At 39.9% G+C, this 242,419-nt stretch overlaps 1 protein-coding gene, 1 long non-coding RNA gene, 1 other non-coding gene and 1 pseudogene across 11 annotated transcripts; 2 read left to right on the top strand and 2 right to left on the bottom strand.

Moving 5' to 3' along the window:
* Positions 1–3,303: 3,303 nt before the first annotated feature.
* LOC139005915 (uncharacterized) lies at positions 3,304–3,863 on the bottom strand. The gene is made up of 2 exons (XR_011470720.1): positions 3,759–3,863; positions 3,304–3,727 (listed from the first exon to the last, which is right to left on the bottom strand). It is a non-coding gene; the product is annotated as an uncharacterized lncRNA (long non-coding RNA).
* An 11,019-nt stretch (positions 3,864–14,882) lies between these two features.
* Positions 14,883–237,582, bottom strand: MLLT10 (MLLT10 histone lysine methyltransferase DOT1L cofactor). Of its 9 annotated transcripts, none has more exons than XM_070432664.1 (23): positions 237,533–237,582; positions 237,195–237,354; positions 234,550–234,629; positions 177,003–177,057; positions 167,127–167,236; positions 146,052–146,155; positions 143,592–143,685; positions 141,489–141,584; positions 121,901–121,996; positions 101,456–101,708; positions 97,693–98,262; positions 89,425–89,469; positions 88,591–88,623; positions 56,464–56,642; positions 42,832–42,949; positions 41,406–41,478; positions 31,852–32,006; positions 27,528–27,716; positions 27,024–27,112; positions 26,526–26,887; positions 25,353–25,449; positions 19,066–19,275; positions 14,883–16,639 (listed from the first exon to the last, which is right to left on the bottom strand). In XM_070432664.1, exons 2-23 carry the CDS (start codon positions 237,352–237,354, stop codon positions 16,595–16,597), a joined length of 3,213 nt encoding a protein of 1,070 aa, XP_070288765.1. In that variant the 5' UTR covers positions 237,533–237,582; the 3' UTR covers positions 14,883–16,594. The 9 variants fall into 9 exon arrangements, with proteins under 9 accessions (XP_070288765.1, XP_070288756.1, XP_070288773.1 ...); XM_070432655.1 differs by having other exon boundaries at positions 237,507–237,577; XM_070432672.1 differs by lacking the exon at positions 88,591–88,623 and having other exon boundaries at positions 237,507–237,577.
* Positions 179,766–180,537, top strand: LOC138998890 (large ribosomal subunit protein eL8 pseudogene; annotated as a pseudogene).
* Positions 202,533–202,598, top strand: LOC139000705 (small nucleolar RNA SNORD42). Its single transcript, XR_011469688.1, has one exon. It is a non-coding gene; the product is annotated as a small nucleolar RNA SNORD42 (small nucleolar RNA).
* Positions 237,583–242,419: the final 4,837 nt, after the last annotated feature.

Genomic DNA, 242,419 nt, shown 5'->3' with positions numbered 1-242,419 from the left:
CCAGATATACAAGAAACCCACCTCAGAACAAAAGACTCATACAGGATAAAAGTGAAGGGATGGAAAAAATTTCCATGCAAATGGAAACAGAAAAAAGTTGGTGTGGCAATGCTCGTATCTGACAAAATAGACTTCAAAATGAAGGCCATCACAAGAGACCAGAAAGGTCACTATATAATACTAAAGGGATTGATCCAAGAAGAGGATATAACCCTGGGAAACATATATGCACCCAATATAGGAGCACCTAACTATAATAAAAAAAACTTCTAGAGGACTTTAAGGGAGAGATTGACAGCAATATAGTCATAATCAGGGTTTTTTTTTAAATTAAATCTTTATTGTTCAGATTATTACATTTGTTCCTCTTTTTTCCCCCCATAACTCCCCTCCTTCCAGCTCCCACCCCACCCTTCGCCCTCACTCCCCACCCACTGTGTTCATCCATAGGTGCACGATTTTTGTCCAGTCTCTTCCCTTTTCCCCCCAAGAATAGTCAGTCCATTCCCTTTCTATGTCCCTGATTCTATTATAACCACCAGTTCATTCTGTACATCAGGTTATTTATTCACTTGATTCTTAGATTCATTTGTTGATAGATGCATATTTGTTGTTCATAATTTGTATCTTTACCTTTTTCTTCTTCTTCCTCTTCTTAAAGGATACCTTTCAGCATTTCATATAATACTGGTTTGGTGGTGATGAACTCCTTTAGCTTTTCCTTATCTGTGAAGCTCTTTATCTGACCTTCACTTCTGAATGATAGCTTTGCTGGATAAAGTAATCTTGGTTGTAGGTTCTTGGTATTCATCACTTTGAATATTTCTTGCCACTCCCTTCTGGCCTGCAAAGTTTCTGTTGAGAAATCAGCTGACAGTCGTATGGGTATTCCCTTGTAGGTAACTGAGTTTCTTCCTCTTGCTGCTTTTAAGATTCTCTCTTTGTCTTTTGCTCTTGGCATTTTAATTATGATGTGGCTTGGTGTGGTCCTCTTTGGATTCCTTTTGTTTGGGGTTCTCTGCGCTTCCTGGACCTGTAAGTCTATTTCTTTCACCAGGTGGGGGAAGTTTTCTGTCATTATTTCTTCAAATAGGTTTTCAATATCTTGCTCTCTCTCATCTTCTGGTACCCCTATAATTCTGATGTTGGTACGTTTGAAGCTGTCCCAGAGGCTCCTCACACTATCTTCGTATTTTTGGGTTCTTTTTTCATTTTGCTTTTCCGGTTGGGTGTTTCTCGCTTCTTCGTATTTCAAATCTTTGACTTGATTCTTGCGCTCCTCTGGTCTGCTGTTGGGAGTCTGTATAATATTCTTTATTTCAGTCAGTGTATGCTTACTTTCTAGATGGTCCTTTATCACACCATTGAGGGTCTCATTAGATTTCCTGTACATCTCATCAAGTTTATCGACAGACTCTAGAAGCCTCTTGAGAGACCTCTAAAGTGTGGTTCTGAACTCAATATCCTCCCTTGATAGTTTTGTCCTGTTTGTCTCTGCATTTTTTACGCTTTCTTGGTACACCCCCTAGTGGTCTTTGTGCGCAGTCTTGTTGTAGGTAAGCCTTGATTGTTATAGTTAATACTAGAGGGATTTGACGTCCAGGCCGACTGGCTGTGATAATCAGCTGTGTCTGCAGTGGAAGAACTTGTGTCCTCTAGGGAGGTGCTAATCTAGCCTTTGCCTGAGGCTATCCGGCAAATGTCTCTGTGCAGGGCTGGGGCGGGTCCCACGGGATCAACAGGGGGGAGGAGGGAACAGTTATGGCTGCTCTCAGTCCGTCCCCAGGGGCCCTGCCTCTCTGTCCCAGCAACAGCTGCAAACCTCGGAGGGACCGTAGCCAGACAGTCCTGCTTCTCCCGTTTGAGTCTGGGTCCCTAGAGACGCCCAGATCTGGAGCTCTGAGTCTGAGGCTCCCTCCGGATTGAAACAGACAACCGCGCCCTCAGCCACCAGCCCGCGCTGCAGCACTCCACACCTTAGTATTTTACTTCAGCACTGCGCCTCCTCTGATTCTCAGTTCCTCCTAGTTGTAGAACTTCCATTCAGCCAGCCTTCCTGTGGTTCTGGATGATGTCCGTTCCGTCTTTTAGTTGTATTTTTGAAGTGCCATAATCAGGGGTTTTAACACCCTGTTGACTTCACTGGATACATCTTCCAGACAAAAAAATTAACAAGGGGAGAAGCAAGATGGCGGCGATATAGGCAGACGCGTCCCAGGTCTTGTCCCGGAGCAAACAGAGTAAGCAGCTGAAACTAATAACACCCACCCCGAATTGGCAAATTTACTCAGCTGGTGAGACGGTTTACAGCCGGGAAGGGCAGACCTCCCCTGGAAAGGTTAAAAACCAGGGATCTGGGCAGGAAAGTTTGCCAGACCTGAGCCCAGAGGGTCGGAGGGAGACCGCATGGCAGACAGCCGCGTCTCTTGGGACAGACATAGACCCTGACCAGGGTAAGGAGTTCCGCGGGTTTGCTGGCGCCAGGAGATTTGAGATTTGGATTTTGTGATTGCGGAGAACTGAGACTAAAGGGGGCATCCTGAGGAACTGATCAGACCATGCAGTGCCCATAAGAGAGGAGCGTTTCCCAGACCATGCAGTGCTGGTAAGAGAGGAGTGTTTCCCAGACCGGTAAGAGAGGAGCGTTTCCGCGGCCGGCCGGCGTTTGTCTGTTTCTTTGTTTTCACTGAACCCTGCTCATAGGACAGTTCGGATACAGACACTCACCTGTGCTGAAGAGAGGGTGAAGGTGCAGACGAGGGGAATCTGGGGAGAGGCTGAGGAAAGAGGGGGAGCCGGAGGAGGTGGCAGCGAATTGAGTGCTGAGACCCCCCTGGGCCCAGGACTGGGGCAGCCATTCCTCCAGAGGGTGGAATTCCTCCCCCCAGCCCCCCAGGCAAGGAGCACAGCCACACCCAGATTCCACCCTGTATGAGATAAAGGATTAAAACAAGCTGATTAGTCCCTGGGAGTTACCAGGGTCTGGCCTATAGAGGGATTTTCAGTCCCACCAACAACACAGAGCAGGGTAAGGATTAAAAAAGGATAGAGAAGCTGTATAGCCTCAGAGGCCAACCCAAAAACACTGCCACCCAGAGGCTGAGCCACAAACTGACTCTTAGGGGAATACAAATTAAGGCAGACTGGATCACAAATACGGCCTGCTTTAAAATCAGGACTGTGATTTACAACACGGAGGAACAGTGTAATGCAGGCAAATTCAACACTCTCCTAAGTACCTGGCATGACTAAGGCGAACCAGGCTGAAGAGCAGCTGAACCAAAAGACCATCACTACTGCAAATTTTTTCTTTTTCTTTTTCTTTTTAATTTTTTCACCTTTTTACTAAGAAACCAATTTTTTTTCTCTTTTTCTTCTTTTTCCATCACCTGATTTTACCCTTTCAATTACCACATTTTTATTTTTAACCAGTATTATTACTGCTACCATTTTACCATTTTTTAAAGTGCCATTTTATTTTCTCTTTATTTTCTTTTGGGATTAGTGTTCTCCATTCTATTTTCATCGTTCCTTTAGCATTAATTTTCCCTATCTCAATTTCACCTCTTTGCTAAAACCCTCTTCCTTACTTTTCCCCTTTTGGTGTCCTGTTTCTCTTACCCTATTCCTGCTCCAGACTTTCCCAATTCCCTCTTTTTACCCCCTGTCTAATTCCACCCTACTTATATATCCTATTTCCAATCTACTGCTCTAAATCCTTATACACCTATTCTTTTTTTTTTTTTTTTTTTATACACCTATTCTTTATCCTTCTTCACTTTCCAAACATTTTTTTCTCTCTTATCTTTCTATTGTTTTCTTGATTGTTGAATATATTGGGCTTTTTTTTTTTTTTTTTTTTTTTTTTTTTTTTTTTTTTTATATACACCTATTCTTTATCCTTCTTCACTTTCCAAACATTTTTTTCTCTCTTATCTTTCTATTGTTTTCTTGATTGTTGAATATATTGGGCTTTTTTTTTTTTATTTGTTTGTTTTGTTTTGTGTTTTTTCTTCTTTTTTAGGACTGGTTGTGAGGTTGTTTTTCTTTCTTTTTTTCTTTTTTTTTTTTTTTCTTTTTTCTGCTGGTTTTTCCCTTCCTTCCCCCACCCCACCCCGGTTATTTTTGTGCTTCTGTTTTCCCTTACCCCTCTGGATATTATTGGTGGTTTGTAGTTTGCATTCATCTCCAGGGATCTGTTGCTGGAATTTGTTGAGATTAGTGGCAGTTCTATTGGAGTTTGCTCCTCATACCAATAGTCTCTTCCCCGCTTCTACTTCATTCTCTTTTTTCGCTCTCTTTTTTTCCCCCCTCTTTTTTCCCAATTCTATTTTTGCACTCCTTTTTTGTTTGTTTCTTTCTTATTTTTCTTTTCTGTTCTCTCTTTTATCTTCTTCTCTTCTTTCTCCCCTATCCCCTAATTCTCTTAATTCGGGTGGTCACCTTTATTTGGGGTTATTAATATTGTGAATATACTTGTGTTCAGTGCCTGGTACGTTGTGCCTTGCTCTGTTGTATTTTGTGCCTTTAAATCAACGCAGCAGATCCAAGCAACAGCAGCCCCCTGATCACCACAGCCTCCTGATCACCACAGCCTCCTGATCACCACACCCTCTGTCTGTGGAACAGCAGCTGTACGTGAAGCCTCCCCCCACCAGCCAGAAGAGCCAACACAGCTGTGAACAACACCCACCAGAGGAGCTGCTGCCAACTGGAAAGCAGCTGCTACCGCAACCGTCTGAGCAGCAACCACAACCCAAGGAGCCCCTGCCACCCAGGGAGCAGCCACTGAACATCTCAACATCTACATATGTCAGCGAGATCAAACATGGGTAGGCAAAGAAACCCCCAAAGGAAAGAAAAGGAGGACTCGCCAGAAAAGCAGCTAAGTGAGACAGAGATATGCAACATGACAGAAAAAGAATTCAGAATAAGGTTCCTAGAGTACATGCACCAGATGTTCAAGAAGCAAGAAGAAACAGATGAAAAACTCAACTACTTATGCAAGAAGCTAGAAGAAACAGATGAAAAAATCAACAACTTAAGTAAGTCCCAAGAAGAAATGAAGAGTGACATAGCTTCAATAGAAAACTCCATTGAAAGTATCAACAGTAGACTGGGAGAAGCGGAGGACCGAATTAGTGAATTAGAAGACAAGGAAGCAAAACACACTCAAACTGTACGGCAAATGGAGAAAAAAATTAAAAGACAGGAGGAGAGCCTAAGGGAGCTTTCGGACAACATGAAACGAAACAACATACGAATAATAGGGGTGCCAGAACAACAGAAAAATGAACATGGATTAGAAAACCTATTCGAAGAAATAATATCAGAAAACTTCCCTGAGGTGGGGAAGAAAAAAGTCACACAAGCCCAGAGAGTCCCAAACAAGGTGAACCCGAAAAGACCCACACCAAGACACATCATAATTACCATGGCAAATGTTCAGGATAAAGAGAGAATCTTACAGGCTGCAAGAGAGAGACGGAAAGTAACATACAAGGGATCTCCCATTAGATTATCAAATGATTTCTCAACAGAAACACATCAGGCCAGAAAAGAATGGACGGAAATCTACAAAGTGATGCAAAGCAAAGGACTGAATCCAAGAATACTCTATCCAGCAAGGCTATCATTCAAAATTGAAGGGGAAATAAGAAGCTTCACAGACAAAAAAGGGCTAAGGGAGTTTATCACCACCAAGCCAGCCATGCAAGAAATGCTAAAGGGACTGGTGTAAAAAGAAGAAATATCAAGCTCAGAAAGAAAACAGCCACACACACACACAAAAAAAGAAATGGCTACAAACAAGTACCTTTCAATAATAACTTTAAATGTAAATGGACTAAATGCTCCAACCAAAAGACATCGAGTGGCTGAATGGATAAAAAAACATGACCCATACATCTGCTGTCTACAAGAGACCCACCTCATTAGAAGGGACTCACACAGACTGAAAGTGAAGGGATGGAAAAATATCTTTCACGCAAATGGAAAGGAAAAGAAAGCTGGGGTAGCAATACTTATATCTGACAAAATACATCTCAAAGTGAAGGCCATAACCAGAGATAAGGAAGGCCACTTCATAATACTAAAGGGATCAATACAACAAGAAGATATAACCCTGGTAAACATATATGCACCCAATGCAGGAGCACCCACATACATAAGAAAACTTCTGGAAGATATCAGGGGAGAGATCGACAACAATACAATCATAGTAGGGGACTTTAATACACCACTGACATCACTGGATAAATCCGCTAGACAAAAACTCAGCAAAGAAACAGCAATCCTAAATGACTCACTAGATCAGATGGACTTAATTGACATCTTCAGAACACTTCACCCCACAGCTGCGGAATATACATTCCTCTCAGGTGCTCATGGGACATATTCAAAGATAGACCACATATTGGGTCACAAGCAAAGTCTCCACAAATTCAAGAAGATTGAAATCATAAAAAGCTTCTTCGCAGACCACGATGGCATAATGTTAGAAATAAACTACAATAAAAACAACCCAAAATACTCAAACACTTGGAAGCTGAATAGCATGTTATTAAATATTGATTGGGTTACCGATGACATCAAAGAAGAAATTAAAAACATCCTGGACACTAATGACAATGAAAACACAACAATCCAAAACCTCTGGGACACAATGAAAGCAGTCCTGAGAGGAAAGTTTATAGCTCTACAGGCCTATCTCAAAAAACAAGAAAAAATGGTAGTCAATCATCTAACTCTACAACTCAAAGAATTAGAAAGAGAGCAACAAGAAAACCCCAGAGTGAGCAGAAGGAAGGAGATAATAAAGATTAGAGCAGAAATCAATGAAATAGAGACCAAAAAAACAATACAGAAAATCAATGAAACCAAGAGCTGGTTTTTTGAAAGGATAAACAAGATTGACAAACCCCTAGCCAGGCTCACCAAGAAGCAAAGAGAGAGGTCCCAAATAAACCAAATCAGAAATGATAGAGGCGAAATAACAACAGACCCCACAGAAATACAAATGATTGTTAAACAATACTACGGGCAACTCTACTCCAACAAACTAGACAACCTGGAGGAAATGGACAAATTCCTAGAAAAATACAACATTCCAAAACTCAATCAGGAAGAATCTAAAAACCTCAATAGGCCAATAACTATGGAAGAAATTGAAGCAGTCATCAGAAAGCTTCCAGCAAACAAAAGCCCAGGGCCAGACGGCTTCACAGGGGAGTTCTACCAAACATTCAAGGAAGAACTAAAACCTACCCTCCTCAGACTACTACAAAAAATTCAAGAGGAAGGAACGCTTCCAAGCTCATTCTATGAAGCCAGCATCACCCTAATACCAAAACCAGGTAAAGACATCACAATGAAAGAGAATTACAGGCCAATATCCCTCATGAACATAGATGCCAAAATCCTCAACAAAATCTTAGCAAATCGGATCCAGCAGTACATCAGAAGGATCATACACCATGACCAAGTAGGATTTATCCCAGAGATGCAAGGATGGTACAACATCCGTAAATCAATAAATGTGATACTTCACATAAACAAATTGAAAGAAAAAAACCACATGGTCATATCAATTGATGCAGAAAAAGCATTCGACAAAATCCAACACCCATTTTTGATAAAAACTCTCAGAAAGGTGGGAATAGAAGGATCATACCTCAACATAATAAAAGCCATATATGACAGGCCCACAGCCAACATCATACTCAATGGACAAAAACTAACACCATTTCCCCTAAGAACAGGAACAAGACAGGGATGCCCACTCTCACCACTCCTGTTCAACAAAGTACTGGAAGTATTAGCCATTGCAATTAGGCAAGAAGAAGAAATAAAAGGCATCCAAATTGGAAAAGAGGAAGTAAAACTGTCCTTATTTGCAGACGACATGATATTATACATACAAAACCCTAGAGACTCCATCAAAAAACTATTAGACTTAATACATGAATTTGGCAATGTAGCAGGATACAAAATTAACCCCAAGAAATCCGAGGCATTTCTATACACCAATAGTGAACTTTCAGAAAGGGAGATCAGAAAAACAATCCCATTTACCATCGCACCAAAAAAATTAAGATACCTAGGAATAAACTTAACTAAAGAGGTTAAAGACCTCTACTCAGAAAACTACAGGACGTTGAAAAAAGAGATAGAGGAAGACATAAACAGATGGAAGAACATACCATGTTCTTGGATTGGTAGAATCAACATCATTAAAATGTCCATACTACCCAAAGCAATCTATACATTCAACGCACTTCCCATTAAAATACCAATGGCCTTCTTCAAAGATCTAGAACGAACTCTCCAAAAATTCATCTGGAATAAAAAAAGACCCCGAATAGCTGCAACGATCCTGAGAAAGAACAAAGTAGGTGGGATCTCAATGCCAGATATCAAGCTGTATTACAAAGCCACTGTTCTCAAAACTGCCTGGTACTGGCACAAGAACAGACATATAGATCAGTGGAATAGAATAGAGAGTCCCGAAATTAGCCCGAACCAATATGCTCAATTAATTTTTGACAAAGGAGGCATGAACATACAATGGAGCCAAGATAGTCTCTTCAATAAATGGTGTTGGGAAAATTGGACAGACATATGCAAGAAAATGAAACTAGACCACCAACTTACACCATACACAAGAATAAACTCAAAATGGATAAAGGACTTAAATGTACGACAGGAAACCATAAAAATTCTAGAAGAATACAAAGGCAACAAAATCTCAGACATATGCCAAAACAATTTCTTCACTGATAGAGCTCCTAGGGCAGTTGAAACTAAAGAGAAAATGAACAAATGGGACTACATCAAAATAAAAAGCTTCTGCACAGCAAAAGAAACCATCAACAAAACAACAAGAAAACCCACCTCGTGGGAAAACATATTTGCCAACGTATATCTGATAAGGGCTTAATCTCCAAAATTTATAGGGAACTCATACAACTTAACAAAAAGAAGATAAACAATCCAATCAAAAAATGGGCAAAGGATCTAAATAGACACCTTTCAAAAGAGGACATTCAGAAAGCCAAGAGACATATGAAAACATGCTCAAAGTCACTAATCATCCGAGAGATGCAAATCAAAACAACAATGAGGTACCATCTCACACCTATCAGAATGGCCATCATCAACAAATCAACAAACGACAAGTGCTGGAGAGGATGTGGAGAAAAAGGAACACTTGTGCACTGCTGGTGGGAATGCAGACTGGTGCAGCCACTATGGAAGGCAGTATGGAGGTTCCTCAAAAAATTGGAAATGGAACTCCCATTTGACCCTGTGATCCCACTTCTAGGAATATATCCCAAGAAACCAGAAACACCAATCAGAAAGGATATATGCACCCAGATGTTCATAGCAGCACAATTCACCATAGCTAAGATCTGGAAACAGCCTAAGTGCCCATCAGTAGATGAATGGATTAGAAAACTGTGGTACATCTACACGATGGAATACTATGCTGCTGTTAAAAAGAAGGAACTCCTACCATTTGCAACATCATGGATGGAACTGGAGAGCATTATGCTAAGTGAAACAAGCCAGTCAATGAAGGAAAAATACCACATGATCTCACTCATTCATGGATAATAAAGACCATTACAAACTTTTGAACAATAATAGATACAGAGGCAGAGCTGCCTCAAACTGATTGTCAAACTGCAGTGGGAAGGCCAGAGAGAGTTGGGGGGCAGGAGGGAGGGGAGTAAGAGATCAACCGAAGGACTTGTATGCATGCATATAAGCATAACTAATGGACATAAGACACTGGGGGGTAAGGGAGGGTAGGGGTTTGTCAAGGGTGGGGGGGAAAAAAGGACACTTATGTAATACCCTTTGTAATACTTAAAGCGAAAAAAAAAAAAAATAAAAAAAAAAAAACTAACAAGGAAACAGTGAGTCTAAATGACACACGGGATCAGATGGATTTGACATTTATTGACATTAATTGAACCCAAAGCTATAAAATATACATTCTTCTCAAGTGCACATGGATCATTCTTAAAGATAGACCATGTTAGGACACAAAACAAGTCTCTACAAGTTCAAGAAGATTGAAATCATGTCAAGCATCTTCTCAGATCATAATGGAATGAAGTTAGGAATCAACTACAGTAAAAACTCAGAAACATTCAAACTCATGGAGGCTAAATAGCATGTTATTAAACAATTACTGGATTACCAATGAGATCAAGAAAAAAGTAAAAAACATCCTGGAAACAAATGACTATGAAAACACAACAATCCAAAATCTCTGGGACACAGCAAAAGCAGTCTTGAGAGGGAAGTTCATAGCACTACAGGCCTACCTCAAAATACAAGAAAAATTAATAATATACTATTTAACCCTACAAGTTAAAGAATTAGAAAAAGAACAAGAAGAAAAGCCTAGAGTAAGTAGAAGAAAGGAAATAATAAAGATCAGAGTGAAAATAAATGACACAGAGACTGAAAAAAATAGAAAAGATCAATGAAACCAAGAGCTGGTTCTTTGAAAAGATAAACGAGATAACCTTTAGCCAGACTCATCAAGAAACAAAGATAGAGGACCCAAATAATTAAAATTAGAAACAAAAGCGGTGAAGTAACCATTGACATCACAGAAATACAAAGAATTCTAAGAAAATATTATGAGCAACTATAGGCCAACAAGCTGGACAATGTGGATGAAATGGACAAATTCCTAGAATAATACAATCTCCAAAAACTGAATCAGGAAGAATCAGAAAACCTGAATAGGCCAATAACAACTGATGATATTGAAGTAGTAATAAAAAAAACTCCCAACAAACAAAAGCCTTGATCCGATGGCTAAACAGGGAAGTTTTAACAAACACTCAAAGAAGAACTAATACCTATCCTCCTCAAACTATTTCAGAAAATCCAAGAGGAAGAAACACTTCCAAATTCTTTTCCTGAGGCCAGCATTATTCTAATTACAAAACCAGATAAAGGCACTACAAAGAAAGAGAATTACAAGCCAATACCTTATATTGAAGATGGCAAAGGCAAAATAAAATTGCCTAACAAAGGAAAGGTACAAAAGCCTTTCAAATTAAACTTAAATATAATAAAATAATTTAAAACTAAAACAAATAGAAAAGAACAAAATGTGTAAACAGTAAATGAAATATTTTCTTTAGTGCAGCTTCCAAATTATGCCCGGGACGTAGATGTAGGTGGCAATGTAGAATGGGTTGAAAGGTTTTTGGTCTTTAAAACATCAACTTCAGTGGGAACAGTGTTGTTGGTCTCCTTTTTTAGCTAATGCATCAAAGTCTGGAGTTAGTTTTGTTGTGGCTATTCTCAGGATAGATCTGAAGTGTTCGTCAGTTAAGCTGGATCTGTGAGGGGCTTTGTTGATCATGACACTAAATGTCTGCTCACAAACATAGGTTGACCCAAACAGCACCAGTATCTTCTGTGCCATCCTCCGGATGTTTGTAAAAGTAGCTTCATTAAGTGAAGCATAAAAGTCTCTTAGTTCAAGAGAGCTGAATTTCTCCTTTAGGACAAAGTCAGACTGAAGATCGATGAGTTCCAGTTGCACCTCTTCTGGTGCTGTTTCAGGGTTTTGTGACAAAGGACAGGCCACCAGTTGAAGTGACTGGTCAATTTTTTCAACATCAGAAAACCGACGACAGAATTCTGCATGCAGGTCATCCAGTGATTTGCTGTATTTCTTCACGTTTTGGATGGTCTCCTTCTGTGTGGCTAGTGTGGCAAAATGAGTGAAGACTTTGTCTGAAATATGTCTGGAAAAGAAAATCAGCTTCGATTTAAAGGCTTTCACATTAGTGTACATGTCATGTACATACTGATCTTTTCCCTGTAGCTTCACATTTAGCTCATTCAAATGTGAAAATATATCTACAGCAAATGCAAAGTCACACAGCCAATTCTTGTCACTCAGCTCAGTAAATTCGTCAGACTTCCCCTTTAATTTCAAAAATGCACCAATCTCTTGAGCTCCCACACTCGTTGGAAAACTTTGCCCAAACTCAACCAGCGGACACAAGAGTGGTAAAGTAAGTCGTGGTGATCCGCATCAGATTCCTCCAGAAACTTAATAAACTGACGGTGCTGAAGTCCCTTTGCTCGAATGAAATTAACAAGCTTTACGACTGGATTAACAACATGATTAAGTTGTAACATAGACTTGCACAATGATTCCTGGTGAATAATACAGTGAAGAAAAATAACATCTTGGTTAGGGTTCTCCTCTTTCACTTTATCCTGAATTCTTTTTAGCAGTCCAACATTTCTTCCAGTTAAATTTGGAGATCCATCTGTCGTGACATTAGCAAGTTTACTCCATGGTAGCTTCATTTTCTCGATGACAGTAGACACCCGGTCATACAAGTCCTCTCCCCGTGTTTTTCCTTTCAGTGGCTCCATGGCTAAAAACTCCTCCGTAATTTCAAAATTGTCACTAATCCCTCGGATAAAAATTAAGAGCTGAGCAGTGTCCTTGACGTCATTTCTTTCATCCAATGCTAGTGAATAAAACTTAAAGAACTCTGCCTTACTATTTAACTTGCTGGCCAAGTCTTCATCAATCAGTTCCACTCGACGAGTCACTGTCCTGTGCGATAAGCTGAGGTTTTCAAACTTGCCTTTGCTCTCTGGACACAAGAGACCTGCTGTCTCTATCATACATTCTTTCAAAAACTCGCCTTCAGAGAGAGGTTTGCTAGCTTTTGCTAATTTGAATGATAGCATAAAACTTGCTTTGGTAGTTGTCTCTTGAATTGCAGTTTGTCTGTGAAAGACATTTTGCTGAGCCTGTAATTTAGCCATCAACCTCTGTGCAGTAGCCTCCCATTCTTGAGGTGACTGCTTGCTAGCATAGTTGCCATGCTTTGTGGCAAAGTGATGGCTGAGATTGTACTCTTTGAAGACTGCAAGTGTTTTCTGGCATATCAGACATACCGGCATTGATCGGACTTCGGTGAAAAATATTTTGTTGTCCACTCTCTCTTAAACACTCGGCATTTACTGTCCACTTTCCTTTTCTTTGGTCCACTCATGTTTAATATTGGGCTAAAACCAACCGTACCGTTCTCTTATTAAATTCTTTACTAAAATAAGACAGTAAAGTATAAAAACAAGTGATTAAATTTGCTCTACTATAACATTTTTGGTCTTCTAAAAAATATATATATAACAAAATCATCTGAAAAAGTTCAGACATGGGACAGAGGCACACCCTGACCATAGAGAACAACCCCTTTCCTCCATAGGAAACCTGTGTATCTTTCACACAGGCCCTTTGTTTATGGTAACACACATAGCTGCACATTGCTGTGTCTTCCAGACACACTTGTATGGGAGGTGCTAGGGCAGTGCAAAACATGGGTAACCAGTAGTTACCACTAGCACTTCCGTTACTGGCAAAAAACAGCCGCAGTGCACATAGTGTGAAAGAGCCTATTATCAATGTCAGATTGCATCCACTGGACTCTATAAAAACAACCAAGTGCCACTTTTAAATGCCCATTGCAACAGTTTTTCTTATTAAAAGCTGGAAATGGCAGGATATTTATATATATACCCCTACTGTGACAGCCTGGCAGAGCATTACAAAGGAGAAAACCCAGCATCTGGTGATGTCCGTAAGTACAAGACTTCAGGCTGTTATTACCAGGAAAGGGTTTCATCCAAGTATTAGATATGAACATTTGATTTTCAGTTTTTCATTTGTCCAATTACTTCTGAAACCCTGAAATTAAGCGATTTTGTAATAAAATCTTTAGTTCATCACATTTCTATACAATCTTTTTGTTCAACTCAATGAATTAGGGTTCGTTCACATTAGCTGTGCTGCTGTTGCAGTGTGGTGCAGTACTGCAATGCAGCGCAGCTAGGGTTAATGCAGGGTACACAGGTTTCCATCATGTTTGCGTTGATGCTAATGTGCAGTGGTGCATGTTAACACAAATGCCCTGTAGCACGCATTTTCACAGGCGCAAGGGGGAGAAGCAAACGCAGCGCAAAATGCATTTGTTTTGCCGCTAACACATGCGGTTAGTGGCCACAGTAGCGTTACTGATACCGTATCCGTATCAGCAAAAAAATGCAGCCGCAGCATGGCTAGTGTGACATGTCCTCTGTATGTCTTTTTTCTTGCTGCGCGCATCCGCAGTGGGGAAAAAAAACTGCAGTGGATACAAGCCCTAAAAGCTGAGTCTTTGTTGTTTTATTAATAAGTCATTGTGATGTACAGAATGTGGGAACAGGAAAAAATTGTGTTTGAGTAGAGCTCTTAATCTTACCTCAGAAAGGCTCTGATATTGTGCTCTCCAGGGGCGTGTCTCCCTACATCACCACGATAACGTGTCTACGCATTCCCAGGGTGATGCGGGCATTACAAGGAGCCTCTGGAAGATTGAGAGGTTGTTCCTTCTACTGAATGGGCGGATTTATATCAGAAGAAGGAGCTGCGGCTGTGTTTCCCAACTTTGCCATGTTAACACTGCCGCTAGGGGAGAGCAAGAGGACCCTCTGCTCTTTCGGCTCCGCGGGCCGGACAGAACAGCCGAACGGGCCGTAGTTTGCCCACAGCTGTGCTAAGGGATAAAATGTACATGATGACTATAGTTAACACTGCTTTATGGTATATTTAAAAGTTATTAAGAGAGTAAATCCTAGGAGTTCCCATCACAGAAAAAAAAATTTTGTGTGTATCTTTATGAGATAATGATAACTAAACTTATTGTGGTAATCACCTCAATATATGTAAGTCAAATTATTATGCTGTACACCTTAAACTTACACGGTGCCATATGTCAATTATAGCTCAATAAAACTAGAAAAATGGCAGAGTTATAAACATTATTAAATTTTATTAACAAAAACTTTGTACATTTTCTTTAATACATGTGGAATTTTACATCTAGGTAAAATAACAACACATTCAAAATTTGCCATTTATACAAATTGTTACAGAATAACAATCAGTGGGTTAAATAAGTAAAATAAACCACACCGATTTTTTTAAATTATCTACAAAAGATTTGACTTTCTTTAAAATTCCCCTGAACATATAAAAATAAATTAATTTTACTTTTCAATTAAATCTACTAATTAGAAATATTACAAATCAAAATATCAATGTTATCTTATGAATTTTTCACAATACAAAACAGATTCACAAAACCTTATTTACAGAAATGAGGTAAGAACTGTGCAATGTTTAACCAAGAGACATATTGCAGAATTAACATGTTCTTCCAGCTAAGTACACAGTGGAGGTCTAATTACAGCTGGGTCTTTTCCACTAATAACTCACACATTTAAGAACAGTTCAATGATTGCGTTCCCAATTGTTTAATTTATACACAGCCATCCTGTCACACCAGGAGTGTGGCTACCCAAAGTAGAAGGTCTGTCATACAGATTTCACCTATTTCAGGAACTGTCGTGGTCGGTTGCTTGTCTTATTTTGTTTGTTTGAAATCAATTATCAGAAATGGGAAGTTTTTAAATTAAAAAAAACAAAAATTCTTACCAAATCCACTCATTTCCTTGTGACTCATTAGTGGATAAATACCCAGGTAATAGTTTTGCCTGAGCTATCTACGGTGGCATAGAAAGTTTTTAATAAAGGCAGAACCATGGGGAAGGCTGCTGGTGCAACACTGACTATCCCTGCTACTCACAAGGACTGAGTAAGTATAGTATAGTGCAAGCTCAGCTGGTTAGAGCCATTTCAACACCATGGAGATACTAACAGGCACTTGATTCAGGCCAAACCCTACCATCAGTTTCCAGAGTGGCCCCTCTTTCTGAAAGAAATCTTTCACTTTGAATTGATCTGGTTCCCCCAGCAGCCTTAGAACTCACTTAACTCAAAGCTTTGTTGAAATATGAGTTGGTCTTAACACTAAAGAAAAAGCATTTAGCAAAAGAAAATTACCTTTAGCAGAAGCAGACATTATCCTCCTAACTTGATTACCAAAATTGGCCAAATCCCATTAGAAAGAAAATTTTTATAACAAAGACTGCCAAGTCCCTGTTGGTGACCTATTTATTTGCAATAACCAATAAAACTCCAGAAGAAATTGGACAGTTCCTTGAAATTTGTTTTAAGTTTTGACTTAAAGAGCAAGCACACTGTAATCCAAACAAAATATACTTGTTACCCAGACAAGCTTCATTCCAACTCATACGAGATAAAAGTTTATAAATGAAGCAAGTCTTTAGTTTTGCTGTTCATCTCTCCAATTTGTAACAAAATTAGTTGTGTACCAACTATATTAAATTTCTCTTAGGTTGATAAACGCATTGCATGTAAATTATTTCACTGACAAAAGTTAGTTACTAAATTTTCTTTCAAAGTTCAAAAAATCTGAGTGAGGGGTGGGGGGCATGGGAATTCCATTTCAGTGCAACAAAGCAACAAGAAAATTAATCAAAGCCTTAAAAGAATGTCCTTGTGGCAATTAGTCCTTTGTTGTGCGGTTAGTTTCTTGTTGCGTTTCTTCATAGGTGTAGGAAGAGGACTGCAACAGCAGCCAGTGAAGTGCTCGGACAGCAGGACAGGCAATTTTTAGCCATTTCTCAACTGTCAACTTTTCTCTTGAGCAACAGGCCCGGTTTTATCACTAAGTCTCTGCAGTTAAAACAAACAAAATCAGATGCATTAGCTAAATCAATTTTTGGCCCACATTTGAGGTAATACCCTCTAAAGTAAACTTATAAGTGAGGTAAAATGTGGTATATACAGTTATTCTTTTTTTTTTCTATAAGTCAACATGGTTATTTTTTAGCATAATATAAAGACATACATTTACTAGTAAACATTATCAGTTGTTTTATAAACATGAAATTCAGCAGTAAACAAAGACAGAAATGCCCATCTCAGGAACAGACTCACAAGGAATGAATGTAGAAAGCATCTCCTGAAATTGACTTTTCCACAGTAGTAGTAACATGGTATTATGGAAAATGAAATTTTTATGGACTAACAGTCATGGGTTCTGATGTGAAATGTGCCTTTTATCTTTTGATCTTTAACTTCTTTGAGTATACTCTTATTAAATTAATAAAAATGGGATTACAGTTCATTATTATTTTAAAGACTGAAATCCTGCATACTACTGTATTTGGCCTGGTCGGTGTGACTCAGTATTTAGAGTGTCGGCCAGCGCACTGAAGTGTTATGGGTTCAATTCCCAGTCAAGGGCATGTACCTGGGTTGCATGTTCACTCTCAGAACCCTAGAGGGGCGCATGTGGGAGGCAACCAGTCAATGTGTCTCTCTCACATCAATATTTCTCTCTCTCTCCTCCTCTCTTCCCTATCCCTCTCTCCCTTCTACTCACTCTAAAAAGCAATGGAAAAAATATCCTCAGGTGACAATTAACAACAAAAAAAAGATGTCTAGCCCTAGCCAGTTTGGCTCAGTGGATAAAGTGTCGGCCTGTAGACTGAAGGGTCCCAGGTTTGATTCCAGTCAAGGGCGCATGCCGGAGTTGCGGGCTCAATCTTCAGTTAGGGGGTGTGCAGGAGACAGCCAATCAATGATTCTCTCTCATCATTGATGTTTCTATCTCTCCTTCTCCCTTCCTCACTGAAATCAATAAAATAAAATAAAAAGGATGTCTAACATATAGCAGGAACTTATAAATATTATTTTCCAGCCTTGCTTTTCTTCATTAGGTAATTAATATTGTTTATTTTATATTATTTACTACTGTGATTTTCCATTAAAAAATACATGCATGCCTGGCCAGTATGGCCAGTGGTTAAGCATCGACCTATGAACCAAGAGGTCACGGTTGGATTCTCCGTCAGGGCTTGATCCCTAGTGTGGGACGTGCAGGAGGCAGCTGATCGATGATTTTCTCTCATTATTGATGTTTCTATCTCTCTTTTCCTCTCCCTCTCTGAAATCTATTAAAAATAATATAAAAAATACATTCATACTGTAGGAAAAGTTAGCTTGTAATTCACTTTTTAAACACAAGAGGAAAAAACAATACAAAAAATTACTAAATTAATATAGAAACATTTAAATTTCCCATGTTGGCAAAACACGGGAGAAGTAACTAAGTTTGTGGTAAGGACTGTATGTATTCACAATCCAGAAACAATGGGGCAAACAAAAAGCACTAGAGAGTTGAGTTAATGAAAACCAATAATCTACATTTTAAACCAATTCTTGTTACTAAAAGCACAGTAAACAGCAAGCTTTCCAAGTTATGGGAAATAGCCAACATTGTGACTTTTAACACTTTTATTTGCCAAGTCTCACATCTCATTCTTTCCCTTTTTTCTTTTCCTAATATCCAGTCTCCACTCTCTTTCCCAATATCCTTCCTCTACCAGGTTCTGCCCTGAGCTGGAATTTAGGGAAAACAGTCACACTCCAATAGAGTAAACCTATGCAAAGGGGAGCACTGATAGAAAGAACCAGCCATAAAATGTATGCTACTATATGTATAGTATACTGTTCCTCCATCCATTTTCAATTTATGTTAACTTGTACACTGACAGGGTAAATTGCTATTACTTACATAAAATAAAAATTTAAATTCATAATAAATGTGATAATTTACTTTCTTTTTGGTAGAATAGTTGGATTATCCTAAAATTTATATATTAATTTTACTATAAGTCAGTTTTAGGAAGCACTTCAGAACAAAGTAATAAAAATATTCCTAAAATATATAGATTAGTTCTACAATTAAACAAATTATAGATACTCACAAAGCACCAAGTATTGTCATTTGAGTGGACTGTCCCCATAAGTAAAATGTATTTTCATTTTGAAAACTGCTGAATTGTAAGATAGCCTTCAAACCTTATGTGCATATTCAAACTGATATACTTAGGGGATATATAATTGGCTTAAGTCCTTTGTATTTAAAATGCAAAGCTGCTAAAACAACTAAATTTAAGAAGTAATTACCAGGGGAATAATGTATTTTTTTAAAATGGGAGAGATTGGAGATAATAATCTCTAATCAATAAAATTCTTCTGATTAATCAACAAATTTTTTATTTCACTAGATATAATAATACAAAGATACTTACTGTTCCTTTCTGACTTGCATTATCGCCATGGATCGTGAGAAATGGGTTGGTGGTAGCTGGGTGAAGTGGTGGTGCCTGAGTACCTGCAAGTAGGTTGTTTATTGGTATTTGTGTTGGTCCAGAGATCTGTAGCTGCTGTAGTTCAGGTTGGTGGTGTTGCTGGTGGTGATGCTGTTGCATTAACTGATACAGAAGGGCTTGATGTTGCTCCTTAGGTAAAAACATGTGAGAGAAGATGAGTTCCCTGTCACAGAATTCAGCAGTCAGTAAAGTCTGCCTTTTCTATTTTCTTCTTTATTTTTATTTATTTTTTGTTGTTAATCCTCACCCGAGGATATTTTTCCATTGATTTTTAGAGAGAGTGAAAGACAGTGGGAGAGACAGAAATATGAACGTGAGACATATCGACTGGTTGCCTCCACACGTGCTCAACCGGGACTGGGGTTCAAGCCTGCAACCAAGGTGCATGCCCTTGACTGGAATTGAACTTGTGACTCTTCAGTCCATGGGCCAATGCTCTATCCACTGAACCAAACCAGCCAGGGTTATTTTCTTCTTTAATATTTAAATATAAGTTACATTCATAATACCAAGAAAGAAAACTAGTATCTCATCTGGAAAAATATACTGCACTAGAAAATAACTGTCTAATATAAAATGTCAATAACATCAGTGAATGGCTTCTTTTCAATAAGGGCAAACAAATACAGGAGACCACTATTCTAAAATTAGGTTCTCCTGCCGAAACCGGTTTGGCTCGGTGGATAGAGCGTCAGCCTGCGGACTGAAGGGTCCCAGGTTCGATTCCGGTCAAGGGCATGTGCCTGGGTTGCGGGCACATCCCCAGTGGGAGATGTGCAGGAGGCAGCTGATCGATGTGTCTCTCTCATCGATGTTTCTAACTCTCTATCTCTCTCCCTTCCTCTCTGTAAAAAATCAATAAAATATATTAAAAAAAAAAATTAGGTTCTCCATGAAAATCAAGAACAGCAACTTACAGAACTCACAAGTTATCTGTATTTGAGTTTAGAATGCACTATGTGGGTCAAATCCTTCCTCTAATTCTGGAAACTTAAAATAAATTTAGAGTTCTCATTCATGCCAACAGAAAGGGTGCTTTTTTGATGTAAACGAGACCATTCTTCATAGCAAGCATATATTTCATTTCTTGAGTGATTACTATGTGCCAGGCAATGTTTTGAGACATGTATTTTGTGCTGGAGACATATGGGGGAGGGGGGGAACACCCCTGTCCTTATGTAGTCCACTCTGGGGGGAAGAGGGAGAGACCAACAAAAATGTTAGAATATGATTATTGCTAAAGGTCAGGGGAACCCTGGTTGGTGTTGCTCAGTGATTAGAGCATCAGCCTACAGAAACTTGCCTTTAAAGGTCTCAGGTTCTAGTCCCAGTCAAGGGCACAGAGCTGGGTTGCAGGTTCTGGTCTGAGGCAACCACTTGATTTCTTTCTTTCTCTCTCTCTCTCTCTCTCTCTCTCTCTCTCTCTCTCTCTCTCTCTTTCTCTCTCTCCCTCCCTAAGGGTCAATCAATAAAAAAAAAAATTAGCCTAGTCAATTTGGCTCAGTGGCTAGAGCATCGGCCCACAGACTGAAGGGTCACGGGTTTGATTCCAGGCAAGGGTATGTACCTCAGTTGCAGACTCAACCCCCAGCCCTGTTCGAAGCAAATGCAGGACGTAACCAATCAATGTATCGCTCTCACCTCAATGTTTCTCTCTCTCTGTCTCTCCCCTCTCTAAAAATCAACGGAAAAAATATCTTCAGGTGAGGATTAACAAAACAAAACAAAAGATAAAAATAAAGGTCAGGAGAAAGAGAAGTGTGTGAGAGAGAATATGGCAGGGGTGGGGGTCATGTGAAATGGATTCATCAGGGAATTCTCTGAGTGGATCTGGGGAGGGGGTGCCTAGACAGATGGAACAGCCAGTGCTCAGAGAACATCCTGTATGATCAAAGAAGATAGCAAGACCAGGGGTGCTGGAGTGGAGGGAGCAAGGAGGAAAGAGAATACAGCAGTAAGGCTTTTACTCAGTGAAATGGGGAGCCAGTGGAAGGTTTTGAGCAGAGGAGTGATACAACCTGATTTAGGATTTCTTGATGGAATCAATGTGAAACAGGAGAGGAAGAGGAGTGAAGGGTGACTGTAAGGTTTTTAGCTCAAGCACCTGGAAGAATGGACTTGCCATCAGCTGAGGAAGGAAAACTATGTGGAGCAGGTGTGTGGTGGAAGATTATCATTTCAGTTTTGGACATTTTGTGCTTGAAATGTCTAGCAAGATAGCCAAGTGGATATCAAGTAAGCAGCTGGGTAAAGAAGTTTGAAATTCCAGAGAGAGACCAGGGCTGGAGAAGCAAGTACCTACATACGAAAGGTATTTAAAGCTACGTGACTGGAGATCATTGAATTCTGAAACACAATAAGGGGCTGAGGAGGAGAGAAGGACCTAGGAAAGGAGGCCCAGTTAGGTAGGAAAACAAGATAATGGTGGTGCCCTGGAAAGTAAGGTCAGAAAGAGTTTCAAGGAGGGAGGAGTGATCAATTCTGTCAAATGCTGTCGCCAGTCAGGTCAGGTGAGATGAAGAACTAGAACTGACCACGGGACTCAGCAATATGAAGGTCATCAGGAGGGGACAGCAAGCAGAGAAATAGGGTAGCAGCTGGTGGGGGCCGTAGGGTCAAGCAGTGTGCCTTATAATAAAATTCTTGCTTACATAAATGAGCAAACTTTACCGGTTTCTGAGCAACAATTTGTGCTAAAAATTCCTTAACCATGTTCTGGAAATATGACATCAATATGTGCTATTATTAGAGTAAAAATCTTGATTAATAGGAAGAACTCCAAATAAACTAAATTTTAGTACTTCATATTAAGATGAGGCATGAGATAATAAAACAAGATCACATTTTAGTGTAAGCATTTAAGAATTTATATACAGCCCTGGCTGGTATTGCTTAGTAGAGTGTTGGCCCGCACACCAAAGGGTCTCCGGTTCAATTCCTGGTCAAGGGCACGTACCTTGGGTTATAGGTTCAATCCCTGGTCCTGTTCGGCGGGGATTGTATTGGAGGCAACCAATCGATGTGTCTCCCTCACATCAATGTTTCTTTCTCTCTCCCCACCTCCTCCCTTCCATTCTATCTAAAAGCAATGGAAAAGTATCCTCAGGTGAGGATTAACAAAAATAAAAAATAAATAAACTATGTACAATCTATCTTTGTATCACTATAAATACAGTGAGAGTGAAAATGCCTTAGAATTAAAACAAATATTTTCAGTATATTTTTGACTAAATCAAAGTAGTAGGTAGATACATTTTAGAAAGAAATGATAAAGGCTGAAATTCTGAGTTAACTGAATAGTACCTTCTCCAGGTAGTCTAACTTAATGAAGTGTGCTAAGGAAATGAAGCTGGAGAAAAGTCACACAACCATATCAACTTGGTCTCACTTTAAATTTATGACTACAAAGGGTCAGTCAGTGCTGCCCTTAATGTGAGCCACACACTTCCTTCCACATGTGTCTGGGTTAATTCTTTCTCCCTCTTCACCAAGGTATCTATTCACATCATCTTTGTTTTTTAATATAATATATTTTTATTTATTTCAGAGAGGAAGGGAGAGGGAGAGAAAAAGTGATGAGAGAGAATCATTGATTGGCTGCCTCCTGAACAACCCCCCTGGGGATCGAGCTCACAGCAAGGTATGTATCCTGACTGGGAATTGAACCGTGACCTCCTGGTTCATACATCGACATCCAACCATTGAGCAACACAAGCCAGGCTGTTCCATATTCTTAAACACCAATACTCCATTCTCCCTCAACTGATAACTTTACTTATAATTAATTTACTTTAATTAAAAATGTAAAACAATAAAAGTGGATTTCCTCAATCTCCTATCAAAAAATCCACTGACAACTGCTCTCCCTGCCCTCTTCTTAGAGTACAATGCTACCCTCAGCTTCTCTCCTTTCTTAGGAACTCTGCTGCTCTGGCCCTATTCTTCCTCTCCTGCACCAGAAATTAACCCATTGATATACATATATGCTCTGATATTCAAAAAGAATAGAAACTACCTCTGTAGACCATGTCTTTCTTCTGTTAGGTGCCTATTTCCCTGCTTTTTACACTAAAACATCTTTAGTTGTCTCTATGCTACCTTCACTTCCTCTCCTCCCATTTTCTTTTGAACCACTCAGTGAGGTTTTTACTTCTCACCAAAACCGCATTTGTGAAAAACTTCTAGACAGTCAAATCCAACGGTCAATTTTTGCTTGTCCTTCCAGAGGCATTTTACACAGCAGAGTCCTCTCTCTTGACACATTTCTCGGCGGAAGCTTTCTCAGTTCCCTCCTAACTCAATGGCCACTTTCTTCCTAGCTCCTTTACTAGGTTATTATCCTTGTCCAGGATGTCCAGGACTCAGTCTTCAGGTCTTATCAAATCTTGTGAATCTAAACATCACATATGCAACAATGACCCCAAATTTATATATTCAACTGCATTCTTTCCTTGGACTACAGACTCATACAACTGCCTAGTGCACAGCTCATCTAAACAGACATCTTAAACTCAGTATGTTCACATCAGACTCCTGTTTTCTCACCAAAACCTGTTCCTTCTGGTTATCCAAATCTCAGTAAAAGTCAACATCCAACTGTTTAGGATTCTTCTTTTTCTTGAATGTCCAACAAACAAGTCTTGTTGGTTCTAACTTCAAAATATACAATTCCAGCCCTGGCTGTTTCTCAATGGTTAGAGCATTGGCCTGCACACCACAGGGTCATGGGTTTGATTTCTGGTCAAGGGCATGTATCTGGGTTGCAGGTTTGATCCTGCCCCATTTTGGAAACATGAGGCAGCCAATCAATGTGTCTCTCTCACATCAATGCCCCTGCCCACCCTCCTTCCCATTCTCTCTAAAAAGGAATGGAGAAAATATTCTTGGGTGAGGATTAACAACAACAAAATTTCAGACAGTTTTCTGCCATATTTATCGTGCTATTTTAAGAAGCCAACATCTACCTAGACTGCTCCTGTTTCATTGTTGCCACCATCTCCCCTCCTAATACACACAGACTATTTTCCATAATGCAGCAGCTAAACTCATCTCATCTTTTAAAAATGTAATTATCATGTCACTATTCTGTTCAAAGCCCTCTAATTAATTATTTTAAATAATCCTGAAAGAAAAAGTGAGAATATATAAAACAAAACTCCTAAAAAAACTTTTTAAAAATTTGGATAATTATTAAAGCTAGGTGATTAGTATATTATACTCTCTATTGGTACATTTTAAATTTTCCATAAAGAAATTTAAAAAAAAAATCACCAATGGTTTTCCATCGCACTTAAGATAAATCTAAATTTCTTGCCACAAACAGCCAAACAAGACAGTCTTATCTCTGGACCAAAACCACCTATCTGACCTTCTTTCCTCTGCATGAGCCTCTCTCATCCTATAGCAGTGATGGCGAACCTATGACACGTGTGTCAGAGGTGACATGCGAACTCATTTTTTTGGTTGATTTTTGTCAAATGGCATTTAAATATATAAAATAAATATCAAAAATATACATCTTTGTTTTACTATGGTTGCAAATATCAAAAAATTTCTATATGTGACACGGCACCAGAGTTAAGTTAGGGTTTTTCAAAATGCTGACACGCCAAGCTCAAAAGGTTCGCCATCACTGTCCTATAGTCATGCCAGCCTGTTTTCTAGTCTCGAAAACATAAACACTTTTACAACTGCTACTCCCTCTACCTGGAGCGTGCTTTCTCGTCTATTCCCATGTCAGAAAGTCATGCTTCTTTCAACTTCAACTTGTATTCAGATCTGTGCTCAAAAGTCACTTACACAAAAAAGCTGGACCATCCTATAAAAATGGCCCTCATGCCACTGTTCTCTATCCCTATCCTGCTTTATTTTTCTTCTCAATATTTATCACTACCAAAAAGTATATATTTATTGTCCATCTCCCCTATCAGAACGAAGCTCCATGAAAATACAAAATCTTGCTCACCACTCTATCCCAGAATCTACCACAGTACCATAGCACATGTTCTAATATTTGTAAGTGAATTAATATAATGTCACTACAGGTACTGCAGATAATACCAAATGACAAAGACAAACTATTTTTATATTATGCATCCCATGTTATTTCACAAAATGTATCATCAATAAGGCACACTGAATATATACTACAACTTAGATCACTTTCTCCCAATAAAAATAAAATATTATCAAAAGGAAGCACTTACTGGCGTGAGCTGTTGAGAATTTAACAACTGCTGAAATTGCTGTTGATGAAGAAATATTTGTCTTTGCTGGTCAGAAAGTAATCCTAGTCCTGAGGCACTGAAAAAAGATTAAAATTCTTACTTTCTACTATATACCTTTAATGTTTTTTTAAATGTAAAATGAAAGACCACTCTTTGATTTGATGTTTAATAAGTTAAGTCAAGTTTTTAATTATAACATTCTTGGAAACAATGATGTACAAATTTATTTCTGTGTGCATATGTGTGTGCACACACGTGTGAGCACGAATACAGATAAATAAGAATTCACATTGTCGAGAAATGTTTTGTTTTCCTTTTTTATTGTAAACCAAGCAGGCACTAAGTTATTTTATGGAATAGAAATTTACATGTGTTTATAACATGCACATGTAATAATTTATTCTTAATTATTCAAGAATCATTTAACCCCCACTAAGTAACACATATTTAAAACAAGAAATAATCCAAACATACTACTGAGTGATTTGACCTAACCCTTTTAAATGGTCCCAATGATCAGTGAAATTAAGCACCAATGAAGAGAGAGCCATAAAAAAGTTTACTAGTACCCACTGAAAATCCATTTAAAGTGATTTATTCCTCAAAAGTATGTTCAATAACATGATCTTAGTCTCCTTATGCTGAACAAACATTCAAATAAAATTCTAGTACAATGAAACAGAGAATCTCACTCCCTAGATATTCAATATAAATATTTAAACCTTCATCCTATATCAAAGATTTTTTATTATAAAACTAAGGAAATTACATAGCTCAATTTTAAGAAACCAATATTCATATGTGATCTTCAATTACAATATTTCTTTTCTTCAGAATTTATGATACATGAAGGCAACATACACAGGGATAAAAATTAGTATTTAAAATATACATCACAGATCAAGACTAAAATTTTCAGCACAGAATATAATGTTTTGTTACTAAAGTGGTTTAATTTTGCTTTATTCATAGTTAGTTAAGTTTCAAAAATAAATGGCTCTCAATGTAATATACTTAGTTTAAAAGTTTGGTGGGCTTTAATTTCTTAGAGTACATCTACAAGGAGCACATAAAAATCCCAATCTAAAACATGGACAACATGGTATTAGGTTGCACTGAAAAACCTAAAATATATTTAAGTAAGTTTCTCACCTGTTAGTCAGTGTAGCTGGCATTGGATGAGTTGCATTAGGTGGTACAGTTGTATGGGTGAGGGGGGTAGGGTTCTGGGATATTGTGACAGGAGTCTGAATAACCCCATTTAAAGCTCCTACAATGCCATTAATTGCCAGTTGGTTACCTGGCAAAGCTCCAATTATCCCACCCACTCCAGGCACTGCAGGAATGGTGGATGTTACAGTCTGCATTCCACTAGCCAGCGCCCCCACCGTCACACCATTGACCTGCTGAACTCCACTAACGCTTGAGCCCTGCTGAGCGGGACTCTGCCCAGCAGGAGGTGGAGTAGAAAGAGCTGATGAGCTGCTGGTGCTTTGTCCACTGGAGGTTAAGTCCTAATGGAAGAAAAAACAGAAATTTAAATTGTAAGGAACACAGAAAAACTGTTTAAGATCATTTAAAACCATTTAATGTGACATACTATTGTTTGTAAGTAAAATAAACAAATTAAACTAACCACACCAGAATTACCTGATTTAGTACAGGAAGAGAATTCTCAGGTAAAAAACTGTTTCCTAGGTGAGGGCTCTTACTGCTGTTCAAGGAATCAGTAGTAGGAGCTAGAAAAATAAAAGAAAAAAATAAACCTATTTACCCTGTTAAATTACATCAGGTATAAGATTAAAGGTTTATCTAAAAGCTTATCCTGTGGCTCACATTAAAAACACTTAAAAAAATTAAGTCTTGCTCTTCCTAAGACTAGTTTAAATAATAATAATAAAAATATTTATCTCTATTGAATATCATGGCTTTCAATCAATAAAAAAATCATCACACATTTAAATAAAATTTATCATTAAATTATGTGATAAAGTTGGAACAAATTCAAGTTCATCACTTAACAGGATTCCTTATGCTCTTTGAAATAACCTATCATTCCTTTTCTATATCTTCATGTAAGTTATTATTCACTTATTTAAAAGGTATTGAAAGTCTAGCCTACTTTTCATAGATACATGATAAATATTTTCATACCATTCTGTGCTGAAAATGCATGAATTTGATGAGATGGACTAGGATTTGTTGTTATTGCTGGAAAAGGCACTGAGAGCTGTGCATTCAATAACTGAAGGCGTTCCTTTTTGGCAGTTAAGTTTTTAATTTGTTCCTCTAATCTTCGATTTTCAACTTGAAGTTGGTGTAATGATTTCAGCATTCCTAAAACTAGCAAACATTTGGATAGCTTTTAACAAAGACAAGTGCACACATAAGGCTAAGTACATAAGTGTCGATAACTTTAGAAATAAGTTGAAATAGAAAAATAGAAATTCTGTAAAGCATTTCTAAATGATTGTTTCATTCCTAAATTTATATGTAGATATAAATATACCATAATGTATTTGTACATATATAAGCATAACCAAAAAAGCACCCACCTGGTGCAGGTAATTTCCATTCTCAAAAAAAAGACAAAAACATTTTATTTTCATCAAAATAAAAACCTAAAAGTCAAAGTGCCATTTTAGGCTATTTTACATTAATAGTATAAAGTGAGAGAATAATCATAACAATATCCTTCAACACAATAACCACCACATGCTTTTGTTTGCTACCAGACAGGTGAGGAACCCCCAAGCCCAGCTGCTCAGAATGCTAATGCATACATCTCCCAACAGGGGGCAGTGTGTGCGCACCACAACCCCCACTCCCAGAGAAGGCTCATCATCTGTAAACAGGCTCAGTTTCTGTCCTTCCTCATCACCTCAAAAAAAACTGACCTCTAGACTAACAACACAGAGTGCTACTGTTTTTTTAATGTCTTTATTAAGTTATTACATATGTGTCCTTATCCCCACATTACCTCCCATCCCCCCCCACTCATCCCTCACCCCGCTGTTGTCTGTGTCCATTGGTTAGGCCTATATGCCTGCATATAAGTCCTCAGAGTGCTATTGTTATGCCACAGTGACAGACACTTTAAAAGTTCTATGTCTTAAAAAGTTGTATTTGCTTAACATGCTGCCAGGGCCTTAAAAAGATATAATTCTACTGTTATAAACAAATATGGTCATTTCCCAAGGATTTAACTTTTAGTCCTCCCCTTCAAGATCCCTCAAAGAAACTCTTAGTGCACCCAAATGAGATGCAATAAGACTAAGCAAAACCTGTTCTCCAGCTATCATTTAAAGGATTATGTCAGCATGAATTTTCTTAAAATAAGCATTTTTTTTCCTGTCAGGGCACCATTCATAAAAATACAATTTATGGCACTTGTCTACAAACAATAAGGAAAATAAGTATATATATATATATATATATATATATATATATATATATATACACTAATAAAAGAGAAACATGGTAATTAGTGTACGACCGCTACCCTTCCCATTGGCTAATCAGCATATCCTTATGCAAATTAACTGTCAGCCAAGATGGCGGCCGGCAGCCATGCACTGAAGCGAGCAGGGAGGCTTGCTTGCTTCAGTGACTGCGGACTCCAACGTTCCCCGCCTAACTTGCCGGCCTCTCAGCTGCAACTCTAAGCAACTATGTACTATGTTGCAAATAAGAAGCTAAACAAAACCCGAGAAACCAGCCGGACTGAAAGCCAGCCGGACGGCAACATTGTATCAATGTTTTCAGCAGCGAGGCCTCAGAGCTAAAGCTGGCCCAGAATAAAAAATAAAAAAAAAGAAACAAGGAGCAGTTGGGAGCTTCAGTCACTCGCCACCCGGAAAACAGCCCTCAGCCCCTCACCCAGACTGGCCAGGCACCCCAGTGGGGACCCCTACCCTGATCCAGGACACCCTTCAGGGCAAACCAGCCAGCCCCTACCCATGCACCAGGCCTCTATCCTATATAGTAAAAGGGTAATATGCCTCCCGGCACCGGGATCAGCGTGACAGGGGGCAGCGCCCAAACCCCCTGTTCGCCCTGCGGCTCTGTGTGTGACAGGGGGCGGGGCCACAACCTCCCTATCTGCCCTGCTCTGATTGTGACAGGGGAAGGCGCCCCAACCCCCTGATCAGCCCTGCTCTGTGCCTGATAGGGGGGAGCTCCCCAATTCCCTGATTGCCCTGCGGCTCTGTTTGACAGGGTGCAGCGCACCAAGCCCCTGATCGGCCCTGCTCTGTGTGTGACAGGGTGCGGCGCCCCAACCCCCGCCCCCCCACGGGCCCTGCTCTGTGTGTGACAGGGTAGAGCCATAACCTCTCCATCGGCCCTGCCCCGAGTGTGACAGTGGTGGCGCCCCAACCCCATGATCGGCCCTGCTCTGTGGGTGATAGAGGGTGGTGCCCCAACCCCCCTCCACGGGCCTTGCTGTGTGTGTGACAGGGTAGAGCCATAACCTCCCCATTGGCCCTGCCCGGAGTGTGACAGGGTGCAGCGCCCCAACCCCCTGATCTGCCCTGCTCTGTGTGTGACAGGGGGCCCCAACTCCCCTATCGGCCCTACTCTGTGAGTGACAGGGGGGAGCTCCTCAACCCCCTGATCGGCCCTGCTGTGTGTGTGACAGGGTACGGAGCCCCAACCCCCCTGATGGGCCCTGCTCTGTGAGTGACAGGGGGCAGCGCCCCAAGCCCCTGATCGGCCCTGCTCTGTGAGTGACAGGGGGTGGCGCCGCAACCTCCCCATCGACCCTGCCTTGAGTGTGACAGGGGGCGGTGCCCCAACCCCCCAATCGGCCCTACCCTGAGCATGACTGAGGGTGGCATCGCAACCTCCCGATCCACCCTGCTCTGTGCATGACAGGGGGCAGCGCCCCAACTCCCCAATCGGCCTTGCTCTGAGCCCGACCAGGGGCTGCACTTAGGGATTGGGCCTGCCCTCTGCCACCCGGGAGCAGGCCTAAGCCAGCAGGTCGTTATCTCCCGAGGGGTCCCAGACTGCAAGAGGGCACAGGCCGGGCTGGGGGACCCCCCCCCCCCGCCACCTACCCAAGTGCACAAATTTTTGTGCACCGGGCCTCTAGTATATATATAAAAGCCTAAGCAACCATTACAATGGAATGACTGGAATGACTGGTCGTTATGACGCACACTGACCACCAGGGGGCAGACGCTCAATGCAGGAGCTGTGCCTAGCCTGCAGACCCCAATCGCCCATGGGGCCTGCCAGCCAACCTCCTGGTTCTTCCCTCCAGCCGGCAGGCCCTTGGGCTGGGATGGGGAACCGGGGGTGGGTGGCGGCGGATGCAGCCCCTTTCCCAGGGGGGGCCAAGGGCCTGCTCCCTCCTCGGGGCCTGCGGCCAACCTCCTGGGTCCCTCCCCCCAGCTGGCAGGTCTCGATCACCTGATCGGGGTCAGGCCCCAGGATGGGCTGAGAACTGGGGGTGGGTAGTGGTGGATGCGGGCAGCAAGGGAAGGAGGAGGCAGGGAGGCGGGGAACCTGATCGGCCCTGATTGCCGGCCAGGGCTAGGGACCCCACCCACGCACAAATTTCATGCATTTGGGCCTCTAGTGTTTTAATAAAATAAAGCAGCAAAAGTTTATATCCCAAAATATAAAAACCACCTATTCCTCATCCTGCCCCCAACTATATCCTTAACACTAGGCCACTTTTCTAGCTAACCACCACCTTTACTGTAACTTTGCTGTTTGGCATTTTTTACCTATGGTCTCCCTGCCAATACTCAAAATTGTAAAGATACTAAATATGTATATATAACATATATTATATAATTTAAAGAAGTAAATAATATGTTTTATTTAAAAATTATATATATTATTTACATATATAATTTAGTAATTATTCTTTCCCATACAAATTATAAAATCAAGATAGTTGGCATACTTGACTATATGCACTGTTTACAATAAATTCTCCCAAGATGAGCAACTTTCATTCAAAATTAAGCTAAGAGAAAAAATATAACTCATGTATTTTAGTAAAAGTTAAAAATTTATCAGAACAAAATACAATGAGAAACAATGTATCCATATTATAATAATTATAAACAGTAACAATAACCAGTGAATAGATTAGAGTTTTCTATGAGTCAGGCAATGTTCTTTACATTTTTTTATGTCATTTAACCCTCAAAACTATGATATAGGTACATTATTACTCCCATTCTACAAATGGGAGACTAAAGCACACTGACATTTAAGAAAGTTACCCATGATCATACTGCTAAAGTATGTAAAGACAGGATATAAGATCATGCAGTAAAACTAGAATTTGTTCCACTAAGCCACTATATTACATTTTTCTTACCTTTTAATATAAGACATATATCATCATTTCATTGCTATTCTTGATGAAGTGTGACTTCTGCACCTATCCACCTCTCTGTTGTTTCATCCACCCATCCATCTATTCATCTTTCTTTAAAGACAAGAAAAGAATACTTACTGTCACTAGGAGTGCCCTGTTCTAATAAAAATTGCTGTCCTTCACTCCACTGCCTCTCCAAAAGCTGTTCTATGCTGGCTGCTACTGGAGGCAGATTTTCCAAACTGCTGTTGCCTGGTGGGTCATAGCGAATCTGTAAGCTGCTTACAGGGGATCTGTTGAAAACATTAATTCTCAGGTTAAACAGAACCCTTCAAAGGAGAGCATTCACATTTCTCAACTTACGCTGACCTTTTTCCTGTACAAGTTTTCTAACACCAAGCAGCCTATGCTAGAACAATCAAACCATAATCTACCCTAAGATTTAGTAATTATCATTCTTCCTCCTCAAATGCAAAACCAAAGGACTAGCTGGCCATACTTGAAAATTAAAAACCACTAGAAAATATAAATACACTGACAATAATATCTGAAACAGACTATACAAGAACTTATAGGTTTATAAGATAAAAGGGAAAAAGAGGATTAGAAAGATTTTAACCTAACTAGCCAGAAGAGAAAAGAGTTCCACCATTCTGCTTTAATATGCAAAATATCAGAATTATAATAATGTAGTATGTATTTTAATTTACAACCAAAAAAACCTCAATCAAGTATTAGTAAACAGATATTTTTAATAATTTTGAAGGAGCCTTTTGTTCTAAATCTAAAATACTTATTTGTAAGTATTTTCAGTATTAAGGAACATTATCAAGACCAAAGTAATTTTTATTTTACAAATTTTTCTAAAATGTCTTATCTGCACTTCAGATGACTTAATTAACACTTCCAAAACAAGTATCTCTATATAAAAAATGCTAATATGCAAGTGTTCCCTTGGGAGTTCGACCAGGAGTTCAATCGTTCGCTATGATGTGCAATGACCACCAGGGGGCGGCGCAGAAAAAGGAAGGCCCTGGCAGGCAGCTGGAAGGCCCCAATCACTGGCCAGGCCTAGGGACCCTACCCGTGCACGAATTTTGTGCACCGGGCCTCTAGTTACTTATATTGAGATGACTATGCAATGTACCCAATCACCTGCTTTTTTTGTTTTAAATTAGTAAATGTGGCTATTTCTAGTTCCCAGCTCCCATATTAATGTAACACATTAATAAAGGGTTTTAGAGTGTCCAAAGTGTTTCCACATAATCATCTCATATGATTTTCTCAACAACCTAGTAAGAAGTCAAAGCCTGACTCTATTTCTATCTGAGGAAACAAATGGCGCTTGAGTGTCCTATCCAAAGACACAAAGCTGATAAATGACAGAGTTTGGGCTACAAGGCAAGTCTTCTAACAACAAACAGTTGTTTTGCCACTGCCTTAAAATGTTTCTCTAGAAAAATATCTTTAAATAAGAAGTTAAACAAATGAGGCTTTTTATTCCATATGAAAACACCATGTGCTACATATACATACATTTGGCTATCACACTCCAAATAGATCATTATTCCAGGAAAATTTATGCTATTACATTTCAGGCTGATCTTTAAGTTATAATATAAAGTTGAAGATATATGATAAAAATAATTTTGTACCATTTATTGTGTTAAATCCCATTTAGCTAATGAAAAATAATGACACGAAACAAAATAGCACTGAAGGATCTTAAATAATTTCTGGGTAGCTTGTACGGGATTTTAAGTTTTAAGAGGAGAACACAGAAATGCTTCCTCTACTACACATAAGAGCAAAAGCCATTAGCTTTTGTCTTTGAAAGGAAGAATAAAACAATATAGAAGTAAACACAGTATAAAATTAGAGATTAGTCAGATGTTGTTACCACTGTGTACTTCATATATACCTAGTTTTGAAAGAGAGAATAGTTAATTTTCTGCAGTTAGGAAAAACAATACTACTTTTAGTTCACTCCAGAATTATATAGGATTACGGGAGCTTTGGGACACCATGAAATGTGACAACATCTGTATCACAGGAGTGCCAGAAGAAGAAAAATCTGAGCAAGGAATAGAGAAACTGTTTGAACAAATAATGACATAAAACTTCCCTAATCTGGTTAAGGAAAAAGTCACACAATTTCAAGTAACACAGACAGCCCCAATAAAAACAAACACAAAAAGACCCACACCAAGACTTATCATAATTATGTCCTGGCCAGTCTTGCTCAGTGGATAGAGCGTCGATCTGTGGACTACAGGGTCCCAGATTCGATTCCGGTCAAGGGTGCATGCCCAGGTTGTGGGCTTGATCCCCAATGGGGGTTGTGCAGGAGGCAGACAGTCACCGATTCTCTCTCATCATTGATGTTTCTATCTCTCTCTCTCCTTCTCCCTTCCTCTCTGATATCAATAAAAATATGTTAAAAAAAAGACATATCATAATTAAAATGGAAAATGTTAAAGACATAGAAAGAATCTTCTTTTTATAATTATTATTTTTTAAAATATATTTTATTGATTTTTTGCAGAGAGGGAGAGGGATAGAGAGTCAGAAACATCGATCACCTGCCTCCTGCACACCTCCTACTGGGGATGTGCCTGCAACCCAGGTACATGCCCTTGACTGGAATCGAACCTGGGACCTTTCAGTCCGCAGGCCGACGCTCTATCCACTGAGCCAAACCAGTTAGGGCTAGAAAGAATCTTAAAAGGCTGCAAGAGAAAGAAAGTGACTTACAAGGGAACTCCCATTAGAATGTCAGCAGATTTCTCAACAGAAACACATCAGGCCAGAAGGTTGTGGCATGAAGTATACAAAGTAATGAAGAACAAGGAACTAAATCCAAGACTACTATATTGAGCAAGGCTATCATTCAAAATTGAAGGTGAATAAAGAGCTTCGCAGACAAAAAAAAGGCTAAAGGAGTTTATTACCACCAAACTAGTACTGCAAGAAATGCTAAAGGCGCTGTTGTAAAAAAAATAGGGAAAGAGAGAGGAACACAGACATAAAGAATAAGAATGGCAACAAACAAGTACCTATCAATAATAACCTTAAATGTAAATGGCTTAAATGTTCCAAACAAAAGACATAGGGTAGCTGTATGGATATGAAAACATGACCCAAATATATGCTGTCTACAAGAGACTCGCTTAGGATGAAAGTGAAGAAATGGGAAAAAATTTTCCATACAAATAGAAAAGAAAAAAAAGTTGGTGAATCAATACTCATATCTGATAAAACAGACTTCAAAATGAAGGCCATAACAAGAGATAATGAAGGCCACTACATAATACAAAAGGGGTTGAATCAACAAGAGTATATAGCCCTGGTTAACATATATGCATCCAATATAGAAACACCCAAATATATAAAACTAGAGGCCTGGTGTACAAAATTCGTGCATGGGTAGGGTCTCCAGGCCTGACCAGCGATCAGGGCTGATCTGTGGGGCAACCAGCGGGTTGATCAGGGTCCCCACTGGCACCTACCTTGGCTCGCCGACCCCCCCCCCCCCCCCCACTGCTGCCACCAGTCGCCTCCCTCTGCGGGGCAACCAGTGGAGTGATCGGGGGTGGGGGTGGGGGGCCCCTGCTGGCACCCGCCTTGGCTGGTGGCCTAGCGCCGCCTGCTTGCCGGCCCCGCCCACTGCTGCCACCGCCAGTTGGGGGCTGGGGGCAGCTCCTGTGTTGAGCATCTGCACCCTGGTGGTCAGTGGGCGTCATAGCGACCGGTTGTTCTGCTGGTTGTTCCGCCATTCGGTCAATTTGCATATCAGAGTTTTATTATATAGGATACTTCTGGAAGACCGTAAGGGAGAGATTTACAACAATACTATCATAGTAGGGGATTTTAAAAAAACATATATTTTTATTGGTTTCAGAGAGGAAGGGAGAGGGGGAGAGAGAGAGAGAGATAGAAACATCAATGGTGAGAGAGAATCATTGACTGGCTACTTCCTGCATGCTCCCCATTGGGGATTGAGCCCGCAGCCTGGCATGTGCCCTTGACCAGAATTGAACCCGGAACCCTTCAGTCTGCAGGCTGACGCTCTATCCACCAAGCCAAACCAGCCAGGGCCATAGTAGGGGATTTTAACACCCCACTGACATCACTGGATAGATCTTCCAGACAAAAAATTAACAAGGAAACAGTGACTCTAAATGACACACTAGGTCACATGGACTTAATCGACATTTATAGAACATTTCATCCCTAAACTGCAGAATATACATTCTTTTTAAGTGCGTATGGAAAATTCTCAAAAATTGACATGTTAGGACACAAAACAAGTCTCCACAAGTTCAAGAAGACTGAAATCATATCAAGCATCTTCTTGTTTCACAATGGCATGAAATTAGAAATCAACTACAGTAAAAACTCAAAAACATTCAAACACATAGAGGCTAAATAGCATGTTATTAAATGAATGGGTTACCAATGAGATCAAGAAAAAAATAAAACACTTCCTGGAAACAAATGAAAATGAAGACACAACAACCCCAAATCTCTGGGACATAGCAAAAGCAGTCCTGAGAGGGAAGTTAATAAGCCTACCACAAAAAAACAATAAAAATTAATAATATACTATTTAACCCTACAACTTGAAGAATTAGAAAGAGAAGAATAAAAGCCCAGGGTAAGTGGAAGAAAGAAAATAATAAAGATCAGAGTGGAAATAAATGACACAGAGACTAAAAATAATACAAAAGATCAATGAAACCAAGAGCTGGTTCTTTGAAAAGATAAACCAGATTAATGAACCTTTAGCCAAACTCATCAAGAAACAAAGAGAGAAGACCAACTAATTAGAAATAAAAGCGGTGAAGTAACAACTGACATCACAGAAATAGAAAGGATTGTAAGAAAATATTATGAGCAACTATATGCCAACAAGCTGGACAATGTGGATGAAATGGAAAAATTCCTAGAATAATACAATCTTCCAAAACTAAATCAGGAAGAATCATAAAACGTGAATAGGCCAATTACAACTGATAAAATAGAAGCAGTAGTAAAAAAACCTGGCCAGGACAGCTTCATAGGGAAGTTTTACCAAACCTTCAAAGAATAACTAACACGTATCCTCCCCAAACTATTCCAAAAAATCCAAGAGGAAGGAACATGTCCAAGCTCTTTTTATGAGGCCAGCATTATCCTAATTCTAAAACCAGATAAAGACACTACAAAGAAAGAGAATTACAGTAACATCCCTGACGAACTTAGATGCTAAAATCCTCAACAAAATATTAGCAAATCAGATCCAGCAATATATTGAAAAGATCATACATCATGACCAGTGGGATTTATTCCAGGGATGCAAAGCTGGTACAATATTAACAAATCACTAAATGTGATACATCACATAACAAATTGAAAGACAAAAATCACACGATCATATCAATAGATGCAGAAAAAGCATTCAACAAAATCCAACACCCATTTTTAAAAATATATTTTTTTTATTGACTTCAGAGAGAAAGGGAAAGGGAGAGACAGATAGAAAAATCAATGATGAAAGAGAATCATTGATCGGATGCTTTCTACATGCCCCCCACTGAGGATCGAGCCTGCAACCCAGGCATGTGCCCCTGACCGGAATTGAACCTGGAACCCTTTAGTCTGCAGTCCACTGAGCCAAACCAGCTAGGGCCCAGCACCCATTTTTGATAAAAACTCTCAGCAAAGTGGGAACAGAGGGATCGTACCTCAACATAATAAAGGCCGTATATGAAAAACCTACAGGAGGATGTAAAATTGTCATTATCCACAGAGGACATGATATTGTATACAGAAAACCCTAAAGACTCCACCAAGAAAGTACGAGATTTAATAAATGAATTCAGCAATGTAGCATGATAGAAAAATAACACACCGAAATCTATGGCATTTAAAAAAAATCCTCACCTGAGGATACTTTCCCATTGATTTTTAGAGAGATTGAAAGGAAGGGGAAGAGATAACGAGAGAAAAACATAGATCTGAGAGAGTCACATGCACCCTGACTAGGGCCGGGGATCAAACCGGGACCCTTCATTTTGCGGGCTGATCCTCTATCCATTGAATCAAACTGGCTAGGACTCAATGGCATTTTTATTATTTTTTTACAGAGAGGAAGGGAGAGGGATAGAAATGAGAGAGAAACATCGATCAGCTGCCTCCTGCACACTCCCCACTGGGGATGCGCCCGCAACCAAGGTACATGCTCTTGATTGGAATCGAACCTGGGCCCCTTCAGAGCCAAACCGGTTAGGGCCAATGGCATTTTTATACACCAATAATGAACTCTCAGAAAGAGAAACTAAACAAACAATCCCTTTACCATTGTAACAAAGAAATTAAGATACTTAAACTTAACCAAGGAGGTAAAATACCTATATTTAGAAAACTACAGAATGTTGAAAAAAAGAGACAGAAGAGATAAGCAAGTGGAAGAATAAACCATGCTCATGGATTGGTAGAATTAGCATCATTAAAATGTCCATACTACCCAAAGCAATACATAGATTCATTTCAATCCCTATTAAAACACCAATGATATAGCCCAGCTGGCATGGCCCAGTGGTTGAGCGTCGACCTATGAACCACGAGGTCACGGTTCAATTCCTGATCGGGCAAATGCCTAGGTTGTAGGCTCGATCCCTAGTGTGGGGCATGCAGAGGCAGCTGATCAATGATTCTCTCTCATCACTGATCTCTCTCTCTCCCTTCCTCTCTGAAATCAATAAAAAAAATATATATATATTTTAAAATGTCATATTTCACAGATCTAGGACAAATACTCCAAAAATTTATATGGAACCAAAAAAGACACCAAATGGCTGCAACAATTTTGAGAAAGAAGAACAAGGTTGGAGAGATCATAATACCGGATATCAAGCTATACTGTAAAGCTACTGTAATCAAAACAGCCTGGTACTGGCACAAGAACAGGAATATAGATCATTGGAACAGAACAGAGAACCCAAAAATCAACACAAGCCATTATATTCAGTTAATATTTGATAAAGGAGGCAAGAGGGTACAATGAAGTAAAGATAGTCTCTTCAATAAATGGTGTTAGGATAATTGGACAGGTATATGCAAAAACATGAAACTAGACCACCAACTTACACCATACACAAAAATAAACTAAAAATGGATAAAAGATTTAAATGTAAGTCGTGAAACTATAAAAATCCTAGAAGAAAACATAGGCAGCAAAATATCAAACATCCCTTGTAGCAGAATTTTCCCTGATAAAATGTCTATAGCAAGAGAAAGAAAGGGGAAATAAACAAATAGGACTACAGCAAAATAAAAAGTTTGGCAGGGCAAAAGTAAGCATCATCAAAATGAAAAGGGAATCCTCTGTATAGGGGAACATATGTGCCAATGATACATCTGATAAGGTGTTAATTTCCAAACATACAAAGTACTCATACAAATCAACAAAAGGAAGACAAATAATACAATTTAAAAATGGGCAGAGAACCTAAATAGACACTTCTCAAAAGAGGACATACAAATAAATGCCCAAGAGACATATGATAAAAAGTTCAACATCACTAATCATCAGAAAAATGCAAATTAAGATGATGACAATGAGGTACCACTTCACACCTGCCAGCAAAAAGGCTTCCATCAATAAATCAACAAACAACAAGTGCTGATGAGGATGTGGAAAAAAAGGAAACCTAGTACACTGCTGGTGGGAATGCAAACTGGTACAAACACTTTCCTCAAATGTGGACTTTTCTCAAAAAATTAAAAATGGGATTGCCATTTGACCCAGTAATCCCACTGCTAGGAATATAGCCTAAGAAGCCTGAAACACCAATCAGAAAGAATATATGCACCCTTATGTTCATAACAGCATTATTTATAATAGCTAAGACCTGGAAACAGCCCAGGTACCCATTTGTAGATGAGTGGATAAAAAAGCTGTGGTACATTTATACAATGGAATACTATGCAGCTATAAAAAAGAAGGATCTCTTACCCTGTGAGACAGCATGGAAGAAACTGGAAAGTATTATGCTAACCAAAATAAGCAATGTAGAGAAAGACAAATATCACATGATCTCACTTATACGTGGACTCTACTGAATAGAATAAACTGGCAAACAAAATAAATCCAGAGACATGAAAGCATGCAACAGATTGGTGATTCTCAGAGGGAAGAGGGGAAGGGATTAACCAAAGAACTTATACGCATATATGCAAAATCCATGGACACAGTCAATAGTGTGGTGAAGGCCTGAGAAGGGAAGGAAGTGAGAAGAAAGGGGACAATGGAGTGGAAAAAGGGGACATCTATAACACTTTCAACAATAAAGATAAATTAAAAAAAAAAAAGGAATTATGTAGAATAAAAGGCACTGCTAGGATATACTACCACCTAAAAAATAGCAAAATTAGAGGTTACTGTACTAATCTCTTTAATGACAAATATGTTTCTTAACAGAACTGCCTTGGTGATATCAGCAATACAGTAACAATGATACTCATGGCAGCTATCACATAGAAATTTTAATTTTTTTTTTTTTAAATCCTCAACTGAGGATATCTTTCCATTGATTTTCAGAGAGAATAGAAGGGAGAGAGGAAAGGAGAGACAGAGAGAAACATCAACATGAGAGAGACACATTGGTTGGTTGGTTGCCTCCCCAACTGGGGCAGGGCATTGATCCTGCAACTGAGGTTCATGCCTTTGACCAGAAATCGAACCTGAGACCCTTCGGTCCATGGACTGGCACTCTAACCACTGAGCCAACCCAACCAGGGCTAATAATTTTAATTTTTAACAGAATTTTTAAAAATTCCCATAGTTGAACATTTTTAGTTTGCCATGGTTGAAAAAAGCTTCTAGAATGGGCTTTTTTCTCCTTCTGCTCTCCATTCTCACCCAGTCTAATTCCATACTTGAGGCAGAACTTACAAAATTAGAGAACAGAGAGAAAACAACCCAGGAGAAGGTGTAGAAGGTGAATGTGGAATAAAATTAGTAAAACACAGACACAACATCTCCTACTACTATTCTCCCCATTGAGAGAGAAGATTTGGGGCACTTAGAAGATTCAGTGCTAAGAGAAATTCAATCCTTCAGTACAACTCTGGTTAAGAGTGTCCTAATAAATGGTCCCTGAATTCTTCCATATAATATCTAAAACAATTTCAAAAAATAATGTAACACACTTGCTATACTTTGATTCAAACAATTCTAAGAACTAGAGGGATTTCAGAGATGAACAAGAACTTCATTTACTAAATTAGGAACTAAAGACTAAAGGTTTAAGCAAATTGCCCACAACAGAACTAAAACTGGAAGCCAAAGTTGAAAGCCTTGACTCTGTAGCTATAAGAGATTTGAAGACTATTTTATGAGCAAAAAGAATTACCCAAATTAATATGTTAATAGTATCAGCAGCTAAATATATAAATAATAAAAACAAGAGATTTCAAATTGATTGGAAATTTAAAAGAATTATAGCTTTAAAAAAGCTTAGAAAACTGTGTTTAAATTAATATTCAAATTAATTCAGAATCATTTTTCTTGACTGTCCAGACATGCTTTTTATCTTCAGAGTGCTTTTATAGCCTCACAAATGTACACTCTGCTGATATGAGATAAAGAAGTTTCCAATCTCAAAATGTTTCTTTTGCCTCTACTTTGCAGTGTAAATAATGCTTACCTTGGTGAGAGACTTCCTCGGGGTGAGCTTCCTCTGCCAACAAGGCTGCGGCTATTGTCTCCAAGATCCTGATCTGCAGTGTAAATATTTCATAGCTGATAAAGTGACTCTCTAGATAAGAGGTTTTAATCTCTTGCCCTGATTTTTCCCTAAAACATACATAAAACCTTTACCACTATCTTTGTAGTTACTATGAAAATAAAAGATTTAGTATGTTGCTAGTTTAGAATTGCTGAACTGTGGCATGTAAGGCGTTGTCTGTACACGTTTCTGTGGGTGTAGAAGGCCATGGATTATGTTCTGTTCTTTCATTCCTTTCAATTTTACAGCACAGAAGTGTGGTTTGCATTTGCAGTACTCTCCCCTCAGCCACTTTTAATTTCTACGGTTAAAGTAATGAATCACAGCGGTGGACAGGTAATCTGCATGCTTATCACAGCAAATCCTTACACTTTTTTAACACTTTGCAACCCAAGAGAAGTAATAAAATACATAATGTATTACAAAGAGCCACACACCAAGATTAAAATTATATATATATATGTATTAATTACATGGAACCTCACACCAAGAATAAAGTTAAATATAACGTTAAATATCCAAATTGACAAAAATAAGTAGGAACACAGAATTCTGTATTTAAAAGGAAAAATTTAATTTCTTCAAAATATTCCTGAGGTAACAGAATATCTCTGCTTGAAAAGTAACTTGTATTTCCTAGTTAGTTGCTTAAAAAATCACCCTATCTGGCCTCTTTCAAGGTTGTCCTCCCCTTATTCTGAGTCAGGTAACCTTTGACCCTTAAAGGGTAAAGACATGACTGATCCATTCTTGGTGAACTGCTAAACCCATTCCCTTCCCCCAAACAGGCATGACTGCTTGGACATGTCAACAAATCCTTAAGGATGGAATGAAACAAAGCAAATCCAGAACTCATTAAAATAGTACAAGAGGCAAATGCTAAAAAATGTCAACTGGTAAAAATTCACAGGATTACTAAACACTGTAGAAATTCTCTAACAGGATTTTTTTTAAACCAAGTTTGTGTAATGCAATTTCATGAATTATGCAAATAAAGGTTTAGGCTATTCACCGAAAAGCCCAGTGTTATGTTACTTTCATTGAATAGAACTGAGAACTGAACACATCAATCACAGAAGTCACATGAGACATTGTTGCATTCCTGCCTGCTGATGCCTCTGCTTAAACATTTACATTTCAGAGAGTGAAAAAGGCACATAACTATTTTGCAGCACAGCATACTATTTACTTCCAACTGTGATTCTTCTGGTAAAGGGAAAAAAAAAGGCATAATTCTATATTAAGTATACCTTTAGACTTTTCAAATAAAATAAGCCATTGAAGGGAAAATTTCATTGGGTAAAAGGGATAGAATTTTAGAGTTTAAAAATTCTTGAAAACTTACCTGTTTGAGTGTTTTCAGACTGAGCTATAAGAGCTGCCATTGAAGAATTTGGATTTAATCTATTGCCATACATATGAGATGGTGCCTGACTAAGAGAAGATCCAGATAGGGCATTTGCCTAAATAAAAAGAATTACAAAGATAAGTGAATTATATTTGAAAATATCTTAATACTTTTCCTCCTGATAGACCCAATAACTATTTTCTCCAACCTACGAATATAAGCAAAAATTCATAACTATCTGAAAAGCAAATTTCATTCTCACTTGTTTTACCATTACATTTCAGTTTTTGAAGTTACATAACTCCATTTTTTTTAAAAAAAAAAAAAAAGGACCAGAACATTCAAAGTTAACTATTCCTGCTTTAATTTCCAAGTATGTAGTCAGTATCAAAACCCAGTGGGGCATGGTAACCACGTGAACATATGACTATTTAATCTTACTAAACCACTGTAAAATAAGGGCAGGTAGACAACAGATGTCTAACATGCTTTTTAGTCTTTTACATCATAGGATGCTAAGCAGGTCAAAACGTCCAACATCTATTTTTAGCATTTTAACTCCACAGAGCCTTATTTCCATTTACTGTCATTAGTAAAACTTGCACACTATTTTGTTACTTTCTATATTGATAGACTTGGAAGCCTGCTGCTTTTTCTGTTTTGTTTTTATTTTAAAAGGAAGCAAATGGGCATTACAAGTATGTTTTCTATACAATGCAAGGCCCAACGAATCACAGCTTTGCTCTGACCCCATATAAGGCACTGTCTTTTTGGCAGGAAGCCAGCTCTACTAAGTGAAGAGCTGGTCCAAAGTTTGTGATTCATTCATGTTGCTAACCACAATTCTGAAGGCCTCTACTGGGACTTGTGCCAAACAAGCAAAAATGAACCCTTAAACAGATGAAGCTAAGGAGGCTGGCCAAAGTCTTACGTAATCCATTGTAATAAAAATGCCTTCTTTGATGTGAACAGTTTCTCCCACTTTCCAAGAATATTATAACCTTAAAATGCCGCATTTTGGAAGCAAATCTCTTGTACACAAAATACTGTTATATTCACAGAAGGCTATTACTAGCCTGAAATACTCTTCAGATTTAACAGAACCACAAAATTTAAAGTACACTTCATATTCTTTTTCATGAATGAAATCAAACTTAAGTTTTTATAAAATGAAATCACTGTATAGTTATTTCAGAACAAAATTCTGAAAAATAATTTCAAAGAATTGAAGCACATCTAATATAAAGTAGTTGAGTAACAGCAGAACAAAAGATGTGGGACATTTTGACATGTATAACTAACTACACACAAGAGACCAAGACGACATAGTAGTTATAAAAAGCAAAATCTTACAGAGAATAAACAATGTTTCTGGAAAGACTCAGACTCTGACATTATATCTGGCCTCTAGACAACTAATTAATCAAGAAAATTTGACTTTAAATTCATAGTCTTCTTGATGCAGAATCATGCCTGTCCTTGCTTTCCATTGTTTCAAAGGGTATATTTCACAGTTCATACTTTAATGTCTAAGATCAATTGGTCAATTTCTGAGTTTCTTTTTTCCTCTTATTAAAGATATGTATACAAAGCAAGTTTGTACTGTAAAGTCCTATTTAACCATCAATTAGCTTTAGTAAAAGGTAAGTCATAATTTTAACCTGATGATCATACTAGATACTTGTCATGTATTTAGTGTTATATACATAAAATATACAATTCATAAATAAAAATATAGTGAGTTTTTTTTTCTTGCCTCCCCAGAAGTCAAATACTTGGGAATCTTGGCTACTTATCAAATAACTTAGAAAAATAAAAATCCAAACAAACAGAAAGACCAGATGTTACCAGCGACATGTGTTAAAATCTCAGGTACCTTATACTTAAAAATGCCTTTCACTGAGTCAATTTATTCTTACTCTAGACATAATTCCAAAAAGATCAACTAAGCATAAAAAAGATTAGAAGTGGAAAATTAATTAGACAGAGGAAGAAAAAGTAATATCTTGAGACAGTTTGTTGGCAGCAAGAAGTAACAGCTGACAGCAAAAGAGGAGAGAGAAAAATATGAGCAAGAATAAACATTTTAGAGTTCTAGTGGGGTGGTGCTCAAAGAACATGGATATCTAGATGCCTTAGTACTGCATCTTAGCTTTAAAAAAAAACACGTTTCTATTGATGAGAGAGAGGAAGGAAGGACAGAGAGGTATAAACATCAATGAGACAGAAATATTGACTGGGTGCCTCCTGTACATCCCCTATTGGGTATCGAGCACGTAACCCAGGCATATGCTCTGACAGGAATTGAACCAGTGACTTCTTAGTTCATGGATCAATGCTCAACCACTGAGCCACACTGGCCAGGCTACACCCTAGCGTTTTGATTCTCCTTTCTCATGCAGTCATCTTTTGACTGAATCAGAACTAATATGATACCAGTTGGATTGCTTTTTTTAGTTACAATTATCAGTTTTATGAGCTGCCTTAGTCTCCTGGTAAGAACCAAAAGATCCTGCCTGGCTGGTGTGGCTCAGTGGTTGAGCTTTGACCTAAGCACCAGAAAGTCGCTGGGCTGATATCCGGTCGGGACACTTGCCAGGTTGTGGGCTCGATCCTCAACAGGGGGTGTGCAGGAGGCAGCCGATTGATGTTGATCTTTCTCTCTCATCGATGTTTCTATCTCTCTTCCTCTCCTTCCCTCTATTTCTAAAAAAAAAAAATCAATAAAAATATATTTAAAAAAAAAAAAGAATCAAAAGATCCTACTCTAATCAGAAATACATCCTTTTTTCAGGAAGGGTTCCTTCTATCAAGGGCTTTATATTTACATTAGCTTCAAATTTCTTGATGTAGTCTCCAAATTATCTTAGTTTGCATATCATACACTAGATTCACTATACTAAAAATTCAAAATGCAAAGTAGTACAACAGCATAATTAACTGTTCTGCATAATGACTATTATCAGGAAAAGGGTAAGTCATCTTTAACATAATTCCAAAGCAGAAAAGTATATATTTAATAAAGATGGCAGGCGAAAGTAAATTAATACTAATAATAAACTAAAATGGGCCCTGACTGGTTTGGCTCAGTGGATAGAGCGTCGGCCTGTGGACTGAAGGGTCCTGGGTTTAATTCCGGTCAAGGGCATGTACCTTGGTTTCGGGCACATCCCCAGGAGGGGGTGTGCAGGAGGCAGCTGATTGATGTTTCTCTCTCATCGATGTTTCTAACTCTTTATCCCTCTCCCTTCCTCTCTGTAAAAAAATCAATAAAATATATATATATATATATATATATATATATATATATATATATATATAAAAAAACTAAAATGAGAATGCATTCTTTATTATCCTAAATGACCAATTGCCCAAATTTTCTGAATGGGCAAAAATTATCTGGTAGTAGTTGTTTTTAAATTATTGCATTTATCTAAATGAGAAACTTTCAAAAGAGATAAAAAATAAGTTATTAATTTTACCAGGTAGAGTTTTGTGGTGTATTCAAACATCTAAATCACTCTACATTAAAACTCAATTCATTAACATAATATCATGTTAAGCAGATAACATGAGTCACCAAAGACTCCACAAATGTCTGACACTGTTTAGTCACTACTTCTGAAATGATGTTTATTTAGAACTAGAGGCATGTAATTGTTTCATTACATGCATAATGCCTGGCAATGTATAGACTCAAAAATCTTTGTTATCATTAATAAGTGAAATCACTAACACTTGGAGTGCGGGAAACGAGTTAAGTCGGCTCGCGTGAATTGCGCGTACTCCGCGGGAGCCGTCTTTAACTCGGTTCATATAGATTTGCGGTGGAGTGCGGGAAACGTGTAAACTCGGGCCGATTGTAACTGCGTATTACCAAATATTTGTTTGTAATCCACCCTGTCATGAATATAATAAATGTTTTCCTCTTTAACTATACTATGAGAACAAAATGTAAGTACCAGGTCAAGCAACTGAGGACTGAGGCCAATTTTAGGGTACACAAGAGAGGACTATACTAAACAGGAGAGTGTGAGTCCCACCAAAGAGGGTTGACCATTACTCAGGTACAGCCCATGGTTGACATGTAGAAATGATGGTTCATAGTTACCAACTTTTCTAATTTTTAATTTTAAATACTGACAGGAAATTTAAATTTAAAAAATACACATATGAAAACATATGTTACCACAAGAATTCATACATGAATGTTCACAGAGGCATTATTCCTAATAGCTAAAAAATGGAAATAAATCAAATGTCTATTAATTCATAAATGGATTAACAAAATGTGTGGTTTTTTTTTTTTAAAAAAAGACTGGCAATTCTTTATAAAGGGAAGTACCTACCTTATGACATGTCAATTTTATCTTGCCCAAGTAAGGAAAATGGCTATGTGGACAGATATCCTCCTTGGATCTACTGGCACTATAAGAATATGAGTTGTTAACATTGAGTGAAGGGTATCCATGATATATGTGAAATCTACACTGTACTGTTTTTGCAACTTTTCCATACATCTAAAATTTTTTCAAAATAAGAAGTTAAAACAAAAAGATATTGACTAAAAGCAAACTAGGTACTTGACTTTACAGAGTGTCCCACTGAAATCAAGTCATCTCAAAATGTGAAAGTAGGTGTTAAATTAGTTCAAAGATAAAAATATTTTACAGAATTATAAATTCATATTGCCATAATAAACTTTTGCTTTAACTTCTAATATATGTTATCTTAGAGAAGTTTTTTTGTTCTCTCCCCAAGATTAATAGTTGAAAGGAACCAGGAACCACTTCCATTCAAGATGTTATATTACTCTTACTCTAACAACACTTTTGTAAAAGCATAATTATTTTACAAGATAGAGCCAAGGACAAGCAGAGTAAGAATAAGCTGAACAATTACTGAGGTAAGGCTAAGTTATTTTGAAACAAAATATGTTTAGGTGCCCGAATCAAAGAATAGCCTTAGCAAAGTTCTAACTTACTATGTTAAACATCTAAAAGATACGTGAGTCTACCAAGGCAGTGTTCAAACTCAAAGTAAATCAAAGAAATTTACTGTTTTCTAAGTAGACTTCACATACTAAAATATTAATAGGATGAAAATTACATTTCAGCTTGAAATGTCCCTGTTAATAGTTTACCTCTTATATGAAACTAGAGGACTGGTGCATGAAATTCGTGCACGGGTAGGGTCCCTAGGCCTAGCCGGCGATCAGGGCCGATCTGAGGGGCGACCAGTGGGGAGATCGGGACCCCCACTTGCCCCTTCCTTGGCCTGGCGCTGGCTGCTCACCAGCCCCGCACCCTGCTGCCATCGTGATTCGCTGGGGCAACTAGAGGGGTGATCGGGGCTGGCAGTGCCTCCACTACTGCCTGCTGCCAGTGCTGCGTTGCCGACACCCGCCATGTTCCGTGCCGCCCCCTGGTAGTCAGCACACATCTAACTCCCAGTCGCTTGAACTCCTGCTCTGGGGGCAATTTGCATATTAGCATTTTATTATATAGGACTAGAGGCCCGGTGCACAAAAATTTGTGCACTGGCTGGGGGGGTGGGGGGTCCCTCAGCCCCACTTGTGCCCTCTCACAGACTGGGACCCCTCAGGAGATAACGACCTGCTGGCTTAGGCCCGCTCCCGGGTAGCAGAGGGCAGGCCCAATCCCTAGGTGCAGCCCCTGGTCGGGCTCAGAGCAGGGCCGATAGGGGAGTTGGGGCACCACCCCCTGTCACACACAGAGCAGGGCCGATCAGGGGGTTGGGGCACCGCCCCCTGTCACACTCAGGGCAGGGCTGATGGGGAGGTTGCGGCTCCACCCCGTCACACACATAGCGGGGCCCATGGGGAGATTGGGGCGCCGCACCCTATCACACACAGAGCAGGGCCGATCAGGCGGTTGGGGAGCTCCCCCCTATCAGGCACAGAACAGGCCGATCAGGGGGTTGGGGCACCTTCCCCTGTCACACACAGAGCCACAGGGCGATCGGGGGTTTGGGCGCTGCCCCGTCACACTGCTCCAGGGGCCAGGAGGCCTTGAGGCTCCGCTGATCCCAGTGCTGGGAGGCCTCGCGGCTCCGCTGATCCCAGTGCTGGGAGGCATATTACCCTTTTACTATATAGGATACAGGCCTGATGCATGGGTGGGGGCCGGCTGATTTGCCCTGAAGGGTGTCCTGGATCGGGGTGGGGGTCCCGCTTGGGTGCCTGGCCAGCCTGGGTGAAGGGCTGAGGGCCGTTTTCAGGCTGGCAGGTGACTGAAGCTCCCAACCTCTCCTTTTTTTCTTTTTTTTATATTCTGGGATTTATTTACCTTCTATGGCTGTCACTGGAACTGAGAGCCGGCTTTAGCTCTGAGGCTCAGCTCCAGCTCTGAGACCTCGGCTGCTGAAAACAGGTATCTGGTTTGTTTGGCTTCTATAATTGAAACTCTGTTCCAACTCCAGTTCAGCCAGCTGGCTGGAAGCATGGGGATTGTTTTGCTTCTATATTTGCAATACTGTTTCTTATACTGCAAGCTCAGAGACCAGAAGCGGCAGGCGGGGAACCTTGGCTTCCTCCTTCACTGGAGCAAGCAAGCCTGTTTGCTTCAGCTGCCTGGCTGCCGGCCGCCATCTTGGTTGGCAATTAATTTGCATATCGCCCTGATTAGCTAATGGGAAGCGTGTCAGAGGTACGGTTAATTACCATGTTTGTCTATTATTAGATAGGATGTCTACTTGTGACTACAGAGAAATTTTAAAAGAGCTCTCATAGAGTAAAGTAACTACCAAATTCCTAGGAACTCGGCTCATTCTAAAGGAGTTAGTTGTGGAGGGAGAAAGTCAGGCTAAGTCTACTCAATTATGTGAATATCAGACTTAAAAGTGGGTACTGTTTTGGTAATTTATTTTCCCCTCTAATGTTGGTAACAACAGAAAAATAGGAAATGAAGAAAATTTAGGTTGGAAACAATAGTACCTATAGCAAAAATTTCACATTTAGAAAGTATCATGGCAATACATCATCTAGAGGTGGATATGAAACTTCAAACTTCAAAAGGTTATAGCAAGCATTTTTTAAATGCGTAACTAACTTGTCAATACATGTTAAAATCAAACAATTCAAACAAGTAGCTTTTCCTTCAAGCTCTCCAACCCTGACACATGATTTAAAAATACATTCTTCCAAAATTCTTCAAACTCACTAAACTTTTAAAAAAAATTGAATACTTCTTTAAAAATTCCTATTTTACATATACTATTAGAAGGAAAACCTATTTATTATCACTGTATCTGCCATAAACTAGGCCGTCTCACTTGGGGCAAGGTACTTAACCTCTCTATCATCAATCTATAAAAATGGAGATAACAGTACCTATGCTCATAAAAATATTGTGAGAATTAGCTGAGTGGATATATGTAAAAGGCTTAACAGAATGCTTAGCACATGCTATACAAATTTTAGCTTGTATTTAAAATATTGTTTTCATAAATTATTATGCTTCCATCTTTGCCATTAACTTTGTTAGAGAATATAACCTAGCAATTATATTCTGATTAACATGGCTATACTTCCAAGACTGAAACGTATCTGCCTAAGAAAAATCAGCAGGTATGTCTCATTATGCAATGATATCTTAAATTATATACAGGGGTGGGCAAAAGTAGGTTTACAGTTGTGAGTATGTGAAAGTTTATTCTTATAATTATTTATTTATTATTGTATTATTTATTATTATTATCCTACTTTTGCCCACCCCTGTATAACAGCATAGCAATATTACAAATACAATGTAAGAACACAAATATTTTAATGATAATTTATATATTTTTTCAATTTGTAAACACATTTTGACAAGAAAAGCTTCCAGGAAAAATTGGGGAACACTGGAAAGCTTCATATATTCAATTCAAACTGCACTATGAAACGTATTCTGGTAACAGCCCCCATTTCTATGTCAGCTCTACCACTAAGGCTTTAATACTGAGCGTGTGATGAGAGATGAAACCAAGTGTGAACAACTTTCAGGTCCAATGAGTAGGCTGACTGTTAAAGCTGTCAGGTTCAATTGCATCATTCCACGTTATTCAATGCCCCAAACTGCTCCCTAATTGTTAGGAGCTTAACGTATTCAAAACCATTGTTTAGGCTAATGCTGAAATGCCCTACAATTGAGTTTCTAATAAAGTAGTGGGAGGGATCAAACTATAGTTAAATCACCACTGAACTCATGACTGGACAACAGGACTATATAGACTAGCCAACCAATTCTAAGGTGTTTCCTAATTGGTTAATATCTAATTAATATATCACCTATCTTCTGGGGGAAAATTAAGTCCCTAGTACTACAGTGGTTACTGAAATAACCTAAGAACTGGGAAAGACCTTATTAACAGCTGAACCTAAAATGGGTAAAATTGCCCGGCCAGAGCTGCTCAGTGGTAGAGCATCGACCCATGAATGAATCAGGAGATCACCGGTTGATTCCTGGTCAGTTCATATCCCCGGGTTGTGGGCTCAATCCCCAGTACAAGACGTGCAGGAGGCAGCCAATGATTTTTTTTTCTCAGCATTGATGTCTCTACCTCTCCCTTCCTTTCTCTGAAATCAATAAAAACACATTTTTAAAAAATAAAATGGGCAAAATTCATGTATCTGTGTTAACATGGAATGAAGAGTTTTAAAGAAAAATGTAATACTATTTTTAGCAAAGGAGGTGCTTCTGTAACAGTTGAAATTAATTATGTCCTATAATATCAATGTAATAACCATTAATTCCAAAGTACATTACAGTCTGCAAAGTACTTATTTTCATTTGAACTTCCTAACATACATGTATGGCAGGTAGAACAGGTATTTAAAGTTTTTATTTTATGTATGAAAAAAAATGATGCCCACAAATTTATAAGACCTGTCCACAGTTACACTAGTGAGTGGCAAAGCTCTTGGAACCCAAGCTTTCTGACTCAAATTTCTGCTAGTTTTCACTGTATGACACAAATGGAAACAGTAAAATTCCTAACAATGCTTTTCAAAAAGATACCTCTTTCTAGTAACATAGAGACCCATGATTGGAAAATTCATTTTTATGTTACAAATTGGTAAACCAGAGAGCAGGCTCAGTAGTCAGATTGCCTTGCTTCCAAACTTAAGTTTCACCACAAACTGGACATGTGACCTTGTGCAGTTACTTTGACCTTTCCATCATCCAAGCGATGTTACAGAGCACTGATAAAAACTTATTTTGCTCAAAATGTTAACTTCCTTAAAATTATAATCACTATAAATATACTAGAGGCCCGGCACATGGATTTGTGCACTGGTGGGGTCCCTCGGCTTGGCCTGTGGGGATCGGGCCAAAACCAGCTCTCCGACATCCCCCCAAGAGGTCCTGGATTGCGAGAGGGCGGTTCTCGGGTGACGCATCCTGGAACTGGGTTCACTCCTCTCTGGTTCCGGGTGTGTCACCTGAGAACCGCAGCTGCCAAGTCATCGCAGCTCAATAGCTCCTGCGTTGAGCATCTGCCCCCTGGTGGTCATTGCGCGTCATAGCTACCGGTGGGACGGGTGAATGGTCAGATGGTCGCTTAGGCTTTTATACATATACTAGAGGCCTGTTGCACGAAAAGATTCGTGCAATAGGCCTGTGTCCCGGGTGCTGGAGGAAAACCAGTGCCGCTCCGGCCGGAGCCGCCTTCAAAGCCCTCACAGCTCCAGCCGGAACTGCCTTCAAAGCCCTCGCTGCTCCAGCCAGAGCCACCTTCAAAGCCCTCGTGGGAGGGCCGGATGGAGGCCGGGCAAATGGCGGATCACCACGGTCCCACCCGCCAGCCCTGGGTACCCCACGGGAGGGCCGGATAGAGGCCGGCGCGTGGCGGATCGCCACTGCACCACCCAGCCGCCCGCCACCCCGGGTCACAGATAGCAGGCTCAGATGGCGGCAGGGCAGGCGGGATGGCGCTGTCCCGCCCTGCCTGCAGTATGCAAATTAGTCGCCATCTTTGTTGGCAGCTAATTTGCATATCACGCTGATTAGCCAATGAGAGGCATAGCGAAGGTACGGTCAATTACCATGTTTGTCTATTATTAGATAGGATAGATTTATTGAAACTTTCATTCTGACCAATCAAGCCAGGTGAATTGGTGGGAAAGTGAACCATTTTCTCAAACAGAATAAAAGTGTCATAATATTAGACACTCATTTGAAAGGAAATTAAGGACTACATCTAAGACAACTCCCCAAAACACACACACACACACACACACACACACACACACACACACGCCAAAGTTATGCTACTAGAAAACAAAATATTCATAATTGAAGTAAGTCACACAGAAATTTATAAAACATTAGCCACTATATTGTACCTTCAAAATACTTAAATATCTTAATTTACTAAATATCACATAAACCTAGGAAGTTCTTTTATTTAAATTATTTTTAAGTCTATATCCTTTTTATAACAGCAACACAGAGTAAACAATGAACCAGGATTATCTACATGAAGACTGTATCCAAAAGCAAAACCTAGAATGCAGAATATATTAGAATACAAATTCTTTTCAACATATTCAGCCTTAAATTCTTCTATTAAAGAAATCATCCTTCAAACAAAAGCACTTGAATTCTCCCAAAGACAGAACAGAATGAATGTAGAACTAGGAAACAGGAATGTGAAAGGCAAGATGGAAAATTAATGGCAGTCCTACAGAAACCAATTTATACCTATACTCATGATACAACAAGAGCATAGCACATCATTAAGAAAATCACATGGACAGTAGTTCTATCTTCCAATAATGTAAAAAGAACTATAATTTAACTATATTGCTGATATGTGAAAGAATAATTATTCTAAAAACAAGTATACTGAATAAAACAATGATTTAACACTGAAGAAAACAAAGCTGAATTATCCAACATATTAACCAGTGAACTGCCACGCATCCAAAACGGAAACCATCCCCACATCTTGTTTTTATTCTATAGACACTTATGGGGTACAAAGGGCTATAAGAGGTTTTTTCAAATCAGGGTTCTGAGCATCAGACACGCTTTCTCCCCCGCACCCCCCCCCCCCCCCCAACACACAAAAACATCTCATTTCGTTCCCATTAAAGGCACAAATCTATTCCCAGTTTTAATTTCTGTTAGCTTCCTGATCTTACCTCCCTGACCACTTTGCAGGGAACAATTCTTAAAATAGCAATTAATCTAAACAAGAGGCCTATCTAAAAGCAAGGCCAGAAAGATCAAAAATCACCTTCTTCCTGCCGACACCAACCCAGTCACTAAAAATTACAACTTTCATTAAGTTTTTTTGGGGAAAGGAGAGAGGCAAAACATTATTTAAATTTAACATTTCTATTCGCTGATTTACATGTCATGGTTTTCTTAGTAACTGTAACAAGACTTCTATAATTACACTTTAAATATTGATCATTTTAATATATCTTATAGCACTGCTCTCTTAACTTTAAATCAACTACCTATAAAAAAAAAACCTATATAAAAGGCTAGGATCTGATTATCTAAACACAATGACTTGCGTGAACTGAAAACAAAGAGGGCCTATATGAAAGTAAACCAGAAATAAACTTTTGTCATTTTGAAAAGATTCAATTACCAACTACATCACAATTTTTAACAGTCCTATCTAAACATTCTACTTATTCTAAACATTTTTGTATCCTTTCCCTTGCACACCGCCTAGAAAATTCACATTTTGCACATTCAATACCAATACTATTGTCTCAGGCGGCTAAATTGAAGTAGTTCCGCTCTCAGTTCAACTGAGAGGTCAACCTGCCTCAGTTGCCTGGAGACTGATGGTTGCTACAGCAGCACCAGATAAGCCAGGCTAAATAAGCTGCAGCTTAAAGGCAGAAAGCCTTTACTGCTGGACTGAAACATAGATACAGTTGTCTCATCATGTAGCTAGCATTTGAGTCTAACTGGCTGATCACATTTATGAGAGACCCATCTTATTGAAACATGGAAAGAGGATAAACACTAAAGATTTTAATTGGACTGAATCCTGGATTACTTGCAACTGTGATTTCTTTGTTCTTTAGTTGTGTCATATGTTAAGTGGAATTTTCCCTCAAGCTATAAATTTCTCTTTACCACCACTTCCCCCATCAACCTCCCTAATGCCAACCCCTAAAACCACAAACATAATGAATAAGAAGAAATGAGATTTTTGCTTAAATCAACCTGGAATTAACCAGAGAGTAATTAAAACAGACTTTATAAAGAAAGAAAAATGCAGTGAAAATGTTCCTGTGAGACTTTATCCAAGAATATAAAGCTATCAACAGCATATGGCTACACTCAATTAAAATTAAAAGAGATAAAATAAAAACATAAAGCTATTCATCTTTTCACCCTGTCTATCTCCAAGTCCCTATTATTATGGCTACTTCACTAAGGCTAGTGAAATACCCTAAAGAAGAACTCTCCTAAACCAGTCAAACTCCACTTATTCAAGTTAAGAGGCTCACCAAATAGTTAACTTTCATTTTCAAAGATAATACTACTAATTATGCCATTGATTTTCTGTGACTGTCTGTTGTTTATTCTAATATGTAACCTAATTATAATGGTGATTGTTTATACTGCACCATTACATACTTTAAAAATAACAATGCTGTGCTTTGATGTACAGCCTACAGAAAATACTAGAAAAGTATATACATTCTAAAGGCCCATACAATGGAAATTATGCAGACATACATAAAGCATAAGTTTATAGCAAGTTACAAACAACTATTTAGTTATTTCCAATTAGACATTTATCACTGTTTTCTCAAAATGTTAACACACTTACTTCTACAGCTTTGTATAAAATAAAAGTAAAATAATAAAGAATTTCAAATAAATAAATATTTTATATATTTTAGGAATTTTAATATATTACCTTTAGGGAAATGTGGGGGTAAGAGTGGGCTGGAGAAGGGGTGTGTGTGTATGTGTGTGTGTACATAGCTTTGCGCATTTGTTGTCCTTTTTAAGTAATTCAAGATCATGATTTTTCTGATTTGACTCTTGCTTTTAAAGCATTCCTGTAGACTAGATCACCTATCAAATTACAGATCAAAAGTGGAGGAAAAGCATAAATAAATAAAAAACCAACAGCATAGTCACCATTATTTATAATATTTATGAACATTCCTTCTCTGCCACTAGGAGGAAAGTCATATTGTACTTAAAGGGATCATTCACTCTTTATTCTATATTCACTTTTTATTCTATATTCTCCTACACTGGTTTTTAAAAACTTAGAAGATATTCATACATTATTTGTGTGGGTTTTAAAATTATAAATTTAATTCCACAAGTCCAAAATTGGTTCATAGTTCTTTTAAAAAGTCCAACTTTCTAAAAGAAATAATAAAAGCACCCCCCAAATTACTATTTTACATCATTAGAAAAAATTTAGAAACTCAGAAAATAATCAGTTGGTGCCAACATTTGTCTTCTTTCATGATTATCATGTAAAAATGTCTATGATTTCCACTAACATGTCAATACAAATTGAGAAGATACTCTATAAATTCCTATAGGAAGCCCTATCTTATTTCTCTCTCCTCTAATAAAACTCACTTTCAAAACTGATAAACCAACTTCATGTTATTTTATAATGTACCTGAGTTGTAGCAACAGTAGGGGTTGCAGATGATGCCACTGATGGAGACAGAGCTCCCACTTGTTGCAAATGCCCAGAAGACTGCTGAGGTAAATGAGAACTGGAGACAGGAGTACTAGATCCTGAGCCAGATACTAGATTTGGAAATGATACTGCTACATCATTGCTGTTATAAATACCTGAAAGAAAAGAAATATTTTACAACTTAGTGGTGAAATTTGTCACTGACACACATTAATCAATAAGTTAGAATACCCACATTTCCTTCTGATCCCTCCTCCAATGACAAATTTTATTGGTGATGGCGGTAAAAAAAAAAAAAAAAAAAAAAAAAAAAAAAAAAAAAAGTACCAGTAACTAAATACATACTGATTTTTCATAAAACATTTTTAAAAGAGCCTAAGTCTATATATATGTGTATATATATATATGTGTATATATGTATATATATATATATGTGTGTGTGTATATATATATATACATATATATATACACATATACATAATGGCTTTGGCAATAGGGATCACATCAGGAATTGCTTTGTAAAAGAGCAATGAAATGTTTCTTAAGTAGAAGAACAAAGCTATTAGAGTTGCATAAAAAGTACTTGGTCAGCCTTTCAAAATGCAGATACTAAGGCCCCAGAACTCATGATTGAGAGGAGGTGAAATGGGAAAAGACTTTGTTTTAAAAAGGTCACCCATGCTAAAATGTAGAAAATAAAATGGAGCAGGACTAGACTTGAGATTCAAAGGCCAAATAAGAGCTGATGACATTGTGGGGCACAGCTGTGAGGATAAAGAACAGGTGGATTCTAGGAATATTCAGGAGGTAGAATAGATAGGGTTTGGACTGACTAAATGGGGTGCAAAGGTGGGAGTAGGGGTGGAGGGGGGACAGAGGATTAGGGGATAATCATGACAGTGGACTACTGGGTGGTGGTAACAGTCTCTTCAAGGAACAAAGAACACAGTGGTATCATGGTAAAAGCTAGAAAGGAAGGGGAAATGAGACTGGAAGCAAGTTATTCTCAAAAAGTGGATGGGAAGAGGAGGAAAAATGAAAAAAAAATATTAAAGAGAAAACACGGAGTTATTGGGGGAAAAAGTGGTTTGTTTTCTAGTGTGTGTGTGTGTGTGTGTGTGTGTGTTTTAAGATGGGAGATCATGGCTCTGGCTGGGTAGTTCAGTTGGTTAGAGCATTGTCCCGAAAGGTCCAGGTTGTGGATTCAATCCCGACCAAGGCATATACAAAGAATCAACCAATGAATGCATAAATAAGTGGAACAACAAATTGATGTTTCTCTCTCACTTTAAAAATCAATTTTAAAAAAAAAGATGGGAGATCATGGTCATATGCTGAAATAGAGGATTTTTGCAGATAAAAGTAAGAGATGGGATAATCTATAAATCAGTAGGGTTCTCAATGAGGGGTGATTTTGCTCCAAGGAAGACAACTGACAATGCTTGGAGACATTTTTGGCTGTCAAAGCCAGGGAGTGCTACCGGTATCTAGTATGTAGAGGCAATGGATGCTGCTAAACCTCTTAGAATGCCTAGGACAACTTTTCCCAACTAAGAATTATCTGGTCCATAGTGTCAATAGTGCGGAAATTGAGAAATCCTGTTATAAATTCTTGGGAGTGTGGGAAGAAATAAGATCCTAAGAACTTGACACTGTAACAAGAAGAAAGCAGGAAAAAAATGAACATTAAGTGAACTACAGTAAAAAAAAAAATCTTTTTGAGAAACTATAGCCCTTGAAGGCAACAACAGTTATTATATCAATAGTACAATTTACTTTGTTCTAAACATAAATATTATTGATTCATAATTTTAAAAAAAAAGCACCTACAGTCTTTAAACAAGGGGAATAAAAGAATTGGGACATTATAAAGTCTTTACAACTATAATTGAGGTTCCTAAGATATCTACAATTTCTCCAGAAAAAAAAAAAAAGAACACCCATAATTTATTCATTCAACAAATGCATCTATTACGCAAACACCTGAGAGTCCGCTGTTTGCCAGACATTATTCTAAGCCCTGGAGATACAAAGCCATTCAAGATATGTGGTCTTTTCCTTCAAGAAGCTTAATGAAGGGAGGGAGGGGTTAAAGGGGTAGAAGGAGAGATAATTTCATAAGACTGTGAAGAGTGATAGGAACATCCTCAGGGGACTATGAGTGCATATAAAGGGGAATCTAACCCAGACTTAGGGCAGAGAGGGTGGGGTGGAGGTGGGAGGTCAAAAAAACTCACTGGTAAAAGCTAATTTCCAAAGGAGCTATATATAGAACAGAGGCAGAGGGTGGTGTGAGGAAGAAACACATATCAGAGAGCAGGGTAAATTCTAACAACTTATAAGGACCATCTGTATAGGCAAAGCAAGAAATGAGAAAAAAGAAGCAGGAAATAGATTAAGAACATTACAAGTTAAAATGTAAAAAGTTAAACATTTTAGAGACAATAGGAAACTACTGAAGATTGTAAACAGAAGCTTGATGTGATCAGATTGGTGTATAAGGAAAACATCAATCACTGGCACACACAAAGAATAGATTGGGAATGATATTTAAATAAACACTAAGAAAGCATTAAGGATCGCTACAATAATATTGCTGAGCAAAAAATAGGAACTAAGGTAACAGCAGTAACGAGCTATTACAAACTCAAAGTTCAGAGAACTGGTAACTAATTAGACCTGAAGAAGAAAAAAAGGGAAGACTCAGGAATGACTCTGAAGCACCAGTAAAGTAGACATGAGGGTGGTGATACCAGTCACTGAAGTAGGAGTAACAATGGAGAATATCCTGCATTTGATTACTATATGTAGGTAGGTCACTAACATAATACCCCAATGAGGTAAATATCACTTCCATTTTACATATGAGCAAACATTAAAGAAATAACTTGTGCTGTTTGAGCTCCAGCTGAAGGAGAAGATTTCTATACCATGGTTCATACAAAGCAAATTGTCTGCAAATCAACCAGTGGTAAAGCACAAGGAAGCAACTGACTACAAAAGCTGCTCCCAAAGTGTGCCCTCTACTGGAGGGGTGAAGAAACCTCATGTTATAGGCCTGGTACAGTAGCACTCTGAAATTAAATGTTATCAGAAGTCCATTGAATTTCTGATTTGCAAACTTCCCTTCCCGCATCTGGTGCAAGAAATTGCACAAGATTTCAAAAACAGATCTGCGCTTTTAGGGTGCAGCTATTGGTGCTTTGCAGGAAGTAAATAAAGCCTGTCTGCTTGGCCTTTTTGAATACATCAACAATTATGCCAACAAAAGACATCCAACTGGTATGCCACATATGTAGGGAATGGGCTTAAGAATCCACTATGGACTCTCATAGCCAGTTAGCCTGGAGGTCAATTCACCCCTAGTATTGACGACAACAATTAAGGCTTAACTACAACAAGACTGCGCACAAAGACCACAAGGGGGTGTACCAAGAAAGCATAAAAAATGCGGAGACAAAAAAACATGAAAGAAATGGAGGATATAGAGCTAAAAAACGCAATTTTGAGGGCTTTCAATAATTTGCTAGAAACTGCCAATAAACTTGATGAGAGCCTCAAGAAATCTAATGAGACCCTCGATGTTGTGATAAAGAACCAACTAGAAATTAAGCATTCACTGGCTGAAATAAAGAATATTATACAGACACCCAACAGCAGACCAGAGGAGCGCAAGAATCAAGTCAAGGTTTGAAATGCAAAGAAGCAAAAAACACCCAACCGGAAAGGCAAAATGAAAAAAGAATCCGAAAATACAAAGACAGTGTAAGGGGCCTCTGGGACAGTTTCAAACGCACCAACATCAGAATTATAGGGGTACCAGAAGATGAGAGACAGCAAGATATTGAAAACCTATTTCAAGAAATAAAGACAGAAAACTTCCCCCACCTGGTGAAAGAAATGGACATACAGGTCCAAGAAGTGCAGAGAACCCCAAACAAAAGGAATCCAAAGAGGACCACACCAAGACACATCATAATTAAAATGCCAAGAGCAAAAGACAAAGAGAGAATCTTAAAAGCAGCAAGAGAAAGAAACTCAGTTACCTACAAGGGAATAACCATACGACTGTCAGCTGATTTCTCAACAGAATCTTTGCAGGCCAGCAGGGAGTGGCAAGAAATATTCAAAGTGATGAATACCAAGAACCTACAACCAAGATTACTTTACCCAGCCAAGCTATCATTCAGAATTGAAGGTCAGATAAAGAGCTTCACAGATAAGGAAAAGCTAAAGGAGTTCATCACCACCAAACCAGTATTATATGAAATGCTGAAAGGTATCCTTTAAGAGGAGGAAGAAGAAAAAGGTAAAGATACAAATTATGAACAACAAATATGCATCTATCAACAAATGAATCTAAGAATCAAGTGAATAAATAACCTGATGTACAGAATGAACTGGTGGTTATAATAGAATCAGGGACAAAGAAAGGGAATGGACTGACTATTCTTGGGGGGGAAAGGGGAGTGGGAGGTGTGGGAAGAGACTGGACAAAAATCGTGCACCTATGGAAGAGGACAGTGGTTGGGGAGTGAGGGCGGAGGGTGGGGCGGGAACTGGGAGGAGGGGAGTTATGGGGGGAAATAAAAGAGGAACAAATGTAATCTGAACAATAAAGATTTAATTAAAGACCTAGATTAAAAAAAAAAAAGATATGTACAAAGATGTTTGCAGGAATACTATTCTTATGGCCAAAATCGGGAAGCAAACCAAATGTCCATCAAAAGTAGAAGGGATAAATCACTTTATATTCATATAGTAATAGAATGAAAAGCTATACATAATACAAATAAATTTCATGAACTATGTTGAAAGAAACCAGATACAAAAAAATGTGTGGTTCCATTTTTATCAAGTTCAAAACAATCTAGACTAGTAATTTGAGGTCAGGGTGGTGGTCCACCTGGAAGGAGGGGTGGGGTGGAGCAGAGGAAAAAAAAAAAAAAGAAAAAAGAAAAAAAAAAGAATCCACTATGGCCCTGGCAGGTTTGGCTCAGTGGATAGAGCCTCGGCCTGCGGACTGAAAGGTACCGGGTTCAATTCCAGCCAAGGGCACATGCCCAGGTTGCAGGCTTGATCCCCAGTAGGGAGCATGTGGAAAGCAGCCAATCAATGATTCTCTCTTATCATTGATGTTTCTATCTCTTCCTCCTTCTCTCTTAAATCAATAAAAAAATATATTAAAAAAAAAAAAAAAAAAGAATCCACTATGATGGGAAGCATTTCATTCTTTAAAAAAAAAAAAAACCATCCTAACTGGTTTGGCTCAGTGGATAGAGAGAGCATCGGCCTACAGACGGAAGGGTCCCGGATTCAATTTGGGTCAAGGGCAGATACTTTGTACCTTGGTGCAGGCTCCTGGCCATGGTCAGGGCACATGTGGGAGGCAGCCAATCAATGTGTCTCTCCTACATCAGTGTTGCTCTCTCTTTCTCTCCCTCCCTCCCTCCCTCCCTCTCCCTCTCCCTCTCCCTCTCCCTCTCCCTTTCACTCTCTCTAAAAATCAATGGCAAAATATCTTTGGGTGAGGATTAAAGAAATAATAATTTAAAAAATTGGAAACCAAGATGGTGGCATAGGTAAACACCGGAGATTGCTGCCTCGCACAACCACTTCAAGAATACAACTAAAAGACAGAACAGGCATCATCCAGAACCACAGGAAGGCTGGCAGAGTGGAAATTCTACAACTAGAAGGAAAGAGAAAAGCATACCAGGACTCAGAGGAGCTGCGGTGCGGAAGTTAAGTGCACAGGTACGGAGGTGGACGCGGAAAGGCCTGGCGGCTGAGGACACGGTTGGTTTTTTCAATCGGGAGGGAGTCTCAAACTCCCGACTGCTCTGAACTCCAGTTCTGGGCGAGTCTCTGGGGACCCTTACTGATACAGGGAGAGGCTAGACTGTCTGGCATCGTTCGCATCTCGAGGGCGGCTTTCTCTCAGAGGTGCTTGCAGCGATTACCCGGACACTGAGACTCGGGGCCTCTTAGGGCTGGACTGACGATGAGCCATAGCTGTATGCTTCACCCTATTGACCCCCTGGGACCCCGCCCCACCCAAGCTGAGCACAGAGGCTTTTGCAATCTGAAAATTACCTAACAAACCTGCAGCTGACCCAAGGCCCCAGGGCAATTTGCATTCCTTCACAGCTGAGCTCCTGCTGGATAGCCTCAGGCAGAGGCTAGATTAGCACCTCCTGAAAGATCCAGGAGCCAGTATACCTGGTGGTCAGAGTGGGACCATCCAGATTGCAACCCCTTGGACCCATAAGGGGCATACTCAGGGGGCAGACTCAGTGAGCACCAAAGCCCCACTGAAGCAAGTCTTGCCCCGGAGGGGTGTCTCCAGCACAGAAGTTCTCCCACTGCAGACACAGCTGATTCTCACAGCCAATTGGCCTGGAGGTCAATTCCTCCAGGTGATACCTACAACAATCAAGGATTAACTACAACAAGACTGTGCACACAGCCCACAAGGGGGTGCACCAAGAGTGTCCACCTCAGGTAATTGGGGAGGCTGAGCCACTGGGCCCTATAAGACACCTAGCACAGAAAGCCACTCCATCAACACAGGGAAGCACAAAAAATGCAGAGACAAAGAAATAGGACACAAATGACAGAAATGGAGGAAAGCAAACGACTGGATATAGAGTTCAAAAACACACTTTTAAGGTTTTTCAAGAACTTTCTAGAAGCCACCAATAAATTTAGTAAGACCCTCGAAAAGACTGGTGAGACCACCGATAAATGTAGTGAGATCCTCAAGAAATCTACTCAGACCCTCGATGTTATGATAAAGGACCAACGGGAAATTAAGCATACACTGACTGAAATGGAGGACATTATACAGACTCCCAACAGCTGACTAGAGGATCGCAAGAATCAAGTCAAAGATTTGAAATACGAAGAAGCGAAAAACACCCAACCGGAAAAGCAAAATGAAAAAAGAATCCAAAAATACAAAGATAGTGTAAGGAGCCTCTGGGACAGCTTCAAGTGTACCAACATCCAAATTATAGGGGTACCAGAAGATGAGAGACAGCAAGATATTGAAAACCTATTTCAAGAAATAATGACAGAAAACTTCCCCTACCTGGTGAAAGAAATAGGCTTACAAGTCCAGGAAGCGCAGAGAACCCCAAACAAAAGGAATCCAAAGAGGACCACACCAAGACACATCATAATTAAAATGCCAAGAGCAAAAGACAAAGAGAGAATCTTAAAAGCAGCAAGAGAAAGAAACTCAGTTACCTACAAGGGAATAACCATACGACTGTCAGCTGATTTCTCAACAGAATCTTTGCAGGCCAGAAGGGAGCGGCAAGAAATATTCAAAGTGATGAATGCCAAGAACCTACAACCAAGATTACTTTATCCAGCCAAGCTATCATTCAGAAGTGAAGGTCAGATAAACAGCTTCACAGATAAGGAAAAGCTAAAGGAGTTCATCACCACCAAACCAGTATTATATGAAATGCTGAAAGGTATCCTTTAAGAAGAGGAAGAAGAAGAAAAAGGTAAAGATACAAATTATGAACAACAAATACACATATCAACAAGTGAATCTAAAAATCAAGTGTATAATCTGATGAAGAGAATGAACTGGTGATTATAATAGAATAAGGGGCATAGAAAGGGAGTGGACTGACTATTCCTGGGGGGGAAAGGGGTGAGGGGGATTGGGGAAGAGACTGGACAAAAATCGTGCACCTATGGATGAGGACGGTTGGTGGGGAGTGAGGGCAGAGGGTGGGGTGGGAACTGGGTGGAGGGGAGTTATGGGGGGAAAAAAGAGGAACATATGTAATAATCTGAACAATAAAGATTTAATTAAAAAAAAAATAAAGTCACTAGAGAATGATGACTCAAGAAAAAATAAATTGTTTTCTTCTTCCTATTATTGGTAGTTATAAAAGTGAGGTATTTTTTCCCAATAGGGTGAAAAGGTACCTAAGTATATGATTGCAAGTGGAAAATGGAGGGCAGAAACCAGGTACTGGCAGTTTTTCCGTTTTCATTTGTGTGTGAATTTTTAAAACATAAATGTGGGCACTTATAAAGCATTAATGCAATTGAAAATGTTTCAGTGAACAAATTCCAGCAGTTCAACTTTAGAATAATCTTATATAATAAAGAGCTAATATGCAATGGTTGTCACTCCCTCACGCCATAACAGCTCAGACACCCAACACTGGGGAGAGAGAAATGGGGACCAGCCAGGCACAAATGAGCTCACAAGAGAGGAATAGGGACCAGCCAGGCTGGGGCCTGGGAGAGGGACAAGTCGCCCGCCCTGCGGTCCCCGGCGCCAGCGGCTGTGCCTGCACCTGCAGGCCAAAAGAGGGACAAGCTGCACGCTCCGCGGTCCCAGGCACCAGCAGCTGTGCCTTCGGCCTGGGAGATGGACAAGCCGCCCACCCCGCAGTCCCGGGCACCTGCGGCTGCAGCCTGGGTGAAACCACCCGCCCACAGTCTCCTGCGGCTGCAGCCGGTCCGGGCGAAGCCAACCCGGGTCCTGGGTGCCTGCGTCCGGCCAGAGGAGGAAATCCTGGGTTCCGGGTGTAGGTTGAGGCAGAGGCAGTTAGGAGCAATCAGGCCAGCAGGGGAGCAGTTAGGGGCTATCAGGCAGGCAGGCAGGCAGGCAAGCAGTTAGAAGACAGCGGTCCCGGACTGTGAGAGGCAGTCGGACATCCCCTGAGGGGTCCCGGATTGGAGAAGGTGCAGGCCGGGCTAAGGGACCCCCCCTCTCATGCACAAATTTCATGCACTGGGCCTCTGGTCTATATATATAAAAGGCTAACATGCTAAGCATCCGACTGGTTGCTGTGACACATACTGACCACCAGGGGGCAGACGCTCAATGCAAGAGCTGCTGTGACGCACAAAGAGAAACAGCACCATGGACCTGGCGCCCACAAAGCAACACTTGGCTTCCCCCAAGTGGGACTCAGGCCCCGCCACCACACCAGAGCGACAGCCCACCAAAACACAGCTGACTCTGCCAAGACCCCATGGCCCAAACTGTGGCCCACAGCCCAGCCCAGAAACAGTCGCTGTGGGTGCCAGGTAAGGACATCATATAGCAACGCCTGGTTTCCTCTCCCTAGCGACCACTAGCCTCTGTGCAGTTTTTTCAGCCCAGGAACACAGGTGGAAACATTTTACACTTTAACCAAATTTAGGAAGCTTAGAAACTTGACCCGACTGAAAAGTAAGAAATGGTGGACCTTGAAAATGACTTTAATGTATTTAATATTAAATTTACAGAATTTAATATTCTCACTGCACAGAATATAGTCAAACACTGCTGCAGTTAAATATCTTACCCGTTGTTCTCCCTGTGTGATCTACAATAATAATCTGCTTTGTGTTGATATTTACTGCTGTGTTGCTAACAATTACCTGAAATAGAAGCTGCGGTGCTTCACTGGGTTGGAAAAAGTTTAGCTAAATCCGAAAGTAGGTCTAATTAAGCAAGTTTATTCTATATCTATAAAGGCTGTTGACTTGCACATGTGCGATACATATAAAGCTCTCGCTGGCACCAACTGTACACGTGTGTTTCGATCTGTCACTGTCAATCATGGATTTGGTTGACACTTCTATTGTAGAGAAAGGGCGAATAACAATATGAAAATATTTCTTCTAATTAATTTCCTTTCAATGTGCACGAATTCGTGCACCAGGCCACTAGTTATAAATAAATCTGTTAAAATTTCCTGGACAATGACAGCATTTAAATTAAAAAACAAACAACAACAACAACAAAACAAGTACATTTCTTATTGATGGCAACTAAATGGTATTTGTAGCATTAAAAAAAAAATCCTCACCCAAGGATATGTTTTTGTTGATGTTTAGAGAGAGGAATGGAGAAACATTGGTGTGAGAGAGAAAGATAGATAGGTTGCCTCCCTTTTGTGCCCCGACCGGGGATCAAACCCGCAACCTAGGTATGTGCCCTGATGGGGAATCAAACCCACAACCTTTTAGTATATGAACAATGCTCCAATCTAAGCCACCTGGCCAAGGCTGATGTTTGCAATATTTTTATCATCCAGTAAATGCCATCCACTCACTATACTTTCTGAGTTGTCCTAAATACAAGTACATGTTTTTAATGTTGCCTGTCTTCTGTGCTGTTCCTATAAATTTAATATTAAATACATTAAACTATTAAAAAAAGAAATAAAGTAACTTGTTTAATGACCTAGTAGGTGGTGGAATCAGTATTCAAACTCACAGCTGTCTAATTCTATTAACTGAAACCAGTTCCTAGTACAAGTTTAAGGTTCAGGTTGATCATCGTGGTCTTTGAGGTCTCTGTGAATACAGAACTCTTAGATAATCTAGAACAGGATAAGATGAGCCTAAAACTTGGCAGAAAAATCAGGTCTGGAGATACAAATCTAAGAATTAGAAGCATAGTAAAGTTGCAATAAGTAAACATGAAAACTCAATAAAGTTTTCTACTGCTGTGCACAGTGTTGACAATTTTAACTAGTTCTTATTTGGAAACGTATAAATTTCACATTAAGAACTATAGATTTCCAATTCCTCCTGAAAAACTGAAGCTCTATCAACACTGAATACTATATTTTGAAATCGTAACAATCTGCCGAAACTTTGGATAGACATAGATTCTCTAATCCACCCAAGTCCCGTCATTCCTTAATCTACACCTCTTCTTTATTCATTACAGATTCTTTTTTTTCCTTTTATCCTCACCCGAGGATATTTTTTCCATTGATTTTCAGATAGAGTGGAAGGGAGGGAGAAAGGTAGAGAGGGAGAGGGATAGAGAGAAACATCGATATGAGAGAAACACTTGCATTAGTGACCTCTGGCACGAGCCCCGACCCATGACCAGTGCCAGGGATCACACCTGCAACCCAGGGACACACCCCTGACAAGGAATCGAACCCATGACCATTCAGTAGCTGGACTGATGCTCTAACCACTGAAAACACTGACCAGGGCCATTATAGATTCTTTAATCCACCAGCGTCCCATCATTCCTTATTCTTCACCTCTTCTTCATTCATTTATGTTACTTACCTATCTGGACCCAATAAGTATTTGATTTACAACTCTTTTTTTTTTTTTTTAAATATATTTTATTGATTTTTTACAGAGAGGAAGAGAGAGAGATAGAGCTAGAAACATCGATGAGAGAGAAACATCGATCAGCTGCCTCCTGCACACCTCCCACCGGGGATGTGCCCGCAACCCACGTACATGCCCTTGACCGGAATCGAACCCGGGACCCTTCAGTCCGCAGGCCGACGCTCTATCCACTGAGGCAAACCGGTTTCGGCTGATTTACAACTCCTGATATGAAAGTAGGTCAAAGCCAAGGAATAGAAAAATGAGATCACCCAGGGAAAGTTCTCAGCATGATCAAGAGAAAAGGACTAAAGACAGAAACTTAGGGAATATTACCATTTAAAGGGTTGACATAAATCAATACATACATATATACATACATACAAAAAAAGGCAGACCACACAGAACAAAATTAAAATATGAAGAGAGAATCTTAGGAACCACTTGTAGAATTTCAAATGAAAGATCAAATGATCCTATTGATCATTTAAGGGAAGGCCAGAAAAAGGAGTCATTAAATGTGATAATATATCTTGGCAAGATAACTCTTATAGGTTTGACTGTGAAGAACAAAAAAGCGCCCTGCTGGCGAGGCTCAGTGGTTGAGCGTTGACCTATGAACCAGGAGGTCACGGTTCGATTCCTAGTCAGGGCACATGCCCGCGTTGCGAGCTTAATCCCCAGTGTGGGGCATACAGGAGGCAGTTGATCAATGATTCTCTCTCATCATTGATGTTTCTATCTCTCTCTCCTTCTCCTTTCTTCTCTGAAATCAATAAAAATATATTCAAAAAAACAAACAGAGAAGAGATAGCATGTAAATGAAGCAAATATCTATAAACCTTATATTCCAAAGGACAGGCACACAACTGAGGGTAAAAAAATGATTTAGTTTTTTACCCCATAGTTCATTTACCAAATATTTATTGAAGTTCTTATTAAAAAGACACTGAAGATTGCAAAGAACAGAATGAAATCCTACCTTTAAATAACTTACAATCTCATAACAGAGCTAATAAGTACTGATATGGGAGAGAAATGCTAGGTACAATGAGAAGGACATATGCCATGAAGGATGATTTAAGTTCAGAGGAAGAGACTGAGGTGGAAAAGTTCCAGGGAGAAATACTTATTGAACTCTGCTTTTTAAAAGTACCTTGAAAGGTAGAATCTATGTGTGTTTTTTTAATGATGAAAATCATACTATACTATACATTGAATCTACAACTTCTATAACTAAAAGACAAACAAACAGCTGGAGGCAGCACCATTGAAATTGTTCTTTTCTATAAAACCAAGATAATAACTACCGTAAAGGCTTTTACTTGAGAATATCCTTGTAATGGTTGCAGCAATTCCTAATACACAGTAAGTTTCCATAAATGGCAGCAATAGCTATTTTAGAGTTAATGCTCTAATTAAAAATTTATCTCGCCCTAACCGGCTTGACTCAGTGGATAGAGCGTCGGCCTGCGGACTGAAGAGTCCCAGGTTCGGTTCCGGTCAAGGGCATGTACTTTGGTTGCAAGCACATCCCCAGTAGGGGGTGTACAGGAGGCAACTGATCGATGTTTCTCTCTCATTGATGTTTCTAACTCTCTATCCCTCTCCCTTCCTCTCTGTAAAAAATTAATAAAATATATTTTTTAAAAAATTTATCTTTAAGTCAGGAAAGTACAGTATTACAATGGTCAGATCCTCTTATGTCCCTACTACACTTTGGAAAACGGCAAATACCATTACCACATGCAATAATATATTGTAAAAGTATAATGCTGAGAAGCAAAACTGTGGTGATTGAGGACCTTTGATCTCTAAACTTAATTTGTTTTTAACATGACTTAAATGGGAAAGTGCACAGCTAAATGCATAATGAAGTGATTATACTTTGAAACTGTGTCTGGTACCCAGGTTACTGCTATAAAATAGAATAAATCAAATTTTCCTTTCCTATCAAGGCAGGAAAGCATAAAATTCTAAATCTTTTTAAAAAAATGAGAATCACTGAAACTTCAACTCCTTTATACTTCAGCTAAAACTGGTACAGCATGAGCAGTTTACTAAGATCTCTAGATCTTTTTTCACAAGGCAAAGAATCCACTTAGACTTTTCTATACCTGCTTTCTATTTAACTTCACTCTATTTCCATCTTTTTAGAAGTCATTTGCTATTTCAATCCAAATAAAGGTGACATTCATCAAATTAAACAGAACTGAGTCCTGCAATGCACAGCTCTAGGAAACCCTGAAATTCATCTATTCAGGATAGAGAGTAGGCACTAAGATGCAGAATGATACAGAGGGTGGCAGTGACATACTGATTCATTCAGTCATTAATCCATCCAGCCATCAAACAAATATTTATTGCTTCTCTATTAGGAGACAGGCACTGTGCTAGGGGCAGGGAATAAAGTAGGTAACAAGACAAACAAGATCTCTGGTCTGTAGGGATTTACCACTTATCAAGGAGGCAAATGTTAAAACAAACGTGACTCTAAATTGTGACAAGTCCTATGATGGAAGAGAAAAGAGAACAGTAAGAATGAAAAATTAGAAAGCAGAAAAGACCTGTCTAAAGAAATGACAATAAAGCAATGACCTAAAAGTTAGGTTGGTAGATGTTGACTGCACAAAAAGTTAAGTAGAAAAGCTTGTTTAAAGGATAAGGAAAAAGGTAAAAAAGGTAATGTGGCTAATGCACAATTGAAAGAGTGATAGAAGACAATGGAGAGAGGGAAGGAGCAGATCTCACAGGACCTTGTAAGCCATGTAAAGGTGTTTACAATTTATGTTGAGATTAATAGGAAGATACAAACAGCAAAGAATATGACAGTTTTTAAATGATCATCCCTCTAACTGCTATGTAGCAAATGAACTGAAAGAGGGAAGAGTGGAAACAGAAAGATCATTTAGGACAGCGGTTCTCAACCTGTGGGTTTCGACCCCTTTGGCAGTCGAACGACCCTTTCACAGGGGTCGCCTAAGACTATCCTGCATATCAGATATTTACATTACGATTCGTAACAGTAGCAACATTACAGTTATGAAGTAGCAACAAAAATAATCTTATGGTTGGGTCACAACATAAGGAACTGTATTTAAAGGGCCGGAAGGTTGAGAACCACTGCTCTATATAAAAAAGAAAGTAAGATACTGGTATGGTAGGCAGATTCTAAGGCTGTCCTCCCAAGTTACCCATCCACTGGTTATTCAAACACTAATCTAGGTACACTAGTGAGGACTTGGCAGCTTGAATTAAAGTGCTGATTAGCTGATCGCCTTAAAATGGATGGATTATTCTGGATTATGAGGGTGGGCCCAGTGTAATCACAGGAGCCATTAAAAACAGAAGGGCAAAAGAGTCAGTAGGAGATGTAGCAGAAGGGGGATGTTAAAGAGATTCTAAGTGCAAAAAGAATTCAACTCACCTTTGCTGGTTCTAAAATGTATGGACACATGTGCAAATACAGAAGAGAAGCCTCTAAGCCAGTGGTTCTCAACCTTGGCTGCACATTACAATCACCTGGGAATCTTTTTAAAATCCTGATTTCTGGGCCTCATCCTCCGGAAATTCTATTTCTTTGTTATGGGGTGAGGCCGCAACATTACTAACAAAGAAACAGAATTTCCGGAGGATGAGGCCCAGAAATCAGGATTTTAAAAAGATTCCCAGGTGATTCTAATGTGTAGCTAAGGTTGAGAACCACTGATCTAAGCTAAGGAAGGCCCTTAGCTGGCAGCCAGAAAGGAAATGATAACCTACCTGTCTTATAACTGCAACAAATATACTGCATTCTGACAAAAACCTGAATGAGCTTGAAAGTGACTCTTCCTAGTCCCCACATAATCAGAGCCCAGCTGGCCACCTTGATTTCAGCCTTGTGAGACTCTACCAGCGGTTCTCAACATGTGGGTCGCGACCCCTGAAAATACATCCTGCATATCAGATATTTACATTACGATTCCTAACAGTAGCAAAATTACAGTTATGAAGTAGCAACGAAAATAATTTTATGGTTGGGGGTCACCACAACATGAGGAACTGTATTAAAGGGTCACGGCATTAGGAAGGTTGAGAACCACTGCGAGAAACCAGCTAACCCAACCTGGAATTCCGGTGTGCTAATAAAGTTGTATGGTTTTAAAATGCTAATTTTGTGATAATTTGTTATGGCAGCAATAGAAAACTAATATACTTGTAATGCCAGAAAGTAAGATCGCGTTCAAAGAATAATGAGGGCATATCAAAAGGACATAAAGCCAACTTAAGGGGCTCCCACTGGCTAATCTGTAAACCATTTGAGCATCACAATAGATGGATTATAACCCATACTTCCATAAATCCATACTGATAGAAAATGAAAGTTTGATTAAGAATGGGTTTTTATGTGGTCTCACAGTTTATTCCACAAAATACTAATTTATTAAATAGGAAAAGAAAACCTTTTCATTGGAAAAGTCTGATTATGTGCCCTCTGAAAAGATTCAGTGACAGATCACTTCTATGATATGTCTCAAAAAACCTGAATCTAACAATAAAAAATAAACAAAATCCAAAATAACTAGCCTATAATCTTCAAAAATGTTGATATGACTGGTAAAACGTAAATGGCATCTGAAGACTAGATGGTAGTAATATGGCAATGCTAATTTCCTGTTCTTGACAGTTGTACAGTGACTTTGTAGGAGAATATCCTTGTTTGTAAGAAATATTTAAGTGTTCAGGGCTAGATGGGGTACTACATCTGCAACTTACTCTCAAATTGTTTAGGAAAATAAAGTTCTCTATACTATACTTGCAAGTTTTTTGTAAGTTTGATATAATTTCAAAATAAAAAAAAATTTAGATGTAAGAAAAGAGCTACACATTCTTAAAAACAAGAAAGAAAAAGAAAAACAAAACTAGACCAGGTCAATTTTAAAAAGGTTCACAAAGAACTCCTAAAATTGGAAAACATGTTCAATAAAATTATTTACTGAATAATCAGGTAAAACAAATTAATAGAGCTAAAAAATGACACGTAAACAAAAAAGATAAAAAGAAATTACCCAGAAATAGCACAGAAAGATTAAGAAATGAAAATGATAAAAGAGTGATTAGGGAACACGAAGGACAGAATGCAAGTTCAAATATGTCTACCAAAAATTCCTAAAGAATAGAAAGAAGCACATTTTAAAGCATAATGGCTACAACTGTGTCCAGAATTGATTAAAACACAAATTCTCTCAAGAGGAAGCACAAGAAGTTCCAAAAATCAAGTTAAATGGAGATATACTGTCCTAAACAGAGAGAGGATCTTGAGTGGGTGGGCTAGAACAGTTTGAGGGGTAGGCAAACAATTAGGAATGTGGAATTTTAAAAGTTTGGGTTTTTTGGTTTGGGGTTTTTTCAAGAGGAGAGACAGACAGTAGAGGATGTTTACATAAAGATAAATGATTGTGAAAAAGCGAATGAGGAAACTACAATGACAAGGTCTCTGGGGCGGGCAGAACAGGATGAGATCCAGAGCAAAAGGACTAGTCTTTGCAAGCAGAACTGGAGAGAAGGAAAAGAGAATGGATACAAATTAAGTTGGGCTGCAAAACTGGGAAATAAAAAGATGAAGTTTTTTCTGGGAATAAGAGACAAAGACATCTAATATACTGCAGATGGGGAAGAGGAAGGAAGTTAAAAACAAACAAACAAACAAACAAACAAACAATCATGGCAAAAAAAATAAAGAGGATTTCCTAGAGATGTGTATTAACATTGTCAAGCAATTTAAATGTCAGTCAAGGCTAGTATCATGAATCAATTATATGAATTGGTACACAGTGTTAATTTTTTTTTAAAAATATATTTTATTGATTTTTTACAGAGAGGAAGGGAGAGAGATAGAGAGTTAGAAACATCGATGAGAGAGAGAGACATCGATCAGCTGCCTCCTGCACATCTCCTACTGGGGATGTGCCCGCAACCCAGGTACATGCCCTTGACCGGAATCGAACCTGGGACCCTTCAGTCCACAGGCCGACGCTCCATCCACTGAGCCAAACCGGTTTCGGCCACAGTGTTAATTTTTTAAATCTAGAAACACTTAGCTCACATGAAATGTAAGTGGACAGAGTAATGAGGGAGAGTACTTCAACTAGGAAGAGATGAGATACACCTAAATTAATACCAATCATAAACCTAGATGAGAAACATCATGCAATGCATCACATGTTGATTTTTTGTTTCTTTAGTTTAAGGAAATGAAAAGGAAGGTTTAGTAGGGGGAAAAAAAGCCAATTAAAATGAAGAACATAATCTTATTGGATGTGGCAGCTACTAAAACAATTTACCATTCTTCATTAAAGGTTTTCTATAATTTAATAAAAACAAAAGTAATGACATTAAATTTTAGAAAATGAAGGCGAGAAAAAAACTACTCTGAAACCCATAATTTTAACACAACCACTATGATAATTTTACTTAACGTTTTATTCTGCAATTATTCATTTATATTTCTGACTCTTCCAACAATAATCTGAACCCTATGAAAACAAGAATCATATAGTAAGAAACTGACAGTCCTTTGTCAAGTATTTATTACTTTATACATAATACATATCCAATTTGTTGTTCTGGGTTTGGTGTATGAGTTCCTCAGTAAGCATCCTAAATATCACTTGATAATCAAGTCCAGGTGTTTACAAGAAAGATATGAATGTAATTTTTACATCTCCAGTATTTCTAATTTTTTGCTATGATAAATACCCCTACAAGTCTAGCCTTTTCATATGCTCCTTAGGACAAAAGTCACTTCTATTTAGTCCTTTCAGATCTCTTCCCAAGAAGCACTTCATTTTTTTAAAAAAATATATTTTATTGATTTTTTACAGAGAGGAAGGGAGAGAGATAGAGAGTTAGAAACATCGATGAGAGAGACACATCGATCAGCTGCCTCCTGCACATCTCCTACTGGGGATGTGCCCGAAACCCAGGTACATGCCCTTGACCGGAATCGAACCTGGGACCTTTCAGTCCACAGGCCGACGCTCTATCCACTGAGCCAAACCGGTTTCGGCAGAAGCACTTTATTTTAATAGTACATGCTTTAGAATTCTTTCCTTCTTTTTTGGTAATTTTAAAATATATATTTTTATTTATTTCAGAAAGAAAGGGAGAGAGAGAGAAACATCAATGATGAGAGAGAATCACTGATTGGCTGCCTCCTGCATCGCCCCCCGCCGCCCCACTGGGGATGAGCTCACAACCCGGGCCCTTGACTGGAATCAAACCCGGTAGTCCGCAGGCTGAGGCTCTATCCACTGAGCCAAACCAGATAGTGCTGTTTTGGGTATTTTAAAATTTTCCTATAACATGTTCAGAAAAGAACTTTTTCTCCCCCCTTTTTTCTTTGGCACTCTATGAGCCATTTCAATCTAAGATCTCTCATCTTTGTAAAAGTAGTTTACCTCCATTATTTCTTCAAATTATTTCCCCCGTCCATTTCCCTCTCTCTCTTCCTTTCTGGGGCTCCTGTTTCCTGGGTTATACTACTGTCCTCCATATAATATAGCTTTTATTTTGTATATGTGTGTGTGTCCTCTCCTCCTTCCTAGGGATTTCCTTAATCTGACCTACCCATTATACTATTTTGATCCTTGGCTATATCTGTTGTGTTATTTATCCCATGTGCTGTATTCTTTACTATGACTATTATAGTTTTCCATACCCAAAGTTTCTAGTTGTTTCTTTTTAATATTTTCTGTTTCAAATTATTATCTTCTCTCATGTCTTTTATATGTTTATCACGCTAATGTGTTCTCTCTCTATAGGTCCATAAGGACTGATCTGGGTAGAAAATTAGATTTCCTATTATTGCCAACATGGTCTCCTAAATCTTGACATACCCAGAAACAATTTTCAGTAAAAGCTTCCTAATACACCTTCTGAATGAAAACATTACTTGCTCCTAATATTGTTAATATAATGGAGAAAAGTCTAAGAAGCATAATTTCAAATACATGGCTGTTATATAAATACTAGAGGCCCAGTAAATGAAATTCGTGCACTCGGGGGAGGGGTCCCCTCAGCCTGGCCTGTGCTCTCTTGCAGTCCGGGAGCCCTCGGGGGATGTCTGACTGATGGCTTAGGCCTGCGGGGAGGGGGCCTAAGCTGTCAGTTGGTCATCCTTAGCACTGCTGTGGAGGCAGGAGAGGCTCCCGCCACTGCTGCTGCACTCGCCAGCTGTGAGCCTGGCTTCTGGCTAAGTGGCGCTTCCCCTGTGGGAGTGCACTGACCACCAGGAGAAGCTCCTGTGTTGAGCATCTGCCCCCTGGTGGTCAGTGCACATCATAGTGACCAGTCATTCCACCATCAGGCCAAAACCAGTTCTCTGACATCCCCCGAGGGATTTTGGATTGCAAGAGGGCGCAGACCAGGCCGAGGGACCCCACTGATGCATAATCAGGGCCAGGGAGGGGCCATGGGAGGTTGGCCAGCTAGGGAGGGGCTGTGGGAGGGTTCTAGGGTGTGTCCGGCCCCTCTCAATCAGTCCCGATCAGCCTGACCCCAGCAGCACGCTAACCTACCGGTCAGAGCGTCTGCCCCCTGGTTGTCAGTGTATGTCACAGCTACTGGTTGACCGGTCGACTGCCTGTCCTGTTGGTCAGTGCAAGTCATAGCAACTGGTCGACTGGTTGTCTGCCCCCTGGTAGTCAGTGCACGTCATAGTGAGTGGTTGAGCGGCCTTAGCATATCATTAGCATATTAAGCTTTGGTTGGTTGAAAGGCCGACTGGCCAACCAGATACTTAGCATAATAGGTTTTTATTATATAGGACTAGAGCAGCGGTTCTCAACCTGTGGGTCGCGATCCCTTTGGGGGGGGTCAAATGACCCTTTCACAGGGGTTGCCTAAGACCACTGGAAAACGCATATATAATTACAAATTGGTTTTGTGATTAATCACTATTTTTTAATTATGTTCAATTTGTAACAATGAAATTGGGGGTCACCATAATATGAGGAACTGTATTAAAGGGTCGCAACATTAGGAAGGTTGAGAACCACTGGACTAGAGGCTCAATGCACAAAATTCATGCAAGGGGCTCAGCCCTCACAGCCATGGCGGGTGCCTAGGCCCTCGCAGTCCTAGCTTCATCCAGAAGGTCGTCCGGAATGTCGCCTGGCTGTCCAGTTTAATTAGCATATTATGTTTTATAATTATAGATATGATTCCATCCAGAAATCTTGAAATAAAATGACCCTGAGTATGAAACTAGTATTAACCATCTAGAGAAACAGTTCACCATAATACATGGTCTATAACTTCATAATCAAGGTGATTGGGACATAATTTCTATGAATACATGACTAGAAATTAATGTGAAAGGAAGCTGAAAAACAACTGTATTGTAAAGAAGGAAAAAAATCTTATCAAGAAGGTGATAATCTTTAAACATGACTTAATTAACTGTCCTTACTCTGGTGTCAGATTCACTAAGCAAGCAACTTCCCAATTATAATTCGTTTTCCCAAGATTACTTAAGAATAAGGCAAGCAACATTTGTCATTATAGACAGTTATATTTTTAGCATAAATAGCTAAATGACATACTTCCCTATCATTATTTCTGAGATACTGGCTTGAGTAAGCCCACTTGCCAACTCTAGGTATATTGGACAAAACCAAAAGAAGCTAATCTATATATATGTATATATATATAAACCCTAATTAATATGCAAATAGACCGAATGGCAGAACAACCAAACAACCTGTTGTTATGACGTGTGCTGACCACCAGGGGGGCGCGCGTGTGGGCATAGGCAGCATGCAGCAGAGCGCGAAACATGGAGGGCATCAGTCACAGTGAGAGGTTGGAGCAGGTGAGCGGGGGGTGCCAGACCAAGGTGGTGTGCCGGTCGCTGTCATTGGGGGGCAAGCCTCTGGTGGTTACTGAAAATTCTTTGCTCCCACATGCCACGGTCCCAACAGGCACTTGCACCTGCTGCCGGCGCTGGCCCTGCTCGCACCCCCTGCTGGTGCTTGGTGTCTGCTCCTGAGGGACGATTGGGGCCAGCAGCCACCTCTTGCACCCACTGCCAGCGCCAGCCCCACTCGCGCCCACAGCTACCACTGGAGCCGCTGCTCGCACCCATTGCCGGCACCTGGTACCGGTCCTGATCGCTCAGCGCCATCAGCAGGTGCAAGTGGCAGCTGCCAAGCCCAATCGCCCCTGAGGGCTTCTCCACCTCCTCCTGCTCCTGAGGGGTGATCGGGGCAGCGAACAGACAGAGGATAGGGGCGGGGGGGGGGGGGGGGGGAGACCATGCTGGGAGGGGCCTGGCAGGGGCGAGGAGGATGGGCCGAGACCTGCTCCTGTGCCCACCACAGCCTCGTGTCCCACAGTTTCCTTCAAGGTGCACGAATTCATGCACTGGTCCCCTAGTATTGTATAATGACCCGTGAAAGAAATAAGGATCTGAACCAACCCATAGCCATGAGAAAGATGGATTTAAAAATAATAAAGAAATTAGATATAAAAGTCATGTTAGGAAGCTTCCAATTAATTAGAGAAAAAGACTTAGAAAGTACCACCTTGTTGAAACATTCAATTAGGAGTAAGCAGAGAATAGGATGAGACAGACACATATACTCTTACCAAAGAATGTAAAAGGAGAGGCAATAACATTTTAAGAGACTGTGAGGTTACAAAAGAAAATAATTGTAGCTCAGAAGCACAATCTTTACATATATTAGCATAGGTGCTATTCTATGTAATGATTAACTCTTTGCGGTCCAATGTTATTTTTGGAATTCAAACAGTCTGGTCCAAATTAATTGACGGGATTGAATGTTGAACTTTTTAATGTTCTTATTGCTTGATGTTGGACCTGCTCCTAGCGCCTGGTCTGTTGAGTCAGCCTCAAGGTTGGACCGAAAAGGGTTAAAAGATTAGTCTGAAGTATACTAAAAGAAAAACACTTTTATAAATACATTTGTTACTATATTAAAAGCAATAATCATCTCTTTTGTGGGGAAACACGTTTTAAATTCCTACTAATATAAACATTAATCCATAATTATCAAGATTTAAAAAATATTTTTTAATTGCCCTGACTGGTATGGTTCAGTGTGTAGAGCATCAGCCTGTGCACCAGAGGGTTGTGAGCTTGATTCCCTGGTCAAGGGCATGTACCTGGGTTGCAGGTTCGATCTCTGAACCAGGTCAGATCAAGTACGGGAGGCAACTGATTGATGTGTCTCTCTCACATCCATGTTTCTCACTCTCTCCTCCTCCTCCTCCTCCTCCTCCTCCTCCTCCTCCTCCTCCCTTCCATTCTCTCTAGAAATCAATGGAAAAAAATATCCTCAACTCCTTTTTAGAGAGAGACGAATAAAGAGGAAAATATCAATGTGAGAGCAAAACATTGATTGGCTGCCTCCTGCATACCTGCCCCATCAGGAATTGAGCACACAATCCAGGCATGTGCCCTGACTGGTAATCAAAGGGATGACGCCCAACCAACTGAGCCACACTGGCCAGGCAGAATTTTTTTCACACTGAATGTTTTCACAGCTATCCCATCTTCCTTTACATTGACTTTTTCTATTTGTTCACTTGATTGCTTCCCATCTGTCCAGATTATTGGTCCATCAAATATTACTCTCTTGCATCTTAATCCATTATCCTTCCTTTCCACCTGTTAAGACTTTTCTATCTGAAAATAAAATAAACCTGAGCCAACCTCTTTTTCTCTATCAACATTTCTAAGCCATGACCAATCTCAGACCTTCAGTTATTTACCCCTATATAGGGACTACTTTCAATTTTACTTCTTGTCCAAACTCTAATCTCATCTATTCATTTACATGCTAAATATCCCTACTTAAATATCTTGCTAGTAAGTGGATACCCATCCTCTCTCAGCCACTGCCATTCAATTCATTAACAATTACTACCAATTCTTGGGTAATATACACACCATCAGTCTGACTTCCAGTATCCTTACTTGGGCCCTTTATATTTGACTAGATCAGTGATTTTCAACCACTGTGCCATAAGAACTTTTAAACAGGCAATACCTGAGTATTTAGTCAGGGGTACTGACCTCTTTTCTCTTAGATTATCAAAGGAAAAAAATGACAATAGCCAACACAACAATAGCTGTCCAGTGTGAATGAATCAAAAGTGTAACTATATTTTTGTCAGATCGCCAAAAAATATATTTTTGGTGTGCCACAGAATTTTAGTAATTAGTTTATGTGTGCCGTGATGTGAAAAAGATTGAAAATTGTTGGGCTAGATTGTACAAAAATCAAACTGGTTCCTCTGCTCAAACATTAGCTCCTTTCAATCTCATATGCTCTACAACCAGATAAACCTGGGTTTTATCTTTTATCTCAGCTTGAACACTAACAACTTTCAACTCCTTGGCCAATTATCTAGGCTGTTATTTCTCATATATTTCATATAAAATATCAATGTCACCATCACTTCACACAGTCTGTGCCACTGCTGGTGCTATCTGTATTCCTGGGATTGGGCATCTAGCCTTGATCCCTATCTCCAACTAGCTAAATTTTTCACATTCTTTAAGCATCAGGTAAAATATGACATTTTCTGGACATCTTGTTGCCTCAGTTGAAAGTAATTTTCCCTAACTTTAAACTCTTATTGTACTGCAGATCATCAGAGAAGTTCTAACTATGTACATTGAAATTTTTATTTATATACACATTGCTCTTCCTTTTAGCTTTTATGTCTCCTAAAGGTAGGATCCATGTGCAATATAGTATACTTATTTCCCCCAAGCAACTAACCAGGATCTCAGATACCGAAAGAACTTAATATATACTTGTCAAATAAAAAACAGCTAAGACACTCTTGAGAAGTTCCATATTGCAGATACTCATATCATGCAAGATGAGTCTTATTAATATGTGATACTGGGGTTTTTAGAGGAAAGAAAGGGGTGGAGTAGATGCACACATTAATTGGTTAAGATTAGTGGATTCAGAATACTTAATGTGGATTTTTTCAATAGATGGAATTACACATATGTTGATATATATATGCGATTTGATATGTATGCTATTTTGTTGTATTGACAGCAAGTTTCAAAACATCATATGTCAAATTTGCTGGAGGTGTTACATCATAGATAATTTTACGCTTAAAAATGTCGAATTTCGTGTCAAAAAAAAGCATTTGCGGGAAGTTTTAATTCATTACTTTATTTTGAAGAAAAGTGCTGCTGAAAGTTATCCTATACTTCAGAAAGCTTATGGTGAACATGCTCCATCTCAAGATACTTGTGATGATTTCGATGTGCAAGACAAAGAATGTCCAGGTCAATCGAAAAAGTTTGAAGACCATTACAAGCATTATTGGATAAAGATGTGTGTCAAACTCAGAAACAACTTGCAGAAAGATTAAACGTTGCTCAGCAAACAATTTCCGATCATTTACAAGCAATGGGAAAGATTTTAAAGGAAGGAAAATAGGTGCCACATCAACTGAACGAAAGACAAATGGAAAACCAAAAAGTCATCAGTAAAATGTTGCTTCAACGGCACGAAAGAAAGTCTTTTTTGCATCGAATTGTGACTGGGATTGAAAAGTGGATTTATTTTGAGAATCCAAATGCACAAAATCATGGGTTGATCCAGGTCAACCATCAACATCGACTGCAAGGCCAAATTGCTTCGGAAAGAAGACAATGCTCTGCGTTTGGTGGGATCAGGAAGGTGTGGTGTATTATGAGCTTCTAAAACCAGGTGAAACTGTTAATACTGACCACTACTGACAACAAATAATCAATTTGAACCAAGCTTTGATCATGAAACAATCAGAATGGGCCAGAAGACACAGCAAAGTAATATTGCTTCATGATGACGCACCATCACACACTTCAAAACCAGTTAAAGACACGTTAAGAGATCTTGCCTGGGAAGTATTAACCCACCCGCTGTATTCATCAGACCTTGCTCCTTCAGATTACCACTTTTTCTGATCGATGGCACACGCACTTTCTGAGCAGCACTTCAAAACGTACGAAGAAGTAGAAAATTGGGTCTCTGAATGGTTTGCCTCAAAATAAGAAAAGTCCTATTGGGATGGTATCCACAAATTACCTGAAAGATGGGGAAAATGTGTAGCTAGCGATGGACATTACTTTGAATAAAGCACTTCTGAAATTATTGGGTTTTCTTTGATTACAAAATCTGCCATTATTAACCAGTACATCTAGTACACATGCTCACTCTCAACTGATCTGGAAGTACTTGAGAGATACATTACATAATTAAAGAATTATTATAAATCATAGGATGTGGTCTCAGCTTCTTTCCCTCAGTAAGAAAGAAGAGTCACAGATTTAGAAAATGTCTTGAAAATCAAAACCTAGGTATCTAGACCCTTACGGGTTAAGTAGTTTTAGGAATCCTAAAATCCATTCCACCACATCTTAAGCAATATGACAAATCCAATCAAGTACAACAGGTAAGAACATGATACCATAGTTCATCCCACCAACCATTCAAGATTATGGAGAGTTCCTTTCAGTTATCATTTTTGTGACTACAGACCTAATAGTGCTTTATACAGAAAAGTTTCCAAACTACCTTAGGATTAACTTAACCCTATTACTTTTAGAATCAGGTCTGAGTTAGGTACATACCTATGAATTTAAGTTCCTGCTTTGGTAGTATAAAATTGGCATCTCTCTGTCTGAAGAAAAGACTTATTTGAATTCTGTGTTTTTAATAACCAGTCCCTAAAAACACCCATTATAGACAAGTTGAGGAATTTAAGTCATATAGGAGGGAAAAAATCAGTAGGGTTACATTAAAAAAAAAATAAGCTACGGAAATTTTAAGTAATTATAAATTTATATGTTTTTACTAACATAAAAAGGCAGCACTCTAAACAAATTATTAATGGCATTACTAATTCCTTCACTCAAAAGGAACTTTTCAGGTTCTGTCTCTCTTGCAGTTTCAATGAGAAGCTTATAAATTCATTTTACTTTGTAGTGGTTAACATGCATAATGAAAATAACTTTTTCTCCCAGTGGCTGACTCACCACCCAAATGTTAATATCCTTCTGTGTTTATCACTTAAGAGTCTTTGAAGCCTATCTTCTAGAAACATACTGATTTAAGAGACAAAGTAGCCTGGATGCTTTGAAATGTAAAAGGTCTTACTGTCTTAACTATAGTACATATATGCTAAGGCTGTATAGTATTAGTCCTTCTTACATAGGAACAAACAGTGGAACCAACAGTAGCATCTGTTGTATCCTGGGATGTAACAGTTTATTGTATAGAAGTAAAGAACACACCAACTAATCAGGTAAGAAGAATAAAAAAAGACTACTGTGATTAATATCTATGAGTAATTTATTGGCATTACTTTACCTCTTCCATCCAATGATATCTACTTATATAAAAACCCTGGGTGGTGTAACATCATGACTGGTCTGGCGACCAAGCAGAAGGGAGTCAGTCCTGCAGGGGTTGTCTTGGAAACAGCTGCACCCTCCCCCAAGCTGTTTCCTGGAGCTGTTTCCAGTGTGGGCGGGGTTTGAGGCAGGAACCCGCCCTTGGAGCGTGGAGGCATATCTTTATAAAGTGTGCCACGCCAGCACGGCCAAGGGTGAACCTGAGTGGGGGCGGCTGAAAGGCTTAGAAAAGACAGACAAGAGAATAAAAGCCAGGTCTTGGTGGGATGCTGCTTCTCTGAGAGACAGCGACCACGCCCACAGCCAAGTCTTTATTTTATAGCAGATGCCACCAGGCCAAGTAAGGGCGTGAGCAAGATGTTTACAACATTCTCCTGGGTTTCAATCCTACTCAACTACATGCACCTGAACTCTATCAAGCCTACATCACTCAGGCACGTGGGGCCACGTGTTTGGACCATAGGTTCAAGCTTACAACTATAGCTGTTGGCTATAATTGTGCTGGGAGGGCCCTGCCCTCCAAGCTGGGACTTGCACGTGGCAATGAGAGGACTGTGCCCTCTCACCAGTCCAAGGCTTGAACCTGTCCAAAACACTGTAGCGGCTCTCCACAATAAAGTTTTAATCTACTTATATAAAAGCCCTGGGTGTAACATCACGGCCAGAAGCGCATCCAACCGGAAGGAAGTCAGTCCTGCAGCGGTCGTCTTGGAAATGGCTGCGCCCTCCCCCAGCTGTTTCCTGGAGGGTGAGGTTTCAGGCAGGAACCCGCCCTCGGAGCGGAGCATGGAAGTGAAATGATTTGTAATGGATCTATTATTGAAGCTAACTTTGGAAATACTGTACCTATAGATCAGTGGTTCTCAACCTTGGCTGCACATTAGAATCACCTGGGAATCTTTTTAAAATCCTGATTCCTGGGCCTCATCCTCCGGAAATTCTGTTTCTTGGTTACGAATGTTGTGGCCCCACCCCATAACAAAGAAACAATTTCCAGAGGATGAGGCCCAGGAATCAGGATTTTTAAAAGATTCCCAGGTGATTCTAATGTGCAGCCAAGGTTGAGAACCACTGTTATAGATAATATTAAAAATATATCTAAACGTGCAATTCTTTGTCCAAAAAATGAGCATGTTCAAAAATTAAATGAAGAAAATTTGGATATACTCGATGGAGATTTTCACACATATTTGAGTGATGATTCCATTGATTCCACAGATGATGATGAAAAGGAAAATTTTCCCATCGAATTGCTTAACAGTATTACTTCTTCGGGAATGCTGTGTCATAAATTAAAATTGAAAGTGGGTGCAATCATCATGTTATTGAGAAATCTCAATAGTAAATGGGGTCTTTGTAATGGTACCAGATTTATTATCAAAGATTACGACCTAACATTATCAAAGCTGAAGTATTAACAGGATCTGTAGAGAGAGAGGTTGTTCTGATTCCAAGAATTAATTTGTCCCACCAATGGATATGGACAACAGGGGGATGGGAGCATGAGTGTGCGGGGGGTTTGGGGGGGGTTGGGGGTTAATGGGGGGTATGAGGACACATTTGTAATACCTTAACTAATAAAAAAATAAAAAATACATTACAAAAAAAGAATTAATTAGTCCCCATCTGACACTGGCCTCCCATTTAAATTGATTCGATAACGGTTTCCCGCAATGCCAGCACTTGTGATGACTATTGATAAATCACAAGGACAAACTCTAGACAAAGTAAGCATATTCCTACCTGAACCCGTTTTTGCACATGGTCAGTTATATGTTGCTTTCTTTCGAGTTTGAAGAACATGTGATGTTACAGTTAAAGTTCTAAGTACTTCATCACAAGGGAAATTAGTCAAGCACTCTGAAAGTATTTTCACTCTTAATGTGGTGTACAGGGAGATATTAGAATAAGTTTAATCACTTTATCAGTCATTGTTTGCATCACTGTTGTTTTTATATCATGTTTTTGTTGTTTCCATATCATATTTTTGTCGTTTTTATATCATGCCTCTGTTGTTGTTATATCCTTTTGTTACTATTTATTTATTAATAAATTTATATATTATTTTCAAATACATTTTACTAATTTCCTTTCATCTCTCACACTTCTATTATAGAGAAAGGGCAAACAGCAATATTAAAGTATCTCCGCTAATAATTCCCTTTTTTAAAAAAAAATGTATTTCATTGATTTTTTACAGAGGAAGGGAGAGGGATAGTTAGAAACATCGATGAGCCCCTGACTGGTTTGGCTCAGTGGATAGAGCATCGGCATGCAGACTCAAGGGTCCCGGGTTCAATTCCGGTCAAGGGCATGTACCTTGGTTGTGGGAACATCCCCAGTGGGGAGTGTGCAGGAGGCGGCTGATCGATGTTTCTCTCTCATCGATGTTTCTGACTTTCTATCCCTCTCCCTTCCTCTCTGTAAAAAATCAATAAAATATATTTATAAAAAAAAAAGAAAAGAAACATCGACGAGAGAGAAACATCCATCAGCTGCCTCCTGCACACTCCCCACTGGGGATGTGCCCGCAACCAAGGTACATGCCCTTGACCGGAATTGAACCCGGGACCCTTGAGTCCACATGCCGATGCTCTATCCACTGAGCCAAACCGGTTAGGGCAATTAATTCCCTTTTAATATGCACGAATTTCATGCACCGGGCTACTAGTAATAAATAAAAAGAAATGAGAGGAGATGAACAAACATTTTCCAAAGATGACATTCAGATGGCCAAGAAGTAAATGAAAAGATGCTCAACATCACTAGTTATCAGGGAAATAAATGCTATCAACATCACAATGAGATAATCATCCCAAATCTGTTAGGATGACTATTAAGAAAAAGAGAGGGGCCTGGCCGTTGTGGCTCAGAGGTTGAGTGTTGATTCATGAACCAGAACTATTCTGGTTCAGGGCACATGCCCGGGTTGCAGGTTCGATCGCCAGTAGGGGACATGCAGGAGGCAGCCAACTGATGCTTCTCTCTCACTGTTGATGTTTCTATTTCTCTCTCTCTCCTTTCCTCTCTTCGAAACCAATTTTTAATAAGAAAGAAAAAGGGAAGGAATAATGTGTTGGTGAGAAATATTGTGAGATGGTTCATTATAGTGTACCTGGAGAAAGGGAACACTTGCGTACTGTTGGTGGAAATATAAATTGGTGCAATCATTATGAAAACCAGAGTAATCCAGAAGATTGTTTATCTGTATATATAAAAGCCTAAGCAATCGAATGACCCAACAACCGGTCGCTATGATGCGCACTGACCACCAGGGGGCAGATACTTAATGCAGGAGCAGCCCCCTGCTGGGCAGTGTGCTCCCATAGCCAGCCTCCTGCAGCCGGCCAACCTCCTGTGGCCTCTCCCCACAGCCGGCCCTGATTGGGACTGGGAGAGACGGCCCCTATCAGCGCTGATCACTGGCCTGGCTAAGGGACCCCACCCGTGCACTAATTCCTGCATCGGGCCTCTAGTTTAATGTATATGAGAGGATTTCTGTAGGTCACACACAAATACTATGCCATTTTATATAAGGGACTTGAACATCCACAGATTGTGGTATCCTAGGAGGTGTCCTGGAACCAATCCCCTGTGTATATGAAGGGATGATTGTATATCCACCCCATATTCACTGCTGCATTACTTACAACAGCCAAGACATGGGAACAACCTAAATGTCCACTCATGGTTAAATGGATAAAGAAAATATACACAAGTGTGCACACAAACACTAAAATATTACTCAGCCATAAAAAAGAACTAAATCTTCCCATTGTGATAACATGCATGAACTTTGAGGGCTAAATGCTAAGTAAGATAAGTCAGAAAGAAAAAAATAAATGTTATATGCTCTCACTTATATGTTGAATCTTTAAAAAAAAAAAAAGAACTCATAGATATAGAGAACAGATGTGGTTGAATTGGGGAGAGAGCTGGGGGGACGGCGAAATGGATAAAGGAGGTCAAAAGGTACAAACTTCTAGTTATAAAAAATGTAAGAAAAATAATAAGTCCATTACTTATTTTGTTTCTCTATATGATGTGATTAATACTACACAAGTATCTAACTACACTATTAGAAAGTTCTCTCAAACATAATCTTGTAAAACCGAAAAAAATTTTTAAGACCTGTGTTCATTATATTAACCCCATGACATTAATTTCATTTACCAAAAAAGAGAAGCATGACAAATGTCCCATTAAATTAATACACCCCAATACTTAGTTAATAAAGGCAAAAGATTTATGTGGTAGTTCATTCACAACAGCTCCCTATATCTACTTTCTTTTTACCCCAAGTATACTCTTTTCAAACTTTCAGCATGCCTCCAAATTCTAATATTCCAAAATTAAAGACCAAGTGTAAATTTACCTATGCAAATCGAAAAAAAAATGTTAAATCTCTTCCTTTTTTATACTTCCCTATCAAAGAATGGGTAATATGTTTAGTTTATTCTCAAGAATGCTTCCATCCCTTTTCTGCTAAATACCTAATGTTCAAGAGTTCCTTTTTATCCGGAATATTCATTATCTAAGACTCTTCAGTTCAAGGTTACATAGGAAAGCAAGAGCTATAAATAAATGTAGGCATTAATAAAATATCACTTATAAAACCATGTTCCAACCACCCCCACCTTCAAATCAACGTGAGTATTTATGCCTGTTCATCATGCCATTATTGTCTTACTGGCCATAGATTTGTAAACACCTGACATATAATGCAAATTGACTGTAAATTAAACTACATTAGAAAAATGTGCAAGATTTCATTAAGTTAATGAAAACATATTGGAAAAATGCTTAGAATCATATAAACAGTTTTGAACAAATGAGTTGTGTCAGTTGAAAACTGAAAAAGAAAATCAATAAAGATGACACTAGATTAACGAAAAGTTTTTTTGAACATAAAAGAATTACAGAAGGTTACTGAAAACTAAACTCAAATATTTTTGCAAAAATGACTTTCATTATAATTACAATGCAAAAGTGAACACTGATAGCAGCATTTGCCTTATGTCCTGATTTCAGAACCCAAACCTACAGAAGATGCAATTCCCTTTAGAAAACCTGGTTCCAAACTAGACATAATTTAAAAAGCTATCTTCCTTCATTCATTATATGGAATATAGGGTTAAATTATTAAAAATATTCCTTACATTAACTTAAAATCCTAAAAATAAATTTTTCTTTTCAAGATGTGAAAGAAGCAGTAAATTCCTTATGCAGGTACTGATTACTAACTGTGCTGGCAAGAGAACTCAAAAGAACTACAAAACCTGTTTGTAAAAATAGAAAAGACCAGACTTTCATAAAGTTAGAACAACACTATTACATTCTGCCTCACAAAGAGACAATAAAAGCCAAACTGATGAACTACATTGACCTATTATCCTACTATAGGCAGTCTACAAAAAGTTTTCACTAAGGTGCTGAACAATTGACTCACTGCAGAGCCAGATTTCATCTCATCAATAGAACATGCAAGCTTTCAATCGAAATTCTCTGTAAAAGGCAACCTTAGTGATAAATGAACCACCAGAGAAGATTCTAATACAACTTACCATTGTGTATTGCATTCAGCAACTCTGAGAAAGCTTTTAAGTAAGGAAAAAAGGACTTCAGGTTAAGATCATTCTCAAACACACAAAAGAAATACATAGGCATAGACTGAATTGGTGTAATAAAATCTAGGTAAGTCTATCATGTATCGTTTGAATCATTAAAGCTCATTTTTTACATGGCATAAAGTTCTAAATATTAGATTTGTCAATATATTACCTACTAAATTTAAATGTTAGATATATTATCACATTTCCTTAGTAAAAAAATACATATGCAAAATTACTTTTATTTTATTTTGTTTTGCAAAATCACTTCTAAAAAGATACTTAGTAGTATGTAATGTTTTTCTTGTAAAAAGTGAGTACCTAGATGCAATTCTATATAGGTAAATCCACCTTTGGTCACACTTAACAATATTTATTATTTAAAAAAACTCATTTTATCATCTAACCTGATCAAACATGCTCATATCTTGGAATTCAGTGTAATAGTCTCAACAAATATAGCAGTCTAAGCAAGAAAGCTAACAATTGCCAATATACAAATATTGAAAAATATATTAACATCAAGATTGGTGACAGAAGTCACAATTCTGCAATGGAAACACCATATTGAAGGGCCAAACAGTAATTAAAATTTGTTCACAATTTGACTGTAATATGGATACTGAACAATGGACAAAGCAGCAATTAAGATCTCTGTATGAGAAAGAAATCTATTCAATTAAGAACAAATTGCATTTTGAAAATTAAAATTTAGAGGTTAATACACTAGAAAAAGCACTAGAGTAGGAGTCAAAAAGCCTGGGCTACCAACCCAGTTCGACAACTTACTAGTTGTTGGACAAGCTCCATCATGCCGATACTGCATGGAAATTTCTGTTGGGAGGGAGGGAGAAAGGAAATCAGCAAAGAAGTTGCCAGTGATTCAAGAGTAGAAAAAGAAACAGGCCAGAAAAAAAGGAAAACATTCACCTAAAAGTCTAGCTGAGAAAGGCAAACAGAACTATGGGAACAGAAATTATAAGCTAGTAATTGGGACATGAGGGAATATGTGTGTGCGTGGGTGGGCAAAGAATGAGGAAAAGACATAAAGGCTTACAAATGAATCTGCATAACAACTGTCTAAGTATAAATGGATTCACTACTAAAAGAAAGTGTAGTTATGCAATGTAATAAACTAATGTGTTTTATATAATTCACTAGATGTGAAGTTTATCGAAAACATTTAAATGCTGTGGTCAATTAGAAATTACAATTTAAGTATGAAAATTATTTAGTTTATATACGATCAGAAACCCATTATGATTTATAGAACAGTATAAAAATCATTAAACTACACTTCTTGTAACCTTTCATTTTTTGATGACGCTAATGAATGAGTAAGCCATTACTCTTATTCCTTTACTCCACCCAAATGAGAAGCAGACGTTGACATGAGGCAATAAAACACTGTTAAAACCAAAGCTGCTGAGAAAACGGGAAGTAATTTCTACATGACATTGGAAAGGCAAAAACAGTTGATAAAACCAGGACTAAGGTTGTGACTCACAAACCCTGCTAATCCTGGAAACAGCTGGTATTCCACTGTGGCTAACACTGTCGGCCAAATTCTTTTAAAGGAGGGATATCTAGAAATTCTCTGGATATTACAAAACCAAAAACATGACCTCTAGAAACCATGTGTACAACAGAACCTTTCAGGCAACCATCACTCACATGTCTACCCACATATATAACTCAGAGGTCGAGCCTAATCTTGGCCACACTCTGAATAACTTGAAATAAGACAAAGCAAGATAGAGCAAGCCAGCACTCACTTTCAATGACTGTAATATTAAAAGAACTTTATATTCGATGCTATTTTTTTTTAAATCAAACATTTAGCCCAGTTTAGTGTAAGTCCTATCCAGGGAACACTCAAAAATGAGACCTAGCAAGAGAATTTGACACTTCAATGCTTCATTAACAAATCCAATACAAGTGAGATTTAAAAGGGGAGTGAAGGCTACAGAAGAGACTGACATGGTACATTACAGAGAAATAGTAACTGGAATGGTACTGGAAAATAATCAAAGGACACTCAGAATAGCCAAAGAACTTTCTCAATTGGGCGGGGGGGGGGGGGGGGGGGGGGGGGGGGGGGGGGGGAGAGATGAAATATGGCTATTCTGGCCTTAGATCTAGTACTTTTGTAGAAAGGCAGGTTATAGGCCCAAATTTTCAACTCACCGAAGACCAAAACAAAATCAGGGAATTTTCCAAGAAAGCAAAGGCCAAGGTATATCCTGGTTTTAGTAGCATCCAATTTCCTATATGGTTTTCATTTATGACCCAATATAATCAAAGTATATGAAATCATGAACCTGAGTCATTAAGATAGGTTTGAATTATTCTCAATCATTAATCCACTTCTTGGTCTACTATACTGTATTAGTAACTCTACTCCTGTGAGTTTACTGAACTAATTTTGTATTTTTGTTTGTTTACAGAATCAGCCTATTCCTAATTAAAATATTTTACCAGGGAACGACTTCTCAGTTTCATTTTATAACCTAGGTAGATATGACATAAATAGGGACATATTTAACAAGAACCCTTTCATAGTTATATGGGCTCAAGTTAAACTTTCTTAACCTTCATACTTCAGTGTAAGTCAGAACAAACTTCTCTAGAAGTGATGTTTGCATTAATAACTTATCTCTGTGAAATCTTTAAGATTTTAACACAACCAAGAGTGCCTTTCCAGAATCTTTTTTTTGTAGCATTTATCACCACTAGAGAATTCCATCACTGAAATAGATTTCAAGTATCTTAACTTAGAAAGGTATGACATTATATTAAAGAACTAGAGACAACTTAAGATTTTTTAAAAACAGGAAACCGTATACGTTTAAAGACAGTAGCCAAAAGAAAAAACTTTCATGTTAAACCATCAACTCCTTATCATTTAATGAATACCAGATTTTCCTCAGAGAAAATAACAAGATGTTGCTTTTTGTGAAGAAAAATTGTTAACTTTCTTTGAGGGTGAGTACACAATGGAGTATATAGATATTGTATAATAAAACTGTACACCTAAAATTTATATAATGTTACTAACCGATGTTACCTCAATAAACGTTAGCTTTCACATTAGAAAATCATAAACTCTCATAATGTTGTTGAGATAAATAAGAAAAAGGAAAAAGACAAACACAACATGTCAACTCTTTCAAATGCTGTAGTAATTTTATTATTTTACTATTTTATTTTTTCAAATGCTGTAGTAATTTTCAATGTCTCAAAAGATTTAGTGCCTATTTGCTAGGATCTCAAAAGAATATTTGTAGGAAAGAAATCAAGCAAAAGCTTAAGATAGTTTATAAACCAAAACTTACAACCTTTAGTTATCTCTTAAACCACCACACTAATTTTCCATTTTGTGTAAGTCACTGTAAAATGGTAGTCATTTACCAGGATGTGCTTTAATTTATTATAACACAAATCTTACAGTTCAAAACCCCTGATCAGATAAGGAATTTACAGATGTTGTCTGGGTTTCTATTCTGATTGGATCTGGGGTTCCTAGAATAAACATCTTGCTGTGTACATTCTATTCTAATTTGAACATGTCTTAAGAGAATCACATTATAAGGATCTAATTTCTACTTCTGCTTTATATTCCAGTTGTGGTAAAACAGGAGAAATAACGACAACAGCAGCAGTAGTAACTGTTCTGCCTATTTACAAGGCAGTTCCAAGTATCAAATGAGGTAGTAAAGAGTTCTTTAGAGACTGCTGGGTGCTCTAAAATATAAGATACCAGTGGTGTCCCTCCGCCTGGCCTGCGGGGATCGGGGGGAAACCAGCTCTCTGATATCCCCCAAGGGGTCCTGGATTGCGAGAGGGCGCAGGCCAGGCTGAGGGACCCCACGGGTGCACAATCGGGGCCGGAGAGGGACCGCAGGAGGGTTCCAGGGCATGCTCGGCCTGTCTCGTCCAGTCCCGATCGGACAGACTCCATCTGCAAGCTAAACTACCAGTCGGAGCGTCTGCCCCCTGGTGGTCAGTGCACGTCATAACGACCAGTCGAACAGTTGGACACTTAGCATATTAGGCTTTTATTATATAGGACTAAAGGCCCAGTGCACAAAATTTGTGCACTCGGCCGGGGGGGGGGGGCAGGGGGGGAGTGTCTCAGCTCAGCCTGTGCCCTCTTACAGTCTGGGAGACCCACGATCAATCGCCTCAAAGAGGTAGGCCCCGCCCACCCGCTGCAGCACCACCACAGGATAGCCTGGGCCTCCCTATTTGGGGCAATCGATCGCACCACGCAGAGGGAGGCCCTGCCCACCCACCACAGCCTGCCAGTTGACAGCTTGGCCTCCCTCTTTGGGGCAATAGTGGAGCCCCCCAATTGATCGCCCCACCGGCCGATGGCCTGGGCCTCCCTCTGCAGGACGATCATGGGTGATGGCCGGGACCCCGACCAATCGCATCGTACCCGCCCTGGCCAGCCTGGCACCGCCCACTTGCCGCCCCCCCCCCCCCCCCCCAGCTGCCGCTGGTTGCCTCCCTCTACGGGGCAACTGGCAAGGCAATCAGGGGGCTCCCGCTGGCACCCGCCTTGGTTGGCCTGGGGCCTGCGAGCAGCTCCTGCGTTGAGCGTCTGCCCCCTGGTGGTCAGTGCGCTTTATAGCGACTGATTGTTCCACAGGTCATTCTGCCGTTCAGTCAATTTGCATATTAGGCTTTTATTATATAGGATTGCTATTATTATAAGCTGACAGAAGCAGTATCTTTTTTTCCCATTAACGAAATTCTTTTAATAGTAAGTTGCCAAAATTAAGTTCAGGATGTATATTCTGGAAAAAGACTACTAGCCTATTAAGTCTGATTTCTTCAGCCTGGCATTCAACTCTCCATAAACCCATTCTTTTTTTTCTTTTCTTTTGTTTTTTAGTTAAGTTCTTACTGATTTTAGAAAGAGAGGAAGGGAGAGGGATAGAGAGATAAAAATATCGATCGGCTATCTCCTGCGCATCCCCTACTGTGGATCGAGCCCACAACCTGAGAATCAACCAGTGACCTCTTGGTTCATGGGTTTATGCTCAGCCATTGAGCCACACTGGCCGGGCTAACCCCATTCATTCTAACCTACTGAATTATTACCTCCATCCCACAAACACACACATCTCATTTCTATTGGGTTTATCTTTCAAATATACCTACACTTTCTTTTTTGATAATATTGCTGGCCTTCTTTTTCTACCTACTCTGAAGTACAATCCAAATTGCATCTTCTCCACCCTAATTACATATCCTAAACTGGCCTGTAGTACTACATGAAAAGCTTTACAAATAATTAATTTCACTTGCAACCTAGTTATAAACACTTGGAAGGCAGTTACAAAATAACAGAATACTACTAACCACATGATATATTCTCAGCAATTACAGTAGCATTCTTTTTTTTTAAAAGATGCTTAACATTTATTAAACTCAAAGTACTGTGCTAGCAGTGAGCAGACAGTGGCAAACACAACAAACACAGCCCCTAGCCTCATGGAGCTAGGATTATAATGCATATGATAGTCTAACATCATAGCCAACAGCTACTTACAAAGGTCATTTTCATCATTACTAAATTATAAACCTGTCATTACAGAAAATAAATCTTTTTTTAAAGGAGACCATGAAAAACAATTCTTGATAACAAAGTAGTACACAGTATACACTTTCTCCTTCCTACTTATTTATATAGGGAGAAACTTTCCTACTTTTACAATTACTAAATGATTTCTGAATCTAAAATTAGTCCAAAGAAATTAATATTTTCATGCTTGCAACTACCGTTGTCAAAATTAATGGCTCAAATTCTCTCATTGATCCTGTTCCTTAAAGTATGATTGTCATGTATACTAGTGTGGTTTTAGACTCTCATCGGAAAACATCCCTTGAGCCCTGACCGGTTTGGCTCAGTGAATAGATAGAGCATTGGCCTGAGGACTGAAGGGTCCCAAGTTTGATTCCGGTCAAGGGCATGTACCTTGGTTGCGGGCACATCCCCAGTAGGGGGTGTGCAGGAAGCAGCTGATCAATGTTTCTCTCTCACTGATGTTTCTAACCCTATCCCTCTTCCTTCCTCTCTGTAAAAAATCAATAAAATATATTTTAAAAAAAGAAAACATCCATTGAATTTTATAACTGTCTGAAATCAAGGAAAATGCATAGCTCTATGACTTAGAGCTGTGAGAATTCTGTCTCAGTTTCTTCTTCCATATGATTAATAATACTTGATGCTTGTCAAGTGCTTAAGACAGTGTATAACATATATTAAAGTGTCAACAGCAGTTAGGAATTCTTAATTTATACCAAGAAAGCATAATTTCTAAATATTCATGGCATTTAACCAGCTTCTTCTAGGTAAGAACACACTTTTTAGTACTGAGTTTATCAATAAGAGAGTGCTCTGATCTAATCCTAAAACTTCATTAAAATGTATAAAATTAAAGAATATATTATCTTAAATAGCTTTAATGAATCTTATATTATAGCCTTAACTTTAACAAAACATACAAGTTTAAGAAACAACTTAGACACAAGTTTTAAGTTTTTTAAGCACAACTTTTAAGAAAAAAATCCTGGGAAATCTAAATTTGTCAGGAAATAATATTTATGGGAATTTCCATCCTAAATTTCTGTTTACCTAATGGTGAGGTAAAAGGAATACAAATTCATATTTTTCTCTCACAGATGTACCATAAAATTGCCCTCTGAAAGTAATCATTGTGTAAAGAATGCTATTTCCCATGCCTAAAACCTCCCTAAATATGTAACAGGTAGGAAAATACTTTTAGGCGTGTAAATCAATTATTTTAATTCCATTAAAGATATGTATTTCAAATGGCATCTAAATGCAATTTCTGAATTTCACTAGTTATCAGACTTGACTTCTATGTATAGGAAATCAGTGAGGTTCTCTTTTTCACAAAAGCAAACTTAGGCTTCATTTTCTTAGTTAAGTTATTCATCTGATTACTGTGCCTCTAGCTAAAAATAAATATATGAACTCAATTTTTTTTCTGAGTAAATTTATCTAAATTTACTTTTTGTGACAAAAGGCTAAAGCTAATTGCTAAGAAATCCTGATTTCAAATGTCAAATATGTCTCATGTTACATAAATAAAATATATATTCCAAGTGTACAATATCTTTAAATATTTTCATGAACTTATTTCTCAATGCAATTTATATATTTTTTCTGCCTTTGAAATAGTGATTCTCAGCCAAGGGAGATTTTTGTTCTCTACCCCGGGGGCGTGGGGGGAGGGAGAGAGACAGTTTTTGATTGGGGTTGGGGTTCTTGGGTGCTATAGGTATCTAGAGGGTAAGGCCTAGGGATCCTGATAAATATCCTACAATGCACAGGACAACATTGCACAACAAAAATCATCCTGATCAAAATGGCAATAGTGCCAACATGGAGAAACCCTGCTCTAGAACTACCCCTAATGCTACTAATGAAACAATCCTTCCATACTTTACACTCATTTCTAAAAAACAAAACAAAAACCACTTGTCAAACAAGTCTACCACAGGCACTGAAGCTAGCTAGCTATGAGAAACAGTTAGCCTGGTGTGTGACCTTAGGCAACTTATTTTACCTGTCTAACCCTTGGTTTTATCAGCTGTAAAACAGAGGCATTAATAGTTTTTACTTCATAAAACTATTGCGAAGATTATACAATAATTATAATGTACTGAACAGACCCTGGCATAAAACAAATGGTAGTTATAATTACTGTTTTTCACATTAAACCTTTAAACGTGCTCTTTTCTTCCTTAGAATATTTCGTAAGCTTGCTTACTGAAATTATCTGCACAGCTATAAAATTCCAATATTCTGTGTTTATAAAATATGCATGAACATTCATTAAATTATGTTTTTTCCCATACCATTTCCTACCATCCTCTCCATCAACTAATAGAACTGATAAAATCCATAATAGTTTATTTTAGCCAAAATCTCCTCATTTCTACAATCAGACATCTAAAACCAAAAGAAGGATGAGCTTTACAAGCAACCATTTAAAATCATTTACCTGAAATTCAAGATACAATTTAAAATATAAATGTGGACATTTAACGAATATCTAAAGTATAAAGTTTGTGTAAAAACATGAATCTTAAAAAAATTTTTAATTGAAAATAATAGTCATTTATTTCTCCCTAAATATGTAACAGGTAGAAAAACTGTTAAAGAAGCATCCCAATGGTGTGAATAACAACATACATAAATGCATTCATACTTTAGTAAAGATAATGGTAAAAAATGTTAAAAATACTGGAAAACAAAAAGAATATAAATCATTTCATATATTTCCTGAAAAGAAAGAGAATATAAATCATTTCATATATTTCCTGCTAAAATCCATAAATTAAAATCATTTATCCCTGATTGAAAAATATTCCAGATGGAGCAATTCAAGTAGAATTTGTGTGAGGAATTGTTGAGAAATGAAGGCTAAAATTTAGAGAAAGAAAGCTCAAAAGCAAATACCAATCAAAAATAGAGTGCAAAAACTGTCACACTGCAAATGTAAATTCTGAGTTGGCTTTTTAAAAAAAATGTTTTCACTGATTTGAGAAGGGGGAGACCATGGATGTCAGAGAGAAGCATCGATCTGCAGCCTTCTGCACCACCACCCCTCCCACCAAGGATTGAGCCACAGGTGCCTTGACCAGGAATTTAACCACCACCTTTGGATGCATGGGACAATGTTCAACCAACTGAGCTTCACCGGCTGAGTTGGTTTTAAAAACTCTGTGCAAGTGAAGCAAAAACAAAAATGGGAATTAATCCTAGGTGTTTCATAAAAAATAACCAATAAACTATTTAGCCTATACTTAATTAAGTAATGTCAGATTAGTGCCAAATGTCTTTTCCAAACACCAAATTGTCTAAGATCATAACACATTTTTTCATGAAGATAATCAAATGTCACTTAGCAACTCAAGTATTATCATAACAATAGTTTAAAATGAATTTACTTTTTGGGGTAATGAAAGAGTGATGGTGGTGGAAGTAAGGGAGAAAAACAATGGGCAAATCCCTACCTGAACCAACTGGAGATGAGCCAACACTAAGACTTTGTAAACTTCCATTCCTGAGCAATGTAGGAGATTTCTGAAGACTAGAGCTTGTTATACTTCCTGCAGCTGATGCTACAGATGATGTTGGTGAAGCAGAAGAAACTGAGAGATGAGAAACATTCTCTTGATTTTTGTTTCCTTTGGGTCTACCAGGTCCATGCTTACTTTGTTTATTTCCTTTTCTTTTCTTTTCCTTTACAGTTTCTTCTTCTATGCCAGAAGTTTGAGCCCGCTTATATCCTGCTGTAGGAAGGCTGGAATTACCCAAATCTCCAGGTGAATTTTCAAAGTTTTTAGGCTGTGAAATAACAGCCGAGGTCGAAGGGAGACCAATTATGGAACTAAAACTATTTACCCCCCCTTCCTGGCTTCCAGACTCTCCTTTATGTACATCTTTGGTTGATGATGACTGTTGGGAGTGAGTATAACTGTCATTACGTAGATCTGAGTCTGTAAAGCTCAAGAAATCCTGGGGAGACTGTACTGAACTTCCCGAAGATGATTTTACACTGCCTGGAGTTCCTGAAAAACTACCTGTAGTTAAAAAAAAAAAAAGGGGGGGGGGGGGGATAGGAAAAGAAAAAATTGGATGCAAAAGTTCCCATGAGCAATAGAAATGAAACAATCATCAAAAAGAGAGGGTAAAAAAAACCACTATAAAACTTAGGAGGACATCACTTATGTAACAAAGGTCGATTTTTAAAAGGGTTATTACTGAAAACAAGATTATCTATAAAATTATCTTTAAAAATACTTGTCATTTTATAGTCATTAAATTGAATTTTAAGCTATTACTTATACAACTACCAAGATATAAGTTGTGCTTTATTTAACCTACCTTTTACCATGGCAGCAATCCTCAATTCTTCCCCAACTATGTGTATACTTGAGGAAGAACTGATGAATAGCAAAGTCTCAAGGAGACTTTGATAAGACTATAAATGGACTCTGAATAGCTAAAGGAACTTCCTCTTTTTTAATTAGTAAAGATATGATTATAAATGTTTCCAACATACAAGAACCAAAAAACGTTTGTTAGGTTATAAGTTCTGAGTTTTAACTTCTAGATAATGTTGGTGAATGTTGTCATTTAGTTAAAGCTATCCCACCAAAACTCAGATTTAATCAAATAATAATAATCACATAGAACCTAATCTATATACCTTACATTCTCCCAGTCTACTTCCCATGGAGCTGCATAAAAAAAAGAAACCAGCCACTGACAATCTGCTATTGTTTTTCTGAAAGTAGTCATTGGAAAGGCTCCTCTCATGAATCTCTTTCACAACTGCTTATTCTTCCCATACTCTTTCAGCGGTTCTCAACCTGTGGGTTGTGACCCCTGAAAATACATCCTGCATATCAGATATTTACATTATGATTCTTAACAGTAGCAAAATTACAGTTATGAAGTAGCAACGAAAATAATTTTATGGTTGGGGGTCACAACAACATGAGGAACTGTATTAAAGGGTCACGGCATTAGGAAGGTTGAGAACCACTGCTTTAGATAAAGAACATTCGTAGTCCCACACCCCATTACAAGCTATAAGAGCCTCGGGTTCTTATTAACCTGACAGAAAAATAATATTGTTGAGATGAAACAACAGTTTGGTTCATCATCCCATGTCACCAAACACACTTGCCAAATAAAATACCCAGACTTAGTTGTGATCACATGTTTCATAAAACTAAACTCTGTCATATTTTATCTAATGGATTTAGAAACAAAAGCTCAAAATAAAGTGTTTATTAGAGTAGGAAGGAAATTCCAAGCTAAGTGTTAAATTTTATTGCAGAGCACATTCATAAGTAATCACACATAAATCCACCTAAATATTTACAGATATATTTTTTCTCGCGCACAAACATTTATTTTTAAAGTATCAAGGTTTTGATTTTTAAATTTTAGCTCTTCTGAAATGGCTTATTTTAAAAGAACATTAATAGTTTAAAATTTAACTCTTTCAAGACAGTATCTGTTTTATGCATTTATAAAAGTATTTGTTCCTATGTTAAGCATTTTCCTATGTTAAGCATGTCCATATAGAAAAGCATACATATTAAGAAGCTATCTACAGTTCATCAATGATTTGCTACTTAATTAGAAACTATAAAGAAGTTCTTCATTATCCATTCTGATCTGTCTTCATCTATCTTTTTTCTACACATTTTTGTTTTTACAGCTGGTGTTAAAAGCTTACTACACTATAGCAAATACTTTAAAATATTTAGTATACCCAATACTTTAAATGCATGTTTTCTAATATTCACATACTAACTGCAATGAAAAAAAATAAAACCAATTATTCTAAATATCCTATCTTTATATTTCAACTCTTAAAACTCTTACAGCCTATTACCTCAGATATAAAAACATAACATATTCGCTACCATATCTTAACAGAGGCGGGAAAAGACTCAATGTTATGAAACTTAAGAAAATGAGAGATTTCTTTTCTAAATGGATTGTACCTCAAAGACATTAAAAACTCAACAATACAATTTTAACAGTAGAAAATAAGGTCTTAATTGTACAGAACAGGTGACTGACTTCTGCTAATATCACATTTAAAATGTGAATGAAGTTACAGTAAAATTAGATTATTTTCCATAGTGGCATAAAAATAAAAAATATATAAACTTATTAAAATAAAACAGCAAATTTGGCATTTTATTTCTTTTCTATTTGTCTATTTTTTTTTTTGTATTGTAAGGCAAACAAAATATATATGGGACTTGAAGATCTTGAAGCCCAAAATAACTATTAGTTTAAAATATATATAGTTTTTAACAAGGTCTGCCGACTAAGCAATCTCTCTACATATATAAATTATATTTTGGTACATTTTAGATACAATTTTTATTATTATCAAAACCTTGAATGGAGTAAAGAAAAGGGCTATTTCCTCCTCCTCCCCTCACTTACTCCTAGGGAACAACGGGGAGCATTTACTATATACTTTACTAATATATTTATCTCACGCAGTTTTAACATTTCTCAAAAAAGTTATGTTCATGCTAAAAATTATACAAAGTTAACACTTAGAACACACGGCTAATGTAGTTTAAAGTTTAGATGCATTACTCTGTTCTCCATAAGAGGGTTGCCATGTAAAACTCAACATGCCCAGTTAATTTTAAATTTCAGTTAAACAACAAATTATTTTTCAACTGGGCATGCTGTAAATGTAGCAGCCTTGCCAAAAGATATGTAGGCTTAGCAAAATTCTACGTTAAACATCAAGCTTTAAAATAAATGCCTTCATAATCAACAACTACTATTTACCAAGAACTATTTAGATCCCTTAAAAAATTACCCAGCATTTGTTTACTTACTAAAAATATATCTTAACTATTTTAGTATATAATTAGGAAAGGTAAATAAAAACAATTTATAAAAAATAACTGGTCTATAGAGCAGAAAGGAAAACTCAAGCTTTTGTTTTTTCCTCCCCAGACTTAAAAACTTTACTTCATATCTATTTAAACATTAAAATTACAGTTCAACTTTGGAAGGACATGTCACAACATAAAAAGAAAGCAAAAATCCCAAAAACATTTAAACAAGGAACACTAGTTTGGGAAGTAATCTTACTACAGCAACTAATTATAAAATAATCTCCAATGACCCATTAGTTATAAATAAAAAATAAATTATTTTATAAAACTTAACTACTATTGATCATAAGAACAAATATTTTAACTAAAACATCATAATTTATACCTTGCTGGAAAGGACTAGCAGCTGACACAGCCGTTCCTGGATTTCTTCCACCAGGCTTTCTTCCCCTTTGACCTGAGCTGTGAGTTGAAGATTTCTTCCCTTTGCCCTCCGACCCTCTAGCCTCTGAAACATCTTTTCCACTAGTTGTATGTGCAGAAACCTCCTGGAAATTTGCATTTGTAAATCGTGCTGCAGTATCTTCCAAGCGCTTCAATGATCCAGATATAGAGTTGCTGCTAGTGCTCGTATAAGTCTAACATTTTCATTGGGAAAGGAAGTAAAAGGAAAAAAAATTATTATAATTTCACTATAGATAAAAAAAGATGGGACATTAACAATAACAAATAATTATTGGACTGGTAAGATAAACATTGGCAAGTTTCTGTTATAAAAATAAGTCAGTCCACCTAAGCCAATTATGTAAAAACAGCTATTTTAGAGTCTTTTATAAATATTATTTTTAAAAATGTAAATGACTTATATTATGGCTGTTTGAGCATCAAATTGCAGCAATCAGTAAAAGTACATATTAGACATTTTTATTCAGTTACACATAGTAAATAATATTGATGGTATTTGTTTCTCAAGCTACAGCATTCTCAACAAGAACATACTACTTCTTACACATGAAATTAAAATCAGCTTTATTGTTCAGCACAGGAAGGCAACAATTAGAAATGAGGTGCTACAAAGTGATTAGAGGAATATATCCATGAGATTATAAGGCTAAAGCTAGCACAGGCTAGACCAAGAATTTTAAAATTCAGGGGAAGGCTACTTTTCAAAAAGAAAGATTAAAGCCTTTGAAACAGAAATTATTTATTCCAAGTACTAAGGTGAGAAAACAGTTATATTTTGCAGTTAAGATTTTTAAAGCTTAAAAGTATTATTATACCCTAAAATTTATTCCCAATCATCCCGTTGATCTAGATATGTTAGGGAAAAGAGTAAAATAAAGATTTGCTTAAACAATTAGTTTCCACTTTTTTTTTTTTAATATATTTTATTGATTTTTCACAGAGAAGAAGGGAGAGAGATAGAGAGTTAGAAACATCGATGAGAGAGAAACATCGATCAGCTGCCTTCCGCACATCCCCCACTGGAGAGTGCCCGAAACCCAGGTACGTGCCCCTGACCGGAATCGAACCTGGGACCCCTCAATCCGCAGGCCGACGCTCTATCCACTGAGCCAAACCGGTTTCGGCATAGTTTCCACTTTTTAATAATCATTTTAATACAAGGCGTGTGGAAATAATAGCAAACTGAATGACTATGAAAATGGGAAAATGTATTATACCTGATGTACATTTTGGGAAATAATGGGAAAATCTATTACACCAAATGTTACATGTTTCAAAATGAAAGATGTGTAAGGTCCATAGGGTCAGGGATTTTTGCTGCTGTTAAATTCACTAAGTTCCTAGAATATAACCAGTCCTAAATTTCTGTTGAATAAATAAATTATTAAATATTTTTCTAATACATGTATCTGAAATCTCTGATGCAATACAAATGAAAAATCTAAAAACACACAAAACTGAAATTTCCCACATATAACCACCACTCAATACAAATGTCACATAAATCTGAAAAATGAGAAAGTGACAATAAAATCGAATTTCAAAATAGTTGGTATTTTTAGTAAAATCAATGTTCAGAAAAAAAATAAGAGAATACTTCAAATGTTTGAAAAACGAAATATTCCCCATTACTACTTTTCTGCTATCACTTCCTGGTGCTTCCCCACCCCACATCATTTCACTGCTGTAACAAATTTTCATCATCAAATACGAGACATTACCTCATAAAAATAAACTATAATCAGTATTTTAGCAAACTATAATCCATAAGTAAGAACAAAGAGTTCAATGTAAATTTCAGAAGAAAACACTCTCATTTAACAATGGTTAAACTTCACAGATTATTTCAGAAATATGAATGCATGCTGGGCAGATCACTTAGGAAACCATCCACTTCACTTCTTAAATAATTTTGCCAAGTAACGAAAGTTATTCCTGAGGTTCTCCATGCTACTCATATCTGACCCTAGTAAAGTTCAAAGTCATCTAAACAAAACAGTATTTCTTTATTCTTGTTTGTTACTTTCTCCATGCATAAAATAAGGAAAGGAGAGAAAACTGGGTGGAATAGCAAAATCAATATATTATATGCTTCCATCTAGCAATCTAAATTAGGATTGGTAAACTTTCCCATTCATTTTCCAGAATATCCTTGTTTACCCCTGGAGTAAATATTTATGCCCATAAATCTAATGAAAACATGACTTTTAGAAGAAATGGTATTACAAAGAAAGCAATGAATAAAAAGCAAATTTTAGTGACAAAAGTCCTATTAAATAAAACTTAACATTTTTAAAATTTATTTTTCAATTACAGTTGATATACAATATTATATTAGTTTCATGCATGCAACGTAGTGATTAGATAGTACTTATTATATACCTTATGACACAACATTTTATTTAAAAAAACTTTTAGCCTGACCAGTGTGGCTCTGTGGTTGAGCGTCAATCTATGAACCAGGGACATGCCAGGGGGTTGTGGACTCAATCCCCAGTGGGGGGGCATGCAGAAGGCACCGATCAATGATTCTCTTTCATCATTTAAGTTTCTATCTCTCTCTCCCTCTCTGAAATCAATAAAAATATTTTTAAATAAAAAATTTTAAAAATTTTAAATTTCAAATGATATCACAAATTTCTTTTTAATCCTTACCGAAGGATGTTTTTTAATGCCTTTTTAGAGAGAGAGAAAGGGAGAGAGAGAAGGAGAGACAGACAGACAGACAAAGAAAGAAACACTGATGGGTTGCCTCCCGTACTTGCCCAACCAGGGATGGAACATGCAACTTGCGTATGTGCCCTGACCAAGAATGGAACCCACAACCTTTTGGTGAATGGGGCGATGCTCCAAACAACTGACCCATCCTGCAAGAACTATCAAAGATTTCTTAAGCAAAACCAAAACAAAACAAAAAACCTTTAACATGGGAAAAATCTTAAATGATTTCTACTAAGTGAAAGAAACAAATCTGAAAGGGCTACATACAGTATAATTCCAATTATGTGATATTCTAGAAAAGGCAAAACTAGGGAGACAGTAAAAAGATCAGTGGTTCTCTTTTGTCTTGGTGGCAGAAGCAAGATGACGAAGGGGACAGCATTACTGGGCAAGCACCGCAACAAGAGGCACGCGTTGTGCTGCAGCGTCTGCTGTGGCTTAAAGGCCTACCACCTTCAGAAGTCCACCTGGAGCAAGTGCGGCTACCCGCCAAGCGCAAGAGGAAGTATAACTGGCCCAGCCAGTGTGGCTCAGTGGTAAAGCGTTGATCTATGAACCTGGAGGTCACGATTTGATTCCCGGTCAGGGCACATGCCCGGGTTTCAGGCTTAATCCCCAGTAGGGGCCGTGCAGGAGGCAGCTGATCAATGATTCTCTCTCATCATTGATGTTTCTATCTCTACCTCTCCCTTCTCTCTGAAATCAATAAAAACTTATTAAAAAAACAACAACCACCTTTGGCTGAGGAGTCTAACAGTTAAAAAAGCAAACTTAATTAAAAGAAAAAAAAAGGCTATATAAGTTTTACTCAAAGAAAGACCTCTACCTTAACTCCATGTTTGTAGGTTAACTTCGTATCTATACTAATAAAAGCCTATGTGGTTGTCATGCCCTCACGCTGTGATGCCCTGACGCTGTAACAATCCATCACCAGGAAGCTGCATGCGCAGCAGGGCATATACAGGTGGGCGGGGACTTGACACTGCATGTGCAGCGTGGAGGCGGGTCACGCAGCTCTGCACAGTGACGCCGGAAGTCCCACGGCTCCATGCAGTGCGGAGGCGGGTCCCGGTGGCTCCACACGGTGATGCCGGGGGTCCTGGTGGCTCTGCGCAGAGCCGCAGAGGCAGGACCCCCGGCTCTGGCCTACCTCTTTGGGGCAATCCATAGAGGAGCCCCAGATGCATGGGCAGGGCCTACCTCTTTGGGGAGATCGGTAGCAGGGCTCCTGCACTGTGAGAGGGCACAGGCCAGGCTGGGGAACCCCCCCCCCACCCCCGAGTGCACAAATTTTGTGCACTGGGCCTCTACTTTATTCCATAATATGCTTTTTTTTTTTAATATTTTAATAATTTTTATTTCTTAAAGTATTACAAAGAGTATTACATATGACTCCTTTTTTCCCTCCCTTGACATTCCCCCAGCCCCTACCCCCCGCCCCTCCCGCTCCGTGTCTTGTGTCCATTGGTTAATCTTATATGCATGCATATAAGTCCTTCAGTTGGTCTCTTAATCCCCCCCCCCCCAACCCTCCCCAGGCTTCCCACTGTAGTTTAACATTCTGTTCAATGTTGCTCTGCTTCTGTATCTACCCCTGTTCATCAGTCCATACTGGTCCCCTTTATTTGTCCCAACCTCACTGGAGTAATCTCAACCTCACCAGGGCCGTCTGAGCCTCACCAGTGCCGTTTCAACCTCACCGGGGCCGTCCCTACCTCACAGGGGCCATTTCAACCTCACCGGGGTCGTCCCTACCTCACGGGGGCCGTTTCAACCTCACCGGGGTCGTCCCTACCTCACGAGGGGCCGTTTCAACCTCACCGGGGTCGTCCCTACCACACCGGGGCCGTTTCAACCTGACCGGGGTTGTCCCTACCACACCGGGGCCGTTTCGACCTGACCGGGGCCGTCCCTACCTCACGGGGGCGGTTTCAACCTCACCGGGGTTGTCCCTACCACACCGGGGCCGTTTCGACCTGACCGGGGCCGTCCCTACCTCACGGGGGCCGTTTCAACCTCACCGGGGTCGTCCCTACCACACCGGGGCCGTTTCAACCTGACCGGGGTTGTCCCTACCACACCGGGGCCGTTTCGACCTGACCAGGGTCGTCCCTACCTCACGGGGGCCGTTTCAACCTCACCGGGGTCGTCCCTACCTCACGGGGGCCGTTTCAACCTCACCGGGGTCGTCCCTACCTCACGAGGGGCCGTTTCAACCTCACCGGGGTCGTCCCTACCACACCGGGGCCGTTTCAACCTGACCGGGGTTGTCCCTACCACACTGGGGCCGTTTCGACCTGACCAGGGTCGTCCCTACCTCACGGGGGCCGTTTCAACCTGACCGGGGTTGTCCCTACCACACCGGGGCCGTTTCGACCTGACCGGGGCCGTCCCTACCTCACGGGGGCCGTTTCAACCTCACCGGGGTCGTCCCTACCACACCGGGGCCGTTTCAACCTGACCGGGGTTGTCCCTACCACACCAGGGCCGTTTCGACCTGACCAGGGTCGTCCCTACCTCACGGGGGCCGTTTCAACCTCACCGGGGTCGTCCCTACCTCACGGGGGCCGTTTCAACCTCACCGGGGTCGTCCCCTACCTCACGAGGGGCCGTTTCAACCTCACCGGGGTCGTCCCTACCACACCGGGGCCGTTTCAACCTGACCGGGGTTGTCCCTACCACACTGGGGCCGTTTCGACCTGACCAGGGTCGTCCCTACCTCACGGGGGCCGTTTCAACCTCACCGGGGTCGTCCCTACCTCACGGGGACCCTTTCAACCTCACCGGGGTTGTCCCTACCACACCGGGGCTGTTTCAACCTGACCGGGGTCGTCCCTACCACACCGGGGCCGTTTCGACCTGACCAGGGTCGTCCCTACCTCACGGGGGCCGTTTCAACCTCACCGGGGTCGTCCCTACCTCACGGGGGCCCTTTCAACCTCACCGGGGTTGTCCCTACCACACCGGGGCTGTTTCAACCTGACCGGGGTTGTCCCTACCACACCAGGGCCGTTTCGATCTGACCAGGGTCGTCCCTACCACACCGGGGCCGTTTCGACCTGACCAGGGTCGTCCCTACCACACAGGGGCCGTTTCAACCTCACCGGGGTCGTCCCTACCTCACGGGGGCCGTTTGAACCTCACCGGGGTCGTCCCTACCACACCGGGGCTGTTTCAACCTGACTGGGGTTGTCCCTACCACACCGGGGCCGTTTCAACCTGACCGGGGTTGTCCCTACCACACCGGGGCCGTTTCGACCTGACCAGGGTCGTCCCTACCTCACGGGGGCCGTTTCAACCTCACCGGGGTCGTCCCTACCTCACGGGGGCCGTTTCAACCTCACCGGGGTTGTCCCTACCACACCGGGCTGTTTCAACCTGACTGGGGTCGTCCCTACCTCACGGGGGCCGTTTCAACCTCACCGGGGTCGTCCCTACCTCACGGGGGCCGTTTCAACCTCACCGGGGTTGTCCCTACCACACCGGGGCCGTTTCAACCTCACCGGGGCCATCCCGACCTCACCGGGGCCATCCCAGCCTTACCGGGGAAACAGGAAGTTTGGCCCTCTGTCCCCTGCCGGCGGCTCCCCACCAGACAAAATCTCCAGGCGTTCCTGGTGGTTGAACATCCAGCACTCCTGCCCTCCACCAAGTGCACAGACTGCCTGTCTGCTGTCCCCCAGCGCCCCACAAGAGACTGGGACCAGTGGGCATGTTTGTGCGCTTGCTGGTACAGCAGTTCCACAGTGCCGGCCGAGTCAGGCCCAGCCCTGGCCGGCCCCGGACCCGACTCTGCCCCCGGACTGCGTCCCTCCCAGATGCAAGGAGCTGAAATCTGCGGCCTGCTGGGATGGGCTCTGTACTTGGTGCCTCTGCACATCCTACTCAGTCTCAATGCGCTTCTTTCTATGCGAGGAGTTGAAATCTGCAGTTTGTTGGGTTGGGCTCTGTACTTGGTGTCACATCCTACTCAGTCTCAATGTTCTTTCTCTCCTTCCAATTGTAGAGCTTGCACTGGGCCAACTTTCCCATGGTTCTGTATGGTAGGTGTTTGTCTGATATTTGGTAGTTTCGATGTTGTTGTGTGAGGTAGCACGCACAGGTCTCTTCCTTATGCCGCCATCCTGGTTCTCCTGGGTCTGCTTCTTGAGTGTGTCTCCCATGGCTGCGAGCAGTTGAAGTCTGCAATTTGTTGGGATAGGCTGCAAAAGCGCAGGTGGGTCTTTTTTGTGCACCTGGCACAGCTCTGGTTTTGGTGCCTCCGTAGCTCCCACTCAGTCTCACTGCGCTTCTTTCTTTTCTTCCAGTTGTAGATCTCCCACTGGGCCAACTTCCCCATGGTTCTGAGTGGCGGTTGTTTACTTCATAGTTGATAGTTTCAATGATGCTGTGAGAGAGCAGCACACACAGGTCCGCTCCCTATGCCGCCATCTTGGTTCTTCCATAATATGCTTTTAATAATATGACACTGTGTAATGCCATTATAAACACACTAGAGGCCCGATGCACAAAATTCATGCAAGGGCCTTGGCCCTCGAAGCCCTGGCTTCATCTGTAAGGTCTTCGAGTCTAATTAGCTTATTACGCTTTTATTATTATAGATAACCAACTCAAAATCAAGAAGGTGTAGAAAGAAATAAAAGGAGATGGTAGTGGGGTAAGTCTAAAAGAGACACAATGAGCAAGCCTAACATCACCAATCTGTTGTTTCCTCAGTTTTACAACCTAAATATTCATAATATGGGCATCTCACTGCTCTGAAAGCAACTGTAGTGCTTAAAAACACACATTTTTTCATGTAAATTGGCCCATAAAATGCAAACTAACTATTTCAGCTGTTATTGAACTAAATAAAATATGGCTTTTTCTTTTTCTTTTCCACTGGAAATAAAACTGGATATCTGGTCATATTCATTCTCCAAAGAAGTGCATAAAGCCCTGGTCGATGTGCTCAGTGGTTAGTGTGTTAGCCAGAGCATGGAAGGGTTTCAGGTTCAATTCCTGGCCCTCCATGCAGGAGAAGGCCAATCCATGTGTCTCTTTCACATTGATGTTTTGTATTTCTTTCTTTTTCTCCCTCTCCCTCTCGACCTCACTTCCTTCCACTTTCTAAAAGGATCAATGGAAGAAATGTCCTCAGGTGAGGATTAATACACACAAAAAAGAAGTGCATAAATACTTTGGTCTACATTGAAATTTACAAGCAACTTAATGAATTCTTTAAAATAGACATTTAGAATATGAATCGTTTTTGTTTTATGGCTAACTACAATTATTAGTCCTCAAGATAAGATTCAATGCCGATATACTATTAATTAGAAACAAAAAAATGTTTCCTACCTCAAACAAAAATTTTAAATTACACTCAAAATTCAACAGCGATTCTGTAATAGGTAACCAAAGAAATAGCAGTTTGTTTACTATGCCCTTACAGTACTCTACAAGACTCTGTAATCATATTTGGGAGAAGAAAACAGAGGGAAGAGCAACAACCATGATGAAACATAATGCTGATTTTATAAAATGATGTCTATTCAAGTGTCTCATAAAGGCCACAAATTTTTCACTAATCCAACTATAAGAACAGAGCACATAAACTATCACACATGAAGTCTGCTGAAAAAGAAAACTTTAAGAAGGTGGGAGGGGGTAGAGAGAGATGGGAGGGCCCCATAAGCTGTTGAACAGCCTACTTCACATGCTATTGGAATACAAAAAGAAGAGTGGGATTTTGAGGGGGGGGGGGATAGCAGGAAATTTCCAAAATTTGGTGAAAACTATAAACCTACAGATCAACTAACCTCAAGCACAAGAAACATGAAGAAAACTCCATGAATGTACATCATAATCAAACTACTTATCACTATAAACCAATAATAAAGAAAAAATAATAAACACAGTCAGGGGGTTAAAGTTTTTAAAAAGATGCCTTATATGCTAAGAAAGAGAGATAAGGATGAAAACAAATTTCTCATAAAAACAATGTATGCTACAAAACAGAAGAGAAAATCTTTAAAGTACTAAAAAACAAATAAACAAAAACCAAATTATTAACCTAGAATTCTATAGTGAATAATGTAACTTTTTAAAAATATATTTTTATTGATTTCAGAGAGGAAGGCAGAGGGGGAGAGAGAGAGAAACATCAATGATGAGAGAGAATCATTGATCGGTTGCCTCCAGCACTCCCCATATTGGGGATTGAGCCTGCAACCCGGGCAATGTGCCCTGACCAGGGATCGAACCATGACCTCCTGGTTCATAGGTTGATGCTCAACCACTAAGCCACGCTGGCCAGGCTTTCAAAAAACAAAAGCAAAATAATTGTTTCTCAGATTAAAAAAAAAAAAAAAAAAAAATGCCAAAAGAACTAATCACCAACAGATCAACACTAGAATAAATGCTAAAGATTGTCTTTTAGAACAATCAACAAAGGAAATGTGGATCTATTACAAAGTAATTAAAGCACTAGAAACAATAATTACAAGAGTAAATATAAAGACTTTTAAATTAAATATCTTTATAAGTTAACTGATAACTAGATGAAAAAATACTAATTTTGATGTTTATAAAATAGGCAAAATTTTTAAATGACAAAAATAGCACAAAAGCCAAAAGGGTAGGCATAGAAGTATATAGCTACAAGCTTCTTACACAATACCTGAAAATGGTATAATATCACTTGAAGGCACACTGGAATATTAAAGATATATACCATAAACCCTAAAGCAACCAATAAAATAACATAACAAAAAATTATTACTAATCAGCCAAAATAAAATCATAAAAAATATTCACTAAATAAAAGAGTAGATGAGAAATGGGCAAATAAATAAAAAATAAAGATATAACTTTGGGTGGTGAACACACAATACATTATACAGGTGATACATTATAGAACTGTACATCTTAAACCTATATAATTTTATTAACCAATGTAACCCCAATAAATTCAATTAAATTTTTTAAAAAGAATTAGAAAATGATAAATTCAAATACAATTATATCAGTAATCACATTATGTGTAAATTACCTAATCCCCTCCCCCCCATTGTACAGCAGAGATTTTTAACATTAAAAAAAGAAAACAGCCGAAACCGGTTTGGCTCAGTGGATAGAGCGTCGGCCTGTGGACTGAAGGGTCCCGGGTTCGATTCCGATCAAGGGCATGTACCTTGGTTGCGGGCACATCCCCAGTGGGAGATGTGCAGGAGGCAGCTGATCGATGTTTCTCTCTCATCGATGTTTCTAACTCTCTCTCTCCCTTCCTCTCTGTAAAAAATCAATAAAATATATTAAAAAAAAAAAAAAAAAAAGAAAACAGAAAATGGGGAAATAGCAAAATCCATTATTACATAACCTCTTCTCAGTTAACTGACTCAACAAGTACACACAACAAAATCATTGAGGATATAAAGAACTTAAAAAATAGCAATCAACTTGACCAAAATGGAATTCATAAAAAAACTATACAACAAGAGCAAAATAAATACACATTCTTTTGAAAAGCGCACAGGATACTAAACAAGATAATCAATTTGTATCGTTTTTTATTTAATCTCAAGAAATGTAAAAGGAATTATATAATAAAAAATATTAAATTAGAAACTACAAGAAAATATGTGACAAATCACCAAATGTTTGAAAAGTAAATAACACATTTCTAAGTAAACTATGGATCAAAGAAGAAATCAAAAGGAAAGCATGGGTATTGTTCAGTGAAATACAAATACACCATATCAAAATTCCTAAGTGGTGCTTGGAACAAAATGTATAGCACTTAATGCCTATATTAGCACTTCTGGATTCTGATTCAGCACATAAGGAACTTAGAATTCTTCATTCAATCTTAACAAGTAAAAGGTTGAACACTCAAATCAACAGCTCTTAGATCTATGGAAGCTGTGAGATCAGAGAGCAAACCACTGCCCAAAGATTGGAGAGAAAGGCAGATAGACACAGAGAACCCCAATATACCTCTGGAGAAATCTCCATAGAAACCAGTATCAGAATAGGAAAATCTCAAGTGTAATCAACAAATTGCTGAATGTTCAGTGTGGATAAGTCTGAGAGATAAAAACTCCAAGAGGACTGAGTCATAGGGGAGTCCTCAAACTTTTTTGAATTTTAGCTCCAGGAGCTCTACCAAGTCTTCACAGTAAATATCAGAGCATAACCTGTTGAGGTTATATCAGAGCCAAAGGCCCTAGGTAAGGGATATACCCAACTCCCTACTCCCACCCCACCCCTACCCCCGCAACAGCAGCATCCTGTCAGACCTAAGTGGGGGATGTGAGAATCACTTGTGAAGTTCCTAATCCGAGAGCACAGGCTAATCAAAAGACTACAGAATGCTCCCCCAACCCCCAATGCCTTACCACCACATTACTAAAGGCCTACTAACCATAGTTCCTTTTATGCAGGAAATCTTATCATCCTTTCTACAAAAACTTATAAGGCATACTAAAAGCATCAGAACCAGAGGCAGGTTCTCTGGCAGGATTGTTGGTGTTATCAGAACAGGAACTTTTAAAACTATGATTAACAGGCTAAGGATTTTAATGTAAAAAACAGATGGCATGCAAGAACAGATGGGTAAGCCCTATCTGGTTTGGCTCAATGGATACAGTGTTGACCTGCGGACTGAAGGGTCCCAGGTTCGATTCTGGTTGTGGGCTCCATCCCCAGTTGGGGGCATGAAGGAGGCAGCCAATCAATGATTCTCATCACTGATGTTTCAATCTCTCTCTCCCTCTCCCTTCCTCTCTCTGAAATCAATTCTATACAATAAAAGCCTAATATGCTAAGTGTCTGACCATTTGTTCGACCAGTCACTATGACGCACACTGACCACCAGGAGGGAGATGCTCCAACTGGTAGGTTAGTTTGCTGCTGGGGTCCGACCGATCAGGACTGGGAGAGACGGGCCGGACACGCCCTAGAGCCCTCAAACTGTTCCTCCCTGGCCCTGATCATGCAAAAGTGGGGTCCCACGGCCTAGCCTGTGCCCTCTCGCAACCCGGGAACCCTTGGGGAATGTTGGAGAGCCAGTTTTGGCCCAATCCCCACAGGCCAAGCCAAGAGACCCCACCGGTGCATGAATCCGAGCATCAGGCCTCTAGTAAAAATATATTTGAGAAAAAAAAGAACAGATGGGTAATGTAAGCAGAGAGAAGGAAATTATAAAAAAGAATAAAAAAGGAATGCTTGAGATTAAAAAACAACACTGTAGCCCTGTCCAGTTGCTCAGTGGTTAGAACATCAGCCAGCAGACCCAAGGGTTTGATTCCCAGTAAAAGGGACGAACCTCGGTTGCAGGTTCCCCAGTTCTGGTGGGGGTGCATGTGGGAGGCAACCAATCGCTGTGTCTCTCTTGTGTCAATGTTGCTCTCTCTCCCTTCCTTCTCCTTCCCTTTCACTCTCTCTAAAAATTAATGGGGAAAAATATCCTCGGGTGAGGATTAAAAACAACACAAAATAAAAAACAACACTGTAACAAAAATAAAGAATTCCTTTGATGTGCTCATTAGTAGACTGGGCATGGCTGCTGGAGTTACCAGAGCATAAACCTTTTTTATTTTTTTAATTTCTTGATGGTCCTAGCTGGTTTGGCTCAGTGGATAAAGCGTCAGCCTGCAGACTGAAAGGTCCCAGGTTTGATTCTGGTCAAGGGCATATCCTGGTTTCGGGCTTGATCCCCAGTAGGGGGCGTGTAGGAGGCAGCCAATCAATGATTCTCTCTCATCACTGATGTTTCTCTCTCTCTCTCCCCCTCTCCCTTCCTCTTTGAACCAATAAAAATATACTTAAATATATATATATCCTATATAATAGAGATAATATGCAAATTAACTCTTACGCCCTCAGAGGACAACCAAGATGGCGGCATAGGTAAACACCTGAACTTGCTGCTGTGCACAGCCACATCAAAACTACAACTAAAGGACAAAACGAATATCATCCAGAACCATGGGAGGCTGGCTGAGTGGAAATTCTACAACTAGAAGGAGAGAGAAAAGCGCATTGAGTCCGGTAGGAGGTGCAGAGGTGTGGAAGTGTGGAGGTACGGAGGCACACGCAAAAGGGGCTGGCAGCTGGGTACACTGTTGTCTTTTTCAATCGGGAGGGAGATACAAGCTCCTGATTGACCTGAACTCCAGTTCCGGGCGAGAATCTGAGGACCAAGACTTATACGGAGAGAAACTGGACTGTCTGGCATCAGGCTGGAACGCGAGGGCGGCTTTCTCACAGAGGTGCTTGCAGTGGTTATTGTTCCTGCACGGGGCCGCAGGACACAGAGACCCAGGAACCTATCCCGGGAAGGCCCTACAGGCAACCATTGCTGTTTGCTCCACCCTGGTGATTCCCTGAGACCCCGCCCCACCTAATTTACAACCCCACCCAAGCTGTTGGCAGAGGCTTTTACATACGAATGGCCTGGCCTTTCTCCACCTAAAAACCTGTCAAACAGGAGCTGGGTCAGAAAACCCCAGAGCTTCCAAAAGAAGGCCTAAGGTTCATCAGCAGCCTGTATTGCTTCACAGCTGGGCCTCATCTGGGCACCTCCAAACCTCAAAGAGGATCTCTCTGTAGCTCCTGCTGGGTGGCCTCAGGAAGAGGCTAAATTAGCACCTCCTTGGAGATCCAAGAGCCAGCGTACCCAGTGGTCAGAGTGAGACCATCCAGATTACAACTCCTCAGATCCATAAAAGACGCACTCAGGGGGCAGATTCAGTGAACACCAAAGCCCCACTGAAGCAAGTCCTGCCCCATAAGGGTGTCTCCAGGACAGTTCTCCCATTGTAGACACAACTGGTCCTCACAGCCAATTGGCCTGGAGGTCAATTCCTCCCAGTGATACCAACTACAATCAAGGCTTAACTACAACAAAACTGTGCACACAGCCCACAAAGGGGTGCACCAAGAGTGTCCACCTCAGGTAATTAGGGAGGCTGAGCCACTGGGCCCTATAGGACTCCTAGCACACAAAGCCACTCTATCAACACAGGGAAGCAGCCAAAATGCAGAGACAAAGAAATAGGTCACAAATGAAAGAAATGGAGGGAAGCAAACTACTGAATACAGAGTTCAAAACCACGGTTATAAGGTTACTCAAGAATCTTCTAGAAACCTCTGAGAAATTGAGTGAGACCCTCAAGGATATGAAAAAGGACCAATCAAAAATTAAGCATACACTGAAATAAAGAATAATATATAGAGATCCAACAGCAGAATAAAGGATCCCAAGAATTAAGTCAAAGAATTGAAATACGAAGAAGCAAAACACACAACCGGAAAAGCAAAATGAAAAAAGAATCCAAAAATATGAAGATAGTGCAAGGAGCCTCTGAAACAACTTCAAGCGTACCAACATCCGAATTATGGGGGTGCCAGAAGAAGAGAGAGAGCAAGATATTGAAAACCTATTTGAAGAAATAATGACAGAAAACTTCCCCTACCTGGTGAAAGAAATGGACTTACAAGTCCAGGAAGTGCAGAGAACCCCAAACAAAAGGAATCCAAAGAGGACCACACCATGACACATCATCATTAAAATGCCAAGAGCAAAAGACAAAGAGAGTATCCTAAAAGCAGCAAGAGAAAGAAAGTCAGTTACCTACAAGGGAGTACCCATACGAATGTCAGCTGATTTCTCAACAGAAACTTTGCAGGCCAGAAGGGAGTGGCAAGAAATATTCAAAGTGATGAATGCCAAGAACCTACAACCAAGATTACTTAACCCAGCAAAGCTATGATTTAGAATTGAAGGTCAGATAAACAGCTTCACAGACAAGAAAAAGCTAACGGAGTTCATCACTGCCAAACCACTATTATATGAAATGCTGAAGGTTATTCTTTAAGAAGAGTAAGAAGAAGAAAAAGGTAAAGATAAAAATTATGAACAACAAAGTGACAATAAATACACATCTATCAACAAGTGAATCTAAAAATCAAGTGATTAAAAAATCTGACCAACAGAATAAACTTGTTAATAGAATAGAATTAGGGGCATAGAAAGGGAATGGACTGACAATTCTCAGGGGGAAGGGGGTGTGGGGGGTGCAGGAAGAGATTGGACAAAAATCGTACACCTATGGACGAGGACAGTGGGGGGGGGGGGGGGACCGGGTGGAGGGGAGCTATGGGGGGAAAAAGAGGAACAACTGTAATAATCTGAACAATAAAGATTTATTTAAAAATAAACTGAATTTAATCAATTTTTTTAAAAAAAGAAAGAAAAACCCTTACGCCCTCACAAGATGGCTCCCTACGTACAGGCCGGCAGGGGGGTTAATGAGGGACAACCAAACCACTGAACAGCAGGCTGCTTGGGGCGACCAGGCCGATGGGGATGGGGGGCCGTAAGAGGCGACCAGGCCGTCAGAAGGGGCAGTTAGGGGCAACCAGGCCAGCGGGGGTGGGGGTATAGTTGGGGGCGACCAGGCTGGCAGGGGGGGGGCAGTTGGGGGCGATTAGGCTGGCAGGGGGTGCAATGAGGGGCAACTAGGCCAGCCGTGGGGGGCAGTTGGGGGTGACCAGGCTGGTGGAGGAGACAATTATGGGCGACCAGCCTGGCAGAGGGGGGCAGTTGGGGGCAATCAGGCCGGCAGAGGGGGCAGTAACGGGTGAACAGGTCGGCGGGGGTGGGGGGGGTCAGTTAGAAGCAACCAGTTCGGCAGGAAGGGGGCAGTTGGGGGCGACCAGGCCGGCAGCTGGGGGCAGTTAGGGGTGACCAGGCCAGCAGGTTGGGCAGTTAGGGGTGATCAAGCCGGCACACAGAGGCAGTGAGGGTCAATCAGGCCGGGAGGGAGGGGGCAGTTAGGGGTGACCATGCAGGCAGGAAGGTGAGCAATTAGGAGCCAGTGGTCAAGGATTGTGAGAGGGATGTCTGACTTCCGGTTTAGACCTGATCCCCGGGATTGGAGAGGGTGCAGGCTGGGCTGAGGGACACCCCACCCTCACCCCCATGCACGAATTTCGTGCACCGGGCCTCTAGTTATAACATATAAAAAAAAATTATTGATGGATTTTAAAGAGAGAGGAACAAAAGGAGGAGAGGATAAACACTGATGTGAGAAAGACACTTCCACTAGTTGCAGCTACGTGCAAAAAAATGAAACTAGACCATCACAAGAATAAACTTAAAATGGATAAGAGACTTAAATGTGAATTGTGCAACCATCAAAATCCTAGAAGAAACCATAAGCAGCAAAATCTCAGATATCTCTTATAGCAATATGTTTACAGATACATCTCCTAGGGCAAAGGAAACTAAGGAAAAAATAAACAAATGGTACTACATCAAAATAAAAACCTACACCACAAAATGAAAAGGAAGCCCACTGTATGGGAGAACATATTTGGCAATGATACGTCTGCTAGAGGGTTAATAGCCAAAATATATAAGGAACTCATACAACTTAACATAAGAAAGACAAACAAGCCAAAACCGGTTTGGCTCAGTGGATACAGCGTCGGCCTGCGGACTGAAAGGTCCCAGGTTCGATTCCGGTCAAGGGCATGTACCTGGGTTGCGGGCACATCCCCAGTAGGAGATGTGCATGAGGCGGCTGATCGATGTTTCTCTCTCATCGATGTTTCTAACTCTCTATCTCTCTCCCTTCCTCTCTGTAAAAAATCAATAAAATATTTAAAAAAAAAAAAAAAAAGACAAACAATGCAATTAAAAAATGAGCAAAGAACGTAAATAGATACTTCTTGAAAACAGACATACAAACAGACATACAGATGGCCAAGAGACATATGAAAATATGCTCAAAGTCAATGATCATCACATGGAAATTAAAACAACGAGGTATCACCTCACACCAGTCAAAATGGCTACCATCAACAAATCAACAAATGACAATGCTGGTGAAGATTTTAAAAAAAAAGAGAACCCTAGTACACTGCTGGTGGGAATGCAGACTGGTGCAGCCATTATAGAAAACAGTATGAAGTTTCCTCAAATATGGAACTGCCACTTGACCCAGTGATCCCGATTCTAGGAATATATCCTAAGAAACCTGAAACACTCATCAGAAAGAATGTTTGCACCCCTATGCTCATAGCAGCACACTTTACAATAGCTAAGATCTGGAAACAGCCGAAGTGCCCATCAGTAGACGAGTGGATAAAAATGCTGTGGTACATTTACACTGGGGAATACTCTGCAGCAGTAAAAACAGAAAGATCTCTTACCCTTTGAGACACCATGGAGGGACCTGGAGAGTATTATGCTAAGTGAAACAAGCCAGTCAGAGAAAGATAAGTATCACATGATCTCACTTATATGTGGAAGCTAATGAACAAAATAAACTGATGAACAAAATAGATCCATAGACACAGAAGCATAGAACAGACTGTGAAATCTCAGAGAAAGGCGGAGGTTGGTGGGCAGGTGGGAAGAGATCAACCAAAAAACTTGTATGATTATAAGCATAACCCATGCACACAGACAATAGGGTGGTGGGGCCTGTGCGGAGGTGGGTGCAGGCTATAACAGGTGAATGGGAGAATAAAGGGGATATATGCAATATTTTCAATAATAAAGATTTTAAAAATTATGTTTAGAGTCATAAAGGGTTATAATATTTTAAAAATCCTCAGTAAGGCTATGTTCATTAATTTTAGAGAGATGAAGGGAGCGAGAAGGGAGGGGGGACATTGATGTGAGAGAGAAACATCAATATGAGAGTGAAATATCAATTTGTTGCCTCCAGTATGCTCCCTGCCCAGTGCTTGAACCCATAACCTAGGTATGTGCCCTAATAGGGAACTGAACCCTCAACCTTTTGGTGTATGGGACGACTTTCCACCCAACCCAGCCACGTGGTCAGGGCAAATTTTGCGTTAAGGTATAAGAAATGGCAAAAGCAAGGATTTGAAAACGTGCAATCAAAACTGGCTATGTGGCCCAGCCGGCATGGCTCAGTGGTTCAGTGCCAATCTATGAACCAGGAGGTCAAGGTCTGATTCCCAGTCAGGGCACATGTTGGGGTTGCGGCCCCATCCCCAGGGTGGGGCGTGCAAGAGGCAGCCAATCAATAATTCTCTCTCATCACTGATGTTTTTATCTTTCTCTCCCTCTCCCTCCCTCTCTCAAATCAATAAAAATGTTTTTTAAAGACTAAAAAAACCCCAACAACTGGCTATGTAGTACAGGTATTTAAAGTTAGTTAAAGTTACACTTGATTTGCAATTTAAATGTGCTCTACTAATATGAACCATGGTGTTTAAAAGAGCCCTACAGCTCAGAGTAACACTCAGCCTTACATTCCCTGATCTATCCATTTCCACAGCAACAGGTGAGAGAGTGTGGTGAACGAAGAAAATGACACTGTTCTCCTAAAAGAAATTTATGACTCAAGTGTTCTACAATCCAAATCACTCAAGACCTCACCAGATTATTTATCTTAATCTACCAGGACTGATCTGATTATGACATTAGCCCTTTTTAAATCAGTTAATGAGAGCTGATCAGATTCTGAAGCCTAGGAAACACATGAGAATGAAAGGCAAAATATGTACATATACATGTGTGAGAATATAAGTATATGTAAGTCATCATGGAATAACTACAGAACTCCAGTCCTGTGTGATATATCAAGAAATGTGTCCTGAGATGAAGATTGCAATGTTCAACAGAATAGACTATGAATATATTACATTCGTATTAGCCTGTAAAATATTAATCAAAGCAGTCTAATGACATTCATTAAAGACAGGCTGACTTTAATATATCAATAGAACAAAAGGAAATTTCAGGAAAAGATTCAATTATATATAAATATTTAGTATATGATAAGGAAGGATTCCAAACCAGTAGCAAAAGACTGAGACTATTTAATAATGGTACTAGAAAAACTGGTTAGTAATTTGGAAAAAAGTATCTTATACAAAATAAAACAAAATCTAGATGGATTATTTTAAAGAAGTACTTAAAAATTAAAATAATCTGCCCTAGCCAGTTTGGCTCAGTCCACAGAGCGCTGGCCTGTGGACCAAAGGGTCCGGGGTTGGATTCTGGTCAAGGGCATATACCTTGGTTTCAGACTCCTCCCTGGCCCAGGCCCTTTTCGGGGCGCATGCAGGAAGCAACCAATTGATGTGCTTCTCTCACATCGGTGTTTCTCTTTGTCTTTCCCTTTCTCTTCCACTCTCCCTAAAAATCAGTGGGAAAATATCCTCAAGTGAGGATTAACCATAAAAAAATAAATAAATAATCTAAAAAGCTGGAAGAAAATATCTTAAAAATATTTATATAAGTTTAACCGTTTGAGTCCCAAGCACGCGATCGCGCTGCTTGGTATTTCTCGACATAAAATAAAACAAGCGCTATCACACTGTTTGGGTCTTTTCGTACTCATTTAGAGAAAGCGCGGTTGTGCTGTTTGGGATTCTTCGACAGTGTTTTTTCAATACCCCCTGGGACTCAAACAAATCGTATGTTTTCTCGACATAAAATCGCGCTGCTTGGGACTCAAACAGTTAAGGAAGGAAAGACTTTGCTAAGCATCAAAAAGTAAAAAAAAAAATCAGAGAAGGCAAAAGGCAGATTTAGCTTTTCAAATTTATACTTCTACGTCAATTTGAAGCCATTAAAATGTATTCAATCAAAGTCTAGTCACCTCAACTATTTCTCCATATTACCCCCATCTCTCTCTGGACTGTTTTAATTACCTTCTAATGGTCTCCCTGCTGTCATACTTGACTCTCTACAGTCTATCTACAATAAAGCAGCCAGACAATGTTACATCTAAGTTCAGAACCTCAATGGCTCACTTTTCACTCAACCTAAATAACAAAGTCCTTCCACTGGCTTACCTAACCCTATTGGCTCCTCACATGGCCTCATCACCTACTACACCAGGGGTGGGCAAACTTTTTGACTCGAGGGCCACAATGGGTTCTAAAACTGGACCGGAGGGCCGGAACAAAAGCATGGATGGAGTGTTTGTGTGAACTAATATAAATTCAAAGTAAACATCATCACATAAAAGGGTACGGTCTTTTTTTTTTTTTTTTTTTTAGTTTTATTCATTTCAAACGGGCCGGATCCGGCCCGCGGGCCGTAGTTTGCCCACGGCTGTACTACACTCTACCCCCCCCACCCCCACCCAACCCTTGTTTACTCTGTCCCAGCCACCTGTCCCTGTATCTATTCGTTTTCATATTAACCATGTGAAAATAATCTTGATAATATTTAACATTCACAAAGTAATACTTACTATGAGCCAGACACTGTTCTAATTGCTTTACATAGATTTTCTCATTCAATTCCAATAGCTACTTCCTTCACTTTACAGATGATGAAATTGAGGTTAATTAATCTGTCCTTAGAGCTGTCAGTTAAGTGGTGAAGCCAGAATTCAAAATCACAGGTGAACAAAGCCTACTCCACAGCCCAAATTCTAACCTCAGTGATATTTTCCCACTGCTTATCTTTATTTAACATTCTTCAGAAACAAGTATAATATAAATAGAAGGTAGGTTAAGGACTAAGATATGGAAATACCCAGTGCTTGATATAGAGTTAGAGAGGTTGGGAACCAGGACGCTGGGAATGAAAATACTTCTTAAAGGTAAAAGTCAGCACATAATTTGTTATTATATAAAACAAAATATGACATTTAAAACTTACTTTTTCTGTAGTAACAGTCAAAGAAGGAACCAATGCAGGTGATGGTTCTGGTTGCTTCTTATGTTTTTGTTTGTGTTTATCCTTTTCCTTATATTTCTAAAAATGAATAGAAGTAAAATCCAATTTAAATAACATGCACAAGATGAGATTTTTAAAAATAATTGTTTAGTATTTGAAATGTTAACAAATACTTGTCAAAAACTATAAAATCACTTCTAATGACAATTCATACATAAACAAGATCAGTAGTATATTTACATAACAGCATTACTATATATTGAAATCCAATATAATAAAAGGCTAATATGCAAATCGACCAAACGGCGGAACGACTGGTCACTATGATGTGCATTGACTACCAGGAAGCAGACGCTCAATGCAGAAGCTGCCCCCTGGTGGTCAGTGCGCCAGAAGCCAGGCTCACTGCTGGTGAGCACAGCGGCAGGAGCCTCTCCCACCTCCATGGCAGCACTAAGAATGTCCGACTGCCGGCTTAGGCCCACAACCCACGGGGAACGGGCCTAAGCCAGCAGTTGGACATCCCCCGAGGTCTCCCGGACTGCAAGAGGGTGCAGTCTGGGCTGAGGGGGAGGACCGCCCCCCCCCCCCCGTGCACGAATTTCATGCACAGAGTCTCTAGTATAATAATACTAGTATAAGTTATTTAAAGTGACTTCAGCTTCCTTCTCCTTGAACAAGATAAAATATAAGTAACTGAAGTCTACAATTATTTGCTACATTTATATCTGGCAAACTATTTCATATTTTTCCTCATTAAAAACTAAATACTTTTGTGTATCTTTTACAAATAAAACTTTAAAATTTACATAGCACATCGACATGCATTTTCGCATTAGAATAGTGTCAGATTCTCCATCAACATGCATTAAATTCTACAGCCCACAAACTAGAAACCAGAACAAGAAATCTTCCTAGGCTTATTCAGAAAATGGATGATTTAGTTATCACTAACAAAAATAATTTAAAGTTATGGTTTGCTGCTTTACTTTGAAGTCCTAACATACTCTCCTGATAGACCAAGTAGAGAATGAGGCCCTACATTCAGAGGTACCCCAGCCTACAGCCAGTACCAACTAGGCCCAGACATGTGTATAAGATGATCTTGAACCATGTAACCAGCTGAATGTAGTTCCATGAATATATCTAGCTGTTACCACGTGGGGAAAACATTAATGTTCCTGCTAAGCCACTAAAAATTGTGAGGTAGTTTATCAAGCGACAGTATATAAGCAAAACAAGACTAGAATTCACAAATGGGTCATGGGAGTTAAAGAAAGTACAAATTAGAAGTAACACACATTAGGTTTTGTTGGGCTATCTTTATACTCACCAAATAACAAATATAATTATACAATATAATTTTAAATATGAGGTAAAAATGATCCTGGTCTATTTATTTCTATATCAATATTTTTCTCCCATAAAGATAATAAAGGAACCTTTTCTACCTTCATTCATGTTCTACTTCCCATACTGGTTTTATTCTGAAAGGATACAAGAGCTGGGATAATTGAATAATGAATGACCCTGAATAACAAGGTAAATAAACTCTAAAGAACTTGAAAAGCACATGAGAATAAAAGGCAAATAAAGCACACACATATACATGTGTGAGAATGTAATTACATGTAAGTCCTCATGGAATATTACAAAACTCTGGTCGGTATGATACATCAAGAAATGTATTCTGAGCCCAGCCAGTGTGGCTCAATAGTTGAACCAGGAGGTTCATGGTTCAATTCCTACTCAGGGCATATGCCCGTGTTGAGGGCTTGATTCCCAGTGTGGGGCATGCAGGAGGCAGCCAGTCAATGATTCTCTCTCATCATTGATGTTTCTATCTCTCTCTCCCTCTCTGAAATCAATAAAAATATTATTTTTTAAAATGTATCCTGAGATGAGGATTGCAAATGTTCATGGAACAGACTGAGAATAAATTATATTCATCTTATTAGCCTGTAAAATATGAATCGAAACAGTCTAATGACATTCACTAAAGACATAGAACAAAAGGAAATTCCAGCCCTCGCCGGTTTGGCTCAGTGGATAGAGCTTTGGGCTGCAGACCAAAGGGTCCCAGGTTCAATTCCAGCCAAGGGCACATACCTGGGTTGCAGGCTCAATCTCCAGTGTGGGGGGTGCAGGAGGCAGCCGATCAATGATTCTCTCTCATCATTGATGTTTCTATCTCTCTCTCCCTCTCCCTTACTGTCTGAAATCAATAAAAATATATTTTTTAAAAAAACAAAAGAAAATTCCAGGAAAAGACTCAATTAAATATCAATATATATTAAGCAAATGATATGAAAGGATTCCAGGGAAAGACTGAAATTATTTAATAATAGTACTAGAAAAACTCGTAATTTGGGGAAAATTACCTTATACAAAATAAAATCCAGGATTATTTTAAAGAGTCAAGTAGAAATTAAAATAATCTAAGAGGTTAGGAGAAAATATCTTAATAGTCTAACTAACTTTTTAAAAAGGAGTAAAAAATCAGAAAGGGAAAAGGCAGGTGTGGGGATTCAGAATAAGTCACCCCAAGATGTGCCTCTGGTATGTGACTGTTTTGAGCTAAAGGCAACTTTAGCCTCTGGCTCCAGAGAAACTTCTGCCCCTCCCTTAACTACCTAGAAGAACTTGAATTAAAAGCCTTGTCCCTAACAGAAGATTATTAGAGATAAACTCTTTTGACCTAGCTAAAGGGCAAGGTAAACTTCTATTTATTAACATCTGTTCTTCTTATCATCCTGCAATGACCCTTTGAAGACCCCAAGGCACCTTACCTATCCCTGGCTCAAAATGTCTTTATACTCATTTTCCCTTTCTATTCATGTGGGACCTATACTCTCACATGTATAAGTGATTCCCATATATACATATGTATTAAACTTGGTTATTTTCTCTTGCTAATGTCTCATACCTATTTAATTCAAGCCTGAAACCCGGTTATGTGCCTTGATCAGGAATTGAACTGTAAACTCCTGAGTCATGGGCTAATGCTCAACCACTGAGCAACACCGGCTGGGCCCATTTCTTTTTCTTACTCAAAATATAACTAGATATTTCCCAGTTTCGCAGTTAGATGTGGCCATTTAATTGAATTCTGGCCAAAAGCAATCTGAAAGAAAAATAACCTGTGTCACCTCTAGGCCTGGTTCTTAATAGCCTCAACTATTTAGTGTCCAAGCTCCTTCCTTTTTCCAGAGATTAATACAAATAAGCATGGCAACCATAGAAGCAACACTGAAAAGAAGGCTGAGCCACAAGATGAAAGGAACCTAGTTCCTGATTCATGGCTTGGAAATAAGCTGTCTGCCAATTGAGCACACCTGTTCTGCAAAGGCTATAATGAGACAAAGAAGGACCTAGCAATTCTACTTCTACGAATTTATCCCAATAAACCCAAAACAATAATTTGAAAATACATACACATGCATATGTACACTGCAGCCAAGATATAGAAGCAACCTAAGTGTCCACCAATAGATGAATAAATAAATAAGTGGTGCATATACACACTGGAATATGACTCAGCCATAAAAAAAGAATTAAATCTTGACATCTGCAACAACCTGGATTGGACCGAGAGGGAATTGTGTTGAATCAAATAAGTCAAAGACAAAGACAAATGACGTATGAATTCACTTATACGTGGAATCTAAAAAAATAAATGAACAAGCAGAACAGAAACAGGCTCATAGATACAAAGAACATTTTGACCGTTGCCAGGTGGGAGGAGGGGATGGGGAGATGGAAAAGGTGAAGGGATTAAGAAGAACAGATTGAAACTAACAAAATAGAAACAGACTCATAGATACAGAGGGGTGAGGAGTACAAATTGGTAGTTACAGAACAGTCATGGAGATGTAAAGTACAGCATAGGGAATATAGTCAACAACACTGTAATAACTACGTATTGTGTCAGATTGGTACTAGATTTACTGGGGTGATCACTTCATAAGTTATATAAATGTCTCATCACTGGGTTGTATACCTGAAACTAATATTGTATGTCAACTGTATTTGAAAGAAAAATGTTTTTTAAAGAAAAGATATCCTATGTTGTTTCTTGCCCTATGGCAGGCAAGTGATTTAGCAGGGCAAAGCAAAACAATAAAATGACAATTATGGCCGAAACCGGTTTGGCTCAGTGGATAGAGCGTCGGCCTGCGGACTGAAGGGTCCCAGGTTCGATTCCGGTCAAGGGCGTGTACCTGGGTTGCGAGCGCATCCCCAGTGGGGGATGTGCAGGAGGCAGCTGATCGATGTTTCTCTCTCATCGATGTTTCTGGCTCTCTCTCTCCTTTCCTCTCTGTAGAAAATCAATAAAAATATATTTAAAAAAAAAAAAATGCCCTAACCGGTTTGGCTCAGTGGATAGAGCGTCAGCCTGTGGACTCAAGGGTCCCAGGTTCGATTCCGGTCAAGGGCATGTACCTTGGTTGCGGGCACATATCCCGTAGGGAGTGTGCCGGAGGCAGCTGATCGATGTTTCTCTCTCATCGATGTTTCTAACTCTCTATCCCTCTCCCTTCCTCTCTGTAAAAAATCAATAAAATATAAAAAAAAAAAAAATGACAATTATGAGTAAACTGCAGAAATTGGGGGGAAAAAAACTTTTTTTTTCTGATAACATGGAAATGATCAAAATCAGTACCCAAAACAATCACCAAAAAAAGACCTAATTGTGAATAAAAAAATAAACATTGTATCAAACCAAACATAATTTGAGAACTGTTATGTATTAGGAGACAATTCTGTATGTCTCTACTATTTCTGCATGTCTTTTGAGTGAGTGAGGCAATGACTTAGTTGTTTTTCTGGACTATCAGAGCATCTGTGTTGAGCAGTAAGTAGCCACACTTACTGCCCATTAAAAAAAGTTCAAATGCATTAAGCTCAGGGTTCCTCTACTGCAATACAACAGACTCTATGAGCAGATATCATCTGGTCCTCTCTGCATTACCCTATGGAAACTGGGTCTCAGGGGAACACAGAATTTTCCTGTCTGCTAACTACCCATATACCTATGGTAAAATCAAAGACCTCTTTCATAGTTCTTAACAACTCGGTAATGAGAATGTGATGCTGCTTTAGTCCTATTAGGGAGATTTCCCAAAGATAGATCCTCTCTCATGGGAAATTATAGTTGAGACCTTGGCTGGGATTTAGGCTCCTAGTGCCCAGACTGGGTTTACAACATTAACAGAGCATTTACAGTGTGATAAAGGTGACCCACTGCCAAATGAAAAATCTAGGTTAATTCTTATAATTGGCACTGCCACCCTGAAAAATTCTCCCAGCCCTTACAGAACTAGGCACTTTACAAAACTAGGTGAAAACTTGAGAAATTATATTAGTAACAGGAGTAGCAGATGCCACAGATTAAGGAGAGCTATCTAAAACAGGTCCCTGCTATGTGAGCCAAGATTGAGTCAACCAGAGTGTACAAACTGGTTGATGAGTCAAGAGATTCCCAGGGCTGAAATAATTGGTTTCACCCTTGAGTATTGTGAGTGCTAAAAACAAGGAAAATGTATTTAGTTGACCCACAGCAGCCATCATACCCTTCCAAATTCAAAGTAAATACAAGGCATATTTAATGGCGTGGAGCCACTCTGTACCCCCAAAATCTCTCACTCTTTATCAACCTCCTCACTCTTTAAGGCAACCTCAGTTGCTTTAAGAAGAAAAGTGAATTGAGATGGGGACGAGGTTTCCCTGTCCCCAGGGAGGAATCAATCAATTGCACCCACCCAAGTATGCTGGGGAATTTGGAAAGAGGAGACACACAAATTTTTAAAGTTCTGTCACACAAAGATACCTAGATCATTATGCTACTTGGACCCATGGAAGAAAAAGGCATCAGGATGTAGAGCAGAGATTAAAAGTGTGGGTAAGGAAGCTAACATGACTTTGTAGGCTGGGCCTTTCAGCAGCTAGCTGTACTTTTGTTACTTTTTATACATATCAAGGTAGAGCAGGAATTCATTTATCAGGAGTCACCAAACTATAGCACCCAAGCTAGCAATGATTTTTGCATCTTTTAAAGAGTTGTTTTAAAAAACGGAAGAATACGTGACAGAGATTGTATTATATCTATAAAGACTGAAATAATTGTCTGATTCTTTACAGATAATTAGGGTTGCAAACCCTTATGTTGTATACTTATCATTACCCATCTTATAAGTGCCAAAGGGTATTCTCCCAATCAGAAGATGCTAATCAAACAGAGAAATTGCTCCCCAAATCACTTTGCTTTCCTTGGAGGTCCAACAGAAACAGAACAGAATTACAAGAGGACAAAGGGAAACCACAACCTTAATTAAGAACTTAAAGTATGTAATATCTCAACACAAAAGCCCTGCTAGGCCAGTGGCAAAAGGTTAACAGAAGTTGGAGGCATATAATTAATTATTATTAACTGAGTTTAGTCATTGCTGTTATAGCCACTGCTATTACAGACTAAATCCATTACATAAAGCGATGGTACTTAGTTGATTGTCTTGGACACTGCTAATACTTCTTTGCCATTCCTCGCATACTCGGGGTTCAAGATCAGTTCATATACATGTTTCAAGGCCACCATTAGAAGTTTGTAGTACCTCCCCAGGAAAACCTAAATTTCCCTGCCATTTGTCACCAACAGGCATATCAAGATTTAGTGCAAGTGTCTCCATCTGATTTCCAAAGCTTTCACTATTGGTTGTAAATTAGCAGCATGAGTCTCAACAGTTCTTACACTGATGGTATCACACCTCTCCCAGCAGGGCTGCTGAAAAATTCCAATAAAATTCAGAGGCCTGCTCAGCAAGCAAAGTTTCTCTGAGAACTATGTGAGTAGATTTACAATGTCCAATCCCTCTTTTCAGACCCCCAACATAAAAAAAATAAAAAAGCTGAGCATCTTGTTGAACCTTTTAGACAATTAGAGGCTGTATGTGATTCACTTTGACATTTTACTTGGACTTTTTATCAGCTAATTAATAATAACTGATTATTAATGTTCATTGTAACTTCTCTCTGCCTGACTGATAAGTATATCCATTTTCAATATTTAATACTAAAGCTTTTTCTTCCTTCAGGGATAAAAGTCCATCAGAAATTGTCCCTTTTCATGACTGCAGCAAAGTCCTTTTACTTCCATTAACATCTCATGCTCCAGTTTCATATTCCACCTATACGTGTATGTAACTACTAGATTGTGTTCAATGCAACTAAAATAAAATTTTCTCAAAGGAACACTTGTGCATTGCTGGTGGGAATGCAGACTGGTGCAGCCACTATGGAAGACAGTATGGAGTTTCCTCAAAAAGCTGGAAATGGAACTCCCATTTGACCCCGTGATCCCACTTCTAGGAATATATCCCAAGAAACCAGAAACACCAATCAGAAAGGATATGTGCACCCATATGTTCATAGCAGCACAATTCACCATAGCTAAGATCTGGAAACAGCCTAAGTGCCCATCAGTAGATGAATGGATTAGAAAACTGTGGTACATCTACACAATGGAATACTATGCTGCTGTAAAAAAGAAGGAACTCTTACCATTTGCAACAGCATGGATGGAACTGGAGAGCATTATGCTAAGTAAAATAAGCCAGTCAATGAAGGAAAAATACCACATGATCTCACTCATTCATGGATAATAAAGACCATTACAAACTTTTGAACAATAATAGATACAGAGGCAGAGCTGCCTCAAACTGATTGTCAAACTGCAGTGGGAAGGCCAGAGAGGGTTGGGGGGCAGAAGGGAGGGGAGTAAGAGATCAACCGAAGGACTTGTATGCATGCATATAAGCATAACTAATGGACATAAGACACTGGGGGGTAAGGGAGGGCAGGGGATTGTCAAGGGCGGGGGGTGGGGGAAGGACACATATGTAATACCCTTTGTAATACTTATTATAATATTTTTTTTAAAGAATAAAAAAAAATTTTTAAAAATAAATAAATAAAATAAAATAAAATAAAATTTTCTCCTTAGTTTCCTTTGCCCTAGGAGATGTATCCGTAAACATAATGCTACAAGAGATGTCTGAGATTTTGCTGCCTATGGTTTCTTCTAGGATTTTTATGGTTTCCTGACTTAGATTTAGGTCTTTTATCCATTTTGAATTTATTCTGTATATGGGTAAGTTGGTGGTCTAGTTTCATATTTTCGCATGTAGCTGTCCAATTTTCCCAATACCATTTATTGGAGACTGTCTTGACTGTATGCTCTTGCCTCCTTTGTCAAATAATAATAGACCGTAATGGCTTGGGTCGATTTGTGGGGTCTCTGTTCTGTTTGTCCACCATACCTTAAATTTTAATGTGATAAAATCAAACTCATCATTCCTCCTTTTTATAATACTCACTAACAAGCTTTTCCTAAAGTCCTTACTTGTACTTATGGTACCACATCCCCAGTTAAGACAGCCTATAACCATCCATCACCTACAATACACCTTTTCCCTTGTCCGACCACTCCCAATCAGATCCCAGGCCGTATAGATTTTATTCTTTTAGCTTCTTGAATATTATTCCCCCGTATCTGTCCATTCCTATAGCCATTAAGCCCTGTTTAGTCTTCATTACTTTTACTCTGATTCAGGCTAACATACTTAAGGAGCATAGTATAGGGTCAAGAGCATAGACTTGGGAGCCAGACTACAGGGGTTCCCATTCAGCTCTATTTTAATAACTATACTAGTTGTTCAAGCTGCTCAACCGCTCGCCATGATGTGAGCTGACCACCAGGGGGCGGCACAGAACAAAGGAAGGCCCCGGCTGGCAGCTGGGGGAAGGAAGGCCGGCCAGCAGCTGAAAGGCCCCCCCGATCGCCAGCCAGACCTAGGGACCCTATCCATGTATGAATTTCATGCACTGGGCCTCTAGTTACATTTAAAGTACTTGGCACTGTGTCTAACATGTAGTAAATACTACACACATTAGTTATTGTTGCTTTGTTATCATTGTAGTCATCATTATTCTACAAACTGTCTCCTAATTTCAATCACTCATTAAGTAAAAATATTATTTATTGGGCACATAAGCACAAAGGTAAATAAAACTTATAAAGGCAAGTAAGACTTATGAAGAAATTCCATTGTTTTAATGAGGAAAATATATAAAATTTAGATAAATGCTAAAAATAAAGATATCAGTCATCACAGTGGTTCCCAAATTCTGTCACCTCATACAACACTGGTGAATAGTCTTCCTCATGCCATTACTAAATACAAACTCCCCTTATTGGGGTTCCATAAATGGCCCCAACCTGTGTTCACCCTTATCATTCCTACCCCATTACCCCATATCCTTTCAAGAAACTGAACCTTCTCTATGTTTAAATGCTGAACTTTCTAATTTTTTTTACTTGTCATTGCGAACACTGTACCTGCATAACTCCTTAAAACCACTAACATTTAAGACTTTTCTTAAATGCCACTTCTTCCATTTAGCATTTCCTACCGTCTCACAGGAAGCTTCTGCTAAATTTCCACAAGCACTGTATTTTCCTCTGACTGTCCCTAACTCACTCTGGATTACCTGTATATTTATTTTACCTGTATATTTTATTCAGAAACCACTACAACTGTACACTTTTTAAAAACTCAACTGTGGTTACATGTGACAACTAAGGCTAAAAAGAAAGTAAGCCTACACAAGAATTTAGTAAAAACATCAATTGAGTAACTGATTTTACTACACAAAATCATTGGGTAACTATCCTCTTTCTAAGTAGATTGTGCTAATAATTCATCAATTAAGATTAAACTATTAATACATCCATAATTATTTATCATAAATATTTTATCAAGTCTACCTGCTTCCTGAATGACTTAATATAAATTCTTTTTTTAATATATTTTTATTGATTTCAGAGAGGAAGTGAGAGAGATAGAAACATCAATGATGAGAGAGAATCATTGACTGGCTGCCTCCTGCATTCCCCCTACTGGGGATCAAGATCGCAACCCAGGCATGTGCCCTTGACTAGAATTGAACCCGGGACCCTTCACTCCTCAGGCTAATGCTCTATCCACTTAGCCAAACCATCCAAGGCTTAGTATAAATTCTTTCTGTATTATTTATTATTGACCGACTTAAAACTTTGTAGTGCCGCCGAAGCTGGTGTGGCTCAGTGGATAGAGCGTCGGCCTGCAGACTGAAGGGTCCCAGGTTCGATTCCGATCAAGGGCATGTACCTGGGTTGCGGGCACATCCCCAGTGGGAGATGTGCAGGAGGCAGCTGATCGATGTTTCTCTCTCATCGATGTTTCTCTCTCATCGATGTTTCTAGCTCTCTATCTCTCTCCCTTCCTCTCTGTAAAAAATCAATAAAATATATTTAAAAAAAAACAAAACAAAAACTTTTTAGTGCCCATATTTGAGAGTAATGCACTTCATGACAAAATAAATAAACAAAATACAAAATTAAATAAAAATCCTGGTAACTCAAAAACAAGTAACCTAATGTTTATCCAGAAAACCTTAAATATGAACAAACAGGCTATAGCCATGCTGTCCAATATAACATATTTGCCAATGTTATCACTGATAAGGGCTTAATCTCCAACATTTATAGGGAACTCATACAACTTAACAAAACGAAGATAAACAATCCAATCAAAAAATGGGCAAAGTACCTAAATAGACACCTTTCAAAAGAGGACATTCAGAAAGCCAAGAGACATATGAAAAAATGCTCAAAGTCACTAATCATCTGAGAAATGAAAATCAAAACAACAATGAGGTACCATCTCACACCTGTCAGAATGGCTATCATCAACAAATCAACAAACGACAAGTACTGAAGGGGATGTGGAGAAAAAGGAACACTTGTGCACTGCTGGTGGGAATGCAGACTGGTGCAGCCACTGTGGAAGACAGTGTTTCCTCAAAAAACTAAAAATGGAACTCCCATTTGACCCCGAGATCCCACTTCTAGGAATATATCCCAAGAAACCAGAAACACCAATCAGAAAGGATATGTGCACCCATATGTTCATAGCAGCGCAATTCACCATAGCTAAGATCTGGAAACAGCCTAAGTGCCCATCAGTAGATGAATGGATTAGAAAATGGTGGTACATTTACACAATGGAATACTATGCTGCTGTAAAAAAGAAGGAATTCTTACCATTTGCAACAGCATGGATGGAACTGAAGAGCATTATGCTAAGTGAAATAAGCCAGTCAATGAAGGAAAAATACCACGTGATCTCACTCATTCATGGATAATAAAGACCATTATAAACTTATGAACAAAAATAGATACAGAGGCAGAGCAGCCTCGAACAGACTGTCAAACTACAGCGGCAAGGCCGGGGAGGGTTGGGGGGGGGTTGGGGGGGGGGGGGGAGAGACCAACCAAAGGACTTGTATGCATGCATATAAGCATAACCAATGGACATAGACACTGGGGGGTAGGGGAGGCCAGGGGATTGTCAAGGGCGGGGGGGAAAAAGGAGACATATGTAATACTCTTTGTAATACTTTAAGCAATAAAACAATTTAAAAAATAAATTAATTAATTAAAAAATAATAAATTAAATTAAAATAAAAAATAAAAAGATAGAGCAGTAATGACAACTCTGAGAGTTTTCTGAGGGCCACAGCAGTAGTCCAGTTCTCTTCCAAGAGATAAGTAGTCCTAAACAAAAGGGAAGTCCAGTCCGTTTTTGAATTCACAAAACACTAACCAAAAAACCTATTTCCCACAATGCCCAACCACACCTTAACAGTGTTTATATTAGCAATAGCTCCTTTATTTGTTGCCAACTATCTATGATAATAAAAGTGTAATATGCTAATTCAGGGGTCCTCAAACTACAGCCCACAGGCCACATGCAAATACAAATATTGTATTTGTTCCCGTTTTGTTTTTTTACTTCAAAATAAAATATGTGCAGTGTGCATAGGAATTTGTTCATAGTTTTTTTTTAACTATAGTCTGGCCCTCCAACGGTCTGAGGGACAGTGAACTGGCCCCCTGTTTAAAAAGTTTGAGGACCCCTGTGCTAATTAGACCGGATGTCCTTCTGGATGACCTTCTAGACAACGTTCTGAACGAAGCCAGGGCTGCGAAGGAAGCCCGGGTCCCAGTGCCAGAGGGAAGCCAGTGCCAGCAGCTGGGGGAAGGAAGGCCTACTCTTACATGAATGTTGGGTGAGGAGCCGATATAGGGTTAAGCCTCGGACTGACCTGTTGGCAAAGTCACAAACAAGTCTTCTTCTGAGTCTTAAACAACCCAATCTGAGAGGTGGCTGCTGATTTACACGCGCTGTCATTTAAAAAATAAAAATGGGGGAATTTGCCAGAAGCCGGTCCACCCTTCCTGCTTGACACAGTTGCTGCAGGGAAGAAACATCTGCACAGGTTATGTTTCAAGGGACCTGGCGTATATGGCATATGTTTGCTCCCCCTCTTAGAGCTACGTGTTTTAAACAGGACCACCTCCTCGAGAACAAGATTAAAATTAACAGAACTAGATAGAGACAGGATTTTTGGCAAAGGTCAGATAAGAAACAAGGAACTGTAGAACGTTACCCAAAACATACCATGATGTGATTATAGAGGCATGCTTATAGGATCAAATGGTATAAATACAGAACAATAAAGAGAGAACCTAGCTATGATGATCAACTGCACGCAGTCTCCGTGTCCTTCATTCTTCGCCCACTCTGTCCACACCTTTGGGAACCCCTGGACCTGCTGGGGCTGGACCCCAACGGGGGGGGGGGGGGGGCCTGTGAAAGGTGACCAGGCCGACAGGGGAGGCAGTTGGGGGCGACCAGGCCGGCAGGGAGGGCAGTAAGAGGCGACCAGGCTGGTCGGGGGGGAAGTTAGGGGCAACTAGGCTGGCGGGGGGGAGGGGGGGTGTGTGTGCAGTTGGGGGTGACCACGCTGGCAGAGGGGGCAATTAGGCTGGCAGGCGGGGCAGTGAGGGGCAACTAGGCCGGCGGGGGGGGGGGGGGGGGGGGCAGTTAGGGGCGATCAGGCCAGCACGCAGAGTCAGTGAGGGGTGATCAGGCCAGCGGGGGCAGTTAGGGGCGACCAGGCAGGCAGGCAAGAGATTAGGAGCCAGCAGTCCAGGATTGTGAGAGGGATGTTCGACTGCCGGTTTAGGTCCAATCCCAGGGATCGGTCCTAAACCGGCAATTGGACATCCCCCAAGGGGTCCCAGATTGGAGGGTGCAGGCTGGGCTGAGGGGACACCCCCCCCTCGTACACAAATTTCATGCACTGGGCCTCTAGTGCGTGTGTGTGTGTGTGTGTGTGTGTGTGTGTGTGTGTATGGCTAAGTGACCATCCGACTGTCTGGTAGGTATGACGCGCACTGATCACCAGGCGACAGATGCTCAACATAGGAGCTGCCAAGCTGCAGTGACTTGGCAGCGTTGGTTCTCAGGTGACTCACCCCGGAACCAGAGAGGAGGGAGCCCAATTCCTCACAGGGTCTTACAATTGGGTTATGTTCTTGCTGGGGCACAATCGGCCCTGAATCTGGTTTACTGCACACTTGCATTTGTGTCCCACACCCTGTACGACAGCAACTTTGCAGAATGCCCTCTTGTACTCCGGGACTCCTTGGGGGATGTCAGAGAGCCCGTTTCTGCCTAATCCCCGCAGGCCAGGGCGAGGGACCCCACTCACTCTGTAGACGCCCTTCGAGCCAAGCCGCCCCAGGTGTGGCCAGGGAGGGTCCGCAGGAGGTTGGCTCCAGGGTGTGTCTGACACCATCTTGCCCAGTCCCAGCCCACTGGCCACCTTCTAATAAATTTTCTTTCAGTGTGCACAAATCCGTGCACTGGGCCACTAGTCCTATATAATAAAACCCTAATATGCAAATCAACCAAACGGCGGAACAACTGGAGAAACAACCAGTCACTATGATGCACACTGACCACTGGGGGGCAGACGCTCGATGCAGGAGCTGCCCCTGATTGGGGGCAGCTTGGCAGCTCCTGCATTGAGCGTCTACCCCCCAAGAGGGAGGCGACCAGTGGTGGTGATCAGGAGGCAGGGCCAGCCAGCAGGGGCCCCCCAATCGCCCCACCCGCCAGTTGCCTCACAGATGGCCCTGATCGCCAGCCAGGCCTAGGGACCCTACCCTATATATTGGGAACAGTCTCTAAGATTTAAAAATTAAAACCTGGTAAGGTTACTCTAACACTGAAAAAAACAGGATGATGCAGCGATGATATGCATGGACTCTGGCTTGCACATTTTGTGGTCAGCCCTGATCCTGACACTTACAACTGTGTGACAAAGCCAATTACTTAACTTCTCTTTGCTTCAGTTTTTCCACCCATAAGATGGGGAAAATGGTACTACTGCCTCAATAGGATTATGTTATGTACTACTTTTTATAATCAGGGCAAAGAAATGTAGCTGCCCATACAACAGCAAGATGCCTTTCACCTGTATAAAAGTATGATCACTGGTACATGCAGCATCCTGGATTGCGAGAGGGATGTCCAACTGCCAGTTTAGGCCCGACATCCCCCGAGGGGTCCCAGATTGCGAGAGGGCACAGGCTGGGCTGAGGGAACCTCCCCACTCCTCCCGTGCACGAATTTTGTGCAGCGGGCCTCTAGTTAACAATAATATGGAAGTAAGGGCAAGTAAAGGGGGTGGGATTGAGGATGGGTGTAAATAAATTCCTCTAGCTATAGTAACACCCCCCCGCCCCAGCTCTTGTCAATCTCATAAGAAATATTTGAAGCAAAGCAAGTGTATTTATTAAGAATACACTTGGCAGATAGCACAAGTGGACAACGCAGCTAGTCTAAGTGCCCTCACCTGGTGGAGGTTTAGGGGGTTCTACACTTTTCTGTCTACAGGTTTCAAGGTTCCTCTGCCAGATAAATTGGTTGAACAGACTAAATTTCAAGGTCCCTTTTTTACTTTGTTGTGGCTTTTCCCAGAGTTTATAAGAACATCTGGCAATTTTATCTTCACAAGTCCCAAGACTGCTGACTTCTCTGTTTAGTGGATGAGATAAAACTCTCCCTTCTTTTCCCCTTCTCCTCCTCCTGCCTTAGTGGTTATCTTTTCTGTCTAACATCCCCCAAGTGATATTTGTCTTTGGGTTTAGCTGGCACAAATGGCATTAATTGGGTCTTTGTTCTATTTTCTCAGGCCAGGGTTAGGGAAGAGAGGTATTAACCATTTGCTCTCAAGTGTCCTTGTTTGGGGAAGATAAGTTCTTAACTTATCACTGCAAGCTGCCCAAACTATTTGGCCTCATTTAATTTTGTCTCAGTTCCCCCACTTCACTTGCTCAGAAATCTTCCTAGCTTCTTACTATCCTGCAGGAGACAGATGGATTTCTAGCATATCTAATTGGAACTGAGTGCATTTCCATACACTACATAGTCATTAATGGTGAGTTGGCTGTAAGATATAAGAATAGTATTACATTTTTTATACATTATGGATTAGTTAGCATTGATGAGTGGGAAAAGGGTGACTCTAAGGATCAAATGAATTGGTGCAAGATTAACTCTATGTAATAAATAACCACTGATTTCTAAATAATGACCTACAACTTAGCCTTTAGAAAAAAATTATTTCTGAAGCTGGAAGCCTCCCAATAAAACCACATATATATGATGTGCCTCTCCAATTCCTAACCCTTGCCCACATTTCATTCTATGGCAGTACTATGTAAACATAAGGCTGAAAAGAAAATTCTATTTTACAATAAACATTAACTCTTGAATTACACTCTTCCTGTAACTTTAATTCATTTCAAAAATGTACTTTGGTTCCTTTAAAAATATGTCAATTTCTCAATTTTTACAGAAACTGTCCCTTATTCAAAGTCATATGTCACTATTAACTTTTCTTATGTCCTTGCTGACATTTCAGTTAATATCTATCCAATATTAATATACCCTGGGTCACACAAAAATTCTCTAAAAAGCAAAGGTTACATATTTTATTATTTCATTATAATTATATAAAAGGTTAACTTATAAATTATTTCACTTTTAAATAAGTGATTTGGATAGCACAATATTTAGTATTAAATATTTCTTATTGCTTACTTAAAATTTAATATATTTTAAAATATGTGCCAGGCCCGGCCAGGTGGCTCATTGGTTGGAGCATCGTCTTATACACCAAAAAGGTTGCGGGTTCGATCCCCAGTGAGGGAGCTAACATCAAATGGTCTCTAACATCAAATTTTTTCAGCTATATAATCACGTAACATCATAACATAATAAAAAGTTCCTTCCCAAATATTACCAAGGCAAGCAAACAAGTCTAACATTAACTTTATAGTATATTTACCACAAATTAGATAAGAAAATCTTAGTTATTACAAAATAAAATGCACAAATGAATTTTAAGTTTGATTAACAAAACCAAGTTGTAGTAAATTTATATATGCTAAAAGTACAATTCAAATATCATTTGCATACTAATGAATGCCAATTGCTAAAATTTAAAGCTAAATAAGTCTCACTAAATACAATGTTTTTCACGTTAGTATTCAACAACTGCAAAAATTTCCATAAAATAAAAAATCTAATTCATTCCTAGAGCAAAAAAAAAAAAAAAAAATGATTACTAAATAAAGTCATCAACCCTGGGATTTATTAAACACTGTACCACATTTAATAATTGTCCATTAAGAATACCAAGCAGCGCTCGCCGAATCCCGGGGCCGAGGGAGCCAGACCCGTCGTGAAACCGTTAAGAATACCATGACAGCGTATATATTAAGATAAATATAATCATTTATTTTCTTCACAATTTATAATGAGCCCTACCTAAGAAGCCCATGTTCGTGGATTTAAAAGCTTAAATAAAATCTGAGAGTGCTTCTTACTAAAACTGCTAATTAAATCAAGTCTGCCATTCTTCCATCAGTAATCCAAACAACAGACAGCAAGACAAAGCCCTACTATTGTCACTATCACAAAACCATCTCACTAAAGAAGTAAAAATCAATATGTATACTTACTGTCTAAGACCTATAAAAATTTTTATAAACCTAACCAGTTCTCTAAAGGTGAATATAAAGTTATAATTATTATTTAACTCATAATTGCAATATTAATATAAAAACTTTAAACTTGAGCTTTTAAAATATTTACCTTAAAAAAACCACTAACATAAATTCAAACCAAATTTGTTTTAAAATAGCATTAGCTTTTTAATCACCTTCCTGATCTCAAGTATTTACAAACATGAAAATGTTACCTGACTTAGCTTTTAACACAATCTGCAGAAATATGTTCCAAACTGGTTGTATAAACTGCTTAAAAGTTTTCCTGTGATGGCAATATGTCCAATGAATGATTCTACAGTCCTTACTAGTTTACTCATAGCCTTTAAAATAAGTGAAAATGTAAGCAGAAAATAGGTAAGTAAGAAGAAGACAGACTGATACTAGGCAAACTTTTGATTAAAAGACAAAATAGTCTCAAACAAATGGTTTGGCATTTGGCCATTTAAAAAATAATAAACAATTAATACCAGTGGGAGAAAAAAAAGTCAAGAATATAGTACAGAACTTCCTCCCTAGCAGGTTTGGCTCAGTGGATAGAGTGTCAACCTGTGGAATGAAGGTTCCCTGGTTCAATTCCAGAATAGGGCACATGCCCAGGTTACAGGTTCAATCCCCAGTAGGGGACGTGTAGGAAGCAGCTGATCAATGATTCTCATCGTTGATCTCTCCCCCCATCTCCCTTCTGCTCTGTAATTTAAAAAAAAAAAAAAAAAAAAGAGTATATAGAACTTCCAAATTGTTCTATTATGAAGAAAAAAGCTGATTAGATTTTTACTTAAATCTATCCTATATAATAAAAGCCTAATATGCTAAGTGTCCAGTTGGCCGGTCAGCCGTTCAACCAATCAAAGCGTAATATGCTGATATTCTAAGGCCGCTCAACCTCTCACTGTGACATGCACTGACCACCAGGGAACAGACGCTCCGACCAGCAGGTTAGCTTACTGCTAGGGTCTGGCAAATAGGGACTGAGGGAGCCGGGCCAGACACGCCCTGAAACCCTCCCGCAGCCCCTCCCTGGCTGGCCAACTTCCTGTGTCCCTCCCCAGCCCCAATTGAGCACCAGTGGGGTCCCTCGGCCTGGCCTGCGCCTCCTCGCAACCTGGGACCCCTCAGGGGATGTCGGAGAGCCAGTTTCAGCCTGATGGCAAAACGACCAGTCGCTATGACGCGCACTGGCCGCCAGGGTCAGACGCTCCACACAGGAGCTGCTTCCTGGTGGTCAGTGTGCTCCCATAGGGGGAGTGCCGCTCAGCCAGAAGCCGGGCTCACAGCTGGCAAGCGCAGCAGTGGTGGCAGGAGCCTCTCCTGCCTCCTCAGTAGTGCTAAGGATGTCCGACTATCAGTCAGACACCCCCAAGAGCTCCCAAACTGTGAGAATGCGCAGGCCGGGCTGAGGGACCACCCCCCTCCCGCCCGCCCGCCGAGTGCACGATTTCGTGCACCAGGCCTCCAGTGTATAATAATAAAAGCATAATATGCAAATCGACCAAAAAACCAAACAGCTGAACAACCGTCCGGACAACCTTCCGGACGACCATGCTATGACACACGCTGGCACCAGGCCAGCAAGACGATTGATTGGTTGGGGGGCCCTGCCATCACCTCATGATCGCCCCGCAGAGGGCGGCCCAGGCCACCCTCTGCAGGGCGACTGATCTCGGAGCCCCGGCCAGATGGGTGGGGCCTCCCTCTGCTGGGTGATTGATCACGGGGGATCATCCCAAAGAGGGAGGCCCAGGCTACCTGGACGGCGGCCACAGAGAGTGGCCCAGGCCACCCGGCTGGCGGTGCTGTGGCGGGTGGGCAGGGCCTCCCTCTACAGGGAAATTGATCTAGGGGCCCTGCAATCAATCGCCCCACAGAGGGAGGCCCAGGCCACCAGCCAGCACACTGTGGCAGGTGTGCAGGGCCAGCCAGCAATCGCCCCACAGAAGGAGGCCCAGGCTAGCCAAGTGATCACATCTGACGGCTGTTGCCTGCGGTTGAGGGTGGGGAGCAGCGCTGCACAGATGGCAAGCAGTGGCAGAGGCGGGGGCGGGGGCCAGCTGCCGGCGACCAGGGGAAAGAAAGCCCCAATAGGCCATGATCGTCGGCCAGGCCTAGGGACCCTACCCCCGGGGTCCTGGATTGTAAGAGGGCGCAGGCCAGGCTGAGGGACACTCTCCCTCACCACCCACTGTGCACGAATTTTGTGCACTGGGCCTCTAGTGTGAAATAATCAGTTAATAATATGTAGCAATAAACTATTATTGCTTAAGTCACGTAAAGATTTCACAATATGATCACAGTAAGACATTCAAGAAATCCCTCTCATGTTTTCAATCAAGTTGTATTTCAAATTTTCAGCTAAATGGGTACAACTATATTCACAAATATGGCATTATTTTAGACCTAACTCTTTGACTTAAAATTCTATATTAATAAAAAATTTCAGTATTTCATTGTCTACATTCAGCTAATGAGAACTTAATTTTATCTAAAAAAGGAAAAAAATCTATTAAGTCGATGTGCTACATATTTAGCAACAACAAATCCACTTACTTTTTTCTCTTTCTCATGATGTTTATCCTGAGAGTGAGAGGAAGAATCACTTAAACTTTGATCATATGACCTATTAGATCCCCGTTTGCTCTTTTTCTAAAAAAGAAAATATATATACATATATGTATATGTATATAAAATTTTTTAAATAATCTTTTTGTTAGGGTTAAACCAATTCAAGTGTGAAATATTTCAAAATATCTACTGAAGATAAAATGTCTCACTATTTTAAATCACATAATCCGTTTACACACCCTCCATTATATTACCTATTAAATTATAAAGAAAAATCTAAACTTAAATTTAACATTAATGCCATATTTTTGTACATTTATTAAAATGTGTGAAGACTATTTTCAAACAAGCAGTAGCTTATTTGTCACTTTATCACAAAACCACTCATTAAAGAAATCAAGTATAATTTTCAATTTCTGCTTTAAAAAAGTTTCAACCAAAATAGAAAATGCCATATTTAAGAACGATGGCAAGACTAGAAGAAAAGAAAATATTTGAAGAGTTACTTTATGCCTCTAGGAAAAGCAAAAAGCCTTTTGATCTCAAAAGTATTAAGGCATTACAGCTTTCTAAAAAACTTGTTTCTGCAGTTAAGAAAAAAAAAATTAAAGAAAATGTCAGTAACAGACCCACGCATTTTTCAAAGCATTACTAAAAGTATTACACGTTTCTGTTTAAAGTATTTACACAACTTCATAATAAAGTATGGTGAGGGTTATTTGAGGTATTTAAAACTTGGTGGTACCATAATTATTTACACTGTATAAAAATGACTATAAAAGGTGCTCAAATTCTATATAAATATAGACCTTATACAATCTTAAATTACTAAAAAACTTTTTATTCCTCTACTAGCAAATGGAAGAACAGCATGTCAATAACTAGCATTTATATAAACTTCTATTTATATAAACTTCAAAATCCATTTTTATTATTTCTGTATTTTATCTATTTTCATCTCTCATTTAGAAAATGAAAATCCAATGCTTTTAACATTCAAGAAGCAAAATTTTCAATTTTACTATCTCAAAATTTCTCTTACACACTTCAGTATTCTGTCAGTCACTAAAATACAGCAGTCTTCAACATCCAAAGAATATATATACATATATATATATATATATATATATATATATACACTTTTAAGTATTTCATATGCATGAATCAGAATATTGAAGTTATGAGCTGTTCATTTCAAGAGAAAGGGGTCCATAATAATATTATTTAGAAGGAAGGAAGGAAGGAAGGAAGGAAGGCAGGCAGGCAGGCAGGCAGAGAGGGAGGGAGGGAGGGAGTCCCATCCATAAGGGAAAGGTAATAATAGAATTTTTTTTTAATTTTTAAAAAGACACTAAAGAAAAACAAAGAAGCCTTAAACTTCAGTGTATATATATATATATATATATATATATATATATATATATATCTGATTGTTATCAATGACAACTGAGAAATAGACACTTGAGACATTAAAGAAATTCTATCCTTCAAAGGACATGAACACAAAAGAGTTAACAGGTAATCAAATATTACTTAGTCACCCATGCTATTATGTAACAAAAAAGACTGACCAAATCTAAAATATTCCCCAAAGTTGTATTTAAATATAGTTAATTAAGATCTTTAACTAAGAAGTCACAAAGCAGCCTTACTTCAGTTTTACTATCTCCTAGTAAGTAAATGTATATATAAAAATAAATAGTAATATAGCAAAAAAAAATGAGAAGTGACAGAGAATCACAAAATGTATATAAATAAGTGTTAAAATCAAATTAAATGAAAATAGTATTGAGTTATAGTGTTCTTTAAACATGTGCTTTTTCTACTAAATGTATACCAACATTTACTATTAACTATCAATATATGTTTTAAATGAGAATTTTAGAATAGTCACCTTTATAAATGAACTGAAACAAAGCAAAATCTTTTAAAATGAATAGATCTTTTCATCCCCAGTGAAGAGCATGCTAAGCAAACCTAATCTCAAGCAAAAATCAAAGGAAAAAGAATAGCTATTATGCCCTTTTAAAAAGAGTCAACTCTACTGTCAAAACTAATCACTTTAGCATTTTAATATTAAATTCTTACCAGCTTACTAAAATGGTATTTACAGTAGCCACAGTATTGGACGTTATCTGCACCATTCCCTTCTTCTTCACAAAGTAGTCCAGCAAACTGAGCACTGAAAACAAAAGCCAACTATATCAATAACATCTCAAACCACAATATATACACAAATTGAAATTCACTTCAAAGAACGTAAGACTTGTAAGACCTTAATTCTCTTAAGAGAAAAAGGGAAGATAAAAGTACACTTACCCCAACATGTAGTTGATTTTAAGTTGTATTTATGGTTTAATATAACCTTTTCACCCATCTCTAACAAAGATGAAGAGTTATACATGTTTTACATCACAAAACAGACAATGAATTCTTTAAGAACCACTCCGAGGTCCCAGTAATTAACTTGATTTTACTTTTTCAATCTGTACCAGAGGTACAAATGGAAAAAAAGCAAGGCCTCTAAGGGGCTGAAATGACATGTGATGGTATTTCCCCATGGATAAAGATTACATACTGTTAGAAGGAAAATGCTTCAAGTCATAGCACAGTACAGTAGTAGGCAAGAAAAACATAAGCTGTGTTCTTCAATCAAAAACAATTGAAGAAAAGGAATTGAAACCTAAAGTTATGATATTTATATACTTTTAAAATACAAAGTGCGCCCAACCGGTTTGGCTCAGTGGATAGAGCGTCGGCCTGCGGACTCAAGGGTCCCAGGTTCGATTTCGGTCAAGGGCATGTACCTTGGTTGCGGGCACGTCCCCACTGGGACGTGCAAGAGGCAGCTGGTCAATCTCTCTCATCGATGTTTCTAACTCTCTGTCCCTCTCCCTTCTTCTCTGTAAAAAATCAATAAAATATTTTTAAAAAATAAAAAATAAATAAAATAAAATAAAATACAAAGTGCTAAAGTTTATAATCATCATCTTCTCAATTTAATCTCCCACTTTTAGCATTCCAAAATTACAATATTAGTATATATCTCATTCCCAAAAAGTCAACTTTCATCATTGGAAAATTAAGTACAGTATTAAGAGAATTTATAAAGACCAAAAATGTTTTCCATTCCCCAAAATAATCTAAAATAGATTTCATAAATCCACACAGTAAGAGTTTAGGAAATAAGGTATACACCTATATTGACTATTAAATATAGACTGATTCTTAAAATTAGTAGGTAAATGAATTCTTTGCAGACTTTTATTTTTAACTGGTTTATTATATTGAATATTTTAGGATAATTTCTGCTCTTGAAATTTTATGCTGAAAAACCATCTACACTAATAAAAGGGTAATATGCTAATTAGACCAGACATCCTTCCAGAAAAAGCCACGGTGGAAGGGGCCGAGACAGAGGTGGTTAGGCATGATAAGGCCGACAGGAGAGAGCAGTTAGGGGGATCAGGACGGCAGGGGAGAGCAGTTAGGAGGATCAGGCCAGCAGGCAGAGGCGGTTAGGGGCAATCAGGCAGGCAGGGGTCCTGGATAGGAAAGTGTGCAGGCCAGGCTGAGGGACACCCCCCCCACACCCACCATGCACGAATTTCATGCACTGGGCCTCTAGTCCTATATAATAAAAGCCTAATAGGCTAAGTGTCCAGTAACCTGTTCAACCAATCAAAGCATAATATGCTAATGATATGCTAAGGCCACTCAACTGGTTGCCATGACATGCACTGACCACAAGGGGGCAGACACTCTGACTGGTAGGTTAGCTTGCTGCTGGGATCTGGCAGATCAGGACTGAGCGAGATGGACCGGATACGCCCTGGAACCCTCCCATGGTCCCTCCCCAGCTGGCCAACTCCCTGTTTCCCTCCCTGGCCCCGATCGTGCACCAGTGGGGTCCCTTGGCCTGGCCTACGCCCTCTTGCAATCCAGGACCCCTCAGGGATGTCAGAGAGCCGGTTCTGACCCAATCCCACAGGCCAGGCTAAGGGACCCCACTGGTGCACGAATCCATGTACCGGGCCTCTGGACCTTCTGGAATGACCTTCCGGAACGACCAGTGGGCCGGGGGTGGGGCCGAGGCAGCAGCCAGGGCTGCGGCAAGGGCCAAGCCCCTTGCACGAATTTCATGTATTGGGCCTCTAGTAATAATAATAATGATGATGGCAACTGCTTTTTTCCCGCCTTAAAGCAAAGACAGCAAAGAAATGCTACTATCATTCATTAAATCCTTTCTGGCACTGCACTAAGAGTACCTACATCAGTTCTTTTAATCATAATAACAAATCAAAGGGTAGGTAACTAAAACTAATATTTTAAACAAAATGAAACTGAATAAAGTACATTAGAACCAGCATCCACCTACTGAAAATTCACTCTAGTAAGTTCAATTATTAGAATTATCTTTATTACAAGTAAATATAAACATAAAAACCATCCCAATAAAATTTACTGTAAATAATATTTGGGCACATAACTAAATCTTTCATTTACAAGGTATTCCTCATTTCTGTACAATGATGAAAACATACTTACCATGTCACATGGAAAGCCTGTCTACATCCATGTTTATTACATGTCATACAAGCACCAGTGGCTGCTTTGCTTTCTCTTCCTTGTTCATCACAAATGTAGCAAGTCTTAGGATACAGAAACAAAAACAAAAATAAAACAAAACCTTACAAGAGCTTGAAGGAACTGAAAATATTCAGAAGTCAAGACCATGGTTTACTATCTAATCTACTTTACTTCTAACATGAATTCATTTTTTCTGACAGTAACCTAATTTTTACAAACAGTACAAATATGAAAACATAAACAAGGACATATAAGTAGACCTAGGATTTCAGAAAGGGTTTTTGTCTCCGACTCAAAAACCCTGCAAGATAATAATCTTCACAGGCACTGAGACCAAAGACCAAAACACAGCCTAACCACACCTTGTTCTTAAAACCTCCTCAAAATATTCACTGATTCCTGTTAAAAAGCTGTAAAAAAAGGTTTTGCCCTTCCTTTCTTCTGGAAGTAAGCACATCTAAAGGAGTTTGACAGAGGTAGTTGGGAGCTAAGAGATGAAAGACAGTCCTATGTGAGTGAGCAAGGTTTAGGCCATTCCAACTGTCGACAAGAATCTTTAGCTATGAAGGTCAGAGATGCCCCCAAGAGATATCAGCCAACCAACACTCCCAGCAACTCTGGCATCAACCTGTTTCCTTTTCACAAATGAAAATAGTTGATAGATGGTACCACTTTTCATGAAAGACTGAATTATATAAATGGAAAAGACTGAATTATATAAATGGCAATCTACATGCATCTGTACAATGAATAAAATTATCAGCTAAGTAGAAGTTGTATATAAAAAAATGTTTACATATACACAGGTGATAAACTTCTCAAATGAGACCAATTTCTGAACAATAATAAGGTATAACATAGCCAGCTTCAATAGGATCACATGAATTTTTAGAGGTAGAGAGATTTCCCCACTATGTACTGTGGTACCAAGTAACAACATTCAACAATATTTACCAAAATAGCCTAGTACCTGGTCATGTAAATGAATATCAAATCCTGTTGAAAAATATGGATTCATACTAAACTGAATTATAAAAATTATTTTATACCTATAAAAAGTCCCGAGTTACAATAGAAGAATTAAACATACATTCTTAGTCTAAAAATGATCAAGAAGATTAAAAAAGGAAAGGACAGAGCTGACTAAAATAGTAACATTTTAGAGAGTGAAATTCTGAGAAAATATACAAATAGACCTCAAAAAAAAATACCTTGGTAACTTCCAAAGAGCTGACAGTGAGAAGATACCATCATTTGACCATTCTAAAATTACAATGGGTCTTTATTTATTTTTTTTTTTTTAAAAGAGGAAATAGAATGTCCAGGCTACTGGAATGGCAGAGTGAAGAGCTCCATGGATCTTTTCCCTACTGAATTAACTATTTCACAGGTGAAAAACAGCTCTCTGAAGTCTCTAAAAACTGCCCTAAAGACATACAACCAATTGAGAAAATTTTATCCAAGAAAATCTACTAAATTTCAGTAAGAACAGTTTTTGTGACATTTGAGCCATGATCTGCTCCCATCACCTCCACACACAGAGCTAGATTCCTGTGATATAAGGTCCCTTCTGTTGAGTGTGATTAAGAAGATGAGGGCTTCCTTTCATCCCAGCTCCTAGTCTAAGGCTACCAGTATAAATTTACTGGAGGAAGGCCAGGTCTCCAGTGACTCTCATCCTACACATTCCTGGTAGCTCCCACTCATAAACTCCCACCTATAAGAGGCCAAGAATCCTGAGGTCCTATCATCCCTTCCCCAGCTTGCTAATAGAATGGACAGGCTAGGAGGGATAAGCAGCCAGCGGTTATTATCCCCTTTCCTCCTAGCACCCTGTCAAACTACAAGTGACTCTTGTGGAGAAGCAGGGTGCTGCCCTATCCCCAGTTCCAGCTCCAGAGCAGTAGTGCAGAGGTTCTGCCCCGTGCATCTTAAGAACAAATAACTCAGCAGCTCTGCCTGAGAGGACTGACATTTGGGACAGACCTTGGCGAAGTTCATGCCTAAGAGCTCAGTCAAAAACACTTAGGTAGTGAGCAATTAAGATAGAACTACCAGCTCCAGCCAGAAGGTTAGCAAATAAGGGCCCTCCTAGATCACACTCCTATCTGGGGGTCCAAAAGGCTATGTATATGAACTAGGTTGCACCCAATCAGGAGAAATTGAAGTGGGATTTGGGGGAAATTTAAAAGCATTTCATAAAGTCACAAAATTATACAAAAGGGCTCAAGGGGCTTTTGTACAACCTATCATCAAAAACTGGCTGAACAGTAAGTTACTCTAAGGGTAACTCCTAAGAATTCAGACTGGAAAATAAAATCACACTCACACCTGACGGTCTAAAGACTGTGCATGCTCAAGACTGCATGCTCTCAGAAAGGACTGAAGAGAGAACCTTGGGGATGATCTCCTTGGAAAATAAATCTAAGTCACACACACACACATGAAATGACCAAAGGACTAAAATCTAACCAGCTAAGGGTGTTCAAGCACAATCTTTTGACTAATAAGTGGTTTATGTTGACCCAAAGGCAACGTAAGAAGACAGGTTTGAAAAAAACAAAAAACACTTGCAAAGTGGCTAAGTTGCTTGGAGTGTCCTCCCGTACACCAAAGCGTGGAGGGTTCAATTCCTGGTCAGGAAACATACCTAAGTTATGGGTTCAATCCCCAATAGGGGTATATATGGGAGGCAACCGATCAATGTGCAGATGGTGAGCTACTATGGGTTGGACTGTGTCTCCTTCAAAAAGTTATGTGAAGTCCTAATAAACCTCCAGTACCGTAGGTGTAATCTTATTTGGAAATCGGGTAATTGCAGGGATAACTGGTTAACATTCGGTCATTGTGGGGTACGGTGGGCCCTTAATCCAATACAACTAGTGTCCTTATAAGAAGATGGCCATAAAACACAGAGACAAAGGAAGAACACCGTGACGATGAAGGCGGAGATTGAGGTGATACATCTACAAGCCAAGAAATGACCAGGATTCTCAGCCATCACCAGAAGCTAGAAGAGGGGCATGAAACAAATTCTCCTTCAGAGTTTTCAGAAGAAACCAACACTGTCAATAACTGCATTTGAGAATTCTAGCATCCATAACTTTGAAAGAATAAATTTCTGTTGTTTTAAACCACCCAGTTTGTGGTACTTTTCTTACAGCAGCTCTAGAAAACTAATACAGAAGCTGTATAAAAAATTGGCTATGATTTGGTAATGTTTTGGAGTTGGGTGATTAATGTGTGTGTGAGGGGACAGGGTGGTTTCATTATATTATTTTAAACATGACAATTTATAAAAGAGTTAAAAATAAACAAAAGAAACAATGTTATAGTAATAAAAATTAAAACTTTACAAAAGCAGAAGTGAGCAAATTAGAAAACATTTGAACAATAAAATTAGAAATAAACTCACAAAATGTTTAAAGGTAAAAAAATCCCAATCAAATTTTTATTTTTTTAAATTTTTTTAATATACTTTATTGATTTTTTACAGAGAAGAAGGGAGAGGGATAGAGAGTTAGAAACATCGATGCGAGAGAAACATCACTCATCTGCCTCCTGCACACCTCCTACTGGGGATGTGCCCACAACCAAGGTACATGCCCTTGACTAGAATCGAACCGGGGACCCTTTTGTGCAGGTTAACATGCATTTCTTTATATTCTCATCATTATAAGAAGAGGTGGTAGATACAAAAGGCACTGGACTTATCCCCTAAAAAAAGGGTCACATGGTGTCATTTGGGAAGTCACAGTTTCAGAGGAAGTCAACGCTTTGAACATTCAAAGGAAAACAAAAACAAACAAAAAAAACTAGACCTATAATGGGGATGGGGGGAAATGGCAAGCTGTGTATTCTACAATTTGAGAAAAATCCTTACCAGCAGTAGTAAACCTGATCGATATTACAACTTCTTACTAGGTGTTCTGCTTCCATTTGACACTATTTCATGGTTTTCTGCTACCTAAGTATTGCTAAACATTACTGTCGGGGGATAAAACTTCATTATTCCAATTTCAAATCCAAGCTGTATCCTTATTTTCTTATTAAGTATCTTTTTTTCCTTCTATCTGAAACCTCTGATTATCCTATACTCTTTTCAGGTTTAATACCTGGTTGGGGCATGTATGGGTGGCAACTTATCGATGTTTTTCTTTCTCTCTCTCTCTCTCTATCTCTCTAAACATATTTTTGGGTGAAGATTTAAAAAAAAAAAAAAGTTGTGGTACATTTACACAATGCAGTAGTGCTCAGCTGTAGAAAAAAAAAAAAAGGAAGGAAATCTTCCCCTTTGCCACAGCATTGATGAAGAAAATTATACTAAGTGAAATAAACCAATCAGAGAAAGATTTCACTCATGTGGAATCTAATAAACAAAATAAACTAACGAACAAAATAAAAATAGACTCAAAGATAGAAAAACAGACTGATTGCTGTCACAGTAGAGGGCTTGGGGGCCTGGGCTAAAAAGGTGAAGAAACTAAGAAGAAAACAACTTGCCTGGCTGGTGTAGTTCAGTGGTTGAGTGTCTACCATGAACCAGGAGATCATGGTTGGATTCAGGTCAGGGCAAAATCTGGGGATGCAGGCTCAATCCCCAGTAGGGGGCTTGTAGGAGGCAGCCAACCAATGTATCTCTCTCATTATTGATGTTTCTCTCTCTCTCTCCCTCTCCTTTTCTCTCTGAAATCAATAAAAACGTATATATACTTTTTTAAAATGAATCTTTATTGTTCAGATTACAGTTGTTCCTCTTTTTTCGCCTCATAGCTCCCCTCCAACCGGTTCCCACCCCACCCTTTGCCCTTACCCCTCCCACTATCCTCATCCATAGGTGTACGATTTTTGTCCAGTCTCTTCCGGCACTCCCCACACCCTTCCAGTCTCTTCCCGCACTCCCCACACCCTTCCCCCAAGAATTGTCAGTCCACTCCCTTTCTATGCCCCTGATTCTATTCTATTCACCAGTTTATTCTGTTCATCAGATTTTTTTAACCGTTTGAGTCCCAAGCAGCGCAATCGCGCTGCTGAGATTTTATGTCAAGAAAACATACGATTTGTTTGAGTCCCAGGGGGTATTGAAAAAACACTGTCTAAGAATCCCAAACAGCGCAATCGCGCTTTCTCTAAATGAGTACGAAAAGACCCAAACAGCGTGATAGCGCTTGTTTTATTTTATGTCGAGAAATACCAAGCAGCGCGATCGCGCTGCTCGGGACTCAAACGGTTAATCACTTATTTTTAGATTCACTTGTTGATAGATATGTATTTGTTGTTTATAATTTTTATCTTTACCTTTTTCATCTTCTTTCTCTTCTTAAAGCATACCTTTCAGCATTTCATATAATATTGGTTTGGTGGTGATGAACTGCTTTAGCTTTTTATCTGTGAAGCTCTTTATCTGACCTTCAATTCTGAATGATAGCTTTACTGGGTAGAGTAATCTTGGTTGTAGATTCTTGCTATTCATCACTTTGAGTATTTCTTGCCATACCCTTCTGGCCTGCATAGTTTATATTGAGAAATCAGCTGACAATCGTATAGGTACTCCCTTGTAGGTAACTGATTTTCTTTTGCTGCTTTTAAGATTCTCTCTTTGTCTTTTGCTCTTGGCATTTTACTTGTGATGTGTCTTGGTGTGGTCCTCTTTGGATTCCTTTTGTTTGGGGTTTCTCTGCGCTTCCTGGCCTTGTAAGTCTATTTCTTTCACCAGGTAGGGGAAGTTTTCTGTCATTATTTCTTCAAATAGGCTTTCAATATCTTGCTCTCTCTCTCTTCTTCTGGCACCCCCATAATTCAGATGTTGGTACACTTGAAGTTATCCCAGAGGCTCCGAACACTATCTTCATATTTTTGGATTCTTCTTTCTTTTTGTTTTTCCAGTTGGGTGTTATTTGCTTCTTCGTATTTCAAATCTTTGACTTGATTCTTGCGATCCTCTGGTCTGCTGTTGGAACTCTGTATAATATTCTTTATTTCAGTCAGTGTATGCTTAATTTCTAATTGGTCCTTTTTCATATCCTCGAGGGTCTCATTAGATTTATGGAGGGTCTCACTAAATTTATTGGCGGTTTCTAGAAAATTCTTGAAAAACCTTATAACCGTGGTTTTCAACTCTATATCCAGTAGTTTGCTTTCCTCCATTTCTGTCATTTGTGTCCTATTTCTTTGTCTCTGCATTTTTTGTGCTTCCCTGTGTTGATGGAGTGGCTTTCTGTGCTAGGTGTCTTATAGGGCCCAGTGGCTCAGCCTCCCCAATTACCTGAGGTGGACACTCTTGGTGCACCCCCTTGTGGGCTGTGTGCACAGTCTTGTTGTAGTTAAGCCTTGATTGTAGTTGGTATCATTGGGAGGAATTGACCTCCAGGCCAATTGGCTGTGAGAATCAGCTGTGCCTACGGTGGGAGAACTTCTGTGCTGGAGACACCCTTCTGGGGCAAGACTTGCTTCAGTGGGGCTTTGGTGCTCACTGAGTCTGCCCCCTGAGTGTGTCCCTTATGGATCTAAGGAGTTGTAATCTGGATGGTCCCACTCTGACCACTGGGTACACTGGCTCTTGGATCTCTAAGGAGGTGCTAATTTAGCCTCTGCCTGAAGCTACCCAGCAGGAGGTATGGAGAGATCTGCAGATTCCTCTTCTTTGTTTGGGGTTTGGAGGTACCCAGATGAGGCCAAGCTGTGAAGCAATGCAAGCTGCTGTGGGGCCTTGGGCCTTCTTTGGGATGTTCTGGGTCTCTCTGACCCAGCTGCAGTCTGTTAGGTAATTTTAGATTGCAAAGGGCCAGGTCATTCATATGCAAAAGCCTCTGTGCACAGCTTGGGAGGGGCTGGGTCTCAGGGAATCAATAGGGCGGAGCAAACATCTATAGCTGATCCTCAGCCCTGCCCTGAGAGGTCCCGGGTCTCAGTGTCCCACGGTAATCGCTGCAAGCACCTCTGAGAGAAAGCCGCCCTCGAGTTCCGACCGATGCCAGATAGTCCAGTTTCTCCCCGTATGTGTCTGGGTCCCCAGCAACTCACCCAGAACTACAGTTCAGAGCAGTCAGGAGCTTGTGTCTCCCTCCTCATTGAAAAAGACAACCGCATCCCCAGTTGCCAGCCCTTTCCATGTGCGCCTCCGTACCTCTGCACTTTACTTCCGCACGTCCTCTGAGTCTCAGTGTGCTTTTCTCTTTCTTTCTAGTTGTAGAATTTCCATTCAGGCAGCCTTCCTCTGGTTCTGGGTGATGTCTGTTTTACCTTTTAGTTGTATTTTTAAAGTGGTTGTGTGAGGCAGCAATTTCAGGTGTTTACCTATGCAGTCATCTTGGTTTCCCCCCAAAAAATATATTTTTTAAAAATTATTAAAAGACTAGATGCCCTGACCGGTTTGGCTCAGTGGATAGAGCATCGGCCTGCGGACTCAAGGGTCCCAGGTTCGATTCCGGTCAAGGGCATGTACCTTGGTTGCGGGCACATACCCAGTAGGGAGTGTGCAGGAGGCAGCTGATCGATGTTTCTCTCTCATCGATGTTTCTAACTCTCTATCCCTCTCTCTACCTCTCTGTAAAAAATCAATAAAATATATATTAAAAAAAAAAAAAAAGACTAGAGACCTGGTGCACAAAAATTTGTGCACTCGGGGGGGTCCCTCAGCCCAGCCTGTACCCTCTCCCAGTCTGAGACCCCTCGAGAATATCCACCTGCCGGTTAAGGCCCGCTTCCCGGGGAAGTGGGCCTAAGCTGGCAGTCATACATCCCTCTGGCAGCCCGGGAGCCCTCGGGGGATGTCCACTTGCCAGTGGGGAGCAGACCTAAGCAACAGTCAGACATCCTTAGCGCTGCTGAGGAGGCGGGAGAGGCACCCGCCACCACCGCTGTATTGGCAGCCGTCAGCCTGGCTTGTGGCTGAGCAGAGTTCCTCCTGTGGGAGCGCACTGACCAACAGGGGATAGCTCCTGCATTGAGTGCCTGCCCCCTGGTGGTCAGTGTGTGTCATAGTGACCAGTCATTGCCAGTTGTTCTGCTGTTAGGGTCAATTTGCATATTACCCTTTTATTATATAGGATAGAAGCGTGGTGCATGGATGGGGGCCGGCTGGTTTGTCCTGAAGGGTGTCCCAGATCAGGGTGGGGGTCCCGTTGGGGTGCCTGGCCAGCCTGGGTGAGGGGATGAGGGCCGTTTTCAGGCTGGCCATGGCCCCCACTCCCACCCCCAGCAACCCAAGCTCCCATCCTCTCCTTTTTTTCTCCCCCCCCCACCCCGGGCTTTATTTATCTTCTATAATTGATACTTTGTAGCCTTGAGCCTAGCCCAGGGCCGGCCAGGGCAGGCGGGAAGCTTGGCTTACTCCATCACCAGGGGCAACCCAAGCCTCCTGCTCGCTCCAGCTCTGTGGCCGCCGCCATCTTAGTTGGGTAATTTGCATACTCACTCCTGATTGGCTGGTGGGCATGGCTTGTGCGTAGCGGAGGGACAGTTAATTTGCATGTTTCTCTTTTATTATATAGGATAACATGCACATTATGGTTACTAACAGAATGTATATGTCAATAAAATGAGAAATTCACATAAGAAAACATGAGGTGAAAAAATAAAAGCATGTATCTAAAGACAAATGGTACAAAAACTGGCCATTATATATTTAATGGCATGTAGAAAATTGAACAAGACACGTCAATACAGTGAATTCTCTGCAATTTCGATATGTCTTACATAATATTCTAGAAAATTTCCTTTCCTATCATTCACAAAATTTTATTTTCCTAAATCCCACAATTTTTCAGCAATACAAAATTATTTATTATTCTCTGGACTGCCTAATACAGGGATGGGCAAACTTTTTGACTTGAGGGCCACAATGGTTTCTTAAACTGGACCGGAGGGCCGGAACAAAAACATGGATGGAGTGTTTGTGTGAACTAATATAAATTCAAAGTAAACATCATTACATAAAAGGGTACGGTCTTTTTTTTTTTTAGTTTTATTCATTTCAAACGGGCAGGATCCGGCCCGCGGGCCGTAGTTTGCCCACGGCTGGCCTAACACCTGCCCTATTACCCTATTTTATTTTACTTTCTCTGTCTGGAATTATTACTTGATCCTTTTTTCCACAGGTCAAATTCCTAGTTATTCTTTTATAGCCTCTTGATATGGCTTATTTAATTCCTTAGGCAAAAATAATCCCTACTTTTATGTTCCATAACACTTCACTCAGATCTATTATTTATAATATATATTATTATTTCTTTTCATACATTGTAATTACATATTTATCTGACTGCTAACTGGCTATCACATTGAGAAAAACCCTGTATTTTATTCATTGTTGAATTCCTAGTGTCTAGCACAATGCTTGATACAAAGTAAGTCCTCAGTACGTGCCCACTACCTTAACAAATGCTCTACAAATTATTCTTTACTACCATCCATTAAGGATTGTTGTCTCCCAAAATTCAATCCATTTCCCAATTGTCCCTATCATTTCAGAATTTACATGCCCCCATTAATCTAAATATTCATGAACCAAATATTAAAATATTAAGGTTAACTATATTAAACAAATCGACAAACATAATCTATCCTATGTAATAAAATCCCAGAGACCATAACGGGAGAACAACCAAAACAACCGCTCGACCAGTCACTATGAGGTGCACTGACAACCTCTTGGTTCCTTTCCCCAGCCGGCAGGCTCCGATCACCAATGGTGAACTGGGAACCGGGGCGGGTGGCGGCGGGGGCCAGGACTGGTGAGCGGGCGGAACAGCCGACCTCTTGGTCCCTCCCCCCAGCCCACAGGCTCTGATCGCCAATGGCGAATGGGGAACAGGGGTGGGTGGCAGGGGATGCAGGTGGCGCCAGGCCAAGGCCCCCACCCTGCCAGTCACCCCATACACAGAGGGCGACCTGCGGCGGGGGTGGGGCCGGCGAGCAGGTAGGAACAGCCGACCTCTCAGTCCCTCCCCCAGCCGTCAGGCTCCCATTACTGGATGGCAAACGGGGAACCGGGGTGGGTGGCAGTGGGGAGGAGGGCCAGCTGCTGGCAGCCGGGAAAGATGGCCCTGATCACAGGCTAGGCCTAGGGACCATACCCGCGCACGATTTTGGGCTCTGGGCCTCTAGTATATATAAAAGCCTAAGCGACCAAACGACCGGTCTCTATAACATGCACTGACCACCAGAGGACAGATGCTCAAAGCACAGGATCGGGCTCCCTCCTGTCTGGATCAGGCCTGCGGGGATCAGGCCTGCGAGGATTGGGGTCGCTCCCTGTCTGGATCGGGCCTGCGGGGATCAGGCTCCCTCCTGTCTGGACTGGGCTGTGGGGATTGGGCCAAAACCAGCAGTCAACATCCCCCGAGGGGTCCTGGATTGGGAGAGGGTGCAGGCCAGGCTGAGGGACCCTCACTGGTGCACGAATCCATGCACCGGGCCTTTAGTAAAATATAAGAAACATATATAGGAAACACATACAAGGAACACTACAAAAAGGAAAGAAAAAACACACTTGGTAGCCCTAGCTGGTTTGGCTCAGTGGGTAGAGCGTTGGCCTGCGGACTCAAGGGACCCGGGTTCGATTCCAGTCAAGGGCACATGCCTGGGTTGCGGGCTGGATCCCCAGCAGGGGGCATGCAGGAGGCAGCCAGTCAATGATTCTCTCTCAGCATTGATGTTTCTATCTCTCTCTCCCTCTTCCTTCTTCTATGAAATCAATAAAAAAATATATTTAAAAAAAAAAAAAAAAAAAACACACTTGGTAAATGGATACACCATGTTTCTGAAACAAAAGATTCAATATTGTAAAAAGATAAATTCTTCCCCAAAGTATTTTGTTGTAATGCCTGTATAATAAAAATTGTATTTTGTTAGTCGTAGTGCTCATCTGGAGAAATACGTGACGATGTCTGTTCTACCATGTACTAAGATGTATATAAAGCCATAATAATTTTTAAAATAGCCCTAACCGGTTTGGCTCAGTGGATAGAGCGTCAGCCTGCGGAATCAAGGGTCCCAGGTTCGATTCCGGCCAAGGGCATATATACCTTGGTTGCGGGCACATCCCCAGTAGGGAGTGTGCAGGAGGCAGCTGATCGATGTTTCTCTCTCATTGATGTTTCTAACTCTCTATCCCTCTCCCTTCATCTCTGTAAATATATCAATAAAATATTTTTTTTAAATAGTGAGCTATTTTAAACAGATACATCAATGGAATAGGAAAAATGTCAAGAATACCCAATAATTCAATAATTATCCAAACAGTATTTCAAAACCTGTAAAAAACATAGATTATTCAATAACGTTTAAGAAACTGTCTGACCATGTGGGAAGGAAAAGGTTCAATACTCACCATATTCTAACTATATTCTAAAATTAACTCTAAATGGATAAAAGATTTAAGTCAAAATAATTCATTCTTCCCTCTACCCTCCCTCCCTACTCTTTGTTTTAAACTTTAGACTTAAATCATGAGATGGGGCCAAACATGGCAGCATCCATGCTGGTAAGGAGGGGCAACCCCACACAACTGTCAGAGCCCCAGTAGGGTTGACTTCCATGAGAGGACTGAGGACAGGGGTGGAATCAGTGTCACAACCTGAACAAGGTGAAGAGACCAACCATGGAGAGGAGTGGGAAGGAATGGTGGTGAAAGAGGCAGCTATGCAGGGAAGCAGCTACCAACCCAGGGTGAGGTGCAGAGCCTGAATAAGGTTAGAATGGGCCTTGCATTAAGGGATGGCAGCAATAAAAGACTTCATAATACACACATACACACAAATTGATCAAATAAGTAAATATATTGAGGATAATGGAAGTCAAGTTTCTCATTATCTGGCATGAAAGTCTTAAATAAGAAAAGAAAAAAATTAGAATAAATCTAGTATAGGTAGATTTGGAGAAGTTACTAAAATCTGTGGTTCTCTATATAGAGGTCAATAGATACAAAAATAGGTATGTGTGCATATATATAACTCCATTTATTGAATCAGAAGAATCACTGTGACCTCACAGTCTTCAATATATACATAAGTACAGTAAAAATGCAGATGTAAATGTGTGTATATCTACGTATCTAGATACATACATTTATTTCCTAGCTATCCTCATTTAGAGGGTTTGGGAGTAGCAATATCCTAATAACAATAAGCACACTTGGTGCCCATGTTAGTTTCTAAATTGATTCTCACCTAAAAGGAGAAATGGTGATTCCAGGGCTAGGGCAGGAATGATACAATAGAAATCTGAAATATACTCTTGTGTCAGAAGTAAAGAACTGCTCACAGAATGGTAGAAACATGTCAAAAACAAAGAAAACAGCTAAAACTGAGATAATAGGAGCATCAAAATAAACGTGAGTAATGAAAAATGACCCATTAGCCAAACCGGTTTGGCTCAGTGGATAGAGCGTCGGCCTGCAGACTGAAAGGTCCCAGGTTCGATTCCGGTCAAGGGCATGTACCTTGGTTGCAGGCACATCCCCAGTGGGGAGTGTGCAGGAGGCAGCTGGTCGATGTGTCTCTCTCATCGATGTTTCTAACTCTCTATCCCTCTCCCTTCCTCTCTGTAAAAAATCAATAAAATATATTAAAAAAAAAAGAAAAATGACCCATTAAAATAAAATAGTGACACACAGTCCATATTAGTCAATACTAATATAAATAATTGGAGAGAGGAGAAATCTATTTCTTAAAGTGGAATGCCAACGGATGAATGTAAAATAAATGATGGAATTAGAAAAGCACCACTTGCCATTTATCATAGTAATAAGTTAATTAAGCTAAGAAACAATAATGGATGCTAGAATCAGTGGGTAAAAGGCATAAAGAACAAGATATTTACATACAAAGTACTTCCCACAAAATGCAAAATTATTGATTATAAAGGAGAAAAAGATTAACCTCCCAATGGAGCAATCTTACAGGCATCACCTTAACCAAGTGATCAAGGTAACGTCACCAGTAATGGAAAAAACTAAAATCATGTACCACCTGCTAAGATGTAATGAGAAGAACTCAGCATCACTTCAGTGATATTCCTGCCAAAAACATATAATCTAAATTTAATCATGAGGAAACCAAAAAAAAAATCCAAATAGAGGGACATTCTATTAAAATATCTGCCTGCAATCTTCTGAAGTTATAAAAACCAGGGAAAAACTCAGTTACTATTTCAGATTAAAGAAGACTTAAAGAGACAAAATGCATTCTGCAGTCTTTTGGCTATGAAAGACAATACTGGAAATATTTGAAGAAATTTGGGAAATAATGAGATCTGTGGGGTAGACAGAAATAATGTACAAATGTTAATTTCTTGATTTTGATGGCCACATTCTGGTCAGGTAGGAGAAAGTCCTTCTTTATAGGAATTATATGGTAAAGCATTCAGGGGCATCAGTATCATATCAATAAATTGCTCTTAAATGGCTTAGGGGAGGAAAACCTCTTTGTATTTAATATTAATGCAACCTTTATGGAAGTTTGAAATTATTTCAAAATAAAAAAGAAAAACCAGTATTTTTAATATGAACTTTGAAAGTACAAAAAATATTTATTCATTAGTGTTGAGATTTTCTTTGCATGTCATCAAAGAAAGAAACAATAAAGAGCAGCTGTATAAATTATATAAAATATTTAAGCTTCTGAACTAGAAAAAATTAACATGCTAGAATACCAACAATAAAAACCATGAAGACATAGTGAAAGTTTAAAATCAAATGTTAAATTATGGCCAAAAGCATACACAGCAAGTACTAGTAAGACAAAAGAATATCTGTAATATAAAAACACTTGGAAAGAAAAAAAGAGTATTACAATGTTAAAACAAAGAGCTATTCAGTCAATTAACAAACATGAATAACCTTTAAAAAACAAAATATTTAAAATATTAAACCTTACCAGTATTCAAAAAAAAAAAAATCAGATACTCTTAATATTTTCACTAAAAAGAATAGTAAACACTGTTTTAACACAGTGATAACAGTGCATAAGGAGATTAATAAAAGATAAGGTTATAAACCATCTCACATAGTATAAATTAGAAAGTGCATGCTAGAGGACAATTTCACACAATATACATTTTGAAGCTTCTAAAATGTTCATACCCTTTTACACAGAGATTCTATTGGTGTACACATGCCAAACATCACATGAGGCACTTCAACAATAAGGGGTTCCTTAATTAAACTGTACTTTATCAAAATTAGTAATACTCTATTACATGCTAAACATTCACTAAAAATAATGGCACAAATATAATTTGACACAAAAAGGTGTTCAGGTGATAATTAAAAAACACACACAGTATAATCAATATAATCAATATAATCCAATATTGTAAAAATGCATACACAAAGAATCCAGAAAGATCTGAATGAGAAGATTTAGGATGATTTTTGTCTTGCATTTTTCTATGTATTTTTCTGTATGTTCAAATTTTTATTTGTTTTGGATTTTTTTTTTTTATTAATCCTCACGAGAGGATATTTTTCCATTGGTTTTTAGAGAGAGTGGAAGAGGGAGGGAAAGACACAGAGAGAGAAACATTGATGTGAGAGAGATACATCGATTGGTTGCTTTCACAAGCGCTCCATGACCAGGGGTAGGAATCGAATCCACAAGCGAGGTACCTACCCTTGACTAGAATCAAACCCGTGACCCTTCAGTCTGCAGGACAATGCTCTATCCACCAAGCCAAATTGGCTAGGGCTGTATGTTCAAATTTTTTAATTAAATTTTACTAAATTTATTGGGGTGACATTGGTTAATAAAATTATATAGGTTTCAAGGGTATAATTCTATAATATATCGTCTGTATATGCATTGTGTTCACAACCCAAGGTGAAGTCTCCTTCCATCACTACAAATTTGACCCCCTTTACCCTTTTCTACCTCCCCCCCCAAAACCCTTTCCCACTGCTGGCCACCACATCATTGTCTGTATCTATGTCTTATTGTCTTATTTGATAGTGAAATCATATCATTCTTGTCTTTTTTTACCAGACTTATTTATCTTGGCATGATATTCTCAAGATCCATCTGTTGTCAAAAATTACAGTATTTTATCTTTTCTTATGGCTAAGTAGTATTCCATTGCATATACATATATACCACATCTTATTTATCCAATCATCTAGCGAAGGACACTTTGGTGGTTTCCGTATCTGGGCCACAGTGAGTAATGTTGCAATGAAGATATGGATACATGTATCTTTCCAAATAAATGTTTTCAAATTTTTCAGATAGATACTAAAAAGAGGGTTTGTTGGGTCATATGGTAACTCTATTCTTAATTTTTTGAGGAATCTTGATACTGTTATCTTGATAATAGCCAATCAAACAGGTGTGAGGTGGTATCCCATTGTAGTTTTTATTTGCATTTCCATAATGGCTAGTGAAATTTCACATCTTTTCATATATCTGTTGGCCATTTGTACGTCTTCTTGGGAGAAGTTTCTATTCAGGTCCTCTGCCCATTTCTTAATTGCATTGTTTGTTTTTGTTGTTGATTTATATAACTTCTTTATATATTTTGGATATAAACCCCTTATTGGAGGTCTTGTTTGCAAATATCTTCTTCCATTCTTCCCATTTTCCCAGCACCATTTATTGAAGAGACTTTCTTTTGTCCATTGTATGACTGTGGCTCCTTCGTCAAAAATTATTTACTCATATATATGTGAATTTATTTCTGGACTCTCCATTTTGTTCCATTGGTAAGTGTGTCTATTCTTCTGCCAAAACCATGCTATTTTGAGTATGGTCACTGTGTAGTATCAACTTAAAGTCAAGGAATGTGAAAACTCTGGCTTTGCTCTTTCTTCTCAGGATTGCTTTGACTATACAAGGTCTTCTATGATTCCATACAAATCATGTTCTATTTCTTTTGACAATGCCACTGGAGCCTGGCTGGCGTGGCTCAGTGGTTGAGAGTCAACCTAGGAACCAGGAGTTCATGGTTCAATTCCCAGTCAGGGCACATGCCCGGGTAGCGGGCTCAATCCCCAGTAAGGGGCGTGCAGGAGGCAGCCAATCCATGATTCTCTCTCATCGTGGATGTTTCTATCCCCCTCTCTCCCTTTCCCGTCCTCTCTGAAATCAATAAAAATATATATTTTTTTAAATGCCACTGGAATTTTTTAAAATATATTTTATTGATTTTTATAGAGAGGAAGAGAGAGGGATAGAGAGTTACAAACATCGATGAGAGAGAAACATCAATCAGCTGCCTCCAGCACACCCCCTACTGGGGATGTGCCCACAACCAAGGTACATGCCCTTGACCGGAATTGAACCTGGGACCCTTCAGTCCACAGGCCGACGCTTTATCCACTGAGCCAAACCAGTTAGGATGCCACTGGAATTTTTGATGGGGATTGCATTAAATCTGTATACTGCTTTGGATAATATGGCCATTTTAACTAAATTGATTCTTCCATCCATGAAAATGGAGTACCTTTCCCTTTCTTTGTTTCTTCTTCAATTTATTTTAATAATAATGTCTTATTATTAAATAAGGTGTGGCTGCTCAGCGGTTGAACATCAACCTATGAACCAGGAAGTCAGTTTGATTCCCGGTAAGGGCACATGCCTGGGTTGCGGGTTTGAACCCCAATATGGGGCACGCAGGAGGCAGCCAATCAACGATTCTCTCTCATCATTGATGTTTCTATCTCTCTCTCCCTCTCCCTTCCTCTCTGAAATAAAATATATATATATTGAAAAAAATAAAATAGACATGTAAGCATGAAAGCTGGAGGGGGTCAATGGGGGAAAAGGGGACATAGGTAATACTTTCAACAGTAAAGAATTATTTTAAAAAAATAAATAAATAAGTAAAATAAATAAATAAAATAAAAAAATAAAATAATATATATTGGAAAAGACACAAAGAAACGGAAGCATATAGGTCCTTCACATCCTTTGGTAAGTTTATTCTTAGGTATTTTATTCTTTCAGTGGTGATTGCAAAAGGAATTTTTTCATTTCTTTTTCTGAAATTTAATTGTTAGTATATAGAAACACAATATAATTTTGTACATTGATATTGTATCCTGCAACTTTACTGTATTGGTTTATTGTTTCTATAGTTTTTTGGTGGAGTCTTTAGAGCTTTCTATATAAAGAAATAATGTCATCTGCAATAAATGACAATTTTACTTCTTCATTCCCAATTCAGATGCCTTTTATTCCTTTTTCTTGCTTGACTGCTCTGGCTAACATTTCCAGTGCTATCCTATAGAATAAAGTGGTAATATGCAAACTGACCCTCACTCTGTCACACCATCACAAGATGGCTACACCCACAGCGGAGGCTGGGTTCCCATAACAAGCTGTAACGAACGAACAGCAGGGACCTGAGGCTGTGTGGCGCAGGGACAGGGGACCTGAGGATGCGCCCCCCACCCGGCAGGGCTTGATGGGGGCCCTGAGGCTGCGCACCCCACCCAGCAGGGCTTGACAGGGGTGGGGCCAGCCAGGTCTGGGTCTCGCGCAATTTCAAGGTGCACGTGGGTGGGCGGGGACTTGACTCTGGGTCCCACAGTATGCCCCAGACTCTGACAGGAGGAAGATTTTCTATACATTTTACTAATTTTCTTTCATCTCTGACACTTCTATTATAGAGAAAGGGCAAATAGCAATATTAAAATTTATTTTCCTCCAATTAATTCCCTTTTAATGTGCACGAATTACGTGCACCGGGCCACTAGTGTTGATTAACAGTGGTGAGAGTGGGCATCCTTGTCTTGTACATGATCTTAGAGGAAAAACTTGTTTTTCAGCATTGAGTATGATAATAGCTGAGGGTCTGTCATATATGGCCTTTATTATGCTGTGATACTTCCCTTCTATACCCATAGTATTAAGTGTTTTAATCATAAATGGATATTGTATCTTATCAAATGCTATTTCTGCATCTATTGATATACATATAATTTTTACCCTTTATGTATGTTAATGTGGTGTGTCACACTGATCAATTTATATGTTGAAGTAACCTTGAGTCCCTGTAATAAACCCCACTTGATTGTGATGTATTATCTTAATGTATTTTAATTTCACACAATATACTTTCTGAAGCTTCCAAAATGCATATACCCTTTAAACAAAAATTATGTAGTTGTGTGCATGCCAAACATTAAATGAGGTACTTCAACAATAAGGGGTTCCTTAATTAAATTGCAGTTTATCAAAAACAATAATATTCTGTATTACATGCTAAATATCTACTAAAAATAATAGCAAAAATATAATTTACTGATACAAAAAGATGTTCAGGTTAATAATTATTTAAAAAATATAGTATAGACAAGGAAGATGGCGGCATAGGTAAACACCGGCTATGCCGCCGTAAACAACCACTTCAAAAATACAACTAAAAGACGGAACGGACATCAACCAGAACCACAGGAAGGCTGGCTGAGGAGAGACTCTTCAACTAGAAGGAAAAACAACAGCAAACCGAGGCTCAGAGGAGGTGCAGTGTGGAAAATTTAAAGGTATTGTGGTGCGGCGGTGCGCGAGGAAAGCGGGCTCGTGGCTGAGGGCGCGGTTGTCGTTTTCAATCAGGAGGGAGTCTCAGACTCTGGGCTACAGATCCGGGCGAGTCTCTAGGGACCCAGACTCAAACGGGAGAAGCGGGACTGTCTGGCTACAGTCCCTCCGAGGTTTGCAGCGGTTGCGGGGACAGAGAGGCAGAGTCCCTGGGGACGGACTGAGAGCAGCCATAGCTGCTCCCTCCCCCCCCCCTGTTGAGCCCGCCCCACCCAAGCCCTGCGCAGAGCCATTTGCCGATCGCCTCAGGCAAAGGCTGGATTAGCGCCTCCCCAGAGGACAGAAGTTTTCCACACAGCTGATTCCTACAGCCAGTCGGCCTGGTGGTCAAATCCCTCTAGTGTTAAATACAACAATTAAGGCTTGGCTAGAACAAGACTGCGCACAAAGACCACAAGGGGGTGCACCAAGAAAGCATAAAAGATGCGGAGACAAAAAAACATGACAGAAATGGAGGATATGGAGCTAAAAATCGCAATTTTGAGGGCTTGCTATAAACTTGAGCAGAGCCTCACGAAAACTAATGAGACCCTCGATGCTACGATAAAGAAAATTAGAAAGTAAGCATACACGGACTGAAATAAAGAATATTATACCCAATAGCAGACCAAAGGAGCACAAGAATCAAACCAAAGATTTGACAAAAAACACCCAACTGGAAAAGCAAAATGAAAAAAGAATCTGAAAGTGTGAAGATAGTGTAAGGAGCCTCTGGGACAGTTTCAAGCGGACTAATATCAGAATTATTGGGGTGCCAGAAGATGAGAGACAGCAAGATATTGAAAACCTATTTGAAGAAATAATGGCAGAAAACTTCCCCCACCTGGTGAAAGAAATGGACTTACAGGTCCAAGAAGTGCAGAGAACCCCAAACAAAAGGAATCCAAAGAGGACCACACCAAGACACATCATCATTAAAATGCCAAGAGCAAAAGACAAAGAGAGAATCTTAAAAGCAGCAAGAGAAAGAGACTCAATTACCTACAAGGGAATACCCATACGACTGTCAGCTGATTTCTCAACAGAAACTTTGCAGGCCAGAAGGGAATGGCAAGAAATATTCAAAGTGCTGAATACCAAGAACCTACAACCAAGATTACTTTATCCAGCAAAGCTATCATTCAGAATTGAAGGTCAGATAAAGAGCTTCACAGATAAGGAAAAGCTAAAGGACTTCATCACCACTAAACCAGTATTACACGAAATACTGAAAGGTATCCTTTAAGAAGAGGAAGAAGAAAAAGGTAAAGATACAAATTGACAACAACAAATATGCATCTATCAACAAGTGAATCTAAGAATCAAATGAATAAATAATCTGATGTACAGAATGAACTGGTGCTTATAATGAATCAGGGTCATAGAAAGGGAATGGACTGACTATTCTTGGGGGGGAAAGGGGAATGGGAGATTCGGGAAGAGACTGGACAAAAATCGTGCACCTATGGATGAGGACAGTGGGTGGGGAGTGAGGGCGGAGGGTGGGGCGGGAACTGGAAGGAGGGGAGTTATGGGGGTGGGGGGGAGAGGAACAAATGTAATCCGAACAATAAAAATTTAATAAAAAAATATATATATATATAGTATAGTCAATATAATCCAATATTGTATACATAAAAATGCACACAAAAAATCTAGAAGGATCTGAATGAGAAGATTTAGGATGATTTTTGTCTTGCACTTTTCTATTTATGTTTCTGTATTTTCAGAATTTTTAAATGTTAAACCTGTATTATAAATGTTTAATAAAAAATTTCTAAAACCTTAGAATTGGCTGCAGTAATACTTTCTCCCACTGATGGAATAAATCAACAGGTACTTTAAATAAATGGTAACATTAAAAAGTGCATTGGATATTGGAAAAATCATCTAATATGCAAAAGAGAATCAAACAATAATATATATGTATGAAATTTTAAAAATACATAATGGAAAAAAGCAAATATTAACTTTAAAAATACATAAGGGAAAAAAGCAAACATTAACTAAGGTTTTAAGAAAGCTAACAACAAATATCCTATCGTGGTGGTAGCAAATAATTTGAGGGAGAGCAGGAAGAAATATTCTGCAACAGGATTATCTTTTAAGAAAGGATGTATGATATCATAATGAGTATTATACCAAATAGTAATTAATTCACACTTAATAGAACCTTGCTATGTGAAAGAACACAGAATTTCAATAATTCTTAAAGGACAAATCCATAAAGACTAAAATGTCATGTAAATGTTAGAATATTAAATACCTAGATTCATATAAAAAGGTAACATATTTTTATTTGTTTGTATTCCTGTGACCTTAGTAATGTATTTTAATAATTGTAGTTTATCAGAGTAATTATACTTTGTCCAAATCTCTCTGGAATTTGATGAAGACCTGTAATTAAAATTTTCTAATGTAGGCCAATAATAGAACAAAATTTTAAAAAATTCCTTTACACTTCCCAGCTTCATAACAAAAAAATTTTATGCAAACATCAATAGAATAATATCTACTGTACCTTATTATAACGATCATGTGGAACAGACTGTAAAACAATTGGTTCCATTGTAGAAACATTGGCAAATTGTACCTCTGGAATATACAGGGCACAAACCACATGAGCCCAACCTAAAATAAATAAATAAAAATAACATCATTTTCCAGTTTTCAATGAAGCTTTTTCAAAGATACATAAAATCAGTGATCTTCTAAAGAGAACCATTAAGTGCTTACTTAAGCAAATATACAACAAAATAAATTCTCATTATTGACTGAACAGTCAAAACACTACTAATAAAGCACTCTTAATCATTCCTCTAGTTATATGCACAGTAACACAAATAAGGGAAACATTTTAAAATTCAGATTCTGGCACTGACTGACTTCTTATAAATAATTCAGATCAACACTACTTCTGAGATCCACTGTAAAAATAAGAATTGTTATAGCTGAATATCTAAAATAAAAAATTTAATACTTTAATCTTGAATGTCAACATTAAATTGTTTACTTTTACTAGTATATTAATGTCAATATTTTTAAATTGATATTTTACTATTAGCATTAATTATTTTAATATTTCACTTAAAATACTCTTAATAATTGCCCTAGCTGGTTTGGCTCAGTGGATAGCACATCAATCTGCAACTGAAGAGTCCTGGATTCAATTCCAGTCAAGGGCACATGCCCGGGTTGTGGTCTTGATCCCCAGTAGGGGGTGGGCAGGAGGCAGCCAATCAATGATTCTCTCTCATCATTGATGTTACTATCTCTCTCTCCCTCTCCCTTCCTCTCTGAAATCAATAAAAAGATCCTTTTTAAAAATACTCTAATAACTGATATTAAACATTTCTTTTAATTTTCAAAATGTGCCTGAAGATATCAAAGAGCTGATGTGATAGTGAGGAGTTAATGATTCAAAATTGGAAAAGCATGAAATCCAGATTGGTATGTAACTTTCGGCTACTTTCCCCAACCAGGGGATATTTGCCTATTTTAGAGAAAGCAGCTGACAGGGTAAAGCTGCTTTTGACAAACTCAGAAAGCTGCAAGAAAAGAGTTTTATGTTCACAGACAACCAAGGTAGAAAGGGAATTAGTGCACCCCCTTTCAGCAACAACATGAAGGGCTGCAAGCCAGGAGTAATAATTAACTAAAAATACATAGGCCCTCACCTGGCTGAAGTGGCTCAGTGGTTGAGTGTGGACCTATGAACCAGGGAGGTCACGATACGCATCCCGGGCATGTGGGCTCAAGCCCCAGTGGGGGGTGTGCCAGAGGCAGGCAATTAATGATTCTCTCTCATCACTGAAGTTTCTATCTCTCTCTCTACTCTCTCCCTTCCTCTGTGAAATCAATGAAAATATATTTTTTTAAAAGGAAAAAAACAGATCACCAACCAAACAGAAAAAGTATACGAACAGACCACAAAAGAGAACAAATTGCTCTTTAAAATATGAAAAGATGGTCAAATTCACTTATAAAAAAAGAGAAATGTAAAAATATCTTCTCAGAGACACCAATTTCAACCTATTGGATTACCAAGGGTATAGAAAACAGCTTTTACGGTTTACTAGAGGCACGGGGGTCCCTCATCTCGGCCTATGCCCTCTTGCAGTCTGTGACCTCTCAGAGGATGTCCACCTGCTGGATTAGGCCCGCTCCCTGGGGGATCGGGCCCAAGCTGGCAGTCAGACATCCCTCTGGCAGCCTGGCAGCACATAAGAGGGATGTCCACTTACCAGCTGGGAGCAGACCTAAGATGCAGTCGGACATCCTTAGTGCTGCTGAGGAGGTGGGAGAGGCTCCCACCACCACCGCTGTGCTGGCAGCTATCAGCCTGGCTTGTGGCTGAGCAGACCTCCCCCTGTGGGAGCACACTAACCACCAGGGGACAGCTCCAGCATTGAGCATCTGCCCCCTGGTGGTCAGTGTGTGTCATAGTGACCAGTCATTCCCAGTCTTTCTGCTGTTAAGGTCAATTTGCATATTGCCCTTTTATTATAGAGGAGTGCCATATAGTACTAGAGGCCAGGTGCACAAAAATTTGTGCACTCGGGGTGGAGGGGAGAGGGGGTCCCTCAGCCCCACTTGTGCCCTCTCGCAGTCTGGGAACCCTCGGGAGATAATGACCTGCTGGCTTAGGCCTGCTCCCGGGGGCAGAGGGCAGGCCCAATCCCTAGGTGCAGCCCCTGGTCGGGCTCAGAGCAGGGCCGATTGGGGAGTTGGGGCGCCGCCCCCTGTCATGCACAGAGCAGGGCGGATCGGGAGGTTGCGATGTCACCCCTAGTCATGCTCAGGGTAGGGCCGATTGGGGGGTTGGGGCATCACCCCGTCACACTCAAGGCAGGGTCAATAGGGAGGTTGCGGCGCCACCCCCATCACGCACAGAGCAGGGCCGATCAGGGGGTTGGGGCTCCATACCCTGTCACGCACAGAGCAGGGCCCATCAGGGGGTTGGAGAGCTCCCCCCTATCAGGCACAGAGCAGGGCTGATCAGGGGGTTGGGGCGGCTTCCCCTGTCACGAACAGAGCAGGGCGGATAGGGAGGTTGTGGCCCGCCCCGTCACACACAGAGCCGCAGGGCGATCAGGGGGTTTGGTCGCTGCTCCCTGTCACACTGATCCCAGTGCTGGGAGGCCTCGCTGCTCCGCTGATCCTGGTGCCGGGAGGCATATTACCCTTTTACTATATAGGATAGAGGCCTGGTGCACGGGTGGGGGCCGGCTGGTTTGCCCTGAAGAGTGTCCTGGATCAGGGTGGGGGTCCCCACTGGGGTGCCTGGCCAGCCTGGATGAGGGGATGATGGCTGTTTGCAGCTGGTCACACCCCCTTCAGGGTGGGGGTCCCCACTGGGGTGCCTGGCCATTCTGGATGAGGGGCTGGGGGCCGTTTTCAGGTTGGCGGGTGACTGAAGCTCCCAACCTGTCCGTTTTTTTCTTTTTTTTATTCTGGGCCAGCTTTAGCTCTGAGGCTTGGCTCTAGCTCTGAGGCCTCGGCTGCTGAAAGCAGGTATCTGGTTTGTTTGGGTTCTATAATTGTAACACTGTTGCGGTCCTGCTCACTCCAGCTCTGAGATCCCGGCTGGCTGAAAGCAGGGATCTGCGTTTGTTCTATAATTGAAACAATGTTGCGGTCCTGCTGGCTGAAGCCCGGCTGGCTGAAAGCAGGTTTCTGGGGTTTTGTTTAGCTTCTATATTTGTAACATTGTTTCTTAAACTGCAAGCTCAGAGCCCATCAGCGGCAGGCAGGGAACGTTGGCTTCCTCTGTCACTGAAGCAAGCAAGCCTCCTGTTCGCTTCAACCTGCTTGGCTGCCAGCCGCCATCTTGGTTGGCAGTTTATTTGCATATCGCCCTGATTAGCCAATGGGAAGGGTAGCGGAGGTACGGCTAATTACCATGTTTGTCTATTATTAGATAGGATAGAGGCCTGGTGCATGGGTGGGGGCCGGCAGGTTTGCCCTGAAGGGTGTTCCAGATCAGGGTGGGGGTCCCCACTGGGGTGCCTGGCCAGTCTGGATGAGGGGCTGAGAGCCGTTTTCAGGCTGGCCAAGCCCCCCAGCAACAGAAGCTCCCAGCCTCTGCTTTTTTTAATTTTTTTTATTCTGGGATTTATTACCTTCTATAATTGAAACTTTGTAGCCCTCAGTGGAGCTCAGAGCCGGCCAGGGCGGGCGGGAAGCTTGGCTTCCTCCATCACTGGAGCAACCAAGCCTCCTGCTCGCTCCAACTCTGTGGCTGCCCGCCGCCATCTTGGTTGGGTTAATTTGCATATAGTTGCTCTGACTGACTGGTGGGCGTGGCTTAAGACATGGCAACGGTATGGTCAATTTGCATGTTTGTCTTTTATTAGTGTAGATTGTTGCTGGGAATATAACTTGGTACAAACACTAGGGATAATAATTTGGAATTATCTACCAAAATTAATTGTAAAATCCCTTTGACCCTACAGTTTCACTTCTGGGAATTAATAATCTTACAGATGTACTTGCATATAAGCAAAATGACATATATAAAAACATCTCTAAAAATAAAAGTGTAATATGCTAATGAGACCGGACAACCTTCCCGATAAAGCCAGAGCTGCAAGGGAAGCCAGGGTCCCGGGTGCCAGAGGGAAGCCAGTGCCGGCAGCTTGGGGAAGGAAGGCCTACTCTTGCACGAATTTTGTGCATTGGGCCTCTAGTTACTAAAAGCAGATAAGAAAGTCCATCAATTGGTGAATAATTATATAACAGGGTAAAAAAAAAAAAACAGCTCTACACTGATAATAGAGATAAAATGTTCTGTGAAAATAATTAGGATGCAAGAGTATGTATAATATTCATCCAGAATAAAAATTGGAGTCTTGGCCAGTGTGGTTCAGTTGGTTGAGTATCATCCCATGCACTGAAAGGTCACCTGTTCAATTCACAGTCAGGGCACACAGTCAGGTTGCAGGTTGACCCCTGTTGGAGTACATAAGGAGGCAACATTTCTCTCCCTCTACCTCTCTCTCCAAAATCAATTTTTTTTTAAACTGGAGGAAATATTTGACTATTCATATGTATCTACATATGCCAAAAGACCTAGAAGGATATGCCAAAAAAAAGTAATAACAGCAATTGTCTCGGTGGTAGGAAAGTTGTTGAGGAACTAGGCAAATGGTGAACAGGAGTAAGAGAGACTGTTATTAATACTTCTTTAAATTTTGGAAAATGTGACAATATAATATAGTTTAAACAATAAATTATGTAAATATATGTATTGCCAAAAACATTGTATTTTTCCCTTTTCATTACTAAGACCATTACTGTATTCTTTGCCAAAAATACTTTAATCTATTCAATAAATGGTGTTAGAAATATTAAACAGATATGTGCAAAACAATGAAACTAGACCACCCTCTTATGCCATACACAAGAATAAACTCAAATATAATAAAGACTTACAAGTTAGACTCAAAACCATAAAAATCCTAGAAGAAACATAAGCAGTAAAATCTCAGACATTTCTCGGAGAAATTTTTTTTCTACTATATCTCCTCAGGCAAGGGAAACAAAACAAAAAAATAAACAAATGGACTACATCAGCTCAGCAAAGGACACCTTCAACAAAATGAAAAGACAACCACTCAATGGGAGAACATATTTGCTGATACATCTGATAAGGGGTTAATACCCAAAATTTATAGAGAACTTACAAAACTCAACACCAAAAAACAAACAATCCAATTAAAAAATGGGCAAAGGATCAGAATAGACATGATATAGGACCTAACTAGACCCAACAGACCTCAAAAGGGGTTAATATCCAAAATTTTTAAAGAACTTACAAAACTCAACACCAAAAAACAATCCAATTTAAAAATGGGCAAAGTTCCAAAGAGGACATACAGAAGGCCAATAGACATATAAAAAATGTTAAATGTCATTCACTAATCATCAGAGAAATACCAATTAAAAAAACTGCAATGAGATATCACCTCACACCTAGCAGAATGGTTATTATCAGTAATCAACAAACAAGTGTTGGGGAGAATGTGCAGAAAATGGAAACCTCATGCACTATTGGTAGGAATGCAGATTGGTGTAGCAACTGTGGAAAATGGTATGGGGTTACATCAAAAAATTAAATATGGAACCGCTTTATGGCCCAGTGATTCCACTTCTGGAAATATATATCCAAAGAAACCCAGAACACTGACTTGAAAGAATATATGCAACCCTACATTCATTGCAGAGTTACTTACAATAGCCAAGATTTGGAAGCAATCCAAGTGCCCATCAATACATGAATGGATAAAAAAGCTGTGGTACATTTACACAATGGAATACTACTCGGCCATAAAAAATAAGGAAATTTTACCCTTTTTGACAGCATAGATGGACCTGGAGAATATTATACTAAGTGAAATAAGCTAATAAGAGAAAGACACAGACCATACGATTTCACTTATGTGGAATCTAATGAACAAAATGAACTAACAAGCAAAATAGAGATAGACTCAAGGTCAGTAGACTGACAGCTGTGAGAGATGCTAGGAAAGAAGGAATTGAGGGGGAAAGGGGGAAAGAGAAAGAACTCATGGACAGGACAACAGCATGGTGATTACCAGGGGGAGGGAAGTGGGGTGAGGTGGAGGGTATAAGGGGTATATATGGTGATCAATGGAGACTTGACTTAGGGTGGTGAACAAACAATACAGTGCATAGACAATGTGTTGTAGAATTGTACACCTGAAATCTGTTTTTGTTAATCAATGTCACCCAAATAAATTCAATAAAAAGACAAAAAACACTTTAGACTTGGCTACCCAAAATGTAAATGTATACTAACAGAAGTTATAAAGGGTATCCCAAAATTCACGCAAGAAGTAATTTTGATAGGAAACACAGGTTTATAATTAAAAATTGTAAATTTTTTATTGATTCATAAAGTATACAGTATAGGGTTATGTATGGAATAACATATCGGGTAAATGGCCTCCATGGCTTTGCTGGCACATATGCACTCTTTTGTTGAAATTTTCCATGACTGTTTTGCATAAATGTGGCTGAATTTCGTTTATCACCAAAACAGGAAATTACACAACCAGGAAATGACTCATGCAGTAATTGAATTGTTTCTTGGGCTGAAATTGTCGCATTTGGGGTTCAGAAAATCCATGAGTGATTGTTGAGAAACAAATGCATCCACAACGTGTCACTGTTTGGTGCGGATTTTGGGCTGGAGGCATCATCGGACCATTCTTCCTCGAAAATGCGGCTGCTCAGGCAGTAACAGTTAATGGTGCTCACTATCGTGACATGATAATCCAGTTTTTTGTGCCTAAATTGCAAGATATGGATGTGGACAACATGTGGTTTCAACAAGACGGTGCCACATGACATACAGCCTGAGAAACAATTCAATTACTGAATGAGTCATTTCCTGGTCATGTAATTTCCCGTTTTGGTGATCAGAATTGGCCTCCCAGATCATGTGATTTAACGCCGTTGGACTTTTTACTTTGGGGTTTTTTGAAGTCTAAGGTTTATGCCAACAAGCCCACGACCACCCACGCCTTGAAGGAAAAAATTGAGCACTGTATCAAAGAAATTCAGCTACATTTATGCAAAACAGTCATGGAAAATTTCAACAAAGAGTGCATATGTGCCAGCAAAGCCGTGGAGGCCATTTACCCGATATGCTATTCCATACGTAACCCTATACTGTATACTTTATGAATCAATAAAAAACTTATAATTTTTAATTATAAACCTGTGTTTTCTATCAAAATTACTTCTTGTGTGAATTCTGAGACACCATTTACCTCTATTTTTTAAAAATTTATCTTTATTATTGACAGTCGCACCGCCCCCCTTCCCCCCAGGCCTTCACCACACTATTGTCTATGTCCATGGGTTATGCATATCTACACTAATAAAAGAGAAACATGGTAATTAGCGTACGACCGCTACCCTTCCCATTGGCTAATCAGCATATCCTTATGCAAATTAACTGTCAGCCAAGATGGCGGCTGGCAGCCATGCACTGAAGCAAGCAGGGAGGCTTGCTTGCTCCAGTGACGGCGAACTCCAACGTTCCCCGCCTGCCGCTGCCAGCCTCTCAGCTGCAACTCTAAGCAACTATGTACTATGTTGCAAATATAGAAGCTAAACAAAACCCCAGAAACGGGCTTTCATTCAGCCAGGCTCCAGCCAGCCGGACCGCAACATTGTATCAATGTTTTCAGCAGCGAGGCCTCAGAGCTAAAGCTGGCCCAGAATAAAAAAAAAAAGAAGAAGAAAAAAAGGAGCAGTTGGGAGCCTCAGTCACCCGCTTCCGGAAAACAGCCCTCAGCCCCTCACCCAGACTGGCCAGGCACCCCAGTGGGGACCCCCACCCTGATCCAGGACACTCTTCAGGGCAAACCAGCCAGCCCGTACCCATGCACCAGGCCTCTATCCTATATAGTAAAAGGGTAATATGCCTCCCGGCACCGGGATCAGCGTGACAGGGGGCAGCGCCCAAACCCCCTGATCAGCCCTGCTCTGTGCCTGATAGGGGGTAGCTCCCCAATCCCCTGATCGCCCTGCAGCTCTGTGTGTGACAGGGGGCAGGGCCACAACCTCCCTATCCGCCCTGCTCTGTTTGTGACAGGGGAAGGCGCCCCAACCCCCTGATCAGCCCTGCTCTGTGCCTGATAGGGGGGAGCTCCCCAATCCCGATTGCCCTGCGGCTCTGTGTTTGACAGGGTGAGGCGCACCAACCCCCTGATCGGCCCTGCTCTGTGTATGACAGGGTGCGGCGCCCCAACCTCCCCCCCCCCCGCCCCCATGGGCCCTGCTCTGTGTGTGACAGGGTAGAGCCATAACCTCTCCATCGGTCCTGCCCTGAGTGTGACAGGGTGCACCGCCCCAACCCCCTGATCTGCCCTACTCTGGGTGTGACAGGGGGCGGTGCCCCAGCTCCCCTATCGGCCCTACTCTGTGAGTGACAGGGGGGAGCTCCCCAACCCCCTGATCAACCCTGCTCTGTGTGTGACAGGGTACGGAGCCCCAACCCCCCTGATCGGCCCTGCTCTGTGAGTGACAGGGGGCAGCACCCCAACCCCCTGATGGGCCCTGCTCTGTGACAGGGGGCAGTGCCCCAACCCCCTAATCGGCCCTGCTCTGTGCATGACAGGGGGTGGCGCCGCAACCTCCCCATCGACCCTGCCTTGAGTATGACAGGGGGCGGTGCCCCAACTCCCCAATCGGCCCTGCTCTGAGCCTGACCAGGGGCTGCACCTAGGGATTGGGCCTGCCCTATGCCACCCGGGAGCAGGCCTAAGCCAGCAGGTCATTATCTCCCGAGGGGTCCCAGACTGCGAGAGGGCACAGGCCGGGCTGGGGGACCCCCCTCGCCCCCCCCCCCCCAGTGCACAAATTTTTGTGCACCGGGCCTCTAGTATGAATATAAATTCTTTGGTTGATCTTTTCCCACCCACCCCCACCTACCCTCTGAGATTCAATAATCTGTTCCATGTTTCTATGTCTCTGGATCTATTTTGTTCATCAGTTTATTTTATTCATTAGATTCCACATATGAGTGAAATCATGTGATACTTGTCTTTCTGTGACTGGTTTACCTACTTAACATAATACTCTCCAGTCCCTCCATACCATCTCAAAAGGTAAGAGATCCTTCTTTTTTAGTGCTGCATAATATTCCGTGGTATAAATGTACCATAGCTTTTTTTATCCACTCAACCACTAACGGGCACTTGGGCTGTTTCCAGACCTTAGCTACAGAAAGAATGTATCTCTACTTTTTAAATTTCTTCATGAGTTACTTGACTTTCACAGTATGCCACAGTTTAATAAATTTGTGGTACTGAGCTATAAAGAAATATAGATTTCTCTGAGGGAGATAACTAAAAACAGAAATGAAAATGAGAAATATGAAAGGTTCCTCAGAAAAGCACAACAAAATTTAGAAATCAGCAAAAAGGCCCTCAAGTGTGTTAAAATTAATATTCAATAAAAACATCATCTGTCCTACAATACACAAAAGGGGGGGGGGGTGTCTAAAACAACAGATTTTAAGTCTAGCCGAGAGAGAGAGAGAGAGAGAGAGAGAGAGAGAGAGAAGCTTATTTTTTTCAAAAATAATTTCTATAAGGAACTGTATCCATTAAAAAAAAATCAAGATTTTAATTAAAAATATGTGGACTGTTCTGCATTAAGAAAAAACAATGCTTAATTCCATCCACAAAATAGAAAAACTTTTTCAATAAAAAATAATTCATAAATTATATCCACTGCTATAAAAATATTTGAGTGGTAAACACTATTCAATTTTATATAATAATATGAAGTACCAAATACCTTAAAACACTTTCCCAATCCAGTTTTCAATAAAAAATTTTTCAAAAATCTCTGCACTTACCCCCATTATCTGTTCTTTTTAAAGCTCCATCCTTATGAGGACACAGTTCACATCTCTATTTAAAAAAAAAGAAAGAAAAGAAACAAAGATATTTTTCAGATTACAAAAGTATAACATCTTCCTTGTAACTTCAAAACTATTAAAAAGGTAGGAGCAACATTTGTACTGGTTGCCACCAAGAATGACATTTCAGAAAATTCCTCACAAGGTAATTCTCCTTGATATGAGATCTTCTTCAGAGCACCAGATAACTTTTACAAAGTAAATTATTGCTTAACTTTTAAATTCCTGCCAAGATTTTTTTTGTGTTAAATTAATAAACACAAAAAGATCCTCTCAACATAGGACTGGGGCACATTTGCTTCTAGCTCTTTACTTTCTACCGACGATCAGCTCGGCTTAGTCTACTCAGTTAGGTCTGGTTTGTTCTAAAATAAAGAGCCAAACTCAAAAATTTAGAATTGTGATTTAGGTGGCAAGGCATGGTCTCACATATGCTGACCTGCCTTCTGAAAGGAAGTGCTCTAATTATTCTAGTTACTCTTATTCACACACAATGGTAATCGGAAGTTATCATGAATCCCACTGCCTACCACTCCCCAATTTAAAACCAGAAATAAACAGAGCCACTACTAATATTTCTTTTCACTATTGACAAAAAGACAAATATAATTATAAAATTAATAAACAGAGTAAGTTCTTTTTTTAAGATTTTTTAATCGATTTTTATAGAGAGAGAGAGGAATGGAGAGGGAGAAAGAGAAATATCAACGGGAGAGCAAAACATCAATAGGCATGCCCCCCTACCGGGGATCAAGCCCAAAATCCAGGCATGCACCCTGACAGGGAATCTAATGGCAACCTTTGAGTGCACTGGACTACTAAGCACAACCAACTAAGCCACACCAGCCAGAGTAAGTTTAATGGCATTGTCTTACTATAAAGAATATGTTCTTGGAGGTCACACTTGAGTACCCCATCATGCTCCCCAACTTGCAGCATATAATATAGTAACATAAATAAATTACAAAGAAAAATAACAGGATATTAAGTATACAAAACATAAGCCATGAGATGCTATTATTTCTTGTCATCCAGTATTTCACTTTCCTGATTTTCCTCTTACCATTTTGGCAGTACTTCTTTGATCATCTTATCCAACCTTTAAATGCAGAAGTTCCTTAGCACTCTGACTTAAGATGCCTTCTCATTTCATGTTAAACACTCGGCAATTTCATTCATTTTCCATACATCTATCACTAATTAAATTATTAGGATATGCCAGTGACTCACAAATTTTACCTATTCATTTGTCCTTGGATACATATGTAAAACTTTCTATAATACATAGGAACTTTAAATTCAGTCCCAAATTTATGACTACACTTACTCTTCCTGCAGTTTTCCCTATCTTTGTAATAATACTCTTAATCACATATTGCCCATATCTAGGCATCATCTTTTGACAGCTTTACCCTATTTCCTAAATTCATATGATTTTAAAATGTTTTTATTGATTTGATAGAGGAAGGTAGAAGGAGAGAGAGAAACATCAATATCAGAGAGAAACATCAACAGGCTCCCTCCTGCACACCACCTACTGGGGATCAAACTCGCACCAGGAATCGAACCGGTGACCTTTTGGTGCATGGAACGACACTCAACCAACTAAAGCCACAAGGCTAGGGCTAACCTCATATTTAATCAATCACCACAATTTGGACATTCTTCCTCCTAAATACTGGTGAGATTTGACTACTTCTCTCCTTCTACACTTGTATTAGCCAACTGCAAGCCAACATCAACTTTCATCAGGACCACTTCAGTGGTCTTCTACTAAATAGTCTCCCAGTACCCGACCACTCCAGTCTACAGAATGAACTTCAAAAATGCAAGTCAATATATATAACTTCACCACTAACACCCTTTAAATGGTTTCCCTATATGATCTACTCCTTACTTTCCTCTATGACCTTCTCTCTTTTCATCTCATTGTCCGGGCAATACTGACTTTTCTTCTTTCAGTTCAGTAAATACTCCAAAGTTCACTCCTGTCTCATAGCCTTTAAATGTGTTGCTTTTACTCTACCTGAAATACTGTCCTCACCCAAACCACTTTCACAGTTGGGTAACTTCTTACTTCCCTCAGGTCCTTGCTTAAAGTCACTTCCTCAGAAAAGGTTTCTCTTAATACCTTTATTAAATTAGGTGCCATTTCTTCTTATCATATATTGCAATCGCAATTAATTATTAATTATTTATGCAATTATGTTTATCTCCTCTGCTAGATTGTAAGTTTCATTTCATGGCTATAGCCCTAGCACCTATCACAACTGGATACATGGAAGGAGCAAAAACATAAGCAGACTAGCTAAAGACAGGCAATAATTTGGTTCTAAGTTATACCTCCTTCACAGATGGAAACATTATTAGTTATACAATTTACCTTGGAGGAAAAAACAGTTACTTATAGAAGTATAACTAAATCTAATATAAACACTACAGCCAGTGATAGATTATTTTTTAGGATGGTTAGGTATAAGAACAATGTTCAACAATTGGGGAAGAAAAAATTTAAATTAGACCCTTGAAACTTTACTGATCACAAATATAAATTCAAAATGTTTGAAAAACAATTTCAATATAAGAATTAAAACCAAAAATAATTAGGAGTCAAATCTAAAAAATTGAAAACTTCTATAAAGAAAAACATTAGAATAGACAATTCAAAACTTTTATTTCTCTCTCCTCTTGTGGCCCAAGATGCTGAAAGGAAAGAAGGCTAAGGGAAAGAAGGTGGTACCAGCCCCTGCTGTTGTGAAGAAGCAGGAGGCCAAGGAAGTGGTATATCCCATTTGAGAAAAGGCCCAAGAATTTTGGCTTTGGACAGGACATCCAGCCCTTAAGGGACTCACCCACTTTGTCAACGGCCCCTCTAACATTCGGTTGCAGCGGCAAAGGACTATTCTCTATTAAGTATCTGAAAGTGCCTCCTGCCATTAACCAGTTCACTCAGGCCTTAGACCACCAAACAGCTACTCAACTGCTTAAACTGGCCCACAAGTACAGACCAGAGACAAAGCAAGAGAAGACGCAGAAATTGTTGGCCTGGGCTGAGAAAAAAGCTGCCAGCAAAGGGGATGTCCCCAAAAGACCACCTGTCCTTCCGGCAGGGGTTAACACTGCAACCACCTTGGTGGAGAAGAAGGCCCAGCTGGTAGTGACTGCACATGATATGGATCCCATTAAGCTGGTTCGTCTTTCTGCTTGCACTGTGCATTAAAATGGGGGTTCCCTACTGTATTATCAAGAGGACGGCCAGGGTGGGGCATCTAGTCCACAGGAAGACCTGTACCACCAGGTTAACTCAGAAGACAACAGATATCAGGCTAAGCTGGCAGAAGCTATCAGGGCCAATTGGAATGACAGATATGATGAGATCCACCGCCAGTCGGGAGGCAATGTCCCAGAACCAAAGTCGGTGACTCACACTGCCAAGCTAGAAAAGGCAAAGGCATTTTGCCCACTACATTAGTAAAGCTTTTCCTCATGTTCAGAGTGCAGTGAACATTTATTTCCATATACTATTGATGGCACCATAATCCAATTCTTTTGGAGAGCAATTTAGCAATATTATTCAAGAAAATTACTGATTCCATTACTTCACAGAGAGCCAAAGGAAATATGATGGATATAGCATGTATTGAGTACTGTGTAATTATTATATCATTTATATACTATAAGTTCAAGACATGAAAAGTATGTGTATAAAAATATTTAATATGGTTGTTTATAAGTACAAAAATTTTATAAAGAGTCTTAATTGTCTAACAGTGAGGGAACAAATGCTATATTCACAAAGATTTTTAACTGAGTTAACAAATAAATGCATAGAAAAAAACTCTAAAAGAAAATACACAAAATATATTAACAGGCTTGTGATGAGAATAGTAAGATACGAGTGAATTTATTTCTTCATTTCAAAATACTTTATTTGTTTTAAAATTTAAATTCTTATAGACACAGTATATGCTAAGTAAAATAATGACTTTGTCTTCCCACTAAAAGTAAAAGTAAACAGGAGACTTGAGAGAAAACATGATTACAGAAAAAAAGAAAACAAGATTAAATTTATAGTTAGAAGACTGTCCCATAAGATCAGAAAGAAAGGATCTGGTATGAGGCATCTTGGACAACAGAGACTTCAGATCCTATAGTAAACCAATCCAAACTGAAAAGTTTCACAGGGCAGGCTGCAGCTACACGTTTGTACTAGAATTCCACAGATCCGATCTTATTTTAGTGAGATATAGTTACAAGTAAATCCTGCGAAAGGGGAAACATTATAAGGAGATCTGCTCCTCCAAAAAAATATATTAAAGATCTCACCACAATTTACCAAGAAAAAATACCCTTTAATTGTAATGGCCCAAACAAGAAGAAATTATACAAGGAGGTTGCTTCTTTTTTGTATCATGTAGTATAGTAAGAAAGCATACAACTATTTTCCATCTTTATAATGTAAGGCAACATTACTTGTTCTACTTTATATTAGATTAGAGGCCTGATACACGAAATTCGAAGCAGCAGCCCCAGATGCCGCATTGGCCCTCACAGCCTCAGCTTCATCCAGAAAATCGTCTGGAATGTCGTCCGATCTAATTAGCGTATTACACTTTTATTATAGATTCTCTTGCAAAGTACTCACTGTACTTCACTAAGTCAAGCTCACCCAAAACACTGAGCCTTAGGGGGTCATGACTATGTAACTATGCATTCAGCTATACTCCTTTACCCAAACTGTGATCACCATTACGTTACAAAAAGCAGTAAGATAATAATTAAAAATAGCATTACAGGTTAATAAGAAGTATTAATTCAAGTTTTAAGTTTGATCTTCCTCATATAAAAGATATAATTGTGGCATAAAATGTGGCTCAGTTGGTTGAGTGTCATCCCCTGCACAGAAAGGTCACCAGTTCAATTCCTGGTGAGGACACATGCCTAGATTGTGGCTCAATCCTGGTAGGGGGCATGCAGGAGGCAGTCAATCGCTGTTTCTCTCTCCTTCTCTGCTCCTCTCTCTCTCTAAAATAGTAATACAAGCCCTAACCGGTTTGGCTCAGTGGATAGAGCGTCGGCCTGCAGACTGAAAGGTCCCAGGTTCGATTCCAGTCGGGGGCATGTACCTTGGTTGCAGGCACATCCCCAGTAGGAGGTGTACAGGAGGCAGCTGATCGATGTTTCTCTCTCATCGATGTTTCTAACTCTCTATCCCTCTCCCGTCCTCTCTGTAAAAAATCAATAAAATATATTTTAAAAATAAATAAAAAATAAAATAGTAATACAAAATATTTTTTTAAAAATATCTGTAGGATAAAACACATACCATCATCACTTCTTTATTTAAGCAAAAGATAAAAATAAATCTAAATTAACACATCTTTTCTTGTGTTTTAGAAAGATCACGACTACCACTCTATAAATTAGTGCCCAGGCTGTGGTCTAGGACTCCTAGGAGAAGTGATGATTACTGGTCTAAGTCAAATAACCCCAGAATAGTTTGTTCTATTAGCAAGAAAGCTACAAAAGTCTACTCTAATCATGTCAAAAGGACTTACGGGCTAACCCAGTGGTCGGCAAACCGCGGCTCACAAACCACATGCGGCTCTTTGGCCCCCCCCGTGAGTGTGGCTCTTCCACAAAATACCGACTTCTACGCATGGGCTACGAAGTTTCAATCCCACTGTATGTGCACGCCCGTACGTGGTATTTTGTGGAAGAGCCACACTCAAGGGGCCAAAGAGCCGTATGTGGCACTCGAGCCGCGGTTTGCCGATCACGGGGCTAACCTAAAGAGACTTCTGCTGGCTAAAGATGAAATTAATTAAGGCCAATGAAAATAACTGCAACGAACTGAAACATATCAAACATGTTTAAATCAATGATAAAATGATCTTCTACTCCAAAAGTAAACTTATATAAGACAAACCCTTACACAGATAACAAACAGATTATAGTTCCCCACCAGAAATCAGAACTGGAATGTTTTTAGTCTGAAGACGAGCTAGCCAGCCATATACTACAGTGGCTCCTGTAGTTTTAAAACCTGAAGAACCAGAAGATAAAAGTTCAGGGAAACCAAGAAAGTGAGGTCTGAATCAAGAAGAGGAGAGAACCAGGAGAAGCCCCCAAATATTTATATATAGAATCTCACTGAACTTAAAAAAGGCAAGCTAGAGTCCAGTTAAGGAAAAAGAGAAATAAAATGAAATTTAAGCAACTGCTCAAAATACATAATAGATGGTTTGAATCTAACCCAATCAACTGCTTATAAAAACAATAACAATTTCTGCAAAGGAATATAATAAAATCCAGACTTCATACATATAACACAATGTATAGGAAACAATCCAAGTCACCTACCTGATCTATGAATAGGAAAATGTTAATCATGCTCACAAACGTAATCAGCGAAGGTCAACACTAAGATGACCTAGGCATACATTGGAATTAGACTTTAAAATCTAATCTTATAAAAGACAAACATGCAAATTGACCGTACCTTCACTATGCCCTAAACCACGCCCACCAGCCAAATAGAGCAACTATATGCAAATTAACCCAACCAAGATGGCGGCCGGCAGCCACAGAGCTGGAGCGAGCAGGAGGCTTGGTTGCTCCAGTGATAGAGGAAGCCAAGCTTCCTGCCTGCCTCGGCCAGCTCTGAGCTCCATTGAAGGCAACAAAGTTTCAATTATAGAAGGTAAATAAATCCCAGAATTTAAAAAAAGAAAAGAAAAACAGAAGAGGCTGGGAGCTTCCGTCACCTAGGGGCTTGGCCAGCCTGAAAACGGCCCTCAGCCCCTCACCCAGACTGGCCAGGCACCCCAGTGGGGACCCCCCCGACCCTAAAGGGGGTGTGGCCAGCATGAAAACAGCCATCAGACCCTCACCTAGGCTGGTCAGGCACCCCAGTGGGGACCCCCACCCTAAAGGGGGTGTGACCAGCTGCAAACAGCCATCAGCCCCTCACCCAGGCTGGCCAGGCACCCCAGCGGGAGCCCCACCCTGATCTGGGAAACCCTTCAGGGCAAACTAGCGGGCCCCCACCCGTGCACCAGGTCTCTATCCTATATAATAAAAGGGTAATATGCAAACTGACCCTAACAGCAGAACGACTGGGAATCACTGGTCACTATGACACATACTGACCACCAGGGGGCAGACAATCAATGCAGGAGCTGCCTCCTGGTGGTCAGTGCGCTCCCCTGGGGGGAGCTCTGCTCAGCCACAAGCCAAGCTGCCGGCTGCCAGTACAGTGGTGGTGGTGGGAGCCTCTCCCACCTCCTCAGCAGCACTAAGGATGTCAGACTGCAGCTTAGGCCTGCTCCCCGCTGGCAAGTGGACATCCCCTGAGGGCTCCCAGGCTGCCAGAGGAATGTCTGATTGCCAGCTTAGGCCCAATTCCCCGGGGAGCGGGCCTACGCCAGCAGCTGGTCACCCCCCAAGGGGTCCCAGACTGCGAGAGGGCACAGGCCGTGCTGAGGGACACCCCCCCCCACCCGAGTGCACAAATTTTTGTGCACCGGGCCTCTAGTAGCTATTATAATTAAACTAGTAGCCCGGTGCATGAAATTCATATACATTGAAAGGGAATTAATTGCAGTGGTTCTCAACCTTCTGGCCCTTTAAAACAGTTCCTCATGTTGTGACCTAACCATAAAATTATTTTCGTTGCTACTTCATAACTGTAATGTTGCTACTCTTATGAATCATAATGTAAATATCTGATATGCAGAAGGGTCTTAGGTGACCCCTGTGAAAGGGTCATTCAACCACCAAAGGGGTCTCGACCTACAGGTTGAGAAGCGCTGAATTAGAGGAACATAATTTGGACTCACTATCTAATATCGATAATAAGTGAGCGGCCCTGGCTGGTTTGGCTCACTGGATAGAGCGTCGGCCTGGGGACTGAAGGGTCCCAGGTTCGATTCCGGTCAGGGGCATGTACCTTGGCTGCAGGCTCATCCCCATTAAGGGGTGTGCAGGAGGCAGCTGATCGATGCTTCCCTCTCATCGACGTTTCTAACTCTTTATCCCTCTATCCCTCTCCCTTCCTCTCTGTAAAAAAATCAATAAATATATTTTTAAAATATAATAATAATATGTGAACGTGAGGTAGTCCGCGTTTCTGAAATTCAATGACATGAATTTTAGCTATTACTTTACCAAATAAATGGAATTTACAGATATCATTTAAAAGAGCATTCAGCTTCATATTAAAAACTCTGGCTACCAAGTCAGGTCTGTTTTCAACTTTTGGCCAGCGTTGTAAATTGTTTGCAATATCTTCCCATTTGGGGTTGCATGTCACAGTTACAAATAAATCGGGCTTGCCATACCTCGTTACAATTGACATAGCATCCTGATATTGCTGCTGCATATTTCTGGGACTACCCTCAGAAGATGATGGAAGTATTATCATTTTACCAATGGGCACATTGTCATTTTCAGATATAGATTTGAGATAATCCATCAAACCACTATATTTTTCAACTCCCAACTTAGATTGGTTTGCTTTGATGAAATTTATCCTGTTGGCCTCCATTTTTTAATATGAATCCACGATAAACTGTTGAGTTAATTTTCCTGCATTTAAAATAGGATTGAAAGTGTCCCACACAGAGAGATGAAATCCATAAAACTACGTTTGTGTCACTCGTGTCCTTACATTTTGTCTAGTATTATTGTCGATTACACTGTTGTCTCTGAGTCTTAATGCAAAATCTGTTCCTCAGCCTTGTTCAAAATGTGGGAAAAGAATAGGGTATGTCATTGCATCTAATGTAGGAAACAGGATATTAATTTGTTTCATTTGAGTGGCATTTGGATTATTGGGATCTGGTTTACAATGAATGAGCAAGTCCCTTTCAAAAGGAGGTTCTCCATCTTCGTTTCTGCATATGACAGCAACCTCGGTTACACGGAGAGAATTTTATCTACCCGGGTCACTGTTGCGATCGTATTTAATCGCCATTGTTACCTCTATGGGAGCAATACCTTTTGCTGCTGCTTCAAATTGGGCTTCCTTTTCTACCTGATGTAGCATCTTGTACGATTTTGTTAATTCATTGATTTCATGCATGAGGTTGTTGATGTTGATCATGGGTCTTTCTGAGCAGCCCTGGTTTTCTGGCATTGCTAATCTTTTACTCATAGCTTCGGTTGTATCCAAAATACAGAGTTGAGCAAACTACCGAGAAACACCATCCGAAGGATGTAAAGTTCCAGTACGGTGATAAACTTGTCCGTGTATTCTAAAACAGTATGGCCCATATCCTGGTGGTGATGCAGTAAAAGAAAAAGAAGCAAAAGAAAAAGAAGTATTTATGGAACGAATTATTTTCCATGAAATTTTTACCGTCAGAATCTTCGTTTGTCATTAATCTTTTTAAATATGCCAGGTAATCTGGAAAATGTATATCATTTGCACAGACTTTCCCTTTGCTACAACATCGAGAAAATTTCCCATCGGATGGTTTTTCATCCGAGAAATTTAGGGATAGGCAAAATTCACATCAAACAGTCATTCCACCACAACCATGTCCGAGGATTGCATCCTCATGTACTCCATTTTTGCTGAGGAGGCAGTTCCTACCAGAATTGGTAGTGCTTGTTGATGACTGTTCTCTAGACATATTCTGTCGCCGCCACCGCCTTCTTTCAACTTCAAAGGAACGTTGGTCTTTAGACATTTTCTGTCGATAATGCCGATGTTTTTCGGCATCGGAGCGACGTTTTTCCAGTGGCTAGTATTCAAATACATCCTGTCACAGACGCCACCTTCAAAGATCAGACGCATGCTGCTCTGCAGACACTTTCTGTCGATAACGACGGCATCTTTCGGCTGCAGAGCTACGCTGTATCAACAGTTGTTCTTTAGACATAGTCCCACCTCTCTACTGTCACGGTCTGAGATGCAGGTGAATGAGAGTCCTGGCTATCAGGCCGCTGAGAGCTGTCTGACCAATGGCTGATTCTGGCTGATTCTGTGGGTGTGGAACTTCCTCCTCCCTGCTGTCAGTTTCCACAGCTGTGATGAGGAAGCTGGGGTGACAGAGGGAGCTGCCCTCTCTCTTGCTCTGCTCTATGTCCAGCGGCCTCCTACTCTGCCAAGTCCTCCAAACCTCCTGCTCTCTGCCGGCAGGGTCCCAGGAGCCCACAGGCGTGGCTACGGCCTCGCCTCCCGGGGCCAGCAAAAGTCCCGGGAACCTGTGGCCACCGTCGCCTCCTGGGGTGCTTGACACCTGCGTATGCAAATTAACCTCCATCTTTGTCAGATAATTTGCATAGTCACTCGGATTAGCTTGTGGGCGTGGCTTACAGGCGTGGCTTGAGCATATCAGAGGTACGGTTAATTTGCCTCTTTCTCTCTTATTATATAGGACTAGAGGCCCAGTGCACAAAATTTGTGCAATCAGGGAGTCCCTCAGCCCGGCCTGTGTCCTCTCGCAGTCTGGGAGCCCTGGGGGGGGGGGGGGGGGGGGGGGGGTCCAACTGATGGCTTAGGCCCCCTCCCCATGGGGAGCGGGCCTAAGCCAGCAGTTGGGCATCCTTAGCACTGCCGTGGAGGTGGGAGAGGCTCCCTCCACCGCCACTGCGCTTGCCAGACCTAAGCCCAGCTTCTGGCTGAGCGGCACTCCCCCTGTGGGAGCGCACTGACCACCAGGGGGCAGCTCCTGCATTGAGCATCTGCCCCTGGTGGTCAGTGTGCATCATAGCGACTAGTCATTCCACCGTTCTGTCAATTTGCATATTATCCTTTTATTATATAGGAGGATTCTGAGAGATAAATGAAAATGCACCTATAATAAGTGAAATAGAATATTGAAGCTACATTAATATATAGGATCTAATCTGAAAAAGAAAGTTGTGAAAAAAAGGAAAAGGGCTTCCAGAACATACTGAATAGTACCAAGAAGTCTGTCTAACTGAAGGCCTAGAGCACTGATGGTGAACCTATGACACGCGTGTCAGAGGTGACACGCGAACTCATTTTTTTGGTTGATTTTTCTTTGTTAAATGGCATTTAAATATATAATATCAAAAATATACATCTTTGTTTTACTATGGTTGCAAATATCAAAAAATTTCTATATGTGACATGGCACCAGAGTTAAGTTAGGGTTTTTCAAAATGCTGACACTCCGAGCTCAAAAGGTTCGCCATCACTGACCTAGAAGGTGGGGAAGGGAGGGGTGAATAAATAAATAAATGTGAGAATACAGTGGGAAAGAAAATTTAGAACACATAATATATGAAAACGTCCTCAATTCGACGGACATATTTATGGATTCAAGAAGCTCAATGAACCTCAAGTAACCAAACTACTTACTGAAAAGAAAACAAGGGGAAAAGTATTGAAACAGTGAAGAGAAAAATGACACATCAAATACAGGGGAACAGTAACTGGATAAATGACTGTTTTCTCATCATAAAGTAGAGAAGCAAAAAGAGAATAAAATAACATCTTTAAAGTATTTGAAGAAAAAGAACTGTCAAACCAGAATTCTGTATTTAACTAATATATCCTTCAAAAATGAAGGTAAAATGGGTTTTTACAGATAAAAGAAACAGAATTAATCATCAGTAGGCATGGGTTACAATAAAGACTAAAATAAGTCGTCAAAATTAAGGGAAATGGTACTAGATGGAAATGCAAGTCTTCAGAAAGCAAAGAAGAGGACCCCAAACAGTAACTATCTGGGTAACTATAAAATACTTCTAGGTCTTATTACTTAAAATATGTGTTATTGCCCAGTCACTGTGGCTTATTAGTTGAGCATCAACCCAGGACCCAAGAGGTCACCAGTTCAATTCCCAGTGAAGGCACATGCTCAGGTTGTGGGCTCGATCCCCAGTAGGGGGCATGCAGAAGGCAGGTGATCAATGCTGTTTCTCTCCATTAATGTTTCTATCTCTCTATCCCTCTCCCTTCCTCTCTCTCTAAAAAAATTAATTAAAAATATTTTTTAAAAAAATACATACTATTGAAAGCAAAAAATTATAATGTCATCTTCTGGGTTGTATAATATATGTAGATCTAATACATATGACAATAATATAACTGACAGCAGGCAAAGGTGACGTAAAAGAATCTCTGAAGGCTCCAAGTTTTCTACACTTTACAAAAAGTGGTACAATGTTAACTATAAGTGGTATGCTATATGTACTGTATATTGAAACTAGAGGCCCGGTGAATGAAATTCGTGCACGGGGGGCAGGGGCCCCTCAGTCTGGCCTGCACCCTCTCCAATCCGGGACCCCTCGGGGAATGTCCGACTGCAGATTTGTGCCCACACTTTTAACAGATGACAGCTCCATTGTTCTTTCTTTCTTTTCATGCTTCAACCCATTGGAATTAATAGGTATTCAAAGTGTGTATACATTTTGGGGGGACACTCTGTATATCTCTAGTCAGCGGAGAAAGGAACCAACAGCGGATTTGGAACCCCCAAACAAGAAATCTCGCTCACTCCCCGCATGTCTCCCCACTCCACTTTCCAAATTCCCGGGCAGCGAGAGATTCAATGTTTTCTCTCATTAACTCGGAAAAGCATGTCCTGTCACCCACTACCCGGCAGGAGTGCGCTAGACCCCAAGCGAGCGAGGCTCAGTCAGGGCAGCCTTCACTCATGGGTGCTGGCACCCAAAGTGCACATTCCTCCTCTGCAGTCGCCCCTACTATCCCACCATTTCACTGAGAGGATGGAACTCCTCACCTCCTCTGGGTTTCTGATCTTGAATGCTGACCAAAGGCACCTCAGCAAGGGCTGCCCGCGCCCACCAGGTGTGTCTGCACCTGCTCCAGCCTCAGCACCTACATTAACCCCCCAGAGGTGATCTCGTCGGTGCACTGACCTCTGCAGGAACAGGGCATCACCACTCCGCCCTCTCACTGTCATCTCACAGGCGCCCACCCTCAGCACCCAGAACACCCAGACACTCTGCAAAGGATGCTGGAGGGGACGTGCGCATGTCCTGTGGGGGACGTAGGCATGCTGGGGCTGATGGAAGTGCGGCAGATTTGCGGGAGGAACTTGCGCACGCCTTGGTCGGGGACTGTTGCAGGTGCGCAAGGGTGACAGCTCGCTGGGGGGACGTTCGCACGCCAGGATGGGAGAAGAGGATGTGCGCACCGGAGGCCTGTGGCTTCGCAGATCTGCAAACCTCCGTGGTGCGGCCAGGAGGACATCAATCTGGCCTGCCATGGTGGCTGTCCCTACGATTGCACACCTTCTGGGCCAGGAGGCAGGACTTGCACAGTCACTCCTCGGTGCTGATGGCCTGTAGGCGCTACTTCAGCTCGGCCCTCAGGCTCCGCTTGGCATGCTCATGGCTGACACCTCTGCCGTGTGGGGAGTACAGGCCACCTTCCGCCGGCCCGCCTCCCCTACCCAGAGGCTCTCTGCACACGCTGCTCACTGGCCCAGAGCGGCCTGGGCGGGGCGGGACGCCGGCGTGTGCTGTTCACCGGCCCATGCTGTTCTCCAGCCCAGAGCAGCCTGGGCGAGGCGGGGCGCCCGCGTGTTGCTCATCTGCCCAGAGTGACCGGGGCAGAAGCCAGGCGTCCTGCCCCGCCCCAACCGCTCCTTGCCTCCACGCAGTGCGCACCAGCCCTGAGCAGCCGGGGTGAAGCAGAAGCCAGGTGTCCTGCGCCGTCCTACCCCGGCCGCTCAGCGCCTGCGCGCGCTGCCCACCGGCACAGAGCGGCCAGGGCAGGGCGGGGCGGGACGCCTGCCCCCAGCCGCTCGGCGCCTGTTCACGTGTGTGCTGCCCACAGGCCCGCCATCTGTCTGGTTAATTTGCATACTCACTCCTGATTGGCTGGTGAGTGTAGCAGAGGGACAGTCAATTTACATGTTTCTCTTTTATTATACAGGATTACTAAAGGGATGCTAAGAAACTAATACAAAGAGAAATAACTTTACAAAAGTTATGTTAAAACTTCTTATCTACATGTAAAAGAATTAAGTTGAACTCTTTATTCATTATATATATATATATATATATGCCTAAATGACCATTACAACGGAACAACAGGTCGACCAGTTGCTATGAAGGCACACTGACCACCAGGAGGCAGATGCTCAATGCAGTCCATTCCTTCCACACCAGGCCCAGAGACTGTCGCCTCCTCTCCCAACCCCACCGGGGCCTTTGGGCCCCGGGCTGGGACAGGGAACCAGAGGTGGGTAGCAGCAGGCGTGGCCCCTTTCCCAGGAGGGCCGAGGGCTGGCTCCCTCCTTGGGGCCGGCGGCAGCCAACCTCCTGTACCCTGTCTTCTCCCCTCGGCTGGCAGGCCCCAATAGTCCTGGCCCAGATCAACCCTGATTGCCGGCCAGGCCTAGGGACCCCACCCATGCACGAATTCGTGCACCAGGCCTCTAGTTATATTAGTAAAAAGGCTATAGTATATTTACACCTTGGAATACTATGCAGCAATAAAAATGAAGGATTTCTTACCCTTTGAGACAGCATGGAGGGACCTGGAGAGTATTATGCTAAGCAAAATAAGCCAGTCACAGAATGACAAGTATCACATAATCTCACTCATATGTGGAAACTAATGAACAAAATAAGCTGATGAACAGTAGAGATCCAGAGATACAGAAGCATGGAACAAGACTGTTGAATCTCAGAGGGAAGGCCAAGGTGGATGGGTGGGTGGGAAGAGATCAACCAAAGAACTTATTTGCATATATATATATGTGCATAACCCATGAACACAGACAACAGTGTAGTAGAAGGCCTGGGGTGGAGGGCTGGGTATGGGCCAGAAGGGGCCAATGGGGAGAAAAAGGGGACATATGTAATACTTTCAACAATAAAGATTTAAAGATTAAAAAAAATGTTTAAATATATCCTGTTGGCAAGGATATGGAGAAATTAGACCCCTCATATATTGCTGATGGAATATAAAGTGGGATAGTTGCATTGGCAGTTCATCAAATGGTTAAATATAGTTATCACAAGCTTGATCAAAAACTCCAAACCCAAAAGAAATAAAAACAGATTTATACGTAAAAGTTTGTACACAAATGGTCATAACAGCTTTATTCATAACAGCCAAAATGTAGATACAACCTAAATATCCATCAATTAATTAATGAGAATATAAAATGTGGTATATCCATACAAGGGAATGTTGTTTGGCAATAAAAAGAAATAAAGTTCTAATACATGCTACAACATAAGTGAACCCTAAACATGTTAAGAGAAAAAAAGGCATTTACAAAATACCAAGTATTGTACGATTCCATTTATATGAAATGTCCAGAACAGAGACAAAAAGTAGATTCATGGTTTCTAGGGACTGGAGAGGCTGGGTAATGGATAGTGGGTGCTAATGGGCACAGAGCTTTTTCTGAGGTGATGAAAATATTCTTAAATTGATTATAGCAATGATTGCACAATTCTGTGAATATACTAAAAAGCAATGAATTGTACCCTTTAAAAGGCTGAATTATGGACACAGAGCTTTTTCTGAGGTAATGAAAATATTCTAAAACTGATTATGATAATGGTTTTACAATTTTGTAAATATACTAAAAAACACTGAATTGTACACTATGTGTGAATTTTATCATTAAAACTGTTTTTAAAAATATATATTTTATTGATTTTTTACATAGAGGAAGGGAGAGGGATAGAGATTTAGAAACATCGATGAGACAGAAACATCGATCAGCTGCCTCCTGCACACTCCCTACTGGGGATGTACCCACAACCAAGGTACATGCCCTTGATCTGAATCGAACCTGGGACCCTTCAGTCCGCAGGCCGACGCTCTATCCACTGAGCCAAACTGGTTAGGGCAGTGGTCGGCAAACCGCAGCTCGCAAGCCACATGCGGCTCTTTGGCCCCTTGAGTGTGGCTCTTCCACAAAATACCACATGCGGGCACGCACGTACAGTGCGATTGAAACTTCGTGGCCCATGCGCAGAAGTCGGTTTTCGGAAAGGAGATAGACGAAACATGTGTATACAAGACGAGTGTGGATGGGAGAGTTGGAAGGGGTCGACCTCAGCAAACGTACCTCAATCAGATTGAGGACGTTTTTAGCAAAGGCCAGCTTAGGAGTACCCTAATTAAATTAATAACAGTGTACCTACCTATATAGTTTAAGTTTAAAAAATTTGACTCTCAAAAGAAATTTCAATCGTTGTACTATTGATATTTGGCTCTGTTGACTAATGAGTTTGCCGACCACTGGGTTAGGACATTAAAACTTTTTAATACTAATTTTCAAATATATTTTTAAAAAACCAGACAAACAGAAAAAAAACTACTAAAATGGTAGACCTAAATCCAAGCATGTAATGGCATCAAATGTTGAGACTCATAAGCATCAAATAATGAGGACATAAATATGTACCTCATAACAATGATTCAAAATAGATGACGCAAAACTGTCACAAGTAAAGGGATAAATACACAATTCCACAAACATAGTACAGTATGTTAACATTTCTCTTTTGGTAATTAACAAAACTAGATTTTAAAAAATCAATAAATAGCCCCAGCTGGTTTGGCTCAGTGGATAGAGCGTAGGCCTGTGGACTGAAGTGTCCTGAGTTAGAATCTGGTCAAGGGCACATGCCCTGGTTGAGGGTGCAATCCCCAGTAGGGGGCGTGCAGGAGGCAGCCAATCGATGATTCTCTCTCATCATGGATGTTCCTATCTATCTACCCCTTCCTTTCTAAAATCAATAAAAATATTAAACACACACACAAATAACCAAAATAAGGAATAAAGAAGGAATTATCACTATAGAACCAACAGATATTAAAAGGACAAAAGATTATTAATAACTTTACACTAATCAACAACTTGGATGAAATGGAAAACTTCCCTGAAAAATACAACTTACCAAAATTGGTAAGATGAAACAAATATTTAAAGAAACCTTTACATTGAATTCATTATCAAAATCCTTCCTCAAAATAGAACCCTAGACTCAGATTTTTCACTGGTAAATTCCTTCATATCACCAAAGAAGAAATAGCATCACTTTCAGAAAACAAATACTTTCAAAAAATAGAGACTAATTCCAAAATCATTTTCAAAGTTCAGCATGAATATAATATTAATGAATATACCAATAATACTAAAACCTGAAACTACAAAAACAATTGCAGACTAACATTCCTCATGTACATAAATGCAAAAATATTTAATAAACTATTAGCAATTTAAATCTAGCAATATATAAGAAGGGTAATACACTGTATCCAAGTAAAGTTTATCCCAGAAAAACTAGGTTGTTATAACATTTGAAAATAAAAACAATGAAATTTACCATATTTATTTTTTTAAATATATAATCATCTCAACAGATGAAGAAAAAGCATTTGACAAAAAATATCCATTCAGGCCCTGGCTGATAGCTCAGTTGATTAGAGCATTATCCCAATATGCCAAGTTTGTGAGTTCAATTCCCAGTCAGGGCACATACAAGAATCGATCATTGAATGTATAAATAAGTGAAACAACAAATTGATGTCTCTCTCTCTCTCACTCACTCTCACTCTTTCTCTCTCTAAAACAAACTAACTAACAAAAAACTCATTAAAAAAAAAATGCATATATATGGCCCTAGCCAATTTGACTCAATGGATAGAGCATCATCGGCATGTAGACTGAAGGGTCTCGGGTTTGATTCTGGTCAAGGGCACATTGCCCGGGTTATGGGCTTGATCCCTAATGGGGCGTGCAGCAGGCAGCTGATCAATGATTCTCTCTCATCATTATGTTTCTATCTCTCCCTCTTCCTTCCTCTCTGAAACCAATAAAAATATATTTTTAAAATATACATCTATACACATATGTACATATATATGTGTGTGTATATATACATATATACATACATACATATATAAATCCAACTATAAACTGCCAGAAAACTAGGAATAGATCTTACTCAACCGGTATATTAATCATATCTTTTCATTTTGATATTTGATACTTTCAGGCCTGCTGATGCTAGAGGAACTGCCCCTCCCTCCAAAGACTGGCTAATTCCTGGAGACAGCAAACCAACTCTCCAGCTAACTTTCATATATAGAGTGTCCCCCCAAAAAATGTATACATACACCTTAAATAATTATAAAGGCAGTATTTATGAAAATACATTTCATTTTTAAAATTGAGCTATCAGCTGTTAAAGTATGTATACAGTTTTTTGGAACAACCTTATATGCAAAGCAACCAATCCAGAGCCCATACCCCCAACCATCTTTATTTTATATTCCAGCCACTATATTTCCCTGCCCTGATCACCGCAGGGCAAGGTACCAGACAACTAGGCAAAGTCCCTATGCCCCCAGAGTCCTTGAAATTATTCGAACTAGATAATCCTAAACCTGATGACCATTCCTTAACTATTTCTTCCCACAGAAACCAAAATAAAGGTTCCTGCCTTTACTTTTTCCCTTTTGTTCCTTCTGCCTAACTAACCCATATGGCTTCCTTGGTGTAACGCCTCCTCTAGGGATCTTTGAATATAACAAACTATCTTTTCAATAGCAGTCCTTCTGATTCTTAATAATAATGAAATCAATATTTAAAACAAACTGGTAACAATTATCAGTAAAAAGCCTACAGCTGACATCATAATTAATGGTACAAACTGAATGCTTCCCCCAATGAATAGGAACAAGATTTAAGTATATGTAATAAAGGAAGAAATTTTTTTAACAAAATACAAATTGGAAAGAGGTAAAGTTTTATGACATTATCATGTACTAGAAAAAGCTAAGTTATCACCACAAATCTCACAGAATTAATGTAAGTATGGTTGTACGACACAGGTCAATACACATAAGTCAATTCTACTGCCATATACTAAGAACAAATAATTAAAAACTGAATTCTTTAAAACCACTTACACAATCACATAAAATATTGAAAAATAAAAAGACATATAAGGCCAAAGATTAAAAACCACAAAATAATGCTTGGGAAAAAAGCGAAGATAACCTAAATAAATGGCGAGCCATACCATGCTAGTAAATAGGAAGATTCAACATTGTTAACATGTCAATTCTCCTCAAAAAGATCTATAGGTTCAAAGCAATTGTAATCATAATCACATCAGCCTTTCTGGAAATGGGAAAACTAATATTAAAATTTATATGAAAGTACTAAGGACTTAGAATATGCAAAGCAATCTTGAAAAGATGAAAAGGGTTGAAGGATTTGCAAATCTGACTAAAAGACTTCCTATACAGTTAAAAATAATCAAAATAATGTGGTAAATGATATAAGGATAGACAAACAGATCAAAGAAACAGAATAAAGATTCCTAAAATAGAGCTCACTTATGCAGCCATGTTATGTTTTACCAAAGCAATCCAATAAGAAAAGGAGAGTTTTTTCAACAAACATTGCAGAAACAATTGGATATTCATTCTCAAAAAATAAAACCTATAAAACTTAATTTGAGATGCATCACAGACCTAAATATAAATTAGCAAAAAACAAAAAGTTTTTGAGGAAACAAAGGAAATTACCTTCATGACTTCAGGGTTAGCCAAAAGTGTCTTAGCTCACAGTAAGCAATAACTATAAAAGAAAAAACTGATAAATTAGACTTAAATATTTCTGCTCATTAAAAGCCATAGTTAAGAAAATAGGAAACCACAGACTTGAAGAAAGTACTTACAAAATATTTATCTAACAAAACACTGGCATATCCAGGACATATAAGAAGATCTCCAACTCAAAAAGAAAAAAAAAAAGACAAAGAATAAAGAAAGGAAAAAAAAAAGGAGAGAAAGAAGGAAAAGGGCTAAAGGTTTGAACAAATTCTTCATACGAGAAAACACATGAATGATCAATAAGCAAATAAAATGTATTCAATATCAGTAGTCATTAACAAATGCAAAATAAAACCAGTTCTAGTCAAGATGGGAGTAAAAGGGACCAGATTTAGCCTTCTGTATGAAGTAATAAAAACCTAAAAAAATGTATGAAAAATTAGCACTAAAGTTTTTAGACAACAAATAATGAAAGACAGTGATTCCTAGGAGACAAGAAACAAATGACATGAGCCATACATTTGCCAGCTTACTGCCTTGAGAGTTTCCAGGCGGTGGAACAGGGAGAAGAAACCCAGGCAGGGCCTGTCTCCCCAAGGTGTGGAAATGGAGCTGCGAGTCCAAGGAAGCCAAGGTGGCTAGACCTCACAAGGGAGACCAGCACTGAGTAGAGAGCTGAGGAGAGAGAGAAAAATGAAGAGATCTACAGAGGCTGATCCTAGAATATGTTGAGTAACTAACTAATCAGCCATGCATGTGAGAGACCTATTTAAGGCTAGGGAGAGAACCACCAAAAGATTTAGAAGTAATAGCACCCAGAATTCATACAAGGATGCAGATAATGCTTGTTCCCAAAAGCCAGAATGCAAAACCTAGTAATTCATATCACATCAGAGTACTAAGAAGGGTAATGCCTCAGGAGGAGGGAAAATTTAACCCTAAACATAGCTCTGGTCTGTCAAACAAAACAAAAACAAAACCTAAAAGGAACAAACTATTTTTCAGTAAATTAACCATGTCATAGAACAAAGTCAAAAAATATTTTTAGGCATACAAAAAACAGAGAACCAAACAAGGTAAAATTCATAATGACTAAAAGTCAATAAAGACATACCCAGATACAGGAAATTATACCCCTAATGAAACAAAAACCAGCCAGTCAAACCAATCTTAAAATAACATAGATAGAATTATTACCCAAGTCCTTTTTTTAAAATATATTTTTGATTTCAGAGAGGAAGGGAGAGAGAGATAGGAACATCAATGATGAGAGAGAATCATTGATCAGCTGCCTCTAGCATGCCCAGCACTGGGGATCAAGCCCGAAACCCGGGCATGTGCCCTGACCGAGAATCAAACTGTGACCTCCTGGTTCATAGGTCAATGCTCAACCACTGAGCCATGCCAGCCAGGCACCCAAGTCCTTTAAAACAATTATTATGAATACATTCCATATGTTTAAGAAACTAGAGGAAACATTAAACATGTTAAGTAAATACATCCAAGAATAAAAAAAATTGGACATTTAGAGATGAAAATTACAAGGTCTAAGATAAAAAAACATACTGTATGAGATTTACAGCACATGAAACCAAATAATAGTTACTAACTAAAATGAAACCCAGAGGGAAAAATACCTTAAAAAAGGAACAAAGCATAAGTTAGCTGTGAGATAACTTCAAGAGGCCAAAATACTTGTAATTGGAGCCACAGGATATAAATACAGAAAACGAAAGTCTGAAGAAATAATGCCAACAATTTGCCATATTTAATGATAATTATCAACAAAGAACAAAGTACTCTTTAAATAAACACTAAGCAACAGAACCATGAAACAATGTAAAGCACAACATATCATGATCAAACTACCTAAAACCAAATAAAGCAAAAGTCTTTAAAAAGCAGCCAGAGAAAAAGGTCCTATTACGTACTGCAAAATCAAAAGAAAATTGAAATGATTATATTAATTTCATGTAGATTTGAAAATCAAAAAATTATCAAAAAAGAGGGCCATTTCACAAAGATAAAGGGTTTAACTCATTAAGAAGATACAAAAATCCTCAACATTTACTCACTGAATAACAGTTTCAAAATGCATAAAGTAAAAATAACTACAAGAAGAAATTTAAACATCCACAATTACATTTAGAGATTTCAAAAGAACTCTCTCAATAGCTGATAGAACCAGTAGACAGAAAATCAGTAATGATACAGATCATTGAACAATATTATCTACCAGAATATCCACAACCAAATTGACATGAAGTAACATTTATAGAACACTCTACACAAACTAGAATACACATTCTGTTCAAGGACAAATGAAACACTCACCAAGAGATCATAATCAGGCCATGAAACAACTCAATAAATTTTTAAGTTTCGGGTCATACATACAAAAATTTTCTCTGACCAATTTTAGAAATCAGTGTAAAATCCCTAAATATTTAGAATCTAAATATACTAAAGTAAGCAATGGATCAAAGAAGAAATTTAAAAAGGAAATAAAAAATAATTTAAATAAATAAAAGTAAAACCGAAATTTGTGGAAGAAAATTAAAGCAATAATTGAGGGAGAAATTTATAGCACTAAATGCCTATATTAGAAAAGAACTCAAATCAGTGACTTCATCTTGTACCTTAAGAAACTAGAAGAGGTTTAGCTCAGTGGTTGAGCATCAACCCATGAAACAGTAGGTCATGGTTCGATTCCCAGTTGGGGAACATGCCCAGGCTGAGAGCTTGATCCCAGTAGGGAGTGTGCAGGAGGCAGCCAGGGAAAATAATAAAAAGATCAGAGCAGAAAATAATGAAATATAAAACAGAAAAATACTGCAAACTCAATGAAATCAAAAGCTAGACTTCATTTCTGAAAGGATGAAGTAGGTATACTTTTTCCTATTCCTAAGTACAAACAAAAACTGTGAACATCCTACATAATAAAGAGCTAATATGCAAATGGTCGTCATGCCCTCACACCACGATGCCCTCACACCGTCACAATCCATCACCAGGAGGCTGTGTGCACAGTGGGCGTGCGCACTGAGGTGTGCGTGAGTGGGCGGGGACTTGATGCTGTGTGCGCGGTGCAGAGGCGGGTCCCAGCAGCTCCACGCAGCGATGCTGGGGGTTCCGGCGGCTCTGCACGGCGAAGCCTGGGGGTCCCACAGCTCCACGTGGCGCAGAGGCGGGACCCCCAGCTCCAGCCTACCTCTTTGGGGCAATCCATCGAGGAGCCCCAGGTGGGTGGGCGGGGCCTACCTCTTTGGGGTGATCGATTTCGGGGCTCCCGCACTGTGAGAAGGCACAGGCCAGGCTGGGGAACCCCACCCCGCCGCCCCAAGTGCACGAATTTGATGCACCAGGCCTCTAGTTATAAATAAAACATATGTTTTAAAAGGTGGTTAAGAAGGCAAATTAGATAGAGACCACAGGACCCAAGGAACAACAGAGCAATGAGTTCCCTGAGTTTTCTTTTTACCTAAGATATCCCATTCTTTTTTTTTTTTTTTTTTTTTTTAAAATATATTTTATTGATTTTTTACAGAGAGGAAGGGAGAGAGATAGAGAGTTAGAAACATCGATGAGAGAGAAACATCGACCAGCTGCCTCCTGCACATCTCCCACTGGGGATGTGCCTGCAACCCAGGTACATGCCCTCGACCGGAATCGAACCCGGGACCTTTCAGTCCGCAGGCCGACGCTCTATCCACTGAGCCAAACCGGTTTCGGCAAGATATCCCATTCTTGAAATGGAAGAAGTCAATACCTCAAAACCACCAACAAACACAGACCCCTCCAAAAAAAGCCTTCTCTCTCTCGATAAGAAACTGGGTAGGGGGAATATTAGTTAGAAAGAACACTTTTTTAAACAGCAGCAGCTCCACATCACACAAAAAAATCCCCCCTATCTATGTCTTCAGTGGTTGAGTGGGGAACCTAGACATTCACCCTCGTGAGACTATGAGTCATCCCAAAACTGCTACTGGGGTAGTGTAAAAATAGGTTAAGTAGGGAATCAGAACTTTCATGCTTACTGGCTTGTTATGAGAACTTCCCCCTCTGGTGTCAATGGAGACAAAATGGGAAGTCTGAACGTCCATCTCCATCCAGCAGTAAAGAGGGAACCCACCACCATGTGTCTCCACAGGTATGGTGTCAGAGAGGGTCTAACAAGAAGTCAGGACTTTCACCAACACACAGTGGTAAATGGGGCCACATCCTTTGCGATCAGATAGGGAACCATAACTCCCAAGTCTACTCAGCAATAACAAGCAGTTTCCCTCAAATGTCAACAGAGGCCAAGTAGGGCAACTTGAAATTCATCCCCTACCTAGCATAAGGAGATAGCACCCGTACTCTTCCCTTGTCAGACAAATGTCAGGGAAAGCGAACTAAAACAGCTTTATATAAGATGCAAAGTCCCAAAAATGTTCAGGTTTCAAAAAAACACTTGTCATACCAAGAACTCAGAAGATCTCGAACTGAACTGAAAAAGACACTCAGATGCCAACACTGAGATATTTGTAATTTTAACTTCTGACAGAGATATCAGAATTATCTGAAGATTTTAAAGCAGCCATTATAAAAATGAGGAAACAAGAGAAATGAAAAACAGAAAGCCTCAACAACAAAAAATTGAGGGCATAAAGAAAACAAATGGAAATTTTACAACTGAAAAGTACAATAAGCAAAATAAATAGCTCAATGGATGACCTCAATAGCAGTATAAAGGAGATTAAAAGAATCAGTGAACCATAAGACATAATGAAAGTTACCTAATGTGCCCTAGCTGGTTTGGCTCAGTGAATAGAGCATCAGCCTGAGAACTGAAGGGTCCCTGGTTTGATTCTGGTCAAGGGCAAATGTCTGGGTTGTGGGCTCAATCCCCAGTAGGGGACGTGCAGGATTCTCTCTCACCATTGATGTTCCTATCTCTACCTCTCCCTTCCTCTCTGAAGTCAATAAAAAAAATCTTTTAAAAAAAGAAGAAAGTTACCTAATGTAACTTTCAGAGAGAAAATAGACTGAATAAAAATAAACAAACAGAATCTCACAGATCTTTGGGACCCTAACAAAAAAAGCAGCCATCCTTTTTAGTCATCAGTGTCCCAAAAAGGAGAGGAGAAATAAGGTAAGACTGGAAAAGCGCTCAAATAAATAACAGCTGAAAAATTCCCAAATTTGGCAAGACAAAACTACAGATTCAAAATCAATAGAACAGAACAGAAAACCCAGAAAAAGTCAAAAATTCCCAGCTGTATAAAGCTGCCAGAGAAATTTTTTCAGCAAATGGCATTGAGCATTTGGACACCCACAGGAGAAAAGAACCCACAAAAACCCTTCACCTGAGTTTCACACCTTATACAAATATGATCTCAAAATGTATCACAAGTTTAAGTGTATAGCATAAAACTATAAAACTTTTAAAAGAAAACAGGGAAATTTGGTGGAATTTAGAGTTAGAAAAAGAGTTATTAGATGTTACAACAAAAGCATGTACCATAAAAAGAAAAATTCATAAACTGAACTTCAACAAAATTAAAGCCTGTATAGAAAAGCCCATTAGGAGGAAAAACACAAGTTCCAGCACTGGAAAAAAAATAAAGAGCAAATCACAGACTTGACCAAGCACTCGTATCTACAATATATAAGAACTGTCAAACTCTATAGCAGTGGTTCTCAACCTTCCTAATGCCACGACCCTTTAATACAGTTCCTCATGTTGTGGTGACCCCCAATTTCGTTGTTACAAATTGAACATAATTAAAGCATAGTGATTAATCACAAAAACAATATGTAATTATATATGTGTTTTCCGGTGGTCTTAGGTGACCCCTGTGAAAGGGTCGTTTGACCCCCAAAGGGGTCTCGACCCACAGGTTGAGAACCACTGCTCTACAGTAAAAAAAAAAAAAAAAAAAAAGGAAATGATGGCAAAATCACTATTTGAGGAGCAAATTACATAAACAAAGGAACCACTAATGCACCAGAAGATTGAAGAAGGAACAAAGAGTATGGGGACAGTAAGGGTAGCAAGGACTAATGAGGATTCATTCTTTACCCTAGGCCCAAGGGAGAGAAGAAGGCCTATGTTTGACTGGCTCTGTCAATGATGCTTTTGAATGTTACCAACAAAATTGGAATATCTAAAATAAACTGAGTCCAGCAAGCTAATTCAAAATATGTTTTCAACCCTGGCTGGTTTGGCTAAGTGGATAGACCGTCGGCCTGCAGAACGAAGGGTCCCAGGTTCGATTCCGGTCAAAGGCACATGCCTGGGTTGCAGGCTTGATCCCCAGTAGGGGGCGTGCAGGAGGCAGCCAATCAATGATTCTCTCTCATCATTGATGTTTCTATCTCTCTTTCCCTCTCCCTTCCTCTGAAATCAATAAAGATATATTTAAATATATATATATTTTTTCCCCTAAACAAATAAACAGGTAAACAAGCAAGCAAAAAGCAAATCAGAAAATATGCAAAAGTGCCATGGCCGGTGTAGCTCAGTTCGTTGGGCAATGTCCTGTGCACTGAAAGAAAGGTTGCTGGCTTGATTCCCGATCAGGGCACATGCCCAGATCTCAGGTTCAATCTCCAGGAGAGGGCATGTAGGAGGCAGTCGAACAATGCTTCACTCTCACATGCATGTTTCTCTCCTTCTCTCTTCCTCTCTCTCTGAATATCTTCTTTTTTTTTTAATAGGCAAAAGTTGCCCTAGCCCAGTGGTCGGCAAACTGCGGCTCGGCAAACCGCGGCTCGCAAGCCACATGCGGCTCTTTGGCCCCTTGAGTGTGCTCTTCCACAAAATACCGACTTCTGCGCATGGGCCACGAAGTTTCAATCGCACTGTACATGCACTCCTGCACGTGGTATTCTGTGGAAGAACCACACTCAAGGGGCCAAAGAGCCGCATATGGCTCAAGAGCCAAGGTTTGCCAACCACAGCCCTAGCCGGTTTGGCTCAGTGTATAGAGCGTCAGCCTGCGGACTGAAGGTTCCCAGGTTTGATTCCGGTCAGGAGCACATGCCCGGGTTGTGGCCTCAATCCCCAGTGTGAGGCGTGCAAGAGGCAGCCAATCAATGATTCCCTCTCATCATTGATGTTTCTCTTTCTCTCTCTCCCTCTCTCTCTCTCTCTCTCTCTCTCTGAAATCAATGAAAATATTTAAAAAATAAAAAGCTTCATTAAAAAAAATAAAGAAAAAATATCCTCAGGTGAGGATTAAAAGAAAAAAGATAGATAGCAAATAAGCACATCATCAGCCATTAGGTAAATGCAAATTAAAACCACATATGACAGCACTACACATCCATTAAAATCCTATATAATAAAAGGCTAATATGCAAATTGTCCCCTTGGGAGTTCGACTGATCGGGAGTTTGACCCCTCACTATGATGTGCACTGACCACCAGGGGGCAGCGCGGAACAAAGTCCCCGATTGGCCCTGATTGCTGGCCAGGCCTAGGGACCCTACCCATGCATGAATTTCGTGCACCAGGCCTCTAGTTACTAAATAAAAAGAATAGTTACAAAGTCACATGCTGGCAATGATTGCTCACAGATTTCTGATGGAAATGTAAAATGGTACACTCACTCTGGACAAAACCTTGGCAATTTTTTTATTTTATTTTATTGATTTTAGAGAGAGGAAGGGGAGGGAAGTAGACAGAGGGAAGGGGAGAGAAAAAGAAACATCCATCGGTTACCTCTTTCATGCACCCAACCCAGGATGGAAACGGCAACATAGGTATGTATCCGGACAGGGAATCAAACCTTGAACTGCACCAGCCAGGGCACTTTGGCAATTTCTTTAAAAAAAACAAAGACTAAACATGCAGCTACCATACAACTCAGCAACTGTGTAACTGGACATGCATCCCAGAGAAATAAGACTTATGTTCACACAAAAACCTGCACATGAATGTTTATAACAGCATTATCACAATAGCCACCAACTAGAAGTACCTGAGATATCTTTCAGCAGATGAATGGTTAAACAAACTGTGGTTTGTTCCTTAGTGTTCTACTCATAACACTAAGGAATAAAAAGGAACAAACCACTAATATATTCAACCACTTGGATGAATCACCAGAGAATTATGCTGAGCGAAAAAACCCAATCCCCCAAAGTTATTATGTTCCATGATTCCATTTATATAACATCCTTGAAATAACAAAATTACAAAACTGGATAATATATTAGTGGTTACCAAGGACTAAGCCTGGTGGCAGTAAAGAATCAGATGTGGCTATAAAAAAGGGCACCTGAAGGATCCTTGTGGTGATGGAATTATTCTGTTAACTATATTAATTTCAATATCCTGGTGGTGATACTGTCCTATAGTTCTTCAAGATGTTAGCATTGGGGAAACTGGGTAAATGGAAGAAGATGTCTTTGTATTATTTATTACAACGGCATGTCTCTACATTTGACTCAAAAGGTTTAGTATTAAAATAATTGCAAATAAACAATACAAAAAGAAGATTAAGAAAGCTATTGCATAGTACTCCTTCCCATCACACCCACACCCTTTCCCCTCCACCACTTTTCCCCCTCCAGGCAAGATACCTTTACTTTCCTACCTTCATGGGCCTTTCCTATGCTTCTATAATTTGTTTTCTGAGCCCATTTTTTCTACCACTCACTTCTTCTACCTCTGTGACTTTCTTTTCTTTTTAAATATATTTTTATTGATTTCACAATGGAAGGGAGAGGGAGAGAGAGATAGAAACATCAATGATGAGAGAGAATCATAGATTGGCTGCCTCCTGCACTCCCCCTACTGGGTATCAAGGCTGAAACCCAGGCATGTGCCCTGACCAGGAATCCAACCGTGATCGCCTGCTTCATAGGTCAACGCTCAAACACTGAGCCATACCAGCCAGGCTACCTCTGTGACTTTCTAAATAAACTTCCCTTATTAAAAAAAAAGGAAGGAAATGAAAAAAAGGAAGGGAGGGAGGGAGGGAGGGAGGGAGGGAGGGAGGGAGGGAGGAAGGAAGGAAGGAAGGAAAAGAGCCCTGGCCAGTGATTTTAGCAGGTCACAGGGTTAAGGGCATGTACCTGGGCTGCAGGTTCAATCTCCACCCCCAGTTGGGGTGCTTCCAGGAGGCAACCAGTAGATGTGAAATCACTCACATTGATGTTTCTCTCTCTCCTTTCTCTCTCCCCTTCCTCCCCCCAGCCCTTTCCTTCCTTCCCTTCCTTACACTCTCTCTGAAAAGCAACTGAGAAAATATCCTCTGGTGAAGATTAACAAAAAAAGAAAAAGAAAGAAAGAATGAAACAACTGCATCAAAAAAAATACGCGCAAAAACCTTAGGATAAGATTATCTAAGGAGTCAAAGAATTTGTACACCTAAAACCACACAATGCTGCTGAAAGTATAGATAACATAAATAAATGTTCATGGATCAGAAGATCCAATGTTGTTAAGATGTCACCACTCTCCAAAGTGATCGTCAAATTCAAGGCAATCCCCACTGAAAATCCCAACATTTTACATTAGTAGAAAAATGCACTGCAAGACATTTGGTCTTGTCCAAACATCCACAGACATATTTGGTCCACCCCAAGAGGTCCTTGATATTTATTTGGTTCTGTCCAAAACATCCACAGAGACATTTGATCCACACCAAAATGTCTTTGAAATTGGTCCTGAGGGGGAGAAACAAGATGGTGGCATAGGTAAACTCTGGTACTCGCCGACTCACACAGCCACATCAAAATTACAACTAAAATACAAAACAAACATCATTCAGAACCTCCTCAATGTGGCTGAATGGAAATACTACAACTAGAGAAGTAAGGTAAATACATCGAGACTGATAGGAGGGGCAGAACAGGTTGGTCTGAAACCCATGTGTGGACTGTTTTTAATCGGGAGGGATATCTTGGCTGCAGAGGCCTCCCCTGGGAAGCAAGGGGTCCGAGCCCCACACCAGACCCCCAGTATAGGGTTCCAGAACTGGGAAGAGAAATCTCTATAAGTTCAGGCTATAAAAAATAGTGGCAATTGTGGATGAGTGACACACAGGCTGCCGGAGACCAAGCAGATCCTCCCAAAGGGCGGGTGCACAGACTTACATGGTCCTACACCCGCTGAGCTCCAGCATAAGGAGACCCAGGGACATACAGTGAAGAACTGGATTATCTGGCATCAGGGTAGGAACTCAGAGTCAGCTTTCTGCCAAATGGGGGGGCTCACAGGTGTCATTGTTTCTGTGCTGACAACCAGCCCATCTCGTACTAAGACCTCCCCTATTCCAGGGTTGATTGGCAGCCATGTCTGAGTTTCCATCAGCCTGGCTAACATTGTTCACTCCACCCTGGTGATTCCCTGAGACCCCGCCCCATCCTATTTGCAGCTCGACCCAAGCTATTTCTACTGGCTTTTCCATATGAATGGCCTGTCCCAGCTCAGTCTTCAGACTTCTAAAATCTCTCAAACAAGCAGCAATAAGAGGCCCAAGACCTGTCACTAACACCAGCCTACCTTGTCTCAAAGCTGGGCCTTGGCTGGGCATTTCCAAGCCAATACAAATAGCAGGCATCTGCAGATCTCTCTGTAGCTCCTACCAGGTGGCCCCAGGCAGTGGCCGACTTTGGACATACCAGGAAGCCCCAGAGCCAGAGAACCCAGTGGACATCTTCAGATCATACCAGATTACAACGCTATACATCCACAAGCGACACTCAAGGGACAGACTCAGTGAGCACCAAAGCCCCACTGAAGCAAGTCCTTCTCCACAGGGGTGTCTTCCTGCATAGCAGCTCTTCCACTTAGTTGCAGCTGGTCCTCACAGCCAATTGTCCTGGAGGTCAAGTCCTCCTAGTGACACCAACAGCAATCAAGGCTCAACTACAACAAAACTGTGCATACAGCCCAGAAAGGGGCACACCTAGAGTGCCCAGCTCAGGTGACTGGGGAAGCTGAGACACTGGGCCCTATAGGACACCTACTACACAAGGCCACTCTACCAATTCCAGGAGACATAGCAGCTCTACCTAATACATAGAAACAAACACAGAGAAGCAACCAAAATGCAGAGACAAAGAAACATGTCACAAATGAAAGAAACAGAAGCAAGCAAACTACTGGATACAGAATTCAAACCAATGGTTATAAAGTTGCTCAAGGATCTAATGAGAGCATCAAGGGACTTAATGAGACTTTCAAGGATCTTAGTGAGAATTTCAAAGACATGAAAAAGGAGCAATCAGAAAATAAGCATACATTAACTGAAATAAAGAATAATTTACAGGATTCAACAGTAGAGTAGAGGATTCCAAAAATCAAATCAATGATTTGGAAAGGAGGAAGCAAAAATCACCCAACAGAAAAGCAAGCCGTAACCGGTTTGGCTCAGTGGATAGAGCCTCGGCCTGCGGACTGTAAGGTCCCAGGTTCAATTCCAGTCAAGGGCATGTACCTTGGTTGCGGGCACATCCCCAGTAGGGGGTGTGCAGGAGGCAGCTGATTGGTGTTTCTCTCTCATGGATGTTTCTAACCCTCTATCCCTTTCCCTTCCTCGCTGTAAAAAATCAATAAAATATATTTTAAAAAAAGAAAGAAAAGCAAAAAGAAAAAAGAATCCAAAAACATGAAGATAGTGTAAGGAACCTCTGGGACAACTGCAAGCATACCAACATTCTCATTATAGGGGTTCCAGAAGGAGAAGAGAGATTCCAAGATATTGAAAACCTATTTGAAGAAATAATGACAGAAAACTTCCCCTACCTGGTGGAGAAATAGACTTACAAGTCCAGGATGTAAAGAGTCTCAAACAAGAGGAAGCCAAAAAACCCACACCAAGACACATCATAATTAAAATACCAATGGCTAAAGACAAAGAAAGAATCTTAAAAGCAGTTAATTACCTACAAAGGAGCACCCATACAACCGTCAGCTGATTTCTCAAAAGAAACTTTACAGGCCAGAAGAGAGTGGCAAGAAATATCCAAAATGGTGACTAGCAAGGACCTACGACCAAGATTACTCTACCCAGCAAAGCTATCATTTAGAATTGAAGGTCAGAGAGCTTCACAGACAAGAAAAAGCTAAGGAGTTCATCACCACCAAACCAGTATTACATGAAAAGTTGAAGGGTATTCTTTAAGAAAAGGAAGAAGAAGAAGAAAAAAAGATTAAAAATATCAGCAATAAATGGCTATAAAATACATATCTATCAACTGAATCTAAAAATCAAAATAAATGAACAAGGTATATATTGAACAAAATAAACTGATGAGTAAAATAGAATCAGAGGCATGGAAACATGGAACAGACTTACAAATCTCAGAGGGAAGGGGGACCGGAAAGAGATCAACCAAATTATCTTATATGCATATACTAATACACATTACCTATGGATACAGACAATAGGGTGGTGAAGGCCAATATGTCCAATAAGGAGTTAATAGCCAAAACATGTAAGGAACTCAAACAACTAAACATAAAAACAAATCCAATTGAAAAATGGGCAGAGAACCTGAATAGACATTTCTCCAAAGATGTCACACAGATGGCCAAGAGACACATGAAAAAATAATCAACATCACTGATCATCAGGAAAATGCAAATCAAAACAACAATGCGATAACATCTCACACCTGTCAGAATGGCTATTATCAAAAAGACAACAAAGAATACGTGTTGGCAAGGATTTGGAGAAAAAGGAACCCTTGTGGAGCCACTATGGAAAATAGCATGAGAGTTCTCAAAAAATTAAAAATAGAAACAACATATGACCCAGCAATCCCACTTCTGGGTATTTATCCAAAGAAATTGAAAACACTAGTTCAAAAAGATACATGCATCCCTGTGTTCACTTCAGCATTATTTACAATAGCCAAGATACAGATGCAACCTAGATGTCCAACAACGTATGAATAAAGATGTGATATATATATGTATATATGTATCATATGTGGTATATATGCAATATATATCATATATACATATATACACAATGGAATATTATTCAGCCATAAAAAGAATGAGATCTTGCCAACTACAACAACAACAATGGACCTATCTATATACAGTGAGTGGCCAGATTATTATGACCACCTAACGTTTGTAGGCAAATTAGCTATAATTTCGCACTGAAGTTGCTAGAGGGCCAGAACATTATAAATAGGGAAGCAGGTTGTTACCACGACAGAAGTGATTTTTTTCAGAAGATATGGGTAAACAACGCGATTTAACAGACTTTGAATGTGGGATATATATATATAGATATACACACACACATATATATACATACCCACACACTGAGTGGCCAGATTATTATGACCATCTGACGTTTGTAGGCAAATCAGCCGTACACTGCAAGGTATGGGATATGGAAGCCGAAGGCCTGTTCAAACACCTTTGCTGTCTGCAGTTACCAAGATAAAATGTCTCCAATTCGGACTGGACAGTCGAGCATCAGAAAAAAGTCATGTGGTCCGATGAATCACATTTCCAGTTGCATCATGCAGATGGAGAGTGAGAATTTGGCAGAAACAGCATGAAAGTATGCACCCCACATGCATGAGTACAACCCTTCAAGCTGGTGGGGGCAGTGTTATGGTTTGGGGCATGTTTTCCTGGCATGATTTGGGCCCTTTAATTTGTGTGGAACAATGTCTGAATAGCACAACATACCTAAGTATAGGTGCTGTTCAAGTTTATCCTATCATGTTGATGGTGTATCCCAATGGAGATGGCTTCTTCCAACAAGACAATGCGCCATGCCACGGTGCTCATATTGTGCAGGAGTGGTTTCAAGAACATGAGGGAGACTTTACCTTGCTTAGGTGGCCCCCACAATCACCAGATCTCAATCCAATTGAGCATTTGTGGGATGAAGTTAAAAGAGCCATCAGGCAGCTGGTTCCACAACCATTAAATCTCACAGAACTGGACAGTGCTATTCATCAGGCATGGTGTCAGATTCCTTGCATCACTTTCAACATCTCGTGGAGTCAATGCCAAGAAGAAACACCGCATTATTGAAGGCAAAAGGTGGCCCAACAAAGTACTGATGGGGTGGTCATAATAATCTGGCCACTCAGTGTGTGTGTGTGTGTGTGTGTGTGTGTGTGTGTGTGTGTGTGTATCCCACGTTCAAAGGCTGTTAAATCACATTGTTTACTCATATCTTCTGAAAAAAAATCACTTCTACTGTCATGGTAAACAACCTGCTTCCCTATTTATAATGGTCTGGCCCTCTAGCAACTTCAGTGCGAAATTATAGCTAATTTGCCTACAAACGTCAGGTGGTCATAATAATCTGGCCACTCAATGTATATAAAAGCCTAAGGCTAAGCAACCATCACAACCGAACAGATGACCGAACAGGCTGCATGGGGCAACCAGGCCAGCAGGGGGTTAGTGAGGGACGACCAAACGACTGAACAGCAGGCTGCAAAGATGGCGGCACCCAGAGCCAATAAGGAGGGAATATGCTAATTGACTGTCACGCCCTCAAAGATGGCAGCGCCCACAGCCACAAGATGGCCAGCAGGAAGGGCAGTTAGGGGCGACCAGGCCAGCAGGGGAGGGCAGTTGTGGGGGGGACCAGCCCTGCAGGGAACGGCAGTTGGGGGCAACCGGGCCGGCAGAGAAGGGCAGTTGGGGGTGATCGGGCTGGCAGGGGAGCAGTTAGGCATTGATCAGGCTGGCAGGGGAGTGGTTAGGGGGTGATCAGGCCTGGCAGGCAGAAGTAGTTAGGGGCAATCAGGCAGGTAGGCAGGTGAGGGGTTGGGAGCCAGCAGTCCCAGATTGTGAGAGGGATGTCCCAGATTGGAGAGGGTGCAGGCTGGGCTGAGGAACAACCCACTCCCTGCCTGGTGCACGAATTTCATGCACCAGGCCTCTAGTAGGATAGAATGTGAAATAAGCCAGACAGAAAGACAAACATCATATAATTTCACTTTGATGTAGAATCTAAAAAACAATATAAACAAACAAAGCAAACTCATAGATATGGAGAACAAACTGATAGTTGCCAGATGGGGATGAAGGGATAGGCAAAAAAATAAAGAGGATTAAGTATAAACTGCCAATTATTAAATTAGTCATGGGATGTAAAGTACACAATAGGGAACGTATACAGTCATTGGTATTGTAATAACTATATTTGGTGTCAAATGGGTACTAGACTTATGAAGGTGATCACTTCATAAGGCATATAAATGTCTAATTACTATGTTGTACATCTGAAACTAATATAATACTGTATGTAACTATATCTTTAAAAATTTTTTTTATTTCTGGATATAGACATTGGTGATGGTTATACATCATTGTGAATTTACTTAATGCCACTGAACTGCACATTCAAAAATGGTTAAAATGCATATATGCATCATTGTGTATATTTTATGTTGTATATATTTTACCAGAATTAAAAAATGAGCCCTAACCGGTTTGGCTCAGTGGATAGAGCGTTGGCCTGCGGACTGAAGGGTCCCAGGTTCGATTCCGGTCAAGGGCATGTACCTTGGTTGCAAGCACATCCCCATTAAGAGGTGTGCAGGAGGCGGCTGATCGATGTTTCTCTCTCATCGATGTTTCTAACTCTCTATCCCTCTCCCTTCCTCTCTGTAAAAAATCAATAAAATATATTTAAAAATAAAAATAAAAACCTAGTAATTGGAGATTACTATATTCATAGATTGAAAGATTCAAACTGTAAAAAGTCTCAAATTGAATGCAAAGCCAATTAATACACTAAAAGGATTTTTTTTGCAGAATATGATTCTAAATGGTTATCAAATGCAAAGAGCAATAGGAAAGATATTTTTTAAAAAGAGGGAAGGACTAATTTTACATGGTATCTCATGTCCAGAATTATAACATAAGCTAGAATAATTTTAAAACTGTGGTATTGCCCTGGCTGGTGTGGGTCAGTTGGTTGGGCATAGTCTATGCCAGTGATGGCGAACCTTTTGAGCTCGGTGTGTCAGCATTTTGAAAAACCCTACCTTAACTCTGGTGCCGTGTCACATATAGAAATTTTTTGATATTTGAAACCACAGTAAAACAAAGACATATTTTTTATATTTATTTTATATACTTAAATGCCATTTAACAAAGAAAAATCAACCAAAAAAAATGAGTTCTCGTGTCACCTCTGACACGCGTGTCATAGGTTCGCCATCACTGGTCTATGCACTGAAAGGTTACCAGTTTGATTCCCAGTTCAGGGCACATGCCCACGTTGTGGGCTTGATACCCAGTAAGGGTGCATAAGAGAGGCAGCCAATCCATATTTCTCTCTCACATTGATATTTCTCTCTCTCCCTCTCCCTTCTCTCTCTAAAAATCAATAAACATATTTTTTAACATTTTTTTAAAAAATGTGATATTGGCACAAAGACACATCAAAAGAACAGAACGTCCAAAAACAAATCGATACACATATGAACTGCTGGTTTGTGACATAGTACCACTGTACAGCAGAATAGGAAAAGAATTGTGTTAAAACAACTGGACATTTAATATAACATGTAACACATATATGTATAAAATATATAAATATAGAAAATAAATACATGTTTTCTCCCTATTTTACTCTATGCACAAAATCAAGTCCACATTGGGTGGTTACAGAACTAAATGTAAAAAATAGGGGAGAATAATCCTTTTAGAAGATTATATAGGAGCCCTGGCTGGGTAGCTCATTTTGAGATTCAATGCCCGGTCAAGGGACATACAAGAATCAACCAATGACCCAGCTGGTGTGGCTCAGTGGGTTGAGCATTATCCCATGGTCCAAGAAGTCCCAGGTTTGATTTCCCAGTCAGGGCATATGCCCAGGTTGTAGGTTTGATGTGTCTCACTCATCAAGATGTTTCTCATGAGGGCAGCCTTCTCTCCGAGATTTGCAGCCATTGCTGGGGTTCTGAGAAGCAGAGCCTCTGGGAACGGGACTGAGAGCAGCCATAACTGCTCCCTCCGCCCGCCCTGTTGAGCCCGCCCCGCCCAAGCCCTGTGCAGAGCCATTTGCCAGATCGCCTCAGGCAAAGGCTAGATTAGCACCTCCCCAGAGGACAGAAGTTTTCTACACAGCTGATTCTCACAGCCAGTCGGCCTGGTGGTCAAATCCCTCTAGTATTAACTACAACAATCAAGGCTTAACTAAAACAAGACTGCGCACAAAGACCACAAGGGGGTGCACCAAGAAAGCATAAAAGATACGGAGACAAAAAAACATGACAGAAATGGAGGATATGGAGCTAAAAAATGCAATTTTGAGGGCTTGCAATAATGTGCTAGAAGCAGCCAATAAACTTGATGAGAGACTCACGAAAACTAATGAGACCCTCGATGCTATGATAAAGAACCAACTAGAAATTAAGCATACACTGACTGAAATAAAGAATATTATACAGACACCCAATAGCAGACCAGAGGAGCGCAAGAATCAAGTCAAAGATTTGAAATGCAAAGAAGCAAAAAACACCCAACCGGAAAAGCAAAAGGAAAAAAATCCGAAAATACGAAGATAGTGTAAGGAGCCTCTGGGACAGCTTCAAGCGTACAAACATCAGAATAATAGGGGTGCCAGAAGATGAGAGACAGCAAGATATTGAAAACCTATTTCAAGAAATAATGGCAGAAAACTTCCCCCACCTGGTGAAAGAAATGGACTTAAAGGTCCAAGAAGTGCAGAGAACCCCAAACAAAAGGAATCCAAAGAGGACCACACCAAGATACATCATCATTAAAATGCCAAGAGCAAAAGACAAAGAGAGAATCTTAAAAGCAGCAAGAGAAAGAGACTCAATTACCTACAAGGGAATACCCATACGACTGTCAGCTGATTTCTCAACAGAAACTTTGCAGGCCAGAAGGGAGTGGCAAGAAATATTCAAAGTGATGAATACCAAGAACCTACAACCAAGATTACTTTATCCAGCAAAGCTATCATTCAGAATTGAAGGTCAGATAAAGAGCTTCACAGATAAGGAAAAGCTAAAGGAGTTCATCACCACTAAACCAGTATTATACGAAATGCTGAACGGTATCCTTTAAGAAGAGGAAGAAGAAAAAGGTAAAGATACAAATTATGAACAACAAACATGCATCTATCAACAAATGAATCTAAGAATCAAGTGAATAAATAACCTGATGTACAGAATGAACTGGTGATTATAATGAATCAGGGACATAGAAAAGGAATGGACTGACTATTCTTGGGGGGGAAAGGGGAATGGGAGATGCGGGAAGAGACTGGACAAAAATCGTGCACCTATGGATGAGGACAGTGGGTGGGGAGTGAGGGCGGAGGGTGGGGCGGGAACTGGGAGGAGGGGAGTTATGGGGGGGAAAAAAAGAGGAACAAATGTAATCTGAACAATAAAGTTTTAATAAAAAAAATAAATAAAAATAATTTAAAAAAAAAAAAGATGTTTCTATCTCTTTCTCCTCTCCCTTCCTCTCTATCTAAAAATCAATAAAAAAATATTTTAAAAAGAACCAACCTGCCAGAAACGGTTTGGCTCAGTGGATAGAGCGTCGGCCTGCGGACTCAAGGGTTCCGGGTTCGATTCCAGTCAAGGGCATGTACCTTAGTTGCGGGCACATCCCCAGTGGGGGGCGTGAAGGGGGCAGCTGATGGATGTTTCTCTCTCATCAATGTTTCTGGCCCTCTATCTCTCTACCTTCCTCTCTGTAAAAAAATCAATAAAATATGTTAAAAAAAATAAATAAATAAAAATAAAAATAAAAAAGAACCAACCAATGAATGTATCAATAAGCGGAACAAGAAATCGATGTTCCTCTCTCTCAAAAAAAATAATTTAAAAATTTTACAAAGTATTATATAGGAGAATAATTTCATGATCCAAAGTTAGGAAAAACATTTGTTTTAATAGATCACATGAAGCACTCACTAACCATGAAAGAAAAAAATGAACCACTGCCCTAACCGGTTTGGCTCAGTGGATAGAGCATCGGCCTGCGGACTGAGGGGTCCCAGGTTCGATTCCGGTCAAGGGCATGTACCTTGGTTGCAGGCACATCCCCAGTAGGAGGTGTGCAAGAGGCAGCTGATCGATGTTTCTCTCTCATCGATGTTTCTAACTCTCTATTCCTCTCTCTTCCTCTCTGTAAAAAATCAATAAAATATAGTAAGAAAAAAAATACGTTTAAAAAATGAACCACTAACATAGAAAAGCCATCTCCAAGTCATAAGTGAAAAAATCCAAATGGCCTATAAATATATGAAAAGAAGCTCACCATATTTAGTAATCAGGGAATTGCAAAGTAAAAACAATGACATACCACCACACAACTACCAAAATCACTAAAGTTAAAAAGATTGACATACTAAGCACTGGATAAGGATGTAGAGCAGAGAAGCCATTCATTGGTGGGAAAGTAGAGTAACCATTTCTGAAAATGGACTGGCCTTCCTGACAACCTAGCAACTCCACTTCTAAATGTATACCCCAGAGCAATGATTTTCAATCAGTGTGCCACAAGAATATTTAAAACATGCAATATCTAATTATTTAATCAGAGGCACTCTTTTCCCTTAGATTGAAAATATGCCTTATATTGCAATCCTGTATACATACACAGGATACTGGAAATACACTGAGTTTTTCCCTGTCCTACTTCATTTTTTAATACTGGTTAGTCCCCACTAAATTGATTTTATGATCCTTTTTGGAGCTAACTCACCTATTTGAAGAGTAGTGAGCTAGAGAAATTCTTGAGCATGTACAAGAATATTCAAAACAGTAATTGTTCATAATTACAAAACACTGACAAAATCAACATGTCCATCAACAGCAGCCTGGATAGTGGTGTAATTTACATGTAGAAATATCATACAATAATGAAAATGAATCAACTATAGCTACATGCATTAAATAAATGAATCTCAACAGTATACTATGAATCAGAAAAAATAGAACATTATTCCATTTACATAAAATTCAAAACAGCCACAACTCAATTACACACTGTTTAGAAATAAAACAAGAGAACAAAGAACAATTAATACAAATATCAGGAAAGTGTTTCCTTTGTCAAACGGGAATGCAATCAGGGAGAAGCACAACAGGGGTCAAAGGTATGAACAATGCTCTACTTATTAAGCTTGGTAAGTACCATGTATGTGAATATTCATTTTATTATTTTAACTGTCCACATAGTGGGTGTACCCTCTTTTCTTGGAATCACCTATCTTACAATTAAAGACAAGAAAATCCTACACACACACACACACACACACACACACACACACACACACACACTTAAAGTAAATTAAATGCACAAGGTTGGCCCAAAGAAATTAGGAGTCTTTGGAAAAGAGTAAAATAAATATTAATCCTTCCATAGCTTATAATATATGGCTACTTGCTCAAATAACAAAAGAAACATACTTTGACATATCTATGATCCATAAATCAAAGAAGACCAAAGGATGGAATGTGTTTGGAAGAGAAAGCTCAGAGCTTCTCCCAAAAAATCAGTTAGCAAAAGCAGTTAAACATCCATAAATATTAATCATGTGTTACCCAATAAGATGTAAAAAACTTCTAGAAAATCTAAGTAAAATGAAACTTTCCTGAACTGAGATACAACTCATCAAAATATTTCCATCCTTTAAAGCAGTGGTTCTCAACCTTCTGGCCCTTTAAATAGTTCCTCATGTTGTGACCCAACCATAAAATTATTTTTGTTGCTACTGTTATGAATTGTAATGTAAATATCTGATATGCAGGGTGGTTTAAGGCGACCCCTGTGAAAGGGTCATTCGACCACCAAAGGGGTGGCGACCCACAGGTTGAGAACTGCTGCTTTAAAGATATAGAGAATATCCCATTTCCCCCAAAAGAGGGGACTTATGTAATATATTCAACAACAAAGAATTATTTTTTTTAAAAAGAAAAAATGCCCAGCTTGCTTGGCTCAGGGGTTTAGCATCAACTATGAACCGAGAGGTCACATGCCCAGGTTTCAGGCTCGATCCCCAGTAGGGGGCCTGTAGGAGACAACCGATCTATGATTCTCTCTCATCATTGATGTTTCTGTCTCTCTCCCTCTCCCTTCCTCTCTCTCTCTAAAAATCAATAAAAATATTTAATAAATAAATAAAATTTAAAAAGAGAAAAAATATTATAAAGACAAACAGAATAAAATAAGAACCAGGGGTTTGAAACATACACATACAATGGCAGAAACTAATAAACCTCCCAAAAAGATCCAACCATGAAGGAACACAGTAAACCCTCAATTTTGCAGACCTCAATAGACTTTAGATTTACAAATATTCTTGTTCTGTATGTCATATGTGAAAATTAACGCCCTATTAATTTTAAAATGCTTTTAACCAAGATTTGCTTATAATTAAATTAACAGGTTATTTTTTAAACATATTTTAGTAAATAAGCCTTATGTTGGAAAAACACTAGTAATTTCATCAACATAAAAATTACAAGAATCACTTGTAAATAATGTTCAGGGAATGATTAGCACATGACCATACAGCATTTCTAGTGGTAACTGGTGGAGTGACTTTCTGCAGCAGTTCCAGCCATGCCCCACCCATGTGTATTTGTTTACTCTCGGTGACAGGTGATTGCATGCATTTACTAGCCGTATTTGGTATAAATTTAAAATTACTATAGTAATGAAATTAAACTTTCATACATACTTAACTTTTTATCATACAAACATGTCTACATAAGTAAAAACAGGTAAACTAATTTGTCAATTTTTTAGCATACATATTCAGAAAAACCTATCTTATTATATAATGGACTTTCGGCTTTTAATGGACATCCCCCTCGCCCAAATTAGTCCATTATAGTGAGATTTTTTAAAAATATTTTTATTGATTTCAGAGAGGAAGGGAGAGGGAGAGGGATAGAAACATCAATGATGAGAGAGAATCATTGATTGGCTGCCTCCTCTACAACCCCAACTGGAGATAGAGCTCACCAACCAGGTATGTGGCCTGACTGGGAATCGAACCTTGACCTCCTGGTTCATAGGTCACTGCTCAACCACTGAGCCACGCCAGTCGGGCTACATTGAGATTTTACTATAATATCCTTAGAGCTGATATATTTCCTATTTCCACCACATTGATGCTATTTTCATTTTTCCCCTAATCTAAAATATCAAGACAAAGATAGTCACATACACATATGTCTTAACACTTCTGGTTACTTACTTGAATATTATAGCATAGCACTTAAGAGTATCATCTCTGGCCGAAACCGGTTTGGCTCAGTGGATAGAGCGTCGGCCTGCGGACTGAAAGGTCCCAAGTTCGATTCCGGTCAAGGGTATGTACCTGGGTTGCGGGCACATCCCCAGTAGGAGATGTGCAGGAGGCAGCTGGTCGATGTTTCTCTCTCATCGATGTTTCTAACTCTCTATCTCTCTCTCCCTTCCTCTCTGTAAAAGATCAATAAAATATATTAAAAAAGAAAAAAAAAAAGTATCATCTCTGGAGAACAGCATGTAAAAAATCTTTTGGGGTTCTTAGTCTACTCAGAGTTATATAGAAGATAGAGCAGGAAAAGTGAAAACAGGAGCAGGAGGGACGAGGTACTGGGAATAGAAAAATTTACATCACATTAGAGCAGCTTTAGTTTCTATTGGCTCTAGAGTAATACCACCATAAATTTCTAACCCTAATGAGTAACTACAGAACTAGAATTTTTAGTGTTGGGGGTAAGGGTGGGAAGTGTTTACCCAGCTATATACTATGCAGAAATTAAATGTGTAAGTGGACATAACATACTTTTAGTGAAAATACCATGGACCAGAAAAAAAATCTTCCCTGAACTAAGTTAAGAGACAGTCTAGTAAATTTAGAAACAATAATCATATTTGCTTTGTAGAAGAAAATTTTAAAACAGAAAAGATAAGGGAGTTCACTATAAGTATGTATAATATGCTATCTTTTTGTAAAAAAGAAAAACAAAAGTCTATATATGTATAAGCATGCACATACATAGAGAAGCCAGTAAAATAAATAAAAATCAAATTACAATGGGAAATTTGGAAACAAAACTGGGGAAATAAGAGAGGTTTAGGAGGAAGAACTTCCACTGTGTATTTTTATAGTTTTGAACTGTATCATATCATCTTATCAAAAATTAAATAATTTAAACTGCTGCAATAATCTAGACCAAAAAAAAAAAAAAAATAGAGAAGTAGAGAAGTTAAATTTAAGACGCCTATGATACCTAAATAGATAACCAGGAGGCAACTGCAAATATGGATCTACAGACTAGAAAAAAGTTGTTCAGGTGATACTGATGCCTACAGATATCCATAAGCATGCCTAAGTTTACCTCAAGTGAAGTAATCAAATAAACAGGCCAGAAAAGCAATCATTAAGTTCAGCTTTAAAGAAGCAAAGAATACCAAATGGGAATCCAGAAAAGCAATATTTAAAGATATCAGAGAAGAATGCAGCTTCCCAGAAATCATGAGGAGTGTGTCTTGCAAGAAAGGTTAACTGACCAGTTTTAAATACTAAAAGTAGATCAAGTAGAATAAAAACTGAAAAAAAAATTTTAGACATAGCCATTTAAAGTTAACAAAATCAATAGAATGATGGACTTAAGAGACAAATATAATGGTTTGAAGGGTGAATGAACAGGAAGGCGTTTGTGATATTTTATGAAAATTCATTACATTAGTTTTTTTTAGAAAAGGATTTGAGGCAGCCTACATATAAGGGACCTATATTATAATAATAAAAAATAGAGAAATGAACTTTGAAAGCCAATATGAGGACAGCCCCTGATTTAGGGAAACTCTCTTACCCCTGACTCCAACTATGTAGATCTAGTGAGGGTTGTCATTCATAGTACCCTCCCCACTCCAGCCACAGGGATGTTGAGAACATGATCCAAGACAGGCCAATCAGAGTCCTTCCCAGGATTCTTCAAGAGAGCCCCTTCTTCTGGTTGAAGGGGCTAGGAAGATGAGAGCCAAGAGCTGCCAGCAGTCATTGTTCCCGCCTCATGAAGTAGAGAGTCTGTAGTATGAGAGAATGAAATCAACACGCAGAGAAACAGAGATAAGAGGTGAAGTTCTACACCCCACAGGATGAAGATGAGGAGGGAACAACTATACTAATAATCAGATAAATATAACTGATGTAGCTAAAGACCTGATTTGGTTTTAAGCTGCCTGGTAGCCAAAACAAAAAGAAAAACAGAATGTGTGTCACAGAGCTATCAAAAAGGAGGAAATATACCAGATCCTCACGGGAGACAATTTTCTTTATGCTAAATTATTAAAAGAATTTCTTGTGCATCGATCTTTATATAACGCTCACTGAAAGATAAAACAGTGTCCATGATGAAAGCGTTTAGCAATTGCAGACTTCATATGCTATTGTTTAAAATGAAAACTAAGCCTGGCCAGCATGGCTCAATGGTTGAACAACAACCTATGAACCAGATCACAGTTTGATTCTTGGTCAGGGCAGATGCCCGGGTTTCAGGCTCGATCTCCAGGGTGGGACCTGCAGGAGGCAGCCATCAATGATTCTCTCTCATCACTGATGTCTGTCTGTCTGTCTGTCTGTCTCTCTCTCTCTCTCTCTCTCCCCTCCCCCCCATCTCCCTTCCTCTCTGAAATCTATAAAAATCTATTTTAAAAATAAAATAAAATGAAAACTAAATTATATCTCAATCATTAAGCACAACTAAGGTTAGACTATAAAAAGAAGTTGGAGAAGCAAAGATAACAAATGGTGTTATTCTTCTAGGAAGTTTGCTAGTGAAAAGAGGAAAGACAGAAAGGTGAAAAACGTGAAGGGAACGTAGAATCCATAGAAAGATTCAAAAATGTTTGTGAGCTGACTGGGGAAAAAGTAAAAATGACAGACCAAAAAATAAAACAAGACCCTGGGAGAAATGGGAAAAGACAATATCACAAGCTACAGGTATTTAATTCTACTTAAAAACTACCTTCTCTCCTTCCTAATATCCCACTAAATTATATAAAAAGGGCATAAAGCCACACAGACAAAAAGAACAAAAGGGAAGACAACAACTATAAAGTTTTGCAAGCTATGAAAGAGACAAGTATAATATGACTTAACAGATCAGAAAAGGTTGCTGCAATAAGACAAGCCCAAAGGCAATGTACCTTGGACCACATAGCACCAGAAACTGGAAGAATTTTAGGCACCAGGCATCCGGGGGCGGGGAGTTGTACAAGCGCAGTGGTGGTGTATGTACCTGGGAGGGATGGGTTCAGGTAAGGCTAAAAACAGAAAGAAATGGGTATAAACTGACAAACAATCACACACCTCCCTCCCAATTTCCTTCTACACTACACATTACCTGTCTCTCCCCGACACTAGAAAACTGCAAAAAGAGTAAAGGAGGAAATCTAGAATTGGAGACACCAGGCACAGCTAAGGAAAGGGATATCATACTGAAAAAGGAAGTAACTGAGAATCTAATTCTAAATAGTGAAAGTCCAGCAACCACCTGACTCAAAAAATATTGGTAACTAAGTTGGTCAATCCTAAATGGATGATTTTCCTCCAAATAAACTAACCCAGTTGGTGGTCTCCTAATAGAAGAACCCAGCTAAATCACCTTTAATGAAGCTAACCAGCCAACAATCCCTGCCCATACAGAGCTTCCAATCCACTCATTATGAATTTGATGGCTAAGAGTGACCAGATTTTTAAGCAAAGTCTTTAACAAGACAAGCCAAAACAAATAGTGTAAAGAAACTAATGAAAAGAGTCCCAGGAGCCCTGACCGGTTTGGCTCACTGGATAGAGCGTCGGCCTGGGGACTGAAGGGTCCCAGGTTCAATTCCGGTCAAGGGCATGTACCTCAGTTGCAGGCACATCCCCAGTAGGGGGTGTGCAGGAGGCAGCTGATCGATGCTTCTCTCTCATCGATGTTTCTGACTCTCTATCCCTCTCCCTTCCTCTCTGTAAAAAATCAATAAAATATATTTAAAAAAAAAAAAAAAGTACAGCCCGCGTGGCTCAGTGGTTGAGCATCAATCTATGAACAGGTTGTAGGTTTGATCCCCAGTAGGGAGTGTGCAGGAGGCAGCCATTCAATGACTCTCTCATCATTGATGTTTCTATCACTCTCTCCCTCTCACTTCCTCTCTAAAATCAATAAAAATATATTTTAAAAAAAATAAAATAAAATCAATAAAAACATGTAAGTATCAGAAATAAGGTAGATAAGGAAAAAATATTAAATCCAGAGAGAACAATCACATATAAAAGATTAGAAATCAGAACCTCGTGGGACTTAACAAAAATACTGAAACCTAAAAACCAGTGGAGAAATATCTTCAAAATTCTGAAGGAAAATGATTACCAAATATTCTACTCACCCACACTATCAATCAAGCAAGATGGTAAAACTACATGCAAGAATTTAAAAATTTCTTTCTCATACACCTTTTCCTATGAAGCTGCTAGAAGATTTACCAGCCAAAACAAAAAAATAAAACATTAAAGAAGAAATGGGAGAGTGAAGAGTTAGAAAACAGGGAATTCAAAATAAGCAAAAAGCAAAGAAACTCCCAAGATGATAGTGAAGAAAGTTCCAGGCCTAAAGAGAAACCAGCCCGGATGGGAGCAGGGGAGATGGTGCTTAGAGGAAGGTCTCCCAGTTTAAAAGGAAAGGAGGAAGAGGGAAAGGTAGAGGAGGGAAAGGTAGAGGAAGGGAAGGAGGGAGAAGAGAAAGGAGAGAAAAGATGTTGGCAGAGAAGGGAGAAGAACAAAAGAGAGGAGAGAGGAAGGGGAGAAGAGAGGAAGAAGACAGGAAGAGAAAAAGGAGGGAGAGGAGACGGTGAAGAGAGGTAGAGGAAAAGGAAAGGAGTAGGTAAAGAAAAGAAAATTTGAATTTATAGACTACCTGACTCATTAACCAAATGGAAAATTATATGAAGAAAGTATACTTTGCTTAAAAAATAACAAAACATTTAAATAGTTGGAATAATGTAATTATTATTTAGTATTATTGATTTAACCAAAATGTGTGATGCAGTAAAAGACAACATCTAAAAATGGTATGTCGAGAGGAACCAAGATGGCGGCATAGGTAAACACTGGAGATTGCTGCCGCAAACAACCACTTCAAAAATACAACTAAAAGCGGAACAGACATCACCCAGAACCACAGGAAGGCTGGCTGAGGAGAGACTCTTCAACTAGAAGGAGAGAGAACAGCATAACAAGGCTCAGAGGAGGCGCAGTGTGGAAAATAAAAAGGTGCGGAGGTGCGCGCGCAGAGCGGGCTGGTGGCTGAGGGCGCGGTTGTCGTTTTCAATCAGGAGGGAGTCTCAGACTCTGAGCTCCAGATCCGGGCAAGTCTCTAGGGACTCAGACTCAAACGGGAGAAGCGGGATTGTCTGGCATCAGTTGGAACGTGAGGGCAGCTTTCTCTCCGAGGTTTGCAGCGATGGCTGGGGTTCTGAGAAGCAGAGCCTCTGGGAACGACACTGAGAGCAACCATAACTGCTCCCTCCGCCCGCCCTGTTGAGCCCGCCCCGCCCAAGCCCTGTGCAGAGCCATGTGCTGGATCGCCTCAGGCAAAGGCTAGATTAGCACCTCTCCAGAGGACAGAAGTTTTCCCACAGCTGATTCTCACAGCCAGTCAGCCTGGTGGTCAAATCCCTCTAGTATTAACTACAACAATCAAGGCTTAACTAGAACAAGACTGCGCACAAAGACCACTAGGGGGTGCACCAAGAAAGCATAAAAAATGCGGAGACAAAAAAACATGACAGAAATGGAGGATATAGAGCTAAAAAATGCAATTTTGAGGGCTTGCAATAATGTGCTAGAAGCTGCCAATAAACTTGATGAGAGGCTCACGAAAACTAATGAGACCCTCGATGTTGTGATAAAGAACCAACTAGAAATTAAGCATTCACTGACTGAAATAAAGAATATTATACAGACACCCAACAGCAGACCAGAGGAGCGCAAGAATCAAGTCAAAGATTTGAAATTCGAAGAAGCAAAAAACACCCAACCGGAAAAGCAAAATGAAAAAAGAATCCGAAAATACGAAGATAGTGTAAGGAGCCTCTGGGACAGCCTCAAGCGCACTAATATCAGAATTATTGGGGTGCCAGAAGATGAGAGACAGCAAGATATTGAAAACCTATTTGAAGAAATAATGACAGCACTAATATCAGAATTATTGGGGTGCCAGAAGATGAGAGACAGCAAGATATTGAAAACCTATTTGAAGAAATAATGACAGAAAACTTCCCCCACCTGGTGAAAGAAATGGACTTACAGGTCCAAGAAGTGCAGAGAACCCCAAACAAAAGGAATCCAAAGAGGACCACACCAAGACACATCATCATTAAAATGCCAAGAGCAAAAGACAAAGAGAGAATCTTAAAAGCAGCAAGAGAAAGAGACTCAATTACCTACAAGGGAATACCCATACAACTGTCAGCTGATTTCTCAACAGAAACCTTGCAGGCCAGAAGGGAATGGCAAGAAATATTCAAAGTGATGAATACCAAGAACCTACAACCAAGAGTACTTTATCCAGCAAAGCTATCATTCAGAATTGAAGGTCAGATAAAGAGCTTCACAGATAAGGAAAAGCTAAAGGAGTTCATCACCACCAAGCCAGCATTATATGAAATGCTGAAAGGTATTCTTTAAGAAGAGGAAGAAGAAGAAAAAGGTAAAGATACAAATTATGAACAACAAACATGCATCTATCAACAAGTAAATCTAAGAATCAAGTGAATAAATAATCTGATGTACAGAATGAACTGGTGATTACAATGAATCAGGGACATAGAAAGGGAATGGACTGACTATTCTTGGGGGGGAAAGGGGAATGGGAGATGCGGGAAGAGACTGGACAAAAATCGTGCACCTATGGATGAGGACAGTGGGTGGGGAGTGAGGGCGGAGGGGGGGGGGCGGGAACTGGGAGGAGGGGAGTTATGGGGAAAAAAAGAGGAACAAATGTAATCTGAACAATAAAGATTTAATAAAATTAAAAAAAAAAAAGAAAACAACACAAAAAAATTATTATTGAAAGGTAAAAAAAAATAATAATAAAAAATAAAAAATAAAAATGGTATGTCAAATATTGATGCTTAGACATTCATATTAGAAATATAGAAGTAGCCCTAGTTAGACTGGGTCAGTGGATAGAGCGTTGGCCTGCAGATTGAAGGATCCTGGGTTCAATTCCGGTCAAGGGCACGTGTCTGGGTTGTGGGCTTGATCCCCAGTATGGGGCGTGCAAGAGGCAGCCAATCAATGGTTCTCTCTCATCACTGATGTTTCTAGCTCTCTCTCTCCCTTCCTCTCTGAAATCAATAAAAATATATTAAAAAATAAATATAGAAATACCAAAAGGTGTTGCCCCTGAAGAATGAGATGAGTATTCAAGAGTCAAGCAGTGAGGTACTATTTTGTGTGTAAAGAGAAGCTTTTGGTACTACCTGACTTTGACTAAGTGCATAACACTTTGATAAACATAAAATTAAGTCTAAACAACAAAAAAAGGAATAAATAGGTACCATATGCTGGGCAATGTATCTTACAAAGATACCATGTTTTCATTTCTCTTACTACTTATGTAGGAATGTTACAAAAGGATACAGCCAGGCTGGCATGGCTCAGTGGTTGAGCATCATCCAGGAGGTCATAGTTCAACCCCTGGTCAGGGCACATGCCCGGGTTGTGGGCTCGATCCCTAGTGTGGGGCGTGAGGGAGGCAGCCTATCAATGATTCCCTCTCATCACTGATGTTTCTGTCTCTCTCTCCCTTCTCCCTTCCTCTCTGAAATCAATAATAGTATATTTGGGGGGGGGGGGATACAAACATGTATTAAAACACTTCAGGTCAACTTAAGTTATGCTAGCCTTTTCTCACAGTGAAAGAAAGGAATCAAGAAGAGAGACAACAAAAATTGGCTACTTGCTATTTTATCTATGGTGGTAAGCACTAATCTCTTAACTTTTTAAAATCTCCTTTTTCAAAAAACACCCTGGCTGTTTAACCTCAACAAAAACAATAGGATGAAGGAAATCAGACCATAAGTTATATGACTATCTCAACTTTTGACTTTTCTCTTCTTGCTGCCTCTGAGTCTTAATTTCCCAAAGAAAAAAATTTCTAGAAAACACTAGATTGCAAAAGAGTGGGGTCAACATTCACTCAAAGATCGTACATATTTATTGATGCCATACTCATCAGTGAGTTGTTAATATTCATTCTGGGAAATCTCCATAATTTTCAACTTGCAAACTTTTTAATATCTTTCTGCATTTTACATGTGTGTGACTTCAGTGGTGTTATCTATGTTTTTGTAAATATTTACTATGTATTTCTACTTAGCTTAATTCCAACAATTTTGTACTTCAATGAAACAGTCTAAACATTGCAAAACATAAATAAATAAATAAATAAGTAAGTAAGTAAATAAATAAATTTAAAAAACCTCTTTCAAAGCTATAGGAATTTAGGATAGTATACTGAATATTTTAAAAGCAAATATTAGATATGACTCAGCATTAAGAAAGAATGTTAGCAAATGTTTAACTTTGAAGGCATTTCTATTTAAAGTATAAGGGCTAAAAAACTTGTACAGAAATAAAGTTACATATAATTTTTTTATTTAAAGTGCAACTAGGGACACCCCACCCTGGCTTCTTGCACTCAAAAGTCAAAGAAAAATAAATTTGAAAACAATTTTTAAATTTGTAGATAATGGTAAATCTCCAGGTGACAGAAATAAAAAAGAACTTAAAGAATGAACATTAGTTGAAACTGAAGCAGTCAATGATGATAGAACAGCAGTTCTCAACCTGTGGGTCTCGACCCCTTTGGGGGTCGAACGACCCTTTCACAGGGGTCGCCTAAGACCATTGGAAAACACATACATAATTACCTATTGTTTCTGTGATTAATCACTATGCTTTATGTTCAATTTGTAACAATGAAATTGGGGGTCACCACAACATGAGGAACTGTATTAAAGGGTCGAGGCATTAGGAAGGTTGAGAACCACTGCCCTAGAAGTTGGGGTTAACTATGGCACCAGCATAAACCCTAAATGTGCAGAAGCTCTAACTGGCCTCTCTGCATAAGGACAGGAACTAGGTTAAGGGCCTACTCCCACCACTAAAGGGGAAGCTGTACTAGAAAAACATGGCCTGGATCGCTAAGACTAGAGAAGCTGCACTATAGTGAGATGCCTGTTCTAAACTTAAGTAGAGGAGTCACCCTAGAAAAACAGGAAACTCAAGCCTAGGCTAAGAGAGTGAGTTCTCTGATTTTACTGAGTTCACCAATGGGCCCATATTTTAAAGTCTCTCTAACAATTAAGAGCCAGCAAAATTAAGTATATATTGTTGAGTGGAGTTTCCAGGAAAACTTTTTTAAGAGGATAACTTGGCTGGAAGAAGAACCACTTTTAACCTTACCCTCCCCCTTCTCTCTGCCACGAACTTCATTCTGCAGTTACAATAACTATAGTTCCAGCTGCCATGCTATAATTGTGGGACAATCCTGAAAATGAAAACCATGTGCTAAGGTTGGTTGGTACATTAGGAAGACAAAAACATCTGATCCCTAGTGACTTCACGGAGTTGTCATAAAAGGTTTAAAATGCCTTTCTGAACTCCTTTTCAAAAAAAGAATTTGTAAATTCGTATTTTGTAGAAGTCACTATAATCTGGTCTTTACTAACAGCCAAAGGCAATTCTTAACAGTTACAGAGCAAATACAAACACTCCCACAGTAACAGCTTTACAAATTCAGGTTAGAGAAAGAGGAATCCTAAGACAAAAAAATCCTAAAGATTAGCTCACAGTAAAAAATTACATAGTATATGAAGAAATCTACCACCTGAACTAACAAAGAAAAAGAAAAACTTCCGAAATCTCCGAGGAGTTTTAAAATAAGTAGGTTTTCTGGCCCTGACCAGGTAGCTCATTTGGTTAGAGCATCATCCCCATATGCCAAGGTTGAGGGCTGAATTCCTGGTCAGGTCACAAACAAATCAATGTTTCTCGTCCTCTCTCTCTCTCTCTCTCTCTCTCTCTCGCTCTCGCTCTCGCTCTCTCTCTCCCCCCCTCTCTCTACCCTTCCTCTCTCTCTAAAATTAATTTTAAAAAGGTTTTAAATGTTCAAATAAATAAAGGAAAACATATAGCCCTTAAAGTAATAATAGCAAGATATTATTAAAAAAACAAGCAGTTGCCCTAACCGGTTTGGCTCAGTGGATAGAGCATCAGCCTGTGGACTCAAGGGTCCCAGGTTCGATTCCGATCAAGGGCATGTACCTTGGTTGCGGGCACATCCCCAGTGGGGAGTGTGCAGGAGGCGGCTGATCGATGTTTCTCTCTCATTGATGTTTCTAACTCTCTATCCCTCTCCCTTCCTCGCTGTAAAAAATCAATAAAATATATTTTAAAAAAAAAAAAGCAGTTGCCCAGCCAGTGTGGCTCAGTGGTTGAGTGTCAACCCATGCACCAAGAGATCCCGGATTCAATTCCTGGTCAGGGCACATGCTCAGGGTTGCGGGTTTCGGGCTCAATTCCAAGTGGGGGGCATGCAGGAAGCAGCGATCAATGTTTCTCTCACATCGATGTTTCTATCCTTCTCCCTTCCTCTCTCTAAAAATCAATAAAAACGTATTTTTTTTAAAACTATACTGTGTTGTATATCTGAAAGTTTACTAACAGAGTAGCAAATCTTAAAAGTTCTCATCAAAAGGAAAAAATATTTGCAAATGTGAGATGATTTATGAATGTTAACTTATTACAGTAGTCATTTTGATGCAACATATTTAATATGCTGTACGTTAAATTAATGTTATATACCAATTATATCTCAGTAAAACTGGGAAGAAAAAATATATATAGAAGGGCCTAACAGACACTAAAGGATAATGGTGGACTCAGACTGAGGAGAGTATAGAAAGTACTTCAACTTAATCTTTTATTATTCCTTTTAAGTAGAAGGGAAGGTTTGAAGCAAATATGAATAAGTAACATCTGTTCATTCTGGGTGGGGAATACATATGTATTTATTTTATGTCCTAAATTGCTCAGAATTATTTGTGATAATTAAATGTATATCAATATAATTTTACTGGAATTAAATATAATTAATATAGTTAAGTATATAATTTATATGGTTTTACAGATTTATAGTGATTTGCTTGCATTATATAGCTTCATTAAGCAAAAATTTTAAAATCCTATATAATAAGAGGCTAATATGCAAATTGTCCCCTCCACCAGGAGTTCGATCAAGGGGCGGGGCCGGCCGGCCAACCACCTGCAGCCCCTCCCCCTGGCCCTGTCGGGCCTGATGGGGCAGGCTGGCAGGATCCCATCCATGCACGAATTCATGCACCGGGCCTCTGATAAAATAATATAACCCTAGGTCAATCCCTAAAACCTTGACTTTTGATTCCATCTGGCAATTTCTCCCTAACAATGTAAGAAACAAGGAAGAACTATAATAAAGAGGCAGAGGAAAAAATTACTTTAGGAAAGAAATAGTCTTTCATTTAGCACTAGAATAGCAATACCTAATTAATGCAAATTCTTAACTGGCTTTTGGCCATTTTTTTTTTCATGATTCACTCTCAACTTGTTTTTGAAGTAGAATATTTAAAATATCAAATATCCTCACTGTATCTCATTGAAATGATGTAAGTAGATAAAATTTCTAATATCTCTCTTCAGCCTGGTAATTAAGAACGACAAATACACATTAAATACAAAAATAGTCATCAGTATTTTAACCTCTCACTACTATGATAATGATCAGTAAGTAGTATAAGTCTAAAAAAATTTCTCAACAAAACATTCATACTTGCGGTGAATAAAGCAATTCAAGTGCTTTCACTAAATTATGAATGCCTATCTACAAAGAGCTTCCCTTAAAAATCAACCAAACTTTTCCCCAATCCTACTTTTATTTTCCTCTTTCCTAATGTTTTTAAAATTCAATCTAGCCCTAGCTGGTTTGGCTCAGTGGATAGAGCATCGGCCTGCAGACTGAAAGGTCCTGGGTTCGATTCCGGTCAAGGGCACATACCTCGGTTGCAGGTTCCCTGGCCCTGGTCAGGGTGTGTACAGGAGGCAATCGATGTGTCTCTCACACATCGATGTTTCTTTCTGTCTCTCACTCTCCCTCTCCCTCTCCCTCCCACTCTCTCTCTCTAAAAATCAATGAAAAAATATCCTCAGCTGAGGATTAACCAAAAAAAATTTCTTTCTGAAAAATAAAATTCAATCTAATCCTACAATCTCTATTCTCTTCAATGCCCTATAACGAGCATTCTGCCCAAACCAGGGAACTATCACTGCTATCTCAAGAACGTTTTTTAGTCCAGCACCCTTGGCAGCAATGTCACTATCAACTATTCTTTCCTGAAAAACCAATTGTTTGTCTGTGTTGCTACTATACCTGTAATTCTCCCTTCCTGAAGTTCATTATTCATCCTTGGTATCATGTTTTCTTAGTCTTCCACATGTGAGTATTCACCATAGTCCTGTCTTCACTTCTCCTTTTCTCCAGCAAGAAAATATCATTTGGTTCCCTGTCTTCCTTCTACGTAGCTCCAACTTTAACCTGACTCCACTATTTTAATCATAAATTTCCAATGAAAAATCCTAGCAGCATCAAAACCAACATGCCCAAAACTAAAATTCTCCTTACTCTTCAATTTTGTTCTCCCTCCTCTATTACTATCACTGTATTGCTATTAATGGTATCACCATTCCCGAATGATCAACCTTGACATTTCAAGGTCTTTGATTATTCCCTCTCCTTTACTCAATACTCAATATCCATTTCTATCATTTCATCCTTCAAAATGCTCCCTTTCTTTTTACTCCCCCCCTTTCTACTCTCACAGTTTTATATTAATAGCATTCTAAGTCTTTCTGTTTCTAAATTCCCTTTCAAATCCATTCTATATACTACCAAACTACTTGTCTAAAAATACTGTTTTCACTGTTCTGGATTTTTACTCTTCAGTATCTGTCAAGGTACCACCAGCTCATAATTCCACTTTCTCTGAGAAGTGAGCTATCCCAAAACAACAGAGATCTCCCTGTGTCTGAACCACTCAACCATATTGTCTAGCCATGGCCAACTGATGATCTAGGTACCTCATCCAAGCCAAGCCAAAAGTTTTGTTTTCATTTTTTCCCCCAAAGGAACATGACATTCAGACTGAGATGTAGTCTCTTGATACAGGAGGTAGAAAGTATTAGGAGCTGAAGTATGCCCATCTTTCACATATAACATGATAGTTGAAAAATTAATCACAGCCCAGACTCCAACTCGATATGTATTGCTCTTAAAACTATGTTGTCCTTATCCATAAAATGAGAATGAATAACCTCATAGATTTGATAGGTTGATTAAAGGAGAGAATTGGTATAGAACATTCAGCAAAGTATCTGACAGATAGTAAACAGTCAGAAAAAGTTAACTATTGATTGTTGTAGAAAGCAGCAGAGAAAATCTGCAGAAAGAATAAAGCAGACACAGAGAAAACCAGAAATAAGATTAAGACTAATTCAATTCCCTTTCTAGGTCATGCATACATTTCCATGTTCTGGTTCTTAGCTCCTTTATCCTTAAAATAAAATGCTCTTTCTTCGCTTATTTTAGCTTGGAATAAGTTTTTGTTTCTTACAAAGGACCTAACTTTTACAACTGTACACTACAGAAATTTAAAGGAGGTTGTGTCTCTTCTTTAAAACCTTTAATTGCCCCCACATCATCTCATCAAATAAAGCTGAAATAAAATGCATCCTCAAGCCCTGGTCAGGTAGCTCAGTTGGTTAGAGCATCATCCAGATACACCAAAGTGGTGGGGTTGAACCCAGGTGGAACAGATCTCTCTCTTTTTCTCTCTCTCTCTTTCTCTCTCTCTCTTCCCCCTTCCCCTCTAAAATCAATAAATAACAAAATTTAAGGATTAAAAAAATGCATCCTCCAATATACTTTTTAGATAACTACTTTATTCACCCTAATATCTTGACCATGCCCTTAGAGCAGTGGTTCTCAACCTTCCTAATGCCGCAACTCTTTAATACAGTTCATGTTGTGGTGACCCCCAATTTCATTGTTACAAATTGAACATAATTAAAGCATAGTGATTAATAACAAAAACAGTATGTAATTATATATGTGTTTTCCGATGGTCTTAGGCAACCGGTGAAAGGGTCGTTCGACCCCCAAAGGGATCGCGACCCACAGGTTGAGAACCGCTGCCTTAGAGGCTAAAGGAATAAAAACAGGCAACAGGGGGCATTTAAGACAAATAATGTTGGCATTTTATCAATCCCATTCACAATACTTTTATCCTCCCTCTATTGATACCCACCTTTCCTATTTTCTAATCTTTCTCTGGCCCTGAATCTATTGTAACACCGCTGGAAGAGCCTCACCTTAGTTGTCAGTGTTTACTAATAAAGTATAACTTCCTTTGCTTGGTGACTCAAGAACCCCAAATCATAACATGCTACACAAAGAGGCAAAAAAGACATAAGTACACCTATGTATGCTACCACATCAAGTCTTAACATTTTTTATTGATTTCATCCTCCATTTGTTAATTCCCATTATGGTAACATTTGATCAATAGCTATAATTCTGCTACAGTGCATTTTCACACTCAAACAAAACATATCAACAGAATACTGCTCTGAATTTCACAAACCTAGATAGGCTATTCAGCCATTTACTCAGGCTATAAAAATAAAAGATTCTGTTTTTACTATACATGTAGAGAAGTTGAAATGTTTCTTCCCTACCTTCTGTCAAATTCTCTAGTCAATACCAAAAGGAACTATAACATTTCAAATGATAATGCTTTTATATGATTAATGAATATTACATCTATTTCTCCCTGATAGATCCAAAAGTTCAACTAGAAAAATGCTTTTGGCCATAAAGAATAAACATACCACCCAGGCAGCATGGCTCAGTTGAACATTGACCTATGAACCAGGACGACAGGTTCAATTCCCAGTCAGGGCACATGCATGGGTTGCAGGCTTCATCCCCAGTAGGGGGCGTGCAGGAGGCAGCCAATCAATGATTCTCTCTCATCATTGATGTTTCTATCTCTCCCTCTTCCTTCCTCCCTGGATACAATAAAAAGCATATTTAAAATAAATAAATAAACAAACATTACTCCCTCACTGTTACAGGTGGTTTACAAAAGTGTTCAGGACCTGCTGGTGTGGCTCCGTGGTTGAGCGTCAACTCATGAACCAGATGGTCATAGTTCAATTCCCAGTCAGGGCACATGCCCAGGGTTTCAGGTTGGATCCCCAGTCGAGAGTGTACAAGAGGCAGCCAATCAATGATTGCCTCTCATCATTGATGTTTCTATCTCTCTCTCCCTCTCTCTTCCTCTCTCTGAAATCAATAAAAACTTTTTTTTAAGTGTTTAGAAAGAAGGTAGCCGCCAGCTAAGTAAAAAAGAAAGATCTTTTATGTTGTTTTGCCAAAGGGATTGAATGTCGGAAAATATTGAGCAAAGTTAAACTATACATGTGCAGACATAGCAAAAAGTATGAATCGCTAAATTCTTAATGTGTTTTTTATTCACTAAAAAGAACTTGACAGAATTATCAGTATAACTTATGTCCTACTGTCATTATATTCTAACTATGATTAGCCAATTTAACCTTCAAACCAGTAGTTAGGGCCAATAAACTAAAATACAACTTTATGTATTATCTGCTCAAAGTATCCATCAACATATGCTTATGTTGTTCAATTTCTTTTTCAGGTTTTATAAAATTGGTTTAAAACTGTAAGTCAATGTTTGGCCCAAAATCAATATTTGAACAACAGACTGACAACCCTTCAAACTGAAACATGTACATAACATCCTAAGCTACTCAGTAAAGTATTTTAATGTTTTTGATAAACAGTCCTTACCACTCTGGCTGCTCTCTCCTGCGATTCACATTTCCTGCAAAACCATGGTCCAGTGGGTACTTGAACAATGCCATAGCAAGCTGTCGGGAAATAAAATGTTTTAAATTATGTTAAGAATAAAGAATTATGGAAAATCAAATACCCTTTCAAAGCCCTATTAAACTAATTACCTCTCAAACTATTAATGTAAACCTCCTGCTTTGTAGAAAATTAAAACATTTTATATCTATATTTAACACATATATTATCTTAGTTGAAATCGTATGACATAATAAAAATGTTAAAATGCCAATTATGTTATTTCATTTAAGTATAAACATTACAATTTTAATTATTCTTTTATGATAGGAATATTAGGCAAAATTTAACACATGATTAGATTTTTATAGACTAACTCAGAAATTAATTCATTCCTATATCCTGCAGTTTAAGAAGCAATCATTTTAGATAAGTCCAATGAAAATATTTCCAAATCATCTTTCAAAATGAGCAACAGATACTGCAGAAAAGAAAATTAAATGTAAAAGTGAAATGAGCCCGGCCGGTGTGGCTCAGTAGTTCAGTGTCTCGATCCATGAACCAAGAGGTCATCAGTTTGATTCAGATCAGGGCACATGACTGGGTTTCACTTTCTGGGCTCAATTCCCAGTAGGGGACGTGCAGGAGGCAGCCCATGGATGATGTTTCTCTCTCATCAATGTTTTTATCTCTCTATCTCTCACCTATCCTCTCTCTAAAAATCAATAAAAACACATTTGGGAAAAAAAAGTGAAATGCTTCCCAAATAGGCAAATCTATAGAGACCGTGGTTGCCTGGGGAGTTGAGTAGAAATGAGAGTACAAGGCTTCTTGTTAGGGTGGTGAAAATGTTCTAAAATTGTGGTAATGGATAAAAAACTTAGTGAATACACACAAAAAAAGTGAACTGTACACTTTAAGTGGGTGAATTGTAAGGCATGTAAATCACATCTCAATAAAGCTGTTACTTATAAAAAGTGAACATTCCTAAATATATGTGAATGTTCCAATAAGTATGAATATATATCACATATCTAAGTCTAGTTGTTTTTTAAAAATTGTTTTTATAATATGTAATTAACTCAAAATTGAAATTTTCCTAAAAACACTAACATCTAATTGACATTCTCGAATGAGTGCACTCAAAGGAAACTTGAAAATATCTTAAATATTGGAAAGCACTTAAAGAATATAAAATCAGCACAAATTTTTAAATCTCCAAAATGTTCTATCAGCCAAGAAACACTACATGAGTGTCCAAAAACATATTTCAATTCAGAAGTACTGGAGAGAAGAAAATTAACTTTAAAAAAAATTTAAGACTTAAATGAACATTTTCTATATTGAGATGAGATTACTTATCAAAACCTGATTAATTTATCATCCAATTCATAAGAAATACCTCCACCAATGACAATAAATACTGGAATGCAAATACTATATACCAGTTTTCTAAGATCACAAAATTAGTATCTAGTTTCAACACATTTTTTACTCCTTAAGAAAGGAAGCTGTGCAACCTTGTTCTTTAAAGGAAAATGGGAATAACTGCATTCTCAGGTTAATTCACTACCTCCTAAGTCTCCCTTCCCAGTTCTAAGATTCCATTCTAAAGAATGCACTTTAGCCCCACTTATTCATCACTCAATGCCAGATTCAGAAATGGGAATGGGGCGGGTTGGTGAATAATGAGGAGTGTAAGAGCCACCAAAAAATTATCTAGGTTGCCTCACTTCCTTACCACATTCAAGGTCAATGTCCAGAAAACTGTCTTGCTAGTGTCCTAGGCTTTTTTTGAGTATCAACCAACCTCACTGAGTGGAAACACCCAGAAATAAACTACGATGCTCCCCCAAATCACTGGTGGCACCACCTCCTCTTTTTCTCTTCAGTCACTGATGCTGAGGAAGTGGCCTGATTGGCCACGGAACACATCCAGCAGCCCAAGCCGGTGCAGCCAGGCACTCCTGCGGCAGCACCACTGCGGCGCGACCTCCGCCCTCCTCCCGCAGCGAGCTGCGGGTCCCCAGCAGCGGAGCCTCCGCCAGAAAGCCGGAGGGGCGGCCGCAGAGCCTCCCCGCCCCGATCTGAAGCGGCCAGGCAGCCCCTCGGCCCCCTCCCCCACGCCCCGGAGCGGGGAGCGGCGTTCCCAGGCTGCTTCCATGCCACAGGAAGTCCCCAGACACACTGCGGCAGACGGGAGGGAGCGAGCCCAAAGGGGGAGGGGTCTACACGTGCCCGAACCCACAGCCAAGGTAACCCCGCCGAGGGGGGCAAGCCCTGCCGCCCCCCGCACTCCGCCCCCTCCCGCAGCCCCCTCCTCCAACCACGGCCCCCAAGTCTCCAGACCCCCGGGTCCGGGCGCAGGCGGCGGCCAAATGACACTTGAGAGAGTGAGCGCCGAATCACATGACAGCCCAGGCCACACGCACTTTCTCCCACACGCACAGCCCACCCCCGCCGCGCCCCGCCGAGGCCCCGCGGAGTCCATCCCGGGCCGCGGAACGGGGCGGGGCGGGGCGGGGCGGGGGAGGGGCGGGGGGAGCTGGCAGTTGCTGCCCCGGTGGGGGACGCGGTGACGGTTGGGAGCGGGCCCGGTTCGGCCCGGCGGGCGGTTGGGTGTTTACCTTGATGCACCGCGACGCTGCAGCCGTGCCCGTCGCAATAAACCAGTGGGTTCTCGGCCCAGCCTCTCTCGTCTGAGCAAACGCAACAGCCTCCAATCATCTCCTTCATACTATGGGAGACCTCGTCCTCCAGAGACACGGGCCGGTCGCTAGAGACCATCTAAGAGGGAGTTGGGGGGACCATTAAAAAACACATGCAAGCCAGTTAGTGCTTCCCGCCCCCCCCCCCCGACCCCTCCGCACAGCCAGCCACCCGCGCTCCCGCTCCCTCCCGGCGCCCGGCCCACGCCCGCCAATCGGCCACTCGCTCACTCGGGCTTTGCCGCTCAGTCACTCACGTTCCGCACAGGAGTCAGGAGCCATATCCTTGCTGACTCCCCCCCACTTCCCCTCCACCGCCTCCTCCGCCTCCTCCGGGTCTTCTTCCCTCCCCACCTCCGCCCGGCGGCTAGCGCTGCAGCCCGGAGAGGGCACACATAATCAAGTAGGCCTCCGCACAGGCGCACTGGGGGGCTCCCGCTGGGCCCGGGCGGCGAGGGAGGGGAAGGGGCGCTGCGCTTCCTCCTCCGGCGTCACTCGGCGTGCGCGCCCGCCCGCCCGCGGCCGGCGTGAGAAGGCCTGGGAGAGGCAGGTCTGCGTGCGCGTCGCCGCGGACGGCGGGCAGCGCCTACCTCCCGGCGCCGGGCCCTCCCCGGGCCGCTCGCCGCCGCCGAGGTGTGCTAGAGGTTGGGGGCGAGGGGAGCCGGCGGCGCGCCGAGGCCGGAACGCGCCAACGGGAGGGCGCGGGGGTGCGCGCGCGGGGCGGGACGTTGAGCTGTCTCCGCGGCGCGGGTCTGGCGGGCCGCGTGTGCCGCCCGGAGAGGCCCCAGGGGAGGGGAGTGGGCTGCCGAGGCTGGGAGGGAAGGTGGGCGGGCGGGCGTTTTGTCATCGTAGCCGGAGGGGCTTTCCCGGGGCATCTCCGTGCACGAGGACCTGCCGGCCGGCCTTTTCCTCCCGCACCGGCCCCGGACGGACGGGGCTGGGGCCAGCCGGCCGGCTTCCGGGAAGGCTGCCGCGAAGCCCGGCTTCCTGTCGCTGGCCGTGCTGACTTCACTGTCCTGCCGCAGCCTCTCCACCCACTAAATTCCCATCCTGGACTCGACCCAGAGTTCAGCCAGTGGAAGTGCCACCAAATCTGCCGCCCATTGACATACCACGTTGGCCCCAGTGACAAATGGGGAAGTGCATTACAGACGGAAGGTCAAAAGCCTGGTTAGGGTTATAGCTGGAGAGAGAACACCAAGGCTACCCTCAGCTTGCTGTAGGAGTACAAACGCTTGTTGATCAGTAATTAGCAATATAGTGTGATGATCTGGAAAATGAAGTTAGTCATATGATCATAAAAGATGCGGGAATCCAAGTTCTCCTAGTCAGTCACCAAGTGATAACACCATGAAACTGGAGTCCAATTTTGATTGAGGATTTCTCTGATCTGGCTCAGTACTCCAAATTTAACTACTGAAAATTTAACATCACTCTTTTTCTTTAAGGTCATTTAAGTGGTAGAAAGATGGGGCTCGCTCCTCATACAATTAGAAAGTGGATTAGGCCTGTCTGAATAGATTAATTAGCTAGATACTGAGCAGTTTCAAGCTGTAAAATCTTCCACTGCTGCCCTATCCCCTATGTATCCTTGTAAGCCCAATATTAATTTTTAGGCAAAAGTGTCTGATTGTAAAAGTTTAGTATGAAATAGGAATGTAGATACTTTGTTTAAATGACAAGCCCAGTTACAATGCAAATTCATGGCTTTGGTTAATACTTGGTAGATACAAAATGGTTGTTTATCAGGAATTAGCAATATAAAGATCTAGAAAATGCAGTTATACAATGCTAAAGGATGAAGGAAACCAAGTTCTGGACAGCTACCAAAAGATAATGGTTTAAGCTTTAAAAGCATTCCAAATGTTCTCATGAAGAAAAATAAATGGTAGCATGATTTCAAATTAATTGCTAGAAATCTATTTAAGATTAATGAATCTAATACCATGTAAGCATATATTATCAAATTTATTCAAACATTCTAAAACTAAGTGAGAAACCTACAGTAATGTAAATCTACCAAAAGTGTAAGATAAGGAAAATATGTACACTAAAGAGATACAAAAAATGAGAATGCAATTTTAGCTTTAATAGTGCAGTTAGAAAATGTGACTACAAGATTACAAACTTATAAAATGCAAATTCTTTCAGGGGCCATGGCAACAATTAAATTTCTGAACATAATAATTATGTTCTTAAAATGTCATTGATATTTATAAAACTAAAACTGCCTTCAAAGGAAGCTATTGTTGCCCTCGCTAGCCAGTTTTGCTCAGTGGATAGAGCAGGGACTGAAGGGTCCTGCGTTTGATTCCCGTCAAGGGCATGTACCTTGGTTGTAGGCTCAATACCCAGCCCCAGTTGGGGTGCAGGCAACCAATCGATGAGTCTCTCTCACATTGATGTTTTGGAAAAAAAACTATTATTTTGTGTATCTTATCTGTGAATTTTATCTTTACCCTTTTACAAGGGATACCAGTTTTACATCCAATTCCTACTTAGGTTAATACTCCTGATAAAGAGTACTCTGAGTTAAAATCAATGTGAAACTTCCCTTCTCAAATACTGCAGTCAAACCTTAATGCACTAAATTATTTAAAAATACATTCATTTTGTTTTCAGTGCATTAGAGCTTAGTTCTTGTGATAGCATCCATTTATAAGTAAAGAAGGATGTGTACTTTACCCTACTCTGTAACACAATACAAGAAATGTAGGTAAACACTTGGTATTTCCAAATCAAAACAAAATCATGTGTAAGAGACTTTGAAATTTAGAAAAATAGAGAAAATACAGTGTTTCATAAGAACAGGCCTATATAGCCCAAACGGCGTGGTTCAGTGGTTGAGCATTCACCTATGAACCAGGAGGTCATGGGTTTGATTCCCAGTCAGAGCACATGCCTGGGTCCCCAGTGTGGGGTGTGCAGGAGGCAGCCAATCAATGATTCTCTCCCATCATTGATGTTTCTAGCTCTCTCTCCCTCTCCCTTCCTCTCTGAAATCAATAAAATTATATTTTTAAGAAAGAACAGGCCTGTATATAAATAATAACATCTGATGCAGAAATTTTATCAAAGATGAACATATAAATGTTGATAAAATAAGCCAAATTACTTAAAAATTGTATTTAATATATTAAATGTTGACTTATAAATAAGAAAAATCATAATGGATATAAATGGGTTATTCTAAGTGTAACTCATGTACCAGATATAAAACTTTTTCTTAGGTTATATATCAGAAATGTAGTATTTAATATATTTCTTTTGTTGTTGTTAATCCTCACCTGAGGATATTTTTTCCATTGTTTTAGAAGGAGTGGAAAGAAGGGGGGCAGAGAGAAAGAAATAAACATGGATGTGGGAGACACACATGCATTGATTGCCTCCTGCACCCTTGCATCCTCGGGGCCAGGGGTAGAATCTGTAAATCAGGTACATGCCCTTAACCAGGAATCAAACCTGAAACCCTTAGGTGCACAAGCCAAAACTCTATCCACTGTACTACACTGGCCAGGGCTTTAATGTATTTCTATCAAATAGTAGTAAAAAGAAAGAATAACAAATATTACAAAATAGTTCAGATATCTGTTTTGTTTTTTTATTCAGTAAACATTTATTGAATATTTATTGTGAGCCAGGAATTGTTTTGTATGCAGAAATAGAGCAGTAAGTTATATTTATCCTTTGTGTGATATACATACACATACATATATATGACAATTGACTAAGTATGCTAATTCTCATGCCTCAGAATGGATTTAAAACTTTATCGTTAAATTGCCATAATTCTTGAAGTTCAAGGAAGTTTTTAAAAATACAAGGTAATAGCCCTAGTCGGTTTGGCTCAGTGGATAGAGCGTTGGCCTGCAGACTGAAAGGTCCCAGGTTCGATTCTGGTTAAGAGCACTTGCCTGGGTTGTGGACTCGATCCCCGGTAGAGGTATGAAGGAGGCAGCCAATAATTTTCTCTCATCATTGATGTTTCTCTCTCTCTTCCTTCCTCTCTGAAATCAATTTTTAAAAAATTTAAAAATACAAATATTAAAACCATAGTCCATAGGATTTATAGAATAACTTCATAGAAAAGGACAATTTTAATCTTAAAATAATGTTACCCTTTAAATCTGATTCTACATTCTCAAAATATATTTTGGAAAAAAGTGTATATAGTACCTATAGAATAAAACAAAAACCTGTTGTCTCCAGTATTATTCTTCACATAGCAGCAGCAAACTCAGTACTGGCTCATTTATTTCTCTATTTATCTGAGGTGAACCACATAAAAACTCAAAGTATTTTATGATGTAACCTCTAACACTACTATAATGAGAAACTGGTTTTTTTTTTCCTCTATGGTATATATCTTCTTATAATTTTCTTTATTCCTGAACCTTGGAACCAAATTTTTTACTTGCTTTTCCTTAATTATTTATATAAATAGATACTATGAAAGAAATATTTAACCTAAATTTGGCTCATAGGTTAGTATTGCTTATATTCATTTTTTTAATTAAAGCTTTATTCGCATTCTGTTTGTGCATATTATACTTAGTGTATATAATGGTAAATACACCATTGAGGTATATTTCTATAATGAGGTATAGAAATTGAGGTATTTTTCTATGTTAAGACTATGTTCGTTCCCCTTAACTCAGGTTCTTGACTTCCACAAAGTGTTTAAAATTCCATATTGGCTCTTATATTAAGGTTTTTTAAAAAAATAAATGAAAAGCAATTATTAGAGTTCACCTACTAAACCTCATCAGAAACTATAATCTTGTTTCTAAATAAATTGGATGAAAAACACAAAAACGCAATTTCTTATTATCTGTACAAACTTTCAGATATGTCCTCTTTTACATAAAGAAATCTCAATAAAATTTTGTTTTGCTTATTGGGTACCCAAGGTCTCTTACCTTTTATGTGAAAAGTTTATTATCAGCCATATATTTATGCTAGTATGATTAAAATATTGAGGTATTTCTTTAACTACTTTCGGTATTTGTCTCACCATAAGTGAATACTGTGTCCTTATAGATACAAAGCCACACATGACACCTATATTATGGAGTACTATTAAAAATTTCATTAAAAGATACTCATTTCCATTGTTTTCCATTGATATTTTGTTAATGGATTTT

The sequence above is a fragment of the Myotis yumanensis genome, unplaced genomic scaffold, assembly GCF_028538775.1.
Source record: "Myotis yumanensis isolate MYYU_CA2020_CCGP unplaced genomic scaffold, mMyoYum1.0.hap1 SCAF_1, whole genome shotgun sequence".
Lineage (NCBI taxonomy): Eukaryota > Metazoa > Chordata > Mammalia > Chiroptera > Vespertilionidae > Myotis > Myotis yumanensis.
This window is presented reverse-complemented; position numbering and strand designations above follow the sequence as displayed.

Excerpts from the sequence above, each read along its gene's own strand:
- MLLT10 (XM_070432664.1), bottom strand. The coding sequence starts at position 237,354 with ATGGTCTCTAGCGACCGGCCCGTGTCTCTGGAGGACGAGGTCTCCCAT. Across the intron at positions 42,950-56,463 it reads CTACTGTTGCTACAACTCAG|GCAAATGCCCTATCTGGATC; the intron begins GTACATTATAAA and ends CTTTTTATTTAG. Across the intron at positions 19,276-25,352 it reads ATTCTCAACAGCTCACGCCA|GAGCAACATCAAGCCCTTCT; the intron begins GTAAGTGCTTCC and ends TTTTTACCTAAG.